The sequence below is a fragment of the Pipistrellus kuhlii genome, unplaced genomic scaffold, assembly GCF_014108245.1.
Source record: "Pipistrellus kuhlii isolate mPipKuh1 unplaced genomic scaffold, mPipKuh1.p scaffold_m20_p_21, whole genome shotgun sequence".
NCBI lineage: Eukaryota > Metazoa > Chordata > Mammalia > Chiroptera > Vespertilionidae > Pipistrellus > Pipistrellus kuhlii.
In genome coordinates this window covers 11,911,828-12,184,246 of record NW_023425520.1, presented here as the reverse complement: position 1 = coordinate 12,184,246, position 272,419 = coordinate 11,911,828, and the positions used below count along the sequence as shown (strand labels likewise).

The 272,419-nt window shown below is 42.6% G+C and overlaps 4 protein-coding genes, 1 long non-coding RNA gene, 1 other non-coding gene and 1 pseudogene across 17 annotated transcripts; 3 read left to right on the top strand and 4 right to left on the bottom strand.

The window, feature by feature from the left end:
* Positions 1-33,482: 33,482 nt before the first annotated feature.
* EXOSC9 (exosome component 9) lies at positions 33,483-53,726 on the top strand. Of its 3 annotated transcripts, XM_036450172.2 has the most exons (12): positions 33,486-33,657; positions 33,921-34,015; positions 35,014-35,133; positions 35,245-35,347; positions 36,410-36,547; positions 40,305-40,387; positions 46,855-46,987; positions 47,988-48,076; positions 48,673-48,819; positions 49,855-50,039; positions 53,219-53,297; positions 53,584-53,720. In XM_036450172.2, exons 1-12 carry the CDS (start codon positions 33,592-33,594, stop codon positions 53,666-53,668), a joined length of 1,323 nt encoding a protein of 440 aa, XP_036306065.1. In that variant the 5' UTR covers positions 33,486-33,591; the 3' UTR covers positions 53,669-53,720. The 3 variants fall into 3 exon arrangements, with proteins under 3 accessions (XP_036306066.1, XP_036306067.1, XP_036306065.1); XM_036450173.2 differs by lacking the exon at positions 53,219-53,297 and having other exon boundaries at positions 33,483-33,657; positions 53,584-53,726; XM_036450174.2 differs by lacking the exon at positions 40,305-40,387 and having other exon boundaries at positions 33,485-33,657; positions 46,835-46,987.
* LOC118725925 lies at positions 45,846-46,640 on the top strand. Its single transcript, XR_004990166.1, has 2 exons — positions 45,846-46,049; positions 46,474-46,640. It is a non-coding gene; the product is annotated as an uncharacterized LOC118725925 (long non-coding RNA).
* A 407-nt stretch (positions 53,727-54,133) lies between the features above and the next one.
* CCNA2 (cyclin A2) lies at positions 54,134-62,639 on the bottom strand. 2 transcript variants are annotated; one of them, XM_036450175.2, is made up of 8 exons: positions 62,182-62,633; positions 59,276-59,516; positions 57,427-57,539; positions 57,014-57,237; positions 56,191-56,398; positions 55,560-55,673; positions 55,089-55,222; positions 54,134-54,450 (listed from the first exon to the last, which is right to left on the bottom strand). In XM_036450175.2, the coding sequence occupies exons 1-8, from the start codon at positions 62,380-62,382 to the stop codon at positions 54,402-54,404; spliced, it is 1,284 nt and encodes a 427-aa protein (XP_036306068.1). In that variant the 5' UTR covers positions 62,383-62,633; the 3' UTR covers positions 54,134-54,401. The 2 variants fall into 2 exon arrangements, with proteins under 2 accessions (XP_036306068.1, XP_036306069.1); XM_036450176.2 differs by lacking the exon at positions 55,560-55,673 and having other exon boundaries at positions 62,182-62,639.
* Positions 62,640-65,484: 2,845 nt separating this feature from the next.
* Positions 65,485-117,358, bottom strand: BBS7 (Bardet-Biedl syndrome 7). 2 transcript variants are annotated; one of them, XM_036450270.2, is made up of 19 exons: positions 117,163-117,357; positions 115,649-115,714; positions 111,184-111,246; positions 109,403-109,578; positions 104,720-104,906; positions 100,921-100,993; positions 100,384-100,500; positions 98,744-98,874; positions 93,046-93,130; positions 90,806-90,908; positions 89,419-89,611; positions 86,406-86,480; positions 84,583-84,648; positions 74,960-75,099; positions 72,912-73,076; positions 69,538-69,647; positions 69,315-69,418; positions 69,061-69,184; positions 65,485-65,690 (listed from the first exon to the last, which is right to left on the bottom strand). In XM_036450270.2, exons 1-19 carry the CDS (start codon positions 117,196-117,198, stop codon positions 65,554-65,556), a joined length of 2,151 nt encoding a protein of 716 aa, XP_036306163.1. In that variant the 5' UTR covers positions 117,199-117,357; the 3' UTR covers positions 65,485-65,553. The 2 variants fall into 2 exon arrangements, with proteins under 2 accessions (XP_036306163.1, XP_045441970.1); XM_045586014.1 differs by lacking the exon at positions 84,583-84,648 and having other exon boundaries at positions 117,163-117,358.
* LOC118726195 lies at positions 76,768-76,873 on the bottom strand. Its single transcript, XR_004990227.1, has one exon. It is a non-coding gene; the product is annotated as a U6 spliceosomal RNA (small nuclear RNA).
* A 3,545-nt stretch (positions 117,359-120,903) lies between the features above and the next one.
* TRPC3 (transient receptor potential cation channel subfamily C member 3) lies at positions 120,904-194,024 on the bottom strand. Of its 8 annotated transcripts, none has more exons than XM_036450259.2 (13): positions 193,045-194,024; positions 169,072-169,843; positions 162,354-162,542; positions 151,872-152,036; positions 148,762-148,978; positions 146,652-146,885; positions 144,484-144,748; positions 140,604-140,799; positions 139,152-139,361; positions 137,900-137,947; positions 136,842-136,925; positions 125,128-125,200; positions 120,904-122,603 (listed from the first exon to the last, which is right to left on the bottom strand). In XM_036450259.2, exons 1-13 carry the CDS (start codon positions 193,287-193,289, stop codon positions 122,461-122,463), a joined length of 2,841 nt encoding a protein of 946 aa, XP_036306152.1. In that variant the 5' UTR covers positions 193,290-194,024; the 3' UTR covers positions 120,904-122,460. The 8 variants fall into 8 exon arrangements, with proteins under 8 accessions (XP_036306152.1, XP_036306151.1, XP_036306155.1 ...); XM_036450258.2 differs by having other exon boundaries at positions 125,128-125,203; positions 193,045-194,023; XM_036450262.2 differs by lacking the exon at positions 137,900-137,947.
* Positions 194,025-208,832: 14,808 nt separating this feature from the next.
* LOC118726030 lies at positions 208,833-209,715 on the top strand (annotated as a pseudogene).
* The last annotated feature ends 62,704 nt before the right edge of the window (positions 209,716-272,419 follow it).

Below are 272,419 nucleotides of genomic sequence, written 5' to 3'. Positions count from 1 at the left end.
ATAGAGGGTTCAGACACATTTAATATGCTCTTTACTCAAATTAAGGATATCCTGCCTCTTAGACATTCAAGGAAGAACTAAAACCTATCCTCCTCAGACTATTCCAAAAAATTAAGAGGACGGAACACTTCCAAACTCCTTCTATGAAGCCAGCATCACGCTAATACCAAAACAGATAAGACAACTCAATGAAAAGAGAATTACAGGCCAATATCCCTCATTGAAACTTAGATGCCAAAATCCTCAACAAAATTCTAGCAAATCGGCTCCAGCAGAACATCAGAAAGATCATACACCATGACCAAGTAAGATTTATTCTGGGAATGCAAGGATGGTACAATATCTGCAAATCAATAAATGTGATACATCACATAAACAAACTGAAAGATAAAAATCATATAGTCCTATCAACTGATGCAGAAAAGCATTTGATAAAATCCAACACCCTTTCCTGATAAAAACTCTCAACAAGGTGGGAGTACAAGATCATACCTCAACATAATAAAAGCTATATATGATAAACCCATAGCCAACATCATACTCAATGGGCACAAAACTAAACCATTCCTTCTAAGAACAGGAACAAGACAGGGATGCCCACTCTGCCACTCCTGTTTGACGTAGTACGAGAAGTACTAGCCATCGCAATATGGACAAGAAGAGGAAATAAAAGGCATCCAAATTGGAAAAGAAGAAGTAAAGTTATCCTTATTTGCAGATGACATGATAGTGTACATAAAAAACCCCAAAAGGACTCCATTAAAAAAACTTATTGACTTAATAAATGAATTTGGCAATGTAGGCTTGATACAAATTAACACCAAGAATCTATGGCATTCCCTCTACCAACAGCGAACTTATAGAAACAGAGACAAAAAATCAATTCTATTTACCATTGCACCAATAAAAATTAAGATACCTAGGAAATAAACTTAACCCAAAGAAGAAAAGGACCTATATGCGGAAAACTACACGACACTGAAAAAGAGATAGAGGAAGATGTAAACAGATGGGAAGAACATACGTGTTCATGGATTGGTAGAATCAACTCATAAAAATTCCATACTTCCCAAAGCAATCTATAGGTTCAATGCACTCCCGATAAAAAACCAATGGCATCTTTCACGGACCTAGAAAGAACTCCCCAATGGAAGCTAAAGAGAAAAATAACCAAATGGGACTACATCAAAATAAAAAGCTTTTTACAGCAAAAGAAACCATCAACAAAACAAGAAAGCCCACTGTATGGGAGAACGTATTTGCAAATGTTATCACTGATAAAGGTTTAATCTCCAACATCTACAAACAGCTTATACAACTTAACAAAAGGAAGATAAATGACCCAATTAAAAAATGGGCAATGGACCTAAATAGAATGTTTTCTTTTTTAATAAATCTTATTGTTCAGATTATTACAAATGTGATCCTCTTCCCCCCCTCAATTTCTCCCCTCCTACAGGTTCCCAACCCACCACTGTCCTTCCCCATCCCCCATTGTCCTCATCCATAGGTGCACAGATTTGTTCAGTCTCTTCCCGTACCCCTACTCCCCTTTTCCCCGAGGATCGTCAGTCTACTCCCCTTCCATATCTCTGATTCTATTATATTCACCAGTTAATATTGTTCATCAGATTTTTTAATTCCCTTGGTTTTTAGATTCACTTGTTGATAGTTACATATTTGTTGATCATAATTTTTATCTTTATCTTCTTCCTTTTCCTATATAACCTCCTTCAGCAATTCATATAATTCTGGTTTGGCGCTGATGAACTTTTTAAGCTTTTTTTTATTTATTTGTGAAGCTCTTTATCTGTCCTTCGATTCTGAGTGATAGCTTTGCTGGGTAGATTATTTTTGGCTGTAGGTTCTTGCTATTCATCACCTTGAATATTTCTTGCCATTTTCTTCTGGCCTGCATGGTTTCTGTTGAGAAATCAGCTGACAATCATATGGGTATTCCTTTATAGGTAACTACCTGCTTTTCTCTTGCTGCTTTTAATAGTCTCTCTTTGTCTTTTGCTCTTGGAATTTTAATTATGATGTGTCTTGGTGTGGTCCTCCTTGGATTCCTTTTGTTTGGGGTTCTGCGGGCTTCCTGGACTTGTAAGTCTATTTCTTTCCCCAGGTGGGGAAAGTTTTCTGTCACTATTTCTTCCAGTATCATTTCGTATCTTGCTCTCTCTTTTCTTCTGGAATCCCCATAATTCTGATGTTGGTTCGCTTGAAATTGTCCCAGAGGTTTCTTACACTATCTCCAACTTCCTGGATTCTCTTATCTTCTTGCTTCTGTGGAGGAGTGTCCTCTGGCTCTATGTGTTCTAAATCTTTGTCTTGATTCTTATGATCTTCCAGTCTGTTTTTAGAACTTTGTATAATATTTTTTTCATTTTGGACAATGTTTTCTTTATTTCTAGTTGATCCCTTATTATTTCTAGTTGCTCCCTTTTCATATCCTCATAGGTCTCATTTATTTTATCGGCCTTTTTTAGGATATTGTTAAATAACATTATAACTGTAATTTTGAACTCAATATCCAATATTTTCTTTCCTCCATCTCCTTCCTTTGTGTCCTCTCTCTTGTCTGAATTTTAGTTGTTTCCCTGATTTTATGGAATAGCTTTGTGTGCTGGGTGTTCTGGTAGAGCCCAGTAGCACAGCCTTCCCAGTTACCTGCAGTGGACAGTCTTGGTGTAGCCCTTTGTGGGCTGTGTGTGCAGTCTTGTTGTTAAGCCTTGCTTATTGTTGGTATCACTGGGAAGCGTTGATCTCCAAGCCAATTGGCTGTGAGGATCAGCAGTGTCTCAGCTAGGAGGGCTTCTGTACTCTACTTGGATAGGGCGGTATCTCAGGGTGGCGCAGACAATCTTTGGTTCCCTGTCAATCTCACCTTAGAAAAGTCCTGTTCTTGGAGAGTTTTAGAAGATTGGTTGCAGGCACACACACCTCTTTGGAAAAAAACGCAGACAAGCTTTAGATTCTGGCCAGTCCCTCCTTAGAGAAAGCCAGCCTCTGGGAGAGCTTCTGTGCTCAGTCACAGATGGGCAGAGTCTCAGGTTGGTTCAGACAGAAATTGTTTTCCCTTCGGCTCCTCCTCAAGTCTGCAGTAATGGCCTCTGGCTTCACACACCTCCGAGAGATCTCTGTTCGCTGCCTGACAGTCTGGTGTCTCCCTGTCTGGGGCCGTCTATCAGAGCAATAGGGTGATTCTGTTTTCCTCTCGAACAAGAAAGCCAGCTGCTCATTAGCTGTCCGCCCTCTCCAAGCGCCAGGGGTAAGCCAGTAGCGAACTCAGCCCAGCCCTTCCTCTCCATGTGCAGGGAGTAAGCCAGCGCCTTTTCGCCCAAACAGTTCTCTGTACCTTCACAGTTTCTGAGGTTCAGTGTGCCTTCTTTGTCCTTCCAGATGGCAGAGCCTCCTCTCAGCTAGCCTTCTGGAGGTTCAGGGCAATGCCTCCCCTATTTTTCAGTTCTAAATTAAAATTTGTTGTGGTAGGCTGCATTCAGGTGTCTACCCTATGCCGCCATCTTGGTTTCTCTCCTAAATAGAATATTTTCAAAAGAAAACAGAAGGAAGGCTAAGAAACACATGAAAACATGTTCAAAGTCACTAATTATCCGAGCAATGCAAATCAAAACAACAATGCGGTACCATTTCACACCTTTCAGAATAACCAACATCAACAAATCAACAAACAACAAGTGTTGGCGAGGTTGTGGAGAAAAAGGCACGCTTGGCACTGCTGGTGGGAATGCAGACTGGTGCAACCACTGTGGAGAACAGTATGGAGTTTCCTCAAAAAACTGAAAATGGAACTCCCATTTGACCCAGTAATCCCACTCCTAGGAATATATCCCAAGAAACTAGAAACACCAATCAGAAAGGATATATGCACCCCTATGTTCATAGCAGTACAATCTACAATAGCTAGAATCTGGAAACAGCCTAGGTGCCCATCAGCAGATGACTGGATCAAAAAACTATGGTACATCTACAAAATGGAATACTATACAGCCATAAAAAGAAGGAATTCTCATCATTTGCAGCAACATGGATAGAACTAGAGAACATCATGCTGAGTGAAATAAGCTAGTTAATGAAAGAGAAATACCACATGACCTCACGCATTTATGGATATTAAAGAACATTATAAACTGATGAACCAAAGGAAAGATATAAAAACAGTAAAGCAACAAGCAGACTGTCAAATTACAGCCGGGAGTGTAGAGAAATCTGGGGGAGATAAGAGATCAACTGAAGGACTTGTATACATGCATATAAGTACAACCAATGGACACAAAACTCTGGGGGGGGGGGGGGTGCAATGTTAAAATATGTACACATAATAATTTAATAAAAAAAATTAAAAAAAAGAATTGCCCACATCTACAAACAACTTCCTTCACACTGTTATGAAGCTGAGAAGCTGGGGAACATTGTCTGTCAACTATGTTATAAAATTTAATACTACATTGCAGTGAAGTGCAAGGCTTTCCAAAGCTGCTTAATTGTGCTTATTTCCCTCTTTGAAGCCTTGTATAACACACATTTAAAGTTCTAGGCTCCTTTAAGTAAATGATAGAGGTTTCATACATTGTATAATGTGATCTTTACTCTTATTAAGTAGTTCCTGGATCTTAGATACATTTTTTTGCACTAACAACTGGCTTGGAGAATCTGGTTCACCTGTTCTATACGAGTTCTCATCTATTTACTGTTATTTTCTCTGAATTACTTATGTTTCATGTAGTTTCCTATATTAGGCCTCTTTTCCAAGTATAAGCATTGCCCACGTTTACAAACAACTTCCTACACCCTGTTATGAACCTGAGAACCTCGGAATATTGTATCTCCATTATGATATAGAGTTTAATGCTACACTGCAGTGAAATCTAAGGCTTTCCAAAGCTGCTTAAATGTACTTATTTCCCTATTTCCAGGATATTCTACACATTTACACTTCCAGGCCCTTTTAAGTAAAGAATAGAGGGTTCATACACTTTTAATGTGCTCTTTACTTTAATTAAGTATTTCCTGCATCTTAGATAACCTTTCTACAATAAGAAGTTACTTGGAAAGTGTTTTCTACCTGTTCGATGCGAGTTCTCATCTATTTACTGTTATTTTCTCTGAATCACTCTTGTTTTCTTGTAGTTTTCTATATTTGGACTTCTTGTCCAAGTATAAGCATTGCCCAAATGTCCAAACAACTTCCTACACTCTGTTATGAACATGAGAAACTCGGGAAGATTGTCTCTCCAGAACATTTTAAAGTTTAATGCTACATTGTCATGAAGTCTAAATCTTTCCCAAGCTGCTTAAATTTGCTTATTTCTCTATTTCAAGGCTATTCTTTCTTGTACAACACACATTTACAGTTCTAGGCTCCTTTAGTAAATAATAAAGGTTTCATAAATTGTTTAATGTGCTCTTAAGTTTAATTAAGGATTTCCTAGATATTAGATACCTTCTCTACACTAACAACTGACTTGGAGAAATCTTTTTCACCTGTTCTATACGAGTTATCATCTATTTACTGTTATTTTCAAATTACTCATGTTTTCTTGTAGTTTCCTATATTAGGTCTTCTTGTCCAAGTATAAGCATTGCCCACATCTACAAACAACTTCCTAGACACTGTTATGAAGCTGAGAAGCTCGGGAAAATTGTCTCTGAAGTATGTTTTAGAGTTTAATGCTACATTGCAGTAAAATGTAAGGCTTTCCAAAGCTGCTTAACTGTGCTTATTTCTCTATTTCAAGCCTGGTATAACACACATTTAAAGTTCTAGGCTCCTTTAAGTAAATAATAAATGATTCATACACTGGTTTTTTTTTGGTTTTTTTTTATATATATATAAGTTTTTATTGTTCATATTATTACAAATGTTCCTTCCCCCCCCCCCCCCACCATTGCTCTCCTCCACCAGGTTTCCACCCCACCCTCTGCCTTTTCCCCACTCCCCATTGTCCTCATCCACAGGTGCACAGTTTATGTTCAGTCTCTTCCCACATCCCCCTCTCCCCTTTTCCCCAAGAATCGTCAGTTCACTCCCCTTCCATACCTCTGATTCTATTATATTCAACAGTTAATATTGTTCATCAGATTTTTTTTTTAATTTCCTGGGTTTTTAGATTCACTTGTTGATAGTTACGTATTTGTTGTTCATAATTTTTATCTTTATTTACTTTCTCTTCTGAAAGAACCCCCTTCAGCAATTCATATAATTCTGGTTTGGTGTTGATGAACTCGGTTAGCTTTTTTTTTTATTAGTGAAGCTCTTTATCTGACCTTCGATTCTGAGTGATAGCTTTGCTGGATAGATTATCTTTGGCTATAGGTTCTTACTATTCATCACCTTGAATATTTCTTGCCATTCCCGTCTGGCCTGCATGGTTTCTGTTGAGAAATCAGCTCTTTTATAGGTAACTACCTTCTTTGCTCTTGCTGCTTTTAATATTCTCTTTGTCTTTTGCTCTTGGAATTTTAATTATGATGTGTCTTGGTGTGGTCCTCTTTGGATTCCTTTTGTTTGGAGTTCTGTGCGCTTCCTGGACTTGTAAGTCTAATTCTTTCACCAGGTGGGGGAAGTTTTCTGTCACTATTTCCTTCAGTATGTTTTTGACATCTTGCTCTCTCTCATCTTCTGGGACCCCCATAATTCTGATGTTGGTTCGCTTGAAGTTGTCCCAGAGGTTTCTTACATTATCTTCAATTTTCTGGATTCTCTTGCCTTCTAGCTTCTGTGGAGGAGTGTCTTCTGGTTCTTTATGTTCCAAATCTTTGTCTTGATTCTTGCGATCTTCCATTCTGTTTTTAGGACTCTGTATAATATTTTTTATTTCATACAATGTATTCTTTATTTCTTGTTGATCCCTTATCATTTCTTGTTGACTCCTTATTAATTCTAGTTGATCTCTTTTCATATCCTCATAGGTCTTATCCATCTTTTCTAGGAAATTCTTGAAAAACCTTATAAGCGTAGATTTGAACTCTATATCCAGTCGCTTTTTGTCCTCCATTTCTTTCGTTTGTGTTCTATTTCGTTGTCGCATTTCGCAGTTACAGATAGGATGGGATTTCAGGGTGGAGCGGCCCTTGGCTTCCGTCAGCCCCACCTTATGCGGCTCCTGCCTCTCAGGGTCCTTCAGTACTCGCAGCAAAGCGCCTCTGAGAGATAGGAGCCCTCGATTTTCGCCTGCTGCCAAACAGTCTATGCTCTCCCCCACTGAGCCCGGTATTGGGATTCAGTTCAGTTGGAAGTGGAGTTGGAGGTGGCATTCAGAGCAGTCTGGAGCCCCACTCTCCTTCCAGACGGGGCAATCCCGCGGTCGCACTGTGCGCACCGCCTAGACCTCCTTTCGCCGCTTCCCTGGGTTTCCGCCTTACAGCCCAGCTCCCTATGGATGAGCCTGGGTCCCCGGGGTCTGGCCTAGAACTGGGGTTCAGAGCAGTCAGAACTGGGGCCCAACACAGTCGGAGTTTTATCTCCTTCCCGCTAGGGAACGCTAGCCAGGCACTCGGCCTCCCTCCTCTTTGGCTCTGTCCTATCCGCGCACACCACGTGTCTCTGTACCTTGGGCTTTTACAGCTCCTCCGCGCTTCCTTCTGGTTTTCTCCTTGCTTCTCGTTGTAGAATTTCCAGTCAGTCAACTTTCCTGTAGTTCTGGGTAATGTCCATTTTATATTTTAGTTGTATTTTATTGAAATTGTTGTGTGCTGCTGCAGCTAGGTGTTTACCTGGGTGCAGCCATCTTGGATCCTCCAAAAGTCATGATTCATACACTGTTTAATGTGATGTTTACTCTAATTAAGGATTTCCTGTATCTTCGATATCTTTCTAAACTAACAATTTACATGGAGAAGTGTTTTCTTTCTGTTCTATGCAAGTTCTCATCTATTTACTGTTATTTTCTCTCAGTTACTCATGTTTCCTTGTAGTTTCCTTCATTAGGCCTTCTTGTCCAACTATAAGCATTGCCCTCATAGAAAAACAGCTTCCTACACTCTGTTATGAAGCTAAGAAGCTCAGGAACATTGTCTCTCAATTATGTAATAGAGTTTAACGCTACATTGCTGTGAAGTCTAAAGCTTCCCAAAGCTGCTTAAATGTGCTTATTTCCCTATTTCCAGGATTTTATACACACATTTACAGTTATAGGCCCCTTTAAGTAAATAATGGAGATTTCATACACTCTTTATGTGCTCTAAAGTTTAATTAGAATTTCATGGATCTTAAATACCTTTTCCACACTAACAATGGACTTGGAGACATCTCTTTCATCTGCTCTATACAAGTTCTCATCTATTTACTGTTATTTTCTCTTTATTTCTCATGTTTTATTGTAGTTACTTATATGAGGCCTTCTTGTCTAAATATAAGCATTGCCCAAATGTACAAACAACTTCCTACACACTGTTATGAAGCTGAGAAGCTCTCGAACATTGTCTCTCAACTATATAATAGACTACATTGCCATGAAGTCTAAAGCCTTCCAAAGCTGCTGAAATGTGCTTATTTCTCCATTGCAAGGTATTCTGTTTGTATGACACACATTTACAGTTCTTGTTTCCTTTTAATAAATAATGGAGATTACATACTCTGTTTAATGTGCTCCTTACTCTAATTAAGGATTTCCTGCCTCTTAGATAACCTTTCTACACTAACATCTTACTTGGAGAAGTGTTTTCTACCTGTTTTATGTGAGTTCTCATCTATTTACTATTATTTTCTGTAATTACTCATGTTTTCTTGTAGTCTCCTATATCTGGCCTTCTTGTACAAGCATAAGCATTGCCAACATATAAGGATTTCCTGCATCTTCGATAACCTTTCTACACTAACAACTGATTTGGAGAAATCTGTTTCACTTGTTTTATATGAGTTGTCATCTACACTTTAATGGGCTCTTAAGCTTAATTATTGGTTTCCTGGACCTTAGATACCTTTTCTACACTAACAACTGAGTTGAAGATATCTGTTTCACCTGTTCTATACTAGTTCTCATCTATTTACTGTAATTTGCCCGTCTTGTCCTAGTATAAGCATTGCCCACATGTACAAAAAACTTCCTACACAATGTTATGAACATAAGATGCTCGGAAACATTGTCTCTCAACTCTCTCTTAGAGTTTAATGCTACATTGAAGTGAAGTATAAAGCCTTCCAAAGCTGTGAAAATGTGCTTATGGCTCTATTTTAAGGTATTCTGCCTTGTATGACACACATTTATAGTACTAGGCTCCTTTTAGTAAGTAATGGAAGTTTCATACACTGTTTAAAGTGCCCTTTACTCTAATTAAGGATTTCCTGCATCTTAGATAACCTTTATACACTAACATCTTACTTGGAGAAGTGTTTTCTACCTGTTCTATGTGAGTTGAAATCTATTTACTATTATTTTCTCTGAATTACTCATATTTTCTTTTAGTTTCATATATTAGGCCTTCTTGTCCTAGTATAAGCATTGCCTACATATACAAAAAACTTCCTACACACTGTTATGAACCTGAGAAGCTCAGGAACATTGTCTCTCAACTATGTTTTAGAGTTTAATGCTAAATAGCAGTGAAGTCTAAAGCTTTCCAAAGCTGCTTAAATGTGCTTATTTCCCTATTTCCAGGACATTCTGCTTGTGTGACGTATGTTTACAGTTCTAGGCTCCTTTAAGTAAATAATAGAGTGTTCATGCACTGTTTAATGTGCTCTATACTCTAATTAAGGATTTCCTGAAATTTAGATACCTTTGAGACACTAACAACTGTCTTGGAGAAATCTGTCTCACCTGTCATATATGAGTTCTCATCTATTTAATGTTATTTTCTCTGAATTAAGTAAATTTGATTGTAGTGTACTATATTAGGCCTTGTTTTCCAATTATAAGCATTGCCCACATGTACAAACAACTTCTTCCTTACTGTTTTGAACCTGAGAAGCTCGGGAACATTGTCTCTCAACTATGTTTTAGAGATTAATGCTATATTGCACTGAAGTCTAAAGCTTTCCAAACCTGCTTAAATGTGCTCATTTCCCTATTTCCAGTATTTTCTGCACACATTTACAATTCTAGGCCCCTTTAAGTAAATAATAGAGGGTTAATATACTTTTATTATGCTCTTTACCCTAATCAAGTATTTCCTGCATCTTGGATAAGCTTTCTACACTAACAACTTACTTGGAGTAATCTGTTTCACCTGTTCTTTACAAGTGCTCATCTATCTACTGTTATTTGCTCTGCATTACTCATGTTTTCTTGTAGTTTCCTATATTGGGCCTTCTTTACAAAGTATAAGCATTGCCCACATGTACAAACAACTTCTTACATACTGTTATTAAGCTGAGAATCTCGGAATCTTTGTCTATCAACTATGTTATAAAGTTTAATGCTACATTGCAGTGAAGTATAAGGCTTTCTGAAGCTGCTTAACTGTGCTTATTTCTCTCTTTCAAGATTTATATAACACACATTTAAAGTTCTAGGCTCCTTTAAGTAAATAATAGAGATTTCATACACTGTTTAATGTGCTCGTAAGTTTAATTAATGATTTCCTGTATCTTAGATAAGCTTTCTACACTAACAAATGACTTGAAGAATCTGTTTCACCTGTTCTATACAAGTTCCCATCTATTTACTGTTATTTTCTCTGAATTACTCATGTTTTCTTGCAGTGTCCTATATTAGGCCTTGTTTTCGAAGTATAAGCATTTTCCACATGTACAAACAACTTCCTACACACTGTTATTAAGCTGAAAATCTCGGTAACTTTGTCTCTCAACTATGTTATAGAGTTTAATGCTACATTGCAGTGAAGTATAAGGCTTTCTGAAGCTGCTTAACTGTGCTTATTTCTCTCTTTCAAGATTTGTGTAACACACATTTAATGTTCTAGGCTCCTTTAAGTAAATAGTAGAGATTTCATATACTGTTTTATGTGCTCTTAAGTAAAATAAAGGATTTCCTGGATCTTAGATACCTTTTCTACACTAATAACTGATTTGGAGAAATCCGTTTCACCTGTTGTATATGAGTTCTCACCTATTTACTGTTATTTTCTCTTTATTTCTGAATTTTCTTGCAGTGTCCTATATTAGGCCTTCTTGTCCTAGTGTAAGCATTGCCCACATGTACAAACAACTTCCTATACTCTACTATGTAATAGAGTTTAGTGCTACATTGCCATGAAGTCTAAAGCCTTCCAAAGCTGCTAAAATGTGCTTATTTCTCTATTTCAAGGTATTCTGCCTTGTATGACACACAATTACAGCTTTGGTCTCCTTTTAGTAAATAATGGAGGTTTCATACACTGATTAATGTGCTCTTTACTCTAATTAAGGATTTCCTGCATCTTAGAAAACCTGTCTACACTAACATTATACTTGGAGAATTGTTTTCTGTTATATTTGAGTTGTCATCTATTTACTATAATTTTCTCTGAATTACTCATATTTTCTTCTAGTTTCATATATTAGGCCTTCTTGTCCTAGTATAAGCATTGCCCACATGTACAAAAAACTTCCTACACACTGTTATGAACCTGAGAAGCTCGGGAACATTGTCTCTCAACATAGTTGAGAGCAGTAAAGTCTAAGCTTTCCAAAGCTGCTTATATGTGCTTATTTCTCTATTTCAAGGACATTCTGCCTTGCATTAGGTACATTTACAGTTCTACCCTCCTTTCAGTAAACAACAGAGGGTTTATACACTGTTTAATGTGCTCTATACTTTAATTATGGATTTCCTGGATCTTAGATACCTTTTATACACTAACAACTGTCTTGGCGAAATCTGTTTCACCTGTTATATATGAGTTCTCATCTCTTTAATGTTATTTTCTCTGAATTGACTCATGTTTTCTTGTAGTGTCATATATTAGGCCTTGTTTCCAAGTATAAGAATTGCCCATATGTACAAACAACATCATACACACTGATATGAAGCTGAGAAGCTCGGAAACATTGTCTCTCAACTATGTAATAGAGTTTAATGCTACATTGCCATGAAGTCTAAAGCCTTCCAATGCTGCTAAAATGTGCTTCTTTCTCTATTTCAAGGCATTCTGCCTTCTATGACAAGCATTTACAGTTGTAGTCTCTTTTTAGTAAATAATGGAGGTTACATACACTGTTTAATGTGTTCTTTATTGTAATTAAGGATTTCCTTCATCGTAGATAAACTTTCTACACTAACAATTGTCTCAGAGAAATCTGTTTCATCTGTTCTATGAGAGTTCTCATCAGTTTACTGTTTTTTTTCTCTGAATTACTCGTTTTCTTGTAGTTTCCTATATTATACCTTCTTGTCCAAGTATAAGCATTGCCGACATGTACAAACAACTTCCTACACCCTGTTATGAACCTGAGAAGCTCTGAAACATTGTCTCTCAACTATGTTTAACAGTTTAATGCTTCATTGCAGTGAAATCTAAGGCTTTCCAAAGACGCTTAAATGTGCTTATTTCTCTATTTCGGAGATATTTTGCCTTGTATGACACACATTATAATTCTAGTCTCCTTTAAGTAAATAATAGAGGTTTCACACACTGCTTAATGTGCTCTTTACTCTAATTAAGGATTTCCTGGATCTTAGATACCTTCTCTACACTAACAATTGACTTGGTGAAATCTGTTACATCTGTTCTATACAAGTTCTCATCTATTTACTGTTATTTTCTCTGTATTATTCATGTTTTCTTGCAGTTTCTTATATAAGATCTTATTTTCCAAGTATTAGCCTTGGGCACATGAATAAACAACTTCCTACACACTGTTATGAACCTGAGAAGCTAGAGTTAAGGTTAGGTTTAAGGTTAGGGATAGGGTTATTGTTAGGGTTAGGGTAAGAGGTTAGGGTTAGGATTAGGGTTACATTTAGGGTTAGGGTTAAGGTTAGGGTTAGGGTTAGAAGTTAGTGTTAGGGTTAGGATTAGGGTTAGGGTTAGGGTTAGGGTTAGGATTAAGGCTAGAGTTTGGGAATATTGTCTATCAACTATTTTAGAGATTATTGTACATTGCAGTGTAGTGTAAAGCTGTGCAAAGCTTCTAAAATGTGCTTATTTCTCTACTTCAAGGATAATCTGCCTTGTATGACACAGATTATAATTCTAGTCTCCTGTAAGTAAATAATAGAGGTTTCATACAATTTTTAATGTGCTCTTTACTGTAATTAAGCATTTCCTGGATCATAGATACATTTCTACACAAACAACTTACTAGGAGAAGTGTTTTCTATATGTTCTATGGGAGTTCTCACACTGTTATGAGCCTGAGAAGCTCAGGAACATTGTCTCTTAACTGTGTTATAGAGTTTAATGCTACATTGCAATGAATTCTAAGGTTTTCCAAAGTTGCTTAAATATGCGTATTTCTCTATTTCAAGGATATTCTTCCTTGTATGACACACATTTTAGTTTTAGGCTCCTCTAAGTAAATAGAGGTTTCATACACTTTTTAATGCACTCTTTACTGTAATTAAGCATTTCCTGGATCTTAGATACCTTTTCTACACTAACTATTGTCTTGGAGAAGGTGTTTCACCCGTTCTGTACAAGTTCTCACCTATTTACTATTATTTTCTCTGACTTACTCATGTTTTCATGCAGTTTCCTATAATACGCCTTCTTGTCCAAGTGTAGCACTGGGCACATGGGCAAAAAACTTCCTACACACGGTTATGAACCTGAGAAGCTCTTGTTAGGATTAGGTTTAGGGTTAGGGTTAGGGTTAGTGATTAGGGTTATGGTTATGGTTAGAGTTAGGGTTAGAAGTTAGAGTTAGGGTTTGGGTTAGGGTTAGTGTTTGTGAATATTGTCTATCAACAATGTTAGAAAGTAATGCTACATTGCAGTGAAGTAGGGGTGGAGCTTAAAGATGGCGACCGAACAGCTGGACTTGTTCTGACTCTGGTCCCAGAACAGATAAAAGTAGCGTCTGATTCGCTCAGGGAATGTTGATTGGCAGCTGAGGGGCAGTGGAGTTCTCAAGGAAGGTAGGGAGCTGTCCGCTGGACAGGATTTCCTGGCCAGGTGGCCAGCACTGCCGCGGCGGCGGTGGCGGAGGCGGCGGTGAGCTGCGGGCTGCGGCTCAGAGGGAAGGCTGCGCCACCTTACCAGGAAAGGAGTAGCTTCTCTGAGGCCTGGAAAACCCCAGTGGAGAGGTCCATCGAGCAGCTGAGAAGCCCGCATTGGCACAAACACATGGATTCAAGGGAGTCCTTCGGTCACCCATGGAAAAGAGAAGGAACACTACATAACCAGACATCCTGAAAAGAGAGGCCATGGGGAGACAAAAACATAGTCTGCAGTGAAGTATAAGGGTTTCTATACCTGTTTAAATGTGCTTATTCCTCTATTTCCAGGATTTTCTACATCCATTTACAGTTCTAGGAACCTTTAAGGAAATGACTGGTGTTTCATATACTTTTAATATCCTCTTTACTCTCATTAAGGATTTATATACTATTTCCACAATAATAAAAGACTTGGAACAATCTGTTTCACCCGTTCTATACAAGTGCTCATCTATATATTGTTATTTTCTATGAAGTAAATTATAGAGGTTACATACACTGTTTAATGTGCTTTTAAGTTAAAGATTTCATGGATCTTAGATTCTCTTTTACCACTAACAACTGAATTGGAGAAATGTGTTTCAGCTGTTTTCTACATGTTCGATGCTATTTCTTACACTGTTAAGAACCTGAGAAGCTCAGAAATATTGTCTCTCAGCTATGTTATAGAGTTTAATGCTACATTGCAGTGAAGTGTAAGGCTTTCAAAAGAAGCTTAAATGTGCTTATTTCTCTTTTTCAAGGATATTCTGCCTTGTATGACACACATATACAGTTCCAGGCTCCTTTAAGTAACAAATATAGGATTCATACACTGTTTAGTGTGCTCTTAACTGTAATTAAGGATTTCCTGGATCTTAGATACCTTTTCTACACTAACAACTGACTTGGAGAATCTGTTTCACCTGTTCTAAATGAGTTCTCATCTATTTACTGTCATTTTCTCTGAATTACTCATGTTTTCATGTAGTTTCCTATATTAGACTTTATTGTCCAAGTATAAGCATTGCCCACATGTACAAACGACTTCCTACACACTGTTTTGAACAGGAGTAGCACAGCAACATTGTCCCTCATCTACGTTATAGAGTTTAATGCTACATTACATTGATGTCTAAAGCTTTCAAAAGGGCTTAATTGTGCTTATTTCTCTATTTCAAGGATATTCTGCCTTGTATGACAAACATTTACAGTTCTAGGCTCCTTTAAGTAAATTATATAGGGTTCATACACTGTTTACTCTGCTCTTTACTGTAACTAAGGATTTCCTGGATCTTAGATTCATTTTCCCCACTAACAACTGACTTGGAGAAGTGCTTTCTACATGTTCTATGTGAGTTTTCATCTATTTACTGTTATTTTCTCTGAATTACTGATGTTTTCTTGTCATTTTCAATATTAGGCCTTCTTGTCCAAGTATAAGCTATGGAAACATGGACAAATAACTACTTAAACACTGTTTTGAACATGAGAAGCTCGGGAACATTGTCTCTCAACTATGTTATAGAGTTTAATGCTACATTACAGTCAAAGGCTTTCCAAAGCTGCTTAAAATGCTTATTTCTCTATTTCAAGGATATTCTGTCTTGTATGACACATATTTACTGTTCTAGGCTCTTTTAAGTAAACAATAGAGGTTTCATACACTGTTTAATGTGTTCTTTACTATAATTAAGGATCTCCTGGATCGTAGATACCTTTTCTAAAGTAACAACTCACTTGGAGAATCTGTTTCACTTTTCCAAACGAGTTCTCATCTATTTACTATCATTTTCACTGAATTACTCATGTTTTCATAGTTTCCTATATTATGTCTTCTTGTTCAAGTATAAGCATTGCCTACATGTACAAACAACTTCCCAAACACTGTTATTGACCTGAGAAGCTCAGGAAAATTGTCTCTCAACTATGTTATAGAGTTTAATGCTACATTGCAGTGAAGTGTAAGGCTTTCCAAATATGCTTAAGTGTGCTCATTTCTCTTTTTCAAGGGTATTCTGCTTGTGTGACACGCATTAACAGTTCCAGGCTCCTGCCGAAGCCGGTTTGGCTCAGTGGTAGAGCGTCGGTCTGCGGACTGAAAGGTCCCAGGTTCGATTCCGGTCAAGGGCATGTACGTTGGTTGCTGGCACATCCCTGGTGCGGGGTGTGCAGGAGGCAGCTGGTCGATATTTCTCTCTCATCGACATTTCTAGCTCTCTATCTCCCTTTCTCTATGTAAAAAATCAATAAAATATATAAAAACAAACAAACAAACAAAAAACAAAACAAAACAAACAAAAAAACCAGTTCCAGGCTCCTTTAACTAATATAGGATTCATACACTGTTTAATGTTTTATTTACTGTAATTAATGATTTCCTGGATTTTAGATACATTTTTTACACTAACAACTAACTTGGAGAATCTCTTTCACCTGTTCTTAATGAGTTCTCATCTATTTACTGTCATTTTCTCTGAATTATTCATGTTTTCATGTAGTTTCCTATATTAGGTCTTCTTGTCCAAGTATAAGCATTGCCCACATGTACAAACAGCTTCCTACACAATGTTATGAACAGGAGAAGCTCAGGAACATTTTCCCTCAACTACGTTATAGAGTTTAATGCTACATTACATTGAAGGCTAAAGCTTTCCAAAGGTGCTTAAATGTGCTTATTTCTCTATTTCAGGATATTCTGCCTTGTATGACACACATTTACAGTTCTAGGCTCCTTTAAGTAAATAATATAGGTTTCATACACTGTTTAATGTGCTCTTTATTGTAATTAAGGATTTCCTGGATTTTAGATTTCTTTTCCCGACTAACAACTGACTTGGAGAAGTGTTTTCTACATGTTCTATGCGAGTTTTCATCTATTTCCTGTTATGTTATCTGAATTACTGATGTTTTCTTGTAGTTTCAAGTATGAGTCCTTTTTGTCCTAATATAAGTATTGGGAACATGGACAAACAACTAACTAAACACTGCTTTCAACCTGAGAAGCTTGGGAATATTGTCTCTCAACTACGTTTTAGATTTAAATGCTACATTTCAGTGAAGTCTAAGGCTTTCAAAATCTGCTTAATTGTGCTTATTTTTCTATTTCAAGGATATTCTGCCTTGTATGACATACATTTACAGTTCTAGGCTCTTTTAAGTAAATAATATAGGTTTCACACACTATTTAATGTGTTTTTTACTATAATTAAGGATTTCCTGGATCTTAGATACCTTTTCTACACTAATAACTGACTTGGAGAATCTCTTTCACCTGTTCTTAATGAGTTCTCATCTATTTACTGTCATTTTCTGTGAATTACTCATGTTTTCATGTAGTTTCCTCTATTAGGCTTTCTTGTCCAAGAATAAGCATTGCCCACATGTACAAACAACTTCCTACACACTGTTATGAACAGGAACTCAGGATTGTTGTCTCTCAACAATGTTATAGAGTTCAAAGCTACATTACATTGAAGTCTAAAGCTTTCCAAAGCTGGTTAAATGTGCTTATTTCTCTTTTTCAAGGATATTCTGCCTTGTATGACCCACATTTACAGTTCCAGGCTCCTTTAAATAACTAATATAGGATTCATACACTGTTTAATGTTTTATTTACTTTAATTAAGGATTTCCTGGATCTTAGATACCTTTATACACTAACAACTGACTTGGAGAATCTGTTTCACCTGTTCTTAATGAGTTCCCATCTATTTACTGTCATTTTCTCTGAATTACTCATGTTTCATGTAATTTCCTATATTAGGCCTTCTTGTCCAAGTATAAGTATTGCCCACATATACAAACAACTTCCTACACACTGTTATGAATAGGAGAAGCTCGGGAACATTGTCCCTCAACTACGTTATAAAGTTTAATGCTACATTACATTGAAGTCTAAAGCTTTCTAAAGATGCTCAAATGTGCTTATTTCTCTATTTCAGGATATTCTGCCTTGTATGACACACATTTACAGTTCCAGGCTTCTTTAAATAACTAATATAGGTTTCATACACTGTTTAATGTGCTCTTTATTGTAATTAAGGATTTCCTGGATTTTAGATTTCTTTTCCCGACTAACAACTGACTTGGAGAAGTGTTTTCTACATGTTCTATGCGAGTTTTCATCTATTTCCTGTTATGTTATCTGAATTACTGATGTTTTCTTGTAGTTTCCAGTATGAGTCCTTTTGTCCTAACATAAGTATTAGGAACATGGACAAACAACTAACTAAACACTGCTTTCAACCTGAGAAGCTCGGGAATATTGTCTCTCAACTATGTTTTAGATTTAAATGCTACATTTCAGTGAAGTCTAAGGCTTTCAAAATCTGCTTAATTGTGCTTATTTCTCTATTTCAAGGATATTCTGCCTTGTATGACACACATTTACAGTTCTAGGCTCCTTTAAGTAAATAATATAGGGTTCATACACTGTTTACTGTGCTCTTTACTGTAATTAAGGATTTCCTGGATTTTGATTTCTTTTCCCCACTAACAACTGACTTGGAGAAGTGCTTTCTTCATGTTCTATGTGAATTTTCATCTATTTAATGTTATTTTCTCTGAATTACTGATTTTTTCTTGTTGTTTCCACTATTAGGCCTTCTTGTTCAAGTATAAGCTTTGGGAACATGGACAAACAACTACCTAAACACTGTTTTGAACCTGAGAAGCTTGGAACATTGTCTCTCAACTATGTTTTAGAGTTTAATGCTACATTTCAGTGAAGTCTAAGTCTTTCCAAAGCTGCTTAATTGTGCTTATTTCTCACTTTCAAGCCTTGTGTGACACACATTTAAAGTTCTAGCTTAGTTTAAGTAAATTATAGAGGTTTCATACACAATTTAATGTGCTCTTATGTTAAAGATTACCTGGATGTTATATTCCTTTTCACCACTAACAACTGAATTGGAGACATCAGTTTCAGCTGTTTTCTACATGATCATGCGAGTTATTACACTCTTAAGAACCTGAGAAGCTCGAAAACGTTGTCTCTCAACTATGTTATAGAGTTTAATGCTACATTGCAGTGAAGTGTAAGGCTTCCCAAAGATGCCTAAATGTGCTTATTTCTCTATTTCAAGGATATTCTGCCTTGTATGACACACATTTACAGTTCTAGGCTCCTTTAAGTAAATAATATAGGTTTCACACACTGTTTAATGTGTTTTTTTTTTACTAGAATTAATGATTTCTTGGATCTTAAATACTTTTTCTACAAGAATAACTGACTTGGAGAATTTCTTTCACCTGTTCTTAATGAGTTCGCATCTATTTACTGTCATTTTCTGTGAATTACTCATGTTTTCATGTAGTTTCCTCTATTAGGCTTTCTTGTCCAAGAATAAGTATTGCCCACATGTACAAACAACTTCCTACACACTGTTATGAACAGGAACTCAGGATTGTTGTCTCTCAACAATGTTATAGACTTCAAAGCTACATTACATTGAAGTCTAAAGCTTTCCAAAGCTGGTTAAATGTGCTTATTTCTCTTTTTCAAGGATATTCTGCCTTGTATGACACACATTTACAGTTCCAGGCTCCTTTAAATAACTAATATAGGTTTCATACAGTGTTTACTGTGCTCTTTACTATAATTAAAGATTTCCTGGATCTTTGGTTCCTTTCCCCACTAACAACTGACTTGGAGAAGTGTTTTCTACATGTTCTATGGGAGTTTTCGTCGATTTACATTAATTTTCTCTGAATTACTGATGTTTTCATGTAGTCTCCAATATTAGGCCTTCTTGTCCAAGTATAAGCATTGTGAACATGGACAAACAACTACCTAAACACTGCTTTGAAACTGAGAAACTCTGGAACATTGTCTTTCAACTATGTTTTAGAGTTTAATGCTACATTACATTGAAGTCTAAAGCTTTCCAAAGCTGCCTAAATATGCTTATTTCTCTATTTCAAGGATATTCTGCCTTGTATGACACACATTTACAGTTCCAGGCTCCTTTAAGTAAATAATATAGGGTTCATACACTGTTACTGTGCTCTTTACTGTAATTAAGGATTTCCTGGATTTTGATTTCTTTTCCCCACTAACTGACTTGGAGAAGTGTTTTCTACATGTTCTATGGTAGTTTTCATCTATTTACAGATATTTTCTCTGAATTACTGATGTTTTCTTGTTGTTTCCAATATTAGGCCTTCTTGTCCAAGTATAAGCTTTGGGAACATGTACAAACAACTTCCTGCACACTGTTATGTACAGGAGAAGCTCTGGAATGTTGTCCCTCAAATATGTTATAGAGTTTAATGCACATGACTTTGAAGTCTAAAGCTTTCCAAAGGTGCTTAAATGTGCTTATTTCTCTTTTTCAAGGATATTCTGCCTTGTATGACACATTTACAGTTCCAGGCTCCTTTAAATAACTAATATAGGTTCTTTCACTGTTTACTGTGCTCTTTACATGTAGTTACTGACTTGGAGAAGTGTTTTCTACATGTTCTATGCGAGTTTTCATCTCTTTACAGTGATTTTCTCTGAATTACTGATGTTTTCTTGTTGTTTCCAATTTTAGGCCTTCTTGTCCAAGTATAAGCTTTGGGAACATGGACAAACAACTACATTCATACTGCTTTGAACCTGAGAAGCTCTGGAACATTGTCTCTCAACTATGTTTTAGAATTTAATGCTACATTTCAGTGAAGTCTAAGTCTTTCCAAAGCTGCTTAATTGTGCTTATTTCTCTCTTTCAAGCCTTGTGTGACACACATATAATGTTCTAGGTTAGTTTAAGTAAATTATAGAGGTTTCATACACAGTTTAATGTGCTCTTATGTTAAAGATTTCCTGGACCTTAGATTCCTTTTCACCACTAACAACTGAATTGGAGAAATCATTTTAAGCTGTTTTCTACATGATGAATGCGAGTTCTTACACTGTTAAGAACCTGAGAAGCTCGGTAACATTGTCTCTCAGCTATGTTATAGAGTTTAATGTTACATTGCACTGAAGTGTAAGGCTTTCAAAAGATGCCTAAATATGCTTATTTCTCTTTTTATGGATATTCTGCCTTGTATGATACACAATTATGGTTCCAGGCTCAGTTAAGTAACTAATATAGGATTCCTACACTGTTTAATGTGTTATTTACTGTAATTAAGGATTTCCTGGATCTTAGATACCTTTTCTACACTAACAACTGAATTAGAGAATCTGTTTAAACTGTTCTTAATGAGTTCTCATATATTTACTGTCATTTTCTCTGAATTACTCATGTTTTCATGTAGTTTCCTATATTAAGCCTTCTTGTCCAAGTATAAGCATAGGGAACATGGACAAACAACTACCTAAACATTGATTTGAACCTGAGAAGCTCTGGAACATCGTCCCTCAACTACGTTATAGAGTTTAATGCTACATTACATTGAAGTCTAAAGCTTTCCAACGCTGATTAAATATGCTTATTTCTCTATTTCAAGGTTATTCTGCCTTGTATGACACACATTTACAGTTTAAGGCTCCTTTAAGTAAATAATATAGGTTTCATACACTGTTTACTGTGCTCTTTACTGTAATTAAGGATTTCCAGGATCTCAGATTCCTTTTCTACACTAACAACTGACTTGGAGAGGTGTTTTCTCCATGTTCTATGTGAGTTCTCATCTATTTACTGTTATTTTATCTGAGTTACTGACGTTTTCTTGTTTCCAATATTAGGCCTTCTTGTCCAAGTATAAGCATTGCCCACATGTACAAACAACTTCCTACACACTTATAAACAGGAGAAGCTCAGGAATATTTCCCTCAACTACGTTATAGAGTTCAAAGCTCCATTACATTGAAGTCTAAAGCTTTTCAAAGCTGGTTAAATGTGCTTATTTCTCTATTTCAAGGTTATTCTGCCTTGTATGACACACATTTACAGTTCCAGGCTCCTTTAAATAACTAATATAGGGTTCATACACTGTTTACTGTGGTCTTTACTGTAATTAAGGATTTCCTGGATCTTAGATTCCTTTTCCCCACTAACAACTGACTTGGAGAAGTGTTTTCTACATGTTCTATGAGAGTTTTCATCTATTTACCGTTATTTTCTCTGAATTACGGATGTTTTCATGTATTCTCCAATATTATGCCTTCTTGTCCAAGTATAAGCATTGTTAACATGGACAAACAACTACGTTCATACTGCTTTGAACCTGACAATCTCTTGAACATTGTGCCTCAACTAAGTTATAGAGTTTAATGCAATATTAAACTGAAGTCTAAAGCTTTCCAAAGCTGCTTAAATATGCTTATTTCTCTATTTCAAGGATATTCTGCCTTGTATAACATACATTTACAGTTCTAGGCTCCTTTAAGTAAATAATATAGGCTTCATATACTGTTTACTGTGCTCTTTACTGTAATTAAGGATTTTTTGGATTTTGATTCCTTTTCCCCACTAACTACTGACTTGGAGAAGTGCTTTCTACATGTTTTATGCGAGTTTTCATCTATTTACTGTTATTTTCTCTGAATTACTGATGTTTTCTTGTTGTTCCCAATATTAGGCCTTCTTGTCCAAGTATAAGCTTTGGGAACATGGACAAACAACTACCTAAACACTGCTTTTAACCTGAGAAGCTCTGGAACATTGTCTCTCAACTATGTTTTAGAGTTTAATGCTACATTTCAGTGAAGTCTAAGTCTTTCCAAAGCTGCTTAATTGTGCTTATTTCTCTCTTTCAAGCCTTGTGTGACACACATTTAAAGTTCTAGGTTAGTTTAAGTAAATTATTGAGGTTCCATACACTGTTTAATGTGCTCTTAAGTTAAAGATTACCTGGATGTTATATTCCTTTTCACCACTAACAACTGAATTGGAGAAATCTGTTTCAGCTCTTTTCTACTTGATCAGTGCTAGTTCTTACACTGTTAAGAACCTGAGAAGCTCGGAAACATTGTCTCTCAGCTATGTTATAGAGTTTAATGCTACATTGCAGTGAAGAGTAAGGCTTCCCAAAGATGCCTAATTATGCTTACTTCTCATTTTCAAGGATATTCTGCCTTGTATGACACACATTTACAGTTCTCGGCTCCTTTAAGTAAATAATACATGTTTCATACACTGTTTAATGTGTTATTTACTATAATTAAGTATTTTCCGGATCTTAAATACCTTTTCTACAATAACAACTGACTTGGAAATCTGTTTCACCTGTTCTTTATGAGTTCTCATCTATTTACTGTCGTTTTCTCTTAATTACTCATGTTTTCATGTAGTTTCCTATGTTAGGCCTTCTTGTCCAAGTATAAGCATTGCCCACATGTACAAACAACTTCCTACATACTGTTATGAACAGGAGAAGCTCAGGAACATTGTCCCTCAACTAAGTTATAAAGTTCAAACTCCATTACATTGAAGTCTATAGCTTTCCAAAGCTGCTTAAATGTGCTTATTTCTCTATTTGAAGGATATTCTGCCTTGTATGACAGACATTTACAGCTCTAGGCTTTTAAAAGTAAATAATATAGGTTTCATACACTGTTTACCATGCTCTTTACTGTAATTAAGGATTTCCTGCATCTTAGATCATTTTCCCCACTAACAACTGACATGGAGAAGTGTTTTCTACATGTTATATGCGAGTTTTCATCTATTTACTATTATTTTCTGTGTATTACTCCTGTTTTCATGTAGTTTCCAATATTAAGCCTTCTTGTCCAAGTATAAGCATTGGGAACATGGACAAACAACTACGTTCATACTGCTTTGAACCTGAGAAGCTCTGGAACTTTGTCTCTCTACTATTTTTTAGAGTTTAATGCTACATTTCAGTGAAGTCTAAGGCTTTCCAAGGCTTCATAATTGTGCTATTTCTCTCTTTCAAGCCTTGTGTGACACACATTTAAAGTTCTAGCTTAGTTTAAGTAAATTATAAAGGTTTCATACACTGTTTTATGTGCTGTTAAGTTAAAGATTTCCTGGATCTTAGATTCTTTTTCACCACTAACAACTGAATTGGAGAAATCAGTTTCAGCTCTTTTCTACATGTTCAATGCTAGTTCTTACACTGTTAAGAACCTGAGAAGCTTGGAAACATTGTCTCTCAGCTATGTTATAGAGTATAATGCTACATTGCAGTGAAGTGTAAGGCTTTCCAATGATGCCTAAATGTGCTTATTTCTCTTTTTCATGAATATTCTGCCTTGTATGACACACAATTACAGTTCCAGGCTCCGTTAAGTAACTAATATAGGATTCCTACACTGTTTAATGTGTTATTTACTATAATTAAGGATTTCCTGGATCTTAGATACCTTTTCTACACTAACAACTGACTTGGAGAATCTGTTTCACCTGTTGTAAACAAGTTCTCATCTATTTACTGTTATTTTCTCTGAATTATTCATGTTTTCATGTAGTTTCCAATATTAGGCATTCTTGTCCAAGTATAAGCATTGCCCACATGTACAAACAACTTCGTATACACTGTTAGGAACAGGAGAAGCTCAGGAAGAACATTGTCCCTCAAGTACATCATAGATTTCAAAGCTACATTACATTGAAATCTAAAGCTTTCCAAGGGTGTTTAAATGTGCTTATTTTTCTATTTCAAGGTTATTCTGCCTTGTATGACACACATTTACAGTTCCAGGCTCCTTTAAATAACTAATATAGCTTTCATACACTGTTTAATGTGGTATTTACTATAATTAAGGATTTTCTGGATCTTAGACACCTTTTCTATACTAACAACTGACTTGGAGATTCTGTTTCACCTGTTCTTGATGAGTTCTCATCTATTTACTGTTATTTTCTCTGTACTACTCATGTTTTTAAGTAGTTTCAAGTATTAGGCCTACTTGTCCAATTATAAGCATTGAGAACATGGACAAACAACTTCCTACACACTGGTATGAACAGAATAAACTCTGGAACATTATACCTCAACTATGTTATAGAGTTTAATGCTACATTAAAGTGAATTGAAAGGCTTTCCAAAGCTGCTCAGTTTGCTTATTTCTCTCTTTCCAGCCTTGTATGACACACATGGAAATTTCTAGGCTACTTTAAGTAAATAAAATAGGTTTCATAACTATTTAGTATGCTCTTAACTCTAATTAATGAATTCCTGGATGTTAGATACCTTTTCTACACGAACAACTGACTTGGAGAATCTGTTTCCCCTGTTCTAAATGAGTTCTCATGTATTTACTGTAATTTTCTTCGAATTATTCATGTTTTCATGTAGTTTCCTATATTAGGCCTTCTTTTCCAAGTATAAGCATTTCCCACATCTACAAACAACTTCATACACACTGGTATGAACAGAATAAACTCAGGAACATGTTACCTCAACTATGTTATAGAGTTTAATGCTACATGAAAGTGAACTGAATGGCTTTCCAAAGCTCCTCAATTTGCTTATTTCTCTCTTTCTAGCCTTGTGTGACACACATGTAAAGTTCTAGGCTACTTTAAGTAAATAAAAGAGGTTTTATACACTGTTTAATGTGCTCTTAACTCTAATAAAGGAATTCCTAGATGTTAGATACCTTTTCTACACTAACAATTGACTTGGAGAATCTGTTTCACCTGTTCTGAACGACTTCTCATCGATTTTCTGTCATTCTCTCTGAATTATTCATGTTTTGATGTAGTTTCCTATATTAGGCCTTCTTGTCCAAGTATAAGCATAGCCCACATATACAAACAACTTTCTACAAACTGTTATGAACAGAAGAAGCTCGGGAACATTGTCCCTCAACTATGTTATAGAGTTTAATACTACATTACAGTGAAGTGTAAGGCTTTCCAAAGCTGCTTAATGTGTTTATTTCTCTATTTCAATGGTATTCTGCCTAGTATGACACACATTTACTTTACTAGGCTCCTTTAAGTAAATAATATAGGATTTATACACTGTTTTATGTGATCTTAACTCTAATTAAGGATTTCCTGGATCATAGATACCTTTTATAAACTGACAACCGACTTGGAGTAGTGTTTTATACATGTTCTATGGTAGTACTCATCCAATTACCGTTATTTTCCCAGAATTACTGATGTTTTCTCGCAGTTTCTAACATTAGTCCTTCTCTTCCAGGTATAAGCATTGGGAAGATGTACAAACAACTACCTAAACAGTGTTATGAACCTGAAAAGCTCGGGAACATTGTCTCTCAACTATGTTATAGAGTTTAATGATACATTTCAGTGAAGTGTAAGGCTTTCCAAAGCTACTTAATTTGCTTATTTCTCTCTTTCAAGCTTTGAGTGACACACATTTAAAGTTCTAGGCTCCTTTAAGTAAAAAATATAGGATTCATACACTGTTTAATGTGCTCTTAACTCGAATTAAGGAATTCCTGGATCTTAGATACCTTTTCTGCAATAAGAACTTATTGTAGAATCTGTTTCAACTGTTCTAAACGAGTTCTCATCTATTTACTGTCATTTTCCCTGATATATTCATGTTTTCATTTAATTTCCTATATTAGGCCTTGCTGTCCATGTATAAGCATTATCCACATTTACAAACAACTTCCTACACACTGTTATGAACCGAGAAGATCGGGAATATTGTCTCTCAACTATGTTTTTTTTTTTTTTTTTAAATATATTTTATTGATTTTGTACAGAGAGGAAGAGAGAAGGATAGAGAGTTAGGAACATCGATGAGAGAGTCATCGATCAGCTGCCTCTTGCACACCCCCTACTGGGGATGTGCCCGCAACCAAGGTACATGCCCTTGACCGGAATCGAACCTGGGACCTTTCAGTCCCCAAGCCGACGCTCTATCCATTGAGCCAAACTGGTTTTGGCTCTCAACTATGTTTTAGAGTTTAATGCTACAATGCAGCCAATTTTAAGGCTTTTCCCTGCTGCTTAATGTGTTTATTTCTCTCTTTCAAGCCTTGTGTGACACACATTGAAAGTTCTAGGCTACTTTAAGTTAATAATGGAAGTTTCATACACTGTTGAATGTGCTGTTATGTTTAATTAAAGATTTCCTGGATCTTAGATTCCTTTTCTTCACTAACAACTGACTTGGAGAAATCTGTTTCAACTGTTCTATACGAGGTCTAATCTATTTACTATTAATTTCTCTATATTACTCATATTTTCTTATAGTTTCATATATTAGGCATTCTTATCCAAATATAAGCATTGCCCACATGGACAAGCAACTTGCTATCCAGTTTTATGATGCTGACAAGCTAGGGTTAGGGTTAGGCTTAGGGTTAGGGTTAGGGCTAGGGTTAGGGTTAGGGCTAGGGTTAGTGTGAGGGAATATTGTCTTTCAACTCTGTTATAGATTTTCATGCTACATTTCAGTGAAGTGTAAGGGTTTCCAAAGGTACTTAAATATGTTTATTTCTCTATTTCACAGATTTCTGTCTTGTATGACATACATTTATAGTTATGTGCTCTTTTAAGTACATAATATAGGTTTTATACATTGTTTAATGATCTCTTTAGTGTAATTAAGGTTTTCCTGGATCTTAGATAGCTTTTCTACACTAACAACTGACTTGGAGAATTGTTTTCTACGTGTCTTATGCGAGGTCTTATCTATTTACTGTTATTTTCTCTGAATTACTGTTTTCTTCTAGTTTCCAAGTATAAGCCTTGGGAACATGGACAAACAACTACCTAAACACTGTTTTGAACCTGAGAAGCTCTGGAACATTGTCTCTCAACTATGTAATTGAGTTTAATGCTACATTACAGTGACATCAAAAGCTTTCCAAAGCTGCTTCAATGTGCTTATTTCTCTATTTCAAGGATATTCTGCCTTGCATGACACACATTTACATTTCTAGGCTCCTTTAGGTAAATAATAGAGATTTCATACACTGTCTAATGTGCTCTTAATTCTAATAAGGATTTCCTGGATCTTAGATACCTTTTCTACACTAACAACTGACTTGGAGAATCTGTTTCCCTTGTTCTAAACCAGTTCCCATCTATTTACTCTCATTTTCTCTGAAGTATTCATGTTTTCATGTAGTTTCCTATATTAGGCCTTCTTGTCCAAGTATAAGCATTGGCCACATACACAAACAACATCCTACAAACCGTTATGAACAGAAGCAGCTCAGGAACATTGTAACTCAACTATGTTATAGAGTTTAATGCTACATTACAGTGAAATGTAAAGCTTTCGAAAGCTGCTCCATTTGCTTATTTTTCTCTTTCAAGCCTGTGTGACACACATGTAAATTTCTAGGCTTCTTTAAGTAAACAAAACAGGTTTCATACACTGTTTTATGTGCTCTTAATTCTAATTAAGATTTCCTGGATACTAGAAACCTTTTCTACACTAAAAACTTATTTGGAGAATCTGTTTCCACTGTGCAAAACGAGTTCTCATCTATTTACTCTCATTTTCTCTCGTTCATGTTTTCATGTAGTTTCCTATATTGGGTCTTCTTGTCCAAATATATGCATTGACCACATATACAAACATCTTCCTACACACTGTTATGAACAGAAGAAGCTCGAGAACATTGTCCCTCAACTATGTTATAGAGTTTAATGCTACATTACAGTGAACTGTAAGGCTTTTCAAAGCTGCTCAATTTGTTTATTATCTCTTTCAAGCCTTGTGTGACAAACATATAAAGTTCTAGGCTACTTTAGGTAAATAAAATAGGTTTCATACACTGTTTAATGTGCTGTTTACTGTAATTAAGGGTTTCCTGGATCTTAGATACCTTTTCTACACTAACAACTGACTTGGAGAATCTGTTTCCCCTGTTCTAAATCAGTTCACTTCTATTTACTCTCATTTTCTCTGAAGTATTCATGTTTTTATGTATTGTCCTATAATAGGCCTTCTTGTCCAAGTATAAGCACTGCCCATATATACAAACAATTTCCTACACACTGTTATGAACAGAAGAAGCTTGTGAACATTGTTCCTCAACTATGTTATAGAGTTTAATGCTTTATTACAGTGAACTGTAAGGCTTCCAAAGCTGCTCCATTTGCTTATTTCTTACTTTCAAGCCTTGTGTGACACACAAGTAAAGGTCTAGGCTTCTTTGAGTAAATAGAAGTTTCAGACACTGTTTAATGTGCTCTTAAATCTAATTAAGGATTTCCTGGACCTTAGATACATTTTCTACACTAACAACTGACTTGGAGAATCTGTTTCCCCTGTTCTAAACAAGTTGTCATCTAATTACTGTCATTTTCTCTGAATTATTCATGTTATCAAGGAGTTTCCTAGATTAGGCCTTCTTGTCCAAATATAAGCATTGAGCACATATACAACCAACTTCATGCACACTGTTATGAGCAGAAGCAGCTCGGGAACATTGTCCCTCAACTATGTTATAGTAGGGGTGTCGAACTCAATCAGAGAAGGGGCCAAAATCTAAAATCCAGCCTAAATCGCGGGCCGAATGGTTTACTGAACAGTCATAAACTGTCATTGTGATGGAAACGCAGCGGAGTGCAGTGATGACAGCGCGGTGCGGGCCACATTGCAAGGCCTGGCGGGACGGATTTGGCCCATGGGCCTTGTGTTTGACACATGTGTATAGAGTTTAATGCTACATTACAGTGAACTGTAAGGCTTTTCAAAGCTGCTCAATTTGCTTATTTCTCTCTTTCAAGCCTTGTGTGACACACATGTAAAGTTCTAGGCTTCTTTAAGTAAATTAAAGAGGTTTCATACACTGTTTAATGTGTTTAACTCTAATTAAGGATTTTCTGGATCTTAGATACCTTTTCTACACTAACAACTGACTTGGAGAATCTGTTTCCCTTGTTCTAAACCAGTTCCCATCTATTTACTCCCATTTTCTCTGAAGTATTCATGTTTTTATGTCGTTTCCTATATTAGGCCTTCTTGTCAAAGTATAAGCATTGCCCATATATACATACAACTTCCTACACACTGTTATGAACAGAAGAAGCTCGGGAACATTGTCCCTCAACTATGTTATAGAGTTTAATGCTACATTACTGTGAACTGTAAGGATTTCCAAAGCTGCTCAATTTGCTTATTTCAATCATTCAAGCCTTGTGTGACACACATGTAAAGTTCTAGTCTTCTTTACGTAAATAAAAATGGTTTCATACACTGTTTAAGGTGCTATTAACTCTAATTAAGGATTTCCTGGATCTTAGATACCTTTTCTACACTAACAACTGACTTGGAGATTCTGTTTCCCCTGTTCTAAACCAGTTCCGATGGATTTACTCTCATTTTCTCTGAAGTATTCATGTTTTCATGTAGTTTCCTATATTAGGCCTTCTTGTCCAAGTATAAGCATTGTCCACATATACAAACAACATCCTACAAACCGTTATGAACAGAAGCAGCTCAGGAACATTGTAACTCAACTTGTTATAGAGTTTAATGCTACATTACCGTGAAATGTAAGGCTTTCGAAAGCTGCTCCATTTGCTTATTTTTCTCTTTCAAGCCTGTGTGACACACATGTAAATTTCTAGGCTCCTTTAAGTAAACAAAACAGGTTTCATACACTGTTTTATGTGCTCTTAATTCTAATAAAGATTTCCTTGATGCTAGAAACCTTTTCTACACTAAAAACTTATTTGGAGAATCTGTTTCCACTGTGCGAAACGAGTTCTCATCTATTTACTCTCATTTTCTCTCGTTCATGTTTTCATGTAGTTTCCTATATTAGGCCTTCTTGTCCAAGTATAAGCATTGCCCACATATACAAACAACATCCTACAAACCGTTATGAACAGAAGCAGCTCAGGAACATTGTAACTCAACTATGTTATAGATTTTAATGGGACATTACAGTGAAATGTCAGGCTTCCAAAGCTGCTCCATTTGCTTATTTCTCTCTTTCAAGCCTTGTGTGACACACATGTAAAGTTCTAGGCTTCTTTAAGTAAATAAAAGAGGTTTCATACACTGTTTAATGTTCTCTTAACTCTAATTAAGGATTTCCTGGATCTTAGATACCTTTTCTATAATAGAAAGAACCATGGAAATTCTACGAAAGTGGGAGGAAAGCCAGGGCCAGGTAATCAAGCGCAATATCAGGATAGCAAGCTGACATGGTGAATGTGGGCAGTTTCATGGGAAGCCTTGTCAAGCAAGAAAAAGACAGAAACATTTCAATAGCTATTGTGTCCAAACACTGTATTAGTTGCTGTCATTCTGACCACTTAACACAAAGTAATTATTTTCAACCTAAAGATACAGAAGCTAAAGCTCAGGATTATTTAATTCAACCAGTTGAGCTGCCTTCCAGGAAAGGATTCACAGTTTCAATAAAGAACTATTTCATTTTTAAGAATATACATTCTTTAAAAAAAATATATTTGTATTGATTTCAGAGAGGGAGGGAGAGATTGAAACATCAGTGATTAGAGAGAATCACTGATCTGCTGCCTCCTGCACGCCCCCTACTGGGGATCAAACCCAAAACCTGGGCATATGCCTTTGACAAGAATGGAACCCAGGACCATTCAGTCACCAGGCTGATGCTCTATCCCTGGCTAGGGTGGCCTATTTCATTTCTGAAGGGAATGAGAAATTAAGTGTGCACTAAGAGAACCCAAGGGTTTAAATGATGAATTTAGCCAGTTCTGTTGTGAAATATAATGTAAATAGGAATGCATGCTGTTCAAGAACTTAAATGCCCTGTATCCTGCAATCTCCTTCCTTATTTTGAACACCAATGGGGCATTTGACATTGTTTCTGTGCACTGTCCTCCTCCTTGATAATGCCTAGATTCAGGCCATGTGGAGCTCATCCTGTCTTGGCTCAGGTTGCTTTTTCACTTGAAACACATTTCCTTTCCTCCAGACAATGTCATGCTTGCTCATCAGTAAGGATTTACTTAATTCAAATGCCACCTCTACAAAGTGAGCTCTTCCTGCCAAAACCCATATTAAAAGTGTCCCCTTCTCAGCACTTAGCATGTGAACTTGGTTTGTTTGTTTCCACTACTTATCTCCTCCAAAGAGAATATAAATATACTAGAGGTCCCGCACCATATTCGTACAAGAATAGCCCTTCCTTCCCCTGACTTCACTCCCAGCCGCTCAGGAGCCAGCAAGTCCTTGCTTCTGTTTAGAGCACCGCTCCTGTAGCTCCCTCTGCTGCCCCCCTTCCCCTCGTAGCAGGCATCCCTCCCTGCAGCTCTGCGCCTGCATATGCAAAGCAACCTCCATCTTTGTTGGATTAATTTGCTCACTCTGATTGGCTGTGGGCATAGGAGTGATGGTTAATTTGCATGTTTCTCTTTTATTTCAGTAAGAAGATTCCTTAAGGAACAGGATCTTGTCCACCTCGCTTCTCCAAGCATGTGAATTATTCTTAAGTCACAGGAGGCCCTCACAAATAATGTAGGAAATTGCAAGCAGCACAAAGTGAGACCACCCTGTATTTGCAGTAGAGGGAGGGAAAAGTGTGAAGAGACCAAAAAACAAAACAAAACAAAACAAAACAAAAAAGCAGAATGGAGCCGGTGTAGGCGGACTAGTGTCAATCACCTCTGAAGCAAATGGAAACAAAATACTATGCAAACACCTCAATAGTAATGCTTACACCATGCCAGGCACTGCCAAGCATTGCACATGCATCCCCTTATTATCCCTAATACTCCTGTCACTCCAATTCTGCAGGTGAGTAACGTGAAACACCTGGGCTAACTGGCTAAGGTCACAGAATGGGCCCATGGCAGAGTTTGAATCTGAGCCCTGCTGATTGGTGTTGCTGCTTCTAACCAATACTGCTTGATGCTGCCTCTCCAAAAAATCCCAGTGATTGGCGGCACCGATACACCAAGGTTCCTCTGTGCCCACAAAAGTACGTCTATGTGTTCGAAATAACTGGCCAGTGTACCTGGAATCATGCACCAGAAGGTATTCGGCTCGATCCACCAGCAGAGGCATGCAGGAGGCAGCCCATCGATGTTGATGTTCTCTCTCTCCAATCAATAAAAACATATTTAAAATAAAATGAAAAAACAGGTAGCAATAATAATTATTAAAAAAATAACTGGAGAGACTGGAAGACTTAACAGCCAAGGGTGGTTCCGACATCACTGTTATGAAGGGGGACATTATCATTGCTCATCGCCCTCTCGAGCCTCAGAGGCCCCACCCCAGCGCACCCTCCTCCTCCGCCGGTTCCGGCGCCGCCTCGGCGGAGCGCTAGGCCTCGCGCGCGTCCCAGCGGCCACACCCCACCTTCCTCAGCAGCCTCAGCCGTGGGGCGCGGGGACACCTGTCCAGCTGCCCCGCTAGAACTGAGGAAAGATGCGGGGCAGGAGCGCGACACCGACGTTAATTTCTACGACTGGTGCTTCTTTTGGGGTCCTTTCCGCCCCTACACTTTAGGAGAAAAGAGTAGATACTTCCACTCCGAGACGCGCAGCCTAAGGCGATGGCGCCGAGGACGCTCTGAGCATGAGCAGTGGTGCCTCGCGGCGCCGGCTTCCGCCCTCTCCGCCGCCGTGCCGATGACGCAAGCGCCTGAGCCGCTCTGATGACGTAATTACCTGCGCCGCCGGCGAGCGGGACGCGCGTGCCGAGGCTCGGGTTCCCTTTACCCCACGGATTTCCGCGCCTGTGGGTCCCGCGCCCCGGCAGCATGAAGGAGACGCCGCTTTCAAACTGCGAGCGCCGCTTCCTCCTCCGCGCCATCGAGGAGCGGAAGGTACCCGGCCCCGGAGCTCCGGGCCGCCTGGCGCTCGGTGGCGCAGGCCCAGGGAACCCCTGGGGGGTGTTCCCAGTCTCCCGGGTTTTGCCTCCAGTGGGTTCTTCTCAAAGCTCGAGCTGACTCCAAACTAAGGAAGTACCACTTCCCATTCAGGGGTGGTCAGCATCCCGCTTCCCTCAGGAGCTCAGCCCAGGGCCTGCGCAGAGTAGCTGCTCGCAGATATTGCTGAGGAACTAAACGGGTGAATGTTGTGCTTTCAGCGGCTGGATGGCAGACAAACCTATGATTATAGGAACATCAAGATCTCATTTGGAACAGATTATGGATGCTGTATTGTGGAGCTTGGGAAAACAAGGTAACAGAGCCTTCTCATTAGAAGCTCAGTGGTGGGAAGTTTAAAAGAACGTAATTGACTCAGTTGTTGAACTAGCAGGTAGGAAGTCCTGACTGTATTTTGTGTAGATGCCAAAAATAAGTATAGTTCCTTTAATGCAAGATTTATTTTTTACTTATAGTCACACTTAAAATTTTTAATCATAAGTATATTTTCTGCCACATGGGTATCATATGGTTCTTGATTGCACCGAGTTTCCTGCAGGTCGTGTCAATTAGTAGGTCCTACTTAACTGTTTTTCCTGAGTGACATGAGAATTAGGTTTGGGGTGTTGTTTTTTTTTGTGGGTTTTTTTCTGGAGTGTTTTTAAAGGTGTGTATTAGCTTACTAGGCTGTCATAAAATACCACTACCTGGGTGGCATAAGTGACAGAAATGTATTGTCCCACGTTGTGGAGACCAAAAGTCCAGGATCCAGGTTACAGCAGGGTTGATTTCTCCTGAGACTGTTCTTCTTGACTACAAATAAATGCATTCTCCTGTGTCTTCACTGGACTTTCCTCCGCGTCCCTTCATGGCTCTAGTGTGTCCCAGAATTCAGTTTTTAATATTATTTGGAAGTTGTGAGGACATTGGTCAGATAATGTTAGTGAACCGGTGCCATAGGAAAATTTTTTTCTTAAGAAATCTCAAGCTTTCAAGGTATCTTGTATGAATAGATACTTATTTTAGAAAAGAGGTGTTTTTTTTTTTTTTTTTTTTAAGGATCTGTGGAATCAGTATTGTAAATAAGAGATGCTTTTTTTTCCTTGTCTCTCTTTGGGTACACCAATATGTACTTTTCCCCTATATATATTCTACTACTACGCTTTAATGTAATATAAAGCCTCTAATGATGTGTCCTGCCGAGTGTCTTATTACTCAGGGTAAGATTGAAACTTAATTAGTATTTGTTTTAGATTTTTTTTTAATTGGAAAGGAAATGTATTTAGTCAACAGATTTGTACTTTGTCTTTACAGAGTTCTTGGACAGGTTTCCTGTGAACTTGTTTCTCCAAAACTCAACAGGGCAACTGAAGGTATACTCTTTTTTAACCTTGAGCTCTCTCAGATGGCTGCCCCGGCTTTTGAACCTGGCAGGTATTTAAATCTCCTTCTTAAACTGCTTTCACCAGAGACGAGAGCAGCGGCCAGGTATTGTCCTAATGCCTAGTGTCATATTCATGACATTAGCCCATTCTATCTTCATAGGCAGTCAGACCTCTTGGTGAAGTTGAATCGTCTCTTGGAAAGATGTCTAAGAAATTCGAAGTGTATAGACACTGAATCTCTCTGTGTTGTTGCTGGTGAAAAGGTGGGGAGTATGCCCAAAATTCTTAGTTAGGATGACTAGTGTTGATTCATGGATCCCTGTATCTCTACATTAATTCTCAGTTTCATTTAACTTATTTTTATACTGGTTCACTTTAGTTCAAATGTTCCTGGGTGCCACCTCTAGAATTTCGTGTCATCTCTTTCTGAAGGGACAAAAAACATTGTGAAAATAGCAATTTGAATTTGTGTAAAAATCCGAGAACTGGTTTTTCATATATTTTTATTTTCTTATGTTATTTAAGTCAGTTGATAGAAGCAGGTAATGTTTTCCTTTTTGGATGGAGAACTGAGGAACAGATTTAATCCTTTATCTGGATAGGCTACACAATGAGTCAGTGGCAGGTGGCAGTGGAAATCTTATTGTTGTGCATGATGGTATTAGAACTTTATTCTTGATTTTTTTAAAATATATTTTTTATTGATTTTAAAGAGGAAAGGAGAGGGAAAGAGAAACACCCATGATGAGAAAGAATTTTTGATTGGCTGCCTCCTGCATGTTCTCTACTGGGGACCAAGCTGGCATATGCCCTTGACGGGCATTGAACCCAAGATTCTGCAATCCTTGGCCCAGTGCTCTGTCCACTGAGCCAAACCAGCTAGGACTTTTGACCACCTTTTTTATTTCAGAAAAGTCCTTTAGTCTTTCCCCATTCCAAGCTTGAATGTGACACTACTTGCATTACTTGTAGGGTTATCATAAATATTGTCAAGTAAAACCTAAAGAGGGTGAAGTTTTTGAGTTAGGAGACACAATAAAAATATAATTAGGCTTGTAAAGGAAATTTTAGTATTAAATGTAGAATGGTTTGTATATTTTGAGCATATAATTTACTGTTGTCAAATGACTCAAAGAATGGTAAACTATTGGTATTTCAGATGTTGGTCTGACAACATTTTTCTAAATATAGTTTTATTGATAAAAAGAAGAAATAACCCTGTTTTAACAGCAAGAGAAAATTTGGCACATAATGTTACTTTTACTTTTAGATAGCCACTGGTTGTGATCAGTTAGGATTTATTTTTGTTTTAAATTCACATTCAGGTTTGGCAGATCCGTGTGGACCTACATTTATTAAATCATGATGGGAATATTATCGATGCAGCCAGCATTGCAGCCATTGTAGCCTTGTGTCACTTCCGAAGACCTGACGTGTCTGTCCAAGGAGATGAAGTAACACTGGTAAGCTCCCACAATGTGAGCTATGCTCTCTCTGAGTGAGTGAGTATCCTTGATGTGCAGGCAACTTGTTGGTAAGGTCTTGTTGTAGATGGACATTAGGTACATTCTAAAATTTGTTTGCAAGGCAAAAACTACATAGTCAAAATTGTCCTTGAAATCTCTTAAATATCCTGTATTGAAGTATCTGTTGGTAAAAGCACACCATAGCCTGGCTTTCTAGAATAGAACTAGATGACTTCTTTGGATTGAGGAAAGGTGAACTATTTGTTTTACATTTAGACCATGTGAAAAATACATGAGTCTCTATACATGTGTTTACTTTGTGGCAAAGCCTCCCAGAAATACCTGTAAGGCTTGTTCTAACTTATTGTTAGCTCCACCCTCAGAGGAGGATGCGGTAAAACCTAGGATAGTGCACTTCTATTAGCTCCCAGGTGATACTGAGGCTGCTGGTGCAAGGACCACATTTTGAAAACCACTGTTGAGTATGTCCATTTTAATTTATGTAAATTATGTGCTAGAGTTGTGAAAGTGCATGTGGTGGTAATTTGAGTCCTGGAGTTATAAAAGGAAAGATCAGAGGTCCAAATTTTCTAAGCAGTCATTCATGATGCTGCTCTTAGGCATTAGAGGGGAGCAGATTCATTAAACACTTTGAGGTAGGATCAGTAGAGATGTGGTCTTTTAGGGGAGGGAGATGGTACAAAGAAGTAAAATCAAGTAAGTGATTAGTAGACACACAAAAAAAGGTATCAATATAGGGACATTAAAAATGGCGGCAGACTAAGTGGATTCTGCACAGACATGCTCCCAGGACCAAACTGTAATTAAAACTAAAATTCAGAATACTTCCTGAATAATCAACAGAAGACTCGCATGAGAGAACCAAGAACTGAAAGTGCAGACCGCATAGAGACTGGTAGGAGGGACAGAGGAGTGAAAGGGCTGGCAGGGTGCCCACAGACAGCAACTGAAGTTCCCGAGTGATAACTCAGTTGGGAGGGTTGCCACTGAGAACTCTGGGATCTAATCCCCAAGCTGGTCCCCCCAGCAAAGAGCCACAACTAAGAAGATAACCACATAACTTCTGGTTATAAAAAACAGTGGGGTTGCTGTCTGCCAGGGAGTGATGGCTGAAAATTCAGGCACCCTGTTAAAGGGCCAATGCACGAAATTCCCTGTGGAGCCACCCACCTTGTGCTCCTGCAGAAGGAGGGCAGAGTGGACTGGAACTGTGTGAGCAGAAGCTAGGATTGAAAACTCGAGGGTTAAGCTCAGAAAGCAGACAACCCCCAGTTTTCTGTGCTGAGTCATTCCCTCATGCAGTGGAGGATGTCTTTCCCAGCAGACATCTGCCGTGTGTGTGTGTGTGTGTGTGTGTGTGTGTGTGTGTGTGTGTTGGGGGGGGGGATACTGGACTCACCCTATTGGAAAACATCTTGCCCAGAGGCCAGTTAAGAGATTAAAAGTAACAATCAGGTCGAAACCGGTTTGGCTTAATGGATAGAGCGTCGGCTTGGGGACTGAAAGGTCCCAGGTTCGATTCCAGTCAAGGGCATGTACCTTGGTTGTGGGCATATCCCCAGTAGGAGGTGTGCAAGAGGCAGCTGATCGATGACTCTCTCTCATCGATGTTTCTAACTCTATCTCCCTCCCTTCCTCTCAGTACAAAATCAATAAAATATATTAAAAAAAAAAAAGTAACAATCAGGCAGAAGCAACTGCCCCACCCTGATGAAAAAGACTCACCATACCTGAGCACAATTGTCTGAAGGCAATTCAAGTCAGAATCCTATCAGTGTTAGGTAAAGGTGATATCTGGAGGTTTTGAGTCTTTACCTGATCTAATTAGCTAGTATTAGTGTTTGACACTGTCCTGCACTAGAAATTGAGAGGCATTGAAGATCTACCTAATATATACATACTCATAAACCCAAACAAACAGCCAAAATAAGGAGACAGACAATTCAATGAACAAGAGAATTCTCCAGAAGTAGTGATAAATGAAGCAGAGATAAGAAATTTATCTGAAACAGAGTTCAGGGTAATGATGGTAAAGATGGCCAACGGTAAAGATGGCCAACAGCATGGAAAAAAATATGTAGTAACTAAGAAAAAAGAACAGTTGGAAATAAAAAATGACATAACACAAATAAAGAATACAATGGAAGGAATACACAGCAAATTAGGGGAAGCTGAGGATCAAATCAGTGAATTAGAAACAGGGTTGAAAAAAGTCAATCAGAGAACCAAAAACAAAACAATTTAAAAACAGGAGGGACAATGTGAAACATAACACTATTAGAATAACAGGTGTGCCAGAAGAGGCAGAAAGGGAGATTGGAATAGAGAAGGTATTTAACATGTTAAAAGGAAAAAGCCACACAGGTTCAGGAGCCACAGAGAACCCCAAGCAAGAAGAACCCAATAATCCCATGCCCAGACATATAATAATTAAAATGCCAAAAATTAAAGACAAAGAATCTTAAAGGCAGAAAGAGAAAAACAAACTGGAGAGTTATTGCTGGTGTTAATACAAAATGGTACAACCACGATGGAAAAGGTTGGCTGTTTCTTAAAAATCGAAGTGTAAACGTATAGAGCTCAGAAATTCCATGCCTAGACATCTACTCACGAGGAAGCGAAGAAAAATGTATGTTCACTCAAAGACTTTATGTGAATGTTCATAGCATATTTGTAATAGCCCCAAACTGGTAACAGTCCAAATGTTTATCACTGGAGAATGGAGAAACAATGTGGCCTGTCCGTACCATGGACTACAATTCAGCAGTAAAAAGTACCAGCCCGCTGATAGGTATTACAGAATGGGTGAAACATGCTAAGCTGAAAGGAGGTGGATGCAAAAGACTAAAAATTGTTTGATTCCACTTAAAGGGAATGCCCCGAAAAGGCGGATTTATAGAGACAGAAAGTAGATCAAATGTTGTGTGGGGATGGGAATGAGAATTGACTGCAAATAGGCTCAAGGAAGGTTGCAGGGGAAGGATGGTCATGGTAATGTTAAAAATCGAGTGGGGTGATGGTTACATAATTGTAAATGTATTAAAAATGTACTAAAATGTGAATCCTATCCTTCTGATGAGTGGAGTTATGGTATGTAAAATATACCTCAAAACAGCTTTTTGACAATGCATAAAGTTTATCTTATTGATTTTTTTGACAGGAAGGAGAGGGATAGAGAGTTAGAAACATCGATGAGCCGGCACCGGTTTGGCTCAGTGGTAGAGCGTTGGTCTGCAGACTGAAAGGTCCTGGGTTCGATTCCGGTCAAGGGCATGTACCTTGGTTGTGAGCACATCCCCAGTAGGGGGTGTGCAAGAGGCAGCTGGTCGATGATTCTCTCTCATCGATGTTTCTAACTCTTTATCCCTCTCTCTTCCTGTCTGTGAAAAATCAATAAAATATATATATTTTTTTTAAAAAAAGAAACATCGATGAGAGAAAAACATCGATCAGCTGCCTCCTGCACACCCCCTGCTGGGGATGTGCCCACAACCAAGGTACATGCCCTTGACCAGAATTGAACCAGGGACCCTTTAATCTGCAGGCTGATACTATTAATATATCCACTGAGCCAAATTGGTTAGGGCCAAATGCATCAAGTTTTAAGGAACATTAGTGACAAAGGCAAATAGAAGGTTATTTAAGGACTCATTGAGGATTGAGGGAAGTTCATTTTTTATTTTACTGTTTGATGTACAAGATGATTTTTGTGTGTTCTCTTATTTTCAAACAGTACACCCCGGAAGAGCGGGACCCTGTCCCTTTGAGCATCCACCACATGCCCATCTGCGTCAGTTTTGCCTTCTTCCAACAGGGGTGAGTCTCCTCGAGTGGGACAGAGTGAGTAGCACAGCTGGGAAGTGTGCTGTGGGCAAATAAGCCAACCCTCCTTCAATACTGCCGCGCCTCACAGTTTAGAAAGAACTGTGCATTTCTCACTTTAGCCCTGTCTTGTAAGAGCTGTAGTTTGAAAAGAGCCTTTTCCATAGAAGAGACATTTCAGCTTCTGTTTCCTGGAGGTGTGCAAGTGTTTAGAGAATTGTATGCTCAGCTCTGATTTGGGGAAATGGGGGAGTAGGGGGGGGGAGAATCAGGATTAACAGAAATACGACTTTGGAACATGTTCATCAAACATTGGAACCAGTTTGTGGTTCTAGGATCAGACATGGGAAATGGTTCTCGCCTAGGAAATTCGGCTCCTTCATCTCCCAGTTTCCTCACTGGTTCTTCCCACAGAAGCAAACCTGGAGGCCTGGGGCCATGCCCATGCCTTCACATGAAAGCCTGACCTTACATCTTTGTTTCTACAAAGGGAGCTATACATTTTTTAAAAAATATATTAATTTTTTACAGAGAGGAAGAAAGAGGGATAGACAGTTAGAAACATCGATGAGAGAGAATCATCGATCAGCTGCCTCTTGCACATCCCCCACTGAGGATGTGCCCGCAACCAAGGTTCATGCCCTTGACCAGAATCGAACCCGGGACCTTTCAGTCCGCAGCTCTATCCACTGAGCCAAACCGGTTTCGGCAGCTATACATTTTTTTAAAATTTATTTTATTTTATTTTTTTTACAGAGAGGAAGGGAGAGAGATAGTTAGAAACATCAATGAGAGATTCATCGATCAGCTGTCTCTTGCACACCCCCTACTGGGACGTGCCCACAACCAAGGTATATGCCCTTCACCGGAATCAAACCCGAGACCCTTCAGTCTGCAGGCCAACACTTTATCCACTGAGCCGAACTGGTTTCGGCAGGGAGCGATACATATTTTAATAGTTTTATGAGAAAAGCTTTCACCTTTCAGTCATTGTAGTGTAGAATTTCAGTAAAGGAAAATGGACCAGCAACATTAAACAGAAAGATGTGAGTCTGCCCTAAACAATTTGGTTCAGTGGATAGAGCGTCAGCCTATGGACTGAAGGGTCCCCGGTTCGATTCCGGTCAAGGGCATGCACCTTGGTTGTGGGCACATTCCTAGTAGGAGGTGTGCAGGAGGCAGCTGATTGATGTTTCTCATCAATGTTTCTACCTCTCCCTCTCCCTCCCTGTAAAAAATCAATAAAATATTTTTAAAATATGAAGACTTGAGTCATATATGTAATTTAAATTTAACCAGACATTAAAAAGGTAAAAATAGGTAAATTTAAATTTTTTAAATAAATCTTTATTCATATTATTACAAATGTTCCTCCTTTTTCCCCCTCCATTGCTCCCCTCCACCAGGTTCCCACACCACCCTCTGCCCTTTCCACACCCCCCATTGACCTCATCTATAGATGCAGTTTATGTTCAGTCTCTTCCCACTTCCCCCACACCCCTTTTCCCAGAGAATCATCAGTTCACTCCCCTTCCATACCTCTGATTCTATTATATTCACCAGTTAATATTGTTCATCAGGTTTTTTAATTCCCTTGGTTTTTAGATTCACTTGTTGATACCCTGTTTCCCCAAAAATAAGACAGTGTCTTATATTAATTTTTGCTCCCAAAGATGCGCTAGATCTTATTTTCAGGGGATGTCTTATTTTTCCATGAAGAAGAATAACGGTACACATTTATTGTTAAATGAAAATAAAGGGAATTTATTACCTGTATACGGTATGGTAGTATGGTAGTTGTCAACACAAACCAGACAAACTGTGAATCCTATAGTCTCAAGAATTTACTCAATTATTCAATGACAATGATGTCATCATCTTCTGGAACATCTTCATAACAATCCAGTTCCAGGTGAATTTCTTGTGACTCCATTTCTTTCAGAATCAGTGGACCAAATCTCTCATGTTTAGCTTGGGGGGGGAGGGGGCTTATATTTGGCTCAGAAAGAAACCTGTAAGTAGGTCTTATTTTCAGAGGATGTCTTATTTTCGGGGAAACACGATAGTTACGTATTTGTTGTTCATAATTTTTATCTTTATTTTCTTCCTCTTTCTAAAAGAACCCCCTTCAGCAGCAATTCATATAATTCTGGTTTGGCGGTGATGAATTTCTTTAGCTTTCTTTTATTTGTGAAGCTCTTTATCTGGCCTTCGATTCTGAGTAATAGCTTTGCTGGGTAGAGTATTTTTGGCTGTAGGTTCTTGCTATTCATCACCTTGAATATTTCTTGCCTTTCCCATCTGGCCTGCATGGTTTCTGTTGAGAAATCCGCTGATAATCATATGGGTGCTCCTTTATAGGTAACTACCTGCTTTTCTCTTGCTGCTTTTAATATTCTCTGTCTTTTGCTCTTGGAATTTTAATTATGGTGTGTCTTGGTGTGGTCTTTTGGATTCCTTTTCTTTGGAGTTCTGTGCGCTTTCTGAACGTGGTGGGGGAAGTTTCCTTGGACCAGGTGGGGGAAGTTTTCTATCACTATTTCTTCTGATATGTTTTCAGTATATTTCTTTCTCCCTTCTTCTGGGACGCCTATAAGGCGTTGGTTTGCTTGAAGTCCCAGAGATTTCTTACACTATCTTCAACTTTCTGGATTCTCTTCTCTTCTTGCTTCTGTGGAGGAGTGTCCTCTGGCTCTTTGTGTTCCAAATCTTTGACTTGATTCTTGCGATCTTCCAGTCTGTTTTTAGGACTCTGTATAATATTTTTTATTTCAGACAATGTATTTTTTTTTTAAATATATTTTATTGATTTTTTTACAGAGAGGAAGGGAGAGAGATAGAGAGCTAGAAATGTCGATGAGAGAGAAACATCGACCAGTTGCCTCTTGCACACCCCCTACTGGGGATGTGCCCGCAACCAATGTACATGCCCTTGACCGGAATCGAACCTGGAACCTTTCAGTCCACAGACCGATGCTCTACCGCTGAGCCAAACCGGTTCCGGCCAGACAATGTATTCTTTATTTCTAGTTGATCCCTTTTCATATCCTCAAAGGTCTCATTTATTTTATCAGCCTTTTCTAGGAAATTCTTGAAAAACCTTATAAGCGTGGTTTTGAACTCTATATCCAGTCACTTTTTGTCCTCCATTTCTTTTGTTTGTGATGTTTCCTTGTCTCAGCATTTTCACAGCTTCCCTGAGTTGGTAGGGTGGCTTTGTGTTCTAAGGTGTCCTATATGGTTCAGTGGGTCAGCCTCCCAGTTACCTGAGGTGGACACTCTTGGTGCACCCCTTTGTGGACTGTGTGTACAGCCTTATTGTAGTATGTCTAGTAATAATTAAAGTCGTTTTCTAATACTTTTTTAAATCGAATTTATTTAAACAATACAACAAAATTTAATCAACAATATAGTTGTTGTTTTCTACTACTTGTGCCCAACGCTCAGGAAGCATTTTAATCCCTCTGTTGTAAAATTCTTGTGATTTTGATGCAAAAAATTCGGTCAATGCATTTTTGAGGCATTCTTCATTATTAAATTTTTTTCCAAGAAGAAAGTTTTGCAAAGAACGAAACAAATGGTAATCAGAAGGGGCAATATTAGGAGAATATGCAGGTTGAGGGAGAACTTCCCATTCCAACTAGCGCAGTTTTTCAGCAGTGATTCTTGCAGTATGCAGTCGTGCATTATCGTGGTGAAGAATTACGCCCTTCCGATTAATCAGCGCGGGTTCTTTTTCTCTTAAAGCTTGGGCTAACCTTTCCAATTGGGCACTATACACTGCACTTGTAATGGTTTGGTTAGATGGTAAAAGTTCATAATGAAGAATTCCTTTAAAATTCCACCAAACACACAACATCACTTTTTTCGCATGCAAGTCAGGTTTTGGCGTGGGCTGCGGAGCCTCATTTTTGTCCAACCACTGAGGCCGCCTTTTCAAATTAACATACAGCACCCATTCTTCATCTCCCGTAACAATTTGCTCTAAAAACGGCAAATGGTTTTGACGAGAGAGGAGCGAACTGCAAATTGTGACTCTTTGATTACGGTTGTTGTTGGTCAACTCATGAGGAACCCATTTTCCAAACTTTTGGACTTTGCCAAGTGCACGCAATTGATTGGAAATTGTTTTTTGTGAACAATTTAAAGTTGTCGCAAGCTCCTGTTGGGTAATTTGAGGATTTTGCACCAAAAGAGCTTGAAGAGCTTCTTGATCAAAATTGGACACACGGCCTCGACCACTCTTGTCATCTAACGAAAAATTTCCCTCGCGAAATTTCTCAAACCAACGCTGGCATTTTCTGGCGCTAAATGCATCTTGACCAAGAGCACTACAGATGTTTTTTGCAGCCTCACTTGCTTTTCTTCCTAATTGGAACTCGTAAAGCATGCAGTGCCGAATATGCTCTTCATCCGCCATCTTCTTAGCCCTAGTTTTGCAACAAAAACCAAACCAAACACAAACTTTTTCAAGCAAAACTTGTTAATTGCACTTCACACGTTCTGTAGATACCACGTGTTTGAAGGTTATGTCAATACAAGTCAACGCCAAGCAAGATTTTAAACGAATGTTTAAAAACGACATTAATTATTACTAGACCCGATAGTTAAGTCTTAATTGTTATTGGTACCACTGGAAGGAACTGACCTCCAGGCCAATTGGTTGTGAGGATCAGCTGTATCTATGCCAGGAGACAGCCTTATTCAATTAGACTTGTAAAATTGCAAAAGCCTCTGTGTTCAGCTTGGATGGGGCGGAGTTTCAGGGTGGAACCTATAGCCTTGGCTTCCTGTCAGCCCTATCCTATGAGGTTGCTGAGTCTCAGTGTCCTTTGGTACTCACTGCAAGCACCTCTGAGAGAAAGGTGCCCTCTTTCGCCCACTGCCAGACAGTCTAGTCTCTCCCCCAATGAGCCTGGAACTGAGGTTCAGTGCAGTTGGAAGTGGGGTTAGAAGTGGGGTTCAGTGCAGTCCCGAGCTTTTGTCTCCTTCCTGCTAGGGCAATCCAGCGGCACAGTCAACAGTCAGTCCTCTGCCCACCATGTGCGCGCCTCCGGAGCTCTGCCTTTCACTGCTCCCCTGAGTTTCCGCCTTACAGCCTAGAATCCCTCTGTATGAGCCTGGGTCCACAGGGTCTCGCCCAGAACGGGGGTTCAGCACAGTCTGGAGTTTTTATCTCCCTGCTAGGAAATGCCAGCCAGGCACTCAGCTGCCCCCCCTCTCCGATTCCTTCCTCTCCCCACGCAAGCATCTTGTCTCCGTACCTTAGGCTTTCACAGCTCCTCGAATTTTCCTTCTGGTTTTCTCTCTCCTTCTCGTTGTAGAATTTCGTCAGTCAACTTTCCTGTAATTCTGGATAATGTCCATTTTGTATTTTAGTTGTATTTTTTTGAAATTGTTGTGTGCGGCTGCGTTTACCTAGGCCGCCATCTTGGTTTCTTTGTTTGTAAATTTAATTTTTATATATTTAATTTTACTTAATATATCTAAGGTATTACCTTATTTTAATATGTAATCATTATCTTAAATTTGTTCATGAAATACATTTTATTTCTACTAAATCTTCGAACTCCAGTATTGTGAACTTAGCTTCGACTCACTGCATTTGAAAGACTCAGTGAACAAGTGACTGAGGCTACCATTAGACAGAAATAGTGTTTTCTGCCAAAACCGGTTTGGCTCAATGGAGCAGGCGTCTTCAAACTACGGCCCGCAGGCCACATGCAGCCCGCAGAGGAGTCTGATCCGGCCCACCAGGTTTTTTGGGCAGTGAGCGCAGCCGAGGTGTTAGAGTAGGAATTAGTAGTTCATATAGTCCGGCCCTCCAGCTCTCTGAGGGACCGTGATCTGGCCCCCACTTTAAAAAGTTTGAGGACCCCTGGGATAGAGCATCGGCCTGCGGACTGAAGGGTCCCAGGTTCAATTCCGGTCAAGGGCATGTACCTTGGTTGCGGGCACACCCCTGGTGGAGGATGTGCAAGAGGCAGCTGATCGATGATTCTCTCTCATCGATGTTTCTAACTCTCTATCCCTCTCTTCCTCTCTGTAAAAATCAATAAAATATGTATTTTAAAAAGAAGAAAGAAATAGTGTTTTCTAAATGAGTCATTACCAGAACCTGAAAGACATTCAGAGCACAGGCCATTAAGGAGACTCTTAAGATTAACCAAATTACTGGTTTTTATTAATGAGCCACAGGTTACTTAATCCAAGTGATAGCATTAAATTTTGATTGTATATATTTAAAAAATAAAACTATTATGAACTTGATTTTACTGTGATAGCTAGCAATATGCACATAGTGTTATTTTGGATCCATAAAAACAGAAATTCTCTTGTATCTTTTCCCACTAAGTTGACTCAAATTCACAGGCTTAGTGACTTTATTAGTGCCATCTTTAAAAAATATCTGTTATCTCAAAATAGACTTGATTTGTTCAGGTCCATTTAACTCCTTTCAGAACATTTTTATTGGTGGATCCCAGCGAGCGCGAGGAGCGTGTCATGGATGGCTTGCTGGTGATTGCTGTGAACAAGCACCGAGAGATTTGTACCATACAGTCCAGCGGTGGGATAATGCTGCTAAATGAGCAGGTTAGTGCTGTGGTTAACATCCCATTTAGAAGCTTTTTCTCATTTTTTTTAAACTAAAATTCAACAAGGGCATTTCCAGTGATTCATCCTCGGCTGTGTTGGATCTGGTTTAAGTACTGTCATCATCCTGTTGATGAGACGAGTTACCTTCCTCTTCCCTGCTCTGCCCATGCATGGCCTCCAGAGTCTAACCTCTCTGGGTAGAGAGACACGGTACTTTCCAGGGAAGAAAGAGGTTCATATTTCTAACAAAACAAATCAAAACAAAGTCACAAATAGGAGTGATATTAAAAGTAAAGTACTTGTAGAATTTGGTATAATAAGCAGTTCTCAAACCCGGCTCCATATCAGATTCCCATGGACTTTTAGAAAAAAGGCTGCCTGGTACCGGAGGTGCAGGTGTTTGACCACAGCCTGCTTTGTTGGAGCTCCAGCTCTGCCTGAGACTGACAGGCCTTGGCCAATGATTTCAGATCTTCGTGCCTCCGCTGCTTCATTTATAAAATAGAGAGTAAGTTCCTAGTGACACCTTATTAGTAGAAGAAAGTAAAAGTAAGTAGGATGTGACACTGTAAGATACGTTGTGTGCAGTAACTGTAAGTTTTCTCATCACTGCCATTCCCAGCTCCCTAATTCCAGAGACACGTCCATTAGACGCCACGCCTGAGAACCAGCCTTTCTGAAAGCTCCAGGGATGCTCTGTGGCTGGTGCCGTGGCTCACTCCCACAGAGGCAGGCATGCACCGAGCATGTGCATGTCCTGGCCTTTCCTGGGGTCTGTTAGTGCTGTGGGAATGTTTTTGGGTCTGTTTCCTTAACGTGAGAGTTCTTCAAATATTCTAAAACAACTCACAACTTGCTTTATTTTATGTCTACATTACATTAGGAAACAAAGGCAGGCTTAAGTTGTAAAGTTAGAAAAGCTAATCTCATTCTTGATTTTGTTAGAGAAAGCTATTTGGTTTGCTGTCTTTAAATAATGGCTCATTTTTATAAACAGGTTTTGAGATGCAGTAAAATAGCTGGTGTGAAAGTGGCGGAAATCACAGAGCTAATCCAAAAGGCTTTAGAGAATGACCAGAAGGTTCGGTAAGTTTAATTTTGTTAGAACCAAGTGGTCTTTTATAGATTTTTCTGTTGAGGATTCTTCTTGCACAGGGGTAACCACACACTTTCCTTATCTGTTAATCTCAGTTGAATATACTAAATGTTTTTTGAAAATTGATTGAACTGTTTGTTGTATTGTATTCCAACTTAGTTTGTTTTGAAAAGCCACATAATATTTTTCTTTAAAAAGTTAACATGTTCTTTGGAAAAAGACTCTGGTAATGCAAATTAACTGAAAGGACACACACTGGGCCGATTCCCATCTTCTCCCACGTGACGTTACACAGGACCTGAAGCCCCGAATCAGTGTCTTCTACAACGTGGAGGTTAATGCCTGCCTGTGTGGCTGGTTTGAGGATTAAAAAATAACCTACTTTAAGCCCTTGGCATGTGCCCAACACATGGTTCAATACATGGTAATTACAGGAACTTTTTATTATGTCTCTTGATAGGCATAATAAACTGGTGAGGATAAGTTAGTCTCACCAAAGGGTAAAATAGTTAACATTTTTTCTTTTTTGTCTTGTCCATCTATCATCCACTCCCTCCTCTTTTATCCCCCCAAATACCACACACAGGAAAGAAGGTGGAAAGTTTGGCTTTGCAGAGTCTATAGCAAAACAAAGGATCACAGCATTTAAAATGGAAGAGGCCCCTGTTGACACCTCTGACGTTGAGGAGAAAGCAGAAGAAATCCTGGCTGAAGCGGAGCCTCCCCCAGACGTGTATCTTTCCTGGTGCTGGGGTTTCTTTTCCAGTAGCAACAAGATTCATTCCACTGTGGTCTTGCTAGTCTGTGGAAGGGGTACATACTGGCATTTCTCTGAAACACTGTACTTTGTTAGGAAAAAAACATTTAAGATACTACCGTGTTTCCCCGAAAATAAAACATCCTCCGAAAATAAGACCTACTTACAGGTTTCCTTCTGAGTGAAATATAAGGCATCCTCCCAAAAATAAGGCCCCCCCAGGTTCTGTCTCAGAATGAAAATTAATTTACTGTAAATTGGTCGCTAGGGCCTAGCAACCAGTGACATTACTCGGAGTCCTGTGTGGAGGCAGAGCAGAGGTCAGAGCAAGCGGTGAGCGCGGGGCGGGAGAGAGGAGGAGACTTTCGCAGATGCGTGTAGAAGAACAGGAGGATTAGAGCGGACAGGACGCGGCAAAGGTGCCGAGTGCTGGTCTGTCTCTGGTGACACTACTTAATGCTCGAGGCCACCCTCATGATGACTGAAGGCAGAGTCCAGTGCCTCTGCAGCAATGGATATTTTTGTTCCCATCTTTTTTTAAAATATATTTTATTGATTTTTTACAGAGAGGAAGAGAGAAGGATAAAGAGTTAGAAACATTGATGAGAGAGAAACATCGATCAGCTGCCTCTGGGGATGTGCCCGCAACCAAGGCACATGCCCTTGATTGGAATCGAACCTGGGACCCCCCCAGTCTGCAGGCTGACACTCTATTCACTGAGCCAAACCAGTTTAAACCATTTCATTTTCTTTTGAAAAATTAATCTTAATCTCAATTGCACGGTCAAGCATTATACACTATTACACATTGTTCTTGAATTTTTCTACATTCATCAAATTTATTAGTATACAACTAAATTGTTCAGAGCCAGTCAGTGTTTCTCACCGTTTTGTCCATAACAATCTTGAGTTATGTTTTTTCTTCATTGTTCAGCCACCTAGTAAATTTCTTCTCCTAAGATTTTGAGGCACACTTCTGTCTTAAAAAGAAAGCTTCCTTTAACTGCTAAGTGTTTCTAAACCTGTGCTTTGGACTCCTGGAACTGCCCAGATTGGAGAAGGAGTAGAGAACTCCTGGGGTGACCTTGAAGACTCTGAGAAGGAAGATGAGGATGAAGGCGGCAGCGATGAAGCCATCATCTTCAAAGGAGTGAGGATGGACGTGGGAATGGAAGTTTCCAATACTGGAAGCCAAGGTGGGTGGTACTGTATGGCTTTTAGTGTTAGACCAGAGGCCCGATGCACAAAAATCGTGCAAGAATTGGCCTTCTTTCCCCCAGCTGTTGGTACCAGCTTCCCTCTGGCACCTGGGACCTGGGTTTTGCTCCTGGGATACAGGCTTCCCTCTGGCCCTGGCTTTGTCTGGAATGATGTCCAATCTAATTAGCGTTATTATAGACTAGAGACCCGGTGCATGAAAATTGGTGCACTTGGGGGGGGGGGTCCCCTCAGCCTGACCTGTGCCGCCTTGCAGTCCAGAACCCCAGGGGATCAGGCCTAAGCTGCTAGTCCGACTCCCTCTGGCAGCCCAGGAGCCCTCAGGACATGTGTGATTAATGGAGGGAGCGAGCCTAAGCCATTCGTCAGCTTAGTGTTGCCTTGGTAGCAGGAGAGGCTTCTGCCACTGCACTGGCCAGCCATGAGCCCAGCTTCTGCTCCACATCCCAGGTCAGGGACGCAGGCAGGTAGTGTCACATCCCAGGTCAGGGACGCAGGCGGGCAGCTTCACCTCAGCGCTGGGCAAAGACCCAGGCAGGCATTGCCATGTTCCGGGACAGGCTGACAGCATCATGTCTCTGGCCAGGGGTGCAGGCAGGCAGCTTCACCTCAGCACCGAGTGAGACGTTAGGGCTGGGCAGGCCTGGGTGTGCCTGTTGGGAGCAGAAGTCCCCCTTCCTTGCCCCCCAGCTCCTGTGCATGTACAACCCGTTGACTGGTCGTGACTCGGACACTGTTAGGACCAATTAGCATAGTACCTCTGTACTATGTAAAGGATATTATGTAGACATGTAAATTATGTACGGCCTGCTTCCTGCAGTTGGATCTCTTTAGCGCTCCCTCAGAGGTGGGAGAAGCTCCCGCCACCACTGCTGCGCTTGCCAGCCGTGAGCCCAGCTTCTGCCTGAACGACATCTGCCCCTGGTGGTCAGTGTGTGTCATAGTGATCAGTCTTCTGCCATTCGGTCAATTTGCATATTAACCCTTTATTATATAGGATATATTTATAGCATATAAGCTGCTTCCACAGTGAGACCATGAATGAAGCTTTAGATTTTCCATGTAATTATATATACATCAGCCAGTCTTTATGCTGCATAGAATTCTGTAGTATTGAATGTTACTAGTTGGTTTAGTTATTCCCTTATTGATAGGCTGTTTTATTGCTAGGGAGCATCCTTTCATATGTCCCTTTATATATTTGTGAACTGTTTTTCTAAGATTAATAATACTGCTTGAATATTCAATTGCTAGCTTCAAGAGTCATATTTTCAACTGAATAATAAAGGTAGACTTAAACCAGTTGGGAGGACAGAGCAGGTAAAGCCTTTCTAAAGCATATAAAGTGAGAAACTAACTGAAAACTCAAAACATGAAGACCTGATATACCAACAGCCAAATGGGGAAAGCGATAATCCACATTATGTATCATTAATGAAGGCTCAGGAGAAAACTACAAGGAAATTCTCACATATAAATGGCCAGTTTACATATGCCAACCCTGGTAGTAAAGGAAATAAATTCAAAGCAAAAAGATAAGAGCATTTTGATACTGCTGTATTGGGCAATATTAAAAATACTAGCATTGGCAAGGTTGTATGAGAAAATGGTTCTTCATAGACTACTTTTTGGAGTGTAAAGTGGAACAATGTTTATGGAGGGTTCAGCAGTATCGTTTGGAATGTATACATACCTTTTAGCCCAACCACTGTTTCTAGGTATTTCTGTTACAGTGTTTATAATAGGGAGAAATGAAAAACTTAGATCTCCATAATTAGCAAATTCTAAGATAAATTGTGGTGCCTTATAGAGTGGTAGGAGCACTTTGAATGGCATCTTGACTTGTTTCCAAATTGGTTCTACAAGATGATATATACACTGAGTGGCCAGATTATTGTCCTCTGAACGCATAATAACCTGACCATTCAGGATATGTAGTATATCTACACTAATAAAAGAGTAACATACTAATTGACTGTACCTTCTCGATGCCCACCAGCTAATCAGGAGTATGCAAATTAACACAACAAAGATGATGGATTAATTTGCATACACAAGCTCCTAGCAGCCAGGAGCGGGGCAGGACACTTGCATTGTCACCAGGGTAACTATGTAAGTGTTCCACACCACCTCAGCCATTCTGAGCCTCTGGGCAGTGTGGGAAAGCACAAAGGCAGCTTGGGGCCAGGGTGGAAAGTCGGCTCCATGTGGAGCAAGTGGTGCCAGAAGCCAGGGGAAGGAAGGCCCATTCTTGCACTTTGTGCATTGGGCCGTGTGTGTGTGTGTGTGTGTGTGTGTGTGTGTGTGTGTGTGTATATTAGAGGCCTGGTGCATGAATTCGTGCATGGGTGGTGTCCGGCCAGCCTGGCCAGGGGGAGGGGACATGGGTAGTAGGCTGCTGGTTGAATTCCTGGTTGAGGGGACAATTTGCATATTAGCCTTTTATTATATAGGATATACACTGAGTGGCCAGATTATTATGACTCCTGAATGTATAATAATCTGGTCACTCAGTGTAAATCTATATATATAGATTTCCCCTAACTTTCCAATTATGAATGTACAGAATGATGATGTAATTAAAGACACGTTTGGGGAACCAAGCATGCTGTTTCAAAGCTCCAAGAAGTTACCCGAGGGAAGGAAAGAACCAAGTAGGCCTGGCAGCCCGCACTCAGAGTAACCCAGACTCTAATTGTATGAAAGTTTTTATTTATTTTAATATATTTTTATTGATTTTTTACAGAGAGGAAAGGAGAGGGATAGAGAGCTAGAAACTTCGATGAGAGAGAAACATCGACCAGCTGTCTCTTGCACACCCCCTACTGGGGATGTGCCCGCAACCAATGTACATGCCCTTGACCGGAATCAAACCCAGGACCTTTCAGTCCGCTGAGCCAAACGGGTTTCCGCTGTATGAAACAGTTTTAGAATTGCTGCTATGGAAACCAATTTGGAAACTTTTTTTTTTTTTTAATGAGATTACACCTGTGATACAGAGGGTTTGCTTCCAGACCTTCACAATACAGTGAGTTACTACTTTAATTCAAAAACTTATTGCTCAAAAATGCTAACCATCACCTGAGCCTGTAGGGCCTTTCTGAATACAGTGAAATCAGGTGCCTGTAGTTACATTGCTTCCTGAACATTTTCTTAGAGGCCCCTATTGTGCTGTCAGACAGTGAAGAAGAAGAAACGATCATTTTAGAACCAGACAAGAATCCGAAGAAAATAAGGTAACAGTTTCTGGTTTATTTCTGATTTTATTCTCCTCTTACCTACTGTAAACAGAGTTGTCTCTTTCTCATTAGAAGTCTATAAACATTAGGACGTAACTCTACAGAATTGTTTGGATGCCTTTCAAAGTCACTATTTTACTGTCATAGTTGGCAAATGTTATATCCTACTGGAAAAAAGTAAGGCTGCTTATTTTTGTGATCCAGAAGTTAACAAGCACAGTGGGGTGAATTAGCTTCTAGTAATAGTACTGGTTGGTAAACTCTTAATTGACTTTATTCACAGAACACAGACCATCAGTGCAAAACAAGAAAAAGCACCAAGTAAAACAGCAGCGAAGAAGAGAAAAAAGAAGAGAACTGCTAATTAGAACGCACATGGTTGTATTTGTGTACAGAACTATTAAAAGGATATTTATTTAAGTGCTAGAAACCTTGAACATTTTTTATTCACAAATCCATTACAAAATCTAGTAATTTCCTTTGCTTTTACGTTATGCTCTTAATAAACCTTCTGGAAAACTTAACAGTTTATAAATAACTGCCACTTCAGCCGTGTCCAGGTGAAGGAGGAGTAGAGAGCACTTTCCTGGTGTGCACCAAGGACCACAACTGGTCAGCAAGCAGGCCCACTCGACATGCTGGTTATGCGAGCCAGCAAACGGTCAGATGCTCAGGAAAGTGAATGTCAGAACTACTGTCTGTTTTCCCAAAACTATAAGGTAGTTGAAATCTTTTAAATTTTAGAACCCTTTCCAGTCCCCATAGGAGAAGTTTATTTTTCTGTGAAACCCTGAAGTCAAATTTTTACCTCAAATTAAATTTGACTTACAAACTAAGTTTTCCAAATCAATTTATTAATTCTTATTCTTATCCTGACAGCTGGCATCATTAATACTTTAACAAAACTACTCATAATCAGTCACATATCTAAGATACGATAGTACATGTACAAAAGATATACAAATTAAAAAGGAATAGAGACCATAATTTGTACTTGACCATAACGTTTGTATTCAGAAATGATTGTAAATTTAAAACTTTAAAAACTGTACACCATATACCTTGATTTAACTCTTAGAAAGCAAAGTCAGTCTTTCACTGTTACACATGTAGTGTCTCTGGTGGGATGAGGAGAGAAACACCATGATACCTGTAAACAGGGGAGGGGGGGAAATCCACTTTCAGTCAACATTCATTGAGTGAAGGAATATACTAAGAACTCAAAAGTGCTGTTTCTACCAGAGTAAGGAATGATTACAAAACACATACACACATGCCCCTTCCCTCTTCTCCCTCAAATACAGGTCAGATACATAGCCCTGCCAAGAGAACAGCCCCGAAAGAGGCTGTGCCCAATTCGTGGATCCTTTCATAAAGGTCAGATGTCACAGACACCCTGGGAAGCCAGCTTTGAATAATGCTGCCTTAGCCCCTTTGGCTTAGTGGCTAGAACGTTGGCCTACAGACTGAAGGTCACGGGTTCAATTCCAGTAAAGTGCATGCGCCTCAGTCCTGGCCCATGTGGGAGGCAACCAGTCAGTGTGTCGTCTCACATCGATGTTTCTTTCCATCTCCCTCTCCCTTTAACTCTCTCAAAACCATGGGAAAAATATTCTCTGGTAAGTAAGGATTAACAAGATTTGGCTCAGTGGATAGAATGATGGCCTATGAATTGAGGAGTCGTGGGCTTAATCCCCAGTAGGCGGCCAATCAATGATTCATCATTAATGATTTCTCTCTGATATCAATGAAAATACATGAAAAAAACATTCTAATGTTCTGTCTTACTTGGAATGTTTGTACTTTTCTCTGATTGACTGCTGCGCATGCTGGGGCGCTCTGAGGTAGGTCTGGTGCAGGTCCAGGAGACAGGGCTTCAGATTCTCCAAACTGTAGCCAGTCTTACGTACCAAGGATTCTGGCTGCAGAGGGAGCAGAATACCACTGAGTTGATTTCAGGAGCAGACAAAAGTTAACAGTTGGCAGTGAGCTGGAGTTGTAAATTTCAGTATTAACAGGTCTACCAGTTTTCTAAGCCGGCATCCCAAAGCTTTTATGCTGATTTGGATCGATTTTGACTACTTTCCCTGCAGCAGGTTGGGAGGCAATGCTTTCAGCACACCTTTAAAATCCAAGCAACAACAAAGCTTTCTACCTAACAAACACATTTAAACTGTGTTAAACAGTTTTCCCAGGTCAGTCAGTTAAGGGCACAAGCAGTTAAGACCCAAGGCATATGTGTGATAATGTAATACATACCCAGCTTTGTCCCGTGACTGTGTAGAGTGCTAGATGAAAGGCTGCTCCGGCAATAACTGATGGCAAATACTTAAGGTAGGGGTCAGCATCTATCAAACTTAACTCTCCCAAAAACTGGAATGAAAAGTAATATGCTTTATGGTCATAAGAGCTCTAGAATTCAAACCTCACATCTCTGCCTTCTGAATATTTCCCCTGAAGACTGACTGTAGAGCCACCATAGGGGAAAATTCCCATAGCCTCGTCTTTTAGATATATTCACTATCTTAAATGTTTGCCATTCTCTTCCTCTCTTTCCTCTTAATAACTTTGTTTTTAAATCCCCAAGGGAGAGTGAAACATCAATCGATTGTGTCATGGCTAGAAATTGAACCCCCAACCTTTTGGTGTTCTGGTATACAGGACAAGATCCAAGCACCAGCCAGAACACTTTTTATAATTTTAAAAACAATCTGGCTACCATTTCCCAATACTTTATTTCTATTATCTTTTGCCAATGGTAGTCTTCCTTCTATACTAGAGTGTGAATCTGTCCCTTGAATATTAAATCCCTTGACCAGAGCTGCATAATAAAACTAGGGCTTGTCCCTAATTGTGACCTAACAATCTTGCATCAACAAAATGAACTTACCATAGCTAAACTTTCAACTTTGCAGTTCGAAGGCTGCTGGTGCAGAAAGTACTGAGTGAGGAACTGATTTATAGTTGGTGCCGCTAAGTCAAAAGAAAGGACTTTCAGAACGAGGTGCTCCATTCTCAGAACTTGTTTCTTGGTGTAGGTATCATCTGTAATGTACACAAACTCTGCTACCTCTGGGGGGTATATTTCTTCAAACTTCCTGCAAGAAAAAAGTTTTAAGTAATCAGTCCTAAAAGAGAAGCAAGCATTAATATTCGAATTCTGAAATCCGTCTAACAGTTTACACAGAACAAATCCAATTGCCTGTTTCTGTGAAGACTGAGTAAATGCTAATTAGAAGACCCAGATCAATGAAGGACTTTCAAGATCTTTCTCCCAGTGCAGTCAAAGGAAATAAATGAGAAGACTTCCCAAGACAGAAACAATGCTCCCAAAACTTCCCAAGGACACCACGTAACTGAAAATTTAGGAAATTTTCTTAGAAAAATAAACATTTTATATTTCAGTTTTAAAATTTAGTTTTATGACATTTTGCTTATATGCTAGAAAGCACTTTTGAGTGGAAGGGACTACACTTTAAAACATAATCTAGTATGAAAGTGTAGCCAGTGTACATGTTCACTCAACAAGGTACCCTGGGATCCAGATCTGGAAAAGGAATGTCCTAAATGACGCAAGTTTCACCCACACATGTCACCACTGGAGTAGGCAGACTCTCTGCCTTGTATAGTATTGTTACATGTTAAAAACCATGTTAGTTCCATGCACAGAAAGGTACTGATCCCTTCTAACCAAAGGAACCAAGCTGACTTACGAGGCCAACAGCATAGCAGCAGTGCCCACCAGCTGAAGTTTTCCTCTCAGCACAGACATGGAGGAAAGGAACCTGTCGATGTAATTCACCGCCAAGTGCAGGGTCTCATTCTGTAGTTTATATTCTTCTCCCACTTCCACTAGCCAGTCCACGAGGATGGCCCTCATGCTGTTGTTGATATCCGGCTGCTTCTTCATGTAGCCCACTTTAGGTTTACATTTAATCTGTTGAGAAAGTCATTTAGCATACTCTTAATGCTGTGGGATTGTTCTACGCTAGCAAAGTGGTTACCTGCTAGAAACCTGAGTACAGCATTACAGTACTGCGCGGGAAGTTTAAAAAGCTCACAAAAGCCCTCAATGCCATCTTACCACACTGAGTAAGTAACACAGACTGGTCCTGAGAGCTTTTACCTCCATTTCCCTGAGGTACGTGTGAATGTCCTCATGGTAGTCTGGGACTTCATTAACACTCACTGGCTTTTCCTCTTCCAACACAATTGACATGTCCATAGCATGTGGTGACTCTGGGAGAATTCACAAGCATGATTAAGTTCCTCGTTTCATTTTCTTTTTTAATATTTCCATTTATTTCAGAGAGGAAGGGAGAGACAATGATACATCAATGAGAATCATTGATTGGATGCCTCCTGCATGCCCCCCTACTGGAGATCAGCCCACAACTCGAACATGTGCCCTTGACCGGAATCCAACCTAGGACCCAAACCGGTTAGGGCCCTCGTTTAATTTTCTATTTACTTGCCAAAAGTGATTGCCCTTGTAGGCGTCCCACAATGCCAAAGCAATTATTTCACTGATGACAAAGTATACAGACTACCTCACTCTGGTTTTAGTGCCTGTCCATTTAGCTTTAGGATGAATTTAATTAATAAGAAAAAATGATAGGCCAATCACAGGTATTATGTTAGAGTATCACTCATCTTCCAGTGGCACAATGGTTCTATTAGGACAGGATTAAATCCAAGTTCTAAGATAACACACAGGATTTGCCCTTAAGAATTTGCAGACCCCCAAGTCAGATGCATTCAAAGCACAATCTAGGCAATAACTAGAAGCAGGGCCAACACTATGTTCAACAAGTGATTCATCTTTTCCAATTTTAAATTACCTTTTGAAGCAAAGAATATCATCCATTTTTGTTTTCACTTCAAGGTTCACTTTAAGGTTAAAATTTATTACAAATTTTAAATAAAAACACATAAATGATTTTAATCCCAAAGGACTACCTCTCACCAGCAGAACTAAAAGTGAATTGAGTTTGGATTTAGTGAGCTGTCCAATGACTCAACAGCCCCAGGTACAGAAGCAGTATATTGTGGGCACAGCTGCTTAGATCCACTATAGATTCACTCTTCTCCTTATAGGTGGTTTAGATATACCGTATTTTTCGGACCATAAGACGCTCCGGACCATAAGACGCACCAGTTTTTAGAGAAGGGAAATGAAGAAAAAAAGATTCTGAAACAAATAGTGTCCTAAAATATTTTATGTGCATTAAAACCCAACATCACAGTCATAAACACATGTAATCAACCCTGTAAAGTAAACAGCAGCATTTAGAACCATTTTAGAGCCGGGCAAGCACACAGAGGCCACACAGAGCCGGGCAAGTAAAAAAACTTTTTTTTAAAAAGTATATGTGTAGGCTATATTTGGACCATAAGACGCAGGGACTTTCCCCCCCCCACTTCTGGGGGGAAAAAAGTGCGTCTTATGGTCCGAAAAATACGGTAAATACCTATGGTTCAACCCAACTCACAGGACAGCTTTCCTCTCTGGTGTCAGAGGATGGCTCAGACTGGTTTCACACAAATGAAATTTTAAAGCTGGAGGAGATGTTAGATATCAGGGCAGGTCAAGCTGCACTCTCACACAGCACTCTCTGAAGTGGAATGCACCAAGTGAGTCTTAGGAATGAATAGAACTGAAATCTCTTCTCCCAACTCTGGGAACATCTCTAAGGTCAGATTAAAACCAGGGTTTGAGATCTAGTTAAACTGATGAGACTGGCAGTGTACTGGAAGGAGCACCCACTTTGGATCTGGGTCTTTTTGTCAGCCACTGGGTCATGTATTAGTTGTGAGGTCTGAAATTAATCACACCCTTTCTAAACTTGTGACATTAAACCAAACTCATAATGTAGTAAGGATAAGATAATGCCTTACGATGCAAAATATCATTAACCCAACCTATTTAATAATTATGATTACATCGATTGATACAGATGTTCATTAAAACTTACCAAAGCTATCATCCATTGGATAATCAAGAGGTACCAGTGGTTTTCTTGGTTCAGGTAATGCAATAGCTGAATTAAACGCCAGGATGTCTTCGCATTCTGTTTCTTTAGACTCGGCTGGGCTCTTCCGAGTCTCTTCTGGTTCATCCACGTGAATGGTAAATGCAGGCTGTTTGCTGTTTGCTTTCCAAGGAGGAACAATGACACGCTCATCATTTACAGGAAGATCCTTCAGAGGGGCAACCTAAGAAGAGACCAATAACTGACTTTGAACTTATTAAATGGAGTGTTGCTGTCTTTCCCTTATGGGTTTCGGCCCTGCTTCTACTCCCAACTACTCCATCAGGAGAAAAAAAAAACTTTCCGGGGGAAAATCCAGGCAAGGAAGTTTGGGTAGTCAAGGAAAAGAAGGGATGGGGAGATCCAAGATGGCTGCGCCCAGGTGAACACCTAGCCGCAGCCGCACACAACAATTTCAATAAAATACAACTAAAATATAAAACGGACATTGCCCAGAACTACAGGAAGGTTGACTGACTGGAAATTCTACAGCGAGAAGCAAGGAGAAAACCAGAAGGAGGTGCGGAGGAGCTGGAAAAGCCAAGGTACGGAGACGCGGCGCGCGGAGAGGACGGAGCCGGAGAGGAGGGAGGCCGAGTGCCTGGCGGGCGTTCCCTAGCGGAAAGGAGATAAAACTCCGACTGTGCTGGGCCCCCGACTGCTCTGATCCCCAGTTTTAAGCCAGACCCCGGGGACTCAGGCTCTGCCATAGGGAGCCGGGCTGTAAGGCGGAACCCCGGGGAGAGGCGAAAGGAGGTCCCGGAGGCGCGCACACTGCGCGCAGAGAAAGGACGGTCGGCTGTGCCGCGGGATTGCCCTGACGGGAAGGAGACTGGGGCTCCAGACTGCTCTGAACGCCACCTCCAACTCCACTTCCAACTGAACTGAACCCCAATACCGGGCTCATTGGGGGAGAGCATAGACTGTTTGGCAGCAGGCGAAAATCGAGGGCACCTTTCTCTCAGAGGCGCCGGCAGCAGCGAGCACTGAAGGACCCGCATAGGGCGGGGCTGACAGAAGCCAAGGCTGTAGGCTCCACCCTGAAACCCCGTCCCATCTGTAACTGCGAAATGCGACAACAAAATAGATCACAAACGAAAGAAATGGAGGACAAAAAGCGTCTGGATATAGAGTTCAAATCTACGCTTACAAGGTTTTTCAAGAATTTCCTAGAAAAGATGGATAAGGCCTACGAGGATATGAAAAGAGATCAACTAGAATTAATAAGGAGTCAACAAGAAATAAAGAATACATTGTCTGAAATAAAAAATATTTTACAGAGTCCTAAAAACAGAAGGGAAGATCGCAAGAATCAAGTCAAAGATTTGGAACATAAAGAGCCAGAAGACACTCCTCCACAGAAGCTAGAAGGCAAGAGAATCCAGAAAATTGAAGATAATGTAAGAAACCTCTGGGACAACTTCAAGCGAACCAACATCAGAATTATGGGGGTCCCAGATGATGAGAGAGAGCAAGATATCGAAAACATACTGAAAGAAATAGTGATAGAAAACTTCCCCCATCTGGTGAAAGAATTAGACTTACAAGTCCAGGAAGCACACAGAACTCCAAACAAAAGGAATCCAAAGAGGACCACACCGAGACACATCATTATTAAAATTCCAAGAGCAAAAGACAAAGAGAGAATATTAAAAGAAGCAAGAGCAAAGAAGGTAGTAACCTATAAAGGAGCACCTATACGATTGTCAGCTGACTTCTCAACAGAAACCATGCAGGCCAGAAGGGAATGGCAAGAAATATTCAAGGTGATGAATAGCGAGAACCTACAGCCAAAAATAATCTACCCAGCAAAGCTATCACTCAGAATCGAAGGCCAGATAAAGAGCTTCACTAATAAAAAAAAGCTAATGGAGTTCATCACCACCAAACCAGAATTATATGAATTGCTGAAGGGGGTTCTTTCAGAAGAGAAGGTAAACAAAGATAAAAATTATGAACAACAAATACGTAACTATCAACAAGTGAATCTAAAAACCAAGGAAATTAAAAAAAAAATCTGATGAACAATATTAACTGTTGAATATAATAGAATCAGAGATATGGAAGGGGAGTGAACTGACGATTCTTGGGGAAAAGGGGAGAGGGGGGCGTGGGAAGAGACTGAACATAAACTGTGCACCTATGGATGAGGACAATGGGGAGAGGGGAAAGGGCAGAGGGTGGGGTGGGAACCTGGTGGAGGAGAGCAATGGTGGGGGGGGGGGGAAAGGAACATTTGTAATAATATGAACAATAAAAACTTATTAAAAAAAAAAAAAAAAAAAAAAAAAAGAAGGGATGGTTCAATTTGTCACAGGCAGGTATACAAAGATTAGAGAGAGTCATGCTGAGTGGAAATATGAAAAAATAATCAAGGCCAAAAGAGGGATGGAGAGGCCAAAAGATGACAAGCTTAGGAAAGGGATGGCAAAAACATGTTGGTCACCACGTTCACCCTGGGGAGGAGCAACAGAGCAAATCCGGTAAAATGGCGGAATTTACCCAAAACAGCATTTTTATATCCTTTCCTAAAGTAGAGGTAACCTCCTAACTTCCCTCTATGGGGAGTCCTAGGGTTTAAAAGCTAAGAGTAAGGCATGGTGGCGGGCACAGACAACACATGTGACAGGGCTTGGTTTGACCCCATTATCTGCAGAAAAATTACCCAATGGAGAACAGACAAGCAGCAAACACAGTGCGGGCCGGGAGTCATGGTTCCCTCCCAGTGGCCTCCCAACACGCCAGAAACCAGGGATCGGGGACCGCAGACCCAGACCTCCCCAGAAGCCTGTGTGTCTTCTCACCCCTCTCCCCTGCCTAACCCCCGGCAGAACCACGCTCATCTGTACCCGTCGCGTCTTGGGCCTCTGCGGCGGCGCTGGAGCCTGCTGGTTCCCGGCCTTCAGGACCGCCAGCCGGGCCCGGGTCCGGGGCTGCTGGGCGGGAGAGGCCTTCTCGGGGTTGATGTTCTCCTGGTCCTCGTGGGGTGCCGTCTGCTGCAAGGTGAGCGGCGCCGAGCCCGCCTCGCGGGCCGCAGAGGAGCCCAACATCACTGCTGCGAGGCCGCGGCGGGATCCGCCTGCGGCGCCAAGCAGCGTGCACTCACTCCCGCCGACCGGCCGCGCAGAGGAACGCTCCCCCGGCGGGCGCCCGCCTCAGCCCGGCCCGCCCGCCCGGGATGGCCGAGAGCCGAGGAGGCTGCGAAAGCGCAGGCACGGCCGCGGTGGTCAGCCAGGGACACACCGAGAACAAGCGAGGGGCCCGCTGGAGCGGCGGCTGTTCAGGCGTTTCAAGTATCCCGCGACTATTGAAATGGGCCAATGACAAGGGCCGCAGCCTGTGACGTCACAGGAGCGACCGGCGCCGAGTGAAGGCGGCCGCGCCCGCAGAGGGGCAGGGGCGTGGCAGGGCGTGGCGGGAGGGCAGCGCCTGCGCGGGCGGGGCCTGCTGTAGGCAGGAGGCGGGGCCTGCTGTAGGCGGGAGGCGGGGCCTGCTGTAGGCGGGAGGCGGGGCCTGCGGGAGGCGGGAGGCGGGGCCTGCTGTAGGCGGGAGGCGGGGCCTGCGGGAGGCGGACTTTAAACGCAGCCGGCCAGGCTGGCTCCGCACAGGCCATTGCCTGAGGCCAGTTAAACGACCCAATGAGCCGCCGCTGCCTCTGGCCCTGGGGACTCAGGTATGTTTCCCCAGGTCCAACTGGCCTGGCCCCTCATTGGCCTGCTAGACTTGGACAAGTTAGTCTCAGTTTTCCTTATCTGTCCCTTGTTAGTATCTACATGTCATACACTTGTGGTCAGGGTTAAATTCTGTGCACAAGTCGTTTAACACGCTCCCTCCCGCTGCAGTGGCAGACTATGTCATCTACCATTTAGGTGTTTCTTCAGTCTCAGGCTTTCACTTTTCCTAATGAAGATGTAATTAATTTGAGGTGCCACCTTGAACAACTGTTGATCTGCATAACAAATAGTAATGTTCCACAAGAAGTTTAACGAGACAGCCATTAATTCCCATTTGCCCCCAAGCTGTAACAGCCAATAAAAAGCACCCAATGACCTACATATAACTGTGTTCCATTTAGAAATGAAGGTTGTTTGAATATAGTAAAATATATGACCTTATTAAAATAAAACTCTTAGTGATAAGTGCCTTTAACAATTTTTCACATTTAATATACAGTAAGGTTCACACACAACAAATATAATGGCGTATAATTAAGAAGCATGATTATTTTCTGACAAATTCATGGGTGTGCCCTTCTTAAAAACATAAATAGCTTATTTTCCATTATAATTTTTTAAAAATATATTTTATTGATTTTTTACAGAGAGGAAGGGAGAGGGATAGGGAGCTGGAAACATCGATGAGAGAGAAACATCGACCAGCTGCCTCCTGCACAACCCCTACCGGGGATGTGCCCGCAACCAAGGTACATGCCCTTGACCGGAATCGAACCTGGGACCTTTCAGTCCGCAGGCTGACGCTCTATCCATTGAGCCAAACCGGTTTTGGCTCCATTATAATCTTTATGCCATTTTAAAGCAACCTTTACAATATTCCCCTCAAATATGAATAAATATGAATTAAATTTAATAAACAAAATCCCCATAGCCTTAAAGTCTTATTTTCCTTCACACATGATATAAAGGAAACATGTGGATGCTAGTAAAAGAAACTCTAAGAAGCCATTACTGTCCTATTCCCACGGGTACAGGTAATTCTACTGCTTACAGAGTGTCACCTTAAGATCACCCCTCCCCTCCATCTGTGCAAGCTCTGCTCATTTCTCTGTCCCACTTTATACCAAACCAAACCTGGTCACAATGCTCATTATCAAGCAAGAGTAAGATCAGTTGCAAATCAATCTCAACTCCTAGAAAAAATAATTGGTAGGTTATATCCACTGGCTGACAACATACATAACCAGGACACAAACAAGGCACCAAAATGTGGGTTCTAGTCCCCAGTTTACAAAATAATAGCATTCTCTCTTCATCACTTAACCTCAGTGAAAATGAGCTTTCTTATGTGATTGAAAATATAATATATGTTGTTAAAATCAAATGAGTTAACGAATGTAAATACATTCTGAAAAATGTAAAGCAGTTTATACTTTATAGTGTGGGAGTGGCTTAAATATTAACATACAGAGGGGCAAAAGATGCATACAGTTGTTAGTATGCAATTTATTCTTGTGTTACATTTTTAATATATTTTTATTGATTTCAGAGATGAAGGGAGGAGAGATAGAAATATCAATAATGAGAGAGAATCATTGATTAACTGCCTCCTGTACACCCGCTACTGGGGACTGAGCCTGAAACCCACGCATGTGCCCTGAGCCAGAATTAAATCATGACTTCCTGGTTCATAGGTTGACACTTGACCACTGAGCAACAGCAGTGGGGGTCTTGTATTATTATTTATTATTACAGTTTTCCATACAAACAACTATAAACCTACTTTAGTCCACACACTATATGGTTTTATTTTTCAAATATTATTTCTTAGCATAAAATTTAAAACAACATTTGCAAAAAAAATTCATTAAAATCCCTTATAATCATTCTACTTGTATCTTAAGAATAAAAATGCTATTTATTTTTAAAAGGTTGCATTCATCACTGAAACCGGTTTGGCTCAGTGGATAGAGTGTTGGTCTGTGGACTGAAAGGTCCCAGGTTCCAGCCAAGGGCATGTACCTTGGTTGCGGGCACATCCCCAGTAGGGGGTGTGCAGGAGGCAGCTGATCAATGTTTCTCTCTCATTGATGTTTCTAGCTTTCTATCCCTCTCCCTTCTTCTCTGTAAAAAATCAATTAAAAAATATATATATATATATATTTAAAATATTTAAAAGTATACTATATATAATAAAAGCCTAATATGGCAAATTGTCCTCTGGGCAGTCATTAACAGGGAATTCAATGACATACACTGAACACAAGGGTGGCCATTGGCAATATAGTGCCCCACTGGACCCCGATGACAGCAGGATGGTGGAGCAGGCGAGCGGGAGGTACCAGGCCAAGGCTGGGGTGCCAGGCAGGGCTGCAGGGCACAAGCTAGGGCCCAATCTCCACAGGCCATCCCCAGGGACCCCACCCAAGCACAGATTTTGTGCACTGGGCCTCTAGTTTGAAATAAAAGTATACACAGTTAGCTTGTAATTTTATTTTAACATTTTCATTTAAAGAGACTTCTCCAGAACTTTACCTTACTTACATTTCATGCAGCAGCATCAAAAAAAGCAATCAATGTGTTTTGGTCATAACTGTCCAGAATCTCCAGTAAAAGAGGTACTTTGGTTTTTACATTGGTGCCTTTGAACTTGAACTTATCTATAAAAAGATCGGTGATCATCCCTATAAAGAAAATGTTATTTCCTGTCATTGATTAGTTCTAATTAATGACACAGTATTTAATGAAAGTAAATGATTGTTAGTCTATTTCTAATCACCTGTTATTCCATTTCTAATCACCTGTTATTCCATTATTTATAAACAAATTTAAAAGAATTGGTGCTGCCGAAATCGGTTTGGCTCAGGGTTCGATTCTGATCAAGGGCATGTGGTTGCGGGCACATCCCCAGTAGGGGGTGTGCAGGAGGCAGCTAATTGATTCTTCTCTCTCATCAATGTTTCTAGCTCTCTATCCCTCTCTCTTCCTCTCTGTAAAAAAATCAGTAAAATATATTTAAAAAAAATAAAAGGATTGGTGCTTTAAAAAAATATTTTGGAGAGATTTTAAAGCAAGTTTCAAAATATAAATCATTTGGCTAATAACTCTCTGAACAACGGCTATGGCATTACTTCAGGCAATCAACTGCTGACCAGTTCTGAAATGCTCTTGGCATACAGGACATTACAAGTGGTTTGCTTTTCACTGAGGCTGACCAAATGACACAGTGTAGAGCAAGCATGTCAAAGTCACGGCCCACAGCCACCTGCAGCCCACAATGAATATTTTTGTGGCCCAGCCAAAATAACGGTATGTAAGAAACGTGTTCCTAACTTAATTTTTACAATATTCCGTTATACATAATTACTAATAACAAATTACTACGTTTGCTAATGACTGATGACTATAATAGTGTTGCATTCATTTCCTTTATGCACCTTATACATAGGCGCACCATTTCTCTCCACTAACACCAGCAGCAAATATTTAACAGCAGATTGCCTCATGGACTGACTTGTTTGGTATATGCAACAGGAAATATTTTGCTTTCAGAGAACAAGAAAAATTAAGTTTATCTGCATTACACTTATTAATTTGTGTAGTTATTCAGTGTCTGGTAAGTTATTTTCCAAGAAAAATATTCATTTTTATTAAAATGTACTATTATTTTATGTTAACAATGACATTTATTTCAGCCCTTTGTATTCAGCATTCTCTATGGAAATAAACATACGTTTCTATGAAAATTGAAGTGTTTTTTTTTTTTTGTGGCCCACATACACTTACACCTGGTTTATTTGGCCCATGTTAGCCTTTGAGTTTGACATGCTGGCTGTAGAGACTCAGTTCTCAACAGGTTTTTTTAGATTAAAATATTCTACCCTAGCTAGTGTTGTTAAGTATCAGCTTGAGCACCAAAGAGTTGCAAGGTTTGATTCCCGGTCAAGGGCTTGTACCTGGTTTGTGGGTTTGCTCCCTGCTCCCAGTTTGGGACTATGTGGGAGACAACCAAACTATGCTTGCTTGCTTGCTTGCTTGCTTGCTTGCTTGCTTCCTTCCTTCCTTCCTTCCTTCCTTCCTTCCTTCCTTCCCTCCCTCCCTCCCTCCCTCCCTCCCTCCCTTCCCTCCCCCCCTCCCTCCCCCCCTCCCCCCCCCCCCTCTCTCTCTTTACTTCCTTCTCTTCCACTTTCTCTGAAAAGGCAGTGGAAAAAATATCGTCGGGCAAGGATTAGCCAAATAAATAAATAAATAAAATTCCATCTATATGTGGACCATTCTTGGGATTTAACCTAAAGGCAAATATTTCTAGGTTCAAGGATCTGGGCAAATTATTGCACCTTTAAGTTCTCTCATATGTAGAATGGGGCTAATTCAAGCTGTCAATCCTTTATCCAAAAACCTAGTTACAAGAGATATTTGAGAATTTTTCAGTTTAGAAAGAAATACAGCTTATCTGGCATAATATCTAAGGGGGTAAACAGAGCAACGTTTCTGCAACAAAATACATAGATAGCCCTAGCTTGCTTGGCTCAGTGAATAGAGCATAGGCCTGCGGACTGATGGGTCCCAGGTTCGAGTCCAGCCAAGGCACATGCCTGGGTTGCGGACTTGACCCCCAGAAGAGGGTGTGCAGGAGGCAGCCAATCAATGATTCTCTCTCATCATTGATGTTTTTTTCTCTCTATCCTTTTCCCTTCCTTTCTAAAATCAATAAAAATATATTTTTAAAAAATACATAGATAAAGAATACAAAGGGCTGAAATACATAGATAAGTGGAATAAAAGAGACTATAATAACCTCATGCCAGTTTAAGTGCAGTTTTGCCATTACATTAATTCAGCCCAAGTCATATTTGATGCAAAATTAATTATGAAAAAAGCTTTCTTTTCAAAGCTTTCTGGGTTTTGGAATTGGTGATGTTGGTTTTGCACCATGCATCTGCTAAGTTGCTCTTAGGATGAAAGTTCATGTGTTTGCCATTTAGTAAACACCAAGGTATTAGGTCAAGGTATTAGGTCAGTTTGTGAGCAAGTCTCTGAAGTTCATTACACAGGCTGAAGGGTCCATGTATACTGATGACACCAATTAACTCTACAGAAGACCTGACAGTGCAAAGAGCAGACACTGGGGGGTGAGGAGGTTCTGTAGGCTCTGCTGCTTCCTACAATGTGTCGACAAATGCTTTAGTCTCAGACTTCACATTTAAAAATGGAAAATGGATTTGACATCATTTACCTTGCAAAGCTGTGTGAAGGATTAAATATGCCACCTGATTATGAAGATGCTATAGATAAACTGGTATGCTATGCACAATGGGTCTCAGGTAAAGATGGCAAAACAGAAATTTTTCTTAAACTGTACCTTCCAACCCACTCTCACTCTCTTTCAATATAATTTGTGAAACACCCAATTTCTACCATCAAAGCAAAATGAGTTTTGGGCTAATATAGCACATATATATCCCTTATTAATCATGGTAAAATTATTAAATGTTGCAGGTTGATTTTCACAATATCAACAAAGCCTGAAAATTACTGGTGTGGATTATAGCCTAAACTATAATGCTTCTTAAGTTATATTCATTTCACACCAGGTTCCTTCATACATATATATACATTGCATTAAACTCATTTTACTTCCTAATTTGTTTGCATTTTATCGAGTAAAAATATTAAATAGTAGGTCTAGCTGGTATGGTCCAGTGGTTGAGTATTAACTCATGAACCAGAGGTCACAGTTCAATTCCCGGTCAGGGCACCTGCCTGGGTTTCAGGCTTAATCCCTAATTGGGGGTGTGCATGAGGCAGCCGATCAATGATTCTCTCTCATCATTGGTGTTCCTATCTCTCCCCCTTCTCCCTTCCTCTCTCTGAAATCAATAAAAAAATATTTTAAAATATTAAAGCAAACTTGAAAAAATTAATATTGTAAGCAACATATTAGCTATCACAGGTTCATGATTGCTGCAATCTTTGCCTATCTCCTCTGCCCAGCTTCCCTCAAGCAGCCAGAAGAACAGAGATACGGCAAGGTATTCTAAATAGTCCACTAACCATAGAGCCTTTCAAGGTGTGCAGGCTGCTTCTTGTACTCTTCCTGCAGGAGGTCTGCCTCTTCTAGAATGGAGCGATATTCCGGTATCAGAAAGTCTGTATTTCCTTCATGAACCTGTAATTCCTTATTTTAAATTAAAAACGGAAGAAACTTAATGTTTAAATTTAATCCAGTGTGACTTTAAAGTCTTTACAATTTTAGAAATCCCATCACAACAAAATAGTGATCATGAGTCCAAGACACATACACTTACTTTTAAAGCATCAATTAAATGCACTTTCTTAGCCAAAAGCAATTGGTACTCCAGCTTCGGGTGGATTAGCTCTAGAGTGTGCTTCACTGACATTTCATTGATCTCTAGGAGTCGAGCCAGACACAATTAGAAAGTCATTTTGATTAGAAACACTGTTATTGTAACAATAACCAAAAAATAAAAAAATAATAAGAAAAAGATTAATTTTTCTTTTGTTTTTTACCATATGAAATGTTGAGGTTGATTTTCTTTTTTGTAGCTTCTTTAGAGAGCACATCTTTTAAGATGGATATAGTTGAAATGTTGTCAGATTTAAAAACTCCTTCTCCTTTTCTACAAAATTAATATACATTTTTAAACGGACAGCTTTAGAAGGAAATACACCCAATAAGTGCATATTTTGTAACTAGTGTTTAGATTTCATTTGATTTTAGATTTCTCTATATATACATCTCATTGTTAATAGAATATTTAAACATGTAAACTTTTACTGTTATATTAATTAAAGTTCTGAACATACTTGTAAAACTTAACAAAAGATGTCAGATATATGTCTCCTAAAGATATGCAAAGTCATAATACATTCTTCATGTAAAACAGCGTATGTATTTTCACAAATAAAATTCCAACAGCTAAGCCTTCACGTATATAAAACAGAGGTGCTGTTTTTCTCTGATGTGCTCATGTCAATCACAGCATGACCATACACTTCATCCTGACGCTGACTGCAAACCGAAGAGTAACAGCTTCTGTGTGAGGCCAGCATCATTGGCATCTTATGGTCCCAGGACCCTCTTCCTTTGGGGGAGCCTCTCCCTCACTCTCTCACCTCCTCAATCCGCAGGACTTCACTGGCACTGGCCTCAAGCCCATTTCTGGGACTCCAGGAGGAAGCAGTTAGCAGTATATCCCAGACCACCGACCACAGCAGGTCATGGCTCACCAATGTACGCAATCCTGGGATTTTTTTTTACTGGAACTAGTGGGAAAGAGACTCTATGGTAGCTGATGGCACTGCTGCCACCATGGCTAACCAAGAGGACAGAACAGAGCCGCGCAGCTGAGAGATCTGCCTCCATGACATCAGCAAGGACGCTGACTGGTGACCGGAGCCCAGGACTGCGCCCTCTGACTTTACAGGCGTTGGGAATGCCGTGTACTAGGTTAAGCCGTTTGTGCTGGTTTATTTTCTTATGACTAACTATTTCCGTTTCCTAACTAACATCTACCATTTCTCATGCATTTAATGTGCCTTTTGGTTTGGCTTTCATACACACAAATAGTTTATATTGACTAGTTATAGACAATATCGATCTCTTTCTTCTAGAAAGATGAGTAAAACATACACACAATTTTGATCCCAATTATAGTTTAGAAATCATGAGACTTTTCACTGGTCTTTAATTCTAACTGATGGTATTTACTTTAAACACACAGTACCTGTCCCTGGGGGTGACTTACATGGCTTGTTTTCTTTTAATCACCACAATTCAATGAATCTGTGCTACTACTGCCACTCCGCAGAAGAGATCACTGAGTGAAGCAATCTAGCCTAGGTCACAGAGCCAAGAGTCACACCCAGGAGGGCCGCTTCCTCCACACATTCACACTTTACTTAGATGCCTGAAAACGTTTACTGAGAACCTCTATGTTCAAAGTCATGTGTTAGGCACTTGGAAGACTCATACAAAGATAATTAAGAAATAGATTTGGCCCTGCCTGGATAGCTCAGTTGGTTAGAGCATTGTCCTGATACTCTAAGGTTGAGGTTCAATCCTGGTCAGAGCACATGCAAGAATCAACCAATGAATGTGTAAATAAATAAGACAACAAATTAATCTCTATCTCCACACACACACATACCTTCTCTCTCTCCCCTTCCTTCTCTCCCTTCTCCCCTCCCTCTCTGAAATCAATAAAAATACAAAAATTAAAAAAAAAAGACCTGCCCATGAGGAGCTTATTGTCCAATTTAGAGATACAAGCTTATTAAAAACATTATTATATACTTCAAATGAATAACAATAAATAACTAAGGAAGGTAAGAATAAAATGCCATGGGTACAGAGAAAAGGATCAAAAACTTGAAAATGTAGCTATGAGTTGGGCCTTGAAGAATAAGCAGTGTTTGGTAAGGGGAGAACGTTAAAGGACACAGAGTGGTAAAGAGCAAAGATATGTTATTATACAAATACACGCTCTGCTTGCTTCGGCAGCACACACACACCAAACCTATGCACTGTGCTAGGGCACGTGGAATTGTCGGTTATGCCTGAAGCGTGAGGTTCACTGTAGTACTTCAAACAGGAGTAATTCATTGCTCCAGGTTTGGACACATGAGATGCTGGCAGGTACAGAAAAACGGGTCTGAGGAATGATCCTAAAACCAATTAGATTTCTGGAGAGCTCCAGGCCCCGAAAGGCTGTGTTCTGAGGTAACACAATGTGTTCCCGGCTGTTTCCAGAATTAGCATGCTAAAGCTCAGCTAGGAGGCAGAACAATTCAAGAATCTTAGGAAAAGAATCCTTAAGAGACAGAGACCAGGAGAGAAGCCATCCAGGCCCCTCCAGATAAAACAAAGTTAAAAAACCAAAAGATCAAACAAACAAACAAACAAGGACAACTGCAGATGAAGTGGGATGAGAATGCGAAGACTCAGAATGGGCAGGTGAGGCTCAGAGCACAGTGGAGAAGTCACCTGAGGACAGGAAGTCATCTCACACCAGCAGAGGAGGAAGGAGAGGTCAGCTTCCCTGTGCTGAGAATCAGACACTGAGGGAGCCCCTGCAGAGGAGCGGGAGGGAAGGCCAGGCATGCGTGCAACTAGCCACCTCCCCCATGACTCACTGCCTTCAAAAGCTGCATGTTCTCAGCTGCAAAGTGCTGAGCCATTTCCTATTTTTGCATAAATTTGGGAAGGACTGTCAAATTTACAATGTCTTCCTATTGGGGACTATGGAATATATTACCCCACTGAATCAAGTCTTTTATGCCAATAAAATTTGAAAGTTTCATCAAGTAACTTCTGCATATTTCTTTTTTTTAAATGTATTTATTTATTCATTTCAAAGAGAGGAAGGGAGCTCTGTCGTTCCACTTGTTTATGCATTCATTGGTTGACTCTTGTATGTGCCCTAACCAGGGATCAAATTCACAACGTTGGTGTAACAGGATGAGACTAACCACCTGAGCTATTGGTCCAGGGCCATGTGAATCTTTATTCAATCATTTTAAAAAATTCAAAATTCATTAATTCTGCTTGTTTTTCAATAGATTCTCTTGAATAGTATAGGTTTCAAATCTATTATTTACAAATTGTTCCTGCTTTAAAACAAAGAAAATGTAGAAATTCATTTATATCAAAATACTTGTGGGCTGGCTGGCTTAGCTCAGTGGCAGAGTGTCACTGGTTCTATTAAAAGTCATGGCACATGCTGGGCTTCCAGTAAGGGGCGGTAAGGAGGCAATCAATCAATGATTCTCTCACCACTGATGTTTCTCTCTCTCCTTCTCTCTTCCCTTCTCTAAAAATCAATAAAAAAAAAAACATACTTAAACACCCCACACACGTGTGAAGCAGCAACGAGCTGTATCACCTGCAGGTGCTTCCCAGCTGTGTGCCCAGGAAGGTGTTCTGGAAGTAAAACGTCACACATTCTCCAGCCGGAGGTTTCTCGGGAACTTCCGGTAGGCAAAACACCACCCAGGAGTGAACTTCCGCAAAACTGAACTGGCCTGTTAAAGTCAGTGTGTTCATGGGTCTGTAATTCACAGCAGAGGGACATTAACAAACAGAATTTTGTAATAACAACTAAACAAATACATATTTGCTTAATTTTTCTCAGATTAATCTTACCCATCCGATAAATGAACATTCTGATTTCATGGAAGAGAGAAAGAATATCTATACCTCTGCTTTTACCAGTCAGGGGACACAAGTAGCTTGTTTTTATTATAATATCTTTACAAATAAAATCCAATTTGCCCAGGCATATTTCATTTTTTAAAAGTTCACCTAATACCCTTACTGTACAAACTATCAAAACACACAAGAATCTCCTCAGGGAAATAATGAGGTCACGTGACAGCACGGACGGGGCTTCTGAGTAAGACAAACAAGGGCTTGAAACGTTCCTAGGCTTACCAGCTTCGGGCCAAGGGGCAGGGAGGGGTCAATACCTTCTATCTTGCAGGGCCTTGGAAGGGATAGAGGAATTCTAAGAAGATACAGAATTAAGAAACCTAAAGCTAGAAGAGATTTTGAGGTCATCCAGGCCACCGGCTCATTTGCAGATAAGAAAACTAAATGAGATTGTTATGTCCCCAAAGTCACACAGGAAAGAGGCAAGATTCGAACCTGGTTTCTCGCTTGCCTGTGGCTGCTCTTTGCAGCTCACCATGCCACCACCATCCACAACTTTAACTTTTGGAGACATACCCAAAAGAATCTCTCCTCTTTAATGTTCTAAAAGAAATCCTTAGAAATATTTCTCCTTACATCTTATTTAAACTACCTACCTTTACCATTACAAGCTGCAATAGGAAAGACCTGGCTGGAGGTTTCACATTATAGCTGTTTCTTATGTCAGCAAGTTCCTTTCTTCCCAAGCATCCCAGTCTCATTTGTAAAATGGAGACATTTCCACCAGACTTGCTGTACGACTGAAACAATTCCTCAGCCACTAGCACAATGTATGGAGCAGGGCAAGTATTCAATAACTCATTTCTTTCCCTTCTCCCTCATTTAAGCCATATCTCTCATCTCAGGAAGTGAAAAACTACAAACAGGAGGATGCTTACATTATAGGGGAAGTGGGAAATAGCCAATTATCACCGTCTGGAGTATTTCCTGCGGTGCAACAGAGAGGAAATAAAATGTTTGAGGCTCATGCACCAAGGGCCTGTTCACAGAAAATGCAAAAGCAAAATGGTGACTCTGCTGATCACAGGACAGCAGTCCATGCGAAAGAGGAAGTCCAGCTGCAGCCAGCCTCTGAAAGTAGACAGGGACCCTAACATCAACAGGAATACCAATCCATTGCCATTAATTGAAAATGGGCACATCTTGCCGAAACCAGTTTGGCTCAATGGATAGAGCATCGGCTTGGGGATTGAAAGGTCCTGGGTTCGATTCCGGTCAAGGGCATGTACCTTTGTTGCGGGCACATCCCCAGTAGGGGGTGGGCAAGAGGCAGCTGATCGATGACTCTCTCTCATTGATGTTTCTAACTATTTCTCTCCCTTCTTCTCTGTACAAAATCAATAAAATATATTTAAAAAAAAAGAAAAAAAAAAGAAAATGGGCACATCTCTACAAGAACTGACACCATAAAAATTAAAGGCAAGTTGCCCTGGCTGGTATGGCTCAGTTGGTTGAGTGCCAACCCATGCACAGATAGGTCACCGGTTCAATTCCCAGTTCAGGGCACACACCCAGGTTGCATGTTCAATCCCTGGTTGGGGCACGTGGGAGGTAAAAGATGGATGTTGCTCTCTCACATTGATCTCTATCCTTCTTTCTCTCTCTCTTTCCCTTTTTTCCTCTGCAAAACATCAATAAAAACATATTTTTAAAAAAATCATAGGCAAGTTTGTCTGCATTATGTAATATCCTAAAAGTGAACTGCTCCTGCCTTGGTCCTACCTGTCACAATCGATACAGTGGGTCCTCTGATGGAGTGAAAGGGGTTTGATAAGGTACTGGCGGACCTGACAGGTTTTGGGTTGAATTCTTGGAGTCACGTATGCTTGAAGGGTGCCATACTGGCCTTCAATCGAGCGAATCTGATTCAATACAGAAGAGGAAAGAAAATAAGAAAAACCCAGCAACATAAGCATTATCTTTAAAATGGTCAACGCAAGTACTCAAGTACATAGGCCTTTATCTCTTCTGCCATATTTTGAAGAAAATAATGATATTCTATTAAACAGCTACTTTTTATCTCTAGAGTAAAGGAAGATTTTGGAAGAGGAAGGCAAAATTAACCCATCTATTGAAGCTGTTCCCACCACATGTTTTCAGGTCATCTGTCTACACCATTCCAAAAAACATACATTGTCACATACTACCCTAGCACGTTTAAAAGCACTATCTATAGCCCTAGTCGGTTTGGCTCAGTGGATAGAGAGCATCAGGCAGTGGACTGAAGGATTCCGGGTTTGGTTCCAGTCAAGGGCACATTCTGGTTTCCGGCTAGATCCCCATCAGGAGGCAGCCAATCAATGATTCTCTCTCATCAATGATGTTTCTTTCTCTCGCTCCCTCTTCATGCCACTCTGAAATCAATAAATATGTATTAAAATAGAACAAAACAAAAAAACACCATATACTATATTTTATAAGATTCATATAAAAATGGTTAAGAACCGAAGCCAGTTTGGCTCAGTGGTAGAGCATCGGTCTGCGGACTGAAAGGTCCCAGGTTCAATTCCGGTTAAGGGCATGTATATTGGTTGCGGGCACAACCCCGGTAGGGGGTGTGCAAGAGGTAGCTGGTCTATGTTTCTCTCTCATCGACATTTCTAGCTCTCTATCTCTCTCCCTTTCTCTCTGTAAAAAATCAATAAAATATATTAAAAATGGTTAAGAATTTAGACATTTTTGTTGAAGGGATAAGTGAGTTTTTCAAACTAACATGGACTATTTCATTTTCTCAGAAATGGGGGTACTATAGCATAAAGCTGCTGTTATAAAAAGAAAACTGCTGACAGCCTAGCTGGTTTGGCTCAGTGGCTAGAGCATCGGCCTGCAGACTGAATGGTCCCAGGGTTGAGCTCGGTTAAGGGCACATGCCCAGTAAGGGGGTGTGCAGAAGGCAGCCAAATTAATGATTCTCTCTCATCACTGACATTTCTAATTCTTCCTTCCTCTCTGAAATCAGTAAGAATATATATATATTTTAAAAATCTACTGACAGAAAATGTTGCCAAGAACTTAACTCTTGACTTTCTATGAAAATAGAAGCAGACTCATAATCTATTATGACATATTTAGATTAGGAAATTCTTTTAAGCTATTTTGAATATGGCTGATGGGCTATCCTGAGAATTCAAAACCAGTTATCAGAAGACAGTGATTCAGTGAACTAAAACCTAATCTCAGAAGAGGCGGAGAGCTGCCCACTCTGCCTCCCGCCCTCTGGCTCCACTCTGCTGAACTCCACATCCTGGGTGGTACTCCCTCTTGCATTACAAAGGTGGCTTTTCTAATCTGATATCTTAACTCACACTTTTCCTGGAATGTGAGGGGGAAATAAAATCAATGTTTTCCCTGAATGGGAAAAATAAATACAAGTTTAAAGCAAGATTCTTTTGCAAATGTTACACTACAAATATTGCTCTTAATGGGAAGACAGAAAAGATAAAAGGAAAAGAAGTGAAAATAAAATGAATGAAGAAAATAAAAATTATGATAAAGCTATATTTTAGGGTTTCTTTCCTTTTTTTTTTTTTTTTTATATGGAACAATTCACGAATTTGCGGGTCATCCCTGCACAGGGCCATGCTAATCTTTTCTGCATCATTCCCATTGCAGTCTATGTGCTGCTGAAGTGAGCACTAGGGTTTCTTTATAAAGGGTAAGCTTACACATAATCTTAAAGAGGAAGCTGTACATAACTTTCTCACAATAAAAGGTCATAACGCTTTCTCTGGTTACATAATTCATATTCCTTATTTTAAGTATCCTAATAATTAAGAAAGATGATCATTACTCTATTTTGGTAGCCATCTTTTGTATCTCTCTATACAGACGTATAAAAGCAAATATATAATTTCACATAAATTCTATTTATATCATAAACATCTTTGTTTTTACTTTTAACAATCACATTTCCCCCTTATTGCTGCCTGTCCTCATACTGCCTCCCGCACTGTGGAACCCGTCAAACAAGACAGGTGAGTTTCTTACACACCTTTCTTCATATTTATGTCCTTATAATAAACATATATACATATTCAGAGGTTCCATCTACGGTATGTGTTTTTCAGGAATTTGCTCCATGTTACCAGAAATACATCGACTCACTTTTTATCGCAGCTGTGTAATATTCTTTGGAATGAAAAGGAGCTGTGTAACCCACCATTAAATTATTGAGTGTTCATTTGGTTCCACTTTTCTGCCTCTACAAATGATGCTGCAATTACACTTCCGTGTGCACACACTGTGATCCTATTGCTGTGAGACTGATTCCTCTAAATGAGTGACTGTAACACTTGTCCTCTCCTTTAGCTAGGATTGCCTGTTCTTTTCCTCATCCCTGCCACCTGGTGACGCTGCTCTGTACAATTTTTGCCAATCTATCAAATAAGCAGAAACTGTTTTTTGGTTATTTCAATTGGAATTTCCCTAATAATGAGGCAGAACATTTTGATCCCCTCTTCTGTGAATTGACTATCCATATCCTTTGCCTATTTTCCTTATTCGGTAGTCTTTTGTTAAAAAAAAAAAAAAATTATTTACTTCAGAGAGCAAGGAAGAGGGAGAAAGATAGAAACATCAATGATGAGAGAGAATCATGCATGGATCGGCTGCCTCCTACACGCCCCACACTGGGGATCCAGCCCTGACTAGGAATAGAGCCGTGATTTCCTGGTTTAGAGTTCAAACGTCCACATCAGCCAGACTTGGTAGTCTTTTTATAATGACTTACAGGCAGCCTTTATATTTTATTAATATTCACCCATTACCTGGAAGACAAGTAAATTTCCTTTTTTAAATAACTAGATTCTTAAGTCATCTAAATATTTTTATATATAACATAAGTAGCTGCTTAATTTTCTTCCAGATGAATGCTAGTTGTGCCAACACATACTTTTAAAAAAGAAATAGTAAGTTAGTGAATCTTTCTCTACAAACAAATGTCACACATTACATTTCCATAAATGTGTGCTTGGGTCTATTCCTATATTTTGTCGGATGGCCTATTTATATAAATACCCTCCAGTAGCAGGCATCTTATTATAGTTACACAGTATGTTTTACCGAGAGGGCAGGGCAGGGCAAAGTTGGGCTCCTGACCCCACTGTGGGGCAGGGCGGAGTTATCCTCCATTCTATAACTGAACCTTAGCCCTCACCCAACCAATCAGGGTTAGCTGAGGCAGTGACATCACCACCAACCGGAGTAAAACCCCTGGACTGGGCGAAATTTGCTCTCTCTTCCGCCATGCTGCCGGCGTGGGTGGGACAGAGCCCATGCTAGCATGGAAAACGCTCTTTTGTTTATTGCATCGGACTCGGCTCCCTAGTGGTCCTTGGGGATCACGAAGTCTGGGCATAAGATATGGGGAATTCGTCCAGGATCCCCAGCCAGGACCATGAGGGATCCCGATCTGGAGAGTCTGACTGGCCGTGGTAGGTGTGTGTTGTCTGTGTCCTTGTGTGAGCACTCTGGAGGGACGTAAAACCCCTCAAGGAATTGGTGCCCAAATACGCCTGATGGATGCACCATTAAGGCCACAGGCAGGAGGATTCAGAAGATGCTCTGACCTCCCGGGAGGGCCCTAGAGGGACCCTCATATGGGGAGAGGGATGGTAGCCTCTCCCAGGATGAGGTGAGCTGTTGCCTCACCTACGGAAAGTGACGGGAGCCTTTCCCAGGTCTGAATTTGGTATCTGCGGGCGACATGGTGCCCCAGGATAGAGCTGGTGAAGTGTGGCCGGCATGGTGGTGCGGGGCCCCCTGGCGGCGTTGGGTCGGAGGCGGGGCTCCCGCGGGGCTCAGTCTGCGCGTTGGAGCGCGGCTGGGCAGTGGTGGCCTCGCTCGGGGAGCAGGCACCTGGGTTAATTTGCTGGCTTCCTGGAGAAGGGGAGGCGGAGCCGGGAAGCCGCTGGGGCGACCCGCGCTTTCTCCTCGGGGGCCGCCTGAGTAACGTGGCTGGGGCGGCAGCCGAAGCAGCCTAGCTCGGGGGGCCTGGGCCGGCGTGGCAGCATAGGCCTCAAGGGCGAATTTCTGTGCTCATGTAAAGGGAAAAGGCCAGTTCAAAACAAGTGCGCATAGTTTTGGGCTGTGCTTAAAACTCTTTTCTGTGTACAGAATGGGTTTTAAAAATGGTGGAGATTAACAGGGAGATAAATTAAAACTGGTTTCCCAAGTCATTGTAAGCAGCTTTTGAAATTCCCCGCCGTGAGACAGAAACTAGATGGTAATGGTAACAAGTTTACATGAATGGCTGGGAGTCTTCAGCTAAAGAATATGTTCATTTGCATTTGAATGATACTCCAGTGATCTGCAGGGAGTGGCAGGTTATTCCGTGGTGAAGCTGCCCAGATGGCCATGCTTATGAACTGTGATTGACCTATGAACAAAATTCATTTTTTTCTGACATTGTCTTAAATCTGAGTAAACTGCCTCTGGTGCGGAGAGGTCTGTGGGGGCTGGAGAGGGCAAGACTATTTGCTCTCCTGCAAAGGGATTATTCAGTGCTTTGTTTATATTTGTCTTGCCAGCTTTAAAAGTTCAAAGTATAAACTGAACTAGGAAGAGTTAATTGCAGTAACTAAATGCCTAGAATATGGCAGGCTAAACTGTATTACATGTGTTAAGAATAAGCAATAATGATCAAAGATCTCAAGGATTGATTTATTCTCATTTGTCAGATGAGGAATCTATATGATGCTTGAGCCCTATCCAGGTTGTTTCATACAGACCTAAGTAAATTTGTTGGGAATTTATAGTGTGCCTCTTGTGAAGAAGTAGGCCAAGTCATATATTTTTCTCTTAATGTAGAAAAAGTGATAACCATATTAATTTGTTTTGTTTGCTTTTCTCATATGCCATTGTTGTTATCATTTGTAATAGCATTGTAAGCTTGAATTTGGGCTTGTACCGGCATCTTGTATTTTGTACATTCGGTTGTTTAAACTTTGGGAATCATTTTTGGTTTCAGTCATGAGTGTCTACTTTATAGATTTAAGTAGACTTCATCACAAAGGTTTATAATTTATTTAGAATTGTGTTAAAACAATGTGAAAACAATTATTTGTATGATTTAACCCTCTGCGACTGCTTGGACAATTTTCACCGATGTTCTGCGGTGGGGAGTAGAGGGGGCTTAGAAATGCAGATAAATCTGTATCTGTAGGAAAAATGTGGCATTTTAAATTTCAAACGGCTGGGGGCCTGGGAACAGTGTACTAGACCTGCTCCCTCCTCCCTTGCCTTTTCTTTAAAATTTGAGGCATGGTTATGTATTTTTGGAAGATAAGATTTTTATAAAAGTTATAAAGAGAATGTCCTCACAGGTTAGCTAGAAGAGGCAAACCTGTTAGTTTCCTGATGGGCATTGGGGCAGCCTATTTAGTGTTGAGAGAGCCAATAGGACCCATACATCAGCCCAGGAAGCCACTGGACAAACTGCCTGTTTTCCTTGGACATCAAGAAGGACTGCGGTCCTCGGAAGGAACATGTACTGGGGGGAATGCAGCTGTTGAACTGGTCCAAAGTGGAACAACGGGCCTTTGAGGAGCTAAAGAAGGCTCTCATCTCAGCAGCTGCCCTAGCCTTGCCAGACATCTCAAAGCCCTTCCACCTCTACGTGAGTGAGGTAAGGGGCATTGCAAAAGGGGTTCTCACTAAGACTCTAGGTCCCTGGAAGAGACCTGTTGCCTATCTGTCTGGGAGACTGGACCCTGTGGCAGCAGGGTGGCCAGCGTGCTCCCAGGCAGTGGCCACCACAGCACTGCTGGTGAAGGAGGCAGATAAGCAGACTCTGGGCCAGGAGCTAACCTGGATGAACTAAGCTTTTCTCCTGGACCAGCCCTGTGTCCGGATTCATAAGACTTTGGCCATCAACCCTACCAGCCTGCTTCCAGATTATGATGGAGGAACCAATTCATGAATTCACAGAGGTAACAGACGACAAGGTACTGTTCACGGATGGGAGCAGTTACGTTCAGGATGGGACCTGATATGCAGGGGCAGTAGTCACCCTGGACCACACCATTTGGGCACAGTTCCAGAACTTTTGGCCTTAATCCAGGCCCTTTGATGGAGACACTGTGCCATCCACAGAGAAAAGAGGGTTACCAACTGCAGCCAGAAGGAATCAGCTGAACAGAAGCAAGCCACTGAAGGACCAGATGATTGGTGGACCCTCCAGATGACAAGACTGTTGGTCCCAGAGGCTCTAGGTCAGAGTTGCCCAGTGTCACCAGGTTACCCACTTAAGTGTCACCAAGACTTCTGAACTTCTGTGAGGCAGAGTTGCTAGAAGTACTGTCTGAGCACAGGTAAATGCTAAGCAAGGTAAGGGGGTCCCCCTGGGAATTCGGGTCCCAGGGAACTTCCCCAGGAGAGCATTGGTAGGTGGATTTCAGAGATTAAACCACCAGCATTAAGGTCTAGTTTTTGTAGACACTTCAGATTAGGTTGAAGTATACCCCAATAAGACAAAAACTGCCTCTATAGTAGTCAAGAGATTACTCCAGGAGATTATACCTAGATTTGGGCTGCCAGTATCAGATAACAGCCCCACCTTTGTAGCTAAGGTATCTCAGAGTATAGCTCTAGTCTTAGGACAGGTAAAGTGAAACTCTGGAAAAGGGGTTTAACTAAATGTGTCCTAGAATAGGTGAAAATTGGACCAACCCCCTGTCTTTTGCCCTCTTAAGGGCCAGGTGTACCCCTTACTGAGACAAGTTTCCCCTTTTTTTGGGTGGGATCATGTATGGTAACCATTCCCTTGCTCAAATCCTTACAGGCTCTGCAGTTTGCTTGTTCCAGATGCACTGCCAGTGCCCACCGCAGACCCTGTAGCCCAGGAACTCAATGTGGGTAAAGAAATTCACTGCCCAAGGACTCAAAGGGACGCTACACTGTTATCCTGAGCACGCCCACTGCTGTTGAAGTAGATGGCACCCAGATCTGACTACATGACTCCCAGCTCCTGCATGGCCTAGATCCTGGCAACTAGCGGCCTCACCTGTGAGATCCCCAGCCTGGGCTCCACACAGGCCAGGAGGATGCCTGCAGGAGAGAAACTGGACTTCAGTGAGGACAATACTGATGGGAACTGTGGTACTAAGGGTCTTGGTAACTGTATTTGTTGTTTATGCTGAAAGGAAGTAGGTTGAGTCAATGATTTGACTCAGGCACATTAGACAAGGGGGGAATGAGAGGGCAGGGCGGGGCGAGGATGAGCTCCCGACTGCGCCCCGCAGGGCGAAGTTATCCCTAGCCCTCACCCAACCAATCAGGGTTAGCCAAGGCAGTGACATCACCACCGACTGGAGTAAAACCTCTGGACTGGGCGAAATTCGCTCTCTCTTCCGCCATGCTGCTGGCGTGAGTGGGACAGAGCCCATACTAGCATGGAAAAGGCTCTTTTGTTTATTGCATCAGACTTGGCTCCCTAGTGGTCCTTGGGGATCACAAAGTCTGGGCATAACATTTACCACATGGCAGGATAAGTCCCACCTTTTCTTCTTTCTTGTAGTTCTCTTAGCTCTTTCAGGCATTTATTCTTTTCTTTGAACTACAAAAATTTTTGTACCCAATTTAAAAAAAAACATAGCTGTTTAATATTTTTTAGGCTTGCTTCCAAATGAATTGACACCATCTTGCTCAGTAAAATGTAAAATGTTTAATTAAGTCACATAAAATATGCTTAAATATATTCCTTTAGTAATAAACTTATTCCAGCTTTCAACTTTTCTTTCAAAATACGTGAAAGGGGACTTAATGTAGACTAAAATAAATTGTTTAGAAAAAAATTTCATTGAACTGAAACTTTCTTAATTCTATGTTAAAAAATTGTGTAGCAGCATTTCTCTTGAAAAAACAAAAAACAAAAAAAAAACATTCAGAAGATCAGCAACACCAGAAAAACATTATTGTTCTCCTTAATTTTTAGATAACAAATGAATCAAAAATAAAAAATTTAAACCACAATACAAATAACTAAAATAGATTTATGTTCTAAAATCGATGTTTAATTATAGAAGTAATTATGTTGCTAAAATACTTTAAAAGACTTTCTCTAGAATAAATAGTAATAAATGATATCACTGTAATGGAACCAGAAAAATGGGTAATAGAAAAATATGGATACTTCAACGATCAAATGACCTGACCTGGCCAGTTTGGCTCAGTGCAATCACGTCAGCCTGTGGCCTGAAGGGTCATGGTTTTGATTCTGGTCAAGGGCATGTAACTCGGTTGCAGGCTCGGTCCTTGGCCCTGGTCGGGGCACGTGTGGGAGGTAAGCAATCAATGTTTCTCTGTCTCTCCCTCTCCCTTCCATTCTTTCTAGAAAAAAAATCAATGAAAAAAATCCTGGGGAACAAAAATCATCGCAGCCAAGTGGCTCAGTTGTTTGGAGCACTGTCCTGTGCACCAAAAAATTGCCAGTTGGATTCCTGGTCAGGGCATGTATCTAGGATGCCAGTTCAAGCACCAGTCAGGGCTCATAAAGGAGGCAACAGATTGATGTTTCTCTCCCTTTCCCTCTCTAAAATCTATAAAACACAGCTTCAGGTGAGAATTAAGAAGAAATTAGTGAAATCTGAAAAGTAAATATTTTATGACATCTAGGAATTACTGTAAATTTTTCTTAGGTGTTTTCTTGTGGTTATGTGGTTTTTTAAACATATATTTTTGTTGATTTCAGAAAGAGAGGAGAGACAGAAACATGAGATGAGAAAGAGAGACAGAAAGAGAGATAAGAAAGAATCATTAATCAGCTGCCTCCTGCACACACCCCACCGAGGATCGACACCCACAACCTGGGCATGTGCCCTTGAGCAGAATTGAGCATGGGACTCTTCAGTCCGCAGGCCAACACTCTGTCCACTGAGCAAAACCAGCTAGGGCCTGTGTTTATGTTTTAAAAATAAGAGTTATCTTTTAAACATATGTACCAAAATATTTATTTACAAGTGAAATGATAAAATATTCTTCAAAGTATTTGCTTCAAAATGATTTAGAATGGAGAGTGAGAGGATAAATAAGACTACTGTGAGCAGAACACTGCGGAAGCTGGAGTCCTTACATTTACATGTTTGAAACTTTCTGTAAGAGAAAACTAGAAAACAAATGTCCAATGGCAGGAAATTAAGGACTGGTAACTTCAGAGAAGATGCTTGGTTAAGTGATACCAGCAGAGATAGTGGTATGGACTGAATTAAAACCTAAGAGATTATTCAAAAGGCATTACTTAAAAATGACTCATTTCAGGGAGAAACTTAATGCAAAGAAATCTCTTATGTTATGCCAATATAAAAAACGAAGTTCAGACTTTTAAGTACAGGTAACTTCAAACACTTTACCTTGAGCTCCAGTCTTGTGGTATTTGCCTGGCACCGGTAAGTGGCGAGAAGAAAGTTGTCGCTAGACTGGGTAGAATTCAAAGTTAAGGAAAAAGATGAATCTTTGTTTTTAACAGAATAAAGAATATCAGTACTGGTTACCATTTGCTGAGCACCTCTCAGTTGGGTGGCACTGTGCTAAAGGCTTTTTGCTTATTCCTATGCAGTAAGTTTTACAGATGAAGAAGCTGAGGCATGAGAGCTTGGGTTAATTTCCCAAGAGCCGGTAAGTAATAAAATTGGAATTCAAATTCATGTCTTTTAAGACTCTAAAGCTCATGCTCTTTCCATCTTGAATATCTACAACATTTAAAAATATTGTTTTCTAAAAATGTAATGATAGTAAAAACTCCTAATGTTTATATTATAAACACAAAGACATCAATGCTTAGAATGTCTTTGATTTTCACAAATACTTACAGAGGACTGAGAATATCTCATCTCTGTATTTCCACCAACGGCAGACTGTAGGAATTCAATGTTTGCTGAATTAAATTGCAGAGATAACTTCAAGTATTAAAACTTCTTGAAATTAAATGTTAAATGACAAAAAGAACATAAAACAAGACTGGTCATATGTTGAAGTTGGTGATGAGTACATGAAGATAATCCTACTATTCTACTTTTGTATGTACTTAAAATCCCCACAGTAAGGTTTTTATAAAGATATCATGCCTGAAAGCAGGTTTTAAATTAGTATAAAATACTCATTCCCAAGAATCCAGCAGTGATGTAAATAAGGTTACTCTTTCACAGTAATTTACAAATGAAAGATCTTACGCTTATATTAATTTGATTTTGAAAATGATAAAAATATAGACCCTAATATTTTATGTTATAATTTGCAAACAGGGATGACAATCCATATGTAACACTAAACAACCGTTATAAAATTTCTCAACAAGAAAAAATGCTTTATGTTATATTGAAAATTATTCCCTAATATAGCTATCAACTCTGTTCTTTCTCTATTGTTCTTATTCCTCGCTTTTGTATAGGTGTAACCACATGCCCGCTGCGGCCCCATCTGCTGCTCACATCTGCCATAGCAGCCCTTGCTTCCCTCCCTCCTCCTTAGGAGCACACCTGCTCTGGGGCTGCTCCTCAAGGGCACGGTACTTCCAGAAGCTTCAATACAATCTCACCCCTAGCACTTTGCACACAGAAAGTGATCAATAAATGTCTGCTAAATGAATATTAAGCAAGATTCAACAAGCCCAGAAAAGGTGAGGAAAGGCTAGCAGAAGGGACTGATCACGTTCAAATGTAGGAATGTGTAAGATTGTATCGCATTTTTAGGAAATGTTGAGCACTTCAGCATGGCAGAAATAATGTGCATGGGAGGAAGGTTGAAACAGAGACAAGTGGGAGATGGAATCAGAGCTGCATTCTGGGGGAATTTAGCTCACATGCCACAGGAAACAAGAAGGCTCTGACAGGTTTAGAATGACACGGTGATGTCTGTGTTTTAGGTAGAACTGTCTGGTGATAGTGCACAGCACAGCTGTAAGCGAGGGCCATCCTGGCGACAGAGAAAGGGGATGAGGAAGTGGTTCAAACAAGCAGGGGCGGGCTGGACAGCTGAGAGCAGCGGAAGGAAGCAGAGCGGGGCAGGAAAGCAGGAACTAATCGGATTTCACAGGTCAGAGAAGGGAAGGATCTAGGACAGCCCAGTTTCTGGATTATCTGAGGATAAAGAAAGAGGAAAGCAGATTTTGAGGGGAAGGTTATAAAATGAGAAACTGATTAAGAAATACAGAACCTGAAGAATTCTTTTCACTCACCTCAGAATCACAGTTGCTGAAGCTGACAACGGCAGAATTTTTGTCCACATCAAGCAAATCTATTGGAACATCACTCTACAGCCAACATTAAAAAAAAAAAAAAAAGGTTCAGATGGAAAATTAAAACTTTTTTTCAAAACCTATTTTCTTTAAGGGTTTCCTTATGTTCATCTTTAAAGTTGAGAGTCTGAATTCTCTTAATTTACATTTGACTAGAGGCTCAGTGCATAAAGTTCATGCTCTGGGGTGGGGGGAGCATCCCTCAGCACAGCCTGCGTTCTCTTGAAGTCCAGGAGCCTTTAGGCAGGGAGAGGACCTAAGCTGTCAGTTGGACACCCTTAGCACTGCCATGAAAATGGGAGAGGCTCCCTCCACCACAGCTGCGCTCGCCAGCCATGAGCCCTACCTCTGGCTCAGTGGCACTCCCACTGACCACCAGGGGCAGCTCCTGCACTGAGCGTCTGCCCCTTGGTGGTCAGTGCACGTCACAGTGACAGGAGAGGGCAGTTGGGGGCGACCGTAGGCAGGCACTGTTCTGTCAGTTTGCATATTAGCCTTTTATTATATAGGATATGTACTTCTAGAAAATAAGTAAAGCCCTGACCAGTTTGGCTCAGTGTCAGCCTATGGACTCAAGGGTCCCAGGTTCGATTCTGGTCAGAGGCATGTGCCTTAGTGGGGTCACATCCCCAGTGGGGGGGGGTGCAAGGGGCAGCTGATGTTTCTCTCTCATTGATGGTTCTGGTTCTCTTTCCCTCTCCCTTCTTCTCTCTGTGGAAAATCAATAAAATATATTTTTTTAAAAAGAAAATAAGTAGAGAATAATAATAGAGAATAAGTATTATTATGACCCATTTTTTTCTAATTTGGAATATCAGAAGTCATAGAATATCACCTCACTCTCCCCTTATAAGTACAGCCTTCCTTTTTTTTTTCTTTTTTTTTTTTTTCTGTCAGTGCTAAAAATGTTACTATAGGCTGCAAATAATCACATGGCCATTCTGACTGTATCAGTTTATTTTTTTTATTTTAACCTCAGCTGTAACACAGACAGGAGAGAATTTTTGTTCTCCTCTGGAAAGGTAGTTTCTTTTTTTTTAACTTTTTTTTTTCAATTACAGTTTATATTCCGTATTATTTAGTATGAGCTTCAGGTGTATAGCACAGTGGTTAGACAATCATATAAGATACAAAGTGTTCCCCCCAATATTCCCAGTACCCACCTGGCATGCCACATTATTACAATATTACTGATTATATTACAAGCCCAATGCCCGAAATTTGTGCATGGGGTAGGGAGGCCCTCAGCTCAGCCTGCACCCTCTTGCAATCTGGGAAATCCCTCTTGCAATCTGGGACTGTTGGCTCCTAATTGCTCTCCTGCCTGCCTACCTGATTGCTCCTAACTGCTCGCCTGGCTGAGTGATTGCCCTTAACCGCTTCTGCCTCAGCTCCCACTGCCACAGCTTCGTCAGGAAGGACGTCTGGAAGGTCATTCAGCTGTCTGGTCTAATGGGCATATTTCACTTTTATTATAGATTCCCTATGCTGTGCTTTATATCCTGTGACTGTTTTGTGACAACCACTCTGTGTTGCTCATCCCCTGCTTCACCATCCAGCCCCTGCACGCAGTCTCGAGGCTGATGCCTGCGCTGTGCTCTGTGTATGTGGTTCCCAAGTTGTTCCAGGCTAGAGTTAGGAGAGATTTCTGCCTTTATGTTTTGATTAATAATCTGATCTCTCATCCACATCTTTTTAAAGCTTATCTACTTCCTCCCCTTAGTCTTTTCGCATTTTCTGATGGGTTTTCTATCATTTCCTTGTTTTCCATTTTTTGTACGACAATCCTTTTCACTCCAACTAAAGAAATCATATATATATATATATATAAATATATATAAAATATGCAAATTGACCATCACTCCAATGCACAAGAGGGCCACGCCCATGTGGTCAAAGATGGCCAGCAGGGGTGGGCATTTGTAGGTGATCAGGCCTGCAGGGGAGGGCAGTTGGGAGGGACCAGGCCTGCAAGGGAGGGCAGTTAGGGGCAACCAGGCCTGCAGAGAGGGCAATTGGGGAGACCAGGCCTGCAGGGGAGGACAGTAGGAAAGGTCAAAGTCTGCAGGGAAGGGCAGTTGTGGGGGGGAGATCTGGGGGGCAGGCCTATAGGGGAGGGCAGTTAGGGGCAACCAGGCCTGCAAGGGGAGGGCAGTTGGGGGTGACCAGGCCTGCAGAGGAGGACATTTAGGGGAAACCAGGCTGGCAAGGGAGGGCAGTTAGGGGCAACCAGGCTCGCAGGGGAGGGCAGTTAAGGGTGACCAGGCCTGCAGGGGAGGACAGTTAGGGGCAATTGGGTCAGCAGGGGAGCAGTTAGGCATCAATCAGGATGGCAGGGAGTGCTTAGGGGATGATCAGGCTGGCAGGCAGTAGCAGTTAGGAGCAATCAGGCAGGCGAGCAGTTGGGAGCCAGCAGTGCTGGATTATGAGAGGGATCCCAGATTGGAGAGGGTGCAGGCTGGGCCGAGGGACACAAATCCCTCCCCTCATGCGAGAATTTCATGCACTGGGCCTCTAGTTAAATATATTGAAGAATGAAGTTGTACATTATTATCTCTACATTTCACCTTCGGGATTATGTTCTTTGCCTACTGACCTCCCTAAGAACTGGTAATGCAACCTATACTGCAGTCTGTTTATTTCAGTATTTGAAGTTAAAAGGTTCTAGTAAGGGCATTAAGCACTGGAGTTTTTTAAGTTGCATCTCTATTACGATTCTCTTAAAGGTTAGCCAAAGTATAAAATCCTTATGTCCTTTCTGACTCATCTTCAAACTTAAGTGCATCAGCCTTTTGTTTAATACACATAAGATAAATAAAGTATAATTTTGTTAATTTATGAGCAAACTGTTAATCTAATAGAAGACTAAAATAAGCCTTTAAAAGTACTATCTACACTAAATATAATATTTAAAAGACCAATATTCACATTACAGATCAGACATTTTGCTTACCTGTATTAAGACATTGTCTATCGCAGTCTGCACCTCCAAGATAAGGCTGTAGCTGGCATCATCTTTATTCAATGTAAACTTGTCATTTATGCTAAAGGAAGGGACCGCTGATTTTGCTTTGCTTGACTGCGAAGACTGTTGATACTTCTCTCTTTCCTGTGTTACCTTAACCTGAAGTTGCTCCAACTCAGTCCTGGAGGAAAACAGATACAATTCTGTCACCTGTAAGTGTAAACATTTGAGGTCCTTAAAATGTTTATCAAAATTTAATACACTTAGTTCTACAAAATGGATTTTTTTAACCCTCACCTCAGGACTATTTAAATAGAGGAAGGATGAAAGGAAGTTAGAGAGAGAGAGAGAGAGAGAGAGAGAGAGAGAGAGAGAGAGAGAGAGAGAGAGAGAGAGAAACCAATGCACCCTGACCAGGGATAGAAACTACAATCTTTTTGGTGTATGGGATGACACTCCAACCAACTGAGCCACCCAGCCGGGATGGCGAATGGATTTTTATTGGTTGAGCTAGAACTGTAACACTAATAGGAACAAAATGTTTGCTTATAGGACAGACTAAACGATTCCATATTATTTATCTCTAATCTAAAAATTAAAACATCTACTCAGTCCTACACGAGCAACATGAATACAAAGCTGTAAGTATTGCCAATGATCACACACCAACCTGGCCCTGGTACCTACAGCACCAATCGGAGAAGATGACTGTCCGGGCACAGGAACACATCAGATGTGAGATGAAGAAACCAGTGAACATGCCCCTTTCAGTAAGATATCAGGGGAGACAGACAAAGTAAGAAGGAGGCTGCAGGGTTCTCACATTTGGGGACCACAAGGGTGACCATGAGGTGTGGAGCAGCACACACTTGCTCCAGTGCCCGGGAGGATGCTGGGCCTGAACTGCACGGACCAGCTGTTCCCATTGAACTGAATGGGTTACAAAGCAATCCCTGGTTCTAAGAAGTCAACGTTATCCATTTCCACTAAGAAAATGTATAAGCCAGAGTTACAGATTCAGAAAGGCCCGCAGGAGCAGTGAGCTTTAGAATGAGTGAGAGCAGAGCTATCTGTTTTAGCTGCTTTACTGCCATAAAAAAACAAAACATAACGACTACCTATCACCACACAAACAATATATTGTACTTCTCTGTCTTAGAAGCAGCCAATATACAATACAGCACATAAAAAGTATATTTCAGCATTTACCGCTAATTTTCTCAAACTGATAAACTTTCATTAAAAAAGTGATAAAACAAATTACTGTGTAATTCCTTCCAATATAATATGCTGCATCTATAAGTAACAAAAACAGCAACCACTGCACACACTTCATGAAATGAAAACCAAAAAGGCAAACAAAATGCAACGTTACCGTAAAGAGGAAAGTTTGCTCTGCATCTCTTGGTTAAGCCTGAGCTCTTCGCCCGGCCCGCTCTCCTTGTGCGCAGGCTCTGTGGTCAGTCCCGTAACCCAGCCTGCAAGGATGGATTGCAACCAGGCACCATGAGTGCTGCAAGGGCTAAAGAAACCCAGTCTACTGCCCCGACCACCAACATCAACCTCACTCTGCAAAAACCCAAACTAGCCGGGACCGGTTTGGCTCAATGGATAGAGCGTCGGCTTGGGGACGGAAGGGTCCCGGGTTCGATTCCGGTCAAGGGCATGTACCTTGGTTGTGGGCATATCCCCAGTAGGGGGTGTGCAAGAGGCAGCTGATCGATGACTCTCTCTCATCGATGTTTCTAACTCTCTATCTCTCTCCCTTCCTCTCTGTATAAAATCAATAAAATATATTAAAAAACAAAACAAACAAACAAACAAAAAAACAACCCAAACTAAACAAGAACTAAGAGAAATTAAGCTGGAAAATATTCACACCACAAGGAAATTACGTAAGCATTTTGTGATACTATTTTTGCTTTGCCTGAAATACTATCAAACGATGATTGAAGAGATCTTTAATTTAATTGACAGTTTTAGTTTTTGAGTATAAAATAAGTCAACACATTCTAAACAAATGCAAAATAGCTGATGAATAAGAACCATTTTTCAAAAATTATTTTCATGTTGTTAAACTCTTGTATAAATTTGTGAGAATGTAAAAATTACTTGGTCAAAAGCAAGGAAGATTTTATAACAAATGTGTATTTCTTATATTAATGTATATTAGATAATAAAACATACACTAAATTTCTTTTTAAACCAAAGAATATTATTTAACTTTCAAAGACACTATTGATATGCCAAACATTCTTTTTATTTTATTTTTAATATATTTTATTGCTTTTTTACAGAGAGGAAGGGAGAGGGATAGAGAGTTAGAAACATCGATGAAAGAGAAACATCGATCAGCTGATTCCTGCACACCCCCTACTGGGGATGTGCCCGCAACCAAGGTACATGCCCTTGACAGGAATCAAACCTGGGACCCTTCAGTCCGAAGGCTGACGCTCTATCCACTGAGCCACACCAGTTAGGGCCAAACATTCTTTTTTAAAATATTTTTTTTTATTGATTTTAGAGAGGATGGGAGATGGGGTGAGAGGTAGAAATATCAATGATGAGAATCACTAATTGGCTGCCTCCTGCACGCCCCACACCAGGGATTGAGCCCACAACCCAGGCATGTGCCTTGACTGGGAATCAAACCATGATCTCCTGATTCATAGCTCAAAACTCAAACAATGAGCCACCCTGGCCAGGCTTAAAATGTACTACTTAAATATTAACTGTTTTATAAATCAACTAGAGGCCTGGTGCATGAATTCAAGCATGGGTGGGATCCCTCAGCAAGGCTGGAAATCAGGGCCAATCAGGGCCATATCTCCCAGTCCTGATTGGGGCGAAATGGGGCTGGCCAGCTGGCCGGCCGGCTGGGAGGAGGGATCTCGGGAGGTTTGCCAGCACAGGTGGTTGGAGTGAACTGACCACCAGGGGGCGCTCCTGTGTTGAGTGTCTGCCCCCTGGTGGTTGGTGCGTGTCATAGCAACCAGCTAACCAGTCATTCAGTCAATGGGTCATATAGGTCAATTAGGCTTTTATATATAGATAGATAGATAGATAGATAGATAGACCCTTATTTTTTAACCAATAATTTTTTAATACTATAAATAAGAGTGACTTACTATTTGGGATAAAGAACACACAGTACAATACAGAGATTATATATTATAGAATTGTATACCCAAAATCTATATAATTTTATTAACCAATGTTACCTCAATAAATTCAATAAAAAAGTAAAAAATGTGAAAAAGAGGGACTTATTAATAACACATTAAAAAACAGGTGTCACCGAAACTGGTTTGGCTCAGTGGATAGAGCGTTGGTCTGTGGACTGGAAGGTCCCAGGTTCGATTCCAGTCAAGGGCAAGTACCTTGGTTGCGGGCACATCCCCGGTAGGGGGTGTGCAGGAGGCAGCTGGTCAATGTTTCTCTCTCATCGACGTTTCTAGCTCTCTATCCTTCTCCCTTCCTCTCTGTGGAAAATCAATAAAATATTAAAAAACAAAACAAAACAAACAAACAAAAAAAAACACCAGGTGTCAAAAGCAAAAATTTATATTTTTATTACCCATCCTTCCTTCAACTGCCTATTACCCTTTACCTTACCTGAATATGTGGATACTACGATTTCGTCATAGCCATCTTTCCCCACACAACCTCCCTGGATAGATGTGATACTTTCAGACAGCGCCTAAAAGAAATTTAAGATCAAGCATTTCCTTAGTAACTAAATATTTCACAGATATGTTACAAAACATTCCACATATGTTTACTGAACACTTAGTACATGTAGACACTGAAAATGGAAAGACAAAAACCCTGCACAAATGAAAATTCCACTGTTGTTGTTGTTGTTGTTGTTAATCCTCACTCAAATATATTCTCTCTGTTGATTTATTTTTTTCTTTTTAGAGAATTGGTGAGAGAGAGAGAGAGAGAGAGAGAGAGAGAGAGAGAGAGAGAGAGAGAGAGAGAGAGATCGCTTGGTTGCCTTTCAAAAACACCCAAGCAGTTGGGGCCAGGAACCTGGGCAGGGAATGAACCTGCGACCCAGATACATGCCCTTAATGGGAACTTGAACATTGGCCAACCACTGACCTACACTGGCCAGGGCAAAATCCAGTGTTTTTAAATTTGAGGAAAGATTGAAATGATTCACATATTTGCATGTACCACTCATCTAATGAGCAAATATAATTTATTCATATAAAAAAACAGTGTTAAAAATTGCATAAGCAAAACTCTCAAAACATGTATAGCCTATTATCTAAATACCATATATCCTATCTTATGTGTTTCCTGCAAATAGCTTTTCAGAGGAATAAAAAAGATGATGGAATAGATGAAATCTTTGGGGAATTTGCTACTAAGGAGAGAAAGCAAGCTTTCCCGAAAGTTCAGGGTTTACATCTTTTTAAAGCAATACTTCCCCAAACTTTTTGATAATAATCATTTAGGTGAGTCAACTAGCAATCTGTATTTTAACCAGCACTCTAGGTCAGTAGCTTTTTAAAAAGAAACTTTTTATTTATTAATTTTAAAGAGAGAGGAAAGGGGGAGACAGAGAGAGAGAGAGAGAGAGAGAGAGAGAGAGAGAGAGAGAGATCGATTTGTTGTTCCACTTATTTAGGCATTCATTGGTTGATTCTTATATGTGCCCTGACCAGGAATCGAACCCGCAACCTTGGTGTATTGGGACAATGCTCTAACCAGCTGAACTACCCAGCTAAGGCTAAGTGAATAGCTTTTAAGCTATGATATTTGAAAGCAAGCAATGTGTTTTATATTGCAATCTAGTATATATTCATACATGAAAATATACAACAACAGATATAACTTAAAAAGTTTGTGTTGTACCGTGATATATTCTAATCTATTCTAATTAATTTTAAAAATGTGTTACAGCCCTGCTAGCATGGCTCAGTGGTTGAGCTTTGATCTATGAACCAGGAGATCATGGTTCAATTCCCGGTCAGGACACATACCTGGGTTGCACCCATGATCCGCAGTGCGGGGCATACAGGAGGCAGCTGATCAATGATTCTCTCTCATCATTGATGTTCCTTTCTCTTCCTCTCCCTTCCTCTCTGAAGTCAATAAAAATATATATTAAATAAATAATTATTTTTTTTAAATGCTAGTGACTGCAGGGAGGAAGGGGGATGGCGGGAGGTGGAGAAGGTTCTAGGTGGGATAAATGGTGATGGCTGGAGACTTGAGCTGGGGTTGTGAAATTTAACCAGTGTCACCCCAATAAAGTCAATATAAAAGGGGAAAAATCCCAAAATAAATAAATATACCCAATTTTTAATCTTTTTTAAAAAGTTAGTTTTCTTCACCCTCCCTATAAGAGCTATCCTGAAAATCAGGCATTTCTTAGCCTTTCCTGAGACTAATTTCCTGAGACTTGAGAAAGTCAAGTTACAAAGGTTTGATTACAAGTTTGCATAAATTTAGGTTCACAGGTGCATTTTATTTAATATATACATATACATACATACATACATATATATATATATATGTATACATATACACATATATATATATATAAAATATTTATTGTTCATATTATTACAAAAGTTCCTCCATCAGGTTCCCACCCCACCCTCTGCGCTTTCCCCACCCCGCACTGTCCTCATCCATAGGTGTACAGTTTATGTTCAGTCTCTTCCCGCACCCCCCACTCCTCTTTTCCCAGAGAATCATCAGTCCACTCCCCTTTCATACCTCTGATTCTATTATATTCACCAGTTAATATTGTTCATCAGGTTTTTTAATTCCCTTGGCTTTTAGTTTCACTTGTTGATAGTTACATATTTGTTCATAATTTTTATCTTTATTTTCTTCCTCTTCCTAAAGAACCCCCTTCAGCAATTCATATAATTCTGGTTTGGCAGTGATGAACTCCTTTAGCTTTTTTTTATTTGTGAAGCTCTTTACCTGGCCTTCGATTCTGAGTGATAGCTTTGCTGGGTAGAGTATTTTTGGCTGTAGGTTCTTGCTATTCATCACCTTGAATATTTCTTGCCATTCCCGTCTGGCCTGCATGGTTTCTGTTGAGAAATCCGCTGACAATTGTATGGGTGCTCCTTTATAGGTAACTACCTGCTTTTATCTTGCTGCTTTTAATATTCTCTCTTTGTCTTTTGCTCTTGGAATTTTAATTATGATGTGTCTTGGTGTGGTCCTCTTTGGATTCCTTTTGTTTGGGGTTCTCTGCGCTTCCTGGACTTGTAAGTCTAATTCTTTCACCAGGTGGGGGAAGTTTTCTGTCACTATTTCTTTCAATATGTCTTCGGTATCTTGCTCTCTGTCATATTCTGGGACGCCCATAATTCTGATGTTGATTCACTTGAAGTTGTCCCAGAGGTTTCTTACACTATCTCCAACTTTTTGGATTCTCTTGTCTTCTTGCTTCTGCGGAGGAGTATCCTCTGGCTCTTGGTGTTCCAAATCTTTGACTTGATTCTTGCAATCTTCCATTCTGTTTTTAGGACTCTGTATAATATTTTTTATTTCAGAGAATGTATTCTTTATTTCTAGTTGATCCTTTATTATTTCTAGTTGATCCCTTTTCACATCTTCATAGGTCTTATTTATTTTATCGGCCTTTTCTAGGAGATTCTTGAAAAACCTTATAAGCGTGGTTTTGAACTCTATATCCAGTCGCTTTTTGTCCTCCATTTCTTTCTTTTGTGATCTGTTTCCTTGTCTCGGCATTTTCGCTGCTTCCCTGAGTTGGTAGGGTGGGAGGATCAGCTGTATCTATGCCAGGAGACAGCCTTATTTGACTAGACTTGGAAAACTGCAAGAGCCTCTGTGCTCAGCTTGGATGGGGCGGAGTTTCAGGGTGGAGCCTACAGCCTTGGATTCCGGTTAGCCCCGCCCTAAGAGGTTCCTGAGTCTCAGTGTTCCTCAGTGTCCTTTGATACTCGCTGCAAGCACCTCTGAAAGAAAGGTGCCCTAGAGTTTCGCCTGCTACCAAACAGTCTAGGCTCTCCCCCAATGAGCCCAGAACTAGGGTTCAGTTCAGTTGGAAGTGGGGCTCAGCTCAGTCCAAAGCTTATGTCTCCTTCCCACCAGGGCAATACAGCAGCTCAATCAACAGTCTGTCCTCTGCACAAAATATGCACCACTTGGGGGCTCTGCCTTTCGCCGCTCCCCTCATTCCCTTTGTATGTGTCTGGGTCCCCAGAGTCTCACTCAGAACTGGGGTTCAGCACTGTCGGAACTGGGGTTCAGCACTGTCCAGAGCTTTTATCTCCTTCCCGCTAGGGAATGCCAGCCAGGCACTCAGCCGTCCCTTCTCTCCGGCTCCGTCCTCTCCGCACACTCAATGTGTCTTAGGCTTTTACAGCTCCTTTGATTTTCCTTCTGGTTTGCTCTTTCCTTCTTGTTGTAGAATTTCCAGTCAGTCAACTTTCCTGTAGTTCTGGATAATGTCCACTTTATATTTTAGTTGTATTTTATTGAAATTGTTGTGTGAGGCTGCAGTTAGGTGGTTACCTATGCCACCATTTTGGTTTCTCTCCTTAAAATATATTTTTTATTGATTTTAGAGAGGAAGGGAGAGGGAAGAGAGAGATAGAAACATCAATGATGAGAGAAAATCATTGATCGGCTGCCTCCTGCATGCCCCCTACTGAGGATTGAGCCCGAAACCCCATGTGCCCTTGGCTGGAATCAAACCCAGGACCATTCAATCTACAGGCCAATGCTCTATCCACTGAGCCAAACCAGCTAGGGCCATGGGTGCATTTTAAACAAGCAGATTTTGCACACACTAGAAATCTCCAAAACTTTTTGCTCATGTTCCCACTAAAGTAATTCTGAAAAAAACTAAGTATTCCCACTTCCCATACATTTTAAGTTGCCTTTTAGAGTTTTCATCACAACTTTAAATAGTTACAAAGAAAGTAGTTTTTAGGAGTTTAAAGATTATCATTTTAAAATACAACTGTCATCCTTAAATCAAACCTAAGGAAACTAAATACCAGAACTTTATATGCACAATCATTGACTTGAAAAATGGAGAAATAAATCCTTCTTTAACAGCTGGAAATTTTACATTATTCCTTTTCCTCCTTGAACCCTTATTTTCATTCCATTTCCATCATATATATTTATCTTTTTTTGTTGTTGTTAATCCTCACCCGAGTATACTTTTTCCATTGATTTTTAGAAAGAGAGTGGAAGGGAGGGAGGAGGGGGATCAAACCGGCAACCCAGGTAAAATGTGCTCTTGACCCAGAATCAAACCTGAGACCCTTCAATCTCTGGGCCAATGCTCTAAATACTGAGCAAACCACCCTTGGCCACATATATTTATCTTAATGAAACACAGTCATATACTTTAAATTCTTTTATACTTCTTGCAACCAAGAAAAATAAATTTAAATGTTTTTGGAGTTTACCCCCTGGTGATTATAAAACTCTAAGCATTAAAAATTTCTATCATTATAATAAGTATTACATAATTGATTGAAATAAATATACAAGATTTAGTAAATAATAATTGATACAAAAGCAAAATTCTATAGGAAATGTATCTCATGAGATGAATAAACATTTTCTTCTTTTAAGTTACTCATATAGCACAATGAAAATTATTTACACAAGGCTAGAATAAGAATGGAGTCAACATCAGTTCTTGTCCTATTTTTCATTTTCATAGATATAAGCTCTAATTAACCTTATTCACATAAAGATGCTGATGAGAATAAAAGAAATTTTGTTACAGAAAGTTTAATTATTTCAACATCTTCCAAGTTACACATCTAAAGTCATCAGAACACTTCTTCATGCGACTCTGTACCTGGGAATAAACAAGCTTAATGACATGTAAAATTTGTGAACTAAAAAATTATTCTCACCTACTCATCCTTCTTACAGTGGAGCTTCAGGTAGCCCCAAGGAAAAGAGCTACTCTTCCCTCTGCTGAAGGATAAGTTTACATTGTTCTAAAAACCTGGAGCTTCCTCCTGAAACCTCACTGCCTTACAACAACAGTCTCATTTACGTAACCCAAACATGTTACTCCCGAAATCTATTTTGCATTATAGAAACTAAGGCAAACTACTTAGATATAAAATATTTAGAAACCAAATGGAAGAGTAATTTATTACTCACCTTGAAGGCAACACATGAGTAGTCTAGAGAAGATTTTGTAGAATCAAAGCAGAAATATTTTAAGCCAAACCCAAGATTTTAATATTTTCATTTAATAAAACCCAACCATCACAGTCATGTCTATAATTAGTCATTTGACTAGTAAGAGGCACATAGTCTTTAACAATAAACTTACTTGATCAAAGCGCAGAATAGGCTCATTGGCATTATTAAAACTGTACACTTCCACCATTCCATCATCTCTCCCAACAAGCAAATCTTTAACTCCATCACCTATAATGTCAAAGCTGTCAACACACAAGATACCTTTAAAAATGAAAAGAGAAGTTATTAATAAAAATATTATAGTTAAGTTTAAGCCAAGTAAGAATTAAAAACTAGAATGGAGGAAAAAAAAATCACTAAATAACTGAGCATAATCAGGTACCCATCCTTTTCTTTTCTCCCCATTCATCTATTTCTAAGGCTTTAAATATAGTCTACAGGGCAAAGGTGCCCCAATTTCCACCTCCAGATCTGGCCTCTCTCCAGAGCTCCAGACTTACATAGCAAAGTCCCTCCTCAGCATCTTCTCTGAGACATCAGCACCTCAAACTTCCCAAGCCCCCGACAAAACTCTCCTGGCACCTCCTTTGCCACACGTCAATAATAATGCTCTTTCTCTAGTCTCTCCTCATCTCAGTCTGATACCACCTAGATGCTCAGGCCAAAATTTAGACTACATTTCTAATTCTTCTCTTTTTTTCTCACTTCGGCAACAAACACATTAGCAAATTCTATTAATGCTACCTACAACTTTCCATTTGCAACTATCATTAGCCTAGTCCAGGCTACTGTATCTCGAGCCTAGACCAGGAGAAATTATAACAACAGCAACAAAATTTCCAAGCTGACTTCCGTGCTTCCAGTTTTCACCTGCTTCCTTCAAAATTCATTCTCCCTGGAGGGTTTTTTGTTTTGACTTCCCACTGCACTTACAATAGATTAAAATTCAAACCTTTTCTAAGTCTCACAAAGACTTACGTGATTCAGCCCTTCTTTACCTCTCTAATTTCTCTAAAGCCATGCTAAGGCATGTAGTCACACTGGTCTTCCGAATGCTTTTCAAATGAACCACGTTTACCTCTGCCTCAAGTCTTCTGACCAACTCCTTCTCTTATCAATCATATCTGAGCTCAAATTTCACCATTTATAAGACACCTTCCATGACTACCCACTCAGTCTAAAGAAACCCTCCTCCTTCTACCCATCATTCCCTGTTATAGATTCTTCAGGTGACTACTTGAAGCTATCTTATTTGTTTTTCCTTTGTCTCCCCTAACAAGTGTTTGTTGAAGGAATAAATACATGAATGAATGATGCTGTCCTTATCAATAGCCATCTCACTACCTACCAAGTCAGACATAAGTTACCCTTAGAATGTAAATATTCCTGAGAAAACAGGAATAGTTCCCTCAGCCACTGTACTTCTTTGCTTCAAACCAAGTTCTCCTAAATTCTAATGTATTCCTTACACCAAACAATGCAAAGTGGATTTGAGCTTAGAATGACATTATAAATGGACACTAGCCCATAAAAGCCAATCCATTCCAAATTACGATTAACATGACTTATTTTTAACAAATTATATAAAAAATTTGATATATCCGATAAATAAACAAATAGTAAATACAGCTGAGGTAGCTCTGTGAATTGCCAAGACTGCTATATACAATACATACTCTGAATGAATAAAAGAGAATGAACTATATAATCTAGGATACTTTATGTAATAATTACCAAAATTTCAGAATCCGAACAACATAAAAAACATACCTCCCCTCTTTTTCTCATTTTGAATTTCCCACTTGTGTGTTGGCATGGGTGGAGTGATCTGAATGAGCCCAAGTTTTCCATCTGATGTTCCAAACAAAATGTCTTCTCCAGAGTCACCTAGTCATAGTTAAAGCCAACATATGCTTACCCCACAACTCATCTCTTTAAAATTAAAGTATTTATTTTCACATATATAGTTCACATATATTGACTTTCAGATAAAAATCTCATTTTAAAACTAATATATAAAGACAGAAAACTTAATTTGAGAAGATGGTTATATACCCACATAATTGTATAACCATTAGAGGTAAAACTCTTCCTTATCTAATTTTAAGATGTGAACACTCAAAATTAAGTTCAATAATCCATTACTGTTAGTGGCTGGCAAGTTGTCAGATAACAATCATCTCAGTTCTAGTTCAAGCTCCTTCCACAAGTTCCCATTTTCACTTGGTTAAACAATTAAGAACCTGAAATATCTTGACTTCACATAAGGCACTCTCTTATGATTGTGAAAAGTGAAATGCTGATTACCGCCATTTCCATTGTGTAGAGCTAAGACAGTAGGTGGGCCAGAAACTTCAATTTCAAACATCACATCTGATCCCTGAAGGAGAACAAGTATTTTAAAACAAACAGAATACAATATTAAAAAAAAAAAAAAAAAAAAGTTTTTTCTTTATTTTAAATCTTCATCTGAGGGTATGTTCTTTTTATTTTTAATTTATTTTTAGAGAGAGGCAGGGAGAAGAGACATTAACTAGTTCCCTCTCATATGCACATGACCAGGGATCAAACCAGCAACCTAGGTATGTGACCTGATCTGGAATTGATCCCACAACCTTTTGGTGTACAGGATGACAGCTAACCAACTAAGCCACCCTGCCAGGGCCAGAATACAAATTTAAAGCAACATAAGCACTCAGAGATAACAGCAATACTCATAATGAACTCTGGAATAAAACTGCAGAAAAAATTAGGTTGCTAATATTAACTTGCATGTTAGCAATTTTGCATGTGTTAATCATTTTATTTTTAAATATATATATTTATTTCAGAGAAGGGAGAGGGAGAGAGAGGGATAGAAACATCAATGTTGAAAGAGAATCACTGATTGGCTGCCTCCTTCATGCCCCCTACTGGGGATTGAGCAGGCCTCTTGGGCATATTCCCTGACTGGGAATCAAATGGTGACCTCCTTCATTTTAAAATAAAATATATATAAAGTGTAATGATCCAGAAGATAAATCTTTAAAATATCCTCCACTTTCAATGCTTTTCATTTTAACTCCTCTGTTTGTCTGAAAAACTAACACTGGTCAGTTTTCCTGACAAAACTACCAAGAACATTTTGCTTCTGTCCTTTAACAAAGAGCACATTCAAACGTATGGACAGGCTTGAAGTTACTTCCTACGAAAAGTTCTGGCCTTGCCTTTGGGTGTTTCCAAAACTCGTCCACTGAGAGGCAGCAGGACCTGCTATTTAGATAAGGAAACAAGTTAGGTCCTTTTGTCTTTTTTTCCATTTTGCCACTTGTAATGCTTTTATTTAGTGCATAGTAATTGTGAAACTCTAAAGAATGAGGCAGAGGTACTCATACTCACATGGAAAGAACAACTATGATAAATCACTCAATGATAAGAATTAGCAAAATTAGAGTAAAAATTTTAAATACATTTAGAATATATTGTATAAGAGAGCAATTTGCTTTATTTTTTATTTAAAACTAGAGGCCTGGTGCATGAATTTGTGCACAAGTGGGGTCCATTAGCCTAACCTGCAGGATCGAGCCAAAACCATCTCTCCAACATCCACCAAGGGGTCCCAGATTGTGAGAGGGTGCAGGCCAGGCTGAGGGACCCTACCAGTGCACGAACAGGGCCCAGGAGGGATGTGGAGGTTGGCCAACCGCAGAGAGACTGAGGGAGGGCTCCAGGGCATGTCCGGCCCGTCTCACTCAGTCCTAATGAACTGGACACCAGCAGTAAGCTAATCTTCCAATCGGAGTGTCTGCCCCCTGGTGGTCAGTGCATGTCATAGTGAGCAGTTGAGTGGCCTTAGCATATCATTAGCATATTATGCTTTGATTGGTTAAATGAATGACCAGACACTTAGCATATTAGGCTTTTATTATATAGGATAACATTACAAAATGTGTAGACATCTACATATCCTATATAATAAAAGGCTAATATGCAAATTGACCAAGTAGTGGAATGACAAGTCACCATGACATGCACTGACCACTAGGAGGCAGATGCTCAATGCAGGAGCTGTCCCCTGGTGGTCAGTGGAGCACCACTCAGCCTGAAGTCAGACATCCCCTGAAGGCCCCCAAACTGAGAGGGTGCAGGGACCCCCCCTCCCAGCACACAAATTTCATGCACCCGGCCTCTAGCAACTATACAAACACAAAAGGTACCTCTGGTGCAGCAGCCGCCTAGCAAGGCAAACGGGGAGCAGGGAGAAGAGGAAAGACTACACCTTTTTGCTTTCCATAAAACCTGGGGGGGGGGGGGGGGGGGATTCCCCTCTCCAATAAGCATATGGAGCTCTTCTTATAAACAGAGCAGAATCCTAGAATTCAGCCACATCAGTCTCTAATCAAGCACCAGCCAGCTCCTAAAACAAGTTAGGTCCTATTCAAAGGACTCCTATCTGGGAGCACGGTGTGGGAGAAATGAATCTCTCCAGTCTCTAGAATGACCTTCAATACTACTTTAATTCAGCTTGGAGAAAAATAAAACCTCCCAGGACCACTGGACTTCCCTTTCATACAAGGGCTGGTGCCAAGAAATGGCCATCTGACCATTAGATCCAAGGGTGGCCCAGAATAAACAGCTCAACTTTCGTTCAACTGCACTATCATCGGCCTGTTTCTGAACCAATTAATCCACCAGTTACATGTTCTTTGCACTTATACTTTATTTTATGGGTCTCAGCATGTGTATTTTATTGAAAAGTTACTTTCTTTTCTAAAAGAATATTTTTATTGATTTTTAGAGAGAGAGGAATGGAGAAGGAGTGAAAAAAAAACAACCATCAGTGTGAGAGCAGCTGCTATCTCCTACAGGGGACCGAGTCCACAACCTGGGCATGTGCACTGACCCAGATTCGAACCAGCAACCTTTCAGTGCACGGGACGACACCCAACCAACGAGATCACATTGGCCAGGGCTAAAAAGTTCCTTTTAGGAAGACATAGTTGACATGATTATAACAGTTATTACTAGTAACAATGGCTGTAAGCAGCTGTTTTAGCCAATTATGGCTTTTAATTTTCCCCTCTATCATTCACTCATCTAACCAATATTTACTGAGTGCTTATTCTGTTCCATATACTGTCATAAACTGTAGGTAAACTCAAATGATGCAACCCTGGTCTCAATATCCACCGTTAAAGCCCAAGAACCTCTTCCCAAACCAGTTTCCTCCTTTAATTTTATTTGTTGGGAGAGGGGAGAGTTAGGGGGAATAAAAAAGAAAAAGAAAAACTGGGACGGTTTTTTGTAGTTAAGGAATTCCATTCTGGCCCATCTGATTTGGCTCAGTGGATAGAGTGTCAGCCTGCAGACTGAAGGGTCCCAGGTTTGATTCCAGTCAAGGGCATGTACCTTGGTTGCGGGCACATCCCCAGTAGGAGGTGTGCAAGAGGCAGCTGATTGATCTTTCTCTCTCATCGATATCGATGTTTCTAACTTTCTATCCCTCTCCCTTCCTCTCTGTAAAAAAACAATAAACTATATTAAAAAAAAAAAAAAAAGGAACCCCATTCTGACTATATTAGCTCAGTGCGACGGGGGTAGGGGGTGGGAGGTAGGGGGGATAAGGAGGGGTGGGAAGAAGTGGGGGGGAGGGGAGGGAGCAGGAAATTACCCTTTTGTCCACATATGCCTCTCTAAAAACTTACCAAAGATCTGAACACATTTGCCTTAAGTAAACAAAATTAATTATAAATTAAAGCATTTTTAAAAAATTTCCAGATATAATTTTAATTAGGACATTTAAAATGGTAGTAACCACTAAAATAATTTAAGTAGATATTATTTATCAATAGTTATTTATCTAGCCAAAACCAGTTTGGCTCAGTGGAAGAGCGTCGGTCTGGAGACTGAGAGGTCCCGGGTTCGATTCCAGTCAAGGGCATGTATCTTGGTTTCGGGCACATCCCCGGTAGGGGGTGTGCAAGAGGCAGCTGACCGATGTTTCTCTCTCATCAATGTTTCTAGCTCTCTATCTCTCTCCCTTCCTCTCTGTAAAAAATCAATAAAATATATTTAAAAAATAGTTATTTATCTAATAATGAAAAATTATAAAGATGCAAATAGCAACCTGTAACACTCGGAGGAGTCTGTCCTGGCAGGCCAGCACCGGGGTGATATGAGGGAGTCTCTCCACGGGGAGGCAGATGACGTCGTTGATTTTGTCCCCAGAAAGGTAATAATGCTGGTCTTTGCAGTCACAATAATGGCTGTAGATGTAACTCGCACTGAGAAAGAGGTCTGAACCAGATATGTGCCTGAGGACAAGAAAAGTACCTTAAAACATCCATATTTTTAAAAATAAGCATAAAAAATTAATGTTTTTGCACATGTAAAAATAAACACTTATTTATCTGGTGTTACTATCATTTTATCACAAACTTAAACATGTTTTTTCATCTCTCCCCACTTAATTTCTAGCTTTTTGGTATTACACTGATTTTGAAAACTGAAAACAAAGACAAGATAATGATAATCATCTATATCTGAAGATAAATGTGTCAAAAGTAATTGGTTTTGAATGCACACTATGTGCAAAGCACTGCCCTAAGTGATTTACACGTATTAGCTCAATCCTCGAACTGTGTAAACTAAGGACCATTACCATCCCTTTTTACAGGTGAATAATAAAGTGTTAAATAACTTGCCTCATGGTGCACACCTTGTAGGGTGGAGTGGATTGCAACTCAGGTAGTTTTTAATGCTAGCGTTAGCTTTCTTACTACAACACCGTATTGCCTAGGCTATTTGAAATGAATCCATTTTAAATGATAACAGTGGGAAAAATGCCTTCATCAGAATTTTATCTTGAAAAAAGAAATGAAAACAAGTGCATTTCAAACTATATTTATTACAATTTAGGCAATAATCACAACTATGTTCTAAATTGCAAGACTGAATCCAGTTTTCAGCGGAGGAGCTGAAGTTTTTTGAAAAAATTGATAGACTACTGTGTATCTTCCACTTCTGCTATTACCATGCGATCATAAAGAGGTTACTGAGATTTTTTTTTTTATAAATTTTTAATTTTTTATATTTTATTGATTTCAGAGAGGAAGGAGAGGGAGAGAGATATATATAGAAACATCAATGATGAGAGTCATTGATCGGCTGCCTCCTGCACGCCCCTCCTGGGGATTGGGCCCATAGCCCGGGCATGTGCCCTCAACAGGACTTACACGTGGGACCCTTCAGTCTGCAGGCTGATGCTCTGTCCACTGAGCCAAACAAGTTAGGGCTACTGAGGTTTTACTTGAAAGATTCACCTACTCGCCTCTAAGGTGTACTTAAAACTTTTTGATACTAAGATTATTCCTTATCCTATAATGACCCTCGTTGATTTTCTCTTCTTTAATTATTGCTTAGGTGGCCTTACTTTGTGACACTGCAACTTATTTCTATCCACCTAATGAAATTCCACATCTTTTTTTATTTGAAATTTCATTTTGAAATCCATCTGCATTATATTTGCATTACATTGTCCAACTACTACTTGGCAATCACTATTTGATGACCAAAGTGAGATACATGGAAATGTTAAGCCAGGAGGCATGTGGGAGTGGTAACTTATTGAATATTTTTAAGTTATAGCCTTGTTTTCTTATGCAATCTTATAAAAATGTGGATTTTCAGGTAATTTTTCAAAAATTAAGGAAACAGCCTTTTCATCCACCTCTGCCACTCCAGTAAAAACAGTTTAAAAACCAGACACCTAGCCCCAGCCAGTGTGGCTCAATGGGTGAGTGTCAGCCCGTGGACTGAAGGGTTCTGGGATCTATTTTAGTCAGGGGCACGTACCTTGGATGCAGGTTCAATCGCAGGCCTGGGCAGGGTGTGTGCAGAAGGCAACCAATTAATGTGTCGCACTCACATCGATGTCTCTCTCTCTGTCTCTCCCCCTCCCTTCCACTCTCTCTCAAAAAGAAATGCCCAGCTGGTGTGGCTCAGTGGTTGAGTGTGGACGTATGAACCAGGAAGTCATGGTTCGATTCCTGGTCAGGGCACATTCATGGGTTGCAGACTCAATTCCCAGTAGAAAGTATGCAGGAGCAGCTGATTAATGATTGTCTCCCATCACTGATGTTTCTCTCCCTCCTTTTCCCTTCCTCTCTGAAACCAATAAAAATATACTTAAAAAAAATAAAAACTAGACTCCTTATTGCAAAATAGTCATGGGTATAGAGAGTACAGTATAGGGAATGTAGTCAGCAATGTTGTGAGAACTATGCATGGCCCCAGGCAGGCACTGGAAATGTTGCGGGGAGCACTCTGTGAAGTACTATATAACTATCTGAGCACTATGATATACACCTGAAACTAATACAAAATAACGTGAAATATAAACTGTAATTGAAAAATAAAATTTGTCCAGCTGGTGTGGCTCAGTGGTTGAACATTGACCTATGAAAACCCCCAGGAGGTCCCAGGTTCAATTCCCAGTCAGGGCACGTGCATGGGTTGCAGGCTCCATCCTCAGTGGGGGGCCTGCAGGAGGCAGCCGATCAATGATCCTCTCCCATCACTGATGTTTCTGTCTCTCTCTCCCTCTCCCTAACTCCCTGAAATCAATAAAAATATTAAAAAAAGAAAAAGAAAAATTAAAAAAACACTAGACTCCTTATCATCCCAACTCTGTCCACATACCTTTTTTAAAAATATATTTTAAAAAATATATTTTATTGATTTTTTACAGAGAGGAAGAGAGAGAGGGATAGAGAGTTAGAAAAATCGATGAGAGAGAAACATCGATCAGCTGCCAGTAGGGGGTGTGCCCGCAACCAAGGTTTGAATCGAACCCGGGACCTTTCAGTCCGCAGGCGATGCTCTATCCACTGAGCCAAACCAGTTTCAGCATACATTTTTATTTTAAATAAAATAAAATTGTCTGCCTCTTGCATTCCTCTCCTCCCCGCAAAGGGGATTGAGCCTGCACTCTGGGCATGTGCCCTTGACTGAAATCAAACCTGGGACCTTTCAGAGCCAAACCAGATAGGGCTCCACACAGCTTTCCAAGTGTGGAGGTATGCTAATAATTACTGTATTATTTGATTGTTGTATTTCACAATCCTCATTGGCCATGTCTATCTACAAAAGCATTTCAAAAGTATTGTATTTTGCTAAAGCACTGAAGTACTTCCACGTCATTGTTCACTTCTTATCTAATCTCACCAAGCTCAAGCTCTCCAGCCCTGAAGTCAGGGTATGCGCGTATACAGAACTCTGGACTGAATCAGTGCTTTTCAAACCGAGGTCTGGCTGCTTACACATAGTGGCTGCATCAGATTCAGACGAAGAACTGTTTTCTTTAATCTACTCCTAATAATTCTGATTCTGCAGGTACAACATAGGACAAGGAATCTCTCTTTTTAAGATAATTAATTAAAATATATTTTAAAAATTAATTTCAGAGAGGAAAGGAGAGGGAGAGAAACAGAAACATCAATGATGAGAGAGAATCATTGATTGGCTGCCTCCTACATTCCCCCTACTGAGGATCAAGCTACAATCTAGGGAACCAGGAGATGTGCTTGATGGGAATTGAACCCTGACCTCCTAGTTCATAGGTCAAAGCTCAAGCAATGGGCCATGCTGGCCAGGCAAGGAATCTCTTGATTCAAGTTTCTAGGGGCTTCTCCTAAGTAGCAGGTTTGAGAAACAGTAGATGAGATTGAACTTTAAAGATCTTCCCAAGATTCAAAATCTAAAGTTTTAACTGCATCAGGAAACCACTGAAAGAGCTATTTTTCACTTAGAGTCTTACCTGATTCACCTGAAATTATACCGTATTGGTAGTCATCAACTTTGACGGCTAGCCTTCTAAGAAAATGATGCTACCTTGAAACTGGAACTATCAGAGACAGCAAACAAACAGAAACTACCGTATTTTTCGGACCATAAGACGCACTTTTTCCCCCCCAGAAGTGGGGGGGAAAAGTCCCTGCGTCTTATGGTCCAAATATAGCCTACACATATACTTTAAAAAAAAGTTTTTTTACTTGCCCGGCTCTGTGTGGTCTCTGTGTGCTTGCCCGGCTCTAAAATGGTTCTAAATGCTGCTGTTTACTTTACAGGGTTGATTACATGTATTTATGACTGTGATGTTGGGTTTTAATGCACATAAAATATTTTAGGACACTATTTGTTTCAGAATCTTTTTTTCTTCATTTCCCTTCTCTAAAAACTGGTGTGTCTTATGGTCTGGAGCGTCTTATGGTCCGAAAAATACGGTAAAATATCTAGAGATTTCTTCCACTTTTTTCTTTTATCCCTTGATTATAAATCATAACTGAGTCAACCAGTCAAAAATAAATGTAGTTCAGCTGGCATGGCTCAGTGGTTGAGCATCAACCTATGAACTAGGAGGTCACAGTTAGATTCTCGGTCAGGGCACATGACTGGGTTGCAGGCTTGATCCCCAATGTGAGGCATGAAGGAGGCAGCTGATCAATGATACCTTCTCATCATTGATGTTTCTATCTTTCTCCTCCCTGCTTTTCTGAAATCAATAAAATATATTAAAAGAAAACAGAATAAATGTATAAATACTATAAAAGCCTTAACAAGAAAACATTTCAATAACCCACTGATTTTATATTGATTCAAGGTCAAATTTAATTTCCAAATAAATAAAATACATTTAGTCAATTTTATTTCCCAGAAAACCTGTTTCGATATGATACTTAATCAAATGTTTGTCACCTTTCCAAGACATTAAAAATGTAAAAAGAAATATTAAAGAAGAGAATAAACATACATAGCTTTAATGCTTTCAGTGAGGTTTGTTTCAAAAGAGAGGAACTGTTTTCCTCTTTTTGTGAAGCCTCGAATCTCGGATCCTGCAGCAACAAAAATTTTCTCCTGGGGTGTGTTAAGAATGCCTCCTAGCTCCAGTCTTGCAATCTTCTGCCCTGGTAAAGTCTTGAACACTGCCTGCAGGAATCATTGGGATGAAATTAAGTAGACAAAGTTACTAAAAGCATTTTCTTTTATTGTAAATATGCTGGGATTATAAATTTACAAAAATATTATAGATAGTTCTACTATAGAAAAATACTTTTAGATGCAAATGATTTCAGTAGGTCTTCTGGTTTTTTTTGTTTTTTTTTCTAAATATCTTAAAATTTTGTAATATTTTTCCTACACATATTTCAGTGACATCATTAAAATCTAAACCCTTGCAACTCAAAGTAGAGTTCACTGAACAGCGGCATTCCATCACTACTTGGTAAAAAGTGCAGAATCTCAGGCCCAACCCCGATCTACAGATGAGAATCTGCATTTTCACAAGAGTAACATGCTGTTACACTGAATCTTTTGAAAACAAACCTCTCTAGTTTCTTTATAATTTTTATAAATGTCAGTAGAATAAATAACTACATACTTATTACTTCTCTATTAAGTGGGAAATAACATTGGTAAAAATTTCTTCCTTATTTTCTATTTTATTACTGGCATCAGATTCTTCTCTTCTGTGACTTTAAAATATCTGAGAGGATGCCCTCGCTGGTTTGGCTCAGTGGATAGAGCACCAGCCTACAGACCGAAGGGTCCCAGGTTCAGTAATGATCAAGGGAATATACCTCACTTGCAGGCTCCTCCCTGGGCAGGACAGAAGGCAACCAATTGATGTGTTTCTCTCACATTGGTATTTCTCTGTTTCCCTCTCTCTTTCACTCTTTCTAAAAATCAATGGAAAAATATCCTTAGGTGAGGATTTAAAAAAATAATAATAAAAATTAAACATCTGAGAGTTTATGTGAATAATAGAAATATAATTTTTCTGATAGTTTTAACTTTATCTTTTTGTAAATCCCATATAAAGTATAATGAATATTAGACTTCCCATCTCAAACTCATTACTTATAAATTATGATCTGTGGATATGATATTGATTAGGTTACATGAAGTGGCAAAGGTGATGGACAGTCACTCCATGAACACTATGTTATGTAAGCCTGCATCTTAGAGACTTGGCAGGTTTTCCTGCTGCTCCGAGCAATAGGTCACACATGCTGTGAGAGGGCCCGGGAGAGCAGCCCACAGCAAGGAACTGCGGGGCCTCCAGAAGTTGGGACACCCCCCCTTCCGGCTTACAGACAGCAATAAGGTGGGGGCCTCAGTCCTTCAATAGCAAGGAACTGAATTTTGCCAAAAACCCAGTTTAGAAACAGGATTTTGGGCTCTGGGAAGGAGAAGGCCTGGCTGACGTCTCTATTACAGCCATGAGAAATTCTGAGCCCAGACTCCTGACCCAGGAAAACTGAGATAATAAATGTGTGTTGTTTTAAGCCCCTAAGTTTGCAGTAATTTACTACTCAGCACACAAAACTAATAAATCACCGCAGGCTGCCAACGGTGTTTTATAAACAGCCGACAAATGACTCTTGTGCTGTCTGTAGCCTCGTACTTCATATAACTATTTTCCTCACAACTCATTTTTCATTGAACTTTAGAAAATTTTTAACCTAGAATTATTCAATAAATGGTGTGTTTCTCTTTTGAAATTACTGTTTCCCCTAAAAATGCTGTACATACCACTGCTTCTCCTTTCTTCATGCCAAAGCACAAAACTACTCCTTCATGATCTCCAATAACCACCTGTAATAGATTGAAAAGAATCTACAATTATTATTATTATTATTATTATTATTATTTCCTATTAACTATATATGGAGAAAACAATATTCTCAATATATAAATGTGATTTTAAAAGCAGAAATCAGAAAATCTACGACACCCCCTCAAAAATTAATCCTCCAAAGAATCATAGAAAAGGCTAACTATTATAGAAGGCCATGGAGAGTGGTTATGGAAGGAGGTGGTCATATGTTCTGTTCCTACAATGTAAAAGCACAAGAGAATAGGGACAGAGATGGCAGGGAGGTCATTTCTTTTTTTCTTAATTGAAGTATAAGAACATTTTAAGATTAATTTTCAAAACATTACCAAATAAACGGTAACTCACTGATTTGATATTTTTTAAGCTTTTTTATTTTATTTTATTTTATTTTTTTATTTTTTTACAGAGGAAGGGAGAGAGATAGAGAGCTAGAAACGTCGATGAGAGAGAAACATCAACCAGCCGCCTCCTGCACACCCCCCACCGGGGATGTGCCCGCAGCCAACGTACATGCCCTTGACCGGAATCGAACCTGGGACCTTTCAGTCCGCAGACCAATGCTCTACCACTGAGCCAAACCGGTTTCGGCTATTTTTAAAGCTTTTTTAATGGAAAATTTTCAACATATGCAAATGTACACAGAATAACATAATGAATTCACATGTATCCATCACCCAGCTCTAGCAATGAACAATTATCCAATGTGGCCAATGAATTACTCTGAAATAAGTAGAAAAATAAGTAGAAAGGGAGATTTTAACATCTCTTTCTCAGCAACTGATCAAGAAGACAAAAGAAATAGATTATAAAAACAATTACTTTTGATCTAATATATAAGCATCCTATATAATAAAACCCTAATTTTCAAATCAACCGAACTGTGGAATGACCTGCAGAACAACCAGTCACTATCACATGCACTGATCACAGGGGGCAGATGCTCAACACAGGCGCTGCCCCCAGCCTGCAGGCCCTGATCATTGCTGGGGGGGGGAGGTACCACCAGGGCAGCCAATGCAGGTTTGAGCAGGGGCCCTAATCACACTGCTGGTCACCCCACTGATCAGCCCTGGTCACCGGGTAGGCCTAGGAAGCCTATCCGTGCATGAATCTTGTGCACTGGGCTTCTGGTCTATTTATATATGTAGGAGTGTGTGTGTGTGTGCGTGCGTGCGTGTGTGTGTGTGTGTGTGTGTGTGTGTAAATAAATAAGTCACTCATTCTAAGAATCCAAGTATAAATGTTCTTTTCAAGCATAAAATTGGCCTACTATTAGGACATAAAATGAATCTCAAATATAGTAACGTTGATATTGTGTAGACTTTGTTCTTAAGCCACTGATTCTTAACTTTCTACAGGGGATCACAAACCCCTTTGTGTATTTGATGAAAATGTGGACTTTCTCCCTAGAGCAATGAGCATTCACAAATAATTATGTGCACATTTTCAGATTCATAGATCTTTGAAAAGATGAAAAAACACATATTTAAGGTTTTGATTTTTTGACAATACACTACTCAAGAATTTGTACAACAATCTATTACAAATTCTTGAGTAGTTGTATTATTCCTAAATGGGTTCCTAGACAGATGGAAGTCAACAAGAACCTTTTAGGGAAATAATATCAGTAACCTGTGATCTCCATCATCAAATGAGAGTTAAGGGGAAAACAATCTAGTTTCATGTAAGAATGTCATGGATAAAGCAATAAAAATAATTAAATCTTATTAAATCGGGACCCTTGAATACATGCCTTTTTAAGATTTAGTGTGAAAAAATAGGAAGTGTGAATTAAACATGTCTGCTGTATACACAAAAAGCACTTCTATCATTGTTTGAGTGATAAGGGACACTATCCTTTTTTTTTTTCAAGAAACAACATTTAAAAAATATATATATTTTATTGATTTTTCACAGAGAGGAAGGGAGAGGGATAGAAAGCTCGAAACAATGATGAGAGAGATACATCAACATCCCCACCGGGGATGTGCCCACAACCAATGTACATGCCCTTGACTGGAATCGAACCTGGGACCTTTCAGTCAGCAGACCGATGCTCTATCCACTGAGCCAAAGCAGTTTCTGCTCAAAGAACAACATTTTTAACAATGAAAGAATAACCAGCAATTGTTGTTATTAACACTTGTTATTAACAAGTATTTCATGGACTTAAAAAAAAAACCTGACAGAAGTGAGCTTATTATTTCAAAGGAAAACCACTGACAATATTTGCTAATATGGTGAAGTTTGAGCTTTCAAGTAAAAATCAGTATTTTGGAAAACTTGTATCTGCCACTGTGAGACTGATAGCTTCAAAATTCTTAACTTTTCTGATGAGATCAGTAACACCAATAAATGTGACATGTTTTTTACTGATTTAGAGAGAGAGAGGAAGGAAAGAGAAAGAGAAACATTGACCAATTGTGAACAGCGGACCTTTAGGTGCACGGGGCAACACTTAACCAACTAAACCACACCGGCTAGGGCTAAATGTGATATGTTTGATATCCTACCTAATAAATGAGTAATATGTAAATTAACCATCACTCCACTACATCCACAAGCCACGCCCATGAGCCATGCCCATGAGCCACACCCACTAGTATGCGAATAAATCTAACCAAGATGGCTACAGCCACAAAGAGCAGGAGCAGGGCTTGGGTTTCCCAGGCAATGGAGGAAGCCAAGCTTTGCGCACACTCTGGCCAGTCCAGGCCTCTGCTTAAGGCTACAAAGTTTCAATTATAGAAGATACACAAACCCCAACAGAAATGGCTGCCCTCACATCACTGAGCGAGCAGGAGGCTTGGCTCCACTCAAGGCTACAAAGTTTCAATTGTAGAAGGAAAATAAATTCAAGATACCAGGGTGTCTGCTTGGGTCACTAGGGGGCATGGCCGGCCTGCAAACCACCACAGGCCCCTTGTCCAGGCGGCCTGCCCCATGCCTCAGGGAACTCCCACACTAATTTGGGACACCCTTCAGGGCAAACCAGCTGGCCCCCACCCATGCACCAGGCCTCTATCCTATCTAATAAAAGAGTAATATGCAGATTGACCATCACTCCAACATACAATATGGCTGCCCCATGTGGTCAAAGATCCTGCCCCCATGTGGACACAAGATGGCCAGCAGGGGAGGGCAGTTGGGAGGCACCAGGCCTGCAAGGGAGGGCAGTTGAGAGGGACCAGGCCTGCAAAGAAGGGCAGTTGGGGGCGATCAAGCCTTCAGAGGAGGACAGTTAGGGGTGACTTTGCCAGCAGAGGAGGGAAGTTGGGGGCAAACAGGCTGACAGGGGAGCAGTTAGGCATCAATCAGGCTGGCATGGGAGTGGTTAGGGGTGATCAGGCTGGCAGGCAGAAGCTGTTAGGGGCAATCAGGAAGGCAGGTAGGCGAGCAGTTGGGAGCCAGCAGTTTTGGATTGTGAGAGCATTCCTTGAGGGGTCCCAGATTGGAGAGGGTGCAGGCTGAGCTGAGAGACACACCCTTGCCCCTGTGCACGAATTTTGTGCACTGGGCCTCTAGTTCTATAATAAAATGTATTGCCCTGGCAGACACACGTATACACATAAATTATTCCAGAAAAACATAATACGATTTTAATAAGTTTGCTTATACTATTTACTAATTGTGCATAATCTATATATATAGTCTATAATATAGACTCTATATAGACAAAAGGTTTATATGCTAAGTGTCCCACTGACTGACTGACCACTATAACACGCACTGACCACCAGGGGGCAGACGCTCAATGCAGGAACTGCAGTGACTTGGCAGCAGCAGTTCTCGGGTGATGCACCCTGAAACCAGAGAGGAGAGACCCCAGTTCCTCAGGGGCAGCACAATCCCACCTTTAGCCATGGGTTATGTTGTTGCTGAGGCACTGCCGCCCCAAATCTGGTTTACTGCACACTGTATTTGCATTCCACACCCTGTATGACAGCAACTTTGCAGAGTGCCCTCTTGCAATCTGGGACCCCTCAGGGGATGTCGGAGAGATGGTTATGGCCCCATCCCCATAGGGCCAGACCAAGGGACCCCACCTGCCAGATGGACCCCTGCTCACTCCGCAGATGCTGGGGAGGGACTATGGAGGCTGGCTCCAGAGTGTGCCCGGCCCATCTCGCCCAGCTACCTTCTAATAAATTTCCTTTCAATGTGCACGAATCCATGCACTGGGTCATTAGTAAACTTATAATGTTCTAGAAAATGACTATTTGTAAATGTCACTTGATATTTCAACCTGTGTTCTAATCTAAAGAACTTCATTGCCATTTTCACAGTAGCATTGTAAAAAGAACAGTTTATCAATAAGGAAAGAAACACAAACCTCTCTGTGCAGTAAGGAGAGGTACAGAAATTGCATCTCTACAGTACCTTTTGTGGAGCGCTGCCTCTGGAGGCCGGCAGCAGCTTCATGGTCTTCTGTGATGTCACTCCCACCTGGAAACACAGCAGCACCCAGTGAATGTTCACTCAACTGTCCTCTAAGTCACTACATCAGAAATTAGCAGGAGCGGCAGATGCAAATCACAGAGAGTTTTACTTTCACTGCAATGATTAGTGATACAAAGTAATTATTACTATCAGTGATGTACTTGTTACCTAATAAAATACTTCGCAAAAGTCAGAACACAGGAAATAACCCCAAACAATAAAATTTACCTGTCAAAATTTATGCTGTCAAGTCAAAAAACTTTTTGTGTATGTATGTGATCTTACTAACAAGCTACTTCATGAAAAAATATTTCTGAAAGCCTTCTTTTACAAGTTCATACAGTTATTAAAGAGGTGTTTTTTTGTAAAGGAATTTAAAAATCTTGACTGGACACAGAGTAATTATTAGAAAGGCAACAAAGAAGATTTTTATTTTTTTTTTATTTTTGCTAAAACACAAAATATCCTGTTGGCAATGATGTCCAATAAAACTGATGCTGAAGATGGTTTTACAAAAGGTACAGAAGAGGAAAAATGGCTTGTTCCCAGGAGAACTGTCACCAGTGGTGCACTGAGAGCTAGGGGAGGAGGACCAGAGACAAGTTGGAGAAAATAACCAATCCATAAAGAATTCCCAGGCAGTGTAAATCTATAACGTTATTCTGCATGCCAGGGAGTGGTATTACAGTTTTAAAACATGTACTTGGGTTTGGACTTTGAAACATAAATCTAGGAAGGGACATGAAGGACGGCAGGAGGGAGGTGGGGCTGAAGGCTGGGGGCCCAATCCGAAGGCTGTTTCAAGTACCCGAGCAACTGACAGGGCGGGGGGGGTGAGGGGAAAGACCCACGGGGTCAATGGAGATGAGAAATGGGACCTATTCCAGGAGCGTTTAATTTAGATGAGCAAAGCAGGACGCGGTGACAGCGGGAGGCGGGCGAGAGCCGGCGGGAGCGCTCAGCATACGCCCCTGGCAGGTGCCGGCCACGCGTGCACCGCGGGCCTAACAGGCCGGCCGCGCCGCAGGACTGGGAGCGGACGAGGGAACGCGGCCGGCGCCACGGCTGTTTCCACGGCAACTGCCTCCTCCGAGCCCCGGCACCCTCCTCCATCACAGGACCATTCAGAATGTCCACGGGGATTCGGTACTTGCTGGCTGCAGTCAAGTCGGATGGGCCCGGCTTACAGTAAGAAATAGGGGCGCTCCGGGGAGGGTGCGGGGAGACGGGGACTCTGGGTCAGAGGGATCGGGGGTCGCGTCGGAGCCCGAGGCGCCAGCTTCCTTCCCAGACGCCGCGGACTGGAGCTGCCTGGAGGAGGGCGACCCGAGGGCAGCTCCCCGCCCCGCACTCGCCACGGGCCCGCTCCCGCACCGACGTCAGCGGAGGACCGCCCGCGGCCTCCGGGAGCGGGCCGCCGCCGGCGCCGCCCGCCCGCCCGCCCCTCGGTTTACCTGCACGTAGTCCGCTCGGTGCAAATGCAGATCCATGACGCGGCAGGGACGCGCCGGGCAGAGATGCCAAACCCCAGGCCTCCGAGGGAAACAGCCCGACAGCTCAACGCGAGTCCCTGGGAGGGGCGACCCCGGCCCAGCGGCCGCAGGGGGCGGGGGGAGGGATGCAATCACGGGCCTCGGCTACGGCGTCCGGTGTGACGTCAACACGCTCATGCGAATGGGCCGCCAACGGAAGGAAAGCCCTGCCCACTTCCCAGCCTGCTCCAATCAGAGGCGAGAGGGGCTGAGTGTGACAGGGTGGTTTCCGGGGAGACCGGAGACGCAGTCTTGGCTCCACCCCACCGTTGCCCTGAGCTGCACTTTTTAAAGTCTTTTTGAATGAAAAGGACCGATGTGAAGACCTATTTCTCCGACATTGGAAAGGATCCCTCAACGAATGTTCACCGTTATAGGCGTTAGCTTATTGCAGCAGTTCTCAAACGTTTGGCTTTAGGATCCCTTTACAATATTCTTACAAACTTTTGAGGGCCCTACAGATCTAGAAATTAGAAATTGGAACTGAAACTTTAAAAAATGTTTAAAAATAAAATCATTAAATATTTTTATAAAAATTAACATTTTCCAAAACTATTTACTGTCCACGAGGATAGTAAATAGATGGAGTCCCAATTCTACCTCTGCTTTCAATCTATTTGGTATATGTGTGTGGGTTCTGTTTGTTTGTTTTGTTTTTAATTATACTTTGCCATGTTTGCATTGGACAAATCTTTTTTAAAAATATATTTTATTGATTTTTTACAGAGAGGGATAGACAGTTAAGAAACATCGACCAGCTGCCTCCTGCACACCCCCTACTGGAGATGTGCCCGCAACCAATGTACATGCCCTTGACTGGAATCGAACATGGGACCTTTCAGTCTGCAGACCAACGCTCTATCCATTGAGCCAAACCAGTTTTGGCTGTGTGTGTGTGAGTGTGTGTGTGTGTGTGTTTTAAGTATATGAAGAAAATTTTATCCAAACTCAGCAAGTGGTAGTTTTTGAAAAGTTGGTTGCAATGTGGAATGTGGCTTCATCGTACAACATTCAAAAGTCCTATTTACTAATATCACCACGGATTTCATCAGAAAATATTTTAAGTATTGGAAAGCTGTCAACCTCAGATGGTGAATACAAATTTTGCAAAACTCTAACTTGTGAATAAAAGCTCAAATTTTAAACGGTAACATACCCATTGTTTTCCTTGAAATGATAGGTTTACTTCTTCAATTCACAACAAAGTGAATTGAATCCAAATATCCAAATCCAAATAATCATAATTTGTTAATTGTGCTTTCAAAAAAAATGTTTCATGAAAAAAAATAATGAGTTCAGACACCAGTGCTTTTCCTTGAGAGAACTCATGTACTTTGTTATTCAATAGAAATGATGCATGCATATTGACCATATCATCACATAGAATACTTAAAGACACTCAAGAATGAAGACTTGCCGAAACCGGATTGGCTCAGTGGAAAGAGTGTTGGTCTGCGGACTGAAAGGTCCCAGGTTCAATTCCAGTCAGGGGCATGTATCTTGGTTGCTCTTGGTTGCAGGCACATCCCCAGTAGGGGGTGTGCAAGAGGCAGATGATAGATGTTTCTCTCACATCGATGTTTCTAGCTCTCTATCCCTCTCCCTTCCTCTCTGTAAAAAAATTAATTAAAAAAAGAGTGAAGACTTAAAGTGAACAATTTTTACTGTTTCATAATGCACATTTTTATATGAAAATTATTCATCGTGCCCACATTTTGTTTCCTGACAATGTGGGCACGATGAATAAGAGACTACTGCTATAGTTTGAAACCACTGCTTTGACTCATGCTTAAGAACCAGCAGTTTTAACCTCCCAAGGCTTTTGTATCATCAGTGCAAATGTCAACACAGTGAAAAAGGCAAATAACATTTTAGTGTTATGGAAAATACAGTTTCAAAATCAGAGACCTCCTGAAAAGGCCATAGGAATCCTCAAACTACTGCTGACCTATGGGACCCAGGATCTGACCAGAGCTGACATTCCTTGACTCCTGTCCATCAGTCCTTCCTTATGCACACAGTGTGCTCCACCTCCAGAAAGGTGAATAAGATACTGTACCTTCCCTCGTTCCTGTAAACTGCTAGGGAAGAGTTCACAAATGATTGTGAGTCAAGAATTAGCCCTAGGTGGTTTGGCTCAGTGGATAGAGCACCAGCCTGCCACTGGAGGATCCCGGGTTTGATTCTGGTCAAGGCCACATGCCCAGGTTCGGGATCATCTCCAGTAGGGGTTGTGCAGGAGGAAGCTAATCAATGATTTCTTCTCATCATTGATGTTTCTAGCTCTTTCTACTCCCCCTTCCTCTCTGAAATCAATTAAAAAATATACTTTAAAAATAATAAAAACATATTGATTTAAAAAAATTAAACCCCGAGCCTGATCGGCGTGGCTGAGCTTTGACCTATGGATTTGGAGATCACAGTTCAATTTCCTATCAAGGCATATGCCCACGTTGTGGGCTTGATCCCCAGTGTGGGGTATGCAGGAGGCAGCTGATCAGTGATTATCTCTCATTATTGATGCTTCCATCTCTCCCTCTCCCTCTCTGAAATAAATAAAATTTGACTGGAATTGAACCCAGGACCCTTCAGTCTGCAGGCTGGTGCTCTATCCACTGAGCCAAATCAGCTAGGGCTATATATATATATATATATATATATATATATATATATATATATATATATATATATATATTTTTTTTTTTTTTTTAAAGAAACCCCTGAGAGTTGCTTCTTAGAAAGATAAATCATTTCCAACAGAAGAATCTGAGGTTTTGCCCAGGTTACAAGCTGTCCCCGGTCATTCTTTTTCTGAGACTAATATAACCACGTTAAAATAAATAGTAATACCTTGAGATAGGTTAGCTCTGTAACAATTTGGGAGAATATATATTAATTTAGATTCAACAAAAATACAGATAAATTTTAGAAGTAAATTGAAAAATAGACATAGAGGAGATAGGATAAAGCAGAATTGTATGGAATTTAGGGGATTGGAAGGTGTATTAGAAAGATAAGGACACCATAACAAAGGACCACCAGCTGGATGGCTTCAACAACAGAAATTCATTTTTTTACAGGATCTCACTGGCCAGGAGTACAAGATCAAGATGTCGGGAGGGAACCGAACCGATCTCCTGAGGTCTCTATCTTTGGCCTCTAACCTCTATCCTCTAGCCATCTTCAAACTGTGACCTCACCTGTCTTCTTTCTTCGTCTGGGTCCTAATATCCTCTCCTAATAAGGGCACCTGTCCTATCAGAGTAAGCCATACTCTAGTGACTTCATTTTAATGTAATTATCTCTTAAAGCCCTATCTCCATATTCAGTCGCATTCTGAGGTCCTGGGGTTAGGACTTCAGCAAGTGAATCTGGGGTGGGGGGAGGGCACATACAATTCAGCCCATAACAGAAAGGAAGGTACCTAATCTGTGTGGAGAGTTCTACAGTTGTGGGAGGCAGAACTTAAACAATGCTGTTAGCTGTATCTTTATTCAAGACTCTGAGAACCCTACGCCAAATGTCTCCAGCTGAATCTGACACATTTCCCCAACCCCCAAATGGGAATATTACTAAATATTCCATTTAAGACGTCCACACTTACAGTCCTAGATAAGTCTGTAAAATTGAGAGTATTGTTGTAATATAGTAGAGAAACATATAACAATGAAAAAATTCAATATTTTATTCAGTTCTGAGGCATAACATTAAATACAGAAAGTCTGAAAAACATTTAAGACAAAGTACTATTAGAATAGCATAAAAGTTAGTGAAATAGTCTACAATGGTAGCAAAAATGTATAAAGTTCTCTTTTTAATTTGTTTAAATCCCAAGAAGTAGAAATTAAATCATATTTAAAGAGTTTTATGTGGTTCTACTTAATGCTCGTTTTGTCTTCATGTCTAGAAAGCCTTGCTGTGTGAGAGCAATGAACTTAAAGTATCATCTTTTAAACCATGTCTAGGGCCTATAAAACTACCTTTGAGTTTGGTCACAATTCCTATTCCTCTCAGTCTTAATGCAAACAGATGGAACAGGAGGTTAAGCATAACTCTATAAGCCATTTAAGCCTAACTGCAGTAATGCAATTGAGTGTTTCATGGTCTGTGAAGAGATGAGGGAACTTACTGGCCTGCTAAAGCCCTGAGGCATTGTAGATATTACCAGCATTCAGCTCAGTTACACACTAAGCCGAGAAGATACATCACAACCTGTTTTGTGTAAAAAATATAAGCTCAACGTTTTGATCAGATAAATGATGCCAAGCATTGTGAGCAATGGCAAGGAGAGGCCTCCAAGGGCACTGACATCCACCCGCTGATGGTTGGACAAACCGCTCCAGGTCCACAGCCACTGCTCTGTCCTATTTCTTCCCGGAAGCATGCCCTCCAAAACGCAGAGGCAGAAATCAGGAGGTTATAACAAAATAACAACCCTACACAGCCCCCTTAAAACAATTCCCTGTCCTGTGACTAAATTCACATGAAAAACAACAAATGAAAATCTAAGACAGAAAACAGTCTATCCTTTAGAAAAATCTTTAATAAGTTACTTTGAGCAATTCTATGAAACTTCAACATGATGATATTTTCTATTAATCCATTTCATGGTTAAATTCTTCCCCAGGCTCAAAGGTTCTAGGATTATTGGTGATGCCAAAAATTCTAAGAAAATCTGATCAAGTCATAGCTGCTTATCAGTTGTTTTCAGTTTCTATTAAAAAAAACAAACAAAACAAAAAACGCTTCAGCACTTGGACAAGAGAAGGTGTGCTACATAGTTTTGGCCTTTATTTGTATTTGTACTTTGTTGGCAGTTCAGTGCAGGTGGTTTCAACAACATTTACTTCGCGCTCCTTTGTACCAGGCACTGTACTAGATGCTGAGACACAAAGATGAGTAAGACATAGTCCTGTCCCCAAGGAGCTTACTCACAGTAAGATGTAGTAGAGTTCACTCTAAAATAGACAAAAATGGCAACCATTGGGCCTTCCCATACAATATCATGTCGTCGTTTGTAATGCCAAGGCAGACAAGGCCAATGAAGATCATGTACATGTGATAAAACAGTAAAATCATGAAGACTTAACTTTCAAAAGATTCACATGATAAAGGTAGGTAACACTAAACATGTACACTATGGTTTTTCAAGTACTTCATACTTAGAAATATTATTGCCCACATTTGCACGATAGTCCAAGCAGCAGTCCAGGCTCAACGTCACTCACACCTCAGCGAGCTGGGGCTCAGCTTCTCGCTGAGCTTGTGAATTAGCATGGCCAGCTCCTCTGTCGCCTGGCTCTTGTCCTCCAACAGTTCATAACGAAGGCTGGAGATATCTTGCTTGATTTCTTTTAGTTCGCCTGAAGTATGGGTATGAAAGAAACACATAATTGGTCATTTTCTCTTTGGATTTAGAAGAGGACAAAGAGTGAAATTCCTATGATATAAATACATTTGCCCCATAACGTCACCAAAATAGATTTTCCCCTTTAAAACATGTCTGTCTTTAAAAATATGGTGACCTTTGTAAAAAGCTATAAAAGTAGTCCAGCTGTTTTTAAATAGGAAAGCGGATATCGTCCTGTGGCTCAGCCAGCGTTGAATTTGGGGTGGCTTCCCTCTCATCTGTCCTAGAGGCAGGGCCTCCTTCCCGTCTATAGGAAGGCTCTTGGGTTCCCTCAGCCATGCAGGTCGGCTACAGAGATACTCTCCAGTGGCCAGTGTGGAAGGGAATCCCAGCAAAACAAAATGCTATTAACAATGAATCAATTTATTTAACAGGCAAAGCCATGGAAGAAGTAAATGTAGGTCCAGGTTGAAGCAAGGGAAAGAAAGGAAAAAGAAGGAGCCTAAGTGTTTATTAGGGAAGGCCATGGCAACGAACGTGGTGTCAAGGAACAAACAGATCAGTCTGTGGTGCACAGAGGGTGGGCACGGAAGGAAGTGAGGAGCAATGGTGAATTAATGTTCGGCCAGGGCAACACTTGGCTGTGTGGGCATCATGGGCGTCTCTACAGCAGATTTTTGGCAATTAAAACACAACAGTTCCCAGAACTCAGCTTGGCAGTATTTGGAGCATTTGTCGATTGCAAAGAAAAACTGGATTCTCTTGCAAATAATTGCAATGGAGATAAGCCCTTAATCTTGAAAGTGGAACCATGAAGCAGCAATTTATCTCAAATCATTTCAGCAATCCAAGAAATTATTCTTCAAATTATTGGCATTTTAACAGCTTTTTAAAATATATATATATATATATATATATATATATATATATATATATATGTATATATATTATTGATTTTTACAGAGAGGAAGGGAGAGAGAGAGTTAGAAACATTGATAAGAGAGAAACATAGATCAGCTGCCTCCTGCCCACCCTCTACTAGGGATGTGCCTGCAACCAAGGTACATGCCCTTGACCGGAATCGAACCTGGGACCCTTCAGTCCACAGGTCGGCACTCTATCCAGTGAGCCAAACTGGTTTCAGCACTTTAACAGCTTTTTAATGAGAATCACATGTAAAGCCTACCTTTCACGATCTTTCCTGGTATCTTTATGATGTTTTTAAAGTACCATTTCTACATTCATTATTTATATAAAGGTCAGAATCTTTTCATTTTTTTAATTTTATTTATTTATTTATTTATTTATTTATTTATTTATTTATTTATTTATTTTTAGGAATTCTAACTCCAGAACCCTAGTGAACCCACAATATCCTCCCTACAGTATCCTTCTCCCTCTTTCTGAGTTACGGGGCACTGCACACTAAGTGTATTCAGTCTGCCAACTAGGGGAAACAAATTACCCAACCTCTTTTGACTTTAGTTTCCTCATTTATAACAGGAGTTGGTTCCACTATGTGATACACTTTCTTAGTTAGAACCTGGTTCACAGCGCCAATTCTCCTTCACCCATGTGCAGGCTGTGGGAGACAGCTCCTTGTTTCTGATGCTGCCTCAGCCACCCCGTTCCCCAGCACCTAGCTTTGTTTTGCTTTCAGGGAGTGAAGGAACTGATCAATTTCCCAGTCCAGCCCTGCCTCCATCACACTCTCTAGGTCCCCCTGACTGGATTTTTGCTGGCTATCATTCACATCTCTTCAGATTTTTTTTTACAGACACATGCCACAGGATTGACTCAGATTTGCAAGGTTCCTTTCCTTAATCAAATACTGGTTTCAAAGCTCAGCAACAGTTTTGTTGAGTTTAACTTTTTCTTTTCTTTTTTTCTTAACAGTGCCAATAGGTCTATTTGCATCTGACTGGTGTTGCAAACTATAGATTTGAACTCATTGTTCCAGGTTGATTTCTTTTCAACTCCAGGCATTGGCCTACACCCCAGCCTTCGATGAAAACATTTCTAGTACACAACGGATGCGCTGCCTAGGATTTACCTGGAAAAGTAGGCACGTTGAAGTAAGGAGCCAAGGAAAAACGTGGAAGGCAAGAGAAAAACAGATGGGAAAAATGGGCTAGAGGTTTCTTTTTGGACAACAAAATAAAGATCTGTCTGAAGAAGTGTGGGTTCTGTCCCAGCAACCACTATTTCACTTGCATCACTGGGGAAATGTTAACACTTGTGTGAACTCACTGAAACTCCCATCTTACGTTAATAGGAAATTGAAAGAAAGACGGCAGTCTTCACATTCTAAGAATCAGGGCATTTGGAGTAGAGATAAATTGTCGCTGACTGACATTTTAAAAACTGTTTCTTTAAAATGACAGCATTTTAGAAATGTAAGGTAAGATTCTCCTGTCAATCTTGGAAGGACCCAACCTGCTCCCTGAGATTGGATTTTAAAGGATCCTTCACTGTGCTGTTTCCCAAGTTTGTGCACTTAGTTGTCAAAGGATGTTTCTCGGTTCGGGGATGCTTACCTTCATTCACTTCATCATTCTCTTTGTCTACTTGGGCTTTCAAAACATACCGCTTTATGAGCCTTTTCATTATCTGCTGTTGGGAAAGAAGAAATGATTCTGTCACCAACGGCACCCTGCTCTCCAAGGAGCTTTACATTCCTGCAAAGCAAGCAGGCCAGGGGGGAGGTGTTTTATGTGACTGTTTGCAGAAGAACCCCAGGTTTCCCACCTTTTACTGAGACTGACTGCCCATGCCATCCCACCCCAGGGACAGAAGGAGCTTCACACACGGTTCAGGTGGAAGAGTTCAGTGCATAGTTTCTCTTTCCAACACAATTTATCTCTAAGTTGTGATGACAATACATTGTCATCTGTAGACATTACCTTGTTTCTCATTGCTGTGGTTCCTGTTTTTAAACAAAACCAAATCTATGCTCAATAGGGAAAACTTAGAAAATACAGAGAACAACAAAGAAATACACAAATTCATCAACTATCCCACCATCCGAAGAGAATCTCTGTTGGCATTTTGGCATATGTCCTTCCAATACCTTTTTTTTAAGTGTTGTACATATACTAATCACTATAGAGATTGTGTTTTATGTTTTTTAAATACCATATATTCTGTTATATTGTATGCTTGCCTCTCCTAGCAATATATAGTGTAAATATACTCAATCTAAATATATGCTCTTGCAGGATAATTGTTTTCCTATATGGAAAAAAAATCACACTGGAGCCCTACTTCCTATCATACGCACAAAAAATTAATTCCACATGCATCTTAAATGTGAATTCCACATGCATTTCAAATTCCTCAAAAGACAGTATAGGAGAATCTGTTTGTAAATTCAGTATAGAGCTGTGAGTTTTTCAATAAGATAAAAATTCTAATTACAATAGAAAGGATTAATAAATTCAACTTCATTACAATGAAAACTTCTGTTAATAAAGATACCATGAAGAAAGTAGAAAGTCAAGCCACAAACTGGGAGAAAATATAGGCAACACTTGTGACTGATAATGAATTTGGATCCAAAATATATGAAGAACTTTAATCCAATATGAAAAACTCAACCCAACAGAAAAAATGGCAAAAGAGACATGTGCAGAAAAGGAACAGTGAATAGTCAATAAGCACATAAAACAATCCTCAGCTATTTTCTTGGGAAAAAGCAAATTACAATGAAAAGGAGATAGAATTTCACATCTAAAAAGGGAAAAATTAACACATCTTATAATGGCAAGTGTTGGGAAGGATAGGTATCAATGGAATTTTATACTTCAGAGCTTTTATACTTTTTATAAAATTTTATACTTTTTCAACCTTTTTCATCTCATGGAGCACATAAAATAATAACCAAAATTACTAAAATAGGTATGATTTTGACTCATCACACTGGAGCCATACTTCAGACCAGGCACACAAAAATTAATTCCACATGCATCTTAAATGTGAATTCCACATGCATTTCAAATTCTTCAAAAGACAATATAGGAGAATAAGTTTATAAATCCAGTGTAAGTGTTTCAGTGAGATAAAAACTTTTGATTTTATTGTTTTGCTATTATTGTGTTGGCTATTATCATTTTTTAATTTGACAATATGAGGGGAAGGACACCAGTGCCCTGACTAAGTAGTCAGGTAGTCCATGTTTTACTGAGTCTTGCGGCACACGGGTTGAAAATCGCTGCTTTAGAGGCATGCGTATAAATAGACCATTTTGACAAACACTGGCATTTTCTTTTGGAGTTGAACTTTTGCATGCATAGCCTTTCACTCAGAAAGTCTGTCTAGACCTTCGTCTAGTATGTAAAGAAGCTTCATACATGTATGTGGACCAAGAGGCATAAATAACGTTTATTGTAATCTTGTCCAAAATAGCAAAATAAAACAAAAAACTGAAGACAATCAAAACAAGTATCAATAGGAGACCAGACAAATCACGGTAAGTTACACAATATAATGTCATTGTGGTCACTAATAAAATTGATGAGCCATAGCCACACACAACAATAAAGATGAATCTTAGAAGCATAAATGTTGAATGGAAAATTCAAACTGAATTCACGAAGTATGAAATAATTCTATAAAGCTCAATGTATTTTTGGGATTATCTATATGTGCAATAAGCCTATATTTGAAAAGAAAACCAGAGTGAGAAACCCCAACTTCAGGCTAGAATTACCTGGCGGCAAGGTGTGGGCCAGGGACCAGATCATGTTGTCAGGTAGGAGGTGGCTTCATAGGTGTGTGGGTAGTTATACCTCATAACTTATTATATGACACATATTCTTCTGAACATATCAAATGTCACAAAAGATAATGAAGAGAAAAATTGCCTGAACTAAAGTGCAGGTACAGTAGGCCTTCCTTTATCTGTAGGGGATTGCTTCTAAGGCCTCGCACTAGATACCTGAAATCACTAAACTGAATATATACTGTTTTCTCCTACACATAAAAACCTATAATAAAGTTTAATTGATAAATTAGGCAATTTCACTGAGAGAAGACTCATTCTTACCGTTGACCTTAGCAACCCCAGCATATGACATATTTTCTTTACTTATTAAGTGGAGAACTTCCATATTTTCCCTTACCAGCTTCTCTCTGTCATATCCAATTGCTAGCATCACTACTATTGCACTTTGGGGCCGTTATAAAACCAAGGGTGACTTGAACACAGGCACTGTGGCACCTCCACAATCCATCTGATGACTGTGGATTAGTCAATCCACTAAATGACTTATGGGTGAGAGGTCTATCCTGGACAAAGGGCTGAGTGATGTCCTGGTTGGGACAGAGCAAAATGGCAAGAGAGTTCATCATGTTAGTAAGAAAACACACAATTCAATTTATGATTTGTTTATTTCTGGAAATTTCCATATAATATTTTTGGATTGCAGTTGACGGCAGGCAACTGAAATCTCAGAAAGTGAAACCATCGATGAGGAGGAATACTGTATTGGGAGAATGAAAAATATGCCTCAGGTTTAAGGAAGCAGAAATTATGAACCTAAGTGATCTGTTAGAGGCCAAGGTCAAGTAAAAGGATCTGGGTTGACCCAAAGGATCTGTAACAGAGAATAATGACAGATCAAGAGGTGCTCATGCTATGGAGCAGGAAAAGCCCACCTTATCAGCCACAGTAAAATATAAAACCAGTTGGGCTCTGTGGACTCCAGACCCCAGAACTAACTCTGCGGCCAGTAGTGAGCCTGGTAGTGAGCCAGGTAGTGAGTCAGGTAGTGAGCCAAGAAGTGAGCCTGGTAGTGAGTCAGGTAGTGAATCAGGTAGTGAGCCTCGTAGTGAGTCAGGTAGTGAATCAGGTAGTGAGCCTCGTAGTGAGTCAGGTAGTGAATCAGGTAGTGAGCCTCGTAGTGAGTCAGGTAGTGAATCAGGTAGTGAGCCTCGTAGTGAGTCAGGTAGTAAGCCTTGTAGTGAGTCAGGTAGTAAGCCTCATAGTGAGTCAGGTAGTGAGCCAAGTAGTGTGTCAGATAGTGAATCAGGTAGTGAGCCTCATAGTGAGTCAGGTAGTGAATCAGGTAGTGAGCCTGGTAGTGAGTCAGGTAGTGAGCCAAGTAGTGAGTCAGGTCGTTAGCCAGGTAGTGAGCCTGGTAGTGAGTCAGGTAGTGAATCAGGTAGTGAGCCTGGTAATGAGCCAAGTAGTGAGTCAGGTAGTGAGCCAGGTAGTGAGCCAGGTAGTGAGTCAGGTCGTTAGCCAGGTAGTGAGCCTGGTAGTGAGTCAGGTAGTGAGCCAAGTAGTGAGTCAGGTCGTTAGCCAGGTAGTGAGCCTGGTAGTGAGTCAGGTAGTGAATCAGGTAGTGAGCCTGGTAATGAGCCAAGTAGTGAGTCAGGTAGTGAGTCAGGTAGTGAGCCAGGTAGTGAGTCAGGTAGTGAGCCAGGTAGTGAGTCATGTCATTAGCCAGGTAGTGAGCCTGGTAGTGAGTCAGGTAGTGAGCCTGGTAGTAAGTCAGGTAGTGAATCAGGTAGTGAGTCATGTCATTAGCCAGGTAGTGAGCCTGGTAGTGAGCCAGGTAGTGAATCAGGTAGTGAGTCATGTCATTAGCCAGGTAGTGAGCCTGGTAGTGAGTCAGGTAGTGAATCAGGTAGTGAGTCATGTCATTAGCCAGGTAGTGAGCCTGGTAGTGAGCCAGGTAGTGAATCAGGTAGTGAATCAGGTAGTGAGCCTGGTAGTGAGTCAGGTAGTGAGCCAGGTAGTAAGTCAGGTAGTGAACCAGGTAGTGAGTCATGTCATTAGCCAGGTAGTGAGCCTGGTAGTGAGCCAGGTAGTGAATCAGGTAGTGAGCCTGGTAGTGAGTCAGGTAGTGAATCTGGTAGTGAATCAGGTAGTTAGCCTGGTAGTGATCCTGGTAGTGAGCCTGGTAGAAAGCCAGGTAAGTGAGTCAGCTAGTGAGCTAGGTTGTGAGCTTAGTAGTGAGTCAGGTAGTGAGCCTGGTAGTGAGTCAGGTAGTGAGTCAGATAGTTAATGTGTAGGGAGTTAGATTGTGAGCCTGGTAGTGAGCCAGGTAGTGAGCAAGGGAGTCAGGATGTAACAATGAACACAACCTTTACTACAGTGAACTTGACTGGAACAGTTCACACTGACGGGTGAACTTATCAGGGGTAAAATTAAGTTTCGGGGGTAGTGTAGGCAGATTCCTATAGAAAGAAAGGTATATGAGTTAATTTAGCTTGAAGAGTAAACTATTTTCAACAAATAGTGCTGAGACAATGAACTATCTCTGTGGGAAACTTAAATTTTGGTCTCTACCTGGCACCATATGCCAAAAAGAAAAAGGAGCCAAATGGACAAAAGATCTAAATGTGGATTAAGCTGCCACTAGCAATTGGGGGCAGCCACTGCTCCTCAGGGCTTGGTGACAGTCATAAACCAGTACTGGACTCACACATACTGCCTCCTTATCCCCACCAGGAAAAAGGCTGAGGCATGGGAGGGGGGACAGAGGTTATTCTCTCCCTTCCCTGTGGAAAGAAGAGGGTGTCCCTCAGCCAAGGGAAGGGGGAGATACAAGGCAATTATTCATAGAGATCAGGGTTGCCTAAACAAAAGGGAGCCAGGCATCCCGTCCCTGCTAAATGTCCATTCCAGCAGACCTGCTCCCGGCAACTCTCAGATAGAAAAAAAGATCCAGTATAAAAGAGAAACAGCCATGAGGTTGGCCTGTGTTTTCATTACCTGCCAAACACACATCTCCACTCTGTTGCGTGGAAGTCAGTCATACCCATCAGCGGGAAAGGACAGTCTGTTTATAAACGGGAACAAGACAACGGCTATCCCAATGGGAAGGGGGGCAATTGGATCCATGTCCAGTCAGAGCCAGATTTCTAGGTCAGGGAGTGCGCAGAGGGGATGCAGCCCACAGACTCTTCCAAGCCTTCGCCTGCCCTCGTGGCCGGCACCCGAGCAGCACTGTGGTGCCTGCCACCCAGAGGACATGGCAGTGTGGTCACTGGTAGTGAGTCAGGTAGTGAGTGATGACGAAAGGATTCAGGCAACACCACAGCTAGTCCCAGAGGCAGTCTTTTCTAAACCCGGCTGAGTGAACAGAAGCTGCTTAAACTGGTGAAGCTTCCATTTCCTAATCTATTTAATGGGGGGGTAATAAACTAACCCATAAAGTGTGCAGACTGAGTAACTGAATGCATGTAAAAGCAACAGCTCCTGCTTAGAAAAGGTCAGCTCACCCAGCCGGCGTGGCTCAGTGCTTGCACGTTGACCCATAAACCAAGAGGTTATGGTTCAATCCCTGGTCAGGGCACATGTCCAGGTTGCAGGCTTGATCCCCATTAGGGGTCATGCAGGAGGCAGCTGATCAATGATTCTCATCATTGATGCTTCTCTCTCTCCCTCTCCCTCTCCTTCTCCCTTCTTGTCTCTCTCTAAAATCAATAAAAACATTTTTTTAAAAGGACAGGTTAGCTCTTGTTAGTATTATTTATAAAGATAAAAATTAAAGATGAAGATGTTTACATTCCCTGGCACAATCTCTCTAAAATATTTATGTTATCTGAAACCATGCTGGGAAAAGTCTGTGAAAACTAACATTTCTGGCCAGAGGATGATAATAGGAAAAGAAAATGTCTTTTTAAAATCCAGGCTCCCTAGAAACATCCTGGGCAAAGCCACTCAGATTAAACTCCCTCCTTGAGGGAAAACAGGAAGCCTATTATCTCCATTTCATCTTTAAGCTGCAGGGAAACTATGGCTATAAGCTGACATTTCCCCCTTCCAAATTAGATGTGTTTTCAGCTTTCCACAAAAATTTCTACTTTCATATTTACAGCTTAAATATACTCATCACCAAGTCTGAGACTGTCTATAAAGCAAGAATACACCTCATGTTTGTTTGAAATCAGGTTCCTCACATGTGACTCGACCTGAAAACAGTCCATCCCTTAGCTCAGGTTGGAAAAATAATGCATGTGAATTCCAAAATGATGTGCAACCCTAACTAGCGGCCAAAGTTAGCCATTTCCACTGTTAGTTAATTCTTTAGAGATATTCCAAAAATGCTCTGAATTGTGGCAACAACATTAGAATTAGTGTCTCCCAAAGGTGACCACTTTAAAGGAAAAATCCCCGCCTAGCGGATTAAGACCTGGAATTTCGTAGGTAAGTCATCTATTATAATCACACTGTGTAAAATGGAAATCCATAACAACTAAACCAACTGTTTCTATCACTCATAGAGTCCATAATACAGAGATTTTATTTAAATATAATCAAGTTCTTTCTGTCAAGTTTAGTTGGTGTCTGCAGAGCTGACTGAGACTTCTTTCTCAGAGTTCCTCTTTTTCTACTATCACTTTTTGGGAGGCACAGATTACCCCACAGGCACAGGGAATTCTTTTCCTTAGAAAATATGAAATGTAGAGGGTTCTGGAGCCGGCTTTTAGCAAGGATCATCTCATTTAGAAGCATAACAATTTTCAGCTGCAAGAAGCTTGAGTTTGACAGTGAATTTGGGAATCTCTCTACTTCTTCCAAATTACTCAAAAGCAACAACAACAACAAAAATAAACAGAAAAAACAAGCTCCTTCTTTAATGGAGCTTAGAGGCATCCTTACCTTTTATTAGAAAGCCTATAAAAGGTCGACTGGGGGTGTGGGGCAATGTTAAGAGCAGTCATGCCCTAATCAGTTTGACTCAGTGGATAGAGTGTCAGCCTACAGACTGAAGGGTCCCAGGTTCTATTCTGCTCAAAGGCATGTACCTTGGTTGTGGGCACATCCCCAGTAGGGGGTGTGCAGGAGGCAGCTGATCTATGTTTCTCTCTCTCTTCCTCTCTGTAAAAAATCAATAGAATATATATTCATGGCTAAGGGCTTCCCTTGACTTCATGATATCAATTCTACAGAAGCTTGGACCACTGGGTTGAAGGAGAAATTATAGAGAAAAGCCATGTTTACCAGAAGTACTCAGTGAGACAGAGATGACAGATAAGCTGAAAATTTTTAAGAAGGGAAAAAATAAAATCATCATAAAAATGAAAGATATAGTAGAAGTAGCATACATGAAGATAGGCAGGATACAATACAATCCTATCTAATAAAAGAGTAATATGTAAGTTGATCATCACACCAAGACACAAGATGGCTACCCCCATGTGGACATAAGATGGCTGCCATAAGATGGCCAGCAGGCGAGGGCAGTTGTGGGAAATTAGAGGTGACCAGGCCAGCAGAGGAGGGCAGTTGGAGGGGGACCCAGGCCTGCAAGGGAGGGAAGTTGGGGGAGACCAGGACAGCAGGGGAGGGCAGTTGGGGGAACCAGGCCTGCAGGGGAGAGCAGTTGGAGGGACCAGGCCTGCAGTGGAGGGCAGGTGGGGGGGATCCAGGCCTGCAGGGGAGGGTAGTTGGGGGGACCAGGCATGCAGGGGAAGGAAGTTTGGGGGGCAGACCTGCAGGGGAGAAAGTTGAGGGGGAAAGGCCTGCAGGGGAGGACAGTTGGGGGGGACCAGGCCAGCAGGAGAGGGCAGTTTAGGGGAACCAGGCCTGCAGGGGAGGGCAGTTGGGAATCAGCAGTCCTGAGTTGTGAAAGGGATGTATGACTGCCCAAGATTGGGCTGATCTGGGATTGGGCCTAAACGGGAGGTCGGACATCCCTCAAGGGGTCCCAGATTGGAGAGGGTGTAGGCTGCACTGAAGGACACCACCACCCTGTGCACAAATTTCGTGCACTGGGCCTCCAGTATGAGAATAAGAGAGAAGCCAAAAGTAGAAATGGATGAAAATTCAAAAGGAATAGAGGAAAAAATGGTAGCTCTGGAAGACAGGCAAAGAAGACTCAGTGGGCATCTAATTGGTATCTTTGAAGAAGGAACCCCAAAAACATATTTCAGGATATAATTCAAGAAAATTATTCGGAGATAAAAGAAGACTTAAATGTGCAAATTGAATGGCCTTCCTGTGTGCCAGAAAAATTCACACAGATAGACCTACAGAACAATCAATAGCAAGTTATTGGATTTAAAAGATTGAAAAAAAAAAAAAATCTGGGTCATCCAAACACAACGAAGGCCAACTATAAGCCAAAACCAATCACGCTGGCCTCCAACTCTTTCCCATGAACGTTCCATTGTAGGAACAGAGGGACAATGTTTACAAAGACATTAAGAAAATGAAGTCATGTCTAAGAGTGTTACAGCTAGTCAGTATAAACACAAAGAAAATAGGAAACAGCTGAGAACATGAAATAACTCAAAAAACATAATTTCCATGGCTCCCCTTGAAGAAGCTACAAGAAGACAAATTGACAACAGAGAGATTAATAGAAAACTATGGCAAAAAAAAATGGTGGTGAGTATTGACTGTTTAATTGTGATCCTATCAAGGTAGTGAAGAGGATCAAAACATGGCACCCCAAATATGTCACACCGGGATAAGGATTATTTTGAGCTAAAGGCGACTGAGAAACAGAAAATGCAGAAAGAGCTCTCTGTCGTCTTCCTATCACCTAACAGCAGGATGGGCATGTCCTTTCTGAAGGTTTGGCCCTCCACTCTCCCGCATCCTCACTAAGACAGGAAGCTGCCCTGAGATAATCTGCAAAACAAACCCTCCCAAAGTCACCTGCCTCTTCCATTACTTCCCAATATGCTTACCTTCCCATGGTTTACCACCACCCCACCACCCCACTCAGAGCCCAACCTCCTTTCCTTTGTCTTGTCACTTCCCAAGAGAGTATATAAGCCCCACATTCTAGCTGCCTCTTTGAGTTACTGGTCACCGGGGGCTCTGCGTGTGTAAAGAAGCTGTTTTTATCTCCCCCCCCCCCCCCCGCCCCGTTAAGCCATGTTCTGGTAGTTCACTTCACAGGCCTTTGGTGCTGAACTTAAGGGGTAGAGGAAGGTGTTTTTTGGTTGTGTGCGTGTTTTTAACTCTCCTATCGTTCTAGTGACTTAACTAGCAAAAGCTGGGAGGAGAAGGGGAACATGATAAAAGAGAAAATAAGCCACTCATATCTTACTGTGGAGGTCAAAAGACTACAATTGAAACTTGTAAACCAAGTAACAGAGCTATCGGTAGGTGTAAAGACATAAGGATACACATCAACACAGGTAACATAATCCACTTCAGCTCAAACAGTCAGATCTGGTTCCCTTTTTTTTTTTTTTTTTTTTTTTTTTTTTAATGATACTGAGTACTCCAAGTTCTGAACACTTGGAAAGGTATGTCATATTCACGAAAAGGAAGACAGAATATTATAATGATTTCATTCTTAAGTTAACACAATCACAATAAGAATTATCAGCAGGATATTGTGCAAATTGGACAGGCTGACTCTAAAGTTCAAATAAATAAACAAGGGAGAAAAAATGGAAAAATTATGCGAAATATGAGTCCTAAAGTAAGGACATAAGGGTGTTTATATCTTATGTGTTTTATTTTCTTTTAAACTGTAATAATTAAAATAATGTGGATCTACAGCATCGAAAGCCTAAAAATGTATCTAAATAGATATAATAATTTAGTAAATAATAAAAGTGGTATTTTAAATCAGTAGAAAAGATGCCCAAGAATATAATCATCTGGAAAAAAAATAAATTAGAATCCCCACCTCACATGTTGCATCAAAACATATTCTATGCGGATCAAATATCTTCAGGTAAAAAGTTAAAACCACAAAAATACCTGAAGTCAAAAAATTTGTAAAGTTGACTGATTACACAAAGATAAAAGTGTTGGGAAAAACATTAAACATTTAATAAACATTAAAGAGTCACGCAACACACTGGCGGTGGAAGGGGGTAAGGGGAAATTCAGTTCAGACCACAGACGATGGACTGATTTTCTTAAAAGAATGTATTGATTCTTAAAAGAATTCCTCTTGCCAAAACCAGTTTGGCTCAGCAAATAGAGCGTCGGCCTGCGGACTGAAAGGTCCCAGGTTCGATCCCGGTCAAGGGCATGTACCTTGGTTGTGGGCACATCCCCAGTAGGGGTTGTGAAAGAGACAGCTGATTGATGTTTCTCTCTCATCGATGTTTTCAACTCTCTATCCCTCTCTCTTTCTCTCTGTAAAAACTCAATAAAATACATTAAAAAAAAATCTTCCTCATTCCAACCTATAACCACCATACTTTCTCTTAAAAAAAAAAAAAAAAAAGGAATTCCTTTTAATATATAGGGCTTTTTCCTATATATTAAAAGGAATTCCTTTTTCCTATATATTAAAAGGCAAATATATATTGGGTCTTAAGCATAAAGAACACTAAAAGTAAAGAGATGGCCAAGTTCATTCATGGTAAAGAATGCAAAGCAAAACTGCACTGTGATGCCATTTTCACCCATCTGGGCAAGGTAAGAACCACTGGCGACAAGCACACTGCTGGAAAATTAAGGAGAATGGGCATTCTCAGAATGTAAACTGGTACACGTTCCATCAAAATCAGTTTGCTAATAGTTGAACAATTATAGAATGCACTTTTTCTTTAGCCAGACAGTGCTACAGACATGCACAGTTAAAATGCCATGTATGCAAGGTTGCTTGCTGTAATAGCTCATAGTGGCATAGACTCCCTTTCCACCAAAATGATAAACGAAGTCAACCATATAATGGAATATAATATAACCATCAAAAAGTCAGACTTTGGGAATCAGGGTGCCATGCAATTTTGCAGAATTTACTGCTTCCAAGAAAACTGTATAGAGAACTATAATCATTGATTGTCATCACCACATATTATAAAACTCCTTGCTCCTCATTCTTCCAATCTTGTACACATCAGAAATCTAAAAACTGGATAATCAAAAGTGGTCAACCAGATGGAAAACAGAGAACTATAACCTGTTGGGAGTTGAAGAATACTGTTCAAATGTCACATCCAATGTCAAAATGCAAAACATATTGTAAAGTAGCACAAACGGAACAGTATAGCCTCAGAAGCCACCTGAAACACGCATCGCCTGCGAGGAAAACCTGCAGAAACGAGTCAGAGATTATTTTCCAAATATGCTGTCTCCCTGCTTTCTCCAGCTCAAAGCACAAGTGTCCTTTGGAAATTGTGCCAACAGTTTGCTTTCAATATAGCAAAAACACTCTTCCTCCTCAACCAAGAAAATTATAAAATTCCCTCCGTTACTGAATCTACTTTGTTCTATCCTATCCTCATAGTATATTTGGATGATCTAATTCTCCTCACTAAGCACACACACACAGTACAGAATTATAGAAATAAAGAGAAATGTCTAATGAATGCTTACCTGATAACGTGTTGGCTGATTGAGAATGCTGTTAAAACTGTGTGATTCAAAAACTCTGGAGTTAGACTGAGTGAAGAGGTTTAACTAGGAAAAAATACAATTAACCTAGTAAATTAGAATACATTCACTTGGAAATAACAAATATAATCTACTTTATTCTCCTTGATAATATTTCTGGAGTCAGCACTTCTGAGGGACATTTTGTGGAAGATGAGTGAGTGTAGACGGGGTTTAATATATCTCCGAAGGTCAAAGTGAATGGGAGCAACATACTCACATCACTGACGTGCTGGCAGCATGCACTGTCACAAGCTGATTAATTGAAAACAGTCTTTTATAAATGAGCTCGCTAAGCATTTCTGATCCTGGGGACCATGTACCCTTATCAACATATATCCAGGGCGCCTAGAAGGCAAAGCTGCACAGAAGCGATTCTACCTGCTCCGAGCCTGGCTCCTCTCTCAGCAGCCTCCCCAGGACTGCTGCTCTTCCTGCCAGCACCCCCCAGGGAGCATGCCTGCCCCTCACAGTCCTGGGCACACCGTGCTTCCCCCCTCCCCCCCCCACAGGGTCCAGGTAGCCGTGGCACCTGAATGCCCTCTCCGCTAGCATCTTCCCTTCTACACCAAGACACCATCAGGCAGGAAGTCGGGATCCGCTGCCTACAGAAAGACAATGCTAGGGTGTGAAGTGTAAGCCTCTCCCATCCTGGAGAGGCTTTCTTTGAAAAGAATAAAGAATCAGTTACTAAATGCCCAGAGAAGCAAAGTCAGTTTCAGCAGTAGCAGAATTTGCCCAAGATGGCAAGTAGTGGCTGGCCCCTTGAAGAGAGCAGCACCCTGCAGCTGGAGGTGCAGCTGGCGGGGAGGTGGGCAGGAGCCAGGCCAGAGCGCAGCAGTGAGTGGTGGTGCCAGGTGCAGCAGGAAGAGCAAGGCATCTGGTGCTGCTTTCAGTCCCACACCTGCCCCGCTAGGCCGGCACCGTGCCCTCGCACAAGTGAGTGACTTTAGTGGCTTCAGCTGTCTCAGCTACAAAGTGGGAACAATAGCTATACCTACCTCACAGTGCTGCATGAGGGTCAAATGTACAGCAAAGCACTTGGCAAACTGTGGATTAAGAAGGGCACTGCTATTTGTCGAGGCAGAACTTTGTCCGCTTCGTGTCATTCTCACGAGAACCCCACGAAGCTGCCTCTTTCGGTGTGATACTCAGGGCTCAGAGCGATAGAACACTTTAGCCAGGGGACTCGCTAATAGGCCGTAAGCTTGGAACTCAAACCCAGGTCAGACGCCCGGGCACTCCTCCTGACAGTAAACTGCTCTCGGTGGGCACGCACGGGGTATTGTTTGAAACTGTGGGATGCTGCAATCCATCACTGCCTTGCAGACGCATGGCCTTAACTGCCCACACCCAGGAAGGCTTAAAGGCCACCTTCTTACAAAATGAGCTGCCAGGGGGTTACAAGATTTGGAAAGCACCTCTGTCTTCAAAGGTGAGAAGTGAAATCACACAAATCCAGCCGTTGGCCAGAGTCAGGGAGAACCAGGTCCAGGTCAGATCCAAGGCCTGGATTTCCTGGAGATAACAGTACTGTCTTGCAGCTCCCAGCTACAGGCCATTTTTACAACCTCAGGCAGAAATGTTACCCCCACGCCTTTCCTCCGACCTGCCTTGCTCACTATTATTTGCGGTTCTGCCCATGTCTTCCTGTGTCCTATGCCAATTCTGTCTCTGAAAACTGAGTTCATGGTAATAAACTGTTATCATGAATCTCATCTCTGTTGATGAGTTTGACTCGACCGGGGCCACTCAAGGATACACTGTGCTTGATTATTTCTAAAAGGGACATTTATGGTTAATACTTGAGGACGCTCTTAAGCTTGCATCGATTTTATAACATTGAAGGAAAAAGGAGTCTTTAGCCCAATAAAGGTTCTGTATAAACAAGAAGACTATGGTGGTGTTGAACATCCATACAACCATTAGGAAAATGTGCAGTTAAAACTCTTCAACTTTGGAAGAACAGTTGAGAAACATGGAACGCAAGAAACCAAGTGTTCTGTTCACTTTTAAAGAGTTAAGGAATTTCTTGTTTGATTTTAATCGGGTAGCTTACGTGAAATTATGACCCAAAGCAAGGCATAGATTATGTGGCCTCGTGACTCATAAGGAAAGTATTCATCATTTGTCTATGAAAGACTGTGGAATGGACAATACTTTTGACATCTTCTAAGTTCACAGAGAAAAATGAGTGGACACACATCGAAAGACCAGGAGAAAGACACCACGTTCCCCGTGTCGGATACCTACCCTGGACTTTGAGTTCCCCAGTCCCATTTCTATATCTTTCTGGAGCCTCCTTCTTCTGCATTTGGAAAAGTTAACAATCCGCATGATGAAATAAACAAATGACTTTGGACTGGGAACTAGACTGAAGGGTGGAGGTAATGTTTTTCCATCATCAAAATAAGATAACCAAAGTTTTGAGCGAGCAAACTTCCATTCGACATCGCTGTCATCCTGTGTCACAAGATATAAAAGGCAGAACTCATTTTAAAAACTAAAAATTCTAGTAATTGATTCTACAGGGTATTACAATGAACCTAAATTGTGCTTTTGAAACAGATGTGATTTATATACAATTATTTGCTTATAATCTCTATTGTTCTACATAATATCCTATCAACTTCCTTGATACTCATTTTTAATTTTATTTTTCTCTTTCATGTGCTTCTGGTACCCATTGAAACTTAACAAGGATTCCTGACCCTCACCCAAGACACAAAGAAAAGCACAAGAAAAAGTCAGGGTCAAGGAAGGATGGGAAGATTATCTTCTATCCCTGCCAATTCTGTATATCCATCAATAGTTCCCCACTCTCTAGCCACCCTCCCTCCCATCCAATAAGTTGTAGATATAGCATACTATATCCCCAGGGCAAAGGGGGAAAAACAGTACTCAGATGAAATTGCGCTTTGCTGTTTATGTGTCTTGCCATATGTCCTCAAATGCCACACAAGGACCTCAGCGGCCTATTCCTGCTTTTTATCTCCTTTGGACCAGAGAGCTGCCCCCTGGTGATGGGTGTGACCATCCTACTGGGAGAAATGATGGAGAGGAGTGGAAGAAGTTGGCTCCCTTGGTTCACACTCGCTAAACTAGCAGGAATGCAAAGTACCATAGTTCTCCTAAGTGAAGGGCCTCGCTTCGGCTTTAATAACACTATCTGTGTGTCTCGATAAAGCACACAGAGAGACTCAATGGACTTAACAAACAGCAAAACCCTAAGAAGCTACTGAACACTAAACCGGAGGACATAGAAAACATACAACCGTGAAGAAAGGTTCCAACCAGCTCAATCCAAAACCCAAAGTAAAATGATTTCCACAACAGTAAAAGTTCCAACTGGATAAAGAACATCATAAATGTTTGCCAGATGCCTAGCAATCCCCCTCCAGGACCTTTCACAGCTGGCTGGCTAATGGGGAGAGAGCAACCTCCCAAAGCCTAGCACTTCCTCCAGCCGCCAATTTCAAATGTCTGAAATAGACCCCGAAAGTGATGATAAAGCCGCGGGGAGCCCCGCTGTGCCCCTAGAAGACGCTGGAAGGCATAGGCTATCGGGGTGGAAAACCCAGAGGAAGGCCTGGGCACACCCCACCTCTCGCTTCCAGGAGCTGGACCACCCACAGGGCACGACACAGATGTGCTGTGTTATTAGAACGACGGCAAGAACAGACCCACGGGTAGGAGTCTGCTTACCTCAATTTCTTGATATGAGCTGTTAATCATAGCAATTAACATGTTGAGCAAAACGACCACCATAGTCACATTGTATATTCCATAAAGCACGTATCCAATATTCTCTATGAACTTGTGATCATATTTGAGCACAACTGAAGTCACTTCAGACAACCCGAATATGGACCAAAACAGAGTCTTGAAGCTTTCTTCCACACTGTCGAAAGAATGAGGCACACAGTCAGCAAGCTAACAGTTTTCCGTGTTAAAAAGTCAGAAGTAAAAACAAGTATGGGTCTGGCCACTGTACCAACATCAATGTCATCATAAAATGCCATCATAAACCCCAGAATGGAATTATCTACATAGATAAAACCCTAAGTGACCATTCGACCATTCAGTATTCGACTGGTTGCTATGACACTCACTGACCACCAGGGGGCAGACACTCAATTTAGGAATTGTCCCCTGGTGGTCAGTGCACTCCCACAGCGGAGCACCGCTTAGCTGACTGATGGGTGCCAGACACAGCACTTTTGACTAGCAAGCACAGCAGGGCAACCAAGCGGCCACAGCTGCCGGCAGGCACAGCTGGGGGGGGGGGGGGTGCGGACGATGACTGGGATGAACCGGATTGGTGAGGCACCTGGCCCAACTTGGGCTCCTCCCCCCCACCTGTCACTTTGTACACTACTACATCCCTGGGGGTATGTCAGACTGCCGATTTCAGCCGATCCCAGAGGGTCCCAGGTTGTGAGAGGGCACGGCCAGACTGAGGACCCCACTAGGCTGAGGCTGCGGGCCCTGGATTCGTGCACCAGGCCTCTAGTTTTACTATAATGTTTAACGTAAGTTATTCTCAGGTTTTCAGGAGTGTGTGGTTACTTTGTGTTGATGCCTAGCCACTCTGTAAGTTGTCCAGGAAAAAGTCTCCAGAATAGACTTTTTTTGGGGAAAGAAGTTCTACCACGATGCCCATTCCTGTCTCCTAGAAGGATAGAAGTTTGGGGTGTGATCTTGTAGGTGGTTTAGAATCTCAATCGGGTTTTCTGAAGTAGAACAAGGTCGGGATTAAAAAGTATATGCCCACTTCCAGAAAACTATGCACAGGCATCTTCCTTACAGCGAGGCAGCGGGGCAGAAAGAGCACCCTGGCACCCACCCAGAGGGCGTGAGTAAACAGTTCTGTACATTCATAGGGGAAACACTATGACACAGATCTATCCTCCTGCTTCTATGTAAAATGATATATTCTTAAGTAAAAAAAGAAAGAAATAGCAAATGTGAAATAGTCTACAATTTGAGTAAAAAAGAGGGGTATTCGAACGCTTATCTTCTTGTTTATGCAAAAAATCTCCGACAGAAACCCCTGCCCCTGGGAACTGGGGTACACTCAGAGCTGCGGTCCCAGGCGAGGGGTCAGGCTTTCACAGCTGACACTGCTCCCATGAGCCATGTCACAGGGACTAGCACCTGCCAGGAGGTATGCTTGGCTGCAGACGAAGAGGAGGCAACAGAAGGAGAGATTCCTCTTCTTTTCCCTCAATTTAAATAATCTACTTCCTGACTCCTGGTCCCATGCGGCAGTTAGCACATAGCCTCCCCTCACCTCCAAGACGAAGGCCCAGTTTACTCTTAAATGGGCTTTGCCAGCTCAATATAGCTGGTCTCAGCATATGACCCAACTGTAACTGCGGGTCTGTGAGCAACAAGAATAACCCTTGAAGAACTACACACGTAGGCTTGCACCACAGAGGAGAGGTCGAGAGCGAGTCCTGCGTGGACTGAGCTTGTTTTCATTGCTGCAGTGCTATCCCAGCGCACCCTTGCTTCTGAGGCTATGAATTCTGTATTTCCTTTGGACCATAGCGTTTGTGTTACTCTGTACAACTTATTCTGGGAAACTGCAAATAGCAATATGGAGGTGAATAAAATTCTTTCTTAAAAAAAAAAAAAAAAATGAGACCTTTGTCCAAAGAGAGGTTTATGAAAACTTTTTAAAATATCTTATAACAGATTCTTAATAACAATTCTGTAGATTTATAGGTTTTAGTACTAGCTCATTCATTCATTCACTCAATCAATTAATCGCTGGAGCACCTATTATGTTCTAAACGTTGTGCTGGGCCCTGGGGGTGGGGGCAGAATAAAAATCCTGTTCCTACAGAGGTACCCTCTTACAGAACATTTGACCATGTGCTGTCACAGTGCGGGTGCTAGGAGACAGAAAACTACAATCCCCTTGTTCAGCCATTAATTTTACAGCCTTCTTCCTCTTGCTCCTTACAACCCCCCTCCCCCTCTTCATTCTCTCTGACTGTGTGAATCTACCTGGTGGGGAGGGGACAGGGAGATGAGAGGGTGCCAGTGGGTCCTAGCTTCCATTGTGGGTGAGAGGCTTTCTATAAATTACCAACATAACCGACAACCTTTTTGTGTTTATTTTTAAAACTAGAGGCCCAGTGAACATGACATTGTGCATGGTTAGGGTGCCTAGGCCTAGGATGGCCTCCGTCGCATGGCCTCTGCCACCCTGTGACACTGTGTGAAGCTCCCGCCCCAGGATGCTCTGCGAGGCTCCCCCTGCCCCTCGATTGCTTCATGAAGTTTGCTGCCTCCCCACGAAGCTCACCACTGCCAGCTCCGCAAAACTCCCCTGCCCTGTCACTGCTCCGCGAGGCTCCCCGAACCCACAACTGCTCCTCAAAACTCCCTGCCCCAGACTGCTTCGTGAAACTCACTGCCGCCTGGGTGACTGCTCTGCTAAGCTCACGGCACCCCGTGAAGCAGCCCTCCACCGGCTCGGGGATCGAGAGGTGCTCCATGCCCTTATGGTGACCGGTCGCCCATTCCGTCATGACGCCACTGAGCTCGTTATATATATTAGGAAAATGAAACTAACTTGGCCAGAGGCCATGGCTGCAGGCCAGCAGGCTGCACTGGCAGACAGGCAGCCAGGCCGCCTGGTTTCCGAGCCGTGTTCTCCCACGGAGCTCAGGTGCCTGTCCTCACACAGCCGAGGAGAAAACCTCAGGGCCGAAGCTCCTTCGGAGCTCCAGGATCCCTGTGCACCTCCCACTGGGTTCAGACAGACATTTTCTTCATTGAAAGCAAGAGCTTCAGGTCTCGTTCACCTGAGACCTGCTCTGTATTGACGACTTGAAGGAATTTATTTTTGAACAACATGATGCCTGGCAGGGCGTGAGGCTTCATCTTTCTCCAGAGGGAACGTGCTGACCGTCCAGCCGGTGTCCAGTGGGACATGCAGGACACAAAGGGAGGTGGAGGGCATGGCCTCCCACCTGCAAGGCCTGCAGTCCAGAGGGAGGGCCGCCCCTATGACAGCCAAACCCCATGGGTGACAGTGAATCTCACACCTGGATGTCTCCAATTGATAGAACTTAAAAGGACAAAGACTAAAGGAGCCCAATCAAGAAAGACTTCCTGGAAGAGGTGAATCTGCACTGTGGAAACCAGTCTGACCAGAGGAAGGACATACTGTTACCTTTCTAGGGGGCCGTACACATTGAGCTATTATTTCTCTTATTTGACTCCCTCTACTTTTTTGAAATAATAATAATGACCACAAAATAATGAAACTAAATTTAAAGTCATACATAATGTAAGAGACATCCAGTATTGAAATTTTACTACTCATCTATCTCAAAATAACCCATTTTGTCTAGGATTTTTCCAAATTCTGATTCATCCTGTGGTCAACTGCTCACTAAACTCAGAGCAGAATCTGAAGCAATGTCAGTACATAAGGGCACTGTTTTCAATGGAGTTTTTCTTCTCTTAAAAACATCGTTATTACAATCACTGAAAGTTTTCTTTTGCTTCATCTAGACGTGTTAGACTTTCTCTTCATCCTGTCATGTCTACAAGAAACCTTACTTACGTGGTAAAAGCAGCATTTACTTTAGCCCCAAGGTAGTAAGAGTATAGGATGAACATGCCAATCATAAAGGCGAGAAACACCATAATGAAGAGGACCATGAACTTGAAGATGTCTTTCACGGTCCTGCCCAGGGAGATCTGCAAGGGGCCGAAGCTCTCGTTGGCAGGGAGTATGTAGGCAATCCGGGAGAAGCTGAGCACCACGGCGATGGCATAGAGCCCTTCCGAAATGATCTGAGGGTCGGAGGGAAGCCACTTATCTCTGGCTGGAAACGGAGAGGGAGGTTAAAAACGGGCCTTTCCATTCATTGCTAACTATGCAAAGCCAATACCTCCACTAGGCGCTACCTTGTAGGTAAGTGGCTAATGTCTCCATTGGAACTATTCTAGACTTAATGAACAGTCTGGGCTCTAGTTGACCCGTTAAAGCAGAAAAATACGAATCTTTCACTTATGTGAATTATTCCACTGGAGAAAACACTATTATGGAGACACTAAGCTGACTTCGCATTGAGCAGAAACAGAAGAAAGTGTGAAAGATGGAGGTTAATGCTTCATGAGACACAGGCAGTCAAGATGACAAAATGACAGGCCTGACTGACGGTTTATCAGCCAACAAGTCTGTCATCCTATAAACTTGAGGCACAAAACTTTTGTATACCATGGGAATTAGTTCATCTCACAGTTAATGAAGTAAAACATCATAATTAGAGACATGAGAATGTCTAGGATCACATGGTGCTATCGACTTGGTATCTGAACAAGAAGCCGTGTTCCTGAAAAACAAAAACTGCTACTGAGCCACAAATGTTCTAAAGAGGTCCCCAGCACCCTTTCAAGGTCGCTTCTCACAGTCACAGCAGACTGTTTCCCTGGAAGGCCAATGAAGTGCGATGGGGCTGATTTTGTGTGGACTGGGCCACTCCCAGGAGAAGGCAGCATCGCACACCTTTGCAACAACAATAAAAAGCACCATTTATTGAATGTTTACTATGCACCAGGCCCTGTGATTGCAGCAGCCCCACAGACCTGGTGTTATTATTATCCTCCTTTCAGAGATGCAGATAACAAGGCTAAGGTTAAAAACTAGATCAAAATCACACACATAATAAGTAGTGTTATATGAATTCACAGATTTCCCCTCAGATGACAGCCATTAATGACACATGAATACAGGTAAAGAAACGTGTGATCGAGAATTGAAGCATATATTACACAAAAATACAACCAAGTTAATTCTTTAATTACCGTACAAATGGCGATCACTTGTTTCTTTGATCTGGTCTCCTTGGTACAGAAATCTCTTTGCTCACCGACTCCACGCAGCGTGCTTAGACGTCACAGCGTGTAAAGCGTACATCTAGCGCTGGAGCAGACGCCAGCCCCCTCAGTGCGGTTAACGCGCTGCGCGTCCGCGCTGCAAGGCACGCCTCCATGTCACTTACAGACTATGTATGCTTCACGTTGGAACACACGTGAACTCTGCCTGAGTTTCCTCAGCTGTAAAACGAAGGCAAGGCCGTAATTCCTAAAGTCTTTTCCAGATTGAGATTTTGCAATGATGAAAGCATTTGCTCACTGCGGCACCTGATCCTGCCTTGGGGAGAGGGAGGCAACGGTTCCCCAATACGGCGCGTGCTGGGCGGGCAGGCATCGGGGTCCTCGGACACGGGGCATCGGCCGGGCCGTGCTGCTCTGTGACACAGGCATGTGGCGGCTCCGCCTCCTGTGCCATCCGGAGGAGGGCACGCCCTCCTCTCTGAGATTCTGCGGTTCTCAAGCCTGTGATCTCGTGGCCACGCTGTGCACCTCACCTGTACAGGTCAGCACCTCAAAGACACGCTCCCAGGGACTCATCTCCCACATCAATCACTGTCTCCAGCTATTTCCCCCTCATCAAGACAAGCTCATGTCCTCAGCGTCCCTGCGAGTAAACTATGTCCTTAGACTTAAAGGTGATTTTTCTCCCACCTTGCAATGTGAAAGCTAAGGCACCGGGGAATAAATGAACTTGAACACAGTCACCCAGCCCTGGATAGGAACCCGGCTCTGAAGCTCCTGCTGTCTCCACCGCCCAGAATCACTCAACTCACCTCTCCCATCACAGGCCCTCCGAAATGCGGTTCCCGGCACCTGCAGAAACACGCGGACTCTGCAGCGGGGACTCACCGTACGTGAAATACTGTATTTCCGGGGGGAGGGTGGCTTCACTCAGGTCGCTCTCTTGGACGTAGCTGTCCACGTACTGCTGTGCTTTCGTTGCCTGGAGGAAAGCCAGGAACCTGGCCGTGAACGCAGCGATGAAGATGGAGAGCATCCCGAAGTCCAGCACGTTCCAGAGCTGCACGATGTATTCCCTCGGGCCTTCCAGCCAGAGCTCCTTGCACTCGGACCACATCATTCCTGCCACGACACACGGGGGACCTGGAGGTTTGCAGCTCAGCCTGAGACGTTCCTATTGGGCCCCCACCAGCCCCATCTCTGCACATGCCCCATCTGTAAAGCACCGTGCTGGGTACCACAGAGCGGACTGCTTAGCTCACCCGGAAGAGGTAATGGAAGAGGAAGGTCCCCCGGGAATGACTCACTCCGCCAAGTTAGGATTCGGTGAAACACACCTCCACTCGCGGGCCCAGCAACGCTGCCACTCAGAGAGAGGGGCCAGGGCCAGGAGGAGGAAACACCAGGAAGGCTCCCCAAGACATAGATTTTACAACAGGAGAATTTTGAAGGAGTAAGAATTCATCTTTATAAAACGACATTGGTTCATTACAGAGCCCTAGTCATTAGGAGAGAAATAGCCCCAAGTGAGCGTTGTCCTGTAGACTTTTAATAAGAACAGCTTCCCTCCCACCTGCCTAGCCGGTCTGACTCAGCAGAAAGAGCTTCGGCCTGCGAACTGATGGGTCCCAGGTTCGATTCCAGTGCAGAGCATGGACCTCGGTTGCAGGCTTGACCACTGGTCCTGGTCTAGGTGTGTGCGAAGGCAACCAACTGACGGGAAAATACCCTTAGGTGAGGATTCACAACAAAAGAACAGCTTCCCTATCATGCCCCCCTCACTCCCTACCCCTTTCAGCTCCATGCTGGGGAGGGGGTGTCGCTGGGGAACCAATCCCTTCAGCAGGGAGCCCAGAGGCTATGAGGAAACTAATGGCAGAAAAGGCTGCCCGGGAACAGAGGGCACACCACTCCTTGCCTTGACGATGTAAGGGGAAATCACTGTGGAATTTTTAAAAGAAACTCAATGGCTCAAAATAAAATGTCTAAAAAAAATGACTTGTCCCAGATCGAGGCCACAGGAGTGAATGAGAGGAAGGAAGCAACCTATTAAATCAGGAACTGAGGTGACACCAGGAAACTGCTGGAGAAAATAGAAAGGACACATGAAAAGGACTTGGGATTAGCAATCAATAGATAAATTTGCTCCAATATCCGTTGTTTCTCACATTGCCTAAAATTTTTACTTTAAGAGCTAGCTATTCCAAACGGGCTCTTGTGAGACAAAATAACTGCATTCTGAAAATGGACTCTCCTATCAGCTCTAAAACAGAAATGGTATCAATGTTTTTCAGCGTCAGCTGATAGCCACCTGGTGATGCCACAAGAATTTCAGTGAAATATTTGATCATTACAGTGAGTCACATTTAAAAACCTTCATTTTGTTCAATAATCAAAGTTAGATTTCAGGAACACAGTATATTAATATTTTTATGTTACTCATAAACATTTAAAATTTAGTATTAGGATAATTGGTAGCATTATAAAAATGTTAAGTTATAAGATTATGTTGCTATTCTGCTACTCTAACAACGGTGATACTGCCACCATATATGTAAAATAAAATTTTAAATGGAAAATGACATTGGGGTGGTGAACACACAGTACAATATACAGATGTGTTATAGAATTGTATACCTGAAACCTGTATCATTTTATTAACCAACGTCACCCCAATAAATTCAATTAAAAAAAAGAGAGAAAATGATGATCATTATGCAGACATCGGTTTTTGTTTTTGGTTAATCCTCACCCCAAGAATATTTTTTCCATTGATTTCTTTTTTTTAAGAGGAAGTGGAAGGGAGGGCGGGGAAGAGACAGAGAAACATCCATGTGAGAGAGGCACATTGGTTGGTAGCCTCCCGCACATGCCCTGGACCAGGTTTCTAACCTGAGACCCTCTGCTGCTTGGGCTTGTGCTCTAACCACTGAACACACCAGCCAAGGCTAGACATTGTTTTTGATAGCAATCAGAGCACTTGAAATCCCAGGCTTACCAAGGACCCAAACCATTATTAGCATCTCGGTCCACGTGAACTGGGTGGTCTTGACCCTGAAGATCTGCTTGGGGTAGTCGAGGACTGTGATGTTGGGCAGCGTGCTGACGCCTTCGAACCTGTCTGAGGCGTTGAACACAAGCAGGCCCAGGAAGAGGATGAAAGAAGCCGCATGCGCCACGAACTTCATGAAGGGGCTGCGCAGGACCTTCCCCAGCTGCAGTGAAACAAAAGCAAATAAAATAAAGTTTACTTTTGCAAATCTGGCTCCTACTTTTGAAAGTTACTACACAGGGTAAGGAAACCCAACAGATGAAATGAGAACTTTCAAAGCTTTGTTTCTTTTTCTGAAAATCTCTGTTATAAAAATGACTTCTTTTCGGGGATGCTTCCTCCAAAAAATAACTTAAGAAGTCTTCAAACTTCAGTTTCTAAACATCCAATTTGCCTTAGGATCAACCACATTCACAGGTGCATTTCTGAAGTCATAGGGCACACCCTGGTGATTCTTTTTTTTTTTTTTTTAATATATTTTATTAATTTTTTACAGAGAGGAAGGGAGAGAGATAGAGAGCTAGAAATGTCGATGAGAGAGAAACATCGACCAGCTGCCTCTTGCACACCCCCTACCGGGGATGTGCCCGCAACCAACGTACATGCCCTTGACCAGAATCGAACTTGGGACCTTTCAGTCTGCAGACCGAGGCTCTACCACTGAGCCAAACCGGTTTTGGCACCCTGGTGATTCTTATTTTTACATTGAGAGACTATGTTGTGCCAAGGTTCTCAGAGTCCTGGAAAAGCAGTCCCAGGTTTGTAGTGTGAATCCTTTACTGCTGTATCATTGGAATGTTATGATAAATTTGTAGATAAATTCGTTCATTTACAACTGAAATGTTATGATGTATCTGTAGCACATTAATAACACTTGGAAGATTAAAAAGAAATCTTACTATTGCAGAAGTAAATTTTAGTACTCTTTTCTAAATATTCCAAAATCAAGTTGTGCTTCATATGATAGAAAAAAAAGGCAAAAAATGTTCTAATCAGGATAAATGTTTTATCTGTTACTATCCCAATTAGAAGAGGGAGAAACAAATAATTAACCCTCTAAGTAGGTTAATTTAAGTGAAAGTCACCCACCCTCGAGTTGGAAAATCATATAAATAGTACAAGAGCACCTTACAGTTCAGTTTATAATTAAGGTCCATCCTTTCAGATCCCACGTGACAGGATGTCCTCAGGAGCCCCGTGTTCTGGGAGAAATGAAAACATTCCTCCTGTGCCCAGGGCTTCCGAGGTCCAAGGACTGGGTACTTTCAGTAGGTTTATCAAATAAGTTCTCCATCCTGCACACTCAAACCCCAGGGTTCAACTCAGTCCATGGCCTCAGAAAGCCCCAAGGTTCACATTGAAAGGACCGCAAACTCAAACAGATGTTTTCGTACATCCACGTCCTTAACGTGACATCAACAAATAACCAAGGGCTGTCAAGTGCTTCTGGGACCTACCAGGAAGGCATGCAGACCAACGCCACGTTTTCTACTGGAAAATGAACACGACTCTCACATCACTATGCTTCTGGGCAGGTGTGCATTGGCGGGGGTGGGGGGGGGGAGGGTATACTGCTCATTTCCTTGGGAATTGCCAAGTCTCCAAAAGGTTAGTCTTTAAAGACTTCCAATAATATGAAAGGGAAGCAGCCTGCCTGTACTGCAAATGGGATGTGTGCAGAGAATTCTTGCCAGGCTGTCTTTTCACCATCAGGTAGATGGTATGTGGCAGGTATAAAAGTGGGTAGGGACCACACTGTCCCTTCCCCTCCCCTTTCCTCCCCTCCCTGCTGGGCAGCGTTCCCACTCAGGAAGCTGGGTTTCTATGAGTGAAGAGGAAAAGGGGAGTGGACTGAGGGCGCCCACTCAGACTTGATGCAAGTTCCCACGATCAAGACGCCCTGAGGGACAAGCACGTATAAACCTGAGCTCCAGTTCCTTTGCCCCAGAAAGGGAAGCTATTTGGGTGGGATGTGACTTTTGCTTTAAGGCATGCTCTCTCACAGTATTTATAGTTTTTAGTCTTAAGCGATCATGCATTTGAGAAATCGTTTGAGACTTTTCCATGATACATAACCAAGGAACTCGGTCGAGTCACCGAGATACATCAAAATGCAAACTTTCCACCCTGAATTGCACGGGCAGCTCCAGCAGGAGTGAGATGGATGGATACCTCGTGCATAGATGGTGCCCACAGAGCAGGACTCTGCCGGGGGGCTGCTGAGCCAGATGGATGACGGATATCCAGGGTCACTCGTAAGTGGCCTTGACTCATTTTGCCTGAAACTGCCTCTGATTTAAACAAAACCAGATTTGGGAATGTAAAAACAGGATTAGGGATCTCAGAACAGCACTTGTCCCTGGCAGTGCCCTCTATGCGCCTAACGCAGATTCGGTAAGCTGCCTAGCTCTCCTTCCCCGTCTGGCTCAGTGGTCCCCTCAGGCACAGTCAGGTGAGCTCCACACTGGCAGTGGAGAGAGGGAGAAAAGTCGTGAACTAAATGATTCAAGCAAAATAAAAGACCATAAAAAATTGCGAAGCCCCCACGCCCCAATGCTACGTTGGTCCTCCCTCTGAAGACCGAAGAGCGTGGGGAACCTGACGTGCACTTTCTTGGACTCTGGATAACACCGCATTGGCAAATGGGCGAAATACACTCAGCCACGTGGCATGGACAGGTCCAGGGGAGCGCTGCCGGCTGTCAGGCTGGTGGGTCATGGTCCCCCTGCGGCAGGGCCACTCTCTGGCCACCCACAGCTGGCCCCGCAGCTCCCTATGGATTAAGCTGCCAACAGAATGAGAACATCCGCAGCTTCACCCGGCAGCAATTTTATCTTAAAAGCCAAAGCATCATGTGCCTGCAAGGCCATCTATCCCGCTGCACCAATCCTCTCTCATCCCCTGTTAGAACTGCCCCCATCACTCAAAAGCAGCATTCCTGTTCCTGAGGCAATTAACACTCGGATGAAACTGACAAGAGCCTTAAGGAGGAAGCTTTTTCCTTCCAGGAGGACATGGCACACCAACCACAGAGAAAACGTGTCGGAGAGCTGTACCTGGCTGCACGGTGCGATCCAGTAGCCTATGGCAAGGAACGGGAGGCCCAAGGCCACCACCAGCACCACCAGACACTTGATGGCTATGGTCTGTTCCCGCAGTCCTGAGAGGTTCTCGTACCAGATGGTGAGGAGCTGCTGCTGGCAGTTGGGGTGAGCCACAAACTAGGGGAAGAGAAAGGGAGGTGGGTTACCATACATTGTCCACAGTGCAACTGCTGAGGTTAACGTTAACACCCTAGATATGGGTACACATGTGCCCACAATGTACGCACTGCAGGGCTCAGGGCCCATTCCCGTTCCACTTCATAATGGCTTTTCCAAATTGCTCTAGGACTAACAGCAGAGCCACAGTGGAAACAGGAGGGTAAAGCAGATATTGCCCTGGCCACAGTTCTTTCCAGGTGGAGCTCTCCATCATGCAGGCGCCTCTCTGGAGCCAGGTGGCATATTTCCTCCGTGGACAGGCGGCCCTGTTGCTGCCTGCCGGCCTACCTGCATTCAGCTCCGATGGAAAAGAAGCAGGGACTTGGTTTATTGCAGACTATAGGCAAAAGAGAACAGGCTACGTTTCACAAACCGCTCCGAAATGCTACTCGTGGGAAAATATATTCATGATGTGGCCTACATGTACGTATGCATGACCACTGCAAATCTGCAAATCTGCAAAAGATTTGCGAGATATAGGTGAACCTGCAGGTGCTATGCTCGGTGCGCGATGTATGGGGGTCCAGGAGCTGGCGCAAATGTCACACCTATGCGGTAATTTGTCCTCTTTTTATGGCTTCCTCTCTCAGAGTTTAGGGATTCCCTCCCCCCCAAACATTTATCTCCTGTAGCAATTTTATAATTTTCATCAGGAAAAGTGAGCACCTTATACCAACTTCATCCCTGCTGTCATGTTTTGTTCTGCCACCTGGCTCTGCCAAGCCACCTGTCTGCATCTCTCTGGAAGGACCGGCACTCCTTTAAGGCCCCGTCCTTTCTCAGGGAGCAGAATGGACATGTCATCAGGCTGATGCCAAAGGGGCCCTTTGGAACTGAGTCAGTTTCTCTGAATGGCCAGGTGCATTTGCTCAGGCTCAGGACTTATTCAGGTTCATTCACAAGTCAACTATAAGTGCCAACATATTTTTATTTATTTTTTATTTATTTTTGTATTGATTTGGGAGAGAGAGAGAGAAAAAAACAACAACACATCAATGATGAGAAAGAATCATCAATGGGCTGCCTCCTGCACACCCCCTAAAAGGGATTGAACCCGCAACCTGGGCATGTGCCCTTGACTGGAATCGAACCCAGGACCGTTCAGTCCGCAGGATGATGCTCTCTATCCAGAGTCAAACCACCTAGGGCAAGTGCCAACATATTTTTAAAAAGAGTCTTTAGCACTACTAAAGTCAAAGTACTGCTGTCTTCTACAAAACAGAATAAACAATAAGTTAACCAGGTAGGAGGCATCCTTGAGATGTTTTTGCGAAATATGAGAGGAAAAGGGAGCAGTCGCAGTCCCCACCGGGCAGAGGACTCATCTCTGATCAAGTCCTAGTTCCCAATCCTAAAGCTCTAGGTAATTCCAACGTTATTTCACTATTTATCAAGAGCACGCCTACAGGGCAATGAAGAGGTTTCCACTTCCTGGTTTATAGTATCTTTTCATTAAAAAAAAATAAAACCTCATCCCTCAGGGTGGGCAGTCGAGGCACAATTTCCTCCAGACCTCCTCTTGCCCTCTGGCAGCAGCCACAGTGTCTTTTTGCAGGGGAGACAGATGTGGTTGACAGATGTGGTTGAGGATGAGTCTCCAAATACTAGATTTGAGATACCTTCTGAATTTTTTTCAGTAATACAAACTGGTAGGGTTTGGGAGAGTCAGAAGTATGAAAAAGAAGATGCTATCTTTTCTTGTTGATGAGCTCAATGCGAAAAAGAGTATTTGAACCTTCCGTTCCTTTTCATTCACTTATAAAAATCCCAGGTCCCAAGGGTCAGTGGGCACTGCTGGCCATGAAGTAAAGACCTTCTTTCCAAACTCAAGATCTGTCACTTTCCAACGTTCTGATTTTTGAAAACAGTATTTCAAGGTTAATGCAGACATTATTTGAACTCATGATACATGTGTGGATATATTCAAGGTGGATGGCTTCTGGAGATCTCTGTGGCAATTTCCTAGGATTCCTGAGAACTCCAAATTTCCACTTCTTCCCTGTGTCTGAGCATCACTTCCTTTCTGCTTCACCCCTCCTTCTATCTGAGAAATCCTCATCCCCTCTACAGCCCCTATCTATCTCATTCACTCACTCACTCACTCACTCACTTGTTGCCCTCTGGCAGCAGCCACAGTGTCTTTTTGCAGGGGAGACAGATGTGGTTGACAGATGTGGTTGAGGATGAGTCTCCAAATACTAGATTTGAGATACCTTCTGAATTTTTTTCAGTAATACAAACTGGTAGGGTTTGGGAGAGTCAGAAGTATGAAAAAGAAGATGCTATCTTTTCTTGTTGATGAGCTCAATGCTCACCCTTCAACAAGTCTTAAGTCCCTCCCATGAGCTTAGGCCTTTGGTAAAAGGAGATGAAATGAAAGCATTCAGCATTGGCTTAAGTGAAGAGTGCTCCTGATCTGCGGTACACAGCAAGCTATCAATAAATGTGAGAAAATCTGAGATTAAAAATGGCGGTGGAATAAGTAGATGCTACACAGACACTCCTAGGACCAAACTGAACTGCAACTAAAATACAAAAAACAAAACAAAAAAAAAACACACACACACAAACACCATCTTGAATAATCAACTGAAGATTAGTTAGAGAGAACCTTGATAACCATGGACTGAAAGTGGAGACTGCATAGAGACTGGTAGGAGGAGCAGAGGCGTGAAAGCGGCTGGCTGGGTTCAACAAACAGCAACTGAAGTTCTGGAGAGATATCTCAGTTGTGGATGTTCCACTGAGAACTCTGGGGTCTAATCTGCAAGTTGGGCCCCCCAGCAGAGAACATCAGAATTGAGAAGAGTAGGCACACAATATCTGGCTGTGTAAAATAGAACACAGGGTTGTTGTCTGCCAGGGAGAGGAATGGCTAGAAATTCAGGCATCCTCTTAAAGGGCTAATACACTAAAATTTCTGTGCAGCCACCCACCTTGTACTCTAGCAGAGGGAGGGCAGAGTGGACTGGAGCTGTGTGAGAAGCCAGGGTTGGGGGCTCTGGAGTTAGAGCTTGGAAAGCAGACACCCCAGTTTCCTGGGCTGAATCATTCCCTCAAGCTAGGGAGGTCATCTTTCTCATGCAGACCTTTGCTATGCAGATGGTTTTTGCCTAGGGGGAATGTAGTTGCCCCACCCTATTAGAAAACACCTTGCCCTAGGACTTGGAGTTTCTGAGGCCTTTAAAGAGACTGAGAATAACAGCCTCCAGGCAGAAGCAATTGTCCGACCCTGTTGAAAAACACTCTTCCCACACCTGTGGACGATTACCTGAGGGTAACTCAAGACACAATTCTATCAGTCTATAGATAGAGGTGATCTCTGGAGGCTTTGAGTCTTTGCCTGACCAAATTAGTCAAAAGCGGTATTTGACACTGTCCTGTAATAGAGATTGAGATGGATAGCAGACCTACCTATTAAATAAATGTGAGGAAAGCTATTAGAACGGAGACCTGGACTCATGTTTGTCAAGATAAATAGCATTTAACAGTCTTAATTTGAATGTTGGTCCAAATGACTTGGTGTTTAGAGGGTCTGCATTTGTGGGAAGTTGGATGGGTGCAAATAAAAGGCAGGCCTGTGACTGCAGCCAGGCTTGGCTTGGCATGGGGAGTGGTGTATCCTGGGAAATCCACAGGTACAGGTGGTGATGTCAGCAGATCAGATCACCGCTTGGGAAGCACTTTTTTGTAGGCAGAGGATTTGATCAAGTCAGAAAATGCCTACGAAGTTAACAAACAGGTGAAATGTCCATACGGAATTGGTGGACAAATGTCTCACTTACAAGTGTCCTTGAATTCTCAAAGGTCTTTCATAACTTTTGAACACTTGAGGACAGAAGTACTCATGTTGTAGTATGGCTCCCTCTTCCTACTCCTCCTCCTCCAACTGCTCTTTAAATTTGAAGATGTGCTTTATGGCATTAATTATACTGTATAAGGTTGCATAGCCTCAAAGACTTGATGGAAATCCATCCTTTCCATGTGGCACAAGAGGGTGATCCATCTTTGACTCACCGTGACTTGTTCACATAGTGCAGATCTATGTTAAATATGATGTTTCACCTTGTCACACTTTACTCTTCAGCTGAATAGGTATTCTTCCTATACTACTAATTTTCCCCTCTTCTTAATTGAGATAATAAACATCACCGTATGGCATCTGTTGACTTCCCCTCCCCCGGCCCCCATTTATTTTTAGTGTTTGTGGAAGGGAGGGGTAGAGACACAAAAAGATAAAAACATCAATGTGAGAAAGACACATTGATTGGTTGCCTCCTGTACATGCCTCACCCGGGGCCAGGATTGAGCCTGCCCTTGAACAAAGGTACATGCTCTTGAACAGAATCAAACTTGAGACCCTTCAGTCAGTGGGCCAAGGCTCTGTGGGCCAACGTTCCAACCACTGAGCAAAATCAGCCAGGGCTGTTGACTTCTTTTAATCCATGGAAAAAATGCAAATATTTTCCCCCAGTGATTTTAAATCCTAACACAGGCACACAGGACCATTTAAAAAATAAAATGAAACTGATGCAACAGTAGTAAGTTGAGGCAGAAAAGCTAATCCCTCTCGGAGATGAGTTTTCTCTTTTTAATGACTTCAACACAGGGCAGTGACCTTTATCTCTGAACTGTTTTACGTCCTAAAGCACCCCTGTCACTGCCTGCCAGTCCTAGTGGCTGGAGAGAATGCGTATGCTGGTTCCTAATGCCAGTGGACCAGCAAATTGAAACCATTCCAAAAATAATACCCTTATTCGAGGTTTCCTGATTTAAAGGAAGAATGATTGACACATAAGAAAATCCCAGTCTTTTCATGGAACAAAAGGACTGTAGCATTGACAAAACACCTTTTTCCTGCCAAGTTGACTAATAGGTTGTAAACTGAACCCCCATTCATGGCAGACTATTAAGAAAAAATTCATGTTACACTATGTTTTCATAAAATCCGCCTTTCCCAGAACTATCTTCGTGGGGACACTGTGGTGCAGAATATGGTGGGAATGTTCCATTTTGCTTTTGATTTCATTGTTGGAGCCTCAGTTTATACAATTTAAAATAAAATATTCCTATGGGTACAACCTAGATCATTTCATCTTCTTTTCAAAGCTCATGCATTGTGATGCATAAATGGAAAACTTGCATGGTGTGAGTTTTCTGGATTTCAAACCCACCAGGTGTGACCTGCTCTGCCACCTCCCAGTGCCTGGGCACAGACCGGTGGAGGCTGCCCGGTGGGGGTCAGGGCCCTGCTGGCACAGGCGCTCCAGATCTCTGCCACATGTGTGTTCCCCAGTGTCTCGCTGCAAGGATCCACCTCTGAGCTTTCTCTGCTGGTATTGGGAATAACTTTATGTGTTTACTAGAGGCCCGTGCACAAATTTTGTGCACGGGTTTGTGTCCCTCAGCCCAGCCTGCACCCTCTCCAAAATGGGATCTGGCCTAAGTGTGCAATCGGACATCCCTCTCACAATCCAGTACTGCTGGCTCTGAACTGCTCACCTGCCTGCCTTCCTAATTGCCCCTAACCACTTCTTCCTGCCAGCGTGATCACCCCATAACGACTCCCCTGACAGCCTGATATATGCCTAACTGCTCCCCTGCCAGCCTGTTTGCCCCTAACTGCCCTCCCCTGCAGGCCTGGTCACCTCTAACTGCTCTCCCCTGCAGGCTTGGTCCCTCCCAACTGGCCTCCCCTGCAGTCCTGGTCCTCCCCCAACTGTTCTCCTCTACAGGCCTGGGTCCCCCCAACTGCCCTCCCCTGCAGGCCTGGTCCTCCCCCAACTGCCCTCCCCTGCAAGCCTGCATTCCCCCCCAACTTCCCTTCCCTGCAGACTCAGTCACCCCCAACTTCCCTCCTCTGCAGGCCTGGTCCCTCCCAATTGCCCTCAACTGCTGGCCATCTTGTGGTGGCCATCTTGTGTCCACATAGGGGCAGGATCTTTGACCACACAGGGGCCACTATCTTGTGTGTTGGAGTGATGGTCAATTTGCATATTACTATTTTATTAGATAGGATAGAGGCCTGGTGCATGGGTGGCGGTCAGCTGGTTTGCCCTGAAGGGTGTCCCGGATCAGGGTGGGGGTTCCCTTGGGGTGTGGGGCGGCCTGGGCGAGGGGCCTGTGGTGGTTTGCAGACCAGCCACGCCCCCCCAGGGACTTAAAAGGAGGCCTCGGAGTCTGGGATTTATTTATCTTCTGTAATTGAAACTTTCTAGCCTTCAATGGGCCCACTTGGCTTCTTACATTACAGGGAAACCCAAGCCTCCAGCTCTCTCTGTGGCTGCAGCGATCTTTATTGGGTTAATTTGCATACTCTCTCCTGATTGGCTGGTGGGCACGGCTTGTGGGTATAGCGAAGTGATGGTTAATTTGGATATTATTATTTTATTAGATAAGATATTGCTGCATGTCTGGGTGGCTGATTCCAGTTACACTTAATCCCACCATGGAGGAAAGAGGAGAGCAGCTGGGAACTGAGGAAATGTCCTCGCCTCCTCAGAGCCCTTTTTTATGAAGATCTGATATCTCCTAGCTTTGTCAAGGGCTTTCTTAGAATAACAGAGCTACTAGCAATAGGCAGAAGTCTTAGTATGCCTGTGGGTGGAGGGGATTGGTATTCCTCTTTAAGTCACACAGAAGATGGACAGACAGAACTAGAACTCAGGACTTGGGGGGGGGGGGTGCGCGCGCAAACAGTCCCTTATTCTAATTTAAAAAAATAATTTGTGGGTTTTTTTTCTTGTATGCATTTTCAAAAATATCCAATTTCATCTTCTGTTTTCTCATAGTAGAAGGATGTAGGTAACCCTATGAACAGTAACAGTATTTACCATTTTCCAGTTGGGTTATTTCCCTTATAAACTCCTTAGAAATGATGACTAGTCTTCAAAATTCCTGATAAAAAGCACATTATTTCCCACCAGCAGCATTTGATAGCCCATTTCATCAGCAGCATTAAGAATTATAAGTTTTCATTATTTAATAATTTAAGAGAGGTGAAATAGTATTTGTATTTAAGAGAGGTGAAATATGCATTTCCTTTGTTACCAAGGTACTTGAAAATTTTTAAATGTTTGTTAGCCATTTGATCTTTCTGTGAATTACATGTTCAAGCTCTTAGTTTATTTTTCTATAGAGCTCTGGAAAATTTTCTCATAAATTTGTTTGAGCTTGTTTGATATTAAGAACAGCAATCCATTGTAAGTTATAACTGAGAAAAATATTTCTCCCAGATCTTTCCAATGTACAAGGTTTTAGGCTGCATGTGATCAAACTATGTATATTTTTGCTTTGTTATTCCCTCTACTGCTTTTCTTTTGGAAAGTTCTTTCCCACATAATCATTAAATTCATGTTGAGACCCCTTATATCAGATCTTTCATATTTTCGTTTTCTTGATGAAATGCCATCGAATCTCTAAGGTGTGATTGAACCCGTGGTACGATTCCTGAGCTCCAGCAGCTCTGAACCCAGAGAGGAGTCCTAGACCCAGAACCCGAGCCAGGGGAAGTGGGGGGAGGGATCTGGGCAGATGGCAGGAGACACTTCCTGAGTCTCTTATGGACCCAAGCAGATTGCAATTACATAAAACTGGTGTCCTTGGTGGAATTATGGGCTGATGTGAATAAAGATGTGTTTATATTTTTATGCAGGGAAAATTATGTAACACATCAAGTTATCTTGAAGTCCCAATGCCTTTCATGTAGCCACAGGCACTTCGGGGCCACAGCGTGTGTGTTGGGGGAGGGATTACAGGCAGTGGAGGGGAGACATGCATCCTCATAATCTGAGAGGAGGTTTTCCTTGGGGAACAGAAGGGAAAGGTGGGGGAATGGGCATCAGGAGGGGGTGGGTGTTTTCCCGCTTTGTTGGATGAAGATGGGTGAGTGCTGAGAACAATTCAGCCTTGGAGAGAGAAAGAAAAAAAAAAAAGAACTGAGGCTTTGAGGCATTCCAGAGTAGGGTTCTTCTGTACATTTTCCAAATGAGCATTCCCAATCAAAGACTTTAACTAATATTCATTGTATAGCATCAAACAACCAAACCAGGACATCTCAAAGTCTTAACTCTCCTTTCAGTTTCACATATATTATTTTTTAAATATATATATATATATATATATATATATATATATATGTATATATATATATGATATGTACATATTTAATATATCTTTTTTAAATGTATTTTTATTGATTTCAGAAAGGAAGGGAGAGGAAAAGAGAGATAGAAACATCAATGATGAGAAAGAATCATTAATAGGCTGCCTCCTGCACGCCCCACATTGGGGATCGAGCCCACAACCTGGGCATGTACCCTTGACTGGAATGCTCTACCCACTGAGCAATACCAAGTAGGGCCACATATATTCTTTTGGCTGTTATTTCCTGATAGCTGACTGACAAAAAGTTTATTACTAATGATACCTCCTACACTGTGGTCTTCACACCCATTTATTTAAAATGGACATGCAGAGGACTTGCACTCTTCGAGACAGCTGGGCAGCATACACATCTGCAGACAGCTGTCTCTGCTCACGGGACATTTTCAAAGCTATGACTGAGAACCTCTGACAAGCGGAATCACTGCTTCCCTCTCAGGTGCTCGAGAGAAGAGATGCACACTGTAAGACGTATGCAGAAATCCAGACAGATTTTTAAACCCGTCTTAATATCCAGCTTATCCAAAACAATCTGATCTCGTAACTGGCAATGCCTTGAGAAGCGCTTTCACTTCAAGTTTCACTGTCCTGTTACACAGAGGAGAGATCTGTCATTGATGGCTGGCCAGAATCTCGTGAAAATCACCTGCAGAAGTTCTCTACATTGTGGTAGCATTGTGTACGTGTGTGTGTGTGTGTGTGTGTGTGTGTGTAGAAAGTGATCCTCTCTGGCTGTCAGAGGACTGCCTGGCCTAGCCCCCTCCCCCAATGCCCCATGAGAGGCAGGTGTGGGTGCCTCGGTGTGAAAGGGGCCGCGTCTACCAGGCAGGACTCGCATCCTCGGCGCAGGGCCAGCCAGTCACCCGCAGCAGAGGAGAGCTGCTCTGTTGGGGCATCAGCTCTGGAAGCAAGCTGAGGAAAGCTGTCCTCCTCGTCTCCTGAAGACTCCTGCCCATCCGCCTAGCCCTCGCTCACTTGCTTTCGGTGTAAACTAGAACCAAGGCAGTGAACGCGAAATCCGTCTTCAATGACTAAAAACAGAACTTGCTTAAGAGCCATCATTCTGAGAATGAATTGTCATAACGCAGAAATGCTATTAGCTACAACTCACTAGACAATCCCCGTGTCCTGCACCTGTGCTGATTACGTCGCCCGCAGCAGCTCAGCAATCCCGGGGCCAGCAGAACGAATAGTTACTACCGTTTTCTGCACTTTGCCACCAAGAACACCGAGGCTCAGACCGGTTAGGGGGCTTGAACCTTTGGCAAGCTGGCTCCGGGGCCTACTCTCCTCCACTCCCTGCCACACTGCATGACACCAGTGCTACTGATAACAGCTTACTTCTTTGTAAATCTCTTAAAAGCACAAAGCAATTTCATTTGTCTAACATATAATAACATATGTTATTCTGGGTAAGACATTTTTATTACAGTAAAACATCATAACCTCAATTTTCATGAATTATTTAAAAGCCCCATACAAGTAGCAGATAGATACACATAACAGTTAAAGTAACCAGATTTTAAAAAATCATAATTTTATTTTTGGCAAATGCATGACCAACTCCATAGATCTGTGACCTCAGACGTGTCATAAGCTGGAAGAACCTTAGTTTCTTTGTAGAATAAAAATATCATCATCTATCTGATCTATATTGTAGGCAAAATGGATAATAACATAGGTCTGGTGCAAGGATTAACCTGAGAAAGTCTGTGACAGTCCCTTCCAAAAGCATGTACAAGTAACAGATTTTATTATTATCAATTGCATCGTGACGGGCAGTTTAGATTCTTTGGCATATCTCAATCCATTGAAATCCCATCAAATCCCAGAGACAGATAAGAAATTTTATCTGCCTTTTATAGAGGAAACTGAAATGTAAGGAAGTCCTATGACTTATCCCAGTTCTCACAACCCATCAAGAGTAGAGAGGATCAGAAGCTCGGTATTTGACTCCCCACTTTACCAGGGTGCCTCACTCATTCCTTTCACGAAGGAAAAAGGATCTTTTACCACAACCTCTATTCTCCTTACTGGAGAAATGTCCAGGCATCAGAGCCTAGCAGGTATTCCATGTGGATCCCAACACCCTGGCCGGGAGCAGCCACTCACCTTTTTGACCTCATACTTAATGGCAAGTTTGACGCGGCTCAGGGAGGCCTTGTGCTTGTGAGCCTCCACAGACTCCGCCGATTCCAGGTCTCCGTTCAGGATGGCTTCCACCTCTTCCGAGTCCCGGCACAGGTCCAGCACGCCCACCACGAAGTCTTTGCATTGCATGGACAGCTTCCGATAGTCATTCTGAGAAAGAGAGGTTTGGCGATTAGAACAGAGAATTTGCAGAGTCCTTGGGAGGGTGTAGGGTCCTTTGTACATGAGGAGAAGCAGTTCCTTCCTCTGGTCAGAGGCTGCAGCCCCCGGGGGATGTGAGGCTTGCTACGGCTGGACTCACCCCCTCCCACCCACAGCCAGGATCTTCTGCAGCCTGCCCACTGTGAGAGACAGCTCCAAAGCGCTGCGCACAGCAGTCCCTTGGTTTGTATTAAGAGATGTTGCCTAAATGCTGATGCTGAAGGGCCAAAGGATCAAAAAGAGTCAAATCTCTATATGATCATTTTCTTAAAGCCAAAACAAAACCATTTCTATAATGAAAAAAACAAAACATTTTTACATCAGTTATTTTATTCTACTTATTTCTAATTGAGAGACAACAAAAAAAAAATTTTAAATGGGGATTTTCCTAAAGTGGCAATTTGACATAGAAGACAGAACACATGTGGGGATAACGTATCCAGGTTGCTATCTCCTGCCTTGCTGGAGGCATTGCTGCTGCAAGTGCAGTCGGTCCTCATCCAGCAGCCTCAATGTGCCTGGCCATGCACCAGAAGGCCATTCCTACCCAGCCCCGAGGTCCTGATATGTTTCTGACACATCTTATGTCTGGGGATAACTAGTGTGGAGGCCAGGTTGTGTGGGGAAGGACAGGGACCAGCAGAAAGGGGGGTATTTCCCTTTGTTGGTCTGCAGGGCACGTGCCCACATCCTGAGGAAGACAAGTGTCTGATTATACGTCACTGAAGTGCCAAGGGTTGCAGAGTACCAATACATGAGAGAAAAGATGCCAGGCCGCTGGAACTAACACCTCACTAGAAATAGAGACCTCACACATGGGTGTCTCCCCTTCCATTTGCATGTGTGTAGTGCATGGACTGGTATGAGGAAGTCAGCGGGCAACCTCCCGTTACCTCCTGATTGCAGCTCTATTTCTCGCTTCTTGGTTCACTTCAAGGTGTCAACAACCATTGTAGGAAAGTGTTTCACTTCTGGAAACCCTAGTTCCACTTCTATGGCTCTCACTAAAATTATAGCACTCTAAGGAAGTTAGCCAGATGATTAACGTGGTGTCCTTGAAAAAAATGGATTCCTCATTTCGATGTGTCCTGAGACACTGTGTGTCAAATAACTAAACAATACTTTGCACAGCAGAATTTCCTAATCTGGGTTTCCATAAAGCATACCTTAAGAAAAGGCATGACACTAGCTGGTTAGGCTCAGTGGCTAGAGCATTGGCCTGGGAACTGAAGGGTCCCGGGTTTGATTCCGGTCAAGGGCACATGTCTGGGTTTTGGGTTCCATCCCCAGTAGGGGGCATGCAGGAGACAGCTGATCAATGATGCTCTCTCATTATTTATGTTCTATCTCTCCCTCCCTTTCTCTCTGGACTCAATAAAAATATACTTTAAAGAAAGAAAAAAAAAGGCATGAGGGCCCAGCTGGCATGGCTCAATGGTTGAGCATTGACCTATGAGCCAGGAAGTCATGGTTCAATTCCCAATCAGTACATATGCGCAGGATGTGAGCTCGATCTCCAGTGTGCGGTGTGCAGAAGGCAGCTGATCAATGATTCTCCCTCATCATTATTGTTTCTCTCTCTCTCTCTCTCTCTCTCTCTCTCTCTCTCTCTCTCTCTCTCTCTCTCTCCCTCCCTCCCTCCCTCCCTCCCTCCCTCCCTCCCTCCCTCCCTCCCTCTCTCTTCCTCTCTGAAATCAATAAAATATTACTTTAAAAAAGGTGTTCTAATTTCATTTTTTTAAAAAGGCATGAGGAACTCCACTTTCCCCCCCTTAAATAATTAATTTACATGATATGATGGGAAAAAATCACATCACCAACCAAAATAAACAAGAGGAGGAGAGAATGTGTAGAGGCTACCCAGATGAGAAGAGTTTCCATTGCAGACAGCAGAAATCCAGATAAAGGACAGTTACAGTTAATCCTCCTCCTCTCATAAGGGAACAGATAAAATGAATAAAAACTTCAATCTTCGGTTTCCATTCAGATTGGGACCAGGCAACTGATAAAATTAATAAAATGTTCAGTCGCTGGTTTCTATGCAGAGTGTCTGCCTTCCATGCCTGAAAGACTAATAAAATATAATAGCTTCCAGAAGTATTAAATCCATGTCTGTTTCCATAGAAAGCTCCCCCTTTAATACAATTTTTTTAGATGAAATTTCCTCATATGGCTCTTCAGTTCAGACTGTTCTATAAGATTTGGTACAATATAGGACAGCCATTGCCCCATTGAGCAGAAATAAAAGAGACTATTTCCTATGCTTCAAGAAAATGTGGGAACCACTTTTGCAGTAATACCTAAATAATGGCTCATTATCTTAAAACATTGTAATCTGTACATTGTGAAGTCTTAAAGAAAGTCATGTGGGTTATTCACATCCACTGAGAGATCAGTCACACAAGTTACAAGGACAACACTGTGTTTTCGTAACTATGGAAACCTTTCTTGGGGGGAAGTCTGTGAACCCAGCACAGAAAACAGTCAGAGCTGGATAATGGGCGTTTCTTTCACTGTGGTCATGGGATGGCATGTCTCATTATTTGCAGAGCCCCCGGGAACATGGGAGCCCTGCAAATAAAGGGGGTACAGACAGCCCTTCCCAGGTGCAAAAGGAACCAGCCTGCTCTGATCACCAGGAGGAGCTGCCTCGTGTTCCTTCACTGAGACCAACTGCTCTGCATTTCCTAATGATTTTCCCCTAATTTAGTTTTGCTTAATCATCTTCATCATGCCACTCATCCATCATCTGGGCCTGCCACAAAGTTATGGGATGGACCTGCTGTCCACTTGGCAGAGCAGGAACTCAACAGCCCAAGTACCACCCTAACCAGTGGGTTAGTGGGTTGAAGCATTGTGCCATCCACCAAAAGGGTTTGGGCATGTACCCAGTCGGGGCACATACAAGAGGCAACCAATTGATGTTTCTCTCTCTCACTCTGTCACTCTTCCTTCCTCTCTCTCCAAAATCAATAAAAACATATCCTTGGGTGAAGGTAATTTAAAAAAAAAAAAAAAGGCCCAAGGACCTGCTCAAGCCAGAGAAAGAACAATGGCGCTCCATCCTCATCATGCCCTGTCTCCAGGTTTCAGCACTCATAGCAACTGTAAGGCTGACTCATCATTCTAATTCTCTTCCAACCTTTTTCAAAATCCCTTCTATCCTAATTGAAAGCGTAAATTCAATTCTAAGTAGGCTGGGCCCTGTCTGATCCTTGCCCTCGTAACAGAGGGCAGTGGTTAAAGTGTCAATCTGAAGCCAGACTTCTTAGGTTCAGACACTACTTCTACCACTCATTGCTATGTGATCTTGAGAAATTACTCAGCCTTTCTGATGAGAATAAGCCTGCCTAACAGTGCTACTGTGTGGATTAAATGCTCAGTGTTCTTGGTACACATCAAGGACTACAGAAGGGCTTCAATATGCCACTTACAGCATGTGAGATAGAATACCAGTATTGAGGACTGGACCCACAACTCCCACATCTGGGCTTGGCAGATGGAATCTTGGCTATAGGCCTTGCTTTCTCTGTAAAATGAGAGTCTATTCAGATGATTCCTAGAGCATCTTCCTGCCATCAAATGCTACCTTGCTTCAGGATTATATTCATTCTCCTCTTCCCGGCAGCCCTGATGTGGGAATAGTTGAAATTGCTCTTCTACTTTAAAGAGAGGAAAACTGAGGCACAGGGAGGGCAAAAGGCTTTTTTGCCCTTAAAAAAAAAAATGTGCACCACTGACTCAGAATTAGGAAATTTTACTTTGTGTTCTCACAGCTTCATAAATGACTAGCTTGCTTGCCTCTGACACGCGGAGGATTAGACCCAGAGGCCATCCTGTCCAGGATGCTGTCTCTCGGAATAGCTACAGACAGCATTTGCACACCCAAAATCCGCCTGTAATAACCTGTCACCACGCTGTCCTCCCTTCATTTTTCTAAGTCTGTATCTGAGCGTGGCCAGCCTCCTGGTGTAATGACCTTCGCGTGTTTTTGGCACCAGGCCTCCCGCATTCTTCAAGAAGCTCTGGAAATCGCAAAGCGGTTGGGAGCCTTCTCTCAAGCACCTGAGTGGTGGCGATTTGTGGGGCGAGATGCCAGATCTCCCGGCCATTCAGGGATGGTGATGAAACAGGGATAGGTGCCCACAAAGGGAAAAACCACCTCTTTCTTGCTAGGCAGCACATTGTCTATTTTTTCATTTCAAAGCTGGTACTTTGAGCTCAAAGTCTCTGTGGAAAGAATACAGAGAACACCACGAACCAGGGCAAATGAGGTGAGCTGCTTGCCTCCGCGATGAGTGTCACTCCACCGCCCCTTCCAGCCAAGCCCCGGGTCAGAGCAGGGAAAGCTGTTTTCTCCATCAGCCTAAGGCCCTGGCAGATGGGCAATGAGTGTGGGGCAGGAGGTCAAGGAGGAGAGGGGAGGGCAGGTAACCAGGCAACAGCAGGACAGGTAAGAATAAGGAAGAAAAGGAATATGCAATCAGGGGAGGGGACTCGTCCCTGGACACCATGACTCAGAGAAGGCTATGCCACCCAAGGGCTTTCCATAGAATTCAGATCAAGGCACAGTGAGATTTAGATGGTTTCCACATATCCTTAGCTATCTGGTAGCTTTATGCATGCCCTCTTAAACTCAATTGTGTTCTTGTTCTTATTCATTCTCTCTCCCTCTCCCTCTCCCTCTCCCTCTCCCTCTCCCTCTCCTCTCCTTCCCCCTTTACTTGCAATATTCCCCACCTCTGAAAGGTTATCAGATGTGACTGTAGTCAGAGTAAAGGGAACTCTAAGTATTATCAATATAGATTTCACCACCTTCAGGGGAAAGCAAAAAATGACAGACTTTTCAACCATGGCTTTATTGAGATAACTTTTCTGGGCAGAATTGCATACATCGTTATCTTCTGCAAATTATTAAAACATATTCCCTTTTGTAGAATCTCTTTTATAGACTTTCAATGGATAACAAGCAAAACACATTAAAAAAAAGGTTGAGTGATATTTGAAAGGCAAACAAATTTAGAATTATATTTTTATTGCTATGCCAAAATAAAAAAATAGTATTTAGACTACTTTACCTGAATGTTTTTCTATTATCACTAAAGAGAATTTGAGGCTTTCAAATGTTCTGAAATCTGTCTAAAACAAATTCATTTGGTGCCCAAGGAAATAAGTCTTTCAAATATTACATAACGAATCTCTTCAAAGGTACTAGATATAAGGTAAATATTTATTTTATTCTTTGTATGTTCGCACATTTTCCAAAATGTTTATAATAAATATGTGTAGCTTTTATACCGGAAAAATATTTTAATGGAATAACAAATAAAATTACCCTACGCCAGAGCCCTGCCAGCACAAGATGAGAGCTGGCCAATAAGGAAGAATTTGGTGTGTATAGAAGGGGAAAAAGGCCCATCAAACTTTCCATTTTCTTACAACCCCTTGGCCTGAATTATACTGTTAGATGCATTTGTGTAAATCTCACTGAAGCATGAAAAAATGCACTAAGATCTGAAAGACAGAATAACCGTTATTCCTCAGTCTGCCATCATAACACTGACCTGAAAAGCAGAGGAACTCAACATCCACAAAATAATTCAAGGAACTGAACCAGGATAGGTGCCCACAAAGGGAAAAAAAACACCTCTTTTTCGCTAGGTAGCACATTATCTGTTTTATTTTTTCATTTCAAAGCTGGAACTTGGAGCTCAAAGTACCATCACCTCAGGTGGAGAGCCAGAGATAGGGCCCTGCTGAAAACCCGCCTACTGACTCTATCCACCGCTAACGCCATCTCCTCTCATCCGGGCTAATTTGTCTGGCCATCCAAAATGCACAGGACTGAGCAACTGAATCAACAATAACAGTGTTCTCCATCAATGTGTAATTTTTGTAAAAATGAATAACACTGATTAACTGGAGATGATGTCCAGAAACAACAACAACAAAAATCCATTAAAGCAAAACACTGGACCCCTTGCCTTTCTGGTTGACCTGGTGTCTGGGTCCCACAGTCGCCTGCCGAATACACATCTGTGGGTTTCGGGAAGAGGCATCCTGGTCAGATGAATGAAATGACTTTAGCAGCATTTATATTAGCCTTTTGACTTTCGATCTAAATGTTTGGGCTAATAAGCAGTGAACTAATCCTATTTGCATGCTGGATCCCACCATCCAACTAACTACACAAGAGGGGGGAGAACTGGGAAGAGAGACATTCAAGCCAAATCCCTTCATTTGGCAAAAGTGAACATAATGGTTACCCAGAAAAATCCTAGTCCTCGGATCCAGCCTATCCCAGTCCAGAAAACAAATTTTTCACAGCGCCAAGCTGAGCAGGGAAAAGCATCAGATCGCTTCTAAACAATGCTCCCGACCCCTGGTGACTTAACATCCCTGGAGCAACGCTGGTTTGGGAGCAAAGCAGGGCAGGCGCCAGGCAGGCCGCTCCGGCCGCGCGGGGCGCCCAACTTACCTTGAACTCCTTTTCGATGTTGGCCAGCTTGGCCAGCTCGTTGCTGAGCTCCAGGGCGGTGAGCACGGGGTCCTCGCTGGACAGGGACAGGTAGGCCGGGCTGGCCAGCCCACGGTAGGCGTTGATCCTGGAGCGCGAGTGGCTGAAGGAGTCACGCCGCTGCTTCTCGGTGCAGTCGCCGCACTTGCAGAAGTAGTCGTGCGGCCGCTCGATGCGCGCGCCGCGCAGCAGCAGCATGTGCACCACCTCGTACTTCTGGCAGTGCGCCGCCAGGATGATGGGCGTGATGTCGGGCGAGAAGCGCGTGCCGTCCTCGTCGTAGGCGTAGAAGTCGTCGTCCTGCAGCTCTTGCTCGCAGGGGCTGAGCGTCAGGCGCCCGCTGGCCGCGAAGCCGGGGTGGTTGAGGATGGCCTCCACGATGCGCACGTAGCCCTTGCTGATGGCCAGCAGCAGCGCGTCGCCGATGCGCGCCAGGTTCTCCTTCTTGAGCAGCAGCTCCGTCACCTCCAGGTGCTCGTTGCCCACGGCCAGCTGCAGCGCGTTCTGGCCCATGTAGTCCACGCAGTTGACATTGAGGGTGCGGGACTCCTCCAGCATCTTGCGCACCACCGGGATGTTGCCGTACTCGGCCGCGTCCAGGAAGCGCTCCTCCTCGGCTGTGAGGCTGGTGCCGCGGTCGTTGAACATGAAGGCCGGGCCCCGCACGGCCTGGCGCCGGCCCTTCTCCCGCATCACCGTCTTGCGCCTCAGAGATGGGCTTTCATCCATGGACCTGGTCAGCAGCAAAGAAAAAAGAGCTGCAGGCCAGCAGGGCGAATTGCTCCCTCCGGGCGGGCGTCGAGCCCTGCAGGAATCCACAGCGCCCGGCTCGGCGCTAACAGCGCCCCCGAAACGCACACCTGTACCTGTGCGACCTGAACCGGGAGCAGCCGCCAGCCCCGCCAACCAGAGCTCCTTTCCACAGAAACCGCTTCAGGAGAGGCAGTGACAGAAACACTTGCCAGACCCGCGCCTCCCTGCGACCCTGGCAGAGACGGAGCTCAGCGGACCTGTGGAATCGCCTTATACTGCTCAGCAGTCTGGAAATACAGGCTGGCAGGTGCCTGAGAGCTGGAGAAAGTACGTTTTTCAAGAATTAGGCCAGGACATGCTCTCAAGTCATTACACATTTTTAACTAAACACAACAATTAATTAAAAAGAAAGAAAAATCTCAGTATTTAGCCAAGTGTCATCTTTCAGGATCTTAGGGTACCTGTCCCTACCCCCCCCCCCCCAAAACACACACACACACAACCTTATAAGATTAGTTTTTCAATAATACAGACAAGATTTATCAATTTAAAGTTAGAGCATCAAGCTAGATATGTTATTGAAAATAACTGCCTTTATAACAAGTTGCTTAATTACCAATATTGTATAGTTGCTTCTCTGAACTATGGTACATTATGGTTTAAAAATCACTCGCATTACTTCTGAACAAAGCACCTGACACTAATGCACATCCAGGACTGTGCACCGGCCCTAACACCAGCCACAGGCTGAGTGTCCGCTGCCTACAGTCGGACAGCGATCCATGAGCAGCGGCTGGAGTTCACATCCCAGTGCTGTGGGGCTGGGCAGGTAACTTTGCCCCCTGGGTCTCCTTACCCAGGGCAACAGGCACATTTACAAAGCACTTCAGATTGTCCCCATGAGCTCATGAATAAAAAAGCTTTTCTGAAAGTTCTGAGTCTCTGAAAAATGATGTTAAATAATATCATTTTTAATATTTCAATGGTTATTTTAAGTACAAATATGCATCTTTACCTTTGCCCAATTCTAATATTCTTGCTAACTGAAGTGCTTAATATAACTTCCTTTTTAAAAAGTCTGTGATTTGTGTGTGTGTGTGAGTTGCACCACCAGAGGTACCAGATATAGCTCTTCTCACATGACTGACTTTTGAAGCAAATAAGAGTGACCAGTTAAAAGTGAATGGCTGGAGGAAATGATTTCCTTGCATAATGTGTTCCCGAAACACCTCCTGCTATTGACAAAACAGTATTCGCAGGGTCAGGAGTTGAACACCAACGAGAGAGGACACTGGCCTCCCCAACAGCTGGAGGGGATCCTGGGCCTCAACCAAAGGACAAGCTCAGAGGCCACCGCAGAGGTTTCCAGACAGAGAGCAAGGGCAGGGGCCAGGCACACCGGCTCTGCAGAGTGAGAAAAGCAGAGGTACCAGAAAGGCTTGTTAGCTAATCCAGGGCAGAGAGGGCTGTGGCTGGCTCCCATTCTAATAGCTTAACTAGTGTTGGGTGATCAACTTTAAAAATAAAACATAGCATTTATATACAGGACGGGGCAAAAGTAGGTTTACAATTTACAGTTGTTCAGATGAAAAATCTATATTCGGTATATATAAAATGCTAAGCAATCGGCTGACCAGACGTGCACTGACCACCATGGGTCAGATGGTCAACACAGGAACTGCCAAGCGACAGCAACTTTGCAGAGTGCCCTCTTGCACTTTGGGACCTCTTGGGGGATGTCGCACTGCTGGTTTCAGCCTGATCCCCACAGGCCAATCTGAAGGACCCTTACCTGTCAGAGGGACCCACTCACTCCACAGACGCCCTTCAAGCCCCAGCGCCACCCCAGGTGCACCAGCCAGGGAGGGACCCTGGGGGTTTGGCTCCAGGGCGTGTCCAGCCTGTCCTGTCTGGTTCTACCTACCAGCCACCTTCTAATTTCCTTTCAATGTGCATGAGTCCATGCACTAGGCCTCTAGTAACACAATAATTAATAAATAACAATACAAGAATAAACTGTTTCATGTCTGCACAACTATAAACCTATTTTTGCCCCACCCTGTACACACACACACACACACAAACACACACTGTAAATGCACATATCTTTGCACACATACAAAAGTATTTGCTGCAATTTCTAGAAAGCAACCAAAGACTATTGGGGAGTGGAACTGAGTATCCACAGCGGGAGGGAGATTTTTACTTTTACTTACAGCCTTTAGCACAGTTTGAATAGTTTTAACCACAGTTTGAGTATTTTTACTAAAATATAAAATTCATGTTTTCAATTTTTATTTATTTTAATCCCTTAGGTACATATTGGCAATCATTGCAGTTAATCTTTCTGAAGCTAAATAAATGCCCTGTGTTTGACTATTATTTGTAGGGTATGGATGTGCCGTGTGTAGGATAGTGTGTGGTGCCTGGGGTGTGTGCTGTGTGTATAACTGTGTTTGTATGTGTGCTGGTATGATGATGATTTTTAAGTGGGAAACGGCACTCACTGAGCTGCCCAGAAGAGAACTGTGTTTCATAACCAAACTCTATGACAAGGGTTTTAAACAAATCCCAAATGTGGGAAGTCACCACTTGCCCGATATTGTCACGAGAGTGCACCAAGGGCATTGGGCATTAGCAGGTCTGATGCTAATCATGGATTGTTCGTCTTGAGATAGTGGTGGCTCAAGGCAATTTCCTAATTTGGTAATCCTCTTACTGATTTACTGATTACCAAACTTTACCTTTCCCATCCCACCCTCTTCCCTTACCTCCCCCATTGTCCTCATCCATAGGTATACTGTTTTTGTCCCCACACCCCCATACCCCTTTCCCCCTGAGAGTTGTCAGTCCACTCCCTTTCTATGTCCTTGTTTCTATTATATTCACCAGTTTATTCTGTACATCAGGTTTTTAATTCACTTGACTTTTAGATTTACTTGTTGATATGTATTTGTTCTTCATAATTTTTATCTCCTCCTCCTCCTCCTCCTCCTCCTCCTCCTCCTCCTCCTCCTCCTCCTCCTCCTTCTAATGTCTTTCGGCATTTCATATAATACTGGTTTGATGTTGATGAACTCCTTTAGCTTTTTCTTGTCTGTGAAGTTCCTTAGCTCAGTGTTTTTCAACCTTTTTTGGGCAAAGGCACACTTGTTTCATGAAAAAAATCACGAGGCACACCACCATTAGAAAATGTTAAAAAATTTAACTCTGTGCCTATATTGACTGTATATAACGTAATTCTCTTGAATAGGAATCAAATAAACACAAAGAAAGTATTTTATAATTACTTTATTATGAAATATTAAGTAAACAAAATAGTGAAAAATTATAAAATTCTTGTCTTGTCTGCACCTACGGCACACCAGGCAACATCTCGTGGCACACTAGTGTGCCGCGGAACAGCGGTTGAAAAACACTGCCTTAGCTGACCTTCAATTCTGAATGTCAGCTTGACTGGGTAGAGTACTCTTGGTTGTAGGTTCTTGCTATTCATCATTTGACTGTTTTTTGCCACTCCCATCTGGCCTGCATAGTTTCTGTTGAGAAATCAGCTGACAATTGTATGGATGCTCCCTTGTAGGTAAAATCTCTTGCTGATTTTAATATTCTTTCTGTCTTTCGCTCTTAGCATTTTAATTATGATGTGTCTTGGTGTGGTCCTCTTTGGATTCCTTTTGTTTGGGGTTCTGTGTGCTTCCTGGACTTGTAAGTCTATTTCACCAGGTGAGGGAAAGTTTTCAGTCATTATTTCTTCAAATAGGTTTTCAGTATCTTACTCTCTTTTTTCTTCTGGCACCCCCATAATCCTGATGTTGGTATGCTTAAAGTTGTCCCAGAGTCGAAGCCGGTTTGGCTCAGTGGTAGAGGGTCGGTCTGTGGACTGAAAGGTCCCAGATTCAATTCTGGTCAAGGGCATGTACATTGGTTGCGGGCACATCCCCGGTAGGGGGTGTGCAAGAGGCAGCTGGTCAATGTTTCTCTCTCATTGACGTTTCTAGCTCTCTCTCTCTCTCTCCCTTCCTCTCTGTAAAAAATCAATTATATATATATATATATATATATATATATATATATATATATATATATATATATATATATTTTTTTTTTTTTTTTTTAAGTTGTCCCAGAGGCTTCTTACACTATTCAAAAGAATTCAAATTTTTGTATTCTTTTTTTCTTTTAGCTTTTCTAGTTGAGTGATGTTTGCTTCTTTGTATTTCAAATTTTTGACTTGATTCTTGCATTTCTCTAGTTTGCTGTTGGATGTCTGTATAATATTTTTTATTTCAGTCAGTGAATGTTTAATTTCTAGTTGGTCCTTTTCCATATCCTCGAGGGTCTCTCTCATATCCTCGAAAGCCTTGCTAAATTTATTGGTCTTTTCTAGGAAATTCTTAAAAAACCTTATAACCGTGGTTTTGACCTCTATCTCCAGTCATTTGTTTTCCTCCATTTCTTTCATTTGTGATCTGTTTCTTTGTCTCTGCATTTTAATTGCTTCCCTGAGTTGGTAGGGTAGCTTTGTGTGCTTGGTGTCCTATATGGGCCAGTGGCTTGGTGGACAATCTTGGTGCCCCCCTTTGTGGACTGTGTGTACAACCTTGTTGTAGTTAAATCTTGATTGCTGTTGGTATCAGTGGAAGGAGTTGACCTCCAGGCTGTGAGGATCAACTGTGTCTATGCTGAGAGACAGCCTTATTAAACTAGACTTGCAAAACTGCAAAAGCCTCTGTGCTCAGCTTGGATGGGGTGGTTTCAGCATGGAGCCTATAGCCTTGTCTTCCCATCAGTCCTGCCCTGTGAGGTTCCTGAGTCTCAGTGTCCCCCAGTGTCCTTCGGTATTCGCTGCAAGTACCTCTGAGAGAAAGGCGCCCTTGAGTTTTGCCCCCTTCCCCACAATGAATCTGGATTCCCAGATTCTCACCCGGAACTGGAGTTCAGTGCAGTCTGGAGCTTTGTCTCCTTCCCACTAGGGCTATACAGCGGCACAGTCAACAGTCTGTCCTCTGCGTATTCACATGCACGCCTCCAGACTTCTGCCTTTTGCCACTCCCCTGAGTTTTCACCTTACAGCCCAGATTTCTCCAGTATAAGCCTAGGTCCCCAGGATGAGACTGGCCAAGAGACATACCCTGGGCCAACCTCCCGTGGTCCCTCCCTGGCCAGCCGCACCTGGAGTGGCACTGTGGCTGGAAGGGAATCTGTGGAGTGAGTGGGTCCCTCTGGCTGGTGGGATCCCTTGGCCTGATCTATGGGGAGCGGTCCGAAACCTGCTCTTCAACATCCCCCGAGGTGTCCTGGAGTGTGAGAGGGCACTCTGCAAAGTTGCTGTCATACAGGGTGTGGAACACAAATGCAAGTGTGCAAAAAACCAGATTCGGGGCCGACAGTGCCCCAGCAACAACATAACCAATGGCTGAAGGTGGAATCATGCAGCCCCATGAGGAATCGGGTTCCCTCCTCTCTGGTTTCAGGGTGGATCACCTGAGAACTGCTGCTGCCAAGTCACTGCAGCTCAGCAGCTCCTGCATTGAGCGTCTGCTCCCTGTGGTCAGTGCATATCATAGCTACCAGTCAGATGAACATTTAGCATATTAGTCTTTTATATATATAGATAGCATGGACTTCATTGGTTAATATTTTTAGCATAAGCTATAGACTGGCTAGAATTTCCATATTGTATAAAAGATTAATTTTGTACTTGCCATTGATATGTTGACATTATCTATGACTACAGAACATATATACAGAGTATATGTCTGCAATTCCAATCTAAACTCAGATGAGTCATCTTTGGGGAAATAAACTCATTATTAGTTAGTGTTACATCTTAATGAAAAGGGCTTTTTATCTGGTGTTGCTACCTACAAAGAACATCACTTAAAAACAAAAACAAAAAACAACAACAACAACAACAACAAAAACAACCTTTTCTCCCAAAAGACAGAAAATACCAAAAGATGATTCTTTCATAAAGTTTTTCTTTGTATATCTCAGTATCTAAAATGTTTTATTAGTATTTCTTCATTTTTGGGAACTTATACCTTCATACTGTATATTTGAGTTGAAATGTGAGATTTTAGTAACTATACAACACAAGTCCTATGAGTCATTTTGATTTTGTCTTTAAATGATTCTAACACTGAGTTAAGTGTGAAGTGAGATTTCTCAATCAGAATGAATTATACTGCAATTTCATACTAAAAGAGCCAACTTAATACTACTTATAGTGAAGCCACATAGAAAGTGCCTTTCGTAAAAAACTTTCCTTACAGTAAGCTTCACCAATATGGACTGATAGAATAACATAAGCCACATTTGATTTATCCACAATGCATAAACCTGGTGCCAATCTCAGCTGGTCTAGGCAAGCCTCTCTTCTAGCATCCTAAATAATAAAAACCTAATATGCAAATTGTCCCCTTGGGCAGTCAATCAACCAGGAGTTCAACTGGGAGTTCAGGAGTTCAATTGCTTGTGAACTGTGCTGACATGTGCTGACCACCAGGGGGTGACACAAAATATGTTGGGTGTCGGGGACAAGTGCTGGCAGCAAGCAGCAGCCCCAATGAGAGTGGGACTGAGGTGGGATGGTAGAGCAGGTGAGCGAGTGGCTCCAGGCCAAGGGTAAGAGTGGGGGCCCAATCCCCGCAGGCCATCCTGAGGGACCCTACCCATGCATGAATTCGCGCACCAGGCCTCTAGTGAGAAATAAGGAAGGGGAGAAGGTGAATGGAAGAGAATACTTAATTTCAATAATGCCAACACTAACATTATTTTGCCAGACATCAGTTCTGCATCCAGTGGGAGGATGCATTCATCCCTGCAGGGGCCTTCTTTCTGGTACAGCACCGGAGGGACACTGACCTAAGTCACACACTCGACAAGAGCCACATGCAGGCTCCTTTTTGGCTCAGATGGATGCTGGGACCATGGACTGCTATGGACTGAATTGTGTCCCTCCTACAAATCCCCATGTGAGGACGTGGAGGGAAGTCAGCAGCCTGCAAACAGGAAGAGAGCTCACAGAACCTGACCATGCCGGCACCTGGTCTCAGACTTCAGGCTCCAAACCTGTGAGAAAATGCACAGTTGTTTAAGCCACCAGGTCTATGTTGGTGCTTGTTAAACAGCCCAAGCTAAGGAAGACACTAATGGTACATCTTAAGGCAAAAAAACAAAAAAACAAAAACAAAAAACACCAACTTTTTCATGATTTCTGAAACAAACCTTGGGTTCTTAGTACTATTATAGTTCAAACACTGGAGCAGATAAAAGGTTCTTCCTGAGAAATATTTTGGTGAATCCAAAGGCAACCCTTTTCTCCTCTATATTCAGAATCAAAAGTATAAGCAACACTCCTCAGTGCTTATAACTTTGCTAGCAACGTCTCTGACCTCTATCAGTGTCTCTGCAAGTGTGCCTTGAGGACCACCTGCCTGTTAAAATGCAGATTTCTAGGCCCAGTTCTAGATGAAATGAATCAGAATCTCTCAGGAGTAGGTTCCTGGAATATCTGTCTTACATGAGCATCTGCACTCAATGTGGAGACTCTCCCTATAAAAACAATGGGCTGCCCTGTGCCATGACCTCAGACTGTGAAGACTTTAACCACTTGGCACACTGTCCCTGCCAAATGTAAATGTAAATATAATAGATTTGAGCTGAGGGACAAGCAGCCTTATGTTCATTCCAGTTCACTAGGCTTTATGACTATTTAAAATTTGATTTTTAGGAAGAGACTGACTTGAGTCATAATAATAAGCCTGCAGAAATGCCTTCATCAGTGACCCCTTATTTTTTATCAAGGACTGATATTTTTTAAAAGATCTTCTTCAATATGACATTGAAAGGATTAAAGAGGCTGGCCATTGTAGTATTCATTGTACCTTTTATGGGGTTCAAGTTCTAACTTCATCCTAGAATGGTGTAGCAAGAAGCGACTGACTTGATTCATAATAATAATAAGCCTGCAGAAATGTCTTTATCAGTGACCCCTCTAGATGAGTTTGCTTCCTTTAATCTAATAATATTGACCATATAATCCTGGCCTATGGGGGGGTTTTTGCCCACAGTGTCCAGGAACTTAGTTTTGATCTAAAAATGCTCAAATACCATCACATTTCTATCCCAGACTTCAGTCTCTCCCCTCATCTGAAATGATTTCTCACCTAGATTTTTAAATCAATGATCCTATATTCTGTGTGTTTTAAAGCTATTTTATGGTTATCAAAACTCCTTTAAAAAAATAGAGTATTAATAAATACCTCCAGCCCTGACCAGTTTGGCTCAGTGGCTAGAGTGTTGGCCTGCAGACTGAAGGTCCTAGGTTCGATTCCAGTCAAGGGCATGTACCTTGGTTGTGGGCACATCCCCAGTAGGAAGTGTGCAGGAGGCAGCTGATCAATATTTCTCTCTCATTGATGTTTCTAGCTCTCTATCCCTCTCCCTTCATATCTTTGTAAAAAAAAAAAAAATCAATAAAATATCCTACCCAATAAAAGAATAATATGCAAATTAACCATCACTCTGCTACACTCACAAGCCATGCCCACCAGCCACGCCCTCCAGCTAATCAGAACAAGTAGGCAAATAAACTCAACCAAGATGGCTACAACCACAGAGAGCAGGAGGGAGGCTTGGGTTTCCCAGGCAATGGAGGAAGCCAAGCTTTCTGCCGGCCCTTGCTGGCTTAAGCCTCCACTTAAGGCTACAACGTTTCAATTATAGAAGGTAAACAAATCCAAACAGAAATGGTGGTAGCCACAGAGCTGGAAAGAGTGGAAAGCTAGGGTTGCCCCTAGCAATAGACTCAAAGCTTTCCACACACCCTGGCTGCCTGAGGCCTCCACTCCAGGCTACAAAGTTTCAATTATAGAAGATACATAAATTCCAACAGAAATGGCTGCTGGCCATAGAGTGAGCAGAAGGCTTGGCTCCATTCCAGGCTACAAAGTTTAAATTGTAGAAGGTAAATAAATTCCAGATACCAGGGCCTCCACTTGATTTGCCAGGGGTGTGTGGCTGGCCTGCAAACCACCACAGGTCCCTCGCTAAGGCCGCCCCATATCCCACGGGAGCCCCCATCCTGATCCAGGACACCCTTCAGGGCAAACCAGCTGGCCCTCACCCATGCACCAGGCCTCTATCCTATCTAATAAAAGAGTAATATGTAGATTGACCATCACTCCAACACACAATATGGCTGCCCACATGTGGTCAAAGATCCTGCCCCTATGTAGACACAAGATGGCTAGCAGGAGAGGGCAGTTGGGAGGCACCAGACCTGCGAGGGAGGGCAGTTGAGTGGGACCAGGCCTGCAAGGGAGGGCAATTAGAGGTGATCAACCCTGCAGGGGAGGGCAGTTAGAGATGACCAGGCTGGCAGAGGCGGGAAGTTGGGGACAAACAGGCTGGCAAGAGAGCAGTTAGACATCAACCAGACTGGCATGGGAGTGGTTAGGGGGTGATCAGGCTGGCAGGCAGAAGCAGTTAGGGGCAATCAGGAAGGCAGGCAGGCAAGCAGTTCAGAGCCAGCCGTCCTGGATTGTGAGAGGGATGTCTGACTGCCTATTTAGTCCTGATCCCACCAGACATCCCTCAAGGGGTCCCAGATAGGAGAAGGTGCAGGCTGGGCTGAGGGACATTCCCCCAACCCCATGCACGAATTTTGTGCACCAGGCCTCTAGTAGTTAAATAAATACTCCTCACTGCCACCCCTGAATGGCAAGGTCATGCGTTATATAGTATTAGCCTGTGCCCCACAGGGAGCACATACACTATAAGTACCTGTCCAGTTGAGTTCCCAAATCTCTTCCTGGGTCCTGTCCTCTCACTGGACCTCAGGTCTCACATGGACAACTCTCTGTCCTTGGTCACTCCGAAACATCCCTCCCCCTTAAGCCAGTGCCATCATCTCAGCTGCTTCCTTAGGTTGGCAAGTTCGGTACCCCGGAACTCACTGCTTCAGTCCTGCCGGTCACTACGTTCTGAAGCTTCTCCTTGGGAACGCTTGTCATCTGGGGCTTTTCTTCCAGGTCTCACTACCTGAACCCTCCTCAGATCCTTCACAGATGCAGGTGGGTCCCGACCAACAGGTCTAGACTGGATCCTTGTTCCAGGTCCAAGCTGGGTCCTTACAACCACTCTCCATCAGAGGTGGCGTGAAGGAAGCCAACTGCCCTTTACTGAGGGCCAGGGTGTACATATGTTTTCACGCACTATCATATTTAATTCTCAGAAGAATTGCTAAGAAGCAGGCATTATTTTCTCTGTTTCCTAAATGAGAACACTGAGCTCACAAGAGAGTGCCTAAGGAAGCCCTCAGTAAAATGCCTGAGCTGAGGGTCACCTATAGAGATGGGTGGGTGGTATGTTTGGGGAGCAGTGGAGCAGACAGATTTTAGAGGGCAAGTGCAAAGGGAACGTTCAAGGTAGTTTTACAGCTTCCTGCAAGAAAGGGGAGTTTGTGAGCAAAATTTGGGGGAAGGGGAACGGTTTTGAGGAAGGATTTGCTCCATTCCTTTTTGCTCTAATTAATGCTGAAGAAACTGGCCCCAGAGCGCCCTCGCACGCACACTGAAAGCTTGCCCACATGGGCAGCACGGCCCAGTGCTCACTGCCCAGGAGAAGGAAAATGGAGCAGAGGGAAGGACATGTCCCCACGTGGGTCCAATAGGCTGAGGATCCACCGAGGAGGTTCTTACTCTGCTTAGTCTTTTGAAGATCTGGCCCAGCCCAGCCTGGTCAAGTAGCAGAATGGTGAGGCCTTCTCAAGCCACCCTCAGCTCCCCCATTCTGTGGAGCCTGCAATGAGAGTGAGAGCCGGGGAACCTGCCCCAAGACTAGGGACGACCCCGGGTGCAGTGTGCTGGGCCCAGAACATCTGCTGCAGGCGCGGGCTCTGCATGCAGCCCCTGGGAGCTGAGCGGAAACCACGGACACCAGGGAGCCCCGCTGGGTCCTGACAAAGGCAGGTCAGCCAAGATCAAGGCACTTCCGCTGACAGGCAGCACCAAATAGACAAGGAAGAGTCAGAGGACACCAACTCTGTTCCCCCCAGGGACACATGTGGCCCTTTCCTCAATGGCCAGATGCTACAGAGACAGCAGAGGGAGGAGCAGCTTTCCAGAAGCCTGAGCAATTTTATCCAAGTGAGAGACAATTTCTTTGAAAAGAAAATGCACTTCATAGTATCAAACTTAGATCAGTGAAATCGGCCCCAGAGCATCTCTCCGGAGGGTCCTAACCAGGATGGATACTTGGACCATGAAGAGACACTGACCTCTTGTGAGGAATCAATCAGCAAGCAGAGATAAAGCTAAAGGCACAGGAGACACTCTCCTGGCTGAGCAAGTCCCTTGGTAATGCAGGGCAAGCCTTCCCTCCTGGTTCACGCACATAACTGCCTAATTGCTTAGTTAACCTAATTGTTTAATTTATTGATTGCTTAATTGCTTAATTAATTGTCTCTCACTTGTTGAATCAGAATAAGTGTCTGTTGAGCAAGCAAAACACAAAACACAATTGACTTATGTCATCGCAACAGAGCCAACTACATGCAGTAGAGGCTCAAACTCCTGTGCGCTGACACTAACTCTCCGGACGAAGAGCCCTGGTTAGAAGGACCTTCTGGAAGGTCACTGAAAGGTAGAGAATTAGGACAGTGGTCGGCAAACTCATTAGTCAACAGAGCCAAATATCAACAGTACAACTATTGAAATTTCTATTGAAAGCCAAATTTTTTAAACTTAAACTTCTTCTAACGCTACTTCTTCAAAATAGACTCGCCCACGCCGTGGTATTTTGTGGAAGAGCCACACTCAAGGGGCCAAAGAGCCATATGTGGCCCATGAGCCATGGCTTGCTAACCACTGAAGGAGATGAGACTCGGAGGACCCGTGACAGGCTCTCTACTTCACCGCCACCTCGCTGTCTCTAGGGAGTAAGAAAAGTGGTAACAGTATGCAAAATAACAGCATTACTACATGTTTAGCTATATGTTGGAATGTTTTGATTCTACAAGGAGCAGTTTCTGAAATGGCTCTCTGGATTGAATGACAAGGTCTTTCGCACCCAGCAACCATTGACATTATCAAAAGAAGTCACCTTGTCCCCTGTTGAGGAGGCGGAGAACCAGCAAGGAAGCTGGCCAACTAATAACACAGCCACATGAGCCAAAGCAAGGAGGATCACACCCAAATTGTCAGGACTAATCCCTTCACACGCTGGAGAAAGTAAACGTGCCAACGGGCCAGGACTTGGTCTGTCTTCCTGTGAAGGGCAAGGAGAGCAGAAGAGAAGTGGTGAGAAAAGCACAGAAGAGGGGACAGTGTGAGAGCAGCCACATGCTGGCATGGTGCAGGGACAGTGACAGGGAAGCGGTGATGACCGTGCATGGCAGGTGCTGACAAAGGGCAGGGAAGGCAGAGAGGAAAAGTCAAAAATAACAGACTCCACTGTCCCCTGGCAAGCAGGCACCTGCCAGTCAATGTGGCATCTCTCAGGACATCTGCCATCTACATGGCGCCCCTGACCCATGGAAGAAGAAAAGGAAGAAAAAGACCAGGGGCCTCAATAGTGTCATCAAAACACAGGTGTAGACTGTCTGTCTATATTCGTGTTTGTGGGGTGGGAGCCAGCTGATGCTCAGGAGCCCCTAAATATGCGATGTGCAAGGATGCAGGAAGGTTCCCCCTCAGTGCTACTGTCTGGGGTACAAGATAAGGGCCTTTGGCAGTGCCATGGCCCACAGCTCTGACCCTGAGCCTGCGTCCTGGCAGCATGAGCAAGTGGTAAGTGAGGCTGTCACAGGAGCCACCAAACCTACAGGTACCACACTTCTGTTAAACAGGAAAGCACAGCCTTCCTTCCTAAAGACTCTCATCAGACAAAAACCTCAAGGCAGAGATTCCAGAACTTCCAGGTCTAGAAGACCCCGGCTCCGCAGCCATAAATTCCCGAGCGGTTCTGCTGACATGTGGAACATTCAGGACTCCAACGCATCAGTTAGCACACTTAGGAGACACCTGCAAATCCCACCTTCCTGTCCCCCTGCTCAGGAAAGCTGTGCCAGGCCCTCAGCAGCGGAAGCAGAGCACAAGCCACATGACAGTGTGCTCCCTCTGAAAGAGCAGCGGGGAGGGCCCTGGCCATTGCCAGCAGGACTTCTAAATAATATTTCTTAAATGTAAGTGCCCAAGAAAGTTGTCACACAAATGCCTTCTAGAACTTCATGTTCCTGATTCCAGAAATGGCATTTGGGGTGTAGCTCCATCAAGCCCACCATCGCGCACCTTGACATCGCTGCTCTCCTGCCCATGTCCTCAACAATCCATCAGTGCCCTGGAAGGTAGGGACTGGCTCTCTCCAGCTCCCAGGGTCTGGCTTTTAGGACATGGCGGTGAAGATCTGAGTGGATGGATGGTTGCACACAGGCATGTGTACTTAACCTGGAGACGGGAGGTCCAGGAACAGGCGATTTTCCTGTCCAGATCAAAGAACACCCTTGGTCACATATGATTATGTGTGAAAATGGTGATGGAGGGGAATTGGAGCAATTCTTCTATTAAAAAAGAATGTCACATGTACTTGAATATAAATTAATAATCATAAATTAAAGTAACTTAAACAGCCCTAGATGGTTTGGCTCAGTGGATAGAGCGTCAGCCTGCGAAATGAAGGGTCCCACGTTCGATTCCAGTCAATGGCACATGCCCAGGTTGTAGGTTCGATCCCCAGTGGAAGACTTGCAGGAGGCAGCTGATCCATGATTCTCTCTCATCATGGATATTTCTATCTCTCTCTCCCTCTTCCTTCTTCTCTGAAAGCAATTAAAATATGTTTTTAAAAAAGTAATGTGGCCGAAACTGGTTTAGCTCAATGGATAGAGCATCGGCTTGGGGACTGAAGGGACCCGGGTTCGATTCCGGTCAAGGGCATGTACCTTGGTTGCGGGCATATCCTCATTAGAGGGTGTGCAAGAGGCAACTGATCGATGACTCTCTCTCATCGATGTTTCTAACTATCTCTCTCCCTTCCTCTCTGTACAAAATCAATAAAATATATATATATTTTTTAAAAAAAGTAATGTGAACAGACATTCTCCTTTCAAAGCAGATTTCAGCTCAATTCCATTTAATTCTCTTTTTTAAAATATATTTTATTGAGTTTTTACAGAGAGGAAGGGAGAGAGATAGAGAGATAGAAATGTCGATGAGAGAGAAACATCGACCAGCTGCCTCTTGCACACCCCCTACCGGGGATGTGCCCGCAACCAATGTACATGCCCTTGACCGAAATTGAACCTGGGACCTTTCAGTCCGCAGACCGACGCTCTACAGCTGAGCCAAACCGGTTTTGGCTCAATTTCCTTTAATTCTTAGTTATGCCACAAAAAGTAACAGATGGATTCTGAATCTCTTGATTTTGATCTTTCCTAAAGTTATGTTTAGCCAGAATAATTTGGGGGCAAATGGAGGATCAATCTCAGAATTAATAAGATCTAATAATTATTACCTTTAAATTTACTTTAAAAAATAAACTAATTTTCACATTACTTCCTAAATTTAATTTTTGTTATTTCAAGAGAATTAGTGACAATAGAATTAGAAGTCAAATAGTTCAGTCTATAATTGACAAGAACTGAGGCACATGACCTCAAAAAATAAAAAAACTTCTTATCCATGAGAAGCTCATATTTGGCTATTTAAATATATATTAGTCATCATCAAATATATATACATTGAATGGCCAGATTAATATGATCTCTGAACTCATAATAATCTGGCTACTCAGTGTATATCCTATATAATAAAAGGTTAATATGCAAATTGTCCCCTCAACCAGGAGTTTGACCAGCAGGCAGGCTGGCCAACTGCCCATGTCCCTGGTCAGGCTGGCAGACCCCACTCATGCATGAATTCATGCACCAAGCCTCTAATACACACACACACACACACACACACACACACACCACAACAACAACACACACCCTGAGTGGCCAGATTATTATGCTTTCAAAGATCATAATAATCTGGCAACTCAGTATATATACTAGTGGCCCTGTGCATGATATTTGTGCATATTAAAAGGGAATTAATTAGAAGAAATATTTTACTACTGCTATTTGCCCTTTATAATAGAGTGTAAGAGATGAAAGAAAATTAGTAAAATGTGTATGAAAATCTTCCTCCTTTCAGAGTCTGGGGTTCGCTGTGGAACCCAGAGTCAAGTCCCTGCCCACCAGTGCAAGCCTCAAAATCCCGGGAGACCCAGACCTGACTGGCCTGCAGAGAGAGTGGTGGGGCCTCAGGTCCCCCATCAACCCCACTGGGCAGGGGTCATGACTTCAGGTCCCCCCAACCCCTGCCATGGCTCTGGGGCAGGGGGCGTGGCCTCAGGTTCCCCACCCCTCAAGGGTACAAGGGAGTGATGACCATTTGCATATTAGCTCTTTATTACATAGGATATACGTATACTGCTAATGTTATTAGAAGCTAAGGGATCTGGTTTTTAATCATTATCATCCATATCCAATGTCAAAAGTCTGAAGTTTGAAGATGCTTGCTCATGTTTCATCACCCTGAGATCTACTTTTCAACAGAGTCCAGACACATCAGTCCAACTTGACAAAATGTATTTAGAAATGCAGGAGAATCTTCCACTGTCATGCTCTCTCCTTAACAGGTCTCACACTTATGGACAATGAAGTCTCTTTGTTTAAAAAGAGATAAAGCCAAATCCATATCATCACCTATTATTTGAATAGTGCAAAGGAAAAAGAAAAATTTTTTGAACTAGATAATTATAGACAAACTAGAGGCCCAATGCATGAAATTCGTGCACGGGGGTGGGGTGGGGGATAGAAGGGGGTAGGGTGTCCCTCAGCCTGGCCTGCACCCTCTCCAATCTGGGACCCCTCAAGGGATAACCAGCAGTTGGACATTCCTCTTACAATCCAGAACTGCTGGCTCCTAACCGCTCCCCTGCCTGCTTGATTGCCCCTAACCACCTCTGCCTCGGCCCTGTACCCAGGACCCAGGATTCCCTCCTCCAGCCAACCACAGGCACCTGGGATCTGGGCTTTCCTTCCTCTGGTCAGCCATAGCTGCCCAGGCCAGCTGCAGCCTCAGGGGATGGTAGGCAGGTGGCTTCACCTGTGCTGCAACCACAAGTGCTGGTGCCTGGGACCACAGGGTGGGCAGCTTCTCCATCTCCCAGGCCACAGCCACAGGAGCTTGTGCTTGGGGTGGCTGGCTTCTTCGTCCACCAGCTGTAGCCAGCTGTAGGTGCTGGCACCCGACCGCAGGCGGACAGCTTCTCCATCTTCCCTCGGACGCAGTGGGGGCAACTTTTCTGGCTGGCTGCGGCCTGGGATCACAGGGCAGGTGGCTTCTTCATCTTTTGGGCTGCAGCCAGCCTCAGGCACTGGCACCCGGTTTCTTGTCTCCCCCAGGACATGGGGTGGGCAGCTTCTCCAGCTGGCTGTGGCCTGGGACCACGGGGCAGGTGGCTTCTTGGTCTCCATGACTTCTCTGACTCCCACAGGCTGGGAATGGCTGTAGGGCGGGGCTGCTGCCATGTTTTTGGTTCAATTTGCATATTCACTCTGATTGGCTGTTGGGCATAGCAGAGTGATGTGATTTGCATGTTTATTAGTGTAGATATCCCTGACCTAGATGTTGAATTAAAGACAAAATGTTACGAAATCCTAATTATTGTCATAAAGCCACTGCTGAGGCCCTTATGCACAAGTGTGAAGCTAGCCACCCCTCAGTTCACAACTCCAGACCTTCAACCCGGGTCAGATTCCTGTGTCCACCCTGCCCAGGCTCCTACTCTGGTCCCCTGCCAGTGGTGCTGAGGGCACATTGAGAAGGAGACTGCTCAAGGGCCCTTCACTGTCACTTGAGCATGCTCCTGAGGGGTAGTCTCTGAGTGTGGGATTTGATGGCTTTACATGGAGGATTTCAGATGGCCCTCCCATTACACTGTACAGGTTACTATCTTCTCCATTTGCCTAATAAGATCACTCATGTTTCAGAATATTCTTTCTTCTTTGATCTTGATTCAGTTAATCATACTCTCTTCATTAGGGCTTACGTGAATGCCTAAAACCCAATCATAGGGTGTCTGGTTTCAAGACGATGGAATAAAGGCCTTTTCTGCCCAATTTCCTCTCCAAACCTACCCCCTAAACAACAAGGAAAACAAAGAAAAGTAACATAGATTTCATCTTTCTGAAGCCAAAGGGACCTGCCCATAATAGATGAGGACAAAGGAGAGGAGTTGACAGATTGGTGATGACTTAGCAGAAAGGAGGACGGTCCAACCACGGTGCCAGTAGTAAGAAGCTGATCCACCTGCTCAGTACCAGAAAAGGCCAAGAAATTGAAGGCCAGAGAAATTCCAGAAAGTAGAGATGAGGTAGGAGCCAAATATGGGTGAATTGGCTGAAAACATGCATAAGGAGTACGTAGAAACCCTTCCCCCAGAATCAGGCGTCTTCAAACTACGGCCCGCGGGCCACATGCGGCCCGCAGAGGAATCTGATCCGGCCCGCCAGGTTTTTTGGGCAGTGAGCGCAGCCGAGGTGTTACAGTAGGAATTAGTAGTTCATATAGTCCGGCCCTCCAGCTCTCTGAGGGACCGTGATCTGGCCCCCACTTTAAAAAGTTTGAGGACCCCTGCCCCAGATCTTCAGCCCACAATGCCTAAGTGAAAACTCTTACCCTTTTAGGAAATGGGATATAAAATACCTGGAGAAATAGGAACAGAGATGCTCTAGATGTGGGGTTACCAGGCCCAGGGAAGGACAAGACCCTCAATAGGGGATCCCTACCCAGTTCCAGAGTAACAGAAGCAGGTTTATTTTTTTTTTAAATACTACATTTCTGAAATAAGACAAAATGCTACAAGAAGGAATACCCATAAAATCAGAAAGAGCTCTTAGAGATTAAAAAAAAAAAAATGTAATAGTTAAAACAGGAAAAAAAATTCATGAGAGAATTGGATGATAGAGTCAAGGGAATACTCCCCCCTCTTTCTTCATTGTTTAAAGTATTACATATGTCTCCTTTCCCCCCTGATTGACCCCCGCACCACTCCCACACCCCAGGACAAGGCCCCATGCCCGTGTCCATGTTCACTGGTTATGCTAATATGCATGCATACAAGTCCTTTGGTTGATCTCTTACCTTCGCCCCTCCCCTGCCTTCTCTCTGAGGTTAGAAAGCCTGTTCAGTGTTTCTTTGTCTCTGAAGGGGACATTTGAGGAAGAAGAACAGAAAAGAGAAGCGTTGGAAAACATGAGGAGAGATCAGTCCAGGAGATCCAACATCCAAATAATAGGAATTCTAGAAAGATAGACTGAACATAGTGGGTAGGAAATAATAACAGAAATAATAAATGAAAACTTCCCAGACTATAGAGCATGATCTTCAGAGGAGGACAGAAAGGAGAGGAGTTGACGGATTGACGGAAAAGGTTCATCAAGTGTCCAGCTCACGTAATGAAAAAAGACCCATCTCATTTATATGTAGAATCTAATGAACAAAAAAATTGATGAACAAAATAGGACTAGAGGCATGAATATATGGAACCATTTTAGAGGGAAGGCAAATAGGGAGGACTGGAAGAGATCAGCTAAAGAACATGGACACAACAATAGTGAGGTGAGGCCTGGGCGGGAGTGGCAGGGGCTGGGTGGAGGGGGGTTAACGGGGAGGGGGATTAAGTGGGGGACATCTGTAACAGGGTCAACAATAAAAAAAAATTAAAAAAAGAACAAAGGCTGACACTGAGGCATATCATCCTGAAATTTCAGAATAGCACTAATGAAGAAACAATTCTTTTTATTTTCCCTAAAAGCTTCCTGAAGAAAAAGAATAATTGAAAACAACATTCATAGGAAGTCAGAGGGTTTCAGAAAGGATGTATCCAGAAAACATACAGAGGCTGCAGAAGATGTAGCTAAGGAAGCAAGAACATATGAGACCAATATTTACTCCAAGAAAAACAAGTAATTAAAAAAGAAATGCAATCTTACTAGGCCAGCTGACTCAGCATTGAACAACAGTGTCATGGTTATATCGATAGGCCAGACACACGGGAGGAAAACTGTGTGATCTCACTCACGTGTGGACTCTGAAAGCATCAGGTACTCGGGGACAGAGAGCAGATCAGTGGCTCAAGTGTAGGAACTGTGAGGAGATGTTGGTCAAAGGAAGCAAAGCTATAGGAGAGGCAAGTGCAGAGCTCCCACGGCCAGCTTGACGGCTGTATTTAATGCAGAAGCTGCTCATCTGCCTAGTGACCCTTAGAACATGGCTTTATTCTCTGTGTACAAATGTTCTCCTTTCCAGATGATAAAACCTGCTTTAAAGAGGTGTGCTCAAGTTAGTGAGAATAAATGACAGCCTGAAGCATTATATAAACACAAATTACTGCTTTTATTAGGAAAGTACTTCCTCCAAAGAAAAATTAAATGGAATTCTCTCTACTAGATGTCTTTCTCCGTGAACACAGCACTGCAGAGACCTAGGGTCTGTGCCCCTGTGCCACCACAGACCGATCCTCCTTCCAGAGCAGACTCCTAAGTTCCCCTCTTGGTTTATTGAGTATTTGACAATTGTGGGTCAATTCTTCCCTTTTCTTGAAACTCTTCTCTCTCTAGGCAGCCTGGCCTTGGTACCACCAACCCCTTCATCGTTCTCTCTCTCTCTCTCTCTCTCTCTCTCTCTCTCTCTCTCTCTCTCTCTCTCTCTCTTACTCTCTCTTTCCTCTCATAAAATATTTTCCCTGAGATAAGAGAGCCTAGACTCCCTTTGTTTTTCCATCACATTTCTTCTTCGGTGACACCACATACTCTGTAACCATTCCATTCAGATACTAAGTAGACTCTCAGATTCTCTGAGCTTTAAACTTGCATTTCCATCTTTCTGTTTGCCTCTTTGTTCTTTTCTTTCCAACAACATTACTAATCTCTTAGTTATCTAGGTTTAAATCACCAAGTCCTCTCCCACCCAGCTTTTCTATAAACCATGGAGAAAGCAGTTAGCTGCAAATTCCCAAAGATTCTACCTGTATTCTCCCTCCTCATCTCTCTTCTTTCCATCCCATCAGCACCACACAGTTACAGCCCCTAAACTCAGCCTGGATAGCCACAATACCCCTAATTTATTTATTCAGTCTGCCAATTGCTGCTTCAATCCATCCTGCTCTCAGAGTGGCTTTGATCAAATTGCTGCTGCTTTGAAACAATCAATAACTTCCTATTGCTTGTTTCTGGCATTCGGATCCTCCACATTAATGTCCCAAACCAGCACATCCAGCTACATCTCACAGTTTTCCTACACATATCTATGTTCCAACCAAACTCTAATAAATTCCCTAGACATGCCTGGCATTTGGGGAAGAGAGAAGGCTTGAAGTAATTATCCATTCTGTCTCTGCCTCATAGCCTATGCATCTTTTTCTAAAATACGTTTTTATTGATTTCAGAGAGAGGAAAGGACAGGGAGAGAGGAATGTAAACATCAATGGTGAGAGAGAATCATTGATTGGCTGCCTCCTGCACACTCTGTACTAGGAATCCAGCTGAAACTGGGGCATGTGCCTGACCAGGAATCTCATCGTGACTTCCTGGTTTATGTGTGAGGCTCAACCACTGGACAACACTGCCAGGCAATCTTCTAAGGCCCACAAAGGTTTCCTCAATTTCTCCACAACCTTAAGTTGTCCATCTCTCCTTTGCACTTGACCCTACATAGCTCTATCCTTATTCATGTTGTGTGTTTATGTTCCTTATTCTACTCTAACTTATAGCATCATTGCTTATGATCAGCTTTATTTCTACCTCTCCCTCATGAGACTTTAAATTTCTTTCTTGACTGCACACAAGTTGTCACAGTCATCTTTGTGGCTTGCTGTTCTTAGCTTGCACTTTGCACATAAAAATGCTTAAAAAATAACTTTGAATTGAAATTCATGAGGATGCCTTCAAATGCCTTTTTGGAGTTTATCAGCTATATTACAACCAAATGAGGTCATCTTGCCAATGATATATTACTTGGCCCTAGGTTGGCAAATAATTAAGATAAAGGAAGTTTCCATTTGAATCGCTGGTTGAAGCAAGAATTCTATCAAAGTTTTTTTTTTTTTTAAAGTCTTGTTAGTGATATAACAGATGTCATTCTACCTGCTAAATAAGTGTGTTTAAAATTCCCAAACAGCCCAGCCGGCATGGCTCAGTGGTTGAGCATCGACCTATGAACTAGGAGGTAGGAGTTCAATTCCCGGTCAGGGCCCATGCCTGGGTCGTGGGCTCCATCCCCAGTGGGGGTCATGCAGGGGCAGTCGGTCAATGATTCTCTCTCATCATTGATGTTTCTGTCTCTCTCTCCCTCTCCCTTCCTCTCTGAAATTAATTAAATATATATATTTATATATATATATATATATATATATATATATATATATATATATTTATTTATTTATTTATTATTATTATTTTTTTAATTCCAAACAGCCTCCTGGGGCATGGACAGCGAAATGAACCCCAGGACTGCCCCGAGGAGTCTTCTTGGTGGAAGTGGTTCCACCCTCAGCAGCCCTTCTATTCTGCCTCCGGAGGGTGTCCTGGGGCCATCCTGCTCCGATTCCATCCTAGGACTTGTTTGTTCCCTGAGCTCTGAAACTGGGCATGTTCTACTCAGTTAGAATAAAGAGCTAATCTCTGCTGGAGATATCAACGTCCGCTCTGACGTTACACAGTCACAGGCCTCAAATAAACACGGAGAGCTGGCTGCCCTGCCTCCAGAACAAATGTTTCTTAATGTCTATCTCCTTAAAATGACCCCGTCTTCCCACCCGCTTTAGGAATAAGCACAGCACAACATTGCTTGTTGAGTTGTGTACTAAACGCCCCGCAGATAGAAAATGTTCCATTAGCAGTTCGACAGTCAGTCTGCAGCGGCGCTTGCCTGATGCTTGGGTTATCGACCCCCAACTTGGAAAGGCAGAGCGAGAAGCTGTTCCGCCCCACTTTCTCTGCTAAGAGTGCTCTAATAGGTGTCCAATTTAGTTTTAAAGAATCAAGAAATTGAGCAGGGTTCTAAAACCCAAATGGACAAAAGGAAAAATGTCTAAAACCACAGGGAGGCAGGGAGGGGAGCTGGCGCTGCTTGAATTGCAACGGATCCCTGGACTTCCCTCCACTTCCTGGGCCGCCCGCGTCCACTGCAGGCCCATCTTCAGCAACAACTGAACACATCGGAAACAGGCGCTCATTTAAAGCAGCAGCCTTCCCTGGCACCTGCTGCCAGCTCTGATGTCCATTTCTAGGATGGCTGGTAGGTCCTGGTGGCCCCCGGGCCGAGGCCGGGCAGCCGGTCGCCCTCGGCAGCAGGAGGCGCTGCAGAACCACCTCCTCGGGCCGGGGCCCTCGGACCCTCGCTTCCCACCTAGATCTGAGGTTCTTCCTTAAAAAGACAGTAAACCCCGCGACACGCCCAGGGTACGTGACAGCAGACCTGGGAGCCCGCGCCCTGTAAAAGGAGTCGCGCTCTCCCTCACTCTCTGCGCCTCGTAGACCCGGGCATGAAGCGAAGTTGCTCTCCGGACCCTGAGCGCTGCCCTCCGCCTCCTTGGGGAGGCGCCGCTGCGGACCCCGGCCGCCCGGGGCAGCCCAGCCTCCCGCCGCCCTCCGGGGCCGCTGCGCTCAGGCTGCAGGCTCCCTGGGAGCGGGCCGTCGAGAAACCCGGGCCGGGCACACCGTCCACCATCTCCATCGCACACGGTCCCCTCCCTTCGCCCCGACGACGGCCGAGCCTCCGAGGGGACCCGCGATCCCCGTGGCTCACGCCGGGACGAGGGACGAGCCGGAGGCGCGCCCTGGTCAGAGCGCACCTGGCACCACCACCACCCCCGCCCCCCCTCAGGGGCCCCCGGCGCCCGGCGCTCGGTGCGGAGAGGGAGCGGCCTCGGCTGAGAACCGCGCGGCGTCCGCGGGGCCGGCTCCGGGGCAGGTCCGCGCGCTGCGGCCGGGATAGGGCCCCCGTGCCGTCCGCGCCCGGAAGTCCCCCAGGGAGCGGGCCCCGTGCCGGCGGGCCTGAGGTCCCGGGCACGTCGCGGGATGGCGCGGGCGCCTCCCTCCGGGCCGCTGCGGCCGGTACTTACAGATCGGGCTCCGGAGACCAGGGCGGCGGGCGGCGGCCGTGCGGTTCCGGCGACGAGGTCGCGGAGCGCAGCTCCAGCCCCCCGTTGACGCCCCTCCAGCCGCGCCGGCGGCGCTGCGGCTCGGCGCTCACGTCCTCCTCCTCCTCCTCCTCCTCCTCCTCCTCCTCCTCCTCCTCCTCCTCCTCCTCGGGCGCAGGGAAGGTCACCCTCGCCTGCTCCTTGCACTTCTTGACCTTGGTGGACATCGCGTCGGCCGCGGTCCGAGCGGGGGGACGCCAGCCGCCGGCCTCCGCCTTCGCCGCGCCGTCTCCCCGCCGCGCCCCCCGCCCGCCTCCCGCGCCCCGCGCAGCCCCGGACGCGGAGCGAAGAGGAGACCGCGGCGCGGCCCCGCGCCCGGCGGCCGGAGACTGGAGTCCAGGCCGCCGCCCACCATCCACCCGCCGCGGCTGCAGTTTCGGCGGCGGCGGCTGCGAGGACTCAGCCCGGGGCCGAGCTGGGCGCCGGGACTGCCTGCTCCGCGGCCCGCGCCGGCTCCGACAGCATCGCTCGCTGGAGGGGGCGGGGGACCGACTCCTCCGACTGGGCGCTGGAGAGGAGCCGGGCCAGCAGGTGGGAGGCAGGAGGTCAGAGAAACGCCCTCCCCTGCCACCCCTTCCAGAGGCTCCACACCCTCCCCTGCAGTTTCCTGGGAAGGAGAGAAACCGGCTGGCGAGCGGCTCACTGTCCTGCAGCCTGTTCACCCATCGACTATGGAGCGCACTTTTCCTTGCTCCTCACTCTGAGACTCAGTGGAACCCGCAGAGTTCAAGTACATGTCCGAGGGCCTCTGGACCCGGGAGTGGCGATATGTGTTTTCAATGCGCACGATGCTTTGGGTTGTGGGTGTTTTTTGTTTTGTTTTTTAAATGAATCTCAGAGGCATGAGACAGGATTATCTATACTTTCCGATGAAGATTTTCCAGCAAAATTTGAAGTCCTTTTAAAACCAAACCAAAAAAATAAAAAACAAAGCATTTTAAAATACAAGAACAGTATTTATTCTAGAAGAAAAGACTCGTGGCATTTTAGTCCGAAAGAGTCTTAAGGATCAAGGAACTTATCCTCATTCTAGAAATAAGGAAACAGAGGCCTAGAGAGACTGAGGAAACAAACAAGGCAGCTGGTGGGGAGACTCAGACTAGGCCCAGTTTTGCAAAGTTCCTATTGCCTCGAGTAGGCAGCTCTCCAGCAAGTCCAACTTGGAAGACTCACAGAAATACTAGACGTGCTGTGATGAAATAAAAAGATACTCATTTTTTATTGTGGCCAATTTTACCGTATTTCTTTGAAGAGCAGTTCTTCCAAATTTAAACAAAACTTAATTCCTTTAAAGTAACTGGAACATTCTGTGTTTTATTCAGATGCTAATGAGTCTGTGTGCTTAAGGAAGCAATGTAATTTACCCACCTGATAGAGAAGAAAACAATACATCTGGTACCTTACAGAGGAAGCATTTTTCCCCAGGGGCACCCCCCTCACCCGTATCCTAATATCTCTAAAGCAAGTCTGTGCTCAGTTCTGGCTCCCATCGCCCCCAACCCGCCTCTCTGTGCTCTCCATTCTCCTCACTGCTCCCAGGCCACACTCCAGCTCATCTGATCCTGACTTTCCTCTGGAAACAGCTCAGGTTGACATCCATATTTGGCCTCCCAGCACTCCTGGTCTGACCTCATTCTCCATCTCCTCTCCCATCCTCCCAAATTCCACATCCTAACTTTGGTCTCTGAGCCTTTCACTCGTTGCCTGGCCTTCTGGACGCTTCCCCACGCCCCTGCCTTCGTCTGTGGCATTCATGTTACTTTCTCTTCCGGCCTCCACCTGCACAGTTCTACTTTCCCTAAAGACCCAGGTGCCACGTGCTCTCAGCTGACACCCCTCGATGTGTCAGTGGAGTTCACGTGGCCCCTGGTCCTCACTGTATTGACTGGCCACATGGTATTGAAATGACCCTATGTGTCTGGCTCCTCTTCAGGCTGTGACCTCCATGAGGATGGTTCGGGACCTTATTTCCTTCCAGCTGGTTGGGGGCTCATTTTCTTGCCTTTGACATTAGCTCAGCATCTGATAATGTAATGTGCAGCCCACTCTTAGTACACGCTCAGTACATGTCTGCTGAGTGGATTCGGGGAGGCTACAGGTTCTATGTTAATAAGTTGACAAGCTGCTCTGCAAGGAAGCCTACAGCCACAGGGTCTCTCCCTGCACGCTGGACCAGTTACTGGGGCTGTCATAACAAGCATCACAGGCTGGCTGGCTTAAATGACAATTATTTTCTAACAATTCCGGAGGCTGGGAGTCCTGGATCCAAATGGTAGTAGGGTTGGTTTCTTCCGAGGCCTCTCTGCTTCACTCGTAGATGGCTACTCCCTGTCCCTTGCTTGGCCTTCCCTCTGTGTCTGTGTCCCCATCTTATTTTCTTATGGGGTTAGGTCCCACAACATGACCTTATTTTTAACTTACCCTTTCCAAGGCCCCATTTCCAAATATAATCACATTCTGAGGATCTGGGGGTTAGGACTTCAACACAAGAGTTTGTAAGCGGGGTGGGTGGCACAGTTCAGCCCATAGCGCTGAATTGATTTACTTAATTTTTTTAGAGAAAGTGGAAGAGAGAAGGAAAGACAGGTACATTGATGTGAAAGAAATACATCAATTGGTTGCCTCCTGCACGAGTCCCGACCAGGGCCCGGGCCAGGGAGGAGCTACAAACAAGATATGTGCTCTTGATCGGAATTGAACCCGGGACCCAATGTGGTTGATTGTTTATTAACGGAGTTTTAAGAGTGCTTTGAATACTTTGAATAACAGCACTTTCTCTCTCTCTCTCTCTCTCTCTCTCTCTCTCTCTCTCTCTCTCTCTCTCTCTCTCTCTCTCTCAGGCCTACACCAGCAGTGGGACATGCTTAGTGCTGCTGTGGAGGCGAGAGAGGCTCCTGCCACCACCGCTGTGCTCACCAACGGTGAGCTGACTTCTGGCTGAGTGGGGCTCCTCCTGTGGGAGCGCACTGACCACCAAGGGGCAGCTCCTGCATTGAGTGGCTGCCCCCTGGTGGTCAGTGCACATCATAGCAACCAGTCATTCCACCACTTGGTCAATTTGCATATTGCCTTTTATTATAGGAGGATTTTCTCCTAGTCTGTGGCTTGTCTTTTTATCCTCTTGAGTCTCTGCTTTGTTGTTGTTGTTGTTAATCCTCACTGAGGAGATTTTTCCCAATGCTTTTCAAAGGAAGGGAGGGAGGGAAGAGTGGGGCAGGGATCGAGCCTGCAACTGAGGTAGGTGGCCTTGATCAGAATTGAACCCACAACCCTTCAGTCCTTGGGCTGATGCTCTAACTACTGACCCACATGGGCCAGGGCTGTCTTCTTATCATCTTGATTCTTTGCTTTTTAAGGTAAACTTAAGTAATTAATGTTCTTAGCAACATAAACTAGTAAGATGGGAAATGCTGCATATCAGAACAATTAAACCTGAAAACAGAGGATCCCTCTACTTACTATATAGTATATGGAGTAATTCAGTCCAGTGCCTCTCACACAGTTTACAGTGTCCTATAAACAGCATCACTAACGCTTGTAATCCTTGTACAGAGCAAGCTTTCTAACCTAAAACAAGTACTTTGAAAATTGCTTTCTGAGTTAGAAGTTTGGGACTCCACATTTATTGTATTAGAGGGGGGAAAAGTTGTCAGTGATGCTTACATTTCCTAATGGCTCCCACAGTGACAGTGTGGGGTGGCATCTGAGAACATATGCTCTGGGCCAGTTTTCAACTGGGCACCCTGCTGAGGGGAGTGATGAAATCTCACGAGTCCTGCTCTGTGTCACCTGGACGGGATCATCCTTGGTCCAGGTGTCCACCTGCAGACCCTGCCCCGGGGCCACTCAGCAGGGAGGCATCGCCGTGCTTGTGTTCCAGTCACCCTTGTTTCACTTCCTAATGACCCAAAGCGCCAGAGCTGTGCTGCGGCTCCGGTGTCACAGAGAAGGTGCACAGTGCTTGCTTTAGGGGCAAGGTGTGTGCAGTACACGAAGATATTCTGAGAGAGGGGGAGAGAGAACATTCACATGTTTTGTTACAGTATATTGTTAGAATTGCCCCACTTTATCACTAGTTATTGTTAATCTTCCACTGTGCCTAATTTATGCACTAACCTTATCATAGGTGTGTACAATAGGAAAAACCATACCACGTAGAAGTCCTCTCGGTGATCTCAAGCATCCATTCAATGCTTGGAGCATATCCCCCATGGATAAGGGGGCTGCCATGTATGTAAGAATTAGCACCTCCTTCAGCAGATCACTGTTGTGAACTGTAGAACTAACAACACAGATCTGAAGTCAGGGGCCTCAAATAAGGCCCTGCCTGCCTAACTCAGATGCCCCTCTAGTAGTGTTTACTAAACTGTACAAGCGTGGGCTCACTGGTCTGCCTTGCCCACTGGACTTCAAGGTCTATTGAGGCAGGGATGGCATTTCATCCGACCTCGTCACACCCGTGGAGTCATAAAACTGGAAACAAAGGAGGTGTCACTAGTAAGACAGCAGTCAGGACAGCAGATACTCAATAAATATTTACGGAATGAGGCCCCCGGGGTTGAGGAGAAGGAGGAAGGGAATGTTCTTCTGCTTTGGACACTGTGCCAACTCCAAATTAAATCTGAAGACAGTGGGATTTGGGGGGGCGGTGCCTTCCCATTCTTTCTCGCACACCTTTTCCCATGGTAGGGTGCCCAACTTCCCTGACACCTAGGGACTCGGGACTTCATATTGTTTTAATTCTGCCACAATGTTATTTCTCTGTCCTGTCATGTCCCAAAGTGCTCCAGGTTTCACAATCTCCATCTCCCCTGCCAGTCAGAACTGCTGTTCCCTCAGGGCTGCCACCGCAGCTGTTAAATGGTACATGTCTTACACGAATTTCATGTGTATGAATACCTAAGAGTCCTTAGTGCTTCAAGAGATTTACATTTTTAAAAAGCTGCAACGAACATCCATTTAGTGGAATTGTCAGCTGTGTGTTAAAATGAAGCAAGAGGAAGACGCTTTGGGGGCCCTGGGTCAGGTGAGCTACCAAGGAGCAAGCCAGTGTTGAGGTAACTTTCCTACGGGGTTCCTCTCATCCTCCCAGCCAGTGAAGCTGCAGTTCCAAAGCATTTATGCTTGCCTCTCAGCCTCCCCCCCTCCACCTCTGCCCATGGCGTTGTCAGGAAGGGCTGCCAGAGTGAGGAGAGCCAAACGTGGGCCAATGGGCAGAGCTAGCAGCTTTCTGTACGGCTTTGACCTTGAGAAAATAGGGACAGAAGTGTATTACTATTGGAAGGCAATTCTCCAGGAGCGCCTCGTGTTCTGTATATCTTGCAAGGGGAGACAGTGCCTGCCTTTGTCCTGGTGTATCTTTTCAAGACCCAAACAGCCTTGGAAGGCAGAGAGTATCTCTCTCAGGAGCCAAGAGCAGGTTAGTGCACTGTCTAGTATCATGAAGGGACTGCTTCCCCTGGGTCACTATAAGAGAGTCATTGCCTAAGCTCAGGGTTCCTCTCTTGTGATGCACCCGCAGCACGTGCAGGTGCCATCGACCCCTTCCTGTCACTCTGGGAACGGGGCTCGGGGAACTAGGACAAGTGGTAACACTGGCTACTGCCACTGCTGGGAGGAATACCCTGTCCTTTGCCTCTGATGTGGGACTTTCGTGCCTCCTGCCAAAATCTATGAAACTGTAACTAACTTGTCAGTTTGGAGATAGTGTTAAATCTCAGACCCTTCATCGTTCTTAACAATTATTACAAGTTAGAGATGAAAAAATTCCCAGCTCTCCCCAAAACAGATACCTCCAACAGTAAATTGGGCTCTTAAAGGGGTTATTGCAACTTTCCCCTGGGACTGCATGCATTATTAATTAGTTTTTCTGTTATGTCCTTGCTAACAATTTTTTTTGTTTGTTTTACGTGCAAACAGTACCAAAAGAAACCAATGCTCTTGACTCAGAGAGACACAGACCTGCTGATGCTCAGTTGTGTTGGGGGTGTGGGGAGTGGGCTGGCATGCCCCCAGTCAGCACGGAGATCACACTGCGGTGAAGGAGGGTGAGTGGCTGGCGTTCGTTCCTCTGCATGTACCTACAGAAACCAAATCTGCCCAACCTCTATTTTTGGCACGGGTAAGAACAACTCTGCTTTATCCTAATTCCTTTCCTGCCCACCCCCTTTCAAAGCCTATTTAAAGACATGTTCCTCAAAGTTATATTTGTCCTTCCTCGAGGGAGGAAAAAAGTCCTGATCACGTACCAATGGGAAACTGGCAGAGACATGTCGTATAAGTCACCTGTCAGAAAGGGAGTTTGAGAAAATAGAGGCATTTCACCTCTTCAGTGTTTTTATTTGTAGGGAAATGAGTTAAAGTAATGCCTTATTCACATGATTCCTATGCAGGGTGAATCCTCAGGACATATTAAAAATGGTGATAAAAAACTAAAGTGTAACTCTCTTCCCCTCACCCCTTGTTTTTCTAGCCTTTAATGTCAAGTTTATTCTGTGCTATAGGCACATCTCTTGCAGCTGCACAGGCAGCCTACCCTAAGTCTGAGTGGCTCAGGAGCAGAGTTAGGATAACACTGTAGTCTCCACAGGACCGGGGGCCCTCCTCCGCTTTGTTTAAAAGCACAGGCACCTCCTCACAACCAATGGAGGAGCAGAGACCTGGCCTGCTCACACCCTGGTCTAACCAGGTAAGGATTTAGGGAGGGACAGGGGGGCCTCACTTAAACACTCAAGCTACAAAGGACAGTCCATTCCCATTGCTTTAAGCCATGACCGTCCTCCCCTCCTTTAGCCATCTTCATCTTCAAATGTGACCCCTTTATCTTGTCATTCTTCACTTTGGGCAGAAATGTTGAAAGAGCAAAAGGGCAGAGAAATAGGAGAAAAAACACACAAAGTCCTCTGCTTCCCCTTTTATTCAACTGGAATAAACTGCCTTAAAAATGTATAAAGCATCCATAGATACAGGGATGCTCAATGGTCTTATTTTAATGCAAATCTCATTAATAATTAAAATAACAAGATACCATACAGCAACATAAACTAACTTTATTCATATTTTTAAATGATATTATCTTAATCTCTAAGGATTTTAGGGGTAAGGGAAAGAGTGGAGAGTATACTATCTATAATAGAAAACCATGAACTGTGTGGATTTGAAACATATCTTAAAAGACATCTAATCTGATCACCTTATAATGCTTGAATCCCTGGGTACTGACCCCACTAGATGTTCATACATATACATTAACATATCTATCATGTAAACAGTATTTAAAAATAAGACTCACTTGCCTCTGTAGATTCCTTTTTAAGGCAGTAAATCTTTTCTCAAGAGAAGTTTAGATGCCGGGGAGGGAGGGAGAATCAAGGTGTGGCTTACATCTTAATCAATGAGTCAGATTGAAGAGTAACTGCCCTTACAAGGAAATGGCTGTGTCTCTCAGAGGTGGACTAAGTTCAAAGTGGTACTCCAGTGATGTGCATGAGGGTCCTGGGGAGCACTGAGGTCCAAGCCCACCTTTATCTATGAGGCCTGGGAAAGTCCATCTGGACAGATACAGATTAGATGCAGGAAACTTCTTTATAATTAAGAGCTGAGGATGGGAATGGAGAGCAATCAGTAAGGGTCTACATTATCATAAACCAAAAGAAGACAGGTTACAGAAGTTTACATACAATAGATTTAGGCTTGACTACAAAACAGGAGCATGTTGTAAGATATATATGGCTAATATGCAAAGTGTCCCCTTGGCAGTTCAACCAGGAGACTGGTAGTCCAATTGCTTGCTATGACATGCATTAACCACCAGGGAGAGACATGAAATGAAGGAAGGCCCCGGTTGTTGGCCAGAAGGATCACTGGCCAGGCCTAGGAACCCAACCCACGCATGAATTTCATGCCCTGGGCCTCTAGTATAATTTGAAAGTGGATGCGTTGAATCTTGGCTTATGTTTGACATCTCCTGGAAAGGGGGCTTGGGACTTGGCTGGCACCGTGAGATGCTGCTTGCTGCAGGGCCCAGGTATGGTCACCAAAGATTCAGTATCTGCATCAAGCAAGCAGTCCCTGCAAACGGAAGTCTCTCTCATGCATTAGTCTTGCCACTGAGCAACAAAAAGAACTCATTTCTTTAGAATGTTTTGTCTGCTTTATGAGGATTTCCCCCCTAGTCAACTATTTCGCTACCAGCTCTCCCAAAGGGGAGAGAGGCTTCTCACACTCCAGGGAGGAGATGGCAGGCTCCAAAACCATCAATGGCTTTAATTCTCGTGTAAAGCCAGCTTAGCGAGTCACAGGTAGATTTTTACCAAAAATGCACAGAAGGGTCTATGCTGCCAATATCTTATTTAAAAATAATCAGCTCATCCTTGGCTAGATATATTGTGTGTGTGATAGCCAAATGCATTAAAGCATCAATAAAGACACCTTTGGAGATAACTTGTCAAAAACCCAATATCCTCAAGTGAATTGATTTCAGGAGGAATGATGAAAGCTCATAAGGAGCACTGCACGCATTAAGGATTTATGTGTTACTACTGTTAAGAGGGGAAAATGGAATAGTTTATTAGGATGACTTTTGTGAGTACATGTAAGATCTTATTTATCAGAGTAGATCTGCTTTTGTTGTTTTGTCTGTGTCTTTCCTTTTTATTTATTGATATTCATTCAAAAAAGTTATTTGAAGGTATTTTAGAAGCCATATAGAATTTTGCATATGACACAAGTCAAGATTGAAATTGACCAATGATCATATACCAGTGTATTCAGCATTTATGTGATTTATCTACAATGCACTGTATTCAAGCTTTTCTGAAGTTAGCAAAAATTCTTCCCATATTTTTTTTTAGTAACTCACTGATATAGGTAAATGTTACAGAAAATAAATGCTAAGCCTTTTGTTTGCTCTATTGTTAAATGATTTAAGTCTTTATTACCTACTCATTTCATACTCTCAAAAAGTATTAGTCACTTTATCAAGGTATTGTTTTCCTGTCAAGTCTTAGTATCTTATTTCTTAGTCACACTTCAAGATTCAAGAGTAATTTTTCTATGTGAAAATGTTAAATATGCAATACATGATTGTATAAACTCATTTAATTTCATTCTTTATCTCCTTTTAATCAAACATCTCCCTTATCAGAGTTCAATCATTATTTGGTTAATTATTAATAGCTATGTGTATTTTATATAATGGACATGGATAGGCCCAGTAAAATAATATATATATATATATATATATATATATATGCAAAGTGTCCCCTCGGGAGTTCGACCCGGAGTTCAATTGCTCACTATGACGTGTGCTGACCACCAGGGGGTGGTGAGGAATGAAGGAAGGCCCCAAAAGCAACCAGAAGGAAGGACACTGATCAGCCCTGATCTCCAGCCAAGCCAAGGGGCCCTACCCATGCATGAATTCCATGCACTGGGCCTCTAGTTTATGATTTAAAAAAAAATTGGATTTGATAAAGAATTATCATTTCCCATGCAATAGAATACTATGCTGGTATAAAAGCCATGTTGTAGAAGAATATTTATAGGAAAAGGTCCATGATATACATTAAGTAAAAATTGTGGGCAGTTGAATTTTATATATGGCATTTCCTCCTCATACAAAAATAGATAGCAAAAGGCCTGAGAATGTTCACCTATCCATGGGGACAGAAGAGTAGGGAGAGGTGCTTAGGATTTGTGATGACTTTTAAGTTTTCCCTTATGTTTTCTGTGCTTTTTAAATTTTCTGTGTTACCTGTATAAGTAGAAAAAATATTTAAAAGTGACTTGCTCAAATAAAAAACAGATTCTGTTTAGTGTCATTATCTAAATCAACCAATATTTTTTTAAACACAACCTGGTGCAAGATACTGTAGAAGGTATTTTAAAAATAGGGGGTTTTTTTTGTAGAATTGATATCATTAAAATGTCCATACTAACCAAGCAATCTATAAATTCAATGCAATTCCCATTAAAATGCCAATGGCATACTTCAAAGAGCTAGAACAAATTTTCCAAAAATTCATCCAGAATAAAAATAGACCCTAAATAGCTGCAGCAATCCTGAGAAAGAAGCACAAAGTTGGAGAGATCACAATACCAGATATCAAGCTACTCTCAAAACAGCCGGGTACTGGCACCAAGAACAGACATATAGACCATAGAACAGAACAGAGACCCAGAAATCAACACAAGCCATTATGCTCAATTAATATTTGACAAAGGAGGCAAGAGCATATAATGGAGTTAAGACAGTCTCTTCAATAAATGATGTTTGGAAAAATGGACAGATACTTGCAAAAAAAAAAAAAAATGAAACTAGACCGCCAACTTACACCATACCCAAAAATAAGCTTAAAATTGATAAAGGACTTAAACATAAGATGGGAAACCATAAAAATCCTACAAGACTCCATAGGCAGCAAATAACAGACATTTGTTGTGGCAATATCTTTACCGGCACAGCTCTTAGGGCAATGAAAACCAAGGAGAAAACAAACAAACGGGACTACATCAAAATAAAAACCTTCTGCACAGCAAAAGAAACCATCAAGAAAATGAAAAGGGAGCCCACTGTATGGGAGAACATATTGCCAATGTTATCTCCGATAAGGATTTAATCTCCAACATTTACGAGGAACTCAGACAACTTAACAAAAGAAAGATAAACAATCGAATCAAAAAATGGGCAAAGGACCTAAATAGACACTTTCGAAAGAAGACATACAGAAAGCCAAGGAACATGAAAACATGTTCAAAGTCACTAATCATCTGAGAGATGCAAATCAAAACAATGAGGTGCCATCTCACATCTATCAGAATGGCTATCATCAACAAATCAACAAACAACAAGTGCTGGCGAGGATGTGGAGAAAAAGAAACCCTCATGCACTGCTGGTGGGAATGCAGACTGGTGCAGCCACTGTGGAGAACAGTGTGGAGTTTTCTCAGAAAATTAACAATGGAACACCCATTGACCCAGTAATCCCACTCCTAGGAATATATTATATCTCAAGAAAACAGAAACACCAATCGGAAAGGATATATGCACCCCTATGTTCATAGCAGCACAATTCACAATAGCTAAGATTTAGAAACAACCTAAGTGCCCATCAGCAGGTGAGTGGATTAGAAAACTGTGATACATCTACACCATGGAATACTACACTGCTGTAAAAAGGAAGGAATTGCAACAGCATGGATGGAACTGGAGAGCATTATGCTAAGTGAAATAAGCCAGTCAGTGAAAGATAAATATCACATGATCTCACCCATTTGTGGAACATAATGAACAACATAAACTGATGAACAAAAATAGATACAGAGGCAAAGAAACATCGAATAGAAGGCAAGGGAGGGTTGGAGTGGGAGTAAGAGATCAACTAAGGACTTGTATGTATGCATATAAGCATAACCAATGGACACAGACACTGGGGAGTGGGGTTGAGGGCATGTGCCAGGGCTAGGAGAGGCAGGCTGGTGGTCAATGGAGGGGGTGGGGGGAAGGAGACATATGTACTACTACAATATTTGTAATACTTTAAACAATAAAATAAAATTTAAAAAATACTTTTTTTCTCCCTTGTAGTCAAAGAACTTTCAGTCACGTTTTAGAAGAATTGGATGAAAAATGTAAGATGTTGCTTCACTGATGTGGTTCAGTGGTTGTGTTGTGGACTCAATTCCCAGTAGGGGGTGTGCAGGAGGCAGCCAATCAATGATTCTCTCTCATCATTGATGTTTCTCTCTCTCTCTCTCTCTCTCTCTCTCTCTCTCTCTCTCTCTCTCTCTCTCTTTCTCTCTCTTTCTCCCTCTTCTCTCTCTTTCTCCCTCTCTCTCTTTTTCTCTCTCTCTCTCCTTTTCTGAAATTAATAAAAATATATTTAACACATGCATAAGATGTTTAAAAAACCAATAAGGTTTAAATAACAAGTCAAGCCAGGAATAGAAAGGTAATGAGCACATATGAATTATAGAGAAATATTGCTATGAGGAGAATCACTTCTCTGCTGGACATTCCTGTGTTAATCTGATACACTGTGACTCTAACCAGCCCCTGCCTTTTCCTTTCCCATTTGTAGTGTTCCACTGCTGATTTCATCATCTGTATATAATCCTGTTTCTGAGTTTTGGTGGCATTTAGCAACACGCAGTTCTGAAACTCCCTCGTTCCCCTCCAGCAGGCCACTTAGTCACATGGAGGAACTTTACAGGATGCAGTGGTCATTTCAACCCCTACCCTTTGTCTAGATTTCCATTTAGATATGACATCTAAAACTTCCTTCCCTGCTGCCTGATGTGGATTAAATGGTGGGGAAGGAAAACTGTCCCATCTTCTCACTCTGGGGCTCTTGACACCTGTTCTCAGGTAGAGAAGGCCGTGCGCTCTTCTCCGGGAGGTGCACAAGGCGTTGAACCCAGCACCTTCTGAGGATGGGGCGGAACAAGGAGGGCGGGACCCAGGGCTCCTAACTGTATTGCACTTGAGGACACTGACCTTGGGTGTTTCTCTCCCTCGGTATTTTTTTTTAATATATTTTTATTGATTTTTCACAGAGAGGAAGGGAGAGGGATAGAAAGCTAGAAACGTTGATGAGAGAGAATCATCGACCATCTGCCTCCTGCACACCCCCCACCGGGGATGTGCCCACAACCAAGGCACATGCCCTTGACCGGAATCAAACCCAGGACCTCCCAGTCCGCAGACCGACGCTCTACCACTGAGCCAAACCGGTGCCAGCTCCCTCGGTATTTAACTGTTTGTTCATTCTTCCCCTGGGAATGAATTATTGACATTCAGAGAAGCTAAGTCCACCGTAAAGAAATATATTACTCATCGCCAAAAGAAACCCACATTCTTACCTCTAATGGTGGAAACGGAGGGCTTCAATGTACCTGGACACTATCTATGGGGTCGGTGAGACAAATAAATGTTCAGCCAGTGCTTCTGTTGTTCAATGCAGAGTCTTACAGGTTCCCTCCGGAGCTGTTTTATGAGAATGTGGATTTCCCACAGAGGGAGTTAGATAGGATACATTTAAAAAGTGCTGCACTTCAAAGTGATAACAGGGTCTTCATGGCATTTCTTCACTCCTGATAAGTGAGAAAGATGCGGGGATAAATATTTCCCCAGAGCACTTGTGAATTCTATTTGTCTAATGAAAATTTTACTTTTCCTTCTTATTATTGATTTCTCCTTCCCTCTCTCCTTCTTCCTGAATTCCTATTTTCTTTAATAAATTATATACACGTGTTTGAAGCTAGATTTCTATAGGTGGTGCTGAGGAGTGAGTGTGTCTTTTCTTATTGATTAAATGAATACAAACATTTATAAGTCCTCTTCCCCAGGGGCAAAGCAATGATGAAAAACAACAGGAGCCTCCTTATTGAAACACAACTGCTCAACAGCTCCTGTAGAAGCTAAAAATAATTTCTTTGAAATTAAAAAAATAGCATAACCTAATGAATGCTTTATTCGAGTAACATATTTGATATAAAGAAATGTTAGGTCACTGTTCCCATTATACTGGAAAGTTGTTTCCCTGAATTAAAAACCTCTACTAAAGGATGACTTCTTAACATCACACTCACTCTTACATAATTACACAGATTATTCATTAAACAAAGAGATTGCCATTTCCAAAAGTAATGTTTATTGAGCAATTTTCTATACCTGAAGCTAGCTGCTAATAAAAGTATTGATGGAATAGAGAGAAAAGTTCTCCTCTGTGTTTTGTTATTCTCCTGGTAGTCACTGTTTACATTGTTTACTTTATCTGAGGAAAATTAGGATTTGTAAAAATCCAAGGGCGATTGCCTTCTCTCCGCCGCTTTTAGCCTGCTGACTATTCTTGATATTTTATTTTTACCTGAAAATTTAAAAGTCCTGAATACTTGGTTAGGCTCAAAATTTCCGGAGGACGAGAATAGAAAAGGAAAGTGATCTTTCCCAGGGCCCTGGCTGCTCACAGAGTCCGAGTGGAAAATGCCCTGTGTGCCTGAAGGCTTGGGAGGAAGAGCAGCGGCTGGCATGGTCAGAACCTAGAGCTGGCACCTAGCCATTGCCTGGCCTGGCACGGTACTTCACCTGCGGGGAGCTTGAGGTGTAAAGAAGCCAGGTGACATCGCCAACGAGACACTGCCGGCCAGTTCCCTTACAAGCCTGCCCTTTCTTCTTCATCATCCTCCCAGGCACTTGAGTAAGATGGCCCTAGGCTACTTGTCTTGATTTCTTGACAAGTAACAGTTTTTTAAAAAACAGGGTATCAAAAATCTACAGGGAGAATGTAGGGGAGAGTGGAGGGGAGGTAAGAGATCAACCGAAGGACTTGTATGAGTTCATATAAGCACAATCAATAGACCCAAGACACTGCGAGGGGAGGGGGAGGAAGGCAAGTAGGGGGTGAAGGAGAGGCAGGGGAGGGGGGAGGTCAATGGGGGAGAAAACAGGAGATATATGTACTACTATTTACAATGCCTTAAACAATAAATAAATAATTTTTTAAAATGTACATGTGATCAATGTCATAACACAACTCTTTTGTGACCTCATAAACAGAAGGAAAAAAAATGTAAGAAAACTCAAAACTCTGACACATTCACAACATAATAGTATCCTCAGCTCTTCCAGCAGAGTTAGTGTTAAAAGCACAAGGGAAGGACTTATATGCATGCACATAAACACAACCAATCGTCACAAGACACTGGAGTGGAGGAGTGAGGGCAAGTCCGGGGAGGAAGAAGGGGAGGCCAGAAGGAGGTCAATGGGGGGGGGATGGGGGGGCGCAAGAGGGGACATATGTACTACTATTTGTAATACCTTAAACAATAAAACAAACAAACAAACAAACAAATAAAGCAGGTTATTTTACATTTGTTGACGAGTTGGCAGTATGAACACAGGCACCATTCAGAGTATCTGGCCTACCACATCCCAGGCTTGAACTCCGCTGCCCTTTGCATCTCCATCCTGCTGCTTCTCACTAACCCAGTGACGCCCCCACCACACTCCCACTTCTGCCACCACTACACCGGTGCCAGCTGCCTTTGTGCCGGTGCCTTCACCTTCATCCTCCTCCTCCTCCTCCACTCTCAAGAATGCATTTGCCTACATTCTTTTCTGTCTGAAGACATCCTCTCTGTCCTTTAGGCCCAGTGCAGTCACCTGCTCTGTGAACCTCCCCAGACCACCCCTCACCAGGGCACAATCACTCCCTCTCTCCTTTGTGCATTAACAGCATTACCCTGAGTAGAGATCAGCCTGCATTTGGTATGAAAGGACCATATCTTGTTTGTCTGTGTGTCCCTAATGCGATGTGGCCATTCAGTAAGTCTTTGGAGAACTAATTGTGGGAATCTTGGTTGCCCAACTTCCATTTCACTGCTCTGGGGCCTTGCCCCTATCACTCAGAGGAGATTTTCTTGGCTTTAGGGGTCAGCTTTGTTTCTGTCATTGTCCTTCATACCTACAGAGAATCTTCTAATAGAGCTGTTTCTTCATCACACTCCTTTCTGTCAGTGGTATTTAGCATCTTTAAAGAAAATAGGGTTCTCAGTGTAAAACACCATTATTGTATAGAATGACCATCGAACATGTAATTATTTTTATTTAGTTGGCCTGAATATTTTAAAACTATTTTTATTGGCCACCAGCCACTTCTCGCCTCTCCTCCCCCGGCACAAGCCCGGGGGCAGAGCGGGAAGCCAGGACCATGTTCCACCGCAAGCTGACTGACCCTGACTACCACAACCCCGCCAGCTTCAATGGCAGAGATGAAACAGAATTCAGAAACTTTATTGTTTGGCTTGAAGACTAGAAAATCAGACACTGCAGGATTGAAGACAGAGGTAATTTAAGAAATCCTCAGCAGTGACTGGCCCAAGTTCTTTGAAAAGTATCTCACAGATGTTAGCTGTCCTTTCAGGATTCAAGATCGACAAGAAACAATTGACTGGCTTCTTGGTTTAGCCATTAGACTTGAATATGGAGATAACGCTGAAAAATATAAGTACTCTGTATCTGATCATACAAAAGATGCTACAATGCAGCTAAAAATGCAGAGCCATTGATCAATTTTGTATGTTAATAATCCTGATTTTAAGGCTGGTGTGATGGCTTTGGCTAACCTTCAGAGTCAATGTCATGATGATCACCTGGTAATGCTTAAGGCAATTTGCATTTTGGTCCAGGAACACCTGGCACAGGATGCAGTTGCTAGAACAAATCAAGCAAAAGAGAGGTTGCCTGTTGCTTTAGTATTGGTTTTGACACAGGAGATGCAGTTCTTAATGAAGCTCAAATTCTGCGATTGCTGCATATAGAACTCAGAGAGCTACAGACAAAAATTAATGAAGTCACAATAGCTGTTCAGGAAGTTATTGCTGACCCCAAGCCAGACCACAGGCTGGGGAAAGTTGGAAGATGAGCCTTTTAGGATTTCAGCCTCTCACCTATGTAGGACAGATGGGAACCATGCCCACCATGGTATGTGTTTCAAAATCAAACATCACATTTTCAAGGGAAGAATCCCAGAAAATTGACTATGATCTAGAGATTTACCATCATTGCTTTTCCTTTATAAAGTTTGGGAAAGCTGGGGAAAATATTTTTATTGATCTCAGAGAGGAAGGGAGAAGGAGAGAGAGATTGAAACACCAATGATGAGAGAAAATCATTGATGGGCTGGATCAAGCTTGCAACCCAGGCATGTGTCCTGACCAGGAATCCTGGTTCATGGGTGGACACTCAACAACTGAACAACACCGGCTTCAGAGTGTCTCCTTATTTCTAGCACAATAAAGTGTTGCCTGTTTTTGAACTTTATATGAATGGAATCATACAGTTCACATTCTCTTTTGTATCTGTCTGCTTTTGCTCAATATTATGTTTGTAAGATTCTAAAAGCTGTCTTTAAAAATGAGTAATATTGCAGTATCTAAGATTTTAATCAATGTCTATGAGATGTTTTCCATGTCGCCAGTTCAGAAAGAAAGCAGTTATTATGAGGTATGCATGAAATTCCTCTCTAGGGGATGCCTGCTCAGCATTCATCCTTGTCATTCCTATTAGCAACCCAGCTTTATTAGGGTGCTTGCACACCCCTTTCCTGTGCAATCCACGTGATTTATGGGGGTGAGCCTGATTAGTAATCCTGCTTCTCATCCTCAGAGAGTGGCTGAGGAAGAGAAGTCTGCTGGGGCTCCTGGGAAATATCCTGCCTATTACTCAAGAGATGCTAGCAGAAGTGCCCCTCTAGCTCTTCTTCTGGATATGGTTATGTGTGTGTGAGGTTCAGACCTCCAAGGCTACTCCATCACCAGCCCTGAGATTGAAGTCAATACAAGGAGGAAGAGAACCAAGAATCACACAAAATAGGGCCACTACCAGACTTGAGCCCATTCTGCCTCCAAATGTCCAGTTAGGCCATCCAGCATATATCTCATCATTGTTTAATCCAGGTGGGGGTTTCTTGTTTGCTCATTTTAAAAAAATACTTAATACTAAATGCATTTTAACCAATACATCTCCTAAGGACTTGGAGGAAGACCTGGAAGTGAGTCCAACTGGAGTTCATGTATTTTTTTAATAGTTTTTCAGAATTTGATGGCTAGAATGAATTTGTTTTCTAAGATGAAAAACTCACTTGGAATTTCATTCCAAAGCATAATTCTCGATATTAATAAAGAGAAGGAATTGTGAATGTGCTTCTTAAGAAATGGATGCTTGCCTAACTAGCATGGCTCAGTGGTTGAGCATCAGCCTATGAACCAGGAGGTTACTTGCTCTTTGTAAAATTGTTATGGCACATAGTTAGAATGACTAGCTGATCCTCGAAGGATGATCTTGAATATTCAAATTATATTTTACTTTAGTACAAAAAAAATCAGTATTTAATGCAAAGCAATTAGTAGCACCTACTAAAAATGAAAAGCATTAAGTAGTAATGAGATAGTGTGCCCCAAATCTCCCTTCCAATACCATCATTTGCTGGAAATTTTCCAAAAGGAAATGGAAATAAAGGGATTATATTTTACTTGCATACAAGGGGGAATCGTGTTCAACTGCCATAAATAAGAACACGTTATATGTAGATGGAATTTGAACCAAAAAGTGAAGGTAATATTATGCCTTTGGAAAGCCAAGGTCTCCACTGTGATTTAAAGTGCTGTTGTTTATAGTAAGCATCTTGGCAAAAGCAGAACATGGATAAGAAGCCTGAGTCATTATCATGAATCTATATGTCAAGCTGTGAGTAAGGAAAAGGGGCATAAACTAGCTAAAATCTCATTCAAGCCAATGATCTTTAAATGCACCCAGGCATTCTTAGAAATAATGTCATCAGGAGATGAATCAAAAAGCATCGTTACTCTGAGTCTGATCTAAAAATCAATAATAAAAGCTTTTCTCTTTGTAAAACAATTATTTCATCATGTGTTTCCCTTGGTCACCAGTCAGAAATTTGATAGTGAATTGGACGTAACCTGAACTCCTTTCCTCTTTCTTCATCCCTCCCTCCCTAACTTATTTCTTTCCTTCCATTCTTCCGAATGGAAGGGACAAAATAGTCAAAAGTTATTCTTTCCAAAAAGCAAGGAAATCAACTGAAGATTTCCATGGGCTTGCTAGCTGTATCAATGAGCTATTGTTGCATGACAAACCATCTCAAAAAGTTATGAATTCCAACTATCATTTATATAGTTCACTAGAGGCCCTATGAATGAAATTCATGCATGGGGAGCGAGTGTGCCTCACCCTCTCCAATCTGGGATCCTTTTAAGGATGTCCTACTGTCGGTTTACAGGGTGTGGGCCTAAACCAGCAGTCAGACATCCCTCTTGCAATCCAGGACTGCTGGCTTCTAACCGCTCACCTGCCTGCTTACCTGCTTTATTGCCCCTAATCACTCTGCCTGCTGACTTGGTCGACCCTAAATGCCCTCTCCTGCCAGCCTAATCACCCCCAACTACCCCTTCTGCTGGCCTTCTCACCCTCACCTCTCCTCCCCACTGGCCTGCTGGTCCCCAAATGCCCCCCTGCTGGATTGCTCATTTCAAACTCCCTCCCCCCACTGTCCTTCTCACCCCCAACTGGTCCCCATGATGGTCTGCTTACCCCCAATGGCCCCGCCCACCCACCAGCCTGATCACCCACAACTGCCATCCCATCCTGGCCTGAATACCCACAACTGCCCTCCCTTCTTGGCCTCTAACCGCCTCTACCTCTGCCCCACCACCATGGCTTTGTTCAGAAGAACGTCTGGAAGGTCTCCTGGAAGGTCTTCCAGTCTAATTAGCATATTAACCTTTTATTAATATAGATAGAGGCCTGGTGCACCTGTGGGGGCCAGCTGGTTTGCCCTGAAGGGTGTCCCGAATCAGAGTAGGGGTTCCCTTGGGGCATGGGGTGGCCTGGGTGAGGGGCCTGTGGTGGTTTGCAGGCTCGCCATACCCCCATGGGGTGAGGAGTTCTGTTGGGGGTCTGTGGCCAGCCTGAGTGAAGAGCTGAGGGCTGTTTACAAGCTGGCCACAGCCCCTTCAGGATGAGGGTCCCTGCAGGATGAGGGTCCCAGCCTGTCTGAGGGGCTGAGGGCTGTTTGCAGGCCGGCCATGACCCCCTGAAGGGGCCCTCACCCCGTGGGAGTGTGGCCAGCCTGGGTGAGAAGCTGAAGGCTGTTTTCAAGTTGGCCATGCCCCCCTGGTGATTAAGTCTCCCAGCCCCTCCTTTCTGTTTTTTAGCACCTCTTTGAGCAGGGGCCAGGGACAGCTAGAAGCAGGTATCTGGGATTTATTTATCTTTTATAATTGAAACTTTGTAGCCTTGAGCAGAGGCCAGGGCTGGCCAGGGCAGGCAGGAAGCTTGGCTTCCTCCATTGCCTGGGGCAACTCAAGCCTCCTGCTCACTCCAGCTCCATGGCCACTGCCATCTTTGTGGGGCTAATTTGCATACTCGCTCCTTATTGGATAGTGGGTGTAGCAGAGTGATGGTCAATTTGCATGCTTCTCTTTTATTAGTGTACATGATACTGCCAGTCAAGCTGGCCATATAGGCTGGTCTTACCTAGGCTCCCTCACCTATCTGCATGCAGCCACATGGTGGTGAGGAACTCTGGTTCCAGGGTTTGGCAGGCGCCTCTTGGCTCTCCTCCATGTGGCCTCTCTGCCTCCATCAGGCTAGCCAGAATCTGTGCTCAAGGTGGAGGCAGAGGCCCAGCACAGAAAGAGGAAGCATGCAAAGTTTTTGAAGCCTAGGCTTAAAACTGGCACAGGTTCACTGCTACCACATTCTTTCAGTCTAAACAAGTCACCAGGCCAACTCAGATTTAAGACGTGGGGAATAGTCTCTACCTCTTTTTTTTTTTTTTAATATATTCTATGATGCACAGTGAACACCTGCTTAATGCAGGAAAACACCACTCAGCTGGCTCATGGCTGGCCAGTGCAGCAGAGGTGCCTGGAGCCTCTTTCGCCTCCGCAGCAGTGCTAAGGATGTCCAACTAACGGCTTAGCCCCACCATTAGTCGGACATCCCCCGAGGGCTCCCAGGCTGCCAGAGGAATGTCTGACTGCCAACATAGGCCCAATCCCCTGGTAAACATCTCCCAAAAGGACATGGGCTGGGCTGAGGGACGCATACCCCCTGAGTGCACAAATTTTCATGCACTGGGCCTCTAGTCATTAACATAAAATAATAGCACATTTTAATAAAAATGAATATATATTTTTAAATATATTTTTATTGATTTTGTACAGAGAGGAAGGGAGAGAGATAGAGAGCTAGAAACACCGATGAGAGAGAGTCATCGATCAGCTGCTTCCTGCACACCCCCCACCGGGGATACGCCCGCAACCAAGGTACATGCCCTTGACCGGAATCGAACCCGGGACCTTTCAGTCCCCAAGCCGACGCTCTATCAATTGAGCCAAACCGGTTTCGTCTAAAAATTAATATTTTTACTTGAACATTACCTTACCAGACACTGAATAACTGAACAAATTAATAAGCATAATGTAAATAAACCTAGTTTTTCTTGTTCTCTGAAAGCAAAATATTTTCTATTGCCACACCAAACAAGTCAGTACATGACTAGTATTAGTGGAGAAAATAGGTGCACCTACACATTTAAGGGAAATTAATGCAACACAGTTATAGTAATCAGTCATTAGTGAAGGTTGTAGTTCATTATTAATAATTATGTATAACAGAATATTGTAAAAATTAAGTTACAAATTTTTTTTATTAAAACGTTAGTATATACCATTATATTGGCTGGCCCAAAAAATATTTGTTGTTGGCCACATGCAGCCCGCAGGCCATGAGTTTGACATGCTTGCTTTAAAACATTTATTAAATAAATATCTTTTTTAAATTCCTATTTTATCAAGAATTTTTATTCAGGAGTGAATATTGAATTTTATTAAATGTTCCCTCCTGCCTTTGCATGTATAAAGATGATCATAGATTGGAGTTTTCCTCCTTTGAACCATGTGATGGATTACCTTAATAGATTTTCTAATATTAAACTTTCCTTGCATGTTTGGAAAGCACCTTACTCAGTTGTGACTATTGTTCTTTTATTACATTTATTAACCTCATTGTCACTATTAAAATTTGATAGCTTATGAATGGTCTGTAGTTTTCTTTTTTTTAAAATATATTTTTATTGATTTTTTACAGAGAGGAGGAGAGAGGGATAGAGAGCTAGAAACGTCGATGAGAGAGAAACATCGACCAGCTGCCTCTTGCACACCCCCTACCAGGGATGTGCCCGCAACCAATGTACATGCCTTTGACCGGAATCAAACCTGGGACCTTTCAGTCTGCAGACCAACGCTCTACCACTGAGCCAAACCGGTTTCAGCTGTAGTTTTCTTTTTTGTGCTAGATTTGGTATTAAAGTTATAATTCTCTGTCAGAGAGAAATTTCCAGATTTTGTCCTAAAGAATATTATATTATAGATTGCCAAATTCTGCCTAGGTTTTTCATTCTATTGCTCAATCCCGTTATTCTTTACTAGATGAGTCACTCTGATTCCCCTAAATTCTCTTACTTCCTCAAGCCTCCAAATCTCTTTAATTTATTCATAGTGTGATACAGGCAGTTTCTGACTTGGCCTCCAGAGATAACTACTTCCTGATATTCATACCTTTGTGTAATCCCCTCACTTGGATGTGAGGAGGACCTGTGACTGGTTTCCAACCAGTAGAATATGGCAAAGATAATGTGATGTCACTTCCATGGTTAGGTGATGTAAGATAGTGACTTCTGTGTTATTAACAGACTCCCTTACAGACTGATCAAGCAAGTTCCCGTGTTGGAGAGGCCCCATGGTAAGGAAATGAGGGTGGCCTGTGGCCAACAGCCTTTGAAAACCAATCGTTCCAACCACCAGGTCCTTCCCCAGAGAGGCCTTAGGTGAGACCTCAGCCCTGGCCAAGCCCCACCTGCGCCTGTGAGATACAAGGAGGCAGAGGTCCCTACATTCAGGTTCCTCAGAAACTGTGAGGATTATGGCTATTGTTTTAAGCTGCTGAACTTGTGGTAATTTGTGGCCGCTCCTAAATGTGGGCTGGGTGTGGGGTCAGCCACATGGATAGCGGCAATCAGTGTGTGTGGCATTCCTGTGTTAGGTCTGAGGGTTTCATGATGGTTCTGCTCAGACTCTATGTTCTCACCCAGCCTTTGCACATGTGGGCAAGGCAGACCCCTGGAAACTTTTCTGGAAAATGAAAAAGAGGCAGTGACTGAGGACATCATCTTACTAACAGAAAAACTAGAGAGACAGCAGATACAAATGAATAGCATGAGAAGGAAGCAAAGAGGGGGGAAGGGGCCGGAGAGAGTTAAAATAAACAACAACAACAACAACAACAACAACAAAAAGCCACCTATAAGAAAATATAAGGATTATTGAACAGCTATAAAGTGGATTACAACTTTGCCTTGGCTCATTCCTGTAGAACTCAGCCTCCTTTGTAATAAGCCCTGAGAGTGAGCTGTGTTGACTTGTTCGGGTTCATCTTAGGGTGGACATCTTTCCTGTCTGTTCCTGCCTTCTCCTTTCTATCTCCTTCCCTCGGCCCTCCTGACCACTCACCTGTGGACATACAGCTTCCTCCTTCCTTCTTACAGCTACTGGCTTCCACCTTGTTTTGCCTCATTTGGTTTCCCTTCTGCAGAGCAAATTTCATTTCCCATTCCTCCACAGAGAGAAGGGAAAGAAAAAGACAAAGAAGACACTACCAAGTCCCATGTCATCAATATGTCCGAAGTAGAACAGGCTGCATAATTTTCAATGCCTCTTGTTCAGAATTTATTAATAATTTCATGATGGCAGAGCTGGCCTGTTCAGGGCTGGACTCTGAGCAGCTGCCGGTCTGGGACTGGGCTCTGGGCAGTTGGTAAGATGGATCCTCATGAAGCTGATCCTGGGTGGAGCTCTTTGGTCCCCTTCCCAACTGCTGTCCTCAGGTATCCCTCTGTCTCTCATGGCCATCCTTTAGGGTGGCTGGTCCCATCCTTGCATCCAGGAAAGCCAATGGTGCATCCCCATTGCCTTGGTCAGTAAGAGGTTTAGGATGTACACATGAGACGGTTACTCCTGGCCAATGGAGTCTGATTACATGATTGACAGAAAGAGACACAGGAGAAGGAACGCTCTTCTTTTCCTACACCTTACCACCTGTACAGTAATGCCTGGCATTGCCGTAGCCATGCGCTAAGGGAGGGACATTTTCCTGAAGGTGGCCAAGGGGAAGGAGAAGAAATCCATTGATTTGTTGTTGAGTTAACTAGCCATGAAGCCATTCTTGCTTGGCTTCTTGGTGTGTGAAATAATAAATATTTTTCAATGGATTTTTAGAAAAAGAGAGAGAAACACTGATTTGTGATTCCACTTATTTATGCATTCATTGGTTGCTTCTTGTAGGTGCCTTGACTGGAGATTGAACCCACAACTTTGGTGTATCTGGACGAGGCTTTATCTGGCCAGGGCTATAAGCAGCTCAATTTACTTATCAAAGTAATCAAACAAATTTTTACATAAAAGCAAGTCCGTTCATAAAAACAAGACCAGGAAAAAAAAAAAAAAAAAAAAAAAAAAGACAGAAAAGTGAGTCCTAGAGCAGAACAGGGGATAGGGCCTCTGGATGGCCTTCTCCCCCTGAAGAGGCCCATCGCCCACTGTCCAGTTTCTCACCATCTTGTGAGATGTTAAGCATGTAAATTTATAGAAAGTTTGGAAACAGGAGTAACAAACATATTAAACAAAACGAAAACCCAGATTTTAGAAACAGGTTTGATCATAGAAACTTTGATTTACAAATAAGATCTCCTAAGGGTAACACGTGTGTAAATGTTGCCAGTTTAGATGCAGAACCAATAAACAGTTGAATGTGCTTTTTTGGGGTCACCTTGGAAATTGCCACTGTCAGTGACTTAGAGGTAAACTACTGGAAACTCTTTCTTGAGCTGCCGCTAAATAAATGTGTTCTGAAGCTATTTGTTAGGGTTAGGACTCTGTCTATTGTAAGGGTGAGGAAGCCTAACTCGGGCTGACTTGGGCTTACATAACCAGAGACTCCAAGGGGGACTGGATTCTGGCCCAGTTGGATCCAGGCTCAAATAACACAGCCTCTGTCTCTGTCTCTCTCTCTCTCTCTCTCTCTCTCTCTCTCTCTCTCTCTCTCTCTCTGTGAAACTATCTATTATGCTCCATCAAAGTGACAATCTAAAAGACAAGATGTGAATTCCCAAAACACTCACTCTCTCTCTCTCTCTCTCTCTCTCTCTCTCTCTCTCTCTCTCTCCATCTATTGGCTCTACCATCTTTGAGTGAGAAGGTGCTCTGATTGGACAGGTTTTCCTCACATCTTTGCCTGGCTCCTGGCGCGTGCGTGTGTGTGTGTGTGTGTGTGTGTGTGTGTGTGTGTGTGCAAGGATGCAACTACCCCAGGCCCCTGGACTGGTTGGGAAGGAGAGGCGGGTTCCAAAGGGTTTTGTATGAGAAGGTGGGGGAGAGGGTGCCAGGTTGGCAATAACAAGTGTCTGTATGACTGTTGTGCAACAAATTCCTGGTGAAATTTTAGTTTATGCATAGCAAGTATTTCAGGGAAAGATGAATGTTTCCCACAAGTCAAAATAAAGAGTTCTGAATCCAACACTAATTTGTTTTAAAGTTAAGGGTGTGTGTATGTGTGTGTTTCTTCTTCTTCTTCTTCTTCTTCTTCTTCTTCTTCTTCTTCTTCTTCTTCTTCTTCTTAATATAACAATTAAGTTTTGAGGCTTGAGTTAAGAGTTTAGTCTTCTGTCTTAATCATCCCAAAGCTAATTCTGTTTCTAAATTGAAGGGGGTGTGAATTCACACATGTCTAATCTCAAACGTAAATTGGAAAAAGAATGAAATGAACGCAGAAACATAATGTGTGTTAGCAAGTCAGAATGATGACAGGCGAGATATGACAAAGCAAGATTTTTGAGTGAAACTATCTATTATGCTCCATCAAAGTGACAATCTAAAAGACAAGATGTGAATTCCCAAAACTTGATTGGGTTCAAACCAACATCTCTGACTGCTTATCAGGGAAGACGATTCCAGGAGGGAGCTGGCTTCATGTGTTAGAAAGCAACCCCGAGTTCCTTCCTTTTCCCTTAAAAAACTTGCATTCTAAATGTCTTGTCACAAGATGTTGAAGGCGTGGAGTTCCCATGAACTGGAAAGCATACTCTGAATGCTTAACTGAACTTCTTATTTGCAAGGGAGCTCAGGGATTCACCTTTTCCAAGACCCAGATCTCCAGATCTGCATCAATTCAAGATTGCCTCATTTTCTTTGGCACAAAGACAGGCATTAGTTCCTTGTCCCAGAATAACAAGATATCCTTTATTGCCAGCGGAGGTAACGTGAAAACATTGCTGTAATTTATAGATGTTGTGTAATTGTAAGACAACGTGTTATTCCAAGGGCTGAAGAAAAATTAGCTATTTAAGAGGTGGTTTATCTGAGTCAAAATTATGGCATTGCTTTGCAAGGAGTTTTCCTGCGCCTCCTGCAAACCCAACTCCTTTTAAAGTTAGCACCTGAGGATTGTGCACTGTTGCAGTCAGGACTGACAGCAAGGCCTGGGGTAGGGTGAAAGGCTTGACCAAAGGCAGAGATATGAAGAAAATGCTCAGTTCATTCAGTATCATCTTTTTATATCTTATTCAGCAGGCAGCATCCATCACCACAATGTACAATAATAATATGTCGCTAAAGAGAAATATATCTGAAAGGAAAGCTGACTATGGCTGGTTTTCCCTTATAAGGAAGAGGAGGCATAATTCACTGCAGTGGTGAAATCAACCACCACACATCCCCTGCAGCTCTTTTGTCCTGGCAGTCAGAGGTGGAGGCTGGAGGGGAGTGGGTGAAGGGGGCTGCGCAGGGCGAGAAGGAGGGCAGGAGGCATGAGACACAGGCAGGGCCCATGGCTCTGAGAGTCTATGGCCACTCAAAGGGCCTTGACCCCAAGTTGAGTTGGCCAATAGGGTTAGACAGAGCTGCAGTGCTCTCCCCACCCCATCTACAGTAGGAGGAACCATTGCTATAGTGGTTGTTACAGTTGCTTGTGGTAGCAAAGGAGCCAGAGCAGGCCAGGTGGCAGGAAGCTTGAGCTGGTGGTCCAGCCAGGGGTCGCTGAGAAACAAGCTTGGCCTTACATGCCTTACATGTTAAGGTGTCTGTCTGCCCTGGAAACCTGGGCTGTAACAGTCTTGTCATTCCTTGGGATCATGGGTAAACATTTGCCGTACATCAAAATGCATGAATATTGGGGGAAGGGCGGGGGGGGGGGGGGAGATATGGCTGGGATTCAAGGAAAAGCAGCCTGATTTCCCACCTAAGATCATGTGAGTGGGGAAATGGAGGCACAGTGGCATGAGACTGAGAGCTCTGTACAGCGGGAGCTGGGTCATGAGTATCATCCATGTTGGCACAGAAATTCTTGGGAGGAAATGGCCTGGGCACTTGAGTTGGCATCTAAGTCACCAGCATACCCTGTTTCCCCGAAAATAAGACAGTGTCTTATATTAATTTTTGCTCCCAAAGATGCGCTAGGTCTTATTTTTCAGGGGATGTTCTATTTTTCCATGAAGAAGAATACGGTACACATTTATTGTTAAAAGAAAACAAAGGAAATTTATTATCTGTATACGGTACGGTAGTACAGTAGTTGTCAACACAAACCAGACAAACTGTGAATCCTACAGTATCAAGAATTTACTCATTTATTCAGTGACAATCATGTCATCATTTTCTGGAACATCATCATAACAATCCAATTCCTGAATTTCCTGGTGAATTTCTTGTGACTTCATTTCTTTCAGAATCAGTGGACCAAATTTATCATGTTTAGCCTAGGGGGGCCTTATTTTCGGGGTATGCCTTATATTTCACTCTGAAGGAAACCTGAAGTAGTTCTTATTTTCGGAGGATGTCTTATTTTCAGGGAAACACCGTACTAACAGTTATGTCACAATTGAGAGAGTCACTGTGTCCCAGGCCTCAGACCGAGTTCTTATGCTCTCTCTTCATTTTGCATAATTCTGTGTGGTTTTCATTACTTTCCCTTGTTGAGATGAAGAAACTGAGGTGTAGGATGTTAAATAACTTGCCAGGGGCCATCCATCTAAGCTAAGCAGAGATCAGACACCTTCAGGACCCGCCCCCCGCAGCTGGGTTCTCAGACGTCCGCTTCAACCCCCTGGCCCTTGGGCCCACACGCCCTGCCTTTAGTGGAAATAATTAAGTGTGCTGCCTATCAGTGCTGCCCCAAACTCCTAGACCTTTTTAATTTGAAAAGAAATCACTATTACCCATAACCATTATTGATTATCTAATTGATATGAGTGAAAAGGAAAAGGTATAATACCTAATTGCTAGCCTTTTGAGAATTACAATCAAATGGGATACATATGCTAAATATTAAAACAGAATTAAAAATCAATGTATGACATTCAAACCAAACCCCCAGGGCTCAGCTGACGTGGAACACTGTGAAGTTACGGAAGAAGAGATATTTCGGGGTTCTGGGACAGCTCCCCGAAACTGTTCAGGATTGGGCAAGTCCTTAACCTCCACCATCTCAACTGCCCACTGGTCCTATGGGAACGGTCAGAGCTGCGACGTGGCTGGAGCCCTAAGTAAGATGAAAAATGGAAAATTGCTTTGTGAACCACAAAGACTTACACAAATTCACTGTCATTGTAGAATTCTAGTGCAAAATGGCTGTCCCTGGGGACTGGAAAATCGTCATCTTCTCCCTCCAACGTCAAATGCCAGTCAAATCCCTTACCTGCTCCTGTGGGCAGAGCTATTGGCAGAGAGCAGGCAGCAGTTGTAACAAGAAATAAAAGAGGGCAAACACTGTCATAGGCCCCGTCCCCTCCAGGCACCGTCTTCCTCTGTTGGTAAGGAGCCTCCCTGTGACACCTGGCTGTTTCTCAAGCACCCTCTTTTCTTTGCTGCACCCCCACGGCTCCCTCAGATGATCTTGGCCTCTTTCCAGTCTTTGCACCAGTCCCTCAATCCATTTCCCACACCACTACCCCAGTGATCTTTCCAAGATGAAAATGTGGTACTATGGCTCCCCGGCTCCAGTCCTGCACCACCTTGCCCAGGTGAGTGAGGGTGTGAGCCCAGCATCATTCTCGCCGCCTTCCCAGGGCTCAAATGAGCGAGGATGTGGACCTTACAGAGCCCTCACCACTTTCCCAGGGCCAGGTGAGCCCCGCATTGCCCTCACCAACAGCTGTCACCTCTCAGTGCAACCACCTCTCAGCACTTCTCGGGTCACACCCAAAGCCAGCTGGACCTCCGGCCTTGCAGACACACTCTGTATGTGTCCTTCCTCTCATCCTGGTGATGTGTCACCCACCTGTTCATACCTGTCCCTGCTCCACTCCCAGCCCTGTCCCGGCACTCCATCCACAGAGGGTGGGTCAGGGTTCTCTTTGGCCCATTCACATGTGAAGTGTGCTCCTCTCACAGCCTTCCCTGGGAGTATCATTATTTACTCTTCTCTCCAACTAGACTGGACTCCCCTAGGGAGGCCCATCCTCACATTAGAACCCTCACACATAGTCTGTCACAGTTCCTTCACGCACGCTGAAGGAATCAATACACTAACATCGACTTAAACAGGGTAGCAACGGCCACATTAGCAATTCATTATGGAAGCTCAGCATGCCTGTAACTGTCTCATTACTCAGTGAGGACTTTTCTTTCACTCGGAATAACTGAAGTTGGCATATTCAAAAGAGGTGTCACTGGCTGTCGGGATGCTGATGCTTAGGAAGTGTCAGCACAGGATCCCACCAAGATGTTTCTGTCAAATTCTATGTCAAATGCCCTTCCTTGGGAGCCTGAGTAAAGTGTGGACTCTATTAATTATGGCATTCTGGCTGCAGCTATTAGCCTCCGATTGTCAAAGGTGCAGCTGGTGAGGGCCAGCTGGGGCAAAGGAGCCTCTCAGCAGGAAGGAACCCAGGGCAGGTACCACTGTCTGGGGAGAGTGGAGGTTCAGCGTGATGTCTGCCAAGGGTGCTTCATCGATGAGTGCCGAGGAGGCCAGTGCAGGGCAGACCCACTTTGGTGCTTTCCTGTTCAATGGCACTCTCTCCAGAAGCAGCAGTGAAAGGTGCTAATGAGCAGCTCATGTCTAGGAAGCCACAGTTTACACAGGACAAATGGTAACACCAAGGGGGTTTAGAAAGAAAAATGAGTAGCCCTTTCCTCTTCCTCCAGTTTTTAAAGGGGCTTCCTTAAGTAACATATATCTATTAATGTGCATGCGTAAAGCTTGCTTTTCTGTTAAGGCTGGGTTATTGCTTCACTTTGTTACTTTGCTTTTCATGTGAATGTGTTCATTTGCACAACTACATTATAAATTCCCAATTGAAAAAGACTATGACTATCAGAGAAACCAAGATGGCAGCATAGGTAAACATCTGAACTACTTGCTGCCTACACACAACCACTACAACTACACACAACCACTTCAAAATTACAACTAAAAGATAAAATGGACATCATCCAGAACCACAGGAAGGCTGGCTAAGTGGAAATTCTACAGCTAGAAGGGAAGAGAAAAGCACACTGAGACTCAGAGGAAAGTGCAGAGGTATGGAGACACATGCATGGAAAGGCTGGCAATTGAGTACATGGTTGTCTTTCTCAATTGGGAGAGAGACACAAGCTCCAGACTGCTCTGACCTCTAGTTCTGGGCAAGACTGTGGGACCCAGACTCATATAGGGGGAAACTGGATTGTCAGGCATCGGGCTGGAACACAATGGTGGCTTTCTCTCAGAAGTGCTTGAAGTGATTACTGCGGGACACTGAGACCCGGGGGCCTCTTACGGCAGGGCTTATGGGAACTATTACTATTTGTCCCTCCCTGTTGATTCCCTGAGATCTCACCCCACTCAATTTACAACCCCATCCTAGCTGTGCACAGAGGCTTTTGCATATAAATGGCCTGGCCCTTTGCAATCTAAAATTACTTAACAAATAGTAGCTGAGTCAGGGAGTCCCAGAACTTCCAAAAGAACACCTAAGTCTCCACAGCAGCTTACATTGCTTCACAGCTGGGCCTCATCTGGGCATCTCCAAACCCCAAAGAAAGAAGAGGAATCTGCAGATCTCTCAGTAGCTCCTGCTGGCAGAGCTAAATTTGAACCTCCTTGGAGATCCAAGAGCCAGTGTACCCAGTGGTCAGAGTGGGACCATCCAGATTACAACTCCTCAGCCATAAAGGACACACTCAGGGCAAACTCAGTGAACACTAAAGCTCCACTGAAGCAAGTCCTTCCCCATAAGGGAGTCTCCAGCACAGAAGTTATCCCATCATAGAAACAACTGATCCTCACAACCAACTGGCCCCAGGGATATCAACAACAATCAAGGCTTAACTACAACAAGAATGTGCACATAGCCCACAAAGGGGTATAACAAGAGTATCCACCGCAGGTAATTGGGGAGGCTGAGCCACTGAGCCATATAGAACATCTAGCAGACAAAGTCAACACAGGGAAGTAGCCAAAATATGAAGACAAAGAAACAGATCACAAATGAAAGAAATTGAGGAAAGCAAACTACTGGATATAGAGTTCAAAATCATGGTTATAAGGTTTTTCAAGAATTTTCTAGTAACTGCCAATAAATTTAGTGAGTCTCTTGAGGATATAAAAAAGGACCAACTAGAAATTAAGCATACACTGACTAAAATAAAGAATAATATACAGCCAAGACCGGTTTTGCTCAATGGATAGAGCGTCGGCTTGGGGACTGAAGGGTCCCGGGTTTGATTCCAGTCAAGGGCATGTACCTTGGTTGCGGGCATATCCCCAGTAGGCAGCTGATTGGTGACTCTCTCTCATCGATGTTTCTAACTCTCTATCTCTCTCCCTTCCTCTCTGTAGAAAGTCAATAAAATATATATTAAAAAAAAAAAAGAATAATATACAGAAACCCAACAGCAGACTAGAGAATCCCAAGAATCAAATCAAAGATTTGAAATACAAAGAAGAAAAAACACCCAACCAGGAAAGAAAAAAGAAAAAGAAAAAAGAATCCAAAAATATGAAGATAGTATGCCTCTGGGACAACTTCAAGCATACCAACATCCAAATTATGGGGGGGGGGGGGGGGGGGGGTTGCGGTGAGGGGTGTGCCAGAAGAAGAGAGAGAGCAAGATACTGAAAACCTATTTGAAGAAATAATTACAGAAAACTTCCCCTACCTGGTGAAAGAAATAGACTTACAAATCCCAGAAGCACATAGAACCCCAAACAAAAGGTCCAAAGAGGACCACACCAAGACACATCATATTTAAAATGCCAAAAGCAAAAGACAAAGAAAGAATATTAAAAGCAGCAAGAGAAAAAACAGTTAGTTACCTACAAGGGAGTACACATACGAATGTCACCTGATTTCTCAATAGAAACTATGCATGCCAGAAGGGAGTAGCAAGAAATAGTCAAAGTGATGAATAGCAAGAACCTACAACCAAGAGTACTCTACCCAGCAAAGCTATCATTCAGAATTAAAGGTCAGATAAAGAGCTTCACAAACAAGAAAAAGCTAAAGGGGTTCATCAACACCAAACCAGTATTATATGAAATGCTGAAGGGTATTCTTTAAGAAGAGGAAGAAGAAGATATAGGTAAAGATACAAATTATGAACAATAAATACATATCTATCAACAAGTGAATCTAAAAATCAAGTGAATAAAAAAATCTGATGAACAGAATAAAGTGGTGAATATAATAGAATCAGGGGCATAGAAAGTGAGTGGACTGACAATTCTCAGGGGACAGGGGTGTGGGAAGAGACTGGATAAAAATCATATCCCTATGGTTGAGGACAGTGGGGGCTGGGTGGTAAGGGCAGAGGGTGGGGTGAGAACCTGGTGAAGGGGAGCTATAAGGGAAAAAAAAGAGGAACAACTGTAATAATCTGAACAATAAAGATTTATTAAAAAAAAAAAAAAAAAAAAAGACTATGACTATCATCATCACTGTTGGGTCTCAAGGCAGTTATCACCAGTCTGTATAGGTGGTGCATCAGTCAGAAGTCAGATCAGGCTTACAATGTCTTATAAATACCGCTGTGTGCCTCTAGCATGAGCAAAATAGAAGATTTCATCCCAGCGATTCTGGCTTACAGGTACAGCAATGAACTCTCTGAGGACAACATTAATTTCTATATATAAATGAGCTGTTCAGAAATCCATTTCACTTGCTGTTTTCCTCAGGGGCTAATTAATGTGAACGTTTCCTCTGCCTCTCCCTGAAATGCATGTTGGACAACAGCCCAAATTGTGAAAGGATCACCAGGTGTGTTCTCTCTGAAATCCCCCACTCCTGATTGCTCTCGCCCATTTAGTGCCATCTATGCTGGATTTTGTGAGTCTACTTTTTCAATAACAGTGAAAATAATAATAAATATTTCTTTTCATTCCTGAGTGTCCTCTTTCTGACCCTAACATGGTAAACAGTGATATCCATTGCTGGAAACCAAATCTTATTCAGCTGGGAAAGAGATGTTGACAGGAAGCCAGGAAGGCTGGTCAACAACCTCAATTGCTTTAAACCTTTAGTTGAGATTATGTTAAGTTGAAGCAGCTGTTAAGCCTCAATAAAAGGGGATGGCAGGGCCAGAGCAGTCGTAGTTCTCCCACTAGAGTTGGACTACCGCCTGGCCCCCCAAGTCGCCAAATTAAATTTCTTTAAGTCTCTTCATTTGTGTGCGGCCCTTCTCCAGAAGCTGAACCCTGAATTGGAACTCTTTCTACGCCGGCTGGGAAAGAGAGTCCAATATCTGGCGCCCAACGCGGGCCGTGAAAGAGACTCCAATATCTGGCGCCTTCAACGCGGGACTTCTGGAGGAGAAGGTATTTTTCGCCTAGAGCGAAGGAGGAAAAATACACCGAGAAAAGGTGTGGAAAATTCACCAGAAAAAAGGTGAGGGAAAATTCACCAGAAAAAAGGTGAGGGAAAATTCACCAGAAAAAGGTGAGGGAAGATTCACCAGAAAAAGGTGTGGAAAATTCACCAGAAAAAGGTGTGGAAAATTCACCAGAAAAAGGTGAGGGAAGATTCACCAGAAAAAGGTGAGGGAAGATTCACCAGAAAAAAGGTGAGGGAAGATTCACCAGAAAAAAGGTGAGGGAAATTCACCGCACTCAAAGCCCACGGCCAGCTACAGAGTCGCGAACTGTAAGCAGGGTGGGAACGTCTTTTTTCAGCCAGGCTAATGGGGAAGAATTAGGTTATAAATATAAAGTAAACTTTATTATAGATTTTTGGTTTGTATGCTTAAAGAATGTGGTTTCTTGTTCAAATTAAAATCTTAGTCTGTATTTGGAATTTAAAATCTGTAATAATAAATGAGACTCCACTGCTGAAACTGCCTCTAGTGCGGAGAAATTCAAAGGTGGCAGGAGAGGGCAGAGCCATCTGCTCTCCGAAAATGAGATTACTTAATGCTTTGTTTAAAAGTTATAAAAGAACCTGCAAACTAGGTGTTATCTTGGCCAAATTGGGTGATAGTTATTACTTCAGAAAGCAAAAGAGAAAGAAAAAAATTTTTGAGATCTGTCTTTATCTATTAAGCATGAAAAAATGTGTGGCCAGATCTGTTGAAACTTCTCCCAAAGTAAGCTTGATGTGGGGGAAGGAAAGAGACACAAGGCAATCCTATAAGGAAGACCACTCTCTCAGTAAGCTAAGGAATGTGGTAACTTGCATTTGAATGGCTACAAACTTCCTCCAAATTCCTGTGGCAAAATTTTTGTGGAAGTTTGCTTAATTATAAAAATAAAAAAGTAAAGTTTAAATTTGCCTCATAAAAAATCTAGAGGACAGAATTGAAGCTCTTAATTGATTATGTCTTGTATTTTTCTTAGAAATGTAAAATGTCATTAATCTAGGTCATGCAATATATATTTGATTTGCCAGCTTTAAAAGTTCAAAGTGCAAATTAAAATTGGAAGAAATTATATAGTTGTGGTAATTAAAATACCTAAAGTATAACTTGTTTTTGAGAAAATAGAAAGTGTGTTTTCTCTAATAATTAGGAATTAAAATTAAGTTACTTATTATTGGTCTAATTAAAAAAGAGGATTAATTCTGTGATCTCAACCAAATATTTTCTATGCAAAAACTAGTCTAAATTTAATTGATATCTTAAGATAATAATAAAAGGTATTATAATATTTAAATCATATGTGGATATAGATATTTGTTTGATGGTTTTTTCCATGTTAAAATTTCAAGGCCTTAACAGAGATGATTCTTGGAAAGCTCCAAGGGCCCGGAGAAATTCAAGAAATTTATTCTCTTTTTAAATGATTTAAAACAGATTTAATATACTTGAAATTGCATGGAAAGCCTTATCAAATAAAAATTAATAAATATAAATATTTTAGAAGGTTTATAGGCATGTATTGTTAATGGCAAAGGAAAGCAGTTAACTTTCCTGGCGCATGGTGAAGAAGACGGTACAGACGCCTGACACCTGAGAATGTCTTTCTTGCCATGTTAGCAGTAATCATCTGTACGGTAATATTACCTGGGACAAATGTGGAAGTGTTTAGGACTTATGTTCCTGACTCTTCATGGGTAAAAGCCCTTATGTGGGCTGATCCCTTGCCAATGTAGTCACCAATAATACTAATCACCTTGGTCATCCAGGAGGAAAATGGGTGGGGCAAGGAAGTATAATTACACAGGTGTTGCCACCCAGCTCCCTTTTTGTATGACACAAAATCAAACCAATGCTCCTTTGTGTGTAAAATTAAAGAGAGGTTTCTGGCTTGCACCAAAGTAGAGGAATATCACTACTTGCTCCTGGGAGAGGTGCAGAGAATATAACTAAGACCTTGTCTATACAAAAAGAAATTGACAGCCAGTTTAAATTTGAATTGCCATTGGCTTAGAACAAAGAATATCCTTGCATGGTATTATTCTACAATGTCATTTATAATTTTTGATATTTTACAACAGCATATTGTACAATTATTCCAAACAAAATTAAAAAATCTAATTTTTGAATGTTTGGCAGCAATTTAAAAGGACATGAAAGGATTTAATCCCTTCCACTGTGTGGAAAGCCTCACTGGGAAGGTACTTGAGCATTCTATATTGGCCTTTCTTGCCTTATTTGCGAAGAGGGACCCTCTCGTCACAATAATTGCCCACAGCTGTTGCTTGAGTTTTCAGTTCATGCTGAGGTTAAAACCTCATGGTGGCTGGTACCATGGATCCGTCTCTCACACAATGGGGTGAGCTGGATCCTCCCTGGAGAAGAAACCTGGGTTACCTAAGATCTGTGATCAATGCCGGAGCCCCGCCAGCAGGCGAGGGGATCCCAAGGCAGGTACTGGGCATGGAGGCCATAGGGGCATAGGCTACAAGGAGACAGAACTGAACCTCACATCACCCTGCTTGGCCCTGGAGGATGGCTGGTTAGCCAATGACGGGTAAGATTCCTCACGGGAGGGACAACCTAAGACAGGCACAGCCGCAGAGGGCCATCAGGAGAGGACCTGGGGGCCAACAGAGGTGGGGCACAGATCCTCACCCCCCCCCCCACGCTGCAGAGGCTTGAACACTCGCCCTTTTGAGGGATGTCTCCTGCCCCATGGCTGCTTCACGCTTCTCATACCCAGCTCAGATTGGGACCCAGGCAACAAACAGATTTGGTCCAGCTCAGATTGAGACCCAGCTACAAACAAGAGACTTGGCACGGCTCTTATTGAGACCTAAGCAACAGAAAAGTGGCTGATGGCGACTGTCCTACATCTAAATCCAGCCTAAATCTATGAGTGCTCAGGGCTTTCTCAAGGATGCATATAATCTTTTCCATTAATATTTACAGAGTAAACTAAAAATGTTGTTAAAAGTATTAAATTTGACAGTAAAATAGCCAAGTTTTCAAATTAATTTAAATTGGCTAAATGAAATGAGTTAATATTCAAGAAAATTGTATAACAGGCTGTTCCTAAAGTATTAACCAAAATTTCTATTGGTAGTCCATTTCATGGTAAAATTGTTACAAAAAATTAAAAGTTAAAAGTTATCAAAACAGCATTATAAAATTTTTCCAAAAGCCTCCTAATAATTAAATAGAAAAAAGGGGGATAGTGGAAAATACCATGTAAAAAAAAAAATGTCCTGTAAGTAAATTACATTTAGAAAAATTTTTCTTCTTTTGAAAACCAGTTTTCATTTGTAATAACAGTAAGACAGCCATGAAAAACACATAGTACCAAAATAAGTCAAAAAAAAATAAGAAAAAAAAATTGTTTGGGCAAAAAATTAAAAGTATCCCAAGTAAAATTTATAGAAAAGATTCCTTTATTAATTTTGGTCGAGATATGTTTGTATATTTTCAGAAAACAACTCCAAGACCATGTGGATTCCTGCAACAGAGAAGAATTTACAGGAATACTCCAGCCGTAAAGACAAGAGTAAAAACAGACCAGAGATGGAAGATGCTGACGACGCCTTGCCATACTAGCAGTCAGCAGATGTACGTCGCTGCAGGTTGTCCAGGACCAAATCAGAGGTCGGATCTGCATTGACACCATTTTTCCACCATCCGGATACCATTGCTGTCATGGACTCAGAACTCTTGGACATTAAAATTTGGACTCAAAAAACTGTGTGACACTGAATCTGGGATTCAAAAACTGTTGGCCCAGAAAGAAATGTACTGCAGACTGATTTCATTTGACTCTCAGCATAGCCATTGTTGCTTATTTCATTGTTTATTTGTAGTCTGCTTATGTAAAATTTTTTAGGGAAAGAAAACGGGGGAGATGCTGGAAACCAAATCTTATTCAGCTGGGAAAGAGATGTTGACAGGAAGCCAGGAAGGCTGGTCAACAACCTCAATTGCTTTAAACCTTTAGTTGAGATTATGTTAAGTTGAAGCAGCTGTTAAGCCTCAATAAAAGGGGATGGCAGGGCCAGAGCAGTCGTAGTTCTCCCACTAGAGTTGGACTACCGCCTGGCCCCCCAAGTCGCCAAATTAAATTTCTTTAAGTCTCTTCATTTGTGTGCGGCCCTTCTCCAGAAGCTGAACCCTGAATTGGAACTCTTTCTACGCCGGCTAGGAAAGAGAGTCCAATATCTGGCGCCCAACGCGGGCCGTGAAAGAGACTCCAATAATCCATCTTTTCGTCCTTTTCTAACTGTGACAGAGAAAGAAGCTGCTAATCTTTGTGGTTCGGGTGCCGGGACTTACAGGGAATGGCCTGTGTCTCCCGGGACGGGACCTGGTGCTGGTGGGTGGTGAAACTCAGGTCTTCCCTCCGAGAACTGAAGTGACCTGGCCTTCCCTCTGTGAGGCCAGGACAGCCAAGGGCAGGCTTCTTCCCTCCGGTGCTCTGTCCTGGGTGCTGGACTCTGGAGGGAGGGACATGACGAAGGAATGTAGGGCTTTTCGGATTTTGGTGCCCTGATCAGTGTGGAGACCCTCTAGGCCACATGTGTCAAACACAAGGCCCGCGGGCCAAATCCGTCCCGCCAGGCCTTGCAATGTGGCCCGCACCGCGCTGTCATCACTGCACTCCGCTGCGTTTCCATCACAATGACAGTTTATGACTGTTCAGTAAACCATTCGGCCCATGATTTAGGCTGGATTTTAGATTTTGGCCCCTTCTCTGATTGAGTTCGACACCCCTACTCTAGGCTCTTCTGAGCTGCCTGCTTCCCTGGTTGTCCAGCCTTCTGGCACTTCCGCCAGCCCCTGATAACCCTTTGCCAGAGCGTGGTTTAGGCATTTGCCTTGCTCTTTCAGAGTCCCTCTACGCGGCCTCCTTTGGAAAGTAGTTGCTGGCCGATGCCTCTTTCTCTTCCCAGGAGAGCTTCGTGCCCCACCCCTTCCCTTTCTTCTCCCCTGCATACACTTCCCCTCCCTGTTTTCAGTGACTCCTTCTGTGTCCTGCCACTCTCCCAACATGTCCCTGATTCTCTGTCCTCTGCTGGTTACCCCAGTAACTGTGTGGCAGCGTGTTGGCCTCAGTTGTCTGCAGAGGCAGGAACACCCGCCCCCCTGGGTGAAGACAGAGGTCAGAGCCAGCCTGGGTCTCAGGAACGCAGGGTCGGCCCTTGGACTGGGAGGTAGGCAAGAACCGAGGCAGGAGGAGAGGCAGAGATCAGACACGGAGTCCCCAGGGGAGACAGTCACTCTGACACAGGGACATCTGTGCCAGGCGGGGCTGCTCTGGGTAGACTGCCCCATCCCCTTTCCGCCCCCCAAATAAAACAACATGGATTTTTATCCAAATTCTATTTGATCTGCATGAAGAGAGTTCACCTTTTTCTAATGCAACGGGACAATGAGACCTTCTGAATGTGATTTTGAATATTAATAGCTGCCATTTATTGAGTGCCTATTACTAATCACACCTGCCAGGCTCTTGGTCAAGCACCCTGAGGGTAAGGAGACTGGACATGGAGGGAGGTTAAGTCAACCGCCCAGATCACACACCAACTGAACGACATAGCTGAGACTGAGCTCATGTCTGTCAACTCGGAGCCCCAGTCCTGACCATTGGGGTCCTGCTCCTAAATGCCTTCAATTGGCCTGGGCTCTAGGACACGCATGACTATGTTGTCCAGCTCCACGCTTCCCCCAGCACAGGACAAGTTCAATAAATACGTGTAGCCCTACCCGTGGTCGGCTCACAAGCCACATGTGGCTCTTTGGCCCCTGGAGTGTGGTTCTTCCACAAAATACGATGGCCTGGGTGAGTCTATTTTGAAGAAGTGGCATTAGAAGTTTAAATTTAAAAAATTTGGCTCTCAAAAGAAATTTCAATCATTGTACTGTTGATAGTTGGTTCTATTGACTAATGAGTTTGCCGACCACTGCCCTAGCCAGTTTGGCTCAGTAGATAGAGTGTTGGCCTTTGGATTGAATGGTCCCAGATTCTATTCTGATCAAGGGCACATACCTGGGCTCAATCTCCAGTGTGGGGCATGCAGGAGGCAGCCACTCAATGATTTTCTCTCATCATTGATGTTTCTATCTCTCTCCCTCTTCCCTCCTCTCTGAAATCAATAAATATATATATTTTTTTTAAAAATACATGTTAAGTAAACATGGACACAGAGCCTGTAGCTTGATTCTCATTTGTTGCTGTAGGAACAGGCACACCTTTGGCTTCTTTCTGGGCAACACTGCCCCCTGCTCTGACCATATGCAAACAGGGGCTGCCCTGGGCTCTCACGCCTCCTCTGATTGGCCCGGTGGGGCACACGTGAAGAGGCAGGTCTGAGCAGGAAAAGCTGATCTAAGGGAGAAGCTGAGATATGAGAGCTTGAAACTTTGAGGAGAGATGGAGTAAGAATGGCAGAGTCTGCAACCTGGTACCAAGTTCTTCTTAAGTTCCAGCTGCCCCTGATGCCAGTCCACATCCTTGGCTAGGTTCTCACGAACACAGTAAGTCCATGTGTTGCTGAGCAGAAGGGGAGAAGACTCTGTTTCGGACCTCTGCAGGTGGCACATGCCTCTCCATCTGTGCACTCAGACTGTGTAGAGGGGCAGAGTAGAGGGGCACCATTTGGAATAACTAGACAACAATACTGCTGTTTTCTTGTCTTCTTTGACTGTCAAGGCTTTTGTATGGTAAGGAAGCTTTCCTGACCACTGGGTAGCAAAACACAAATTCATTCAGGAACCCTGTACTTCTCCAGACCAGCTGATGATGAAGGCTCTGTGCCACCCAGGATATGAGGACGTGAGCCAAGCTTAATTTAATTTATCAAGTTATTCTATAATGACAAGTCAATTACTATATAACTAGTCATTACTAAATTAGTACTTAGTTAAAAATTACTATGTTATTTGATTAGTAAACTGGTAAATCAGGCACAGCAAATGTGGCTCAGTGGCTGAGCATCAGCCCATGAACCAGGAGGTCATGGTTCAATTCCAGGTCAGGGCACATGTTTGATCCCCAGTAGGGAGGGTGTGTAGGAGGCAGCAGATCAATGATTCTTTCTCATCGTTGATGTTTCTATTTCTCCCTCTCCCTTCCTCTGTGAAATCAGCAAAACCATATATATAAATAAATAAAAACCTAGTAAATTAGGAGGTAACTCTTCCCCCTTATGAAAATTACATCATGGATTGCTGCAAATACTTGGTTTCAGGGTTATAGATACTGCCTTGACAATGAACAAAATCTCCCCTTGTGGTGAAACCGAGGGTCACAGTGAGTCCACACACAACTTATTCAAAACCTTATTTACCCCCGAAGCAAGGGTGCTGAGTTCTCACACTGCCCAAGGACTCCTTGCTCGGGACCCAGGTGGGAGCCTAAACCCAGAAGCCCTTGCTTCTCGCTCTCCGCCACATGCCCAGGAGGCTGCCTGCACCCCCTCAAAGGTATTAGACAACCTGTAGCGACCTCAACAGAGCAAAGCACTTGCTTGGGACCTGAAACTCTTTGAAAGAAAACGAACAACCAGAGTAACATTCTTTCTACACGCATGAGCATACACATGCCCGGGAAGTGCTTATTAAACTCAATGAACACATTCTAGAATGAGGAAGGCAGTACTGTTCTTGATAACAAGTCAAAAGGACCACAAGAGCAAAGGCCTTAAAATTTATTGTTTCTTTTCCAGGCTATTTCCTCCTGGGAGTTTGTTTTCTACTCAATCCAACAGCATTAGAATCAAGACCACTCTATTGTATCCCTTGTCAAGTGGGGACACCAGAAGCATAGGACACTTACTTTACTGAAAAATATTTATTTCCCATCAATGCATCCCTCCTCCACCTGTAACCTTAGGGCTTCCCAGATCCTCATGATGCTCATGACTGATAAGGAAACAGCTGGTTTGCTGTGCAATCCCACCCCCATTACCGGAGTTTGAGTTTGTCCACACTGACAGTGAGCGCTCTCTGCTTTTTTATACCGCAAAACGGCCCTGGGCATGCTCACGGCGCTTTCTATAAATAACAGCCCCACATTCCAGCTTTCGAAGGAGCACATTCTGCTAAACATAGACCTCAGAGACTAGTCACCCCTGTTTTTCTGGCGGTATATCACAGGTGCTAATTCCGGCTGCTCTCCCAGCCCATCCCAGCGTGGCCTTGGCTATTTTGGGTCTTTCACAGAGATCAGCATCCCACTGCAAGGACTTCAGAGTTGGCGCACCGACTGGCAGTGCCCAGCCTCAGATCCTGGCTTCCCAGCTGCAATCATCATTACTCGGGGGCGGGAGGGGGGGGGTGGCATGCCGTTGCTCAGTAGCCCCACTGAAAGCCTGGTCCCCAAACCAGAGGTTTGGGAGTCCCTCGATAATTGCAGGGGCCATAAAACCATTTGGAGTCGAGGTCTGGCTGTTACTGATCTTGAACTTCCCCAGCTGAAGCAGGAAGACAGGCAACTGGGCATGAAAAGCTAGCAGCAGCCCAGTGGCTCTGTGGAACATGTGACTAACACAAGAGACTTGAAGGGAGATGTGGGCAGCCTCGCAGCCGAAGCCACCACAGGGTGTGACTTGGTTAAGTCTCTCTTGCTTTTTGCTTGTTCGTTTCATTTTATTTGAAAAGGTGTATGCCATTCAGAACCAGAAATCTGAAATATAAGTCTTTTGGAATTACTTGGTATTGGGTATTTTGGATACACTTTTTCCTTCAGATGCTTGGCTCTCTCTGTCTGTAATCTCCGATTTGACTCTAAAATGCAACAGGTCCATTGGTCACACCAGAGATATCATGGGAGGACTATTGGTCCGTGTAGTGCTTCTCATTTACAAAATGCAATATCACACCCACCCATCACTGCTCCCAGAACACGGATGGGAAGGACATGTTCTTTGGGTTTGAAATTGAAGAAACTGAAATCAGACTGATTACATGGCCAGTCCACGGAGGACGGCCAGAACCCAAACCCTAGCCAGCCCTCCTTATATTTTAACCAGACCAGCTTTGGTCTTAGGAATGGGTGTAACATGCACGGTGGAAGAGGGGCTGGATCAGAGCCCCAGGACTTCCAGCCAGAGGAGCTTACAATGGTTCCTCATTCTTTCTGAGCCTCGGTTTCCCTTCCTGTATAATGCAGTCCCTTGGGCTCCCGCATTCTGTGATCCACCGATAAGCAAACAGGGCAGCAGGGGTCTTTGCTCCGCATCCGATAGGAATGTGACACGTGCACTATGTGAGCAGAAGGAAAATGCATGGAGAGAAAAGAATGGAGTAATGTTTCTCCTCTGCCTCTTCCCCTTTCACTGCCCCCTGCGGCCTGCTGTCCTGGGGAGTGACTTACTGCTGCTCATTGTCTCATCTTCATCAACTGCCCCGTGGAGAAACGCACTGTCCCCAAGGCCTCGGGGAGCGGCCCAGTTTCTGTCTCCAACAAGCACTGCTCAGCACTGGCCAGGCAGCACCCGGAGTTGCTCAGGAAGTGAGGATGGTGACTTTGCTCTGACTTTAGATTCATCTACATTTGTGTTGAGGATGGAGAAGCAAACACTGCTTTCATTTTTGAATCTTGACTTTAACTTGTCCTGCTTGTGGAACCAGTACTTGCTGGAAATAAGTGGAGAAGAAGAGAGTTTTCCTGGGGGAGGCTCGCCTCAGGCACAGCACCTGCCCGCACGGTTCGATCAGAGGTATCATGTCTCCCCTGGGCCGAGGTCGCTACCACGTCCATCAGCTGGAAACGCACGCGGTGGGAAGCACATTCTAGGGCCTCATCTAAGACTGACTGAGTCAGAAACTCTGGGGTGGGAACCCCCGAAATCCTCTTTAAAAGCCCCCAGAGAATTTGAAGCACTTTCAAATTTGAGAACTACAGAGTTCAATCATTCTCCTAGCAGGGTATTTTCTCACTCCAAACTGCCAGCACGGTTCTATGGGAGTGACATCATGGAGGTGCCTGTTGGTGGCACGGAAGAAACTGTGGGGTGAGGAAGGCCTGGCTGGCACTAGAGAAAAACCATTGGCTACACCGCAGCACTCCACTACCTTTCACCTGCACTGCTCATGTCCTTGGCTGTGTCTTACAGATGTGCTGTACCAATCTAACACGCAATGTAAACCTAAACCCTAAGAGACTTGTAACTAGCAAACTATGTTCGAACCTTAGTTCAAGTCCACTGAACTGTCGTCCCCTGTGATGACCCCATCAGGCTGGTCCTACAGGGATCCACCTTCGTCTCTCAGGTTTCACGTGGCCCTGGGTCTATGGGATCCATCCCATAGAGATTTTTCCACTCTGCCCAGTGCAATGCCACACGGTTTTACAGGTGAAAGAGCCTGATTACCCTGAGGACAAGCACCCTCCACAGGTGCCCAATCTAGCTCATTAATACAGTTGATCATAGCAGAGGCCTTGTCTGGGGGAGACATTCTGTGGTTTGATCAGCACCTCAATTTCCAAGGTTAATATGTGCTCACACGCTTCCCAAACGTGCAAGTTCAATGTGAACTTACCACAGGCATCATATTCACCTGAAGAGGGCGAGCATTTGAGTTGAGCTGCTTTACAATTGTGTCACATTGAGCAAATCACGTGACCTCTGAGAACCTAGCTTCCTTATCTGTAAAATAGGGGCCTCGCAGCCAGCGTGCAGAATCTGGAGGGAAAGTGTTTTTTTTAAAATGCTGCTCACTCGCCTCCCTGCCACCTGAGTTTTCCAGCCTCTCAGCCTTTAAGCAAAGACCCGGGCCTTCCCCTTCCATTGGTCATGGGAAGGCAGTGGGACATGGCTTGGGTCTATACCCAGGCTTGGTCTGAATCCTCCATTTTGACCACTGGCCATTCAACTCTGGGCAATCTGCCTAAACTCTCTGAGCTTTAGTTTCCCCCTCTACAGCAGGAGGTGCTGATAATACCTTCAGGTAGAACTGGAAAGATAAGTTTGTAAGATGTGTAGCCTGTCACATGGCGAGCCTTCAGATGATTATCATCATACCCTCTCTTTCTTAGTGTGCATGGAACCTGGTGCCGCCTCCCTCTTTGCAACTGGCTATTCATTGATTTTCTTTTTCTTATCATGAGACAGAAATGGTAAGACATGACTTCCTTCCACTCTTTTTATCAGTTCAGTGCCTTTCTAATCTGGCTATCAGCCATGCTGTTTGAAGCACACTCTTTGAAGATGAACATGGGATGTCTCCATGTCTCCATTGGTTCTGATCTCTGGAACAGGATGGTTCATTTATGGTTATTCAAACACGGTAGGTGAGAAAGTTTAGTGGAAGGACTGATTGCAAAGTGCATGCTGGGTGAAGGTTCCCCCCACCCCCTCCAGGGAAAGGGAAGTACCCTGGACTAGCAACTGCAGGCCCATTGTAACCCAGGCTGGAGCGAGGAGTAGTCCCAGACCTGGATGAAGTGACAGCCTTGGACGGAGAAATCCTGCCATGGCCAGCACAGCCCAGCACTGTCCTGTCCCACCTTCCGATCTGCACACTCCCAGCAGCTGCCTCCCACCGACCAGCTGCTTCACACTATCACCCACAAGGCCTCTAAGGGTCTGTCTGTGAGTCGTGGGGACTGTTGTAACGACATACCCCAGCAGGGCGGCTTAGAACTGCCTCTGTCCTGTTCTCATCTTTCCTCCTTACTCCGTAGTCCTTTCCCTTCAATGCTTTCTTACCAGCTCTACAGTGCCCACGTGACCAATGCCCTGCTCACTCACCCAAGGTTCATAGCCCCTCTGCTGGCTTCCTTGTCTGTCTTCTCCCTGTCTGTTCACCCTGCACATACAGAATAGCTTTTATCATCTGCTTATGGAATGATAGAGGCTTCCAACTGCCAATCAAATGCCGCTCAGTTCTGTCCAATCATATTTCTCCTTACTTGGCATCATAGGTGCACCCTCCCCGTAGACCAGCTTCTCGCATCTTCCCTGCAGCTATTATTACACCTCTGATGGCTCCCTATTGGACATGAGGACTACACTTCCAGCATGGCATGGAACTGGCCTTTCAATGACAAGGTAGAAGTAACCTCAAAACACAAGGCTTAGCAAGTATATTTTGATAGCACTTGCTATTTTGACAGCATTGTTATCCTTAATTTATACAACTTCTCAAACCTAGGGTTCAGCTGGTCAAGCTGTTATTTGGCAACTTTAAAAAATATGTCCTGTCCATGGACAACAGTGTGGAGATTGCAGGGATGGGGAGTAAGGGATGTAGAAGAGGGCATAGGTGATGGCAGTGATAAATGGTGATGGCAGTGTTGCTCAGTGGTTGGAGCATCCTCCTGTGCACTGAAGTGTCATAGGTTCAATTCCCAGTCAGGGTGCATACTCAGGCTGCAGGTTCAATCCCTGATCAGGGCACATGTGGAAGGCAACCCATCAGTGTTTCTCTCTCCCACCTTCCTCTTTCTCTAAAATCAATAAAGAACATATCCTCTGGTGAGAATGAAAAAAGAGAGAAAATATATGTCCCAACCCTGGAACCTTTGCTTCATATGTAAGCATATTCCCACTATCAGATCATGAAATCAGTTTTAATCATATTGATCCTTTATAAATTAGATGGGCTAAATGTGACTAACAGCCCTTGTTACTAAGTGAAGAAGTGTTTGGAAATTAAGTCATTTAACAGTGCATGAGCAGGTAATCAATTGGAAGTAAACTCTTACCTAGCTTACACTATATAAAAGTATCACATGTTTTTGCAAAAAGCTACAGCATTAAAAATTGAAGGTTATAACTCGGAGTCTTCTCTCTTGTCATGAACACATCTCAATTTTTACCGTAGAAACAAGAGACTATTTTCATTTTACTATTTATGGTAGCCAATTATCTCCCTGATGAAAGAGGATTCATATAACCTACTTTAGGAAAAATGGTTAAGAGGCTATTTCGGTTTTCAGTGTCTAGGGATTTTGCATCTTTATTTCCTATCATAGCTCCATATTGTCTTCAGAGTGGGGTTTTTGCATACTTTAGTCAGGAGGAAGTTACTGTAATTCAGAAAGCATATTACTCCCTGCCAATCACCAGTAGGAATATGGCTCAAGGTGGGTCAGGGTTGCCTGTGCTGTTTGCAGGGACAGTTAGGACATGCTTGGTGGGGTGGGCTGGGGCATCTCAGGGGCAGTGGCTTTACTTCATAAACAGGAGAACAGTCTCGTACATGCACATTTGCTGTTACTTGGTTTTGTAGCCAAACTGTGCTTCTTGGGTTTCTTGTCTTCTCCACAAAGTCGAAGAGGTCCCAGTTTTCTTTTTTTTAATATACTTTTATTGATTGCAGAGAGAAGGGGAGAGGGATAAATAGATAGAAACATCAATGGTAAGTAAGAGAGAATCATCGATTGGCTGTCTCCTGCATGCCCCCTACTGGAGATCAAGCCCGCAACCTGGGCATGTGCCCTTGACTGAAATCAAACCTGGAACCCTTCAGTCTGAAGGCCGACACTCTATCCACTAAGCCAAATCGGCTAGGGTGGTGGTCAGCAAACGCATTATGTTAGAGAGTAGAAATTTTTGAGCATGCTTCCTCCTAGTCGACTTAACCATGAATCTCAGCTGCATCTCACAAAATAGCCTTGCAAGATAGAACACTGTCAGTTTTTTTAAGAACAGGATGACCCTGCAAATAATATGGTCATCAATAATATGACCCTGTCTTTTGCTCTTGGCATTTTAATTATGATGTGTCTTGGTGTGGTCCTCTTTGGATTTTGAATAAAATTCCTTTTATTTGGAGTTCTGTGTGCTTCCTGGATTTGTAAGTCTATTTCTTTCACCAGGTGGGGAAAGTTTTCAGTCATTATTTCTTCAAATAGGTTTTCAGTATCTTTCACTCTCTCTTCTTCTGGGACCCCCATAATTCTGATGTTGGTACGCTTAAAGTTGTCCCAGAGGCTTCTTACACTATCTTCAAATTTTTGGATTCTTTTTTTCTTTTAGCTTTTCTATTTGAGTGATTTTTGCTTCTTTGTATTTCAAATCTTTGACTTGATTCTTGCATTCCTCTAGTTTGCTGTTGGGTGTCTGTATAATATTTATTTCAGTCAGTGTATGTTTAATTTCTAGTTGGTCCTTTCCCATATCCTCAAGGGTCTCTCTCATATCTTCGAGGGTCTCGCTAAATTTATTGGCCTTTTCTAGGAAATTCTTGAAAAACCTTATAACTGTGGTTTTGAACTCTATCTCCAGTTGTTTGTTCTCCATTTCTTTCATTTTTGATCTATCAATTGTCAGCTGATTTCTCAATAGAAACTAGGCAAGCCAGATGAGAGTGGCAAGAAATAGTCAAAGTGATGAATAGCAAGAACCTACAACCAAGAGTACTCTACCCAGCCAAGCTGACATTCAGAATTCAAGGTCAGCTAAAGAGCTTCACAGTCAAGAAAAAGCTAAAGGCCGAAGCCAGTTTGGCTCAGTGGTAGAGCGTTGGTCTGCGGATTGAAAGGTCCCAGGTTCGATTCCGGTCAAGGGCACGTACCTTGGTTGTGGGCACATCCCCGGTAGGGGGTGTGCAAGAGACAGCTGGTTGATGTTTCTCTCTCATCAACGTTTCTCTCTCATCTAGCTCTCTATCTCTCTCCCTTTCTCTCTGTTAAAAATCAATAAAATATATTAAAAAAGAAAAAGCTAAAGGAGTTCATGAACACAAAACCAGTATTATATGAAATGTTGAAAGGTATTCTTTAAGAAGAGGAAGAAGAAGAAAAAGGTAAAGATAAAAAATATGAACAACAAATACATATCTATCAACAAGTGAATCTAAAAATCAAGTGAATAAAAAATCTGATGAACAGATTAAACTGGTTAGTATAATAGAATCAGGGGCATAGAAAGTGAGTGGACTGACAAATCTCAGGGGGAAAGGGGTGTGGAGGTGCAGGAAGAGACTGGACAAAAATTGTATCTCTATGCATGAGGACAGACGGGGGGTGGGGAGGTGAGGTAAGGGAAGAGGGTGGGATGGGAACCAGGTGTAGGGGAGCTATCAGGGGTGAGGGAGAGGAACAACTGTAGTAATCTGAACAATAAAGATTTATTTAAAAATAATGATAATAACATGACCCTGACATTACTTAAGAAAAACTATTTTGTCTTAAATTACTTGCTCTGCAAAAACAAGATGTGGTAAATGTGCTTAAAAGCATTCCTGCACAAAGGTTTGGGGCTGCTCTCTGGACTCCTTACATGAAGAAAGGCAGAGCAGTTGCTCCCTAAATTTTAATTTGGTCTGGACTCCAGTGGTCATTCACTCAAGTTTGCTCCACAATAATTAGTCGACAGAGCCAAACATCAACAGTACAATGATTGAAATTTCTTTTGAGAGCCAAATTTTTTAAACTTAAACTTTTTCTAATATCACTTCTTCAAAATAGACTAGTCCAGGCTGTAATATTTTGTGCAAGAGTCACTCTCAAGGGGCCAAAGAGCCATATGTGGCTCGTGAACCACAGTTTGCTGGCCACAGGGCTAGGGCAACAGTATGTTCTAATTGCATATGTTTTCCATCTGAGATACTTCAAAAGTCTGCGTATACTTATATTCTCTCTGGATGTTGTTCAGTGTCAGCATGGACCTAGTTTAGTGCCTCTAACTTTCATAAATCAACTCACCAAAAATCAATGGTTTGAAATATAATATTTAAGTCACTGGCCCTGGTGGCTAGAGCATTGTCCCAATATGGGTTTGATCCCCAATCAGGGTACATACAAGAATCAACCAATGAATTCATAACATAAATGGAACAACAAATGGATGTTTCTACTTCTCTTTCTCTTTTCTTCCTTCCCCACCCCCACTTCCTTTCTTTCAAATAAATGAAAGTGTATACTTGGGTGAGGAGTGAAAAACAACCACTAGAGAGGATCCAAAATGGCTGCACAGGTAAACACCTAACCGCAGCCACACACAACAATTTCAATAAAATACAACTAAAATACAAAATGGACATTGCCCAGAACTACAGGAAAGTCCACTGACTGGAAATTCTACAATGAGAAGAAAAGAGAAAATCAGAAAGAAAAGCAGAGGAGCTGTAAAAGCCTAAGGTATGGAGATATGCGGTGCACGGAGAGGACAGAGCCGGAGAGGAGGGGGAGGCTGGGTGCCTGGCTGGCGTTCCCTAGGAGAAAGGAGATAAAAGCTCCTGACTGTGCTGAGCCCCAGTTCTGACTGCACTGAACCCCAGGTCTAGGCCAGACCCCGGGGACCCAGGTTCATACAGAGGGAGCTTGGACTGTAAGGTGGAAAGCCAGGGGAGTGGCAAAGGGAAGTCCCAGAGGCACGCACATTGTGCGCAGAGAACCGGCAGTTGACTATGCTGCTGGATTGCCCTAGCAGAAAGGAGACAAAAGCTCCAGACCACTCTGAATGCCACATCCAACTCCACTTCCAGCTGACCTAAACCCCAGCTCCAGGCTCATTGGGGGAGAGCCTAGACTCTTTGGTGGCCAGTGAAACTCGAGGGCACCTTTCTCTCAGAGGTGCTTGCAGTGAGTACTGAAGGACATTGAGGAACACTGAGACTCAGGAGCCTCATAGGGCGTGGCTGACAGAAGCCACGGCTGTAGGCTCCACCCTGAAACTCCGCCCCATCCAAGCTGAACACAGAGACTTTTAAGGCTACCAACTCAGCGAAGCTGTGAAAATGCCAAGACAAGGAAACAGATCACAAACGAAAGAAATGGAGGACAAAAAGCAACTGGATATAGAGTTCAAAACCACGCTTATAAGGTTTTTCAAGAATTTCCTAGAAAAGGTCGATAAGACCTATGAGGATATGAAAAGGGATCAACTAGAAATAATAAGGGATCAACAAGAAATAATAAGAGCCAAAACCGGTTTGGCTCAGTGGATAGAGCGTCGGACTGAAAGGTCCCGGGTTCGATTCCGGTCAACGGTATGTACCTTGGTTGCGGGCTTATCCCCAGTGGGGGGTGTGCAAGAGGCAGCTGATCGATGATTCTCTCTCATCGATATTTCTAACTCTCTATCCCTCTCTCTTCCTTTCTGTAAAATATCAATAAAATATATTTTTTAAAAAGAATAAGGAATCAACAAGAAATAATAAGGGATCAACAAGAAATAAAGAATACATTGTCTGAAATAAAAAATATTATACAGAGTCCTAAAAACAGAATAGAAGATTGCAAGAATCAAGTCAAAGATCTGGAACATAAAGAGCCAGAAGACATTCCTCCGCAGAAGCAAGAAGACAAGAAAATCCAGAAAATTGAAGATAATGTAAGAAACCTCTGGGACAACTTCAAGCGAACCAACATCAGAATTATGGGGGTCCCAGAAGATGAGAGAGAGCAAGATATCAAAAACATACTGAAAAAAATAGTGACAGAAAACTTCCCCTGCCTGGTGAAAGAATTAGACTTACAAGTCCAGGAAGTGAACAGAACTCCAAACAAGAGGAATCCAAAGAAGACCACACCAAGACAAATCATAATTAAAATTCCAAGAGCAAAAGACAAAGAGAGAATATTAAAAGCATCAAGAGAAAAGCAGATAGTTACCTATAAAGGAGCACCCATATGTCAGCTGATTTCTCAACAGAAACCATGCAGGCCAGACAGGAATGGCAAGAAATATTCAAGGTGATGAATAGCAAGAACCTACAGCCAAAAATACTCTACCCAGCAAAGCTATCACTCAGAATTGAAGGCCAGACAAAGAGCTTCTCTAATAAAAAAAATAAAAAAACTAAAGGAGTTCATCACCACCAAACCAGAATTATATGAATTGCTGAAGGGGGTTCTTTCGGAAAAGAAAGTAAATAAAGATAAAAAATTATGATCAACAAATACATAACTATCAACAAGTGAATCTAAAAACCAAGGGAATTTTTTAAAAATCTGATGAACAATATTAACTGGTGAATATAATAGAATCAGAGATATGGAAGGGGAGTGAACTGACGATTCTCAGGGAAAAGGGGAGAGGGGGATGTGGGAAGAGACTGAACATAAACTGTGCACCTATGAGTGAGGACAATGGGGGGTGGAGAAAGGGCAGAGGGTGGGGTGGGAACCTGGTGGAGGGGAGAAATGGAGGGGGGGAGGGGGAATAAGGAACATTTGTAATAATATGAACAATAAAGATTTATTTTTTTAAAAAAGAAAAATTAAAAAAAAAAAAAAAAAAAAAAGGAAAACAACCACTAAGCTTTATCCTCCGCACCAGGTGTGAAACAGAGCAGCGCCCAGAGGACATTTACTGCCTTAAATCTGCAGCAACTGCGGGAGCTGGCCCCACCCTGCAGTTTGCACTGATCCTCTGTCTGGCTTATTTCACTTAGCATAATGCTCCCCGGGTCCCACCAGGCTGTCTCAAAGGGTAAGAAATCCTTCTTTTATATTGCTGCATTGTATTCCATGGTGTAAATGTACCACAGCTTTTTATCCATTTGTCTACTGCTGGGCACATGGGCTGTTTCCAGATCTTAGCTATGGTAAATTGTGCTGCTATGAATATAGGGGAGCACATATTTTTTTTGATTGGTGTTTTGGGATTCTTAGGATATATTCCTAGAAGTAGGATCACTGAGTCCAATGGCAGTCCCCTATTTAATTTCTTGAGGAAACTCCATACTGTTTCCACAGTGGCTGCACCAGGCTGCATTCCCACCAGCAGTGCACTATGGTACCTTTTACCCAAGTCCTTGCCAGCACTTATCATTTATTAATTATTGATGGTAGCCATTCTGACAGGACAACTATAATTTTTTTAAATATATTTTTCAGAGAGGAAGGGGGAGGGAGAGAGAGATATAAACATCAATGATGAGAGAGAATCATTGATTGGCTGCCTCTTGCACACCCCACAGTGGGGGATCGAGCCTGCAACCTGGGCATGTGCCCTGACCAGGAATTGAACTGTGACCTCCTGGGTCATAGGTCAATGTTCAACCACTGAGCCACAGCAGCTGGGCAAGAGCAACTGTGGTTTACTGGAAAGCATTTTTCTGGGCTGCAAGTACTCGCTATTTTCATGTTTGTGAAATGACCTCACAGGGAGAGGGAAAGCAACTCATGATCAGAGTAATTTCAAATGGCAGCGTTTTAAAATTCAGAGTAACAGATGCAGGGCAGAGTGGATGTCATTAAGGAACCACCACGCCTGGAAGAATGAACTCGCTCTTTTAGAGTGAGCAGGAAGGAGGGAGGAATACCCACCGTTTTCCAGCACGGTGGAGATGAAGGAAGTCATATATAAGCGGATTCCATCTTTCCAGGAGATGGAACACTGACATTAAATACTTATTTACAAGAGCATCTCAGGTCAGAGGCGCGTTTGGAAGTGTGTATTACAGGCAATGTGTGCTCTTCTGAATTAGCTCTCCTAGAGGCAGCTTGGACTCAGTGTCTGCCAGCTCCTCTGGGGTCACTTCTCCCACCATGGCCATCACAGAAGCAGAGGTGGAAAGAAATGTGAATGTTTCTGGGAATTTACCTGAAGAATCCCAGAACACGAATTCTAGAGAATATATGCAGCCCTGTGTTCATTGCCACATTAGTTACTGCAACCAAGATGTAGAAGCAGCCCAAGTGCCCATCAGCAAGTGAGTGGATAAAAAGGCTGTGGTGCCCTAGACGGGTTGCTCAGTGGTTAGAGTGTTGGCTAGAGGACAGAAGGGAAATGGGTTTGGTTCTGGTTGGGCACATGGGAAGGCAACCAACTGATGTGTCTCTCTCATATCGATGTTTCTCTCTGCCTCTACCCCTCCCTTCCACTCTCTCTAAAAATAGATGGGGGAAAAATGTGACAACGTGGATGGACCTGGAGAGCATTATGCTAAGTGAAAAAAAGCCAGAGACAGACAAGTACCATATGAACTTATTCATATGTAGAGGATAATGAACAAAATGAACAAACAAGCAAAATAGAGACAGATTCATAGAGCAGGCAGACAACTCTGGGGTAGGAGTTGTGGGGGAGATAGATGAGGGATTGAGGGGGTGGGGGAAGAAAGAGAGAACTGATGGACCTGGACAACAATGTGGTGATTGTGGGGGTGTGGAGGTGATAAATGGTGATGGAAAAAATATATACATATATACATAAATAAATACACAAACAAATAACTATAAAGCAGCCAGTACAAGCCAGCTCCAGGTGGCCTGGCCATTGTCCTCATGGAAGCGCCCCAGTGCACCATTGACTACAGGTGTCCCAGGCGGTGGGAGGAGGGCCAGCTAACAGGCTCCGGGAGGAGGTGGGGTGAAACAGGAAACTTATGAAGGGAAGGCACTTGGTCCGTCCTCCCCATCTCTTCACACCCTGGCAGAGCCTCTGATAGAGTAGAAACTCAATAAAGAAATGTGTGTTGAATAACACAAATAGTGGTTAGACTGGAAGGAAGTGGAAGGATTTTTTTTTCCTTTTTTTTTTTTTAGCAAAATTCTTTTTCTTAAAAAACAAAGATAAAGCTGGAGAGACCAAAATAGGTCCAGCCAAATATCCATGTCTACCCAAGCTGTGGGTAGATGCATACATACTATTATTTGTTGTTTTCTGATTTCTTCTGTATATTACAAATATGTCATAATAAAAACATTTTTAAAAGCTGAGAGGAAAGGGGAAGTATGTGAACAAAGGCTCAGGAGTCAGAATGGACACAATACCATGGGTGCTGAGCAGACCTTAGATCTAAGCAGAGGGGCAGGGAACAGCAGGAGCCAGGCTCGGGGGGTAAGAACACGATGGAGGGACCTCAGGTTAACTGCTGCCTATTGTACTTCATAAGTGATGAAGAACGCAGTCCAGTCTGTCTCCTTACAATTAAAATGCATTTGTTAAATTTTGAGGTTCTGTATTTGTGGGGGAGAACGTAGTGACATTAGTCAAAATTAGAATTAGAAGGGAGAGACATATTTAATTTACTTCATAGGGAAATGGGCAGCTTCAATGAACATGCTTGTTACTGTGAACTGCATCAGCGGCCTTTATCAACGCAGCTGCCTCGGGATTGAACATCATCCGCATCGCCCAGCCCCAAAGGCACACACACTCCGAAACAGCCTAACGCAGTGTCCTCTGGGACCTGCGCACAGGATGGCACAGGGGCCCCCAAATGAAGGCTTGCTGTTCTATCAATTGCGTAAAATAAAGAAGAAGAATCACACGTAAATGTACAGTCAGTTGGAAGTCCACTGTTGACGAAAGGAAAGAGGACTGCGTGTGCCGGGCACAGCCAGCTGGCGCAGGGCCCTGGGAGCTGGAGAAGGGCGCTCTGGCCTCTGCCTGTTCACACCACTGCACTGGCACCGTGTGGAGTGGACGACGCCTTACGAAGGGGTCGGGCACCGCTCTTAGGAGGCCCTCGTGTGCAGTGCGCGCTGCACACTGACCGCGCCCGCAGCAGCCACAGGGAAGCAGCCACCGTCAGCCTGCCATGCTGGCATCTGCAATCCAGGACTCGCTTATTGATTCTCTCAGGCCCTTGTTATCAAAAGCTGGCCCAGGTTGGCTACATTAGCATCCAGGTTAAAATAGGGGCGACAGTGATGGCCACACTGGAGCAATTGGGGTCACAAATCAATCACAAGACACAGTCTTCTAAAAGGGGAATTCGTCAAAGTTTACCAACTGGCGCGCCACCAGGATGCATCTGGCATGCACTGAGCTGGCGCAGACATTGGAACACACAGCCCCTTCCCTGGCATTTCCCTCTTCGGCAGCTACGCCCAGGCCTAAGCCACGACAGTTCTCTCCCACTGTCCGCAGGCGGTGCCGGCACATACTCATTGCCCTGGGTAAGACTCTGAGTTTGCCTTCATGAAATTTTTAGAATACCTTCAAGAATAAGCTCCAGGCAATTATCATGGGATTTCTAGGTCAGAAGGTTTTCCTCCTACCAAACCTAAAATCGTGTGATAAAGGAGAAGACTCCCTTCTTGTTCTGTTCCAGCATGCTTTCTCAATTTTGCTTTCCACCCGCCCCCCACGCCCGCACCCCCGTTCCCCGGTGCATCAGGTCTGCCTTCCACACATGTGTTACATCTCCCGTGCTGTAGAAGTGCCTCTGTAGATGGATGACACTCACTGCACTTCGTCACTACATGTCTGTGAGTTACTTTGACTAACATCTGCCTTCACATTAATTACCATGAGGTTCAGACTTTTACTCAAAGCATCTGTATCCCCTTGCTTTACACAGCACTGAGCTGAGAGGACTCAATACACTTCTGCTAAATGGGTACTCAGTTACAAATGACTACTAACCTTCACTCCCACATTTCCACAGAATAGTATCTCCATCTACAATATACAGTCTCACTACTTAAATCCAAATTACTTGGTAAAGAATTTCCATTTCCAAACACTTCTCTACCTAGGCCAGCCTCACATTAACCTTCTTTCCCACCAAAGCCAGGCAAGTCATTTGTCTATCCAGTTATTCCATAAGTCCCCAGAAAGTGAAAAATTTATAAAAATCAGCCAGATAATAGAATTCAAACAATATGCTATGGTTATATTATCGGTCATTTTTGGAACATCTATTTCCATAGCATTATATACTGATGTTTGTCTTTGCCAATGTATTTTCAGTTTACTTGATAAGAACTGAAATGTATTCTTAAAAACACAGAGAACTTTTGAATAAAGAGAAAATATCAAAGTCATTATGGACCATTGTGTCCTGTTAGGAAATTGTCTAGTAAAAGCTTTCAACTTTTGAGCTCATTAGAGCTAATAGTTACAAAATACTTCCTCTTACATCTTCCTGGATGCTTCACTGTTAGCTCTTTTCAAAGGAATGGAACACTTTACTTTTTGGATTTGCAGACTATCAGGATAATGAAAATTAAGATATTTTGAACCAATAATAAAAGGATGTTATCTCAAATTTTTTGACGTGTGGATGACCCTGCTACATATTCTACCACATAGAGCAACAGTGACCCTCCTGTTATGTAGGAGTGCAGCTAACCATGATCTCTTGCAGAATATTCACCCTGTGTTGGTGGGAGTGGAGCTGGCTTTGTTGAATGAACGTTGGTCAGTAAGTTTCTCATGATTTGTGGGATTTACTCCAGGGAAAATGTTGCCACTGCAGAGGAACATAAAAGCTTCCTTTTCCTCAGAAACAGCAACCACCGAAACAGCAAGAAATCAGCTCTGATTCCATTTGTCATGTTAGCTGCCAGAAAACGAGATGAAATTCAAGTTCCAAGTTCTCTGCCTTTTTCAGTGGCCTGTTAGCTTTATTATAGAATTCAGATACTTTTGAATATGTGCAGGCATCACTGGGCTGGCTGCTTAAGGTCGCCTGGAGGGCGGGGCTTGCCTTCCTGCTGTGGGATCTGTGCACACCACAGGCCACTGGTCAGCTCCACAGGCTGGCCCCCAGTGAGTGGAATTCTGTAAGAAAGTCCTGGTGATTCTAATCGCCTGCCTTCTAGGTGGAGCCCAAACAAGCCGTGATCTGTGCCACGTTTCTGCTTTCTGCTTTACCTAATAAACCCAGGTGGGATCTGAATTTTTAAAACAAGAAGGCAATTTATCTCCACGGAAGGAAATGAAAATGATTTTCAGAACTTTCCAATTCATGCCTTCCTGTGATTAAGTGCTTTACAGAGTCTTAAAAACACCTGTGGGGGTGAATGGGAGTAGGGTGCATATGTTGAAGCCATGACTGCCTCGTCCTATTTGCTGAATTTCACAATCAAGCAGCCACGGCAGAGCACAGTCCTTCCCTGGTTTTTACCCAGGAGCTGTTTGAAGTACTTTCAGGGGAAATCAAAGGTGATCACAAACAACAAAATACACAGATTTATAGGCCTGGTGTTTCCCAATATTCTGCAGCGTTGGTCCCTATTAAGACGGGTTCTTGGTCCACTATGGGACTCACAGCTGGCCAGCTGGCCAGTGCCTTTCTTTTTCTCTCTTTTTTTCTTTTTTTCTTTTTTTACTGGCAATTGTTAGTAATTGCCTCCTTTTACTAATTTTGTACCTTACAGTTACTTGCTTAGTTTGCGAGGAACTGCAGTTTATGGACTCATTAATGTATCTGCTCAGCCACAGACTCCCACTCCCCTCGCCCCACTTCCAATTCTGACCTGAGAACCACCCCTTTCCTCTAAACATGCACACAGCGCAAGCCCTTCCCCTGTGGGGAGCAGGGCAGGCGGTTACCCCAGTACTTACAGGCACTTCCCTCCTCTGGCGAGCTGTGGGAAGCAACCTGCTCACCCAGTTTCCAAGCATTTCAGGGAAGAAGGGAATTTCAGATTCCCAATTTATATGACAGTGAAGTCAGGATAACGACTCTCTCTCTCTCTCTCTCTCTGAGTGTTAATTATTCATTGAAAAGCTTTTTAAAGACACAGTTCAATATTTTGTTCGTGACTCACTGCTAATAAAATTATAAGTCAGGAGTCTCGATTACTTATAATGGCACTTAACATTCGTTTTATTCCCAAATCACATTTAAAGGGATATAAGCAGGTTTTTGGAAATGTTAAGCACATGTGTCAAACACAAGGCCCGCGGGCCAAATCTGTCCCGCCAGACCTTGCAATGTGGCCCGCACCGCGCTGTCATCACTGCACTCCGTTGCGTTTCCATCACAGTGACAGTTTATGACTGTTCAGTAAACCATTCGGCCCGCGATTTAGGCTGGATTTTAGATTTTGGCCCCTTCTCTGATTGAGTTCGACACCCCTATGTTAAAATGAGGTATTCTGTGTGCTTCAGCTACCATCACTACCCGCCATTAAGAGGCCTTTTCCAATCATTATTGCTGTACGTGTGCCAAATTAATGTTGACCTATCCACTTTCTTCTTCCTTTTTGTTGTGAAAAGAACACTTAACCTGAGGTCCGGTTTCCTCGCAGGTTTCTGACTATGCGTTTGTTACCTGTAGGTACAGTGTTGTCTGTACAGCTGAGCTACAGAATTTAGTCGTCTCCTGTAAATGAAACTCTATACCCATTTATGCCAGCTCTCCGCTTCCACCACTACCCAGCCCCTGGCAACCATAAACGTTTTTATGAGTTTTTATTTCTATGAGTTTGACTTTTTTAGATACTTTCTCACCTTGATATGTGCACAAGGTTAGGCAAGGATAGCACATAGAATTATTTTGAAACAAAAGGATGTTGGGTTTGAACTTTGAAGCTGACAATTGGCAGCACTTGCCTATTACTACTGTTTTCCTGTCCTGGTTATCCCCCTTCTGCACCCTCCCGCCTCCCATCCCTCCCGTCGTGCTGAGCTTGTAGACCTGAGAGAGACGAAGCAGCCAGCTTTGGTGAGCGGACTTGGACTTCAATCACGCTGCATCTCCCGGTTCAGAAGGCCATGGCCACCCATGAGCTGCTCTCCAACCCACCTGCCTAATCAAAGTGCACACATTTAAAACTCATCCAATCAAGTAAGATAACATTTGGAGCATGTGCTTGTTGGGATTCAGACTGTAGCAATATCAAAATTTGCTCGCAGTGCGTCTGGGATGCTAAGAAGCGAGAGAGGTAGGAGTGAGCCAGCATTGGAAAGAAAGTCTTTCCCACGGAAAGCCTAGAGGCTCTGAGGTCAATGATTCTTTCAGGATTGACTCCTGTTTGTAAAAATATGATTCAGGATCTGTTGAATTTACTCCATCATATTCCCTGAAAGGAAAACATGAGCGTATAAGGCATACATCCTTTTCCGTTATCACTTGTATTATGTAAAATGAAGTTTCTTCATTCTTTCAACATGGTTTTTTCTTTTACTTACAACCAGAAACATTTGGCTAATAATCTGTGTGTTTTTTTAATATATTTTATTGATTTTTTACAGAGAGGAGGGAGAGAGATAGAGAGCCAGAAACGTCGATGAGAGAGAAACATCGACCAGCCGCTTCCTACACATCCCCCACCAGGGATGTGCCCACAGCCAATGTACATGCCCTTGACCGGAATCGAACCCGGGACCTCTCAGTCCACAGACCGACACTCCACCACTGAGCCAAACTGGTTTCGGCAAATAATAATCTGTGTTTTGTTGCTTAAGCCCACACTTGCATAAAATACAAGAAACAAAGACCAAGTGTTAGAATGAGGATAATTTTACAACCAAGTCTGGAAGAAACTCTCACGTCGGAGCACATCCCTTGCAGCCTAAAATTTTAACAAAGAAAGAGCCTGCCTCAAACTCAAAGCCATATGCAGACAATGACATTTAACTAGAATTTAATACTATCATTTTGCTTTAGTTGAATTTACTTTTACCGTTTTATTCTATTAATGGCAAATTATACTATTTTTCTATATATGGTAATGCCAAAATTTCCACCTTTTAAGTAAAAAAATGATTTCAGTTAAAGGTAAATGTTGAGTAAATATTAGTGCAGCTGGGACATGAATATGGTGAACATTATGAAGGTGACACAGGAATAGCTGAAATTTGTAGCCTAGGTGTTTGATAAGCCGGGGGTAGAGAGGACTCAGAGCCCTACACATGACCTCTGGGCGGAAGGTGGCTTGTTGTGCACTGGGATCTTTTATATTTCATCTCAGATGGGTTTTCCAAGATCAGTTAGCTCCAAATATGACATTCTCAGTGTATCCACAGCAATTGCACAGCTCCATCCTTATCCTGATCTTACTAGATCAGCTACTCCCTAGTACTCCAAAGAATTGGAGGGTCATGTTCTTGTTCGGAACATTATAATTATTATTATTATTATTATTATTATTACCTTTAGCACTTTCCCTGGCCACACTCTTTTACCCTCCACTCAGCTCAAACACTTATTAATTTCAGGTTTAATTAACTCTCATCTCTTTAGAAAGAATCTTAACAGTGTTCCTCCGCTCTAACCCTACCTACCAAAGTCCTCTCCATCCTTCCTTCAGGGACCATCTCAAAAGCCAGTTTCCCCATGAAGACTTCCCAAAGCTCACTGCAGTCAGGATTCCTCTCCTGGTCACACTCTTCAAAGGTTGTAATAGCAGTATGTTTCACAAACTGCCCTGAAGATCCAACAGATAGGAAACAGAGTGAGGATGAGGACTTTGTCATGATTATCTTCATCTTGTTAGTAAACACCCTTAAAATGTTTAAATTGCATTGCACCATTATCAAGTCACAAATATAAATTACTTTGAAATAATCTTGTAATTATTATTTAAAGTGCTCTTTCGTCCTTTTTGTAATTATGTCGACTTTTCTCATTATTTTTTTTCTCCAGAAATGGGTTAAAGAATCTCTGTAGTGGGAAAATCTTGAGGCCTTATATAATAGTGAAAGGATGTCAATTTAACTCTCCAAGGGACATTTTGGATTTGGGGAGACATTGAGAAAAGATTGTGTTATCTTCTTTAGCAACTCATTTTCATTTTTTGCATCTTTTATTCATAGGAAGTTATTCCTCCCATTGAACCTTAACCACTCCAAGCTTCAGTTTAATTTGTTTATCATTTAAGTCTCATCGTCTCCATGAGAAACAGCTGGTCACCATCCATTTCATTTGTTCCCACCACAGTCAAAAGCCAGCCAACTAAAAATCCTTTGGAAAGCTCAGGCAAGTTTTCCTTTCTAATGAAGAGCCAGAAGGCATCCCACTCAGGCTGGGTAAGTTACTAAGTTTTTCAATGATGAGCCCAGTGAACTCTTGTAAACAGAGAGTTCCTAAATTGCTGTTGAGAGGACAGTATTTCTGAGAGGAGAAATTAAAAGGACACTCTTATAAGGGATTTGAGGAAGGAAATGGATCAATGTTAGTTTGTAGAAAATAATGTGCCAAATTATGACTTCAGAGGAAGGTCTGCAGGACACTAATATTATGTGAAAAAAAACAGATGTTGAGAGACTTCATAAAGTTTACATTCTCGTGACCCCAGACGTGATGTGGTCCAAGTACTCAGCTGAGGTTTGGCCAAAGAAGCCAAGGGTCCAACTGAGACTTAACTTGGGGTGTGCGTTGTCCCTGGGCACCCTGCCCACAGGACGGACTCCCACAGTGATGACCTTATAATGAGGAAAAACTGCATGCAAATTAGTAAAGAGTAATTGGAGGCGGAGCCTCCCGTAGCCTGCTGTGGAGAGATTGTGGGAGGAGTTGGGGTGGAGTTAGAGGAGATACAGTGTGAGGTCAGAAGAACAGGATGCTGAGGAGGTCAAGAGCTTGAAGAAAGCACTGGCTGCTGCTCTCACTAGCGTGGGAACAGGGTAGACAATAAAGCACAAGCCCAGCCTCTCTCTCTCCTAACCATGGGCCTCACTGACTACTGACAGTATCACCGAAAGGGGCCTGGGGCCCACTGGGATCTCATTGGGGTTTACTGCCACTGCATGTTTACAGCTCAGGTCACGTGGCCTGCCCAAGAGAGGCAGAACTTCCAGAGAGAGAGAGAAAGAGAGAGAGAGAAGGGAGTAGAAATGAGAGTCAATGCATACCAGCAATAAAAAGGTATCCTGATAAGAGGAAATAAGAATGTGATCTATTATTTGTTGCTTGACAAAGTTATAGACTTAAACAGACTTCACAAACATATTGAGCTGATTTTTCTTACTTGCTTCAGATTTTACCTAAGCATTGCAGGTAAACAATTAGTGCATGTTTATGCAATATCCTAAGATATTTAGGAGGTGCTTTTTTTTTTTTTCTTTAATGTATTTTATTGATTTTTTTACAGTGAGGAAGAGAGAGAGATAGTTAGAAACATCTATCACCTGCCTCCTGCACACCTCCCACTGGGGATGTGCCCACAACCAAGGTACATGCCTTTGACCGGAATCCAACCTGGGACCCTTCAGTCCACAGGCTGACACTCTATCCACTAGCCAAACCGGTTTTGGCTTTATGAGCTGCTTCTTATTAGAAGGTAAGAGACGTGAAGTTCTCAGAGCAATGCCTGGCACACAGACCCCGGCAGATTAGGCCGAGGTCTCGGCTGCTCTCACGGAAGGCAGTGCTCTGGGCTGGGGAGTGGGGTAAGGTGGCGGGCAAAGGCATGGGCTGGCGCGTGGAGGTTAAATCTCAGGGCGCCACGGAAGGCAGTTGTGTAACTTCTCTAGGCATGCACTTTACTCTGAGTGCCTAAGCCCTGAGCTTGGCACCCACCCAAGCTCCCTCCTCCCCCACCTGACAGGCAGAGGCTTTCCTAAGCAGGAGGTCGCAGGCTGCATTTGTTCTCATCTCTTCCTCAGCAACATGCCCCTTCCCCCAACACATACACATGTGCACACACAGACACACACAGAGACACACATACACGCACTGCACACACATATATACACAGACACACACACACATGCACAGACGCACACAGTCACACACATAAGCACACGGGGACACACAGGAACGCACACACAGACATACAGACACACACAAACAGACACACATACAGACCTCCATGCTATTGTTAATTATGACTTTGGGATGGTAACATTTTCTATCTAGAATGCTATCCGAGGTTTTTCAGTACGTAAATATGATGGGTAGGGATAAAAAGTGCTAAAACGTTTTAGGTAGTGCTTCAAAGACTAATTTTCACATGTACTTTTGTTTCTCAAGAGATAGACCACACTCCCATGGACCCCAGTTTTTCCGGGAAAGCAGAGGTTATAGGCTTTAGAAAGGCAGGGAGTTTGTGGCTTTAAACTTCAGTGGCAGCGCACCCAGTGGCAGCAGTGGCAGCGCACCCAGTGGGAGCAGTGGCAGCGCACCCAGTGGCAGCAGTGGCAGCAGTGGCAGAGCACCCAGTGGCAGCACTGGCAGCAGTGGCAGAGCACCCAGTGGGAGCAGTGGCGGCAGTGGCAGCGCACCCAGTGGCAGCACTGGCAGCAGTGGCAGAGCACCCAGTGGCAGCAGTGGCAGCAGTGGCAGCAGTGGCAGCAGTGGGAGCAGTGGCAGCAGTGGCAGCAGTGGCAGCGCACCCAGTGGCAGCACTGGCAGCAGTGGCAGCAGTGGCAGCAGTGGCAGCAGTGGCAGAGCACCCAGTGGCAGCACTGGCAGCAGTGGCAGCAGTGGCAGCGCACCCAGTGGCAGCACTGGCAGCAGTGGCAGCAGTGGCAGCGCACCCAGACAGGAAACACCCGCCACAGTCGTGCTGGGACCCTGCAGCAGCAGAGCTCTGGCTGCGCCTCAGTGGGATGACCATTGAGCACAAACGAACAAAACTGGGAGAGCAGATCCCTGCCTCGGGGTTAAATTGGAGTCAACCTGCACAGTGTGGTTCTGCAGCCAGACTCTGATTTAAAACACTCTGCAAAATACTAGTCTTCCTGCTTTAATTATGGCGAAATAACATGCACTCCACACTACAGCTCTCACCTGAGCTGTATTATTTATATGTATGTATATTGATTTCAGAGAGGAAGAGAGAGGGACAAAGAGATAGAAACATAAATGATGAAAGAGAGTCATTGATTGGCTGCCTCCTGCAGGAATCGAACCTGTGACCTCCTGGTTCACAGGTCAGCGCTCAGCCATGAGCCCAGCGGGCGGGCTGAGCTGTGGGGTGCTGCTGCAGCCAGCACCCTCTGTGCCCGAGGAGTGCCGCCCCATAGAGACGGGTTTCCATCCCTTCAGGCCACAGGTTCACTGGGGACCTGCCGAGAGGAGACTTACTTGCTAGGGAGAGAAGCAGCCAGGGCCGCTCCTAGTGACTAGCCCTGCCCATCACTGTGCGGGTCCCTTGCTCAGAAGCAACAGTGAATGAATTTCCAGCAGCAACGACTTCTGTGAGCCTCGAGGGGTTTGTGCTATGAACAGCATCCTCAGACCTGGAAGTGATCTTGAGGAAGGCCCAGAGCTGTGCTTGCTACACAATGTCAAGTCTAGCGGCTCCCTGGAGGGCGGTTTTGCTCACCCCAGAGTCACACTATCTGCAGACATTTCCCCCCGGCTTTGTGGAGGCTCGTGGCGCCAGGTGGGCGGAGGCCAGGGATACTGCCCAGCCGAGAGTTTCCTGTGTGGGTGGTTCACGGTCACTCCAATGCAGATGTTATGTGATGCCATGATGCCATCCCTTCCATTGTTGCCTGGTCTCCCTCAGTCCCAACCTTCTGACACTGCACTGTTGTTGGAAAAGTTGAATGGAAATGGAAATGGATTTTTTAATTTTTATTATCAGCAGTAGGAGATTATTGAGTTGCTGCTGAGATATCACTATTACTCATTTAACTCTGTTATTTGATGTATTTTAATATATGGAAAAGATTAAAGTTATGGCACATTTTGTTATTGTTGACTCTATTACAGATGCCCCTCCCATCCCCCCTGTCCCTCATAGGCCTTCATCACACTACTATCTGTGTCCATGGGCTATGCATATATAGTCTTTGATCTGTTCTAGCCCTCCCCCGACCCATTTCCCCTCTGAGATCTGATGTCTGTTCCATATACTCATGTCTCTGGTCTTATTTTGTTCATTAGTTTGTTCTTTAGATTCCACCTATAAGTGTGAGCAAACAGGACATGCAGATGGCCAATAGACCTATGAAAAAAATGCTCAAGGTCAATAATCATCAGGGATGATTATTGCAAACCAAAACAACAATGAGGTATCACCTTACATTGCTCAGAACGGCAACGATCAATAAATCAATAAACAAGTGCTGGTGAGGATGTGGAGAAAAGGGATCCCTAGTACACTGCTGGTGGGAATGCAGTCTGGTGCAGCCACTGTGGAAGACAGTGTGGAGCTTCCTCAAAAAACTGAAAATGGAGCTGCCTTTTGACCCAGTAATCCCACTCCTAGGAATGTATCCTAGGAAACCAGAAACACCGATCAGAAAGGATATATGCACCCCTATGTTCATAGCAGCACAATTTACATTGGCTAAGATCTGGAAACAGCCCAAGTGCCCATCAGCTTATGAGTGGATTAAAAAACTGTGGCACATCTACACAACTTAAAAAAGAAAGAACTTTTACTATTTGCAACAGCATAGATGGATCTGGAGAGCATTATGCTAAGCAAAATAAGCCAGTCAGAAAGATAAGTATCACATGATCTCACTCATCTGTGAAATATAATGGACAACATAAACTAATGAACAAGCCCTAACCGGTTTTGCTCAGTGGATAGAGTGTCGGCTTGCGGAGTGAAAGGTCCCAGGTTCAATTCCAGTCAAGGGCATGTACCTTGGTTGGTCAAGGGCATGTACCTTGGTAGGAGGTGTGCAGAAGGCAGCTGATTCATGTTTCCCTCTCATTGATGTTTCCAACTCTATCTCTTTCCCTTCCTCTCTGTAAAAAATCAATAAAATATATTTTTTTAAAATAAACTGATGAACGAAAATAGATCCAGAGACATTAGAAGAATTGAACAGACCGTCAAATCTCAAAGGAAAAGCAAGGGAAAGTGGGTGGGAAGACAGAGGGGGCAGGGGGAGCACGTGGGAAAGAGATAAGAGATCAACCAAAATATTTGTATGCATATAAGCATAACCAATGAACACAGAAATCAGAAATGTGCGTGTGTGTTGGGCGAGGGGGAGGTCGGGGTGAAGGCCGGGGCTGGTGGGCATGGAAGAGGACAATAAGGGGGAAAGGAGACATATGTAATACTTTCAACAATAAAGAATTTTTTTTAAATTAAAAATTTAAAAAAAATTGTTTTCAGTGGTGGTGGTGTTTCGTGTTATTTTTTTGAATTGGAAAAAAAATCCTACTTGGACTTTTAGCAAAAGAAAATACATCTTTGCCCTCACTGGTTTGGCTCAGTGGATAGAGCATCGATCTGCAGACTGAAGGGTCCCAGTTTCGATTCCAGTGAGGGGCATGTACCTTGGTTGTGGTCAGTCCCCAGTAGGGGGTGTGCAGGAGGCAGCTCTTTGATGTTTCTAACTGTCTATCCCTCTCCCTACCTCTCTGTAAAAAAATCAATAAAATATGTTTTTTTAAAAAGAAAACACATCTTTCATCATTTTGGAAATTACTGCCTACTGACTACTGCCTCCTCTTCTGTCTTTCTGGAATTCCATTGAGGCCAAAAGTTGGGATGTGTGGATATTGACTATAATACAGGCAGCACCCGGCCATGTGCTAATATGTCACAATATCAGAAGAGGTGTTAACTTTTATCTTTTTTTCAGGTTTGCTACCTTTTACTGAGTCCTATGAGAGCATTTTGTCTTGATCATAAGTTCATTAATTCATTTCTTCAGTTATCTGATTCTTCAGAAATTATTCTTCACAAAAATCAGTAAATCACAATATAAATGTCACTGGCTTATTCAAAGATACTCTAAGACTATATAATATAAATCCAGCTACAAGCTGTTTATAAGAAAGATATTTATTTTAAAATAATTTTGGAAGTTTGAAAATTAAGGGATCAAACAAATATCAGAAGCTATGGGAATAGAAAATTATAATCACCATTTATTTTTATTTCATTCTTGATTAAATGGCAATTTAGTGAAGAACCTTGAAAGTAAGGGAGACCATTAGCAGATGCCATAACAATGAATGCAAATTGCTGAACTAGCCATTACCTCCAGTGATATGAATAAATGTAAAAACTGAAAATAACTTCAAAGGTTACTCTAAGGGCACTAAGAAAATTAGCATTATCCAACTTAAGGTGAAGATCCTTTCTTGTCGGTTTATGCTTGTTGTATGTGTTGCCGACGTAAAATTGAGTTTCTGCCTAAGTCTGTCTACAACAAGCAAAGGGGTTTCTGATTCTGTAGAACAGGTTGTTCTAATCATCCCTTGAGACCATGAAGCGCTAGGGTGGTCTGCTGTAAGATCAGACTTGCTGGAAAATTTATCATGGAAAACATGTTTGCTCAATCTTGGGATAAACAGGCCACTACTGGTATCTTGTGTTGCTGTTAGGATTACCTCGACCATTATGTCAAAGATAGGGCGGACATTGTCAGTATTGCAAATATACATCAAAGTGGTACTTTTTTTTCAAACAGCTAAAGTAAATAAGTACCTTTTAAAAAATAAGTATAAAGACATTTTTACAAGTAAGTAAGGAACAGGTTAACTTTTAAAATATTTTATTAATTTATAAATTTAAATAAATAACACATACTTAAAGGTCCCCTTGATGAGTTTCACATGCAGCCACACCGAGGTTTGGCTTGAGCCTCAGTACTGTGGATGCCAAGAAAGCAAATGCCTATTTCAGTGCCATTTATTATTTTACCCCAGGTGTGAAATTGTTATGTGTAAAGTGAGAACTGAGATGCAGTGGAAATTCAGAGGCTATCTTATTATCTTGAAAGCTCATTTTGTTGTTCTAATGCTACATTCCGAGATCCAACATCTCATGATAATTTTTTTTCTCAAGTAAGCATATTAGAAATAAAAAATGCAAGTAAGGCCCTGACTGGTTTGGCTCAGTGGATAGACCATCAGCCTGCGGACTAAAGGGTCTCAGGTTTGATTCTGGTCAAGGGCATGTACCTTGATTGGGGGCACATCCCCAGTGTCCAGGGGGAGGGGATGCAGGAGCAGCTGATCGATGTTTCTAACTCTCTATCCCTATTCCTTCCTTTCTGAAAAAAAAAAAAAAAAAAAAAAAAAAAAAAAAAAAAAAAAAAAAAGTCAATAATATATATATTAAAATATTTTTTTTAAATGTAAGTAAGGGTTACAAGCAGAAATCTGTCTATAGACTTTGTGGGGTTGCCTCACTGAGATGCACCATTACCACTGACCAGACCTCCAAGTCCATGAGTTGAAGAGAAGTTCTCATTTCAGCTGCTATTCAGGAAGAAGGCAGAATTAATAGTGCAGGGGCAATTGCACCGTTAGCAGATATGTCCAGATCCGGCCCAAAGAGTCTTATTCTTACACTAACTTCCTGTGGGAGAATAGAACTGTTTGGTATTTAAAGTGCCCAGTATAATTTCCCATAGCTGCTCACAGTGCTGAGAAAGAATTGTCTCCGCACTGGAGCATCTAACTTGTAAATTGTGACCAATACATTTTTATAATGAAACTGTAATTATAGCAACAATTCAAATCTGTCTCCATGTACTTAGATCCCAGAAGGCCATTGCGTGATGGTGATATTTTGCTTCAGCCTTGAGCTTAGCCACCTATGGGTTTTTCACAGTCAGCCATTTGGCATGTGGCCAAAATGTGGGGTTTGGACATCCCTCGTTTCCTGTGTTCTCTTCTTGTATTTTTAATGCAAATACAAGCAAATTCTTGATTATATTCTTATTTTTCCCTTTAATATATTAGCTTCAAAATAGAAAGTCAAATGCTAACTAAAAAAAAATTATTGTAGAATATTAGGCCAGATATTGTATATTTCAATGAAAAGCCTTATAAGAGAGAAAACAAAAAGACATTTTATATTGGCAAGAGGCATTATTAACCAATTCGTGAAAATAGCCATGAATTGGCTAACAATATGGCTTCAAAGTAAAAGTTGACAAAGCTACAAGCAATGACAGATTCACAGTCCTACCATGAGACTCTCACATACCTCTCTCAGAAAAGACAGAGGAAGTAAACAAAGTATAAATAATAAAACAGAGAATGTTGGATGATCCACCTGCCAAACTCGCTCTAGTATCGAATAGATATGCAAAGAGAAAACACTGTACTCAACAAAGAAAGACAGCACATTCTTTTCAAGTATGCTTGGAGCAGTCCCCCAATTGTCCATGTATTGATGAAGGAAATAACAAACCCAGCGGCCACATTTACCGACCCCACGGCAATACAATCAGAAATCAGTAACAAAAGCATATTCAGAAAATCCAACTCTGTAAATTAAAAAACTAAACATACTTCTAAATAATGGCTGAAAAAAGAAGTCAAAATGAAAAACTAAAATGATTCAGTACAGAATAAAACTAAAAGCTCTAACTATAAAAGGTAATAAAATAAATGAACTAAACTTTCAACTCAAATATATGGCCTTGGCCAGTGTTCTCAGTGGTTAGAGTGTTGGCCCATTCACCAAAGGGTCTCAGGTTTGATTCTCAGTCAAGGGCACATACCTGAGTTCCAAGTTCAATCCCCAGCCCAGTCAGGGTACATGCAGGAGGCAACCAATCACTGTTTCTCTCTCTTTCTCTCCCTCCCTCCTTCCACTCTATCTAAAAATTTATGGAAAAAATGCCGAAACCAGTTTGGCTCAGCGGTAGAGCGTCGGTCTGCGGACTGAAAGGTCCCAGGTTCGATTCCCGTCAAGGGCATGTACATTGGTTGCGGGCACATCCCTGGTAGGGGGTGTGCAAGAGGCAGCTGGTCGACGTTTCTAGCTCTCTATTTCTCTCCCTTCCTCTCTGTGAAAAGATATATTTAAAAAATAATAATAAATAAAAATAAATTTTAAAAATTAATGGGAAAAATATCCTTGAGATTAACAACAACAGAAAATTCAAACATATGCAAAAAGTAAGAACTTAATGAAACAAAACAAAAGGTTAATCAATAATTAAAATAAATAAAACAGAAATAACACTAGGACAAAAGAAGTAACCACAGCCGAAACCGGTTTGGCTCAATGGATAGAGCTTCGGCTTGGGGACTGAAGGGACCCGGGTTTGATTCCGGTCTGGGGCATGTGCCTTGGTTGAGGGCATATCCCCAGTAGGGGGTGTGCAGGAGGCAGCTGATTGATGACTCTCTCTCATTGATGTTTCTGGCTCTCTATCTCTCTCCCTTCCTCTCTGTACAAAATCAATAAAAAAATAAATAAAATTTTTTAAAAAAAGAAGTAACCACAGATACAGGGGAAATTTTAAGTTCTAAGTCTTAGAATCTAAGACTATAATCATATTATTTAATTACTTTTTGCTAATAACTTTGAAAATCTAAATAAAAAGTTCCTACCATTTTGTAGGAAAATGTACATTTCTAAGATTGGCTCAAGAAGGTGCAGAAAAGTGAGTGTTAGAAACTGGTTGACTGCCTCCCTGCTCTGCCCTCCCACCAATGGCTCCAGGACTGTTGGTAGGTCACTCTCACCAGGCCAAGCCTCGAGGGAACAGTCAGTTCTTTTTATCTAGCTGTTGAGGTCAATGTGGGAAGCCACATAATTCATTTTATGAGGCATACCCCTGCTCAAAACAGACCTCAAAGAAACAATAAGCAAATATCTTATGTGGATATAAATATAAAAATATGTAAAATATTAATAAACTAAACCATAGAAAGCATAAAAAATGGGATTAGTGTCTCTTGAAAATAAGGCAAGTAGGTTTGTCCCAGGAATGCTAATAAGTTTCAGCATTTGACAAGATTTGAACCAATGTAACTCATTTCAGCAGAGATTAAAGGAGGAATTCATATAAACTTCTCAAGAGAAGTCAAAGAAGCTTTTGATTAAATTCAACAGCCATTTATGAACTCTTATAAAACCAGAAAACAACCTTGATAAAAGTTAGCTGCTGAAACCCCACAGTGACGCCATACTTAGCGGGGACGGGGCTGAGACTGGGAGAGACAGCTAAGCAGGCACAGGCACAGCGTGCGCGGGGCACCAACAACTCAATAACAAAAGAAATAGCACGACTGCAGATGGAGGCAGAGGACTATGTGCCGGCACAGGTGCCTTCATGTGTTGTTGTTTTTCAATGATAATCCCCCCAGAGCATTTATTTTCTTAAATATTGAAAATTAAAAAGCAGATGTATTAAAACTCAATATTATTTTAAATTTAAACATTTCATTTACAACAAAACCAGAATTTTACAAATTTACTTTCTTTGTTTTAATGGAAGTGAACACATTATCAAAATCTGTTTCTTTGCTTCTCTTTTTTTCAGTTGATAACATGATCATTTTTAGAATTTTTCTTGGCCAAGTGATGATCTTAAATAAACCCCATTAGGGGGTTATTTAAAAAACTGGATACAGTACTTCTAAATTAATAAAAGGGGGGAAATGTCCAAGAAAAATTGAATAATTATTGTGAATTCAGAAAAGAAGGAAAGAAAGAGAAAACTTGAAGAGGCATCAATAAGATGACAACAATCTGATTATACATATTAATTATATAATAACTGTAAAGTGGCTAATTTCTTGATTAACAAAGATTGTTAGACTAAGAAAGATATCCTGTGTGTGCTACTTGCAAAAAGACATGTTTATAACTAAGAGACCCCTAAACTTTGTCAATTGATTGACAAAGAATATCAATAAATATAGACAAAAAGAGAACAGGGTAGCAGAGATAAGTTAGAAAAAGTAGAGTTCAAAGGAAAATGCACTAACTGGGAAAATGCAGTAGAATTCAGCTGGCGTAGAAGTGAATTTTACAGCAACACCTTGACTTAGCTGATATAGTTGAACTCTACAGAGGGTTTATGCTCGACTCCAATGCCCATGAAACATGTACACAGTCACAAATACGGGGGAAAGGAGACATAGTAATACTTTCAACAAGAAAGAATTTAAATAAAGGTAAATAAATAAATAAATAAATAGTCACAAAGAAAAGTTCAATAAATTTGCAATCCAAACAGGCCATGCTCCCTTATCTATGTAATAAAATGAGAAGTTTACTATAAAAAATGAGCGAGTACGGAAGACGGGGAATTTAAGAATTCTGCACTCTGCTGAGTAACTCTTGGACTAGAGGGGGGAACCAACACTGAACACAAACTTGCCCCCGGGTGCTGTGTGCCAAGCACTCCCCTGCGCACTGGGGACAAAGCCATGGAGTTAGAGCTGCTCAGAAAAGCAAGCAATCAGCAAATAAATCAGGAAGTGTTTGTACTGGAAGGTGAATGAAGGGAACTCAGTGATGAAACATAAAAATAGACTGGGCTACCGAAACCGGTTTGGCTCAGTGAATAGAGCATCAGCCTGTGGACTGAAAGGTCCCGGGTTCGATTCCGGTCAAGGGCATGGATCTTGGTTGCAGGCACATCCCCAGTAGGGGGTGTGCAAGAGGCAGCTGATCGATGATTCTCTCTCATCAATGTTTCTAACTCTCTATCCTTCTCTCTTCCTCTCTGTAAAAAATCAATAAAAAATATATTTTTTAAAAAATAGACTGGGCTGGTAGTCAAGAGGCCTCTCTGAGGGTAGGAGGCACCACGCAAACTGGCGGGCAGCCTGGTCAAAAGAAGGAACAGCTTATGCACACCCTGCGAGGGAACCAGTGGTTGTGTGGGAACCAGTGGCTGAATGGGGACCAGTGGCTGTGTGGGGACCAGTGGTTGTGTGGGGATCAGTGGCTGAGTGGGGACCAGTGGCTGAGTGGGGACCAGTGGCTGCACGGGAACCAGTGGCTGAGTGGGGACCAGTGGCTGAGTGGGGACCAGTGGCTGCACGGAGACCAGTAGCTGAGTGGGGACCAGTGGCTGAGTGGGGACCAGTGGCTGTGAGGGGACCAGTGGCTGAGTGGGGACCAGTGGCTGAGTGGGGACCAGTGACTGAGTGGGAACCAGTGGCTATGAGGGAACCAGTGGCTGAGTGGGGACCAGTGGCTATGAGGGGACCAGTGGCTGCACGGGGACCAGTGGCTGAGTGGGGACCAGTGACCAGTGGCTGAGTGGGGACCAGTGGCTATGAAGGAACCAGTGGCTGCACGGGGACCAGTGGCTGAGTGGGGACCAGTGTCGTGTGTGTCTAGGGCAGATGGCTGGAGAGGAGACAAAGGGCACGTCACAGCCTCTTGCCAGAGCTCAGCTTTTACTGTAAATGTGACTGGTAGCTCTTGATGATTGTTGAGGTGTGGGGAGTAATGTGATATGATTTATATTTTTAAAGAACTCTGCTGGTGTGAAAACAAACCTGAAGCTAAAGCAGCTGGGGAGAGAGCGGGAGAAGAAGAGGGGAGAGAAAGAATGAAAAGAGACGGTGCTGTTATTTAGGACACTTTGGAATTTTAAATAGCTCAGGATGAGACTGTCTTCATTCAAGATGCAGGGATGATTATGAAAGGCCGCGGGGTGTGCCTCAGGTATCGCTCAAGAAGATAGAGCTGATAGAGTGGGTTTGAAAGTAAAGAAGAAAAAGAAACCATTTAGCTAGAGAGCGAGAACTAAGCTTTGTCACTTCAGCTATTGGAGAGCAGGAAGGTGGACAGGGGTCAGCTGAGAAGAGCTGAGGAGGAGGAAGTTGGGAGAACTGGTATCTGGAGGCAGTGAAGGCCAGTTTCAGAATGGACGAGAGTGATAGGCTTCTGCTTCATCACGTAAGGTGAGGGTGAAAAATAGTGGCCCCTGGGTATGACTGGATGAACATCACTGGTGATTTTGATAGGGATGGTTTCAGTATAATATAGCTAAATGCCTGGAAAAATAGAATGGAGGACTTGGAAACAGTAAACATGGACAACTACTTAGCAAATATTGCTAAATGAGAGCATAAAAATGGTGAGGTCGCTCAGAGTGCTATATTACAAAGGAACTGTGGGCTGTGAGGCTGCAGTGAGCACTGGGGTGGGTCTCAGCCCATCCTCGGTGTCCTGACCCAGCCCAGACCCTCCCCTCCCACCACGGCTCCCCAGTCTCCTATCTCCCGCAGCCGGCTCCCACCACCGTCGCTCCCACCACCGTCGCTCCCACATGCTGGCAGTGCCAGCCCAGTTGGGGCCGCCACCAGCAGTGGGTGTAAGCAGGGCCAGGGCTGTCAGCAGGTGCAATGGAGGTTGCTGCCCCAATCACCCCTCAGAAGCAGGGGGAGGTGGAGAAGCCCTCAGGAACATTGAGGCCTGCATCCTCCATTCGCACCTGCTGACAGTGCTGAGCTATTAGAACATGGTGGGCAGCGGTACAAGCAGGGCAGGCAGCAGCAGTTGGTACAAGCACTGGGCAGGATTACGGTGCATGGGAGCGAAGAATTTTCAGTGACCACAGAGACCCACCCTGATGACGGTGACCAGGACCCTGCATTTGTCTGGAACCTCTCCCCCCTGTCACCTGTTCCACCATCCCACCACGGCCAATGCCCACCATGTTCCGCGCACTCCCAGTGATCAGCGCACTTCATAGCAACTGGTTATTTAATTGTTTGGTTGTTCCACCATTCAGTCTATTCACACCTTAGCCTTTTATTACATAGGATGGGAATACAGATGGGACAGAAATTGATAAAGTTATCTAAAAATCATGATCACTAGATTATAACATATCTAATTCTATGGGATTGGGGAAAGCAGAACCCAAAAGAAAATATTTTAGTATTTAAAAAAGAAAGAAAAATAAATAAATAAAAAATAAAAAAAATAAAAAAGAAAGAAAAAATAAACCAAAGGAAAAAAGCAAAGGTTTAACTAAAGATAAGTTTAGAAATCCTATATAATAAAAGCTTAATATGCTAAGTGTCTGGTTGTCCAGTCAGCCATTCAACCAATCAAAGCATAATCCTATCTAATAAAAGAGTAATATGCAAATTGACCATACCTCTGCTATATCCATAAGCCATGCCCACCAACCAATCAGGAGCAAGTATGCAAATTAACCCAACAAAGATGGCTGTAGCCATGGAGAGAGCAGGAGGCTTGGGTTTCTCCGGCAATGGAGGAAGCCAAGCTTTCCACACACCCTGGCTGGCCTAGGCCTCCACTCAAGACTACAAAGTTTCAATTATAGAAGATAAATAAATCCCAGATACCAGGGCCTTCCCTTGGGTTGCCGGGGGGTATGGCCAGCCTGAAAACCACCACAGGCCCCTCTCCCAGGCCGCCCCACATCCCAAGGAAACCCTCACCCTGATCTGAGACACCCTTCAGGGCAAACCAGCTGGCTCCCATCTGTGCACCAGGACTCTATCCTATCTAATAAAAGAAATATGCAAATTGACCATCACTCCAACACACAAGATGGCTGCCTCCATGTGGCAAAATATGACTGCCCCCAGGTGAACACAAAATGGCCACCACAAGATGGCCAGCAAGGAAGGGCAGTTGGAAGGGACCAGGTCTGCAAGGGAGAGCAATTGGGGGCAATCAAGCCTGCAGGGGAGGGCAGTTAGGGGTGACCAGGCTGTCAGAGGAGGAAAGTTGGAGGCAACCAGGCCTACAGGGAAGGCAGTTGGGGGTGACCAGGCCTGCAGGGGAGGGCAGTTAGGGGCAAACATGCTGGCAGGGGAGCAGTTAGGCATCAATCAGGCTGGCAGGGAAGGGGTTAGGGGGTGATCAGGCTGGCAGGCAGAAGCAGTTAGGGGTAATCTAGAAGGCAGGCAGGTGAGCAGTTGGGAGCCAACAGTCCTGGATTGTGAGAGGGATGTCCAACTGCCCTCAAGGTGTCCCAGATTGGAAAGGATGCAAGCTGGGCTGAGGGACATCCCTCCCCCAAGCACAATATTCATGCACCAGGCCTCTAGTATGCTAATGATATGCTTAAGCCATTCAACTGCTCACTATGATGTGCAATGACCACTAGGGGGCAGGTGCTCTGACTGATAGGTGAGCTTGCTGCTGGAGTCTGGCCAATCAGGACTGGGTGAAATGGGCAGGACATGTCCTGGAGCCCTCCTGTGGTCCCTCCCAGGCTGGCCAACCTCCTGCATCCCTCCCCAGCCCTGATTCTGCACCAGTGGGATCCCTCAGCCTGACCTGTTCCCTCTTGCAATCCAGGACCCTTCAGGGGATATCGAAGAGCCAGTTTCAGCCCAATAGCAGAATGACCAGTTGCTATGACACACACTGACCACCAGGGAGAAGATGCTCAATGCAGGAGCTGCCTCCTGGTAGTCAGTGCACTCCCACAGGAAGAGTATAACTCAGCAGAAGCCGGGCTCACAGCTGGAGAGTGCAGCAGTGGTGGTGGGAACCTCTCTTACCTCCACAGCAGTGCTAAGATATCTGACTGATGGCTTAGGCCTGCTCCCCACAGAGAACGTAGGCCGGACTAAGGACCTCCTCCCTCCCCTGCCCTTCTAGTGCATGAATTTCATGCACTGGGCCTCTAGTTAATTAATAAAAAAGAGTCAATAGATTAAATTTAAAAGCTGGTTCTTTAAAAAGACCAATAAAATAGAGAAGCAGTTTCTAAATTTCTGAAAAAGGGGGGAAAAGCAGACCATATTAGGCTTTTAAAATGGATAATCACAGATATAAAGGAAATTTTAAAAAATCACAGGCAAATAATAACAAATGCACATATCACCGTACGCAAGGGACTGTGGTGCTTTCCATGTATTAACTCATTTAAATCTCACAACAACCCTGTGAGATTAGCCCAGGATTACAAATGAAGTGAAGCAGGGAGAGGCTAAAGTCATCAGCCCAAGGTCACCACCTAGCTGGTAGAGATAAAGGGTGCAGGTCTGATAGCCCTGCTCCAAGGCCATGGTCTCTACAAGGCATAGCCTGGGTACATGTCAACAAATATGAAAATGCAGATCTCTCAGAAAAACTTGAATGCCTGAAGGTGATTAAAGAATTGGTAGAAAATCCCTAATGACCCATAGCTATGGAGGAAACTGAAAAGTTAATCCAAGACATAATGCTGTAAAGGTCCCAGGCTCAGATGGCTTTAGAGGTAATTCCTATGTTATTTCTAAGTTTTTGTTTTGTTTTGGTTTTTTGGGTTGTTGGTTTTTTTTTCTGATTGATGGATTTAAGAGAGAGAGAGAGAGAGAGAGAGAGAGAGAGAGAGACATCAATTTGCTGCTCCACTCTTATGCATTCATCAGTTGATTCTTGTATGTGCCCTGAGCAGGAATCAAACAGGCAATCTTGGCATATTAGGACGATGCTCCACAACTGAGCTACCTGGTCAGGGCCACAGAGCCTTGATTAATAAGAGATATTTGGCCCTTACCAGTTTTTCTCAGTGACTAGAGTGTGGCCTGTAGACTGAAGGGTCCCATGTTCAATTCCGGTCAAGGGTATGTGTCTTGGTTGCAGGCTTGATCCCCAGCCCTGTTTGGCACACTTGCGAGAGGCAACCAGTCGGTGTATCTCTCTCACACTGATGTTTCTCTCTGTTTTTTTCCTCCATCCCTCTAAAAATCAATGGAAAACTATCCTCAGGTGAAGATTAATGACAACAACAAAATAGCAAGCATTTGAGTGCATTTTATGAATCCGATAGAGGTGCAGACACACACTCACACACAGTGAGAATTCATTCTCATGGCCGTTAAGACACACACAGCGTTTACTATGTGCCGGGCGACTCCAAGAGGTTTACATATACTAACTCATTTATTACATGCATTATGTATCAGCATCTCTGTATATATATTAATTCATTTATTCTTCATAGCAATCCTAATGTTGTCATTATATAAACAAAGGAAACACACAAGAGAGGTTGTGTGACTTGCCCAAAGCTTTTCACACTGCGAGTTAGGGGCAGGTGGTTAACAGTAAAGCTGGAATATGAACTCAGGCAAGCCGTGCTGATTCAACGTTAGGAAGTCTAGTCATTCTATCCATTACAAAGAGCAGAAAGGAGAGAAAATTGCATCATCAGATTCACAAATGCCAACAAGGCACCTGATAAAGTTCAATTTAAAATTAGCAAATGGAAAAAAAATCATGGTGAGTGAGAAATAGAAGAGGATTTTCTTATGTTAGAGAATACACAGTGAAGCAAAAGTAACAGTAAAACGCTAGCTGCCTTCCCACTAAAACCAGAACACCAGTCATCAATATTCTCAAATGAAATGGCAAGAACAGTTATTGAGGGATAGAGAACTGTGTGTGTTTGTATACAAAGGAATGCCTATATTTGTTAACATTTCACATGTCGTGCTTGTAACTGCTTTGAAAATGAACAATTTGAATCCTGGGTTACTCATCTCTCTGGTTTCTGAGGCTAGTCTTTTTGGTATTTTTTATTAAGCATATGCTTTGCCTCAGGCTTTCTTTTCTTCCTTTTAACAATTTGTTATTGATTTTTAGAGAGAGAGAAAGGAAGAGGAGGGAGGGAGAGCAACAACATGGATTGGCTGCCTCCTGCATGTCTCCTACTGGGGATCGAGTTAGAAATCCGGGCATGTGCCCTGATAGGGAATCAAACCAGCAACTTTTTGTGCAGGGGAAAATGCCCAACCAACTGAGCCACAGGCTGGGCTGCAGTTTTGATGATGACATAGCTATTGCTTCTTTGGGGTGTCTTTGAGATTTATAGGCCTTTTGTCTATTTAGATAAAGGAAGCAAACAAAAGAAAGCAAACAATAGAAAGGTAATCTTCCCAATTAATGTTTTTAGAATTTCATGATTCATTCCTCATACTAGTCAACCCACAATTACCCTCACCTTCTCCCTCAGCCCCAACTCTTAACCCAGACATTGGTGGTTGTTGGGATGATTCAGGTTTCCAGATTTAATGAATAAAAATATACAATATAGAATGGAAACCCAATTAAGTTTGTATTTCAGATAAGCAATGAATTTACTATTTTCAGTGTATGTCTTGTGGTATTTGGAACAAGAAAGTATTTCTTATCAGAAGTTCCAATTTACCTGAGCATCCTGTATTTTATCTGGCAGACCCATGGCTAACCCCAGGTTTTAATAGGGGATCATGCCTTTCTTACGCCATGGTGAGCTACAAAATTGAAGACTTTTCAGGGCCAGCTTTTCCTATCTTATATAAATTGTATCTCTATAAGTTCCATTTACACAGGGATCTGAGCTATCTATTTTTTTTAATATATTTTATTGATTTTTTACAGAGAGGAAGAGAGAGGGATAGATAGTTAGAAACATCAATGAGAGAGAAACATCCATCAGCTGCCTATTGCACACCCCCCTTTGGGGATGTGCCCGCAACCAAGGTACATGCCCTTGACCAGAATCGAACCTGGGACCTTTCAGTCTGCAAGCCGACGCTCTATCCACTGAGCCAAACCAGTTTCGGCTATCTAGTCTTTTTTATCACTGTTACCTATAGACATAAGTTCTTAAACATGGGTTTGGCTATAATTAGATTGTATTATAGTCCTGTCCATTAACCAATAAGT

Bases quoted from the DNA above. Each gene is read 5' to 3' on its own strand.
- EXOSC9 (XM_036450172.2), top strand. From the start codon at position 33,592: ATGAAGGAGACGCCGCTTTCAAACTGCGAGCGCCGCTTCCTCCTCCGC. The intron at 35,348-36,409 runs GTGGGGAGTATG...ATTCACATTCAG, and splicing joins GTGTTGTTGCTGGTGAAAAG to GTTTGGCAGATCCGTGTGGA. The intron at 40,388-46,854 runs GTGAGTCTCCTC...AACTCCTTTCAG, and splicing joins TTTGCCTTCTTCCAACAGGG to AACATTTTTATTGGTGGATC.
- CCNA2 (XM_036450175.2), bottom strand. From the start codon at position 62,382: ATGTTGGGCTCCTCTGCGGCCCGCGAGGCGGGCTCGGCGCCGCTCACC. The intron at 59,517-62,181 runs GTACAGATGAGC...GTCTCTTCTTAG, and splicing joins AGAGGCCCAAGACGCGACGG to GTTGCCCCTCTGAAGGATCT. The intron at 55,674-56,190 runs GTAAGTTCATTT...TTTTCATTCCAG, and splicing joins AAGTTGAAAGTTTAGCTATG to TTTTTGGGAGAGTTAAGTTT.
- BBS7 (XM_036450270.2), bottom strand. From the start codon at position 117,198: ATGGATCTGCATTTGCACCGAGCGGACTACGTGCAG. The intron at 109,579-111,183 runs GTATGTACAGCA...TGATTCCTGCAG, and splicing joins TGAAGAAAGGAGAAGCAGTG to GCAGTGTTCAAGACTTTACC. The intron at 84,649-86,405 runs GTGAGTGAAAAG...AATTCTACCCAG, and splicing joins TCAGCAACTGTGATTCTGAG to TCTAGCGACAACTTTCTTCT.
- TRPC3 (XM_036450258.2), bottom strand. From the start codon at position 193,289: ATGTCCACCAAGGTCAAGAAGTGCAAGGAGCAGGCGAGGGTGACCTTC. The intron at 146,886-148,761 runs GTAAGCCTGGGA...GTGTCGTGGCAG, and splicing joins AATAATGGTTTGGGTCCTTG to GAATGATGTGGTCCGAGTGC. The intron at 125,204-136,841 runs GTAAGCATTCAT...CTTTCCCAACAG, and splicing joins ATCAGCCAACACGTTATCAG to CAGATAATGAAAAGGCTCAT.